Source organism: Colletes gigas, unplaced genomic scaffold (assembly GCF_013123115.1).
Source record: "Colletes gigas isolate AHSC1104 unplaced genomic scaffold, ASM1312311v1 Colletes_gigas_Sc00001, whole genome shotgun sequence".
Lineage (NCBI taxonomy): Eukaryota > Metazoa > Arthropoda > Insecta > Hymenoptera > Colletidae > Colletes > Colletes gigas.
The window spans coordinates 6,627,606-6,915,963 of NW_025106630.1; the positions used below are offsets into that span (position 1 = coordinate 6,627,606).

Below are 288,358 nucleotides of genomic sequence, written 5' to 3' on the forward strand. Positions count from 1 at the left end.
TTCGCAAGATGTAATAGAAAATTGTACATTGCAAATTTTTGCAAATTTTAAAAACACATGGAACTTTAGAAGGAGAGTTCACAAGTGTAGACACTGCTTTTAAGATGAGACTGACTAGAATTTGTAGCTCGTCAAAGTGGGCTTTTGTTCTTCAGAAATTTCGCTTAAAAATTGTATTATAAATGTAGGATCAATCGATCTTAATGAGTACAGAATAACAGTAAGATTTCATCTTTTAAAACTCTAAAAGAAATACACAAATTTGAGCGAATTTATTTGTTACATTTCGCACAAGATTTTTCGTGCCACGTAAAAGGACCGCGAACGAACGTTGTCCAGTCGCCAGCCAGCTATCAACGCGCGATAAAATGGAACATAATCCCTTTGTATCTACCACGAGTACCGCACAATGAAATATGCATCATATTATCGCAAGATTTATGTCGAGTTAACTACTTCTTTCCATTCATGTATTCATTCGCGAACCACGGTGCATCCTGCGCATGCACGCGCGCCGTCAGCGACCGCTCAGCACGTATGTAAATACATTTAACGTTAATATAAACGTTACGTTCAAGTAATCGGTGTGTATCGTGCCGTCGGAATATTTGTCTTTCGCGAAAATACTTTCGCCGAATAATTGCGCACCGCGCGGCGTTTCGCGTCGGTCGAGTCAATTTAAAATACGCCACTTGCGAAACGCAGCTTGAAAAATGCTTCGAGACGGAGATTAAGATAATAAGGACACTCGTAACCTGAAATTTTGCTCGGTTTCGTAGCTTTTGTCGGCCTCTTCCAGCTATTGGCATAATTTCCGATAAACAAATTAAGGGCGAATGCTTGGGCCTTAAGAAACGCAAGCATATTAATTTCGATACGCGTTTTCACCTTTTGGCTAAGTGTTACTCGGTAGAAGCGATTACTTAATCCTTTGTGAGCCTTCGATATAAAATAATAGAAATCAATTTTTATCCGAATGCGTAAATTTTAGGTAAGAGGTTTCTTCATTTTTGACACGTGAAATGTTGTTGACTCTGGTAGAGTAGAGGTTCAACTTGGTTTCTGTTTGCTTATGCTATTTGCAAATAACTTGCCAGATGCTCAGGCACGCGTGCAACTGGTATCGCGACTCGCGAGCACGCGTGCACACTGGCACGCGTTTACACGCACTGCATCACACGCGTTATATCATTGTCCCGGATTCAAGGCGGTTCTCAGGGACCAGGGTTCGGTATTGCCGCTCACATTTGTTCGGATCGGTAACACCGACCGAGTCCACCGGTCAAACCTGTTTAAAAAACATTTTTCGACGGGATTTCCGGCGCCGCCCCGACTGCCTCCCAAGGATACGCGAATTTTGCGAATCATGCGATCGAATCATCCAGATTCGAGACCACGTTGACGCGTCAACATCGTAAACGTCCCACATGGTCCAGGATGTAGCTTGACAGTTTACATACATTCCCGTTCTCGAGCACGAGCATGATCTCTTCGATTGTTCTTTACACGTGATTTTCCGTCAAGTTTATACGACTAATATTTTTCTATAAAATATATTGGGGAAGATCGTTGAATAATTTCAAAAGATACGTGTACGTATGTATATTATACATCGTAAAATTAATGACTTCGAGACATCGTGTATACATATGTTACTGTCATGTTCAAATGGGTACAACCGGGTCTCTTAAATCGTATCTGTCGGTTTTCAGAATCGTACTTCTTTTAAAAATAGTACATTTGTGAATTGAAGTATTGAAAGAGTAAAAGAGATAATTATTTCAGTTCTAAAGAAAGGTCCAGCCTTGTGTTTGTCTATATTACTTTTATTTCTCGCCATCTTTGGGTTTTAGGACGCCCTGTGCCTACTTTAAAAAAGATTTCTCCAACGAACACTTTATCTACACTCCGCAAATTAAAGGCAAAGTGTCGTAATACCGACAGTCTGCATAATGAAACTCCGAGCGATCGAATAATACTGTCGAGCTCTAGATGCTGGTTATTTATTTACTCATCGAGCGACTCTCTGGTTTCACTCTCGATCGATCGTTCGATCAAAGTTGAATCGACGAAACGCGGCCGGGGGCGACGTCTCGTTGCCCAATAGCGCTCTATTTATTGTTTTTCAAGTGCCGTTTGACGTAAAAGTCCATGGGCGTGGAGCAGCCACGTTAATTAAGAAAATCAACTTCAGCCATTGTCGTTCGAATTAAAATTTTAATCGATCATGGAAAGTTTCGAAACGAAATATGTTACAATTTTGTTAACTTCGGTAGCATTATCTATATTGCTAATTTAAAAAACGAACATCAGGAATGCAAAAGGTTCCACCGGTTCTTGGTGTAAATTTTCAATTATGTTAGTGGTATCTTACGTCGAAAAAGAGGACTATAATTTTGTCGAAGCGACTTTGGCACCAACAGCGAAATTAGCTGTACAGAAATTGAGAACACCTGAGATTCGTGCAGACTCTTTCGAGTTGCAACAATCTTGATCTAGGAACTTTGCTACGATATTATTAAGGTCTGCAATTATATGCTTTCGATATAAAATTACGAAAGATGGTGGTAAGAGTAATAAACACGATCATCTACAAGGAGCAGGCACTTGGTTGAAACAAGAAATGCAATGTACAAGGAGCCAATGTACAAAAGAGATAAGACAGCTGTGTAAATTTGGTAAGAATTTTTAACAGTTTCGTACAGCTTGTGTGTTACGTAAACCGAAACAGGTTATGCTTCTTTTTTGGTACCCCTTTCGTTGGAGATTAAGAAAGTTGGACAAAGAATGAGTTACATGGTACACAATAAAGACATTTACATAATTCTTAAGTGTAACGATGCACCTGCAAAGTGCAACCGCATTGTGGGTCTTTATAAAGGAATTCGATTTTTATGCAAATCACTTTTGTCAATATTCCGCGTATAGGAACATTACCATACAAGGAGTTTGCCTCTGAAGCTGTATTAAAAATTAATTGTCGATAGTATTATAGATTAGAACAAATATTTAAATCCATACTTAGTGTCAGGATATTTTTGTTACAGATAAAACAGATATTAATATTATGTCATCTCATTAATTTCAATACCAAAAACTTTTCTTTGTCTTGCAATTTTTAAATTTCTAATTCTGAGGAGGAATTAATAAAGAGGATCCAAAAAATGTACTTTGACTTTCGTTTATGGATTCTGAGGAACAGCGAATAATTTTCCCTTGGTTATCAATAGGACAACACTTAACGCGTGAATAGTAAATTGCATGGTTTCTTAATGCAAAATTGCAAATGCACTTTCCACGAGCAACGTTGTACCCGCGATAAAAGCCGACAAAGAAGTTGCACATCGTCGAGCGGTTCGACTTGCGCCTCCTTCGTCTTCTCCTATCTTGAATCAAACGAATGGTTATGATCCGACCACGTCGTATTATTCATCCCGCGCGGAGTCTTCTTTCTTATATTCCTTTTTTCGTTTCGCGTTACGAAAGGAGAATGACATCAGTGGTACTTAACGTTCTGGTTCGCGAACATTCGGCGCGTAAGCTCAGCGATGGGATCAAGATCCATAGTCGTTGATTCGAGACGAGTCCAATACCCATCATTTTAAATTTACTCGTTAGTATCTCGATGTTTTAAAAAAACCACTTGTTGCAAATAATACTCGAAACGTGGGCCATATAAGCGTCTTTTAAGTTTTGATCTACCAAGTATAGTTTTTGTTTTTTGGAGTACTCTATTCGTGAGGTTGATCACATTGCTATTTTCCTGACCTCCTGACCCCTCGAGTCAGCTTTCGAGGACCGCGATTGCACGGAGAAAGCACTGTTTTTCATTTCTTTTCCTCCTCGTCGATTTTCATCGGCCAAAATCACGGTCGCACGCATACGCGACGTCGCGAGCAGAAACGAAACTCGTTCTCCGTAACGAGGCTTCCTTCGGTCATCGGATCCCGTACAAATTGCACGCTATCAGCGTCCTGGAAGCACGTCCTCCTCGGAGTCGTCGCGCTCGATCATCCGGTCGAATCGTAACGACCGACGATTTATCGGTAATTCGCCCGTTACATCCGATTAAATCCTGATTACCGTTAAAAGGGATTTCACGGTTAAAGATGAACGACCCAACGAGGAACGAAGATCGAATGAAAATGTCGGGCAATTACGCCGACGCGTGGCTCTGTCGCGTCGAGTCTTTCTCCGATGTGCAATTTATACGCGGATGGTAGAAAGTCCAACCTTTGACGATCCACGAACGCCCCGAGACTTCGTTTTGAAGGTTGATTCATGTATTACAGTTTCATTGTGGAGGCAATATTGCACACGGGAAGAGACTAAGTTACAAATAAACAAGAGGTCTCATTTGGATTCGATAAGCTCTTCGAATTAATTTTTAACGTTTCCTTGATTAATCAGTCCGTCATTTCGAGTGAATTGTCCTGGCTCTTAAACGGATGATAACCCGTGAGTGGAAAGGTCCGTCGTAATGAGCCAAATTAATGTTTTAATTCCACGTTTCGACTCATACAAATTACGGACACCATCCTGACTACAGTACTAACCTGTATGGAATTCGCGTGTTCTGCTTAAACGATTCGTGGAATACGAAAGATGCATTGGTTGCAAAAAACAATTTCTTTCTGGATATATTGCAATTCTCCTAAGGTAAATATTTACTTGAGCGTGTTATTATTCCAGCGGTACCCTAAGCGCGGACCACTTCCTTTACCGCCTAGTTTCAGCGCGCATGTGTAGAGCTGACATTTTCAGCAAGTGCGTGTCGAGAAAATGGCTGTGTCCGTTACGTAACGAAACAGGTCTGCCAAATTATGAGTTCACAACGTCGAACTTCGCGTTTCGTTCTATATCCATGCATAATGCGCCGCAGGTATGGCGGGGAGGCGTGTAAAATTCGCCTCGAAGCGGTTCTGTTGGAGTCGGTGGTCGCCCATTGGCCGTGGGAACCCGCGGATTGCAGGAACAGTTTAATTGTTCCGAAATAACTATTAAACGCAGAAATCCGTCTACGTTACGCCAGAGCGAAATTATTCGACGAGGATACGTTGCTGCAATGTTAGACCAGAATTCGTTCTTAGCGCGACGAAAATAAACCCCGACCGATTTTAGTAACAATTACGAAATTACGACTTTTTGGATGTTTCGCGTCGAAGCTGGTCGATTATTTTCGTCGTGGCGATTTGTCACAGTCGACTTCACACGTGACTTGTGTCTCTGCTTGAACTTGTTTCTAGGAATGCACTTTTCGATGTTATAACGTGTATTATTAAGCTTCGATGACGAATTTGTGGAAAATGTTACGTCAGCGCGCGAGTAGAAGGGAACTGTGTTCGTGATATCTACCTGCAACTAGGATTATCAAATGAAATACGCGTTTGAAAGAGGGGGGTTTCTTACGAACTTCTTTCCTGTTGGCTGAAGGATTTTTCGCTGGAAGGTTGAGTTATTTTTAATCAAAAGGAACACGTTCTGCGCCGTGAAAGTGATCGAAGGATGAATGAAATTAGAACCGTTTCAGATTACTAGATCGTTAAACGCAGTTGTCGCAGTCTGCATTATTACTCCGCAAAGTTGAATTGTTTCGATAAAACAAACGCGGGTAAAATACTTTCGTTTCTTCATCCGACTACAAGGTTTCATAAAAATCGACCCGCGACACTGTGTGTGGTCTCGTTGCAACGAGAAACCCTTTCGACCACCGAAATTTATCACGAGTAACTGCAACACTTTTCGCGAAGCTTACGCAACCGGATGAATCATTGGTTTATAATTGAACGTTTGTACAGTCGCGACATTCAATTTCTCTGATCTACGGCGTTAATGTCACGAATTAAACGGTAGATGTTCCCTCGCGCCTGCACCCGCTACTTATCAAGTTTTCGCGTCGTTATGCAACCCAATTTATATTACAATGCAATTAGAGGAACGAATGGTTATTGGGCGCGATAAGCAGTTCGATTCCACCCACGCAAACGTATATTAAAACCCAACGTTTCGACCAATTTCTTATCCCTTTTAAAAGGTACGATCTAAACTTCGTACAATGAAAACGAATTTTGTAAAATCAATTTTTCTTTGAGACTTTATTTTTAAAACAGCTAACGTTACGTAGAAATTATGTATTTTACAAAGGAATTTTTAGCAGAGCAGTGTTGCATCGTCACGTGCAAAAAGTAGGAACGGAGAAAATAAACAAAACCCGGCATTTCGAAAGGTTTCGCGCAAATCAATGATTATCCACCCTCCATAGCAATTTCCTCGTCCGGTTCGAACGAAGGTGAAAACCAGCTATGAGAGTCTATCGAAGATCGGTTCCCCTCCCCTGTTCCGCGACGGGGACGGGGAGCGGAGAACGTAAAGTCTCAGGAAGATCTACGATATAATTACATCGTATATCGTATTTTTCTATCACGTGATCGTCTTGCGTTAAAACTGAAAGCTAGGCCGCGGTCATGTGACTATTACCTCGTGAGCATTGCTTCGGGGGATCCGTTGGTATCAATTTCTCGATCGTTGCACGATAAATCTCTAATAGATGCAACACAAGTTTCTACTGCATTTTTTCCTTTTGTTAACACAACGGATACTTATCTCTAAATACATCATAAAACCAGGAGATATTCTCCATCGTGTGCCACGAAGACAAAGAATGCAATTTTTCTACTCCCGTTTTGATAGCAAGAGTAATTCAGAAAACGTAGATTACGGTGAAAGTCTCTGAACAATAGATCAAAACACGATGTAAGAACTTAATTATATTTATTAAATCTCTCTTTTCGTTGATGAGCAGAAATTTAAGAAACCCGAACCGACTTTAGATTTATTTCGTCTCTCGTCACCGAAGAGATCCACACTGTGATCGATAGATGCAAAGATAACGACACGATCGTATACAAGACGTGTTTGTACAGTTGTCTTCCAACGGAGACTTTTAATTTCATTACCGTATTAGATACAGATTATTTCATTCGCACACTGTTTCGTACGCTCCGGGAACTTGATCCTCCGATAATTATCTCGAACAATGTACGAACGATACGTACCACATGTTCCACGATACCGCACCATGCATCTAGTATTTATTGCCTCGCTTCGACCAATATTTCCACGTTTATTGTCCAGTTGAATGAAATCGACCATCGCGACTATCAATATCTCGTTTAATATGCACAATGATCGCATCCATGCAGCGACTGATTTATCGTGTACAGCGAAACGGATCGTAGTTTCAGTCTTTCGAGTACTACTATTATTAAACAGGGCGCACACGGTGTAACAGCGTGATAAATTCATTTAATCTGGCGCTCGCTTTATCCGCGTATATAAACATCTTAATGCACGTGAACGTTCCGAGCGTCTTTTACAACGAACGACGCGTCATACGCAAGAGTACTGGAATAACAAGTAACGATTGTACGAGTTCGAGCAACGAGACCTCGTTTATCGTACGGTGAAACGGAAAATCCGGAAGTAGGAAGTATTTACATCACAGACACGGAAATCGAGATACCAATACGTTCCTGAGCAATTGTAGAGATGATTGCGTATTGCGTTTTACAAGTATACCAGAGATAAAATATTACCAATAATCAAACTATTTTTAATCTATATGAAACGAATTATAATTTTGCACTTGTAAAATTTTTGGATAATTCCATGGAGTGACGTTAATTTTTGTAACGAGTTCCTGCAGAATGATATCATAATGATTTTATAATATCCTGGAGGAATAATTTTGGGATTAAGAACGACAGTCGTGTTGCTTAAATCGAACCGGTTTCATTAAAACATTCTTGTCCTTTTCGACTCACTTTCAACATTTTTAAATCAATTTTCTTTACGGGTTAAAAGTGGAACAGAAAAGATTTATGAGCAAAAAATTAAAAAAACAGATAATTGTGGTTTGCGCAATGCATAAGGGCGTATAGAAGAAGGAACGAATTATGACGAGGAAAAAGTAAAAAATTAAAAAACATAAAGAGCAAAAGTGTTGCTCAATATGCAAGGATTTATAGAAGAAATGATTGGGCGTATTTCTCGTAAGCTATGGACTCAGGATGATCGTGCAGATGTAAATCGTTAATTGAAAGGACTTTACTGCGATATATGCATCGATGCCAAAAAGTAAAAAATACATACGTTTATTCAATTATGAAACTCGATATTTCCAATATGATACAAACAAGGATATCGATGGTTTCAATTATGTACAACAATTGAACAATTTGTATCACAGTGTCACTAAAATTTTTTAAATATTCTTTGTTTCCGAAAATATGCGTTATAATTGATTGCTTGATCAACCTGCTGCAAAATTTTTGCATAATTTCAAAACCAAAATAAGAACGATGCTTAAATCAAACCGGTTCGACTGAAATATATAACAAGTGAAGTACATCGATCTTGATCTATCTGCGATTTGTCTGTTAGAAATATTAGGGTTCAAGAAAAATGTTGATGGTGGTCAACCTTATCCTCGAATCTCTAAACGAATCTAGTTCGGTGAAAGATAATGTTCGACGCGCTTTCGTTGTTACAATTTGATCGATCACGGGCCGCTATTCAATGATCCACGACCCACGCTGTTCACGATTTGTACTTGTCATTTCGATTTCTACGATTCGCAATCAACGGCTAATGCACGCCTTGTTACGAAGTCCCTCTAAACCACCAGCCATCGGTCTGATTAATCTTTTCACACGCTGCGATTCAAATCGAAGCCGATCCAAAGATACCTCTTACGTCATCTGGATCGATACGTTTGTTATATGAGTCACGAGCGTTTCAAAATTTTTTCGTAACACAGAAAGTGGCGATCGAAACGGGACTCTCCCCGTTGTACGTCGGACAAAACTGATGCTCGGAATTCGTCAACGCTTTCTTTTTTTTTTTTTTTATTTCGCTCGAAAGTCTAAATACTCCGACCGAGCGATTGGAATTCGAAGGAAAGTTTGCGTTTCAAAAACGTTTCTAGCGATCGTCAGACACGTTTAGAATCCTCCTAAATTCGCGAACGCGCCAAAATTGCAACAGTGTACGCAGCACACGTGACTGGTTAATGATTCGGCAGCAACGAGCGTCGAGATCTCATTAGCGACAATTTCGCGAACCGCACGGTCAATAATTTGATTTAATTGCGCAATCGACAATATTCTATCCACTGTTTAAATTCACATGACTTTCATAAACTTACGCAATTATGTTTAAGAGCTGCGTGTCGCTTATGTAACAGGAATTGAATGTCCATTCAGTATCGTGCAGTATACTCATAAAGGGACTTTATTGCCCCGCGAGTTAATGATGCTTCTATTTTCGAAGGCGTTTTTGATTTCGTTAAACTTCCCATTACCGCGGGCAGTTTCACTTCCACGCTGATTGTATTACAATTAGAGTTCGGGAAAGTTTGATCCCTGGGTACAACTGGGACAGATCGAGCAAATTTAATACAGTTTAGTAATTCAATTCGAATCATCGCCTTAAGTCGAACCAAACTACGCCAACGTTTTCGAAGGGTCTAATTAAAAATTAATCAACTTCTACATACGCGTCTAATCTTAATTCCCTGGCAGGTATATCCAAACTATCGATAAATAATATTATACGATTGCATTGATTTATTTTATTTCGCGTAAATTCATTTTTATTAATGTTGTAGATCCTGCAGGTACCAAAACCCGAATTCTCAGTGATGAGGACACAACAGGGTTTAAAAATATCTGAACCTCAACCTTTGCTGTGTATAAAATATTTCGATCCTTGTAAAGTTTCTGTGTGAATGTTTTCAGTAATAAAGTGTGCATCGTTATGTACGTAGGGGGTCGTACGTTATGGAAACGTGGTGAAAAACAACTCCTTTCCTAACAACGACCGGTATTAATCGTCTGGTTATGCAGTGCAACTTATTGCACAACTTATATTTAAATGTCCTGTTCTCCTTACTGTAAACAATTGCAAAATAGACGAGAAAAGATAGGCTTCCTAGTTTAAATAGATGGAAGATCACAGGCGTTCGATCCACCCTCTGATCGAGGGGCACCTAAAACGGTCTTCGAACGATCGAGGAAGGGTACTTGATTCCAAGTACTTACGTGCACTCTCGGATCTGTTCTAATCGAGTATACGTTCCGGTAACAAGATCGAAAATTGGGACCGCGAGTGGTCCCCGAAAGCTTGTAACCGCCGTCAGGCATTCCAATTCCACGGGACGATTAATCGGGTGGCGACTTTCGGCGTCGCGTACGTGTTTCGGCGAACACGGAGACACAATCGACGTCTCGAATCGAGGGCAGCAGCCGGCGGCTCGTACAGAGAAAGGAAAGTAAAACGTGGACGGGAGTCTACGCCTCCTCCGCCTCCCTCTCCCACTCTCTCGTTCGGTTTTCCTCGTCGGGTTCTCTCTCACCTGGAGGTTGTTACCTCGAGGTAAGGTAACTCGCGTTCCCCCACCCCCGTTGGTCGAGCGTTTCGCGGGGCCGCGCTTTTGGGGAGCTTTCCGCCACCAAGTGGACGCGAACGTAGCTCCGCGATAAAGAACTATACCGGCACCCGCGAACGCAGGACACGAGAGAGCCAAGTTAACGGATTATACGAGACACTCGGTCAGTGAGTCTCTAACCGACAATCGCCTAACACCGTCGAGTGGTCACCTGGACTACGTTGGACAGGCCGGTCAGTAGAAAACCACCGGCAATATCGCACGAAACACGCCGGTGATCCATCGATCGTTCTTAAACTCGAAGACGATCCGTAGATCCGTTGCATTTATTTTTTCCCGTCGTTTCGCGCGAGCCACCCCCTCCCTCTCGGTTTTTTTTTCGCCCGTGGTTCGGAAGAAAGTGCGTCGGAAGTGCTACACAACCACACACACACACACGTTCCCTTGGTCGTTCGATAGCAGCGATCCTCGACGAGCGATCCTGATCTCCCTTCGACTGGAACGTTTCGAAGGCAACGTGGAGCACGTGATAACAGAATGCACGGGTGAGTTACAGTTCAGGGGGCCCGAGAAACTGGTAGACCAAGAAACGGTCGCCCGACAGAGTTTCCGGAGACTGGGCGCGTGGGCCGATTCGTTTTCCAGGAACTACGTTATCTTCTAACGTGGTTAATTCTTAAACACGATACTGAACCGAAAATTGTAACAAATGGGAATTCATTCGATTAGAACAGTGTAATTTCTATCCGTCTGACATGTTTCGTTCCTTAACGTTTGATCTATGAACGGTGATTGCGATGATTTTTATTGAACTCGATCGTTACATCGAGTTCAATCAAAATCGATATAATGTCTGTAACTTTATGAAATTTAAAACCCGTCAAAACATTGGAGAATTTTCAAAACTGTATTATGAACATTTTGTACCAAAGATTTGTGTCTATGTATGCATTAGTATTAAAATTGAAACTCTGAGGTGACCGTGCGCGACCCCTAGCGTAACAAGTAGTCACGTGACCTGTGACCGGGGTTAACAAGCAACGGTGAAACAGTTCCTTGTCCTTTATTTGTCGCTCTAAATAATAATTTTACCAATGTTTAGACTGTACCGTGGAACAGAGAAATTTTTATTCGAATAATGGATAACATATGAGAACACGGTATTCTGATTTATTAGCGATGTTTAATCAAGCAAGCTTCAGTGTTCTAACGTAACATAGCGAGTGATTAATGAGCGTGATGATGGAAATATGGTGTCACGGATTTTTATTCCAGCAAATCATTTATTTGGTTTTACATTTTATGAAAATCCTGTGCGTTATTATTAAAATAGATTCAGGTTTGATTTGAAAACTACGTTAATTTGAAAATAATGAAAGGCACTTGCGGCTATGAAATAGGCTCGATTATTGAACCCCTTGAGACGACATTGGAGTAATATGAAACGATGAAAGCGAAAGTGGACCCATAAATTGTCCATATATTAGTTAATGAACCGAAATCAATGTAAATATATAGCGAACCATCTATTATCCAAGCCTCGATCATTCGATTTCCTAGAGTTTCTAAAATATTAATGAGCTGTATCGTTATCTATTTCTATATTTCCAACCCCTCGATTATTCTATCAACCCTCTATAATTCAAACTATATTTAGAAACCACTTTGACTTTTAAACTAATCATTTTTCGACCCTGGTACCAACACTCTTTTTATAAAAGACAAAAAAGTGTACTGATTGGTGTATAAAAAACCCAAGTGACCTTGAACTTATCAAAATGCCTCCACTTTAATACCACATACTAAGGGTTACAGGAAACACCTTGTATCTATATATACATTTATAATAGTGTTCAGACTCCAAGCACGTAGATAATGAGTATGTAATTTCAAAGTCACGTGGGGTTATAGAAGGGTAATCAAATATTAATTGAATAGCCACCTGCAGTCCATAAATCAAAGATAATAAATAATACTTGCATGACAGGTAGAATAAGAAAAGGAGATATTTTCCTTTTTACGTGGGTTTTCTACGGAAGTATATCATATTATAACGATACAATAAAATGTAGGTCAATAAGAGACCCGAGTAAAAGATATCTCCAACAGTGGGAATTTTTGTACCTCACCTTGCGAACACTGAAGGTTGGGTTCACCGATCTGTGGTAATGGGAGATCATAAAGTCATCGTAAAGTAATTTATGTCTAATTGTTAGGTTTCTTAAGTACCCGATGAATTCTTCAATTTTCTGTATTTGTATTTGCTATGAATTTATCAATAGAACAATATCATTCGAACGTGCTTCAACGCAGTTTAATGTATCTATTACAGCATTTACGAAGTTAATTTTATACCAATGATGTAAGACGTTGTTACACCTACCCAATTAGTCTAAATGATCGTTATATTCACGGTTCAAGAATCGCTGCACGCATATTTAACTCGCAGGTGAAAGAAATACAACGAACGGTGCATCCTCCAGTGGTATAATATTGGGTTATTGAATGAATGCATTCAGGTTTAGGGTTTCAACTTTGACTAAACATAGCTGGAAGCCGGTACGAAGAGTATTAATAGAAATGTATGCCAATTCCTTCAACAGAGTTTCTATAACGCAATACACGCGAATTAATGTCGTGTAAGAATCAATCATTTTTCGCATCGGTGGAGTGTAAATAATGCTCGTTACGCGTAAACTGTATCATTTACTTTCTACCACATTACTTTATATTATTCTTCAGAATTTATATATTTAACTTATTTCTCAGATTTCTTTTTAAACGACCAGTCCTAAAGCAAGTATATAAATACCTTCTTGTTCGTGTAATTTCCAAACTCACCCCTGATACAGCGAGCAATGATTAAAACGAGGAAATTTGTAGGTCCCCTGACCCTCGTTGGAACCAAGTTCGACTAGTTAGGCAAGTTCCCGGAGGGCAAAAAAGTCCCCTCGAAAATGCAATAATTAGAAGTAATTCCATTGTATTAATGAGAGAAGGAGAAACGAATTTAAATCACATCCGAACACATCCACCGATGCGATAAAATGTCTACTTCTAATTACTACATTCGTTGAGTTTCTGGGGCGCTGGTCCATACAGTTTAGAAGGCGATTAGCGTGGAAGACGAATACTAGCGATCGAAGGAACCGATTTTGAACGCGTAAAATATCATTGGACGTCGATTTCCTCGGTTACCGCAAACCTGATCGAGTATTGCCTATCGAAAATACGCGAAATGAGTCTCTATCGGTCCGAGACGCGTTGCCAACGATCTGCGAGGAAAGTGAAAGGAGAATCCGCGGTAGACGCAATGAGAAAGTAATCCACTTGATCTTTATTCCGATCAACTTGCCGTCTTTTATCTGAATCGCGTTGTTACGCGTTAACTTCGGCCTGAGAACGTTATCACGTGCCGATTACTTCCCCGTGTAATTAATAATTAGCGACGATTCCGTTTCGTAACTCGCCGATTCGATACGCTCTTTCTCGCTTTCACCGACAGCGACAATTGGAAATTCCATTTTCCAATCGCCGCGATACAGTGTTCTCGGAAACGCGATATCACGGTCTGCGTCATTGGAGCACAAAACGTGGAATTCCAGATATTAGAACCACCAAATTCGTCAAAACGACCGATTCAGATTTCTAATTTCAAGAGATCAAGGCAGCTAAATTTTAGTAATCGTGTCCCTTATCAATCCGATACTATCGAGACAAGAAAGTAGCGATTCTGACGTAACAGTGAAAGGATCAATAGTGGGATTCTAATCGTAGATATCTGTAAATGACTCTGGCTAAATAGGAAAATGTTGCTTAATGAAAAATCTAAAAGGAAAGTATCCCACACAGAGCGATACGAAATTAATAGTGTACCGAAGTAAATGTACCTCATCAATCCGACATTATTGACGCAACGAAAGTAACAAATATATGATGCAATAGAGAAAGGACTACATCGCGAGATTCTAATTGTACATATCTGTAAAGAACTCCGTTTAAAAAGAAAATATTTAAAAAAAAGGAGCATTCTACACCCTGTAATTCGAGAGTAATATCGCTCAGAAATGACTGAATTTATCAACCCAACATTATCTACTTACTAAAAGCTGCAATTATGACGTAATTGTGAAAGGATCTGTCTCGTGATTCGAATTGTACCACGAGTAAGACAAAAGCAAAGAATCTATATCCGAGTGAAATTTGTGAATTTCGAAGGAGTTACAAAAATAATTAATACGACAAATTATGAATTATTCAAGCAGGTAAAAATTGGTATAAAATTATATTTTTACTTCTGGTCGACAAGACTGCGATCCAGTTATGCATTTCACGCAGTGGTTACGGTCTCGTATATTTTTCGAGCGACTTCTTTTCGAGTTTTCACCTTTCGCCGGCTTTCGGTACGCCCAAAGATTTCCTACGTTTCTCGATTCGATTTCTCGCTGTTACGAGGCCGGAATACCGGGTCAACTCGAGCAATTCGTACGAATAAGATGCCGACGTTTCCGTACGAAAAAAAGAATCGACGGATATCGTGGTTGGCTCCGAGCCAGACCACCGAGGTAACGGAATGGACGTGATCCTTCGCGCGGAAAATGTTTTATCGCGACGACGATGATAACCGCAGAAAAGATTGCTCTCGCCACCGGTTCAGCTTTGTGTTATCGATACCGTGGACCACACATTTTCCAACAAATTAAATAACACTCTATATTTCAAAATATACGTCACGCGATCCTGTATTACGAATATCATAACAGGCGTGACGTTACATATAATAAATACAATATAATGACCATCCAGATCATTTTCGACTCCTGACAGTCTCGATGTTTTTCGTTATTCATTTGGTATTAATTTAATCGAGCACTTTCGACCGTCGCGATCGACAGATTAAGCGTATAATTCTCGTAAGCACAGGTGCTGCTCGATAAATTACAGTATTTTTCCTTACGTAATTTGAGTAAAACAATTACACGCTATATTTGATACCCAGAAAGTTTAATTCCAATGACGGTGAGCGGTGAAAAATATTTTGTAATATATTATTAAGTAGGATAATTCCTTTCCAAGGTGTTTTTACAACCATGATCTTTTATAGTACTCCTTATAAAAAAAAATAATATTCATTATATTAATTGTATATAATGCTGCATCCAACGATGTTGATTTAAAAATGTTTGATCAAAATTATCCCTGTCAATATAGCCTGGTTATTTATTGACAATATATAACCTACTTGAATATACCACAGGAACTGGTCCGAATTATCCTGTTCCTTCGTTTACCACAATTCTCAACAGGGTAATTCAGACCACCCACTTATCTCCTTTCAAATTTTACCCAACATGTTTTACTCTTAATATGTTGTTCCCAAGAGTCTAATTCGCATTTGTGGTAATTAGGAAACCAAAATTTTATTCACAGAGTCAGCAACGAAAGATATAACTTTAATATTTAAATTTTGATTTCAATCTTAATGCAATAAATACTTAAAGTACAATAGCGAGTAATGAATGAATCTAGCTTTCAATACCCGAAAAAGTCGCGCAAGAACGAACTTCGTTTCGATGCTCGAGAGTTATTTAAAGTAATTCCATTCAATTATTCTTTCGATCTTTCATTTAACAGGATTCCAATTCTTTTTTTTTACCCCCGTTATGCAAGATTGTTCACCTTTTTGCCCGTGAATTTTTATTACGTCCACATCGGGAAATAAATCACGAGCGCCGCGTTAATATTTTTCTCCTCTCGCCCGGTGGATTTATGTCCTTTCGATGCATTTCGCGGAGGATTCCGTAAATTGTATCGATTAAATCCGAGAGAAGTCATTGACTGAAGGCAGTTGGTTAATAGGACTTATGAAATCGAATGCGGCGCGACCGGTTTATCGGTGCGTTTCGTCCGTGAGCGGCGAGCAGAATGCGCAAGGTGACCAGAGAAAAAGAGAGAAAAAAGAGAGAAAAAAAAAAAGAAACTGAAATCGTTTCAAATGTCGATTGCCTTTCTTATCTGATTAATATGTAGAACGTCGCGTACTTTCATTCCCATCCTCGTGTTAACCCGTGAATATTGTTCACCGAGATAAGCCAAAGCCCGCCACATTGAAAGGTTCGACTCGAGGTCGATTAAGAATTCCGAGAAACCAATCGTGCAAAAGCTGAAACAATTTTAATCCCGCGCGAGAATTTTAAATATCATAATAACGAAATTGTTCTTGTTTCGTGATATCGTGACATATACATAAAACTTTATAACGTGAAATGTACATTAGTTCGCATTTACATGGACTTTTACTTCAAAAAAAAGCTAATAAACGTCACTGTATAATGTCAAATAATTTTTTAAATTCCTGTATGCATTGCAATTACTTAAATCAGTCGCGTTTATCGAACTCCAAACAGCTTGTAGCGATGAATATTTTTTGTACCGAAGTACAGCCATCGAGAACCGAGGAGTTTTCACGTAATTCTTTGTTAGACCGGCAGGATAATTCGCGTTTTGCAATTTAGTTTCTCCGCCGTATTCACGCATCGACGAAAGGAGGCGTAGTTGCGAACGAACCTTTCATTACGATAGAATTCAAGGCAGACTTGATCTTGATAATTTCGTTCGCAAAACAGCCGTATCGTTTCCGAAACCTCTTCAAATCTCTCGAAAGCCAATATATTGCCACACCTCGGTTCGCGTTACTTTATATTTTCTTTTTCTCCAAAAGTTGCGCAATAAACAATCGGTGGAAAGTACACCGCTAATTATATAAACCGATCGTATTAGGCGTTACCGCGGTAACAGTTCTATATGTTAATGAATTTTTTTTCGCGCAGACAAAAATAAATAACATGGTAAGTTAATCGTTAGAAACTACAAATTCCTTTCGTTTAATTCTCCAACGTTTTTTTTCACGACGAACAGCGTATTCGGAATTGTAATTTATTACGGTTCGGGAAATGCTGAAGAAAAGACGGGAGTTTGAATTTTAAATGTAACTTTCCAACCTGGATATTTAAGTTAAAATGGAGCTTAGTGTTTCAATAATTTTTTTATATAATTGTGAAATTTCTGAGACAGTGATATATTGCTTGTGAAAATATTGATGCATTTTTCGTGTGGTGGTTAGGACAATGGTGATGTCGTGTTGTGAGAAAGTTGTCACATTTCTCTTAACAATCAACGTGTTAATGAAAATTTTATCCCACGTATCTTATCGTTTTCATGAATAAACAGCGGTGGGAATAATGTCTGTCGTCCGGGGAAAAATCGCTTCAGTTATCCGAGGATTACTGTAATGAGAGTCGAAATGACAACCTCGTGCGTCGTGTGTTCGCGGAACTATGCGACAACGGAAAATAAAAGTCTTCCTAACGCTTCTATGCTTTCCCAGCCATATACGACAATCTTGCTGCAATTACTTGGAAATGCAACCATGCATTTACTCGTGGCGAGCACACACGCTAACGAACGAAAGTTCGAAGTCGAAGACACCTTTGGCAACTGTTGCAAGAAGCATGAAAAATAACAAAAATATGTCCCTATTTTTATTCTAAAATTTAAAAATGTGGATCATAGTTTGCTTCTGCGGTATATCCCATTAATCCAGCGACAGACTGGTATAGATGAGCGACAATCTTTCTTCAATCAAACTAACTGTAATTTCATCTTGGCTTAGCATTCAACCTGTTCATGACATACTATATTTTAATCCTGCTGGTAATTGTCGCGGTTTAAAATACAGGTGAATGGCCAAACGACTATTCCAATAGACTGAACACACGCGCCTACCGTATCCCAGAAAATATTCCACGGCCTCGAGAACGTTGTTTTCTGTTATTTCAAACCGTCTAATGTATCGTTGAAATCTTTTTCTTGCACAGATTATAAAACTATACATTTTAAATGTTTGGTCCTTATAAAAATACCGAAAAGTTCGATCGATCGGAAGTCTCGTTATACGGGAAGAAGAACGTAAACACCAGAGATCGTTGCTCCTTTAATAAATCACGAACGACGTTCCTACACGCCCGATTAATTTATACTCAATTAATTAACGTTTCGATGCACGCAATATTTTCTGGGACACCCTAATATTACATCGAACGGCGCCGAGTCAGGGTAATAAATTGACATTTATACGCCTTCAACCTCGCATCAAGGTGGGCTTTCTCTTGGATATGCGGTTAGACAAACTCGACGATATTGGAGCGGTATGGAAAATAACCATTTGCACGCGTTTTGCAATGCAAATAGTGTAGCTACGTACAGCGATAATTACCTTCTCGCGGGAGCTAATGACACCGCGGTAATCAGTCTTATCTGGCTGTTCGCGAAATCCTCGTGATCGTACACTTGGACTTTACGGTTCATTGTTGTAAACGATGTAGCATCGCGAAGGAAAGCTGTGGGAATTGCCCTCAGGAAGCCGTTTCCTCCTTACACGGTCTGTACATAATACGTAATATGAGAAACGCCATTCATACCGTAACGAAGGCGACCTTTTCCGATCAAAAAATCACAGCCCTACGAGAACCTCGTTAAACTTCGACGGAAGATGAATTTGAATTCCTCGGAGTAGCGCGGATTATCGACGAAAGAAATGGGAACTGCATGATCGAGTTATCTACTAAATTTACTTACTGAAATAGGCATCCGAACTACTTAGAATCCGACGTTTGTAATTTGTTTAGACGTAACTGCACGATGTGATGCTGGGAAACGTTTAAACACGATGTGTACGGCAGAACTGTTTTAATATACAGAATTTGATGCAGGGGATGCGAGAAATATTAAAACGAATGACTTGCATATCTCGCATAGTCTCCAGTCTTGATCGTCAGAAATCCTAGCTAACATCATTTCGAAGGAACGGTCTCCTCACACTTTTCTATCCTTTCACCTAACGTATTGTTAGATCTGTTCTACGGCCACTCGTGTTCAACAATATTTCGTATCTATTCTCGCCTGTATTGGAACCATAATCAATCTTACTAGTAGATTTAATCTCTACGAGACTCGTCGAGTAAATATAAATATAAATATGAAAAAAAAGAGATCTAGATCTAAACCATTTAACTTACACTGTGGTCTATTTAGTTTCCAAAAGCTGACTTACAATTTACAGACTCAGAAAGTTAAGAAAATTAACAGATCCTAAGCTTGAGCCATGTTTTCAGTTGATTTTAATTACTCGGGTTAAGGAAAGGAACGTTTCTTGCGCTCAGTCTCGGGAGTCTGAATCGCGAAAGGTTTCAGGGGATCGTTGATCCGCGAAATTGATTTTACACACGGGATAAGATAACAATTCGTGACAGATACGTCGGATTAAGAGTAATTTCGCTAGATCCGATATTCTGGCAGAAACACTGTTCACGGTATCCCGATGGCGGTGAAGATAATCGTCGCTATTATAATGTTGCAGATCCATGATAGGGCGGACACGATCCGCTATAATCGGACTCCTGCTGCTACTAGTCACGTGGAGGAGTAGCTGCTACGGACTGCAATACCAGTCGGTCGAGGCTTATGCAAACGGCGATGACTGTGCTTTGGTTCTCAACGGTCCAGGAAGGACGAACGCCTTCGATTATACCTACAATCTACTTCGTGGTACCTTGTAAGCAATCTTCTATCAAATTAAACTTCGAACACGGTATCGACTACCTAGTTAATGCGTTCCGCGGCTGGAGCTCGAGCCAATTTTCGCCCCACGGTTCTCCCAGAGTAACAGTTCCACTTACGACACATGACTCACGATACCCCCAACACTGTGAAAATCATCATTAAGGCGTAACGTTTAAGAACAAAGGAAAAATTCTTGCTTCAACGAGTTATCGTCGCGGTTGCAGTTTACCCTCGCCTCGATCTTCCCGTCGCGCGTAAAAGGCGCGAACGACAATCGAATCCTTCGAACACTTCACGCCCCTTGAAAGTTGCAACCGAATCGTCGTTACGTAACGCGACAAGACCTTCACTGACATTTTCGAGGTCTGGAGAAAGCAGGAACTCCGATCAGGATCAGTAATCAGGACTTTCTCTATGTATTTAACCTCTGTCCCCGCGTGCTTCGCTTTAATCGCAGCGACTTTTACGAAAACCTTTCTTCTCGAACGACGTTACTCAATCACTGTCATCCTGTCAGTCGATTTTTTCAACATTCCTCTCTCTGACAGGGTTGGGACTACTCGAATACTTCAAGAAGTTTTCTTTGAAACGATTCTTGTATCGAGGAAGCTTTTAGGTACAGTTAAATCCGGATCTAAGTGCAAGTAATGAAAACAAGTCTGCGACAGAGAAATAAAGAATATTCAACGAGTAGTCCCGGTTTAGCTGGCAACACCCAACTTCATTGTTAAACGACGAAGATTTAAAAGTCGAAGCTGAAAATAAACCCGTCCGGGTAGCATATTTCCGCAATTCACCAGGGACGTTGTACGCCCGATGATAATTTATCACGGTGGATAAAAGTGTATCTCAATATCAGGTCGTGAGAACGCTCGTATAATGAGGACAGGCCGTTATACGCCGTGGAAAACCTGATCTCCTTTTGTTTATCAACGCGGATAAGACAATGGAGGACTGTCGTAATTCCTAGGTTCGAAACCTTGAAACAAGTCGTGGAGTTGTATTCCTTGGTGTCGCAAGGAACGATGCACTCCGGGATCGTTCGAAGCACTGTTTCTTCAGGAATTAATAAACTTCGTCTTGTGGAATAATCGTTTCAGAGAAAGATCAAGCCCTAAAATCGAGGCGTTAGAAGACTGAGACGCGTTTTATCGAGTTTCTAATTTCTATTAAAATCTATTAAAGCAAGCCGCTATAAATAACGTGGTGCACGAAACAAAAGGGTTGATCTATTTTTGGACGTACCGGAGAGCATGGTTTTGCCACTTACAAGGCATAATGCAATTGCACAGTTTTCGTGCAATTACGAGGCACGAACTGCCAATGTGCGACTGTGTGAGTAAATCTTATTGCACACGTGCAAATAAATATTCCCACGTGCGAACGTGTGCTCTTGTTCGACAGCCCGTGCAGTCACGATCGAACTTGTAATCGAGCAGAAAAGAAACCGTCGTGGTTAGTCGTGGAACCCTTCGCGGCTCGGCGCTAATAAAACACGCCAGTGGCCGGGGTAAAAGGAAGCAATCATCGTCCATTTCGGAAATCGAGCTTAACGAGATAATTAGAAAATTACACACGATAATACGTGCCTCTACTAATGAATGATCATTGCACAATGTGGATTTTTTGCTCCACTCTATCGCGAGGTATTTACTTAAGAGAAACATTCGTCGATCTGTATATCTGTTGACCAAGTCGAATTAATAATTTTACAATTATCAAAAATAAATTACCTTTCGGGGGAGATCAATTAAATTAAACAACGTTCGCGTCTGATTGAATTTTCAATTTGACAAGAAAATTTGAAAAATTACTATTTTTTGAAAACATGGGGGTCAAATATAAGCCTAAAAATGAAAGACAAAAGTGAGATATGGTAATGAAACCATCTAATTTTAAAATGTTTGTAAACTCGATTGATTTACAATGTTGCTGAATTATGATAGAAACGACTCTTCTAATTTTAATTTCATTTGCATATCGGCAATCCCCCGAGCCACGATGCGCGAGATAAAAGATGCACGTAAGTAATATGCAAATCAATTTTTTGATTGCATCTCGCGCGAATAGAATTATGCAAGACTTACGTATCACATCGATGCATTCGTTTCGCAAAAAAAAAAGAAGCGTTTATAGTCGCCCGAGGATAAGATGTAATGACATATCCGCGACACCGAACACATCGAAACGAAATAAGCGACCTACGCATGCGTTATGAACGTTGCGTTACCAATCATAGTGAAACTCAGATCAGCCTGCGTTTTCTGCAGCTAAAATGCAGTTAAAATATTTTCGCAACCGGTGTAACGAACCGATGGAGGAATTTTCCTTGGAATTTCTATATTTACGGTACGGTGCTCGCTATGAATAATATTACACCACGGACGGTTCACAAACATCGAAAGGACAACAGTAAAAACAGGCAAATTTTTTAGTCACCAGAAGTAATATCTCGTTCTAATTTTTTAAAATGAATTATTGGTAAAATAACTAACAGAAATTATGTTCAATCGGTGTTTGAAAAGAACAAAGAACAAAAAGGAAAATTTAATTTCTTTAAATGATAAAAAGTCCATAGAACTCTATGATGATTAAAATTAAAGTCGTCCAGACGCGGAATTTAAAAAGTTGCCAGTTATCGATACTATCGATACAATTCAGCCTTGAATAACGATACTTTGTCAGCTGATACTGAATGAAATAGGAAATCTATAGCTTGTGCAATTAAAAGGCAGATCGTGTTCTTGGTAATAATATCGAGAATGTGCATTCCGCAATACGGTATAACTTTTCATCCGCGTTTTATGAATGTCATTTGCTCGCGTGGGCTTAAAATTCCTGACACTTGCAAAAATACTGTTAACTAATATACAGCAAACACGAATAATATTTATCATAGAGCATTGCTCGAAGCAGGATTAGGGAGGAATATTTAAGTTCAACTTTTTACACAACTTGAACGAAGCTATTATTGAATGGAATTTTCCATTAATATGTTGATTAATCAATCTTTACGTCGAGGTTTCCATTACCTTTTACCATCGATGGCAAGAAAATTACATAATTCCACGTGTGGAGAAGATCAAGTCATTTAAACTTTCTTAAATCCATCGAATACGTTGCACTTGTGGCGTTTAAGTGCAACGATGACTTTCTAAGCCTTAAATTTTCAACAATTTATAATTGCCGCGATTCGTGAATATATATTTTCCATTGTATCGTGGAAAACTGTCGGACAACTTAATATCATCGTGGCAGAATTTTATCTCATTTATGTAACACGCAACCCGTTAAAGCGTCTTTGCTAAATCGCGACTAAATGTACTTTCTACCCACTTTGAAATTGCTCATGGCCAATTTTATTACGTTACACGAATTGCAGTCCATGTAAGCGTTTGCAGAGGGAAACGTGTTTCAAACGCAACTTTTCCTTCTTCGGGTTTCACGTAGTCAAACCAGATGAATATAAAGAAATTGTTAATGCGATTACTTATCCGGTTTTCTGTCGTACGCTATGAACTTTAAAATACTTTCGTACAATTCTTAGCCTCGAAAGAATCTCTATATTTTTTCTCACAAAAAATAGTCCCGCGTTATTAATATTGAACTTCGGAATTAATTGATGGAATTTATGCACGGTACTCGATCAACGAAATCTAGGCAGAAGGAACGCAATTGATCGTACAAATTGATTTGTTTACTTAACCACGCGCAAGGTAATAAAACAGCCATTCCAGCGCGAGAATGAATTCTGTTGTAATTAAATCCAGAACGCCCCTCGAATACATTCTCTCCAATACTTTCAGCGCGTACCCATTACTTCGTTTAATAACGATTGTGACAGGATAATCTGTGGGAAAATATTTCCGAGCAAAACTAGGTTTACGTACAATTCATGAACACCGTGTAAGCCTCAGGAACCATAGTAGAAGTGGGTTTCTGAACAATTTACGAACGCCATGTACGCCATAGGAATGTTAATAAAGCCTTACAATTATCCCTCGAAGTATTCTAGCGTCGATTAAAACGACTAAATAATTTTTAGAAATCGGTAACGAACGACAGAATTAGATCAAGCAAAGAACTGTACGTAGATCATGAAACGATCCTCTGCGAGCCTCCCCTTCAATTTCAAATCAATCACAAGCTACTAATTATTGTTACTTTCCTGTGCTTAATAAGTCATGATCGTCGGAGTTGCATTTTGCTCCAAACGAGCACCGTAAAAACAAAAGAAAAATTTCGTTTCGGTCTCTTGACTCTTTGGAAACCTCAACTTAATATTCTGTGAGCATATACAATTAACGCGGCGCATATTATTTTTCTATTCAATTATACCAGACAGAAGGGTATTAATTAATTACTTCTGACGAAGGGTGTGAAGCAATGGCGGAGCATTGCACGAGAAAGTGTTCGCTGTCCAATTAAGGAAAATCAGGCTGAACAGTATCGAGCAATTCCTTCGGCAGATACAAAGATCCTTGATCCTCGATTATAAAATAGAAGATTCATTCGAATCGTTCTAATCGTTCGATGAATGGAATAATTCTCCACCCACGTTTACATCCCCGGGCATCTCTCTAATCTTCATTTTAACAATTTGTAATAGATCCTATCTTGTATTTGTACTTTGTGTAATGCGATTCGTTACGACTGTAACAACTCGTTTTTCTCGATATGTTCGATGGGATTTAGGTCAGGCGATTGAGTTGGTCACGGTAAAACTTTCTTACGTTTCTTCTACGCACTAAAGTGTCAGTCGGACAAGTAATGTCGAAGCACGTGGAACAGGTGTCAACTAAATGGTACCAAGTTTCAAGAATGTGCCACGCGCGGAAGGAGTACTTAGCTCAACTTGAAGATAATGTCTTATAAATAATGTGTGATCGAACGTTGTCATACAGTAGTACGATCTAACAGTTTCCCTGACCGGTAAACGCTCTCTATCGGTGCAATTTATCGCCCAAATTGATCAATTGACGTTGATAGCGATCTCCTGTGATTGTTTCACCACGGAGCAGCTCGCGATACAACACACTTTTCATGTTTCAAATTTCTTTTGCGTGTTTTTCTTTAAATGATCGATTTCTCTTACTTCTTTTACTGCCTAGTCATCAAAGACAGATCATACACGGTCTTAATCGTCAGTTTTTGACTCTGACATCGCGACATGCTCGAAATCAACGTATTAATTTCTTGCAAATCTCTTGGAGGATTTGTCAGACCAATCGTATCCCACACGTATGCAATCGGTGACAAATCCGGTGATTGGCAAGTCAAGGCAAAGAATCGAACGAAACAAGAAAGGGAAAATTATGCACATGCAGTCTGCAAGAGGCTTAACTCGACGACTCTTGATTTTTATCCCAAATTTTGATCAATTGTGGGTAAAAATGTGTGTAATAATATAGAATATTTTTAAATTTCATCCTCATTTCTAGATCCCAAAATAAAGTTACCTGCATGTGTTTGTATTACAAATTCATTCGACTCCCCCATTTTCTTGAGATTTAATTTCGCGGAGGAAATAATTTTATCGATTATTAAAAAAAGCATTCCTTATTTAATAAAATTTAATAAAATTCTTCCCTACATCGAATTTGAAAAGTACGATTGAATCTGTCTGGGCGCGTCTGTCCATTACTCACTGTTTCTACTTGGACCAACGTCCAAGTCCCATCCTATCGCGTCTCTAAAATTTTGTTCAGCTCCTGGGGAAACATACCACGACTAAAATTGATATTTTTGATTTACGAGTAAAAAGAAATATCGATTTTTTGAACCTGTCACAGGGGAATTCCTCTTTAAGGGACTGCTCGCGAAATTTCGTGTTAAAAGTTTGCTCGCAGAAACGTGTAATGACCCGTTTAAAATAAAGTGGAGGCACCCGATGGTGGTTCGAAATCGAAACGGCGATCTATCATCGTCGATTGGCCGCGGTACGCATTAAACGAGGAAACGGGCGCGCCGCGGCTAATCCGAAAGCCATAAGACAAGACAACCTTCGAAGGTAAAAGCCACGAGCGGCACGTCAATGCCAGTATATTTCGTTGCAAGAAACAGGATATGTCAATTCATCTGCGCTCTACGAGTCCACGGTTCGTATGATAGTTTCGGGTTACCTTGGGTACAGAGTATCCGAGAACGCGTAGCGACGGGTAAATGCGTGGCTCGCGTAGGCTTCTCACGAAAGTAGGCTACCAAGGAGGTTAGGTAATTAACTCGAAAAAAAAAATACCTCCGGAGAAGAGTGAACCCGAGAACAAGAGGGGTGGGGGAGGGAAGCTGTAAATAATACGCTCGTATTCGAAGATCGAGAGCACGCGTTAACTTTCATTCTCGTTTCTTCATCTTTTCAGCCCACCGTCGGCGGGATCCCAGTCGTGCATCACCTACGACGCCGTCAATCGTGCCTACATCGAAGCGAGAAAACGCATCAGTAAGTGCATACGAATGAAAAGAAATGCTAACAATAAATAATTAGTGTACGTAAGTACACCGTCGATGATTTACGACGTCCTTTGCAACCCGTGACTTGCCACGATTCGTCACGTTGCACGAAACGATTACCTCGCCTCGTCGTTATCCTTCATCCTCGACAACGGTCCATTGTCCTTCCCTCGCGATTCTATGCCACGATGTTGTCATACGACTTGTTTGTCATTATTTATAATCAGAGTGCTCGATATTTTTACCACGTTCGATCGCTACGTCGAGTACGTTCCCCCGTTACTATGAACAGATTAGTCTCGCCTGATCACTGTTCGTCTGTCGTTAACCATTTCCCTATTGCGCTACTTCATATTCAGATCCAACAAGACAAACAACCCTTCATTCATCACTCATCGAATACGAATTCAAATTTTCATTACAGAATTAAATATTTCACAATAGACAAATATGATCTTGTTGGTAATTTTTGCAAATCTATGATTTATTTTCGAAAGCTGTCGATTCTATCGCTAATTGCAGGACGCTTTGTTGTACATTTCTTTTTCGTTGCCCGATATGGTCACGTCTGTACTCGCTAACTAGTTACTCGCTGCGAAAGGAAACGTGCAAAGTAGTCACCTGTCGCCCTACGCGTGGGTTACATTAAACTCGCGTGTCTCTAAGAAAATGTGGTACAAATTCCGCGCCAAGGTTCCTTCAATAATTTCACGTGTACGCAGAGAAAGAGTTTAGTATCCTTGAATTTTGTTTCGCGTTACCATTACTATCGTAGGACGAAGGAAAGATCAGTGTCTATGATATTAAAAAGTAGATCTCAAAAGTAGCAGAAGTAGAAAGTTTTGAGTTTTCACTGCACATTTTGAGTCACTCTGACCCCTCCCCAGAGGTTGACACGTGTACCTCGTAATTTAACCACCCGCTGTACGTACACGCGGTGCCACATTCCCCTTAATCCAGGACTGATCTTACTTTCTCCCTACAACAGTCAGGTTCGCGTAACTTCAAAGCGATGCGTTCTCGTTAGATAACAATGCTCATGCGTTTCGTCGGTTGATTCAGATGTGGCGCAACCCAAGAGCAAAATGTGGCGACCCGAAGACCTGGCCACGGTCGGCGAACTCCTCCTGGACATCAGCTCGAACCTCGCTAACACGTAAGAACCTCTCTGAATCGTTAAGCAACCAGAAAAAATTAAATTGCATAGTAACAGTCATTTTTTATTCTAAATTGCAACACTTTTTCATGTAATTTACGTGTCAACTAACCCACGATACCAGTTAAGGATCAATTAAAAGAATTACAGTTCTCTTACTAAATAATCCTCGAGACTTTATCGTCCCACTTTGTATACACAAAATCTTTGTAGTCATCGTTGATTTTGTGAAACTCGAAAACATCAGAGGTATAACGACAATATGTAGGTGATTCGTAAGGTATCGTTCGATCGATCTAGGTACGGGCTAACCTTCGAGGATATCGAGAAGAGTCTACCGTTGATCGATACATCGAAAACGCTGATCCGCGAGATATGCCCGGCCTACTTGAGCGACGTGGAATGTCGAGCAGGAAAATACCGACGTAACGACGGTCTCTGCACGAACCTGCGGAACCCGACATGGGGTGCCACATTGTCGCCTTTCCAGAGGTGAACTTTCACGATACGCGAAACCACCAACGCCCGTTCGCGATTAATTTTAATCGTCTCGCGACGAATCTGTGTATTTTCTGCAGACTACTGCCGCCGAGGTTCGCGGATGGTTTATCGGCGCCGAGGATATCGGTCACCGGTCACGATTTACCAATGTCACGCATCGTGTCGCGTACCATGCATCCTGACGAGGGTTATCACGATCACGCCGGCACAGTTATGGTGATCGCCTGGGGACAGTTTATGGACCACGACTACACGCTGACTGGAACGCCTTTAGGTACGATCCCAGTACCGATAATTCCCCGGTTATACGGTAAAATTAACGCGCCGTTGTGTACGATTTATCGAGGTCGATCTTAAGAATGCATAAATGATTCAAGGAATTAACCTTTGCACTCGAGGCTGTTCGCGTTCGACTAGAAACAATCTCGATCACGAGCGACAAAATAAAGCTTGCGTAATGGACGTTTAAATGTTTAAAAACGTTGCTATCAGAATATGCAAATCATGCACCATGTCAGAAACTCGAGTTCAAAGGGTTAATCATCTGGTAGAAGTAAGATATTTGTTACGTAACTCTCAGCGATGAATATGATAATATATAACTTCGTAGGGTTTAAAAGAAATGATTTCGTGAGCCTCTTTGATCCTTGAAACGGAACAAGGCGATAAAAGAAGCAATTTAGAGGTGTTCGCGTGACAATAACGGTTTAATAAAAAAGTAAAAAACAGTAGAATAGGTAGATTTCTCTCGGGGGATCCGCGATTAGTCGCGAAAGAACCTGATTAGCAAGAAGCAGGGCAAAAAGTCGAACGTAGCCTCGGGTGGCCCAGAGTGACCGAGAATTCTGCGATGACAGAGAAAGCAGCCCGAGATCTAATTTTCAGTCAATAGCAAATTATGCAATCGACTTCGGTTCAATTACATCAGCGTGTCGGGACGCTCATATATAGCAAGCGTCGTAGACGGCTCCCAAGCCCTTCTACGTCGAATATTTACCGTCTATCGAAACTAGGGTAACTGCCAGAGAAAGCGAACGATCGGCGTCCAGATAACTAGCAGGAGGCCGATCATGTGACTACCGTTTCCACGGGCCGTGCGATCCGCACCAAAATCGCACGCGTCCGCGCATTTATCCTGGAACTTGGTAATTAGCGGCAGGAACAGAGGCCAGTGGTTGCGCGTCACTAGGCAAGAATTAATTGGCTGGTTCTGGGAAAAGTGTCACTACGTCTTTGAAAAATTAAACGAGAGCCGAGAGCTCGCGTTCGGGAGCGAGATAGGAACCGGAAGCGTGGCTCTCCGACGACGCGAATGAGAATTTTAGGTAGCATTAATTAAAGTTACGTGCCTAACGATGCACTGTGGGTACACAATGACTCGAATTAATATTCGGACACTACGAAATGGGTTAACTAATTAGTCCAGTCTGTTCTTGGAGCAAAGCTTGCGTCAATTTTAATTTCGTTTCATTTTCTTTAATGAACTTTTGCTCTGTCTTGTAACGTTATTGGTAGCCCAGTTTCGTAGTGCACGTGGTACATGGTATGATCGACGAGCACGCTCTTACAGATCCTCTGAACCGAAACGACCCCGAGGAATGTTGCCATCGGCCGCCTCATCTGAAGAACCCTTACTGCAACGAGATCCTCATACCGGAAGACGATTACTTCTACAGGTTGTTCAACGTAAAATGCATGGACTTCGTTCGCGCCTTTCCCGCCGTTAGGCCCGGCTGTCGATTGGGATCTCGCGTGCCGTTCAATCTTTTGACAGGAGTGTTGGACGGGAACACGGTCTACGGCATCACAGAAACGTTCGCGAGGTAAACCTACTCTTCAAGATTCTCTTTATTAGAAACGCCTCGTTTCTTTTCTTCTCGGCGCAAAATCTTCGTCGATACAGTAAAATTCCGATTAACTGGCATAATTAGGACTGGGGCAATATAATTAGATTAGCAATATAATATAATTAGACTATACCTACATATGAAATGATGAAAACGAAGAATTTGTCTCGCATCATATTTTCGGTGATGAATTTTTTTCTCAAAAGTGAGTAATATTTCGGAGGTATATGTAATGACCAAAAATGACTGTAATTAACCCCCACAACTAAAAATAATTTTTCCAGAACGATATGAAATTTTTTAATTTCATTGAAAAGTTACTCCACTTACTGAATTTTTTTCTCGAAAATGGTTAGGAATTCGAGGGTATTGCTATTGACCAAAAATGATTGTAATTGACCCCTGCAGTCGAAAATAATTTTTTTAGAACGATTCGAAATTTTTTAATTTCGCCGGAAAATTTCTCCTCTTACTGAATTTTTTTCTCGAAAGTGGTTAGGATTTCGAGGGTATTTCTATTGACAAAAAATTATTGTAATTGACCCCTGCAGTCGAAAATAATTTTTTTAGAACGATTTGAAATTTTTTAATTTCGCCGAAAAATTACTCCTCTTACTGAATTTTTTTCTCGAAAATGGTTAGGAATTCGTGGGTATTGCTATTGACAAAAAATTATTGTAATTGACCCCTGCAGTCGAAAATAATTTTTCCAGAATGATTTGAAACTTTTTAATTTCGTCGAAAAATTTACCCACTTACTGAATTTTTTTCTCAAAAGTGGTTAGGATTTCCGGGGTATTGCTATTGACCAAAAATGATTGTAATTGACCCCTGAAACCAAGAATAATTTTTCCAGAACGATATGAAATTTTTTAATTTCGTCGAAAAATTTCTCCATTTACTGAATTTTTTTCTCAAAAGTGGTTAGGATTTCGAGGGTATTTCTATTGACCAAAAATTATTGTAATTGACCCCTGCAGTCGAAAATAATTTTTCCAGGACGCTTTAAGCCAGTTATTTGGACATTCCGGATGCAGAATAATCGGAACTTTACTGTATATTGGAACGACCCGATTCCAGACCAAAGATGCATATTACTCAACGTTTCGGGTCAAGGCCATCCGAAGGCCACGGTATAGGGGGGTCGTTGAACTCACATTTTCATCAACGACTCTACAAAGTCAGAAATATACAGTCAAAAAGTCAGAGTGACCTTGGTTTTTCTATCGAGAAAAATTGTTTTTGAAATTTCTTATATTGCAATTGATAGTCGACTGAAAACTGATCGACTTTTGTTTGCATATTTTCTATTAGTTCTCTAAGAAATGACATTTAAGGAAACAGGGTCGAGAAGAAATACAGTTCGACACTAAACGGTGTCCTTATCGATGACTTTTCTGCAGCCACCCACGCGCGATACCGCACAATATTAGTCGAGCGCCGGGAGATAATGAAAACACGGTGCATGGAGTATATAGGATCGTTGCCTCATAACTTATGCCACTTAAAAAAAATACAGAACAACGTAATAACAGTCACACGATAATAGTCACGCGTTCGGTTATCGAACCACTTGCAACACGCCTGCCGAAGTGGCGGCTGTTAGGCTCTTCGAAACACCTCAAAGCTGGTACGTCCGTTACGTCAGCCACGACAATAAATCAGCATTACGTTGTTCTATATTTTCTAACGTAGCGTACATGCATTCTGTTCCTCGCACTTTCTAGTCCGCTCGCATTATGAGATCCTACGATTACTCAATCGAGTACAGCACCCGCGGTTCTTTCTCCCTTACTTCGAGGCGTTCCACGAGACGAAATTTCACGCGTCCCCCGTCAACGTACACGACGAGACCCCGTCGAAACATCCCCTATTGTTCGATACTTTCAGGAAACTTCGCTCAGGCTACGGTGGACTGCTACGTATGAACTCTGTCTTCTCTGAATATGGCCTCAAGGATCTGCTGCCTCTCAAATTGGACATCCCGGACGAGGGTTGCACTCGACCCAATCGATCGATGTACTGCTTCGAAGCAGGTAAATCTTCCTAATTTTCTGATTAGCCATTCTTGAAACGCGAGCTGCGACGATCAAGTTTCAAGAGCATTGCAAGTGGAGCTTCTTCAGGGATTAAATAACACATCGATATCGATGACACTTGAAGAAGCTAGACGAGATACTTGCAAATCTGGTTTACTCGGTATCGACTGTCAGAACCCGGACCGTGAGACTCAAATATATTGTGCAATACAGCTAATGAGCATAAAGAGCTTCTCTTGATATACCTGTCGCTGGATCCAATTCTGACACCTAATCAAACTCGTTACGATTTGCAATCGTTGCAAAACGCGAGGATATACACACTTTTTTATTTTCCACCATAGTTAGTAAACTTCGTAACTGATTTTAAATACTATTTAAAAAAAAAAGGTTGGATCTTCCGATTTTTTAAAATGTTAATTTGCCAGGAACAAGTAATGAGACGTAACGAATGCGGGAACTTTCTTCGTTCATGAAGCTCCGTTTTCGTTTAATAACAATGAAGCAACGCGATAAAACGACGAACAAATCTGATCCTTCTAGATCTTCGTTTGGATCGGACCACCGCATCGTGAGCGACGAAAAAAAACTCATTAACGGTCTGCGATTTTATCTCGTCGCACCTTCTACGCGTCACATTCACCGGCCGAGGAATGATTTTTCCCACGATGTGCTCAACCGATCAGAAAATCGCGCATATCCTGCGCGATGATCGTTCCGTGCACAAGACGAAACAATTCCATCGCGATGCACGGGTGCAGTAACCCGTAGTTAGGTGCAGTTAATATGCAACGTGCAGCTCGATCGCGTTGGCATCGCGTCTAATCGCGGTGAATAGAGACTCATACAAAGAGAAACGAAGAACCGAAATCGATCAAATTTGTAATAAAACTTTTGATAGATATAAATGCTTACTTTTAAATTTTGCGTCTGAATTATCTTGACTTTGTCGACCCAATGTATAATCAATGCCATCCGACAGCGCCTTTTAATTACCAAATTGTGGAAAAGTCGTTTATGAAATTTGCCATTTCGCGTGCAACAGGCTAATAACAGTCGCAGACCACGGTCTTACGTAGCTGCAGGACGAATGATAATAGTTATCTACAGCCAGCAGTGTCGAAATTCACTTAGAACGCTCGCATTCTGCGCCGTCGAGCCGAAGAACGTTGATAGCCGTTCGATCGGTCGATTATCGACGTATAACGCGATGTATAAGCGTGAAAGGGAGCGGTCCGGAATCAAGGTCGACGGCTTAATTGGTAATATTGCCACAATGATCGACAAGAAGGCAATATTTGTGTACTCGCAATCACGGAGTCAACGTTTCCATGCGCTACGCTTCGTTAACGATCACTTTGTTGCGTTCGATGCGCTAATTCGATTGAGTCACAGTCTAACAAGAAAGAGAACCATAAATCCTCGGCTATATCGATCTTAATAAAATTGCTGTGAAATCAATTCTCGCGGAATCGAACGCTTTATAGAATCATATTTTGGACTTGAAACTTAAACACTTTGCAGTCTTCAACGATATTTAAACTCTAACTTTATTCTGAATAATTTATAACCGTTGAACTAGCCAAGTCGAGAGAATAATTTCCTACGATTCGTTTATGATATCTACGAACCGTGGAATGTAGCTGCCCTACTCTCCGGTCGAGGAAATAAAACGCATTTTTGAAAGATCGTAAACAACATTCTCGCTGAGCGTGCCGCGATTTTTGTCCCCAGGTGAAATACGAGTGAACGAGCAGCTGGTGTTGACCTGCATGCACACGCTTATGGCGCGCGAGCATAACAGAATAGCCAAAACGCTGAATCAAATCAATCCACACTGGGACGACGAGACGTTGTTCCAAGAGTCGAGGAGGATCGTTATCGCGGAGATCCAGCAGATCACTTACAACGAATTCCTGCCCATATTGCTTGGAAAAGACGTCATGGAGAAATTTGGACTTCTTCTGGAGAAGAACGTAATTATTTTAAACTTGAATATATTTTAAAGTCGAATGATTACACGCCTATTGTATATTATTTTTAATCTATGAAGACATACTGGGACGGTTACGACGACAGCGTAAATCCAGCAGTGATCGACGCGTTTGCCTCCGCAGCGTTCAGATTCGGCCATTCTTTGCTGCCAACCGCGGTCGAAAGATGGAGTAAAGCTCACAAATTTATTGGTGAGTATGAATATCGAGTGACAATTTAAAATAAATCTCAGTTAGCCGTAGCTAAAACGTTCGTTTCGTTGAAGCTTCAAAGAGACTGTCAGACTTGATCAGAAGACCCTACGATCTGTATCGAGCTGGTGTTTTCGACGAATACATCATGGGATTGATGAACCAGGTCGCTCAGGCTATGGACGACTCTATCACGCAAGAAGTACAAAACTATTTCCTATGATCTTCGAGTCTCAAACCGCAGAATGCTTCATACGACTTGATTTCAGGTTACGAATCACCTGTTCAAAAAGGCAGGAGCCAAGTTCGGGCTGGATTTGGTCTCCTTCAACATGCAGCGCGGTCGTGAGTTTGGAATTCCGAGTTACATGGAATTTAGGTTGGTGAACATTCGTTCTTTCTTGGCGTTTTTGCTGTAGTTTTGATTAAAATAAAATACTATGACAAGCATTCTGTGTACTTCGTTAAAATTAGAACACGTTTGCATCGTAGAAATATTCGACTGTAGATTAAGGAGATGTAGAACGCGCAGGTTGGACAGAGCGATCTGGAGCGTCTGACCATAAGTGGAATGAAACTACTGGCTCCGTGGTCAGCCATTGTGTCTACGATTGAATCTCGACCGCGACAAAACTAATGAAAACCGAACTGATTAACCCGGCTATCTTTTTGCAGAAAATTCTGTGGCCTTCCCTGGGCGGACACTTTCGAGGAGCTGTTCGGTTCCATGCCGAACGAAACTATCAGACGATACAGCTCCATCTTTGAGTGAGTAAACGGGCCCCATAGCCATTACATAAGCCTCCAGAATAATAAAAAAGGAATTCCTCGTTTTCTCTCTGATTGGTAAGGTTGTACAATTCCCCCGAAGAGGGTTTACACGTCAAGGCCAAAACATCGAAAGTATCGAAATAATTTATTCCCTGCTGCATTTATTATTGCCCGTAATACCACCTAATTTCCATACCTGGCTACGATTCCACGAATCGCTTAAAATCGTAACGAACGAATCGGGTATGAAACGATCAACAAAAATTCATTAATAATTCAAACCATGCTAATTTTAGTCCCAGCCATGAATCAAGACTATTAATCGACTTCGACGATTCGCGCGTTAAATTCTCGGAAGTAACGGTGCGATACCATTCGATTTCCAGGCATCCGGCTGACGTCGATCTTTGGTCCGGCGGCGTGTCGGAGAGACCACTTCCGGGTAGCATGCTCGGCCCAACCTTCGCCTGCGTGATCGCCACGCAATTCAGTTATTCTCGTCGCGGTGACCGATTTTGGTACGAGCTGCCCAATCAGCCGTCGTCCTTCACTCTCGGTAAGAATACCTTTCCAATCGAGGATCGAGAACCCCGCGAAAACGGATCCAACGTACGGGCAAAATCTTAATCGAACGACAAACGAATTTCATTTTAGAACAATTGAACGAGATTCGGAAAATAAAGCTCGCCCGAGTGATCTGCGACAACACCGATCTGATCGACACCATACAGATCTATCCCATGGTCCTCCCCGACCACGAGATGTAAGTAATCGACGTGGCCTGATTCGTGATCGTCACGATGCACGAAGCCAGAGATATTTGTGGGAAACTGTGTGCTTCTGCGCCAAGAAAGAATCGGCTACTTGCTTTGGGACTATTTAAACGCTCCTTTCGCGACGGCCCGGAGATTCGAGCGGCGCGATTGCATCGTGAGAATCGGCCAAAGTCGTGCGGAAGAAGCCAGTAAACTAAGGCAACTTTGCTCGATCGAAGTCCTCGATACTCGTTATTGGCAAAGAAGTCGAAGCGAAACTTTATAAACTTTGAAACGTTCGTTTTCAACGCGTTGATTTCGATTTTGTAATAATTTATAATTTAGTATTCGACCAAACAGTTTTGTAACAGCCTGCAATATTCGATGGTGCAAAGATCGTTGCGCAAAGCTCGAACGATAATTTGTAAGATAATTCCGTTGGAATGAAAATGAACGTTTGGTTCGCAGAAACCCTCGAGTGCCCTGTCGAAGCGGAATTCTCCCCAGCATGGACCTGAGCAAATGGGCCGAATACCCCACCGCGAGTCACGGGCAATACGTGAGTAATCTAGAGGGCCAGTATCGACCGTACGGAAAGTAAAAAGGCTGTTTTTTAGACATAAAAGTAGAGACCGCCTAGACGAACACCACCACGTAGTCAAGGACAGTCACGAGCCAAGAAGCACGACCCTTAGGCACCCCTTACTCGAGACACATTACGGTACTGTAGCATAGCGAACTAGAAAGCGTCTGCACGTTGCATTTTGAAACAGCTTAGGGACACAGAGCAGACGGACGGATACGGTAGAGCAACGAATAGACCATTTAGCGACCTTAAGTAATTTTAATCCCCGCCCCCCGAATAACATAGAGACACCGTAACCATTATTTATTGTCGAACAAACGTTGTAATTTATATTTGATCGAGCCGCATTACCTACGATTAAATATAAATTACAATCTGCTCGTAGTTTCTTCTACATTTTATACTTTTTTTTTTTAATGTGCATCCAGACAAGGTAAATGTAACGGTAGTTGATCGTATTTTTTAGCTCTTTAAAAGCAAACGTGCCAACTGTTCTTCAAATTTTAATTCAAAGTTTTTCAAATAATTGATAACGTAATCAGATAGAAAAATACTATTCCTCTCTGCATAAAGCCATAAACAACACTGATAGTTTTTAAATGAAAAAGTAACTTAGGTGTAATTAGATATTTTCGAGGAAACCCTTAGGTTATTTAATCTCGTAGAATGTTTAATTCAAGCACGGTCAATGTCAATATTTTTTAGTAGTAAGAATTACAGATTTCTATATTTAATAAGACCGTTTCCTCTTTCAAGATCCTCTTTTTTTGTGCATGATCAACTACTGGTGCTTTTACCTTGAACGATTATACTTAAGAAGTTCTACGACGTTTACAGGTGAATATTCGAAGTTACAATTGGGCAAACATTTTTTAGCGTACAGTTGCTCGCACTGGGAACCGTTCACCATTCTCACTTGTTAGAAAAATTCTATTTTTGTAATTTCAGATGAAAAGTATTCTTACTTCACTGTAGTTTGCTTCCCTTATTTTTATATCTCAATAAAAATGTTTAAAATATTCAAGGAGAAAGAATTAATCCGAAGTTTGCTAAATAAAAAATACTAAAATATAAATGGTACTTTGCATATCCTTCACTGATAGTTCAGAATATTTTACACGAATTTTCACGAATTAGAGTATAAATTAAAATCGATATTTTGTACAGTGGTTACGTGTACATCGTACGAGGGGAAAAATGGTGAACGATTTGGACAGAAGTAACTGTACGCGGAGCCTCGAATGGCAACAAATTATATTGCGAAGGCATACTAAATAATCATGGAACTTCGCGTATATTTGCCGAGATAGCAAGGACGTTGTACGAGTTGCAAACACGACCGCTGCGGAACCAGTATGCATTTACGTAGACCGACAACTTCTCACGTCGACCGCTTTTAATAATTTGCTTTGGAAGTGTTTTTTAGTCGATACAATAGAACAGTTAGTTGTGCCTGTGTTGCGTCGCAGTTTAAACGTTGCGTATGATTGCACGATTTATTCATGGATTAACAGGTTATGAAGCGATCGATAACCATGCAATTCCAGATCACTCGTTATCGCTAGTTCGTATTAGAGTTACCTAATAGAAAGTAGACGTGCGTGTACCCACTCGATGGTAGAACATCGTGCGTTAAACATGTTCGAATACCTGTCGAATACTCCAATATTTATACCGTGAGGCAAACACTCTTTTGTTCACAGACCAAACTCTGCTAGAAAGCTCGTACAATGTAAATTTCATTGCACAACTTACGGTGTTCCATCCGTGGAACACGTTTTCCCATTCATTTACCAAACTTTGATAGAAAACTTGCTACTGTTTTACATACAGTGATGAATTTAAGAATTCTTTATCTCCGAGATATTGACACAGTCGATTGCGTACGAAACATGTGAATTGCTTGCAGTGCTTAATTCGAAGGAGATTAAATCAGTACTGTTCGATCGAGTTTATTCATTGCCATGGACCTCCAAAAGTACCTAACAATCGAAATCACCGACTTCTCTATCTTGCACCACTTTTATCTTTACACCTTCTTCCACGTTCTTAGACAATTTTCAATATGCCAGAATCTCCTCCTTTTTCTCGTGCTCTTGTATATTTTTCTACCGTTGACTATCTAATCTATCTAATTTATTACCCATACGTGATAAGTCTTAATCGTAACAAATAATAATAACACGCACATTATGTACATACTAGCACGTAGCTAATGTTAATTGCCTCAAGGTGGATAGAGCGATTAGTTCGACGTCTAGTCTTCTCCTCCGTCACGGAAAATATCAGCGTGTCCCAGAAAATATTTTCGAAACATCGAAAACAAAATGAAACACACGTTTTTTCTGTTCTCGTTATAACCAAGTTCGATCGTGGTTTGTTGAAACAAATTTACCAAAATCGCGTGGTATTTTCTGGGACAGCCCGATGCAATTATCTTTCTCGACGAACTGTAACGATACACCCCCAAAAATGTTTCGAACGAACGACACGATATTCGATCGCGAGGAACGCACACTGACATTCCACGCTGCACGCGTAAACCGTGAAAAAAAAATACCGAAAGAAGATCCCGGACAGATTTCTCCCAATTTTCTACCAAGGATTACACGGCACTAGCACCTACAATGTAAACCTATATATTGTACTGTAGCGATTGGTGGAGGAGCACTTGCTTGATGTGCGAAGACAACCGAGACCGGAGAAGGTGCGGAACGACTACAACAGAGACGAGATATTGAGACTCTTCTTTGAGAGTATTAACGGGATTGCTTCCTATCTGGGATTCAGAAAGTAAACCGGACCATCGGTGCACGGGGTTGAATCGGCACTATTCCCGAAATGGTATTCAGGAATTTACACACGACGCCGGAAAGTATGTTGACAAACCTGAGAAACGGTATCTATCGTCGCCGAATATTGGATCCGAGCAAAAAAAGGGACTCGACCGCATTGATCAGTAGCGTATAACGTATCGTACGTTCTACAAATAAGACACAAGATAGCAAATAATTATTACCATTCGTGATCGGAAAGTAAGTTGACAAATAAATTGAGAAGTACACTATTTGCTTCTCTTCTTGCAATCAAGTTGGAATAACTTTCTGTAACTTTGAAGATGAAAACTTTTCTATCCTGTGAACATACTTTCCCCACCGAGTGCATGTAATACGAACGCCGTCAGCTGAATTCGTAGATTTTTATAACTACCAGAATAAACAGTGGAACGTATTGGTCTTCGTTTTGTTATTTCTGTATGTAATTTCGAAACGTACGTTGGTTAATTAGCCCTCGCACCGTCGCACACGTTGTAGAAGTCTCAGGCACTGACCGCGCACAGGAAATTAGAAACTACAGGTGTCTCGTAATTCGTCACGCGAATAGAGGGTGATTCTTCATCGAAGAATTAGGAGAAAATATAGAATAAAATTTATAAACACTGATCGAATATTTATTTCATATTTTCGACTCATTTTTGGACGAACACTCTCCTTTCCAATGTCACGAATTACGAAACAGCATGTACACCAGAAGATATATTCAATGTACGGTTAATTGAAACAACGTCGAAAATCACAGTAAAGCTGTCGGAAGTAATTATTCGTTTGGTAGAAATTGCAGTTGATAATTTACCGACGAAGACTTTTAACTCTTGTCACTTTTCTATCGAGACTTTAAGATTCTAAGATTTCACGAGATCTACTAAACGAACAGTTATGTATATTCGAGTATCGTAATAGTTAGCATGGTCGATGCCTAGTAAAATTGGATAGTTGATAAGCAACACGGTTAAAGATGCAATTATTGTTTTAACGTAAACCTAACCGGAAGTTCGGATTGAAGGTTGCGTTTTTAACCGGGTGTATTCTAAATAGAGTCCAGAGAGTCAAGTTGATCGAACGTCGAGCCATAAACTATTACCCCTTTATGAGCCTCAGAAATCGCCTTAAGGTACTAGTTAGAAATAGTACTAAAACATTATAGTTATTTATATTAATCTACGTATGTTATCGTGTAATTTCTATTCACGTATATCTACCGAACCCGATGCATCATTTTATCGTCGTTATAGACGTATCACTTTTCCTTACTTTAATTTAAAAAAACATTGAGCAAGAGGAAGGGCGTGAAGGTGTGGAGTGTGAGTCTGGCATACAGGAACAGCACTTTAGATTGCTTGTGGTATTATTTTATTGTATTTCGTATGCATATACGTGTGCACGGTGGCTCAGGGAAACAGCTCCAAGTCGCAACTCTGCCTTCTAAACTACCCTCGAAACAATTGAAGCATTACTTAATTAGGTTACTCCATAATTTAGAAAATTCATTTCAACATTTTATAAAAATACATAAAATTGTAATTCGTCCAAAAATATAAATACGCGATGGTCTGATTGTTTCGAGAAGCATAATTCTTTGCAAGGGAACAAGAAAAGGTTGAAGACACATTTCCTGAGCCACTGTACACCAAAACTCTGTTTATATATTGTATTTTGTACATAAATACCGTCAACGAATAAAGTCACATTAACAAGAGTGCCATTTATGGAACCTTTATCAGTCTTTGTGAATTCTCCTTTCTTTTCACTGTGTGTAACTTCTACACGCGTGTTTCGCATTTCTCGTTTCTAATCCTAAAAGAATAATTTGTTTTCTGCGTTTTCTTGCTTGAAAATCTCTTTCTCATTGCATCTATCGTAATTATTTTAATACAGATTCGAACTTTTCAGAACATTCTGCCTAATCGGAAGCCCGTAAAAGTAATCGAAAAAAAGACTAAACAGCCAAAGAATCATCAGAAATTATTCTTCGACAAATACACTGGATCGTCGATGAATAATACAAATAAATCTAACGATACATTTGTTGGAAACGTGAGCTCCAGTGACGATTCGAGCAACGTGGCTCAGAATTCGAATTTAGCGCCCAAATACATCGCGAATGTCGCGACGATCGTGAATTCGATTAGGCAAAGAGGGAAAGGATTTATTATTAATCGCTCGAAGCGTTCCTTGGACGCAAAGTCGGATTACGTAGGCCCCGAAAAACGCGTCCCATCGTCCGACAAATTTTATCGCCATCCGAATCTCAGTTACGAAGAGCAAAAACGACTCATCGACGAATACAGAACGGAAGCCATGAACTTAAACTTCGACGATCGAACCTCAAACTCGACGAACTCGTCGCGATCGAAATTAATGGTGGAACTCCCATCGAAGGAATCAACGAAACACAGATACGTTCCAGTTTTGCCTACGTGCAACGATACGGATCATTCGGAAGTGAACGATTTAAACAAACCTGTATTAGAATCTTCGAAGGAAAAATCGGAAAGCACCGCAGATCACTCGATCGTGCCTACGTCGATCGAAGAACAACGCAAAAATAAAACCTACATTAATATACAGGACCATCAACGAAGTAATGAAACCTCATCAGACATTCCTGTATACGATCCTAATAAAATTCCCTACGTCGACGTACCGGATTACTCTGACATAAGAGAAGAAAGTTTAGACGAGGAAGATCGTCGTGAAAATAGCAGAAAGGCTAAGCAAGACGTTGGTCTTGAGAAGTCTACAGAATCTTTGAAAGGTAGCAAATTCGAGAACGATATCGAAGGTAAAATATTAAAAGACTCGAAAAAGAGTCGAGAGAAGGATCCAAAAGAAAATTTCTTAGTTAATGAAATATTAAAAGACCTTAAGCAGAATGTGAATGGCGAGAAGAGTTCGAATTCTGAATTAAAGAACGATCCAGAAATAGACTCGGAAAGGAACGAGGATTCAGGGTCGAAGGAAGATTCGGGTGAATTATGGCAACGGGAGAACCGAACGAGGCAAACGGAGCCTGTAATTTTCGATATAAACGAGTACAGAAAGCCGTTTAATTTAGACGAATTTCTTAAGGACGATCCGATAATGAAAAAGTTGGAACTGCTCGGAAAGGAGACGCATACCATATACGGGAAGAGCAGGAAACGAGTTCCAGGTTTCTTTAATGAATCCGAAAGTGATAATGCGTCTAAAGACTGGGCAGAGGAACAAGAGGAGCCCGCGAAGGAGCGCGATGACTTTGATTATTTCTCGAAATCGCGTTCCCGTGACTTCGACGAAGCGTTTGCAAATATCGAGGACTATAACGAAAGTAACGAAAAATCCAAAGGGGCAGGGAATCGCGAACGTTTCGACGCGGACGATATTTTGAGCACCGTTCTCGCGAAAGATCGGAAAGAAAGTGATGTTTCGCGATTTGGAAACGACGCAGAATTTCTGTCGCGGTATTTCACGGACGACGGTATTAGGAATTCGCGAGAGGACGCGAGCGTCGAAGGAGATCGCGAGTGGAAGGATGCCAGATAGGCCAGTCCCCGGAGATTTAAAAAATGCAACAATTAGAAGTAGACATTTTATTGCGTCTGTGTATTTATTGACCTAAGACGCAAAGTTGACGCGTTATCTGGTTTATAGATTACGTATCTTCGTGCATATTGGTACTATCTGTAGTACACGATGTTACGAAGGTGATCAAAAAGATGGTAATTAATGTACTTCTTTGCTACTAGTGTGTATAAACGAAATAGAATCGAGGAACTTTGTTTCTTTGGTTATGGAAGCACAGCTCAGGAAATAATAATTATATTTATTTACACTAGGTTAACTAAAATGTTGATCTAAGTCTCTTCTCGAAAATATTGATCACTGTGAGATGGTCTGACCAAGTTTTAAAATGTTCGAATTCTAATTACGAATTTAATATCTTTGAAATAAACAATAATACACTGATTTGCTGTTTTTGAATATTTCACCTATATTGTTACTTGTTCGATTGTAACAGCGCAAGATTTTGTTTTGAAAGTACCTTTCACTAAAAGATGTTCACCCATAAAGGTTGGGAATTCCCTCGATTCAAATATATGTAATAAATCGTTCTTCAGCATTCCTTGTTTGTTAAACACCAGATTAACTCGTTTCCATTGTAATGTATATCTTGCATCTTTTTGATAAGACGCGAGATTAAGGAACGCAAGGTATAAAATACCTCAAAATCTTTATTCTACTTTACAAGTCAAACACGTATCTCAGAGACGTTGTATTTGTTACAAGTTCAAGCAAAATCATTGTTGGCAAATGGAATCTAATACGTCGTAGTATAATAGTTTACCATCTATTTAGTATAATCAGGATATCTAACCTTGCGTACGTTCACTGTCAGAAACCGGGTATTTCCTGGAATTCTTTAACGTTATTTCATTCAGATACACAAGTCATCTGTGATATTAATGTACTACTATACAACCTTTATGCTTGTTTTTCCTGTACACTGTGTTTATATTGCCAAAGTGTTCAAAAATCAATATTCATCGATCTACTGAGGTCTGAGCAACTTTCTAAAAAAAAGTAACTGATTCAAGAAAGCGCAGGAAATAAATTGAAACACGAAACGACACAGGGGGAAGGTTATTATTCCTTCCTTATTGGTATTTCGGAACGTCGAGAATTTACAGACAGTGTCGACGACTGATTTATTCGTAACAACGTTTCGCAATATGCTAACAGAAGTACATATGTAACTGCCCACACGTGACAAAAATAAACATTAATAAACAAGATATACATATAATTTACCTAAATTATCAACTTTTTATGTATCACGTTGCTAGTCAAAAATTCTAAATTGATCACAACAAATGCAGTGGAAGAACTATTTATTTCATAGAATCGAATAAACAACGCAGCATCCCAACGCCAGATATATTTATTTCGAAAGATAGCCAAAATAAATCGAAGTTCTAATAAATTTTCGATAAGGCGATGTTTGTATCGTCGACGACCGTTCCCCAAAACAACCCTGAACGGAGACAACCCTGTCCTCTTTAAGCAATTATAGTTCCTCGACGATCGATCGAAATTTCCGCGCGAATCCCGCCGGAGCGTTTCGCGATTCTGAGTGCAGGAAATCGAAGAAATCGAATTAAGGTGAGATAGGCAGCGGGGTTTCCCTCGTCCGAGGGATGAATCTGGCCTCTACGGATATATAAGGCCGTCATCGTACGGTGCTCAGTGTCACTCGTCTGGTTTTATCAATTCCAACAGCCTCGGCTCGATCAGCACCGCAAACGACCAGGTAAATATCGCCGAGTTCTTCCAAAATCCTGCACTCGAATTCAGCGCGGCGGTTCGCGAAAATCGCATGGACGATCGTCGCGTCGAACGACACGCGAGTACGTCCATCGTTCGCGGGTTTCCGTGGTCCCGTTGATCCGCAAACGCGACTATTTTACGCGCTCGATCGGTCCGTTAACATCGGGTCCGGCGCGCGGCAACGATCGATCGATCCTTGGTCTTGAATCTCCAAGTGCTTCCTGGAGAGACGAGAGAAAGAGACGCTCGACGGCGAGCGACGGAGAGGCACGGATAAAGAGACACCTTCCATCCATATTTATTATCTTTATGTGTTCACAATGCGGCCGTTAAGGAGAACGCGGAAGCGCCGATTATGCGAGATTCCGGTTATAAATGACGGCGTGCGAAATAAGATAGAAAGAAACAGAAAACCGAACGGGAAAAAAAGTTAGTTGGGAGTCACCGAGGCGCCCGAGCCAGATTACCAACGTGTAGACACGCACATAAATATCGACGGTACGCGGCATGGAAGTAGAATTTCGGGCTCGTTTAAGAAACCACGCACTTTTGCAACGAACGACGATCCGTGCAACCGCTCAGGTGCACCGAACGCGCATTGCGCTCGACCGACTCGACGACTACGACGTCCGAGTTATCCCTGAAAGTTCATGGATTTCTTTCGCCGTCTCTCTCCTGCCCCTACGGTCTCTCTTGTCATCCTTATCGCCGGTTAACCGGTAATTAATCGAGGAAAGTGAACACGATACCGATGCGAGCCGCGTGCATCCCGCCAGAGGCTACGCCGGGTACTCGTGTATCCTGTTAGCTCTACCTTCACCAGGACTCGCCTTGCACTCTGGAAACTTACAGGTGAATTTTTTCACGTCGAATCGACCGGCTGACGAACCGATATCTTCTCGCTTATGCGTATTCTCGTCTCTTCCAATGGTAATGGAACATTATGGGTACTTTATTTTATATTTAAATTCATAGACCGTTAATGCTCTATCGATATACGAATTTAAACAAAATTGTAATTTCTTGGAAACTTAATCCTGGGGCCTGATTAAACTCTTGTGAGAAAGTGGAGAATTTCAGAATTTATACACGTTTTTAAAAATATCTATGACGTCGAGGAGAGATTTAATAATGGATATACTCTTTTACAAAAAAAATAGTCATTGTAAATTATCTAGATAGAAGCAATGTTTTTTGTAAATGAAATATTTTATTGTACCATAAATATTTAACGATGTCTAATTTTCGCGTTACAATAATAGTCGGACGCTTAGTGTATTTCTTAGCCTAGCAATTCCAGGAGCTATTCTATTATTTTGTTTGAACAGCAGATGACGAATAAAATCAACTTATCAAATCCTCCATCAAACGGAGAAGAACCAAACGAGTAATTTAATCGAACGTAATTATCCTGCGACTGTTTCAGCCATGAAGTCATCTACTCGCGTACTATTGGCGCTTCTCGTAGTTTCGGCTATGATCTTCGTGCTCGCAGCAGGTACGCCGTTCGATCGAGCCATTGGTAAGTTTGTAATTTATCAAAAATTGTATCCATCGACAACCCTTCGAGCTAAATGCACGAATCTACGAGAAATAATACGCGCAGACTCGTTGCTCGAAGAGTAATTTTATAACCCTTTCCACGATAGATGAAAAATGTTTAATGAATTCCTTTTGATTTCCAGGCGTTTGCATAAGGAACTGTGCTCAGTGCAAGAAAATGTTCGGTTCGTACTTCCTGGGCCAGAAGTGCGCCGATTCTTGCGTCAAGTACAAAGGAAAGCTCATCCCTGACTGCGAGGATGAGGTTTCGATCCAACCGTTCCTCCAAGCACTCGATAACGATTACTAGGTGTCCGCGTTCAAGTTCCTGGCGACTGGTTCGCGTCAATAATACGTAATACCCGCCAAAAGTATGCGTCCCGCCTAAATTCGCAGAGAGAACTTTAGTTAGGGGTACAGAAACTGGCGCGTTTCGCCCGCGATTCCTCGTACTCTTAAGATCACATTTTCTATGATTCGACGATCCCCGGACCCCAAGCGCAAGAGAAACAGACGCAATCTCGATGGCACTGAGTACACCGTGATTATTATTTGCGACTGTGTTTTCGAATTGGTACTGCGAAGAGCTGAGAATCACCCCTGCACGACGATAAATCTGTATTCCAGTCGGGGAACATTATCTCAAGCTCTCCAGTATGTTTGTGTAACACGTATTGCTAAGATTCAGAACGGAAGTATCTTCGAAATCGAACCTAGTTTACGAAACGAAGAGAAAACGCGACGTCGCGTTGCTCGAGCTGCCGAAAAGGAAAGAATGCAAGAAACGGACCGATCACACCGTAATCGTAACGCTGTCTACCGTGGAAGGAAAGAAAGATCAGTCCTGAAAGGGATTGCAAGAAAATTACTAGCATTCGATAGACTGGACAACTTTTTCGATCCAACTGTTTTTAATGTGAGACTGATCTCTCGTACTCCCTACGATACGCTCGTCAATTAACCAATCATTAGGAACATTCCACTCACCAAACGATGATTATTCCGCAGTAGCAGGCGTTACGTAGCACTCAGGTATGATGGACAACGCTTGCCTCGACTCCAGCTGCTGTACCTGAAAAATCACACGAGCTTCGTACTGTGTTGTTCCTTTCGCTAACGATCGTGTTTTTGTTATACTCCGTGAAATGTATATTTACACGCTGCCGAAGACTTTTTTCGTTCACGGCCGCCCTCGATAATAAATGTTTTACTTTATCTAAGAGCTCCGACTTTTGGCTCAATTGTTCCTTCAAAACCATTATCTCCCCGCTATCGTCCTCCCTCTGTGCCTTCTCGAAAGCAGCTAATCTCTGCTCGGCCAGCTGTAAATCCGTTTCCAACGCTACCACGCGTTTCTGCGCTTCCTCGTACTGTTTTTGCAGAATGCTCTCGCTCTGTCTACCCGAGAACTTGCCCTGCACACGGAAATCCATGAAACGTTAACCCTCCGCTGCAGTATTTCCCAGAATAAATAGCACGATATCTTGGAAAGAGAATATCTTGGAATTTAAAGGGGGTGCAAAAGAAAATGTAATAATTTTTTCGTTCGAAAGATAAAATAAAATTTATGCAACGGAGGGTCAACTCCCGCGAATGCTATAATAGTCGACGCGTACGCGACTTTATTTTCGTGCCTGATGCATGAGGTAGCTAGCTTTCGAACCCGTCCTCAATCGCTTGTTCTCCACTTGCAATTTCTCGATGATTCGTTTCAACGTGAAAATCGTCTTCTCCATTTCCAAGGTGGACTTTTTCGTACCGTGGTCTTGAATATCTTTGTCCAACAACCTTGGCGACGAATCCGACGATTTCTCTACTTTCAACAGCTCTATATATCTGAATAGAAAAGATCGCAACTTTTATGGATCCACCTATCTAAATCGATTTTCGAGCTTCCTATGCGCCTGAAAAATAATTTTAGGGGCACCTACTTCTCCAAGTGCTCGATCTTTTCCCTCAACCTCGGCACGTTCGAGTTCGCCTTTTCTAACTCGAGTCTGAGCTCGAAATTTTCACTCTCGAAGGCTAAATTCATTTTCTCGAGAATGTCCTTGGCCATTTGTAACTTTTCTAATTGAATAGCCACTGTGCTGTTACCCTACGATAACGTTCGTAAATATTAAAACTAGATCCAATCGACTTGACACCAGTTTTATCAAACGAGTACTGAAACTTGCTAGGACTGGGAGTATATTTAATTCCTTGATTCGAACCCATAACTTCTGATAAAAATGCAAACGTAGAAATAGTCCCAGACCTAGAGTCTCGAACTAGCAACTGACCTGAGAAACAATTTCTAAGGCGGCGATGCGTCTCTTTTGTTCTTCGATTTTAAGCAAAAGTTTCTCGTTGTCCTCGTTCTCTAATCGATCTGTTAATTCTTTGATACGATCCCGTAGAGTCTGACACTCTTTCTGAAACTCGTCCGTTAAATTCTGTTGCGAGGTTGTTATAGGTCTGGCGGATAGACCCCCAGCTATGGTGCTGTTCTCCATTTTTCGTTTGCTCTTCAAGTTCCATTTCTCCCTTTCCATGCACATCACTACCGATCGAAGCTTGTCGTAACTCAAAAGCAATTTTCCGTACTCGTCTGTCTTTTCCTTGAGTTTCTCTTTCAACTTTTCGGCGGTTTGTTGCCACCTCTTTTGCTTTTCCCACAACGATAGTTCCTCCGCGGTCTACACGAAGTATTTCGTACTTACTATACAAGACTTAACTGACTCATAAATCTTAGAAAGACAAACAGAATGTCTTGTGGTTCGGTTCAGCAAATAAAAATGCAGAAACGAACAATACTATACAAAATTATTTATATTCATGCTTTGTAACAACGATATTTTTGTGCAGCTTTAAAATAAATTGAATCTAAAATTTCTATTAGTCAAATAAATCTTGAAATTCACACGTGCTAAACGATATTACGCGCGTACCTTAGCTTTCTTCGCTTCTTGGGCCAAATATTCGCGATCTAACCGAGTTCGCGCCCTCTCTAACTCCTCTTCCAAACTTTTTACTTTGCGCTCGAGCTGCGTTTCGCGCTGCGAAGTTTTCTTCTCTTGCGACTTAACAGCCATGTATCTACGATAGAAGCAATTAACCGTAAATGTGCTTCTTTGGACCGTGCAGAGAAATGTGTGCCACGTACTGTGCGCCCGCGAGAAAATGATCAACGTTTCCGGAATTATTAGACTCCAAACTGAATTCGTGTTCCTTTGCCTGACTTCTCGCGGACTCACGATACGTAAATTTTTCCCAACGAAAGGATACCTGCGACTGAGTTGTTGCTTCAAATCGGATATTTCGTTCTTATACGTTTTCTCCTTTTCCAATAACGATTGCAATTGCTTGCGCACGATCTCAGTCTGCGCTTGTTGCTGCGACTGATCGCGACTGAAGGCCAACGTGATTTCGTGCGTCTTCCTTTCCGACTCGCAATGCGTTATTGCTCGCTGAGATCTAGTCGCAGACTCCCTTAACTCGACCTCGTTCTTTGCACGAAAACGACAAAACGAGAACAAATTTTTAGGCGTGACATGGACTGTCCTCCGAATAGCTACCAGATTTTATAAACCACCTTGTATAGATACCTCTAGCTGTTGACACGCGAGACTGAGCTCGTGAATTTTGCTATCCCTCTCCTGCATCTCCTTCATCAACGAAATGTTTCCCTTCGTGAGCAACATACGATTCTCAGCCAGCTGTTTACGAAGTACGTCCGTCTCGGATTGCCACTTTTTCAGTTCTTCGCGATAACTTTCGAGTTCGTTTTTGTGCTGTTCTTCGAGCCTGGGGCAAGAAGAAGCATGTACAGTGACTCCCGCTTCTAAGAAATTTAATCAGTTGCGTCGTCTCTATGTTTCTGGGATAGATTGCGCGTTTACGTTCCCGAGAATCGACTTTGACGAAGAGAGTAAACAACCACGGGGCTTGAAATACTTCCAATTGCTTCAAACACGATTCGAAGCCAAGTTTAAAACTCTTGTCTCGTTATAAAAAAAAAATTAGTCTGGGGCAAAACTGTTTCATATAAGTGGGAGATACTGTACTTCGAAAACCACTTCGTTCCTACATTTACCTTTCCCTCATACGATCCATGTGTCCCAGCCTTTCCTCAGCCAGCAAGTGCCAGCGATCGCTGAGCTCTTTGGTGATGTTCAGATTCGCCTCGAGAGTCGAGACCTTTTCACGAAGCCTGGCAGCTTCCTCAGTTTGCATGGCGTTGCTTTTCGCATCGGTTTTCACCGCGATCTCGACCAACTCGTCCGTCAGCAATTTCTCTGACTCGACCGTTTCACTCTTCTGCTGAACAGACTTGAGAACCTCGGTCTGCATCGCCTGAATCCGAGCGTGCAGACTCTTGATCTCAGCCTGCAGACGTGCAGCGGCTCTGCTGTGCTCGTCCCTGTCCTCCTTCAGCAGATTCTGATACCTGGCTATGGTCTCCTCCTTCTGACCGACGAGTCTCTGCAAACTGTTTATCGTCGACTTCAGCGCAAGCTTGTCGGTGTGGTCGACGCTGGGAGGCTGCGACTGAGACGACAGCCTGTACTCCTCCAGCAGCGTTTCCTTCTGCGTTAATTGCGAATCCTTGCTTTCTATCGTTTTGTTCAATGTCTCCACCTTCCTTTGGTACTCCGCTATCTGCGATTCGTACTTGACTAATGTCGCGGACCGTTCGGAGGCGATTTTTAAAGTCTGACTTAATTGCTCGCGAACCAAGGACACCTCGTGTCCGCTGTTCCCTTCCACCTCCGCGTTCGTTTTCATTGTCTGTCCTCTCTGCTCGGTCTCCGTTCCCGAGCGCGTTAGTTTTTCTTCTTGCTTTGTTTCTACGTCCTTGTATCCCGTACGCTCGGTCTGTTCTATTTTCTTCTCCTCCGAAGGTGATTCTCCTTCTAGCCCCATTCTTCTCAGCGGGGAGGCAGTCTGGATCTCGGCTTCGCTCGTGTCCTTCTTCTCCAGGCAACAATTGTACGGATCCGTCTGTATCTCCCCCGATTTCGTCGTCGTAGTTGCCTGGACCGACTCGTGTTTATTTTCGCAACACACGGGACTCGTTCCCGTATTACGCGTGTCCACTTTCGCTTCTTGGTCTTGCCCTTTCGCCCAAACCTTCTGTGTCTGTATCATGTCCTGTTCCATGCTCGTCACTAGCTCGTCGTACTCCATGAATTTGTTATTCGCAATTTGTAACTCGTACTCCAGTTGCGTTATTTTTCTCTTGTACTTGAAATCCTGGTCAATTATTAACACTCGTGTTATTCGAAATGCCTACTTCGATTTTTACAAAAATAAATTTAAACTTCATCTTTAAAAAACTCTCCAACATTCTGCGTTTGCATTTTACAAAAATAAAAAGAATTTTTACGCTTTGGAAGATACTGTTGGTACGAGAAACCTACGTTTAAAGTGTACTGCGAGTATTCGGAAAAACGCTGCACAATGTCCTGCACGCTGTTACTTCCGATCTGTTGCTCTAAAATATCCTTCAAACTCTCGACAATTTGCAGTCGATTGGTCAACGTTTCTTGTTGCACCTTGGCGCTTTCGCGACACTCTCTAGCATTTTTTAATTCGGAATCAATGTTTCGTCGCTCGTCCCTCAATTTGAAGGATAACGATGCTATTCTATCTAAAGCACTGATCGAAGAAGAACCTGCATATTGGTTCTGCAAGAACCCTATAATATCTACGTACGTTCTGTAAATAGATCTTATTAAAATACGAGTACATAAAATATAAACAAAATTTGACTCTTCCCAAACGGCTGACACTGATTATATTGATACATGACATTCATTTTATAGTTTAAAGCGAAACTACATGTTTGGCAAGCCTAGGCCACAATGCAAATAAATTGCTTATAATTACTATTTATATTAATTCAAATTTATGCTTCGATGTAAGTTAAATTAACTATTCCATTCTTTGATGTACTACATTTTTAGGCATTCTTATGTTTTCAACTCAAAATTCAGTATAATAACCCTACATAATTTCGATTCCACGACCGCTGGGGAAGAATCGACTTCGCAGAAATAGTTTCACCTGCAACGCGATTCGCATTGTTTACGACAATCCTGAACGTAAGAGCGCAAACCTTCGCAAGTTGTTCTTGCCTTGTCGAGTTCCTCCTGCAAACAGGACGTTTCGTTCTCGAGCCGTGTTTTCTGCGAGTTCAGTTCCATTTCAGACGTTGTTTTGCTGGTCAGTTCGAAGTTCAGCCTCGAAATCGTGGCTTTGTCTTCGCTGACGGCCTGCAAGTCCAAAATCTGATGCCTCAGGTTGTCCAGCTCCAACGTGTTCAACGTGTTCAACGAGTACTGTCGTTCGGCGGCTTCCTCGGAAATTTGAATCAGCTTCGTCAATTTTTCGTTCTCCAACTGCAACGCGGCATTATTATCCTTTAATTCTTGAATCCTGTTGTCGTCCAGAGGTGCAGTCTTCTCGAAACACGCGTCCTTCGAGAGCCTTTTATGCAGAATGATCAGCTCCTCCTGTAGTTCAGACTTGGCAGCGATCGCTTCTTTGACGTTCTCTTCGCTTTTCGATAATTGTACCTGTAAAATTTCGTGCAAGCTCGTCACGTGGTCTGCACGTTGCTTCTCCAACAACTCGTTCGCCTTAGCTTCCTTCAACTGACGAGTCAAATCCTCCTCGTTAATGCGACCAAAGTCTTTCTGTAATAACTCGATCAGTTGATTCTTTTCTTGCTTCAGCAGTTCCAAATCGTTCGTCAAGATCTCTGTTTCGTTATCGTTTCGCGACAGCATATCGTTCTCCAGCAAATTACGATATCTTATGTTCAATTCGTCGTGCTTCTCCTTGAGTTCGTTGTACGTTATCTTGCTAATCGAGTTGGACAAGTTGCTTTGCAACATTGAAATCTCCCTCTCGAGAACCTTGTTGTGCTTGTTTGTATCAGCATAGGCTCTCCTCAAATACGTCTCGTTCTTTATAGCCTCTTTCTGATCCTCATAGGATTTCATGGTTTCTTTATTTAGCAGCTGTTGGAGAGCAGCGTTATTCCTGTTCACGATAAGAATCTCGCTGGCAGCTTCGGCGTACTCCTTGGTCTTAATCGCGAAAGCCTTTCGAACCTCACCGTCGCTCTCCTCAAAAGTTTTCAAACTCTGCTCGTAAATATCTAGTTGCAACTTCAACTTCTCGATCTCTGTGCTCAATTCGTCGTTCTGCTGCGCTAACGAATCCTTCTGTTTTTCCCATTCGTCCGCCTCGTTCGCGTACGCCTCTTGCAACCTTCTCATTTCGGAAATATACATCATCGTTTTCTCGCTGTCGGATTCTTCCGCGTACATTTTCTCGATCTCCGTGCCATTGTGCAAGGCTAAAGTCTGAAATACCTTGTCCTTTCTTTGCAATTCTTTTCTGCAATTATTTCCTAAACTTCAGCCTCTCGGTTCGAACCCTTTCACACTACCCATACGACACCACGTATTCCATAAACTACTATAGCAGCAATAATTCAACGATATTCTAGACACATTACTGTAATACTCCAGAATAATTGTTTTACGAAAATATATATAAAAAATATTGTAAACACAGGAAAACTGTTACAGTACTTTAGAAATATCTCTTTAAATATTTCAGTGCTGCAAAACAATGTTCTAAGCATGTTTTAGGAATATTGTGTGCAGTATGGGTAATCAATAGCAACGAACATTTTCCGAATGTACCTTAATTGTTTAAGTTGTCCTCGCAATTCTGCATTACTACCCTGTACAACATTTAAATGTTCCTGCAACCTCATTGCCGGATGATACCAGCCAGCCAAATGTCTCACATCTAACGCTTCTAACAATCTTTCTAACGTACTCGACTGTACTTCCACTACGCTTTTACCTGAGATATCAAACAATTAAGTACGGATTTTTTTTGGAGTAGAGATAGTATTCGTAAACGTGGTTAATATACGTGTGTTTTATAGTAGATGTGGGTTAGAGATAGACGGGAAATGAAGAGTATCGGAGTGTATCCTTGCGTGAATAGAATGGAAAAAGACAGTGCATCGTTAAAGTACCATTAAAATTAGCGAAAATTCACCGTCTTGATTACGTATACTGTCCAAAATCTCATGCATGCCCGTTCTGAGAGCTTCGTTCTCTTCTAAAACTAGCTGCATGTCCTGTTGCATGATCGCTTTAGGGTACAATGACTGTAGTTCGGACTCTGGCAATTTGGTGGAATGTAAAAATTCTGTGCTACCGTCTACTGTGTTATCCGAGAAGTCAAACACTTTTGAAGTTTTACTTAGCTTATATTTTAATATCCTTATCTAGAATATTAACATAGTCGATGAAATATTTTCATTTTGGTCAAATAAGAAAAGTTCAACGCGTATAGATCACTTATCCTTACGTCTGATTTCATTTCTAAATTTTCTTCGGCGAGTATTTTATTTTGTTGCATGAGTACTTCTAACTTCTTTGTTTCCTTCTTACGTTTCTCTAATACACTCTGTATACACACTGACTCGTCCTCTGGAAGGCCTAGCTTTTCTCTGAAGTTTACATTACCAATGTTTACTTTTTCGTCTACAAATTTCAGTGGACACAAGAAAGTACGAACACATAATTACCTAAGAGTTATGATCTCCATTTCTTGATACGAATTTAGCATTTCTAGTTTATTAACAACGTTAACCAAATCTTTTATATGCGCGTTTCTATCTTTCTGATCACTCTGCAATACTTTTATTTCATTTAGTGCATCGGTTAGCGATTGATTTTCGTCCTCGTATTTTCGCAAAGTCGCTAATACTTCGCACAACTAAATGAAAGAAAGGTCGTTAAGAATCTAAATGATATTGTTCGAACAGAAAATGTATGAAAAACTGACTTTACTGCTCCTCAACCGAGCATCCTCTTCTGCTTCTGATAATTTAATTTGCAAGTTAGATACTTGCTCGTTTGCGTCTTGCAATTTTTTTAACAAATCTTTGTGCTGTTTCTTTTTGTTATTCTTTCCCACTCTATACGAAATGTTAATAAAACATCTATAAATCAAAGTCTACCGCCATGTTTATTTCCTATTGATGATAATGTACATACTTTTGTGCGTCTGCTTTTAGCTTTTCTATAAGCGTCGCGCCTTCGTTAATTTCATCTACAGCCTCGGACAGCTTTGTTTTTAATTCGGTCATAATTTTATCGCGAAGTTCTAATTCCTCGTTCAAATGAACAATTTCAGATTTATTTTGTTCCTTAACAGACGTCACAGATTGCATAACCGACTGTGACAAATTTTCCTGTAGCCGTTGTATTTCAGCATCTTTCCCATCCAGTATTGCCTAACGAAGTTTCGACGAAACGTGTAAAATATTTAATAATTTCGTTTAAAATTGTAATTATATATACCTTCCATTCGTTAATTCTAGTGTCAATTGCTGCGCCAAACTCATCTATTACGCGATCCCTATCTATTTGCTGAGCAGTTATTTCCTCAATTTGAGCAACTAATGCAGTATTTTCCTGCTCTAAGTACGATATTTTTGCTAAAAATAGAGACCCCATTACATTTCACTGAGACATTGTATCTGATCGCATTATAAAAAAAAAATATTCTTTCCTATAGTAACCTTTGCTTTCTACAGATTTCATTTGAGCAGAAGACAATTCCTCTGTCATCTCATTCATTTTTTGTGTCGCATCCTCCATCTCTTGTGTCAGTGTTGTTAATTGCTCTTTCAAAATTACATTATCCTTTTCTAAGCTCTAAAGAAATTATGCAACCAAATTAACATCAACAGACCATCTCCATGATCCTTCGTTTGTTCCTAATCTTACCTCTAATTCTGTCATAAGAATTTTAATCTTATTATTTTTGCCTTGTAATTCATCATCATAATCAGCACTCTCTGATATATCCGAATGCTTAAAAGAACAATATACTTTATAAAGAATATTGTAAATACGTATTTACAAAAGTTAAACAATTTTAGAAGATAAAAGTTTATCTTACTTTAGATAAATTGCCAGTTCCATGTTTTATATCAGATGTATCCCAATCTGACATAGAATTAAAAAAAAATTGTTTATAATATTATACTTGTCAAGTGAAATAGTTTGATATACTCTAAAAAGAAATGGTTCTATGTTAAATCTTGTTCCAAGTACAACACATTTTTTACCTTTCTTTCTACGCTTAGCAGACTCAGGCTCCAATGAAGTAATAGTCTCTTTTAATTTACCACATTCTAAGAGTAACGACTCAACCTATTTAAAAAATATTTCTTAGGATATCATATATTAGATAGAGCGACCATGGAAGAATTAGAAAGCATGTATCCTTTTCTTAAATATCTAATGCATAGATAATAATAGAAAGAGCCTAATAATAGTAATTTGTAACAACAAAGATATGGAATAGTTTTTTTTACTTGATTGTCTTTGTATTGTAGTATTTCTTGAGAGAGTTTCACTAGAACTCGTAGGTTATGTAGATTACTAATTTCATCAACATCACAACTGATCATAGCAGGATAAAGATCCTCTATATCATCATCAGTTAATGACGATGGATCTATAGATAATATTCGATCCAAATCGGTACGACCCATTTTTCACGTTATTGTATTAATTCTCACTATTGTAACCTCCCTATCATAAGTTTAACGTTTACGAGCAACGCATAATCGCAATCACTATGGTAACAATGTTATGAATACCTAACCTGACATCTAACAGGTGATCGAACAAACATTAAACTTACAATAAAATAATTTACTTTGGGAATTTTAGACAAATCATTGAAATAAATTTATTGAATTATTAATCCAAATATTCGACCATCATCGATAAATTTTTTTGTTAAAGAAAATTTTTCAAAAGATGAAAATTCGTTCTATCACAGACGAGGTATATGAATAGACCTTTCACCTAATGTAATTTTTCGGCCCGAGTTTCTGGGGTCCCGGGACCCCATTACCATTTTCGTGTCACTCGCAACGTTATCAACAGATTCAGAAATTAACACAAGAGGAAGTGAGAGAAAAAAAAAAATTACATAAATTTTATGAAGAAATATGAGGAAATATTTTCTTCTTGGTGTCTTCATCACTCCCACGATGTTTTCCTGAAACAAAAACTCATATCCAATATAATATATAACTCATATAAAACAAATAAATATGAAAAAATATTTCTTCTTGGTGTCTTGATTAATCCCACGATGTTTCCCTGAAACATAAATCAGACAATAAATAAAATTGTACAAAGAAACTAACTACATCAAGCTACTTCAAACTACAATAGAGTGGCACATATGGGGATGAAGTTAGACGTTTAAAATATCGCAACACTACGGGGCAACAACGCGATAAATCAACAATCGCAACGCTAATTTATAATAGAAAAAATTCCAAACGCGACTTGTAAGAATAAAAGCAACCCGCGAATGGTAATTATTCGCAACACTACCCTGAAAAGCAAACGCGAAAAATAGTAATTCGCAACTCTAATTCGCAATCGCGTTTACTAAAAATTCGCAACGCTATTTTTAAAGCAAACGCCCGGTTCCTAGGTTTGCATAAAGACAATCACGAATCGTATTTATTCGCGGCACTGATATATCAACGCAATAAATATTTGTTCGCAACTCTACGAGCAAACGCGAACATTGTATATTATTCGCAACTCTAACTTTAATCAGGGGCTATTGGTACATGTACATAGACATGTACTGGCCACAAAATAAACTAACTACTGCTAGTACTACAATTGGGGTAGAATTTGGGCATTGAAAATAACGCAACGCTATATAAAAAATCGCACGATTAATCAAGATCGCAACGCTAATTTATAACATGAAAATTACAAACGCGGTTGACATCCATTATATATATAAAAGAGTAAAAAAGCAACGCGAATCGTGATTGTTCGCAACACTACCCTGAAAAGCAAACGCGAAAAATCGTATTTCGCAACTCTACGAGCAATCACGTTTATCAATAATTCGCAACGCTATTTTTAAGCAAACATTCAGTACCTAAGTTTGCAAAAAAATCAATCGCGTATCGTGTCAAGGCGCAACACTACCCTGAAAAGGAAACGCGAAAAACAGTGATTTGCAACTCTACAAGCAAACGCGATTATTGCATATTCGCTACTCTATGTATATCATAACCGCGAGTTTTGGGGAGGGATGGCTGGCATGTTTGGTGCAATCATGTACCATCAGGTACATGCATACGTGAGCGAGTCAGAAAAATAAACTAACTACAACTACAGACGAGTTAAGTGACAAAGTAGTAACAGGAATGACTTTCCATTCTCATCCGAGGATGAAGATGAAAAGCCATTTGTTGCAGCCCACTCTTGAGACAGTTTGTCAGGGCCTCTTCGGCTCATTGAGAGCCTTTTCTTTTTTCGGCGGTCCTGCCGATGCCTGAAACTTACGAAAGACCGGGCTCGAGATTTTGTGTAATACGTAGTCTTCCAACAATATACGAATTGTTGCAAGAGCATACGTGGTGAATCTCGAGCGGGACGAACGTTTCGAAAAGGACCTAATCCCGACCGCGAGCGCGAGAGAACGACTTTAAGAGTCGCGCGATTCGAAGAGTCGAAAATAAAGCCGAAACAAACAGCATAAGTGCGCCGTTTGAATCAGCAACATTTCTACTCTCGAAATCGTAACTACAGGAACAGAACTGCCACGCGAAAACGCGCCTACCCGAATTACTAATGTGGACAGTCCTGCCCTGACCCTACCTACTTAGGTTTAAACACACACACCAGAGAATAAGTTACCTACCTACCTAACCCTATATTTAAAAAAATGCAAAACTCAGTCTCTCAAACAAACACTCCACGGTTCTCATTCTGAATGTCCGGGCGCGACCTAAACTAGAGAGGACTCCCCGGGGTTCCTCCGACACCCGGACACAACCTCATTCATACTCTAAATGTACGTACCATTTCTGGAATCGACTGACAAAACTAGTGCCCATTGCGTACTTTTATTATTTATGTAAAACATTTTAATATATCTGATATAGTCTTTATTAAAATATGCTCTATATATGATCATATAAGATTGAAAAGCTAATTCATTATGCATTTTACAATATTATTGACGCGTATGCAATACGAACAATTGCCAAGTAAATAATAACTATAAGTTTAATATCATTATTGTGACTGTTATGAATCTAATGTCAATAAATTCTGTATCTGAATTGTAATAAACTTTTGAAACGATGCACTTCCACATCCTAACCACAAACACACATATGTGGACAGTACATCGTGCACGATACACTAGCATTGTCAGTCGCACGGATAAATTATTATTATAAATGTTACAAACTAAGTCATCGTGCCCCGTTGCCTTCGCTCGTGCAAATAACACTTGGGCATGTGCATGAACTTAGGCAACGAACACGGAAAAGTATCCTGAAAATCCTGACTAGAAAAACTGGTTATTAATAATTAACTAAACGGTATCTATTCTCAATTAAAATGACTCGACTTGTTATATGTAATATATCAACAACAGACTACGTTAATATTGAAAGATATTATTATTCAAGAAAAATTTGTGATTGAAATTTAATTGTTCAAAATGTAAGACTTTAATAAAGATTTCACGATAAAATAATTTACTTTGCAAATTTAAATAAATTTGTTAAATTATTATTCAAAATATTCAATTAACCTTGGTCGATTCTGTCGTCAAAGTAAATTTAAAAAAAAATAAAATTAACATGCATGTTCCTTTGAGTTGAAAATCGACCAGTCGCGAAACGCCTTCTTGCACATAAAATACATCATATGATGTATTAATTAATAAAACGAATATTTAATAATTATATTAATGATGTAAGATATTGTACTCAATCATACGTTTAATATAATGTTTACACATTATATTAATTCATATTCTACTCAATTATTTAATTCATATAAAGATAATAAACATATTTCATATATTTTATCAAAATTGTGTAATAATCATATTGTGTAATATTTATTGATAACATTAAAAAACGCGAGTGCAAGAAGACCCTAGCCTGCACTAAAAAAATATAACTCATGGGTATTTTTCATACCCGCGGTCACTTAACTCGTCAAAATACCAAATATACAACTGGTCACCCGTGTTGATTCGGATCTTTCATCCTACAACATGGTTGGGGACCAGAGGAAACAAAATAGCATGCGACTCACCAACTGTAGAATTCAAACACCCGGACGACGATGTTGCCTAGTAGGAGTCATCAGCGAAGTCATCAGCGACGTTAGAAACGAAGTCAGCATCAAGGTCAGCAGCGAGATCATCGTCGAGTTTCTCTGGATTCACAAGTACGATGATGAGATGTCAGGATCCTTTAGAAAGAAAGAGTAAATGTTTTTACGAAAAGGTTTCTACCGTATTTGAAAACTTGATGGCAAATTTAGATGAAACAATTTTTTTTAAGCGCACTCGGAACAAAATACGAAGGATACTTACATTTTTCGCACGTGAGCATCGCCAAATACTCTTTTTCGTACAGATACAGGTTTCCTGTCGAAACGTGTTCACAAACTCTCAAAGCATTATGGCGTCGCGTGACCGTAGTTTGGCCGCAGTTGAGAGTCTCATGTGGTTGAATTGTAATTACGAGCTGCCACAGAAATAAAACACAAATTTGTTAACAGACACTTATTAATATTGGATAAATGCATCGATGGATAATGACGAAAAGAAGAGAACCGGTTAAAAATGAAAAATACGTTTGACCGTAGTTGAGCGTCCCGTGTTTGAATTGTAATTACGGGCTCTTACAGAAATAAAACACTAATTTGTTAATATGCACTTATTAATATTGTATAACTGCATCGATGGAGAATGACGAGAAGAATAGAAATGGTTAAAAATAAAAAATACGTACCTAATTAGACGCGAAACTGTCAACGCACTTCTCACACCACTTTCCAGACGAAGAATGACGAACAGGATCGGACACGTCTCTCTCGCGAGGAGTGGGGAGTGGAGTGGGGAGTGGGGTGAGGGAGTCACGTAGTCCGTCTCGACTCTTGATGTGTATCTTCGAAATAAAGGTTAAACCTTATATCTCGAAGAACTGAAAATAAATAAAATTAAGACATGAAGAAAATAAAATTAATATAAAAAGATATCAAACAAACAATTAATTAATGATTTATAATCTTTATACTCCTGTGACGTCACAATGAGAAGCATCCGACTTTCGATTATTCGATAGATTCAATAGTGTCTCTTAAAAATGAAATATCGATATACATAGTGAACTCATTTTATCGAAATATGTACTAATTAATATGTAAATATATTCATTTTTAATTGAAATTTTAATAAATGCTTTTCATATAAATTGAGTGAACGCAACAACAATAAACAAATAATATGTATAAAATATACAAATATATTAATTTTTCACGATGTTTTTCTTTTGCATCATAGGACTCCCACTGAATACTGTTCCTGTCTGTTACTCGTCTGTACCTATTTCTCGTCTGTATTCTATAATATTCTTTAAAAATAATTTTATTCTTACCACTGTTAGCATTCCTAAGCCAAGGATAATGATGCGATACGTTTCTTATCTTTTAAAAGCTCGGTCAGGTTGTGTTTACATTCTCGGACGCCGGCCTCTCGACTTCACCTTGGAGATGGACTCATGAATTCCTGATCTGCGTGATACTAACACTGTTGTTTTATGCGTCTATACTATGCATTGTCTGTGCCCTTAATCCCTGTGTTACGAAAAAATATCGCGTTCGGCGTCTACTTCACACTTCGTTTATGCCTGTAGAAGACTTCTTACCACCCTGCGTCAAGTTCAATGTTATCGACACCGCGTCAAAGAAGGTTGGATATCTAGTGAGAATTAAAATAAATATCTTTTGAAAATTTAGCAGAAACAAAAGAAACTTTTATATGAAAAACTGATTGAAATTTAGATTGACAGTTAATACTTACGCATTATATGGTTATAATTAATATATTTTAATTGATCTAGTTATATTTGCAACCAATAACAGATCGATATTAGATGAGCCAATGACAGCTTCTCATTGTGACGTCACAGGAGTATAAAGATTATAAATCATTAATTAATTGTTTGTTTGATATCTTTTTATATTAATTTTATTTTCTTCATGTCTTAATTTTATTTATTTTCAGTTCTTCGAGATATAAGGTTTAACCTTTATTTCGAAGATACACATCAAGAGTCGAGACGGACTACGTGACTCCCTCACCCCACTCCCCACTCCACTCCCCACTCCTCGCGAGAGAGACGTGTCCGATCCTGTTCGTCATTCTTCGTCTGGAAAGTGGTGTGAGAAGTGCGTTGACAGTTTCGCGTCTAATTAGGTACGTATTTTTTATTTTTAACCATTTCTATTCTTCTCGTCATTCTCCATCGATGCAGTTATACAATATTAATAAGTGCATATTAACAAATTAGTGTTTTATTTCTGTAAGAGCCCGTAATTACAATTCAAACACGGGACGCTCAACTACGGTCAAACGTATTTTTCATTTTTAACCGGTTCTCTTCTTTTCGTCATTATCCATCGATGCATTTATCCAATATTAATAAGTGTCTGTTAACAAATTTGTGTTTTATTTCTGTGGCAGCTCGTAATTACAATTCAACCACATGAGACTCTCAACTGCGGCCAAACTACGGTCACGCGACGCCATAATGCTTTGAGAGTTTGTGAACACGTTTCGACAGGAAACCTGTATCTGTACGAAAAAGAGTATTTGGCGATGCTCACGTGCGAAAAATGTAAGTATCCTTCGTATTTTGTTCCGAGTGCGCTTAAAAAAAATTGTTTCATCTAAATTTGCCATCAAGTTTTCAAATACGGTAGAAACCTTTTCGTAAAAACATTTACTCTTTCTTTCTAAAGGATCCTGACATCTCATCATCGTACTTGTGAATCCAGAGAAACTCGACGATGATCTCGCTGCTGACCTTGATGCTGACTTCGTTTCTAACGTCGCTGATGACTTCGCTGATGACTCCTACTAGGCAACATCGTCGTCCGGGTGTTTGAATTCTACAGTTGGTGAGTCGCATGCTATTTTGTTTCCTCTGGTCCCCAACCATGTTGTAGGATGAAAGATCCGAATCAACACGGGTGACCAGTTGTATATTTGGTATTTTTGACGAGTTAAGTGACCGCGGGTATGAAAAATACCCATGAGTTATATTTTTTTAGTGCAGGCTAGGGTCTTCTTGCACTCGCGTTTTTTAATGTTATCAATAAATATTACACAATATGATTATTACACAATTTTGATAAAATATATGAAATATGTTTATTATCTTTATATGAATTAAATAATTGAGTAGAATATGAATTAATATAATGTGAAAACATTATATTAAACGTATGATTGAGTACAATATCTTACATCATTAATATAATTATTAAATATTCGTTTTATTAATTAATACATCATATGATGTATTTTATGTGCAAGAAGGCGTTTCGCGACTGGTCGATTTTCAACTCAAAGGAACATGCATGTTAATTTTATTTTTTTTTAAATTTACTTTGACGACAGAATCGACCAAGGTTAATTGAATATTTTGAATAATAATTTAACAAATTTATTTAAATTTGCAAAGTAAATTATTTTATCGTGAAATCTTTATTAAAGTCTTACATTTTGAACAATTAAATTTCAATCACAAATTTTTCTTGAATAATAATATCTTTCAATATTAACGTAGACTGTTGTTGATATATTACATATAACAAGTCGAGTCATTTTAACTGAGAATAGATACCGTTTAGTTAATTATTAATAACCAGTTGTTCTAGTCAGGATTTTCAGGATACTTTCCCGTGTTCGTTGCCTAAGTTCATGCACATGCCCAAGTGTTATTTGCACGAGCAAAGGCAACGGGGCACGATGACTTAGTTTGTAACATTTATAATAATAATTTATCTGTGCGACTGACAATGCTAGTGTATCGTGCACGATGTACTGTCCACATATGTGTGTTTGTGGTTAGGATGTGGAAGTGCATCGTTTCAAAAGTTTATTACAATTCAGATACAGAATTTTTTGACATTAGATTCATACCAGTCACAATAGTAATATTAAACTTATAGTTATTATTTACTTGGCAATTGCTCGTATTGCATATACGTCAATAATATTGTAACATGCATAATGAATTAGCTTTTCAATCTTATATGATCATATATAGAGCATATTTTAATAAAGACTATATCAGATATATTAAAATGTTTTACATAAATAATAAAAGTACGCAATGGGCACTAGCTTTGTCAGTCGATTCCAGAAATGGTACGTACATTTAGAGTATGAATGAGGTTGTGTCCGGGTGTCGGAGGAACCCCGGGGAGTCCTCTCTAGTTTAGGTCGCGCCCGGACATTCAGAATGAGAACCGTGGAGTGTTTGTTTGAGAGACTGAGTTTTGCATTTTTTTAAATATAGGGTTAGGTAGGTAGGTAACTTATTCTCTGGTGTGTTTGTTTAAACCTAAGTAGGTAGGGTCAGGGCAGAACTGTCCACATTAGTAATTCGGGTAGGCGCGTTTTCGCGTGGCAGTTCTGTTCCTGTAGTTACGATTTCGAGAGTAGAAATCTTGCTGATTCAAACAGCGCACTTGTGCTGTTTGTTTCGGCTTTATTTTCGACTCCTCGAATCGCGCGACTCTTTAAGTCGCTCTCTCGCGCTCGCGATCGGGATTAGGTCCTTTTCGAAACGTTCGTCCCGCTCGAGATTCACCACGTATGCTCTTGCAACAATTCGTATATTGTTGGAAGACTACGTATTACACAAAATCTCGAGCCCGGTCTTTCGTAAGTTTCAGGCATCGGCAGGACCGCCGAAGAAAGAAAAGGCTCTCAATAAGCCGAAGAGGCCCTGACAAACTGTCTCAAGAGTGGGCTGCAACAAATGGCTTTTCATCTTCATCCTCGGATGAGAATGGAAAGTCATTCCTGTTACTACTTTGTCACTTAACTCGTCTGTAGTTGTAGTTAGTTTATTTTTCTGACTCGCTCACGTATGCATGTACCTGATGGTACATGATTGCACCAAACATGCCAGCCATCCCTCCCCATAACTCGCGGTTATGATATACATAGAGTTGCGAATATGCAATAATCGCGTTTGCTTGTAGAGTTGCGAATCACTGTTTTTCGCGTTTCCTTTTCAGGGTAGTGTTGCGCCTTGACACAATACGCGATTGGTTTTTTGCAAACTTAGGTACCGAATGTTTGCTTAAATATAGCGTTGCGAATTATTGATAAACGCGATTGCTCGTAGAGTTGCGAAATACTATTTTTCGCGTTTCCTTTTCAGGGTAGTGTTGCGAATAATCACGATTCGCGTTGCTTTTTTACTCTTTTATACATATAATGGACATCAACCGCGTTTGCAATTTTTATACTATAAATTAGCGTTGCGATCTTGATTAGTCATGCGATTTTTTATTTAGCGTTGCGTTATTTTCAATGCCCAAATTCTACCCCAATTGTAGTACTAGCAGTAGTTAGTTTATTTTGTGGCCAGTACATGTCTATGTACATGTATCAATAGCCCCTGATTAAAGTTAGAGTTGTGAATAATATACAATGTTCGCGTTTGCTCGTAGAGTTGCGAACAAATATTTATCGCGTTGATATATCAGTGCCGCGAATAAATACGATTCGTGATTGTCTTTATGCAAACCTAGGAACCGGGCGTTTGCTTTAAAAATAGCGTTGCGAATTTTTAGTAAACGCGATTGCGAATTAGAGTTGCGAATTACTATTTTTCGCGTTTGCTTTTCAGGGTAGTGCTGCGAATAATTACCATTCGCGGGTTGCTTTTATTCTTACAAGTCGCGTTTGGAATTTTTTCTATTATAAATTAGCGTTGCGATTGTTGATTTATCGCGTTGTTGCCCCGTAGTGTTGCGATATTTAAAACGTCTAACTTCATCCCCATATGTGCCACTCTATTGTAGTTTGAAGTAGCTTGATGTAGTTAGTTTCTTTGTACAATTTTATTTATTGTCTGATTTATGTTTCAGGGAAACATCGTGGGATTAATCAAGACACCAAGAAGAAATATTTTTTCATATTTATTTGTTTTATATGAGTTAAATATTATATTGGATATGAGTTTTTGTTTCAGGAAAACATCGTGGGAGTGACGAAGACACCAAGAAGAAAATATCTTGTCGTATTTCTTTGTTTCATGTCGGTTATAATTTATTGTATATTAGTGTATGTTTTAGAAAAACATCGTGGGATTGATGAAGACACCAAGAAGAAAATATTTCCTCATATTTCTTCATGTTTCTACAGAAACAAACATTGGAAGGAACATCTATTTTATTCTTTGTCTGTGCCTTTATGCACTACAAATCATCAATCTAATATAATAGAATAGAATAGACGCGTGCAATGCTTTTTTCTGTTACGTGCATTAGGGGCTCGCGAGTCCCCTTACCATTTCTGTGTCACTTCCAACGTTATCGGTTCACACTGGAATTCGAAATTAGCACTCTCAGTGTCTGGAATTAAGACTAAATATTGAAAGAATTTAATTATTTCGGAAGCAATCGAAATTAGATCTCAGGAGCGGTACATTCAAATAAATTTCAAGCACGATAAGAGTCGAACGCATCTAAAATTATTTCTTTCGTACGAAAATATTTTATAAAGTTTTAAAATATGTTAATATATATTTTGCCCTCAATTTCTCATAATTTAAGTGATATATAAAATTTGTTCGCCTTTAGAAAAGTTACGTTACTTTTCACGTTAAATAATTTTGTCGAAGGAACACGAAAAACATTTATAATCTTAGAGATGCCATAAAACCTCGCGTAGCGCTTCTTCAATGATAATACAAACTTACACACTCGAAGGCGTTCGTGTGTCCGACGAAGGCTGTTTACGAAATTCAGTCTAGGTCGAGCACGGGGGCTCGTATATTTTTCAATACCGTATTGTATGTAAATATCGAGTGGGAGATAAAGTCACTCACTATCGTCTCACAGTTAGAAGCGACATTTATCCACGATGATATTCAGTAAATTGTGTGCTCGGCTCCTGAACGCTCGTGCGTCTCTAGGTTTCAATACTGTGGATAGATTTGTGCAACGTGAAAATGTCAGGTGTATACACTTTACGTATTACAAGGATAAAAACACGAATACATCCGGTGAGTGCAAGATTATTTCTTTTAATTTTAATCAGTGGCCAGAAATAAACCAAATTTTATTCGAATAATCAATACGATCAACTTACAGTTACATAGTAATCTGTTAATAATAGAAAAGAATGTATAAGTTTAGGGATTAATAAGTAAAATTAAGTAACTGTTAAGAAATGATTTCTTTTCGTTCCACATCTTTATTTCTTCTTACGTAGCACTATCTGTAATAAAAATTTGAAATCTCGTTCTCTCAAAGAGGAACGCTTCGTCATCAACGTTATCGTGACTGCAATTTAGTTACCACATATACTTATCATCTAAATGATTAGCATGATAAAGACATATTTCTCAGCAAGTATACGAAGTTGTTGAAATCTCAAAGTTAAATAAAACTTTTTCATCGCAGTAGATCAAAAGTAGTTGCTAAACTATTATAGATCCCTTTGTATTTATAGCTGATTACGATACATTGTAATTAATTGAAAAAAATGTTGAGATAAATACTGGATAATAAAAAAACTCGAATACAAAGCTGGTCTTTGTTAATGTGTTGCTTTACATCAAGCAATGTTTCCGGGTTTGATAGTGGAATGAGAGCATTCGCATGATACATGTCGCAATTATGTGTGAACACCAAGAAATTGATATCGACAAATAAGTACATGAGTCACTTTTATTTCAGGTGAGACTGAAAACATGAATATGTATCAAGCAATAAATCAAGGACTCCGAAGCGCGTTAACGAACGATCCCGATGCAGGTAATAATATATATTTAATAATTTATCACACTCTTTATCAATTAATGGCACGATATATCTTTATACTCCGTTTAAAAATAAAACTATACATCGCTAACATAAATCGTATTTATCAATTTATTAATGTGTTAGGGAACGATTAGATCACTGAATGAAAACGATACAAAATGTTTCGCGAATATTCCGACGAAAATATAAATTATCATTCGTACCTTATCTTCGAGAAACGATAATGGAATCGCTACAATTATTCAAATACATATATTTCATAATACACGATAAACATGAAGGAACGCTATTTTAATTAAAAACATTTTCATTGATAAGTATGTAAGGTACATGATTTTTAAAAATCGATAAATTATTCAATTATAATATTTACATTTATCTAAGAATTTCTCTACTACGATTAGTGATATTTGGCGAAGACGTGGCATTTGGCGGTGTCTTTCGTTGCACGGTTGATCTTCAAAAAGAATTTGGCAAGGATCGCGTGTTCAATACGCCGCTCTGCGAACAAGGAATCGCTGGATTTGGGATTGGTTTAGCTACTGCTGGTGTAACAGCGATCGCAGAAATCCAATTCGCGGATTACATATTCCCTGCTTTCGATCAGGTATTGTTTAAATAAATTCCCGTCGTTTACTTTCGAACAGTTTATAATTGCAATTACATAGAACGCATTATCGCGTGTATAAAATATGCCTCGTTTACGGTGCAGAAATATTCGCTAATTTCCGTTATTTTATCTTCAGCTGGTAAACGAAGCTGCCAAGGTAAGATATCGAAGCGGCGGTGAATTCGACTGTGGAAAGCTAACAATTCGAACACCGTGTGGAGCTGTTGGTCATGGAGGACTTTATCATTCTCAAAGTCCAGAAGCATATTTCGCGCATACGCCAGGTTTGAAGGTACACTCTATAACAATAACTATAATACAAATTTTACATTTCCCAATATTAAAACAAGCTTACTTCGAAAAGTCGAAGATTTAACGCGAAACTATGTTCCATGAAATTTTCTGCTCGTCGGTGATTTTTGAATCAGGCGACCGCGAAATGGGTTATCGATGAGTAAACGCGAAATGTAAAATACTTGTACAAGCAACTCGAACGAATTTCTATGCTCAAGGATATCCTCCGCGTTGGCGCGCGTTAGCTATAGTCGTTGGCTCTTAACTTTCTGGAAGAGATTCCATGAATATTGTAAGACACATGTACTCTACGTATGCATGAAGAAAGTTTCCATCGTACACTGACGCGCCGCTGTGCCGACACTATACATCTCGATTACATGAACAGCACCGTGCAACATCGCGTCGACATTTCCTGAAGCTGAAAGATCGCGAGCTACTCGATAGAATATACCGCGCTCGTGGAAACAAAGGTGAAACGTATCTACGCGTTCGCTCATCGATCCTATCAAAACAAAATTTGACATTCGTCGATTCGATCCAAGACTCTCGTGTTTCTTCCGAAGTCACTTTATTCGCCTCTGTCCAGCATACTTTCAGACGAGTTGTTTTTAATATTCGGCAAAATTTGAGAAACGACTTGGAATTCTAGAGCAGAACGCTCTTTCAACACCCACATCTCGGCGATTATGGCTCGCAGAAGCGATCGTCGGTTACTCGTAAGCTCGATACGGAGCTTCATGGATGGTAGTTTCTTCTCCAGGATATGGCCATCCATTCTCAGATCGATTTCGTCGGACTGGTTTATGGGATTACCTGAAAAGCAGAGATTCGTTTCCGAGAACGTATTGCTTTTCTATAAGCTTCCATCATCCCTTTCCCTCGAACTTTCACGGCCAATGCAAGGGAATTTAGGTTAATACAAATACTGCGGGGAATATAGGCACTATTGTTCGAAAGCATATAATTCAAGACACCGATCTTCTAAAAATTCTGTTGCACTATATTAGCGGGGAACTTTAATAGCTACTTCCATGTTTCGTGAGTTTTCAGCGAGTGTGTAGAGCTCAGCTTAATTTACTTTATTTTCTTAAAAATATGAGAATTGTCTGCATCGTTATAAACTTTATACGAGTTTGAGAAGAATAAAAGTTCCCTCGTCCGAATCAGCCATTCGCCTAGTATTATTATCATCGTATCGACCCGGCGAATTCTCGAACGTATCGCGCTAACAACTAACGCGAAAAAGAGCAATGGAACGTAACAGCGCGTCTTTTTTCAGATCGTCGTGCCCCGCGGAGCGAGACAGGCGAAAGGTCTTTTGTTGAGCTGCATAGAGGAGCCGGATCCTTGCATCATGTTCGAGCCGAAAATATTGTACCGCACGGCGATCGACGATGTGCCGACGGCTCGTTACACGATCGAGATCGGCAAGGCTGAGGTTGTGAGGGAAGGTAGGCGTTCAGGAAGATGAACGGGACTCAGGGATAAGTTTCACTTCGTGCACCGCGTAACAACGTTGTCTGGACTAGCGATGGGACCGATACCAAGGTGTCGATAGTACTCCAGCTTACAAAACTATCCTTCACTGACCCTGAAACGATCAATCTCTAAAAAGCCAGGAGCAGATCATATTCTTGAAAAAAGAAACATAGCTGACGATCTATTACTAACTAAATTCTTATTCCTATAATATATCATAATCGTAAATGTCAACAAACATAGATCAGTTGAAACGCTAGATTTACGCATCTCAATTTAACAAATTTCAGTGAATATTATTTTTTACCAATTTATGTTGAATTTGATTAACGTAACACAAATTTTGATTAACACAAGACACTAGATTAACGTTACAAATAGGTATGCTTGAGAATCTAGAGTCGAAGATAAACTCTATCAAGCAAGACAGTGAGAATCTCGACAATCGTATCCCAACGGGACCTTAGAGGCGTTACGACGAGCAAGGTCTGAAACTTTTGAGCCTCAGTGTACATGTTCGATACTAGATTACTGTCTGGCGACAATACTATCGGCTCGATATCATTCCCATCGCTAGTTTCGCAGCACCGAGCGTTCAGCGCGCGTAGATCAATCTTCCTCCACGTCCGCCACGGCGACTTTTACTCAACGTCGTCGGGCTTTCTCATGTTCGTCGTTGGCGGTTAACCCGCGAAATTTACAGCGTCGTTTACCAACCACTAATTAACCATGTAAATAATTCGTTACGCCAAAGGTGATTGCACGTCCCGACGGTCATAATATCATTTCTCGCGATTCCACCGGACCACCTGCGCTACACGAGTCGAATCTCCCGTTCCGTTATGTAAATTTCGATCGGGGGAATTGCCTAATGTTCGGTATCGTATCGTAGATCGGTTTGGACCGCGACTCGGATCCCTTATCAATCGTATCGAGTTTCTCGAACTCTGCACCGTGTGTCGGACCTCCCATCGGACGTCAACGAGCGATTAAGTGATTGCAGGGAGTTAGTCGGGCAATTACTTCGCGTCGCGTATTAATAATTGAACCGTCGAGTCTTTAAACACCGCCGCGAACCGTACCTGGCGCATTTAATGCGAGGTACGCTCCGGTACGTCGTTCGAGAATATAATATTTATCGGCCGTAATCGTCCTTTCATTATCCAATCGGTGGAACAGTGCACGCGATGACCGGTCCTGGAACAGGATACGCGACCACGTACGGGGGGGGGGTTAGAGAGGGAAGGCACAAGTACAGCGGTAATTGCGATATACAAGCGTAAGGTGAAACGAGCGTTACACACGTACACGATTGCATTTTCACGCAGGTGACGCGGTGACACTCGTGGGTTGGGGAACTCAGGTGCACGTACTGCTGGAGGTGGCCGATCTCGTCCAAGAGAAGCTCGGCGTATCCTGCGAGGTGATAGACCTCGTTTCTATCCTACCTTGGGACGCGGAACTCGTTTGCAAGGTAATTTCATCATTATAATTTGCCCCGTTTTCATGCGTTAATGCAACCGGATCGCGTGCATGCATTACGTTTAAGCACGGCTGTTACGTTTGCGCGTATTACGTGGGCACCGTGTCCTTCGACGGAGAGAAACAGAGACAGAGAGAAAGACAAACTGAAACGTTCGTCGGATTTACTTTTAGGGTGAATTTCAGTAACGAGTATCGTTGGGAAATTATTTTCTTTGGACAGACGATGCGTGAGAACAGATGTTTCCGTCAATATTGCACGGAAACAATGGCACCGTGTATCGGAATAATAAATTGCTATGACGAAACCGCGGTATCGGAAACGTATATCTGCAGAAAAGGGTTTGCGATTTACTTTTTTAACGAACCTCTAATTACGCCGCGCGGCTATCTTCCCATGGCTCGGTTTCAAAACATCGCGAATACTTTCGAAATTCGTAGAAAAAATTCAGCTCGCCCCGAGCGTTTACAAAATGTAATTATGAAACGGCAGATAAACGCACGGGTGGGCATTTTTATTTGCGAAATCGGCACGGACGCGGATAATCAGCATCGATCGTCGCAATTTTATTTACTCTCTCCTTCAATTAACGTATCATCATACCGTCTTTCTCCCACTCTCTTTCGTTTTTATTCTCGGAAAAATTATACGTGAAAAACTAAATTTGCAGTCTGTACAATGGGTCAGTAGAAAGTTCCCAAATAATTAAACGAAATATATGGCGTACTAACTAGAATGAAAAAATAAACAATGCACATAGTGCGTGGAAAATCCAAAACCATCCCTAGATCTTTCCAATTGCAATTCATATTTCAAATCCATCAATTAGAAATTGATCGATGCCTATCGGTTTATGTTTTAGTAACATTATCGTTGAATTCTTGCCCGTCTAAATGCTAGCTAGTAGCCGGTATCGTGCGAGCAACTATTCGGAAAGCGAACAAAAAGTCAACATTCACTCGTCCGAATTACGATAGCCGCGGATTACCGTGGACACTAATATCGCGCTGATTTATGCTAATCGATCTTTTAGCCGCCTAATGATATGCCGATTGCACGGTATGCACTCGCGGCATACACGCTGTTGAGCCGTACACGCGTGCACGCGAACGATGAACGCGCGCGCAAAGGTGGTGAGCGTAATTGGAAACCCGTTTCGCGTAATTTCGATACGCTCGCGGATTCGATGAGTCGATGATGTTCTTCGAACGTTCCTGCTCTCGCGGCTAAATCGCCGTAGGAGTCGAAAGTCCCTTGCGATTTCTCGTAAACGGAGATCCTGGAACGCGTCGGATTATGAAATATCTTGATCTTGAAAAATGGCCGTCGCCCAGAAGTCGTTGACCAGCCGAGACAGTTCGAGGTTTTCGAACTATGGTCGATTTCAGATCATTTCAGGGCTCAGTGTTATTATAACATCTGAAAATTTAGCCCGTTGTCACTTCTCACTAATCAGGAACCTTCGATGACTTCCGTTTCAAAGAAATCGCATCGCGAGAAGCTAACGAATGCACGCGTGGGCAGTTTTATTTACAAAATCAGCACGGATGCGTATAATCAGTGTGTCGTTAAATAATTCTTATCCTCCCAATTTTGTCCGTTCTGAAAGATTCCACGAAATTTTGTCGCACACGTATGTACTAATAAAATAACTTTTTACTTTGAGGCACAGCTTTAAACGTTTCGCAAGAATTATTACGGAACCGTACTTTCTCGACACAGAGTTTTTATTTACCGGAAAATTGCTAAGTAAACGTATTATTTATAGAGAATGTTCGTAACGCGTTCAGCATAATATTTTATTATATATGCTCGGAACCAGCGCAGAAAACCAACGGAGCAAAATGAAAGAACAGAATAAAAAGAGCTGGGTAGATTAAAACGCGGGGAATCAAAACAAATAAAATTCAGACAAGAAAGTTGAATGATTTTTTGCGGTCGACGGGCTACGACTCTGCTATTTGTGGTGATCCTGTAAAATACGCGGTGTATTTTATTTTTTACAGAGCTCGAGGGTATATTACGTTATCAGAATGACCTGTCAAACACACTGGGGAAAAGTTTGTCAGTTATCTAGCTTGACACCCTTTATATAAATGCAATGCATTTGCAGGGCACACAGCAGCGTCCGGTCATACATTTCAAATTTTATTTCTGATATCTATGGTAGAAATAATTCGTTCATCAGTTTCCTCCAAGCTTGGCATTTGTCGATCTACAACTACACGGACAGATCCGTGAATCACCGCAAATATTACTACGTATAATAATTTATACATAGTTGGCGTGGATGCAACACGATTTTTCTTCGAATTTATTTTTTTTCATCGAGGTTTGCTTTTCCTCAAAGATTCTTATGCATTCGATGTTAATGCAATTCGTAAACCTGTACACTGTAAAATTTTATAGACTGTACGTTCCATAAAGCGTATCTTTATCGCATTCTTGTCTTCATAAACTAAATATTATCGCCGTTTAACTACCAATCGTGTCCAAGGCGTTAAAGAAATGCAAAAGTTGAAATTTCGTGTGCAAGTCTTAGCTAGATAAACTAAATATGCTCTAAACAACGCTTGGGCAGACATATTTTCGATATAAATCCACCGTGTGAAGGTTAATTAAAATCCATACAGCGTCGTTTCTGTACTCCCTTGCAACCTAGTATAAACGTTCAAATAATTCCTGCAAATGTTATTATTTTTTATAAAAAAAAATTATGGACACTCTCAGAATAAGTATCAATCCGTAACAAAATCGTTGCATTAAAAAATCCTACGGTTTTCTCCAGAAAAAAATTACTGAAAGGCTCAAACATACGTCGACTTGTTTTCGATATAAATTCACTGCATGGAAGCTATAATAGTTAAAATCTATAGTGTCCGTGTGTCGTAAGGGCGATTAAGAAGGGCGGATTGCAACGGGTGACCGTAACTTCAGAAAGTTGCAGGGAAGGTCAGCTGAAATCTGAAATGTCACAGAAACCTGTACGCGGCGTATAGTCATGCGTACTGTCGAGTCGCTATACCTAATGATTTACAACAGGACATACACACACACGCTGGCGCGCCTACGTATCTTAATTACAGGCCACCGGTCGCTCGTTTCTAATGTTGATCGCGGCTGGGCGGATTCGATAGTCGCCGCGAAACGATCCGTTCGACCGCTATATTAATGCATCGCTTAGCGTCGGAGCCGAGTATAAATTATTATTATACACGTTCGCATGGGACGGCGCATAAATCATTGACGAATTGATCCGTGGCACGGTTCGTTTGTTCGACGAATTACCCTTCATGACGCGTGTTAGGACATACGGCTCTATGCGCGGCGTTACACGATCTTTCTTGCGCTCTAGATCGAGATCGACGCCTAGCACCCCGTGGGTCGAACGTAAACTTTTTTAAACGATTCTTCGCACTTTTCACGAACGAATAATCATTTTAAACCATAGTCTCGCTAGTCGTTCCAAACTCGGAAATAGAATTTTTTAAAAATTGTCAAATCACTACTCGATTAAAACATAGAATTATTTTTTTCGTATACGTAGATAGTAAATGTTTTCAACCTTCGTGAAATCTTCATTGGAATCACGCGAGGCGTGTAAAAACAAATTATGTAAACGTGTTATCCCAGAACATATGGGTCCAAATGTTTCTTTACAATTAAGAACGTATGTAGTTATTAATGAGTAATATGGATTCGTGTACGATAGATCTACTACTGGGATCTTATCGAGATATCTCTGCTTTGTATTTTACTCTATACAGATATGCTTCCACATCGACGCTATCTACGCTAACTTTCCCAAAGCTTTTGATTCTGTTCGTCGCTCTACTCTCTATTAAATTAAATGTTCTTGGTTTCCGCGGTTATCGTGGCTTTCCAAAATGTCAAGTTCAAAAACTGATACCGGCTCTCCCAATTCAATCTGGTGTATCTCAAGGATCTCGCTTACAAGGCGCCGTTTCTAGATCCTCGCCACCGATTGCTTTCGAACTTTGCTTGCACGTAGAACATCCAAAAATAATCGACGCGTATTTTTTTATTTTTCGAAATTTTCGTTAGAATTTTAACAATTCTTTAAAGTTTACAATATATCAACTCACTTTGGACTACACGATTTATTGCGACCATTTTGGAAACTAGATCTCGATCACGCGAATGCTCTAATAACACGTGAAATTGCAGTCTGCGAAGAAAACGGGCCGAATCGTAATAGCGCACGAAGCACCGCTGACGAGTGGATTTGGAGCAGAAATAGCCTCGACCATTCAGGTAAATATTTTTATAGACAATTATTACTTTCAAAGCGAATCGAATTAATTTTTCTCGTTAGCGTACTTGTAGCGCTATGGTAAAGAACAGCTCTGAAGCAGTTGCAAGGTCGACATCCCTACTTTCACCTCTGTCTCTTCGCAGATGTTTAAAAAAGTTCTCAATGTGTTTCTCGCGATCAGTATCTTTTACGATAATCGATATTACATTGCTAACAAGTTTCTCCGATTATTTTTTATCGAGGCTTACGAATAAAATTAATCATCAATAGTGAATCTTGCACAAGCAAGATTGATATATTTTCTACGTTTCTATTAGCCTTTAATTCATATTATGCTTTGAGAATAGTTTTTACTCGTAATTTTGTTGATCCTGAAGAAAGTCATTTCTAAAGTTTTGTGAATTATTTCAAGTTCGTAGTGCTTGCAATTAAGTCAACATCGTTTGCAATGACTTTTGCTTCTATTTCGAGCACTTTGATCATCAAACGTCACCTGTTTACGGACATTAAAGAAATATTACGTTTCACGTGAGAAAGTGGCCAGGGACGTACTGTTATATAATATTACAATTTACGTAGCGATGGAAAAGCTGTACAAATAACGCGACACGGTTGAAAACTGAAAATATGTACTTGGGCGCGAAGACCATGTCTTCGCCAAGTTGGAATACGTTTTGAATTCGATTCGTTCGAATGAAGAAATTTCGTTCGTCGGGCAACTTTTCTGTAAATATCGCGGCAATTATGCCGTGTAACGCGAAATAACTTGACGTAATTGAAGCATGCCTCGCGATAATTCAGTCTGGCCATCGACGCGTTGGTATGCCTAATGGTTAAACGAGACTTTAAGTATTTCCAGTTACGAAATTATTTACACGTACCGCGTATGCGATCGTTCCCTGCCGAAAATGCATTAGATGCATGTTCAATGCATCGTCGGAATGTGGCAGGATATCATTACGCGCGTTTCTGTTACGTCATTGCGCACACTTCGTGACGGTTCGATACGCTTCAGCTTGTTCAGATGTACAAACGCGCGCCTTGCAAAACCCTGATCCTACCTCTAAATCAGCAAACGAACGGCTCGAAATTTGTAATTGAAATATTCGTTTAACAATTCGAACTTGAACGCGTTCGTCACACGCTGAGATTCAATTTATTTCACCCCTTAATCATCGAGGCTCGTTGATTCATATTTCACAGAATATGGGATTAATGACTTTTCAGATATTTTCTCTTTTAATTATCGACACCACGTAGGAATTTACAATGACGTTTAATAAAATGGAGCAGGTGTTATGTTTCTTTACATTTTATTTTTTTTTTAAATCGAGGACATAATTTTTGTTTTTTTTTACACGTAGAGTTGCTCAAATAATTGTGAACGATAATGTATGTGACTTCGAGTTCATTAGTCGTCGCCTGATATCCGGGACGCCATTTGCCCTGTGTCAAGGTTCCTCCTCGATCCCCAGGAAAGCCATAAATTTTCCGACAGCCAGATAACGTATCTTCTTTAGAACTACGACGATTCCAACGCATGTTTTAATCTGTATGCACTTAAAAGTAGTCAAATACTCAACTGGTCTAGTTTGAAACAGAGGGGAACGTAACGCAACCAATTCTATATCGTTAGAGTTACAAAGAATACGAAGAATTTATTTATTGGCACGATGTTTCGCGTCTCTTCGTAGAATTCGTTGAATGCCGACACGTTGTGCTAATAAGTTAATTCAACGAGGAAAAGTTACTTTCCCTCTTGGATAGGGGTTCTCAACCCTTTTAAACACCTGTACGAAGAGCAATCAAACGTACAATTTATTTTTCGTGGTTGAATGTTAATCAGAAAAATTTGCAAAACAGGAGGAATGTTTCCTGCATCTGGAAGCACCGATACAGAGGGTGACGGGTTGGGACAGCCCTTTTCCGCACGTCTTCGAGCCGTTTTATTTGCCCGATAAATGGCGATGCTTCGCGGCTGTCAGAGACATCCTGAACTACTGAAATTCAGAGAGGAATATTCTACTTGCGAGATGGAATAGCCACGAATGATTTTGTAATTGAAATATTGAATATTGTATGAAGTGTTTAGTGGCATATAGCTTGACATGTTGTATACAATTTCTTACAACGAGTAACTAAAGTAGTCTAATATTGTAGTATGTAGAGACAGACATTTTGTTCATTCTTGCTCGTGAGCACCGGAACAGTGGGATACGACGGAAACCTGTTGCCTATGCGGACACCCACGCCAGAGGAGCACGTCGAACACCGCATCGATTTTTGGCATTTTCGATATAGCATCGCCGAGTCACGTGCTCGAGGACCGGTCCAGGGACTCCCATATCATGGACTCCGCCATTTTTCGAATAATTATTAATGTTAGAATCTTGGAATCTTTTTTATACTAATATCACAAGAGAATTGTAATCTTAAGGTCGTCTTTCATTGTCCACTGTACGTGTATTCTTCAAATAAAATGCATATATGTAATTATTACTATTAAGAAGAAGTAGATACCGATGAGTTTGAGGAATTAGGACTTGGGGTACCAAACTAATATATTTGTTTGTAACAAGTCAGACAATACCACAACTAACAGTTTTCTATCTTTTCCAGTTCACGACCCTACCTTCTTGTTCCCGTAATCGTAGGAGACGTTACTTTCTTATAAAACAGGACAGAGAACAACGGATGGGTGCCGCCGCGGTGAGTAGAAAGAAATTACTATGACGCTGAGGTCATAGGTGGCCCACTGTACGATAACTGCACCAGACATACGTCCTCTCAATGTTCCCTCAACCTTTGAAAGCTTCGGTGTACACCTATGTCTGGTACAATTCGTAACAGAGGAGCTTTTAGTTATCAGGGTGAAACAGTCTAATTTCAACCATTTTCAAATATATTTTATTTCTATAGATTGCATAACACTATTTTCCTGAGTTTATTTAATCTATAAATAAAAATGGAAACAGTATCAAAAATGTTCTCCCCATCTTGGAAATCATGCAATGTTTCCTCTAAGGGTCGCATCCCCCGCCACTTTTGAAAATATTGCTAGTCGTTGAGGTCGAACGAAGCACAGTGTTTGCGCGAAATCGTGATTCCTGTCCCTGCGTCGATCCGTCACGATGAATTCTCGTTTAGGCGTTCTACCGTTTCCCCGGCGCGGCGGGATGAAAGGAGCTGCAACTTTTATTGTTCGCTGGTGTACGACCCGCGTCCGTGACCCAGTTTCACCTGCGGACGGGCGCGCGAATACTTTCCTGTTCAAATTAATGGTACGAAAGATGATACACATGGCGGCGGACCAGGCAACAAGTAGCCCCGTCGTCGAATCGATATTCGCAATTAGAACGGACGTGTCTACTGGTTTTTTACGGTGTATCTGGGTCAAGTCTGTCTTTAACTGTAAAATCGAGCGCCCGATCGTGTGGACCATGCGTGGCAACGTAATATCTTAATCAAGGCTTCAGTCTCAGGTGTTGCACCGTATCCTTGGAGAAGGCGAAACCGGGCTCCCCGATAGAACGCGATTTCGCTGGCCACGATCGATCAGGGCAAAGATGGCGACCTACCTTTTGAACCGTTCGATGCTCTTCTCCCACATTTTCTCGAAACAATTACGCTTGTACGCTATGAGGTCTCTTGGTCGAAACGTTGTTATCATTTGGATTATTACAACTCCAAGGAAAGAAATCCTAGAAAAAAAACTCTTAGCTTCGTTATAATTTTGCAAAATTGACCTTGCAAGAAATTTGCAAAGCGATATCGTGACCTTACAGCGTCAAAGTTTCGCCACCCCCGGATGAAGACGTGTCGGGGCGATTAGCGACATCCGAGAAATTCCATCGACGAGACGCTAAGCGTAATTTATGCGGAAATAACCGACGATGCGGATGAATAATGAACAACGCGGTGCATTCTGACGCGACGGATGGTATATGGGAGACGAGAAGAGAACGTCCCCCGACGGCATTCAGATTTAGAGATCGAAATTTTTGAGAAAGGTTGTTTCGCTATTGCTGTGGATTTTGCGTCGCGTAAAGCAATGATTAATAGCGCCGGTGCTATGAAAACGCAGTTTATGAGCGAAAAGATGGATTTCTTGCCCATCGTGGACGTCACTCGAGGGCATTCTTTATAGCTCGTTGCAGTAACTGTGCTTCGGAAATTTCAGTGCTCGTAAACGTTTCGTCCCATATTGTTATGTATTTATTACGCGATATTTCGAGAAACTTTGTCCACGATTTGTTCACCAGAGACAAGATGAGTATTCCAAAAATTTTGAGTTATAGAAGTTTGAACGAAGCTTTTTGTAGTTTACGGAAAATTAAAGTAGAAGAGTCGATTTTTCCATTCGAATGACGTGAAAGCCCGGGGCGTACGGATGAGCAAAATTTTATGGGAATAACAGATAACCAACGAGACCAACGCATGGCAATTTATTCAGCGACGTTTGATCGATCGAAAGGTTAAATTTTTATTTGTTCGTTGCGAAACGTTTCGTTCGACGATTGAAATCCTCATTTTCGTTTCACCGAGTAACGGACAAGTGTACCTTTTTTATGTAAATTTTTATATAAAACGTAACGTTGTCTTTTGCAAAATCCAACGGACAGTTGCTCGAACTCGATCGCGGTTTTTGGGTAACGAACTGGTAACGACCCGGGGAAGCTGTCCCAAGGCCAATATGGCGTACGCTGACGTGCCCCTAATCGCGCGAAAAAAAAGCAAAGTAGGTGAGAAAACACCGAATAATCGAAGGAAGTGTGCTGCGCGCTCGCGCCTGTATTTTGTAATTTGAAAGGGAAACCACATTCTTTCACTGTGTATTATGATACGTGAAAGTTGGCAACGGTGCACACTGGCGAAGCACACAGTCCTGGAGAAGCAGAAAGGGAGAGAAAGAGAGGCACCGAGAGCCAATCGCCACGAAGGCATAGACTATATCGAAGGTCGACGAGTTGCCTTTTTATTAGTCGATTTTTGCGGGAATAGAGCAACGGCTCAGCTGCACACGCTAACATATGGCACCGATCCGTTCGCAGCCGTCGAACGTTGACGGATTTTCGATCGCGCGGACCGGAAGTCGACGATGAATCGATGCGCCTCCGGGAGTATCGTTCGCCCGAACGGTTTTCAATTCGTTCTGATTTTAAATATCGCCGCGCCGTTGAAACCGAAAAAAAAAACAAAGAATCGAGCCACGTCGTCGTTTCACGCACCGACGATGCCATTTTCGACGGAAAAAGGCAGTCGACGGATTTTGCGCCGATCGGAACTTTGCAGTTGAGCCCAGCCGTAGCGTTACATCATAGCTCTCGTACAGGGTGTCTCAGTAATCGTATCGCGATCGGAAAGTGGGCGATTTTAATCGTTAATAAGTCGATAATAGAAAACAATTTTAGAACCCACGGAATATGGCGGAAAAGGTCTGTATATTGAGCAAACGTCACAAATCTTCCCAAGATTCGTTCCCCATTACCCTAACTCGACAATCTCAAGACGTCGAGCTACGCCCGCGCTCCCTGATTATGTCTCTTATCAAGTTTACGATGCTCAGCTAGATCGGTAGAAACCCTAACACGAGCGAGTGATCTCTCTCTCTTCGTTTCGAAGGCCTTCGTTTTTATACGTCCGCGAGGAATATATAATTCTATCTATTTTGGAGCAGAAAGACGATTAATTAATTAATGTAAAAATCTTTTCATCTCGGACTCGGAGTATCCGAGCAGTCGAGCTGCTCAAAATTCAAACACCATCGGTGCCGCGGCAATTTTATTACGTTGATTTACAACGATCGCGTGAAACGGCGTTTCGCGAACGATGGCGCCAATATCGTTTCCGCGTGCACCGATCGCGAGGCGGCTCGTAAAAATTTCCATTTACCCTATCGACCAGTGACGTATTCGCGTTGCTTTTCAAGCTCGCCGGCTACGTTTTTATCTTATCGAAAAATAATATCGCCCGGCTACGCGGACGAATTAATATTTTAAAGAGGTTGCCGGCCGTGTGGAATGCCGCGGGCGTGAAAATATATCGCCGTGACATAACGTATTCAAGTGTGTACGCGGGATTGCGCAATCTCGCGCTTTTGACGATTGTAGGTGGGTAAAACGCGAAATTGCAAAACGCATGAAACTGGAGTGTACTTGCTTTTAAGTCGTTCGATCGAACGATAAGTACATACGTGCTTGGGCGTACAATGTTTGAACCGATCCAGGAAACTACGTGGGTCGGTAAAGTAATGCGCATTGTTGCGACGCGGTTGCGCAAAATCAAATACTCCGGATAGATCCTCGTGAAATGTCTACTTCGAGAGAAGTATTTTAAAATAAAATTAAGATTATCGTTAAAATTCATAGGGAATGGGCGAGGTTCGCGAATCTTCTGGTTTCGAGCGGAAACGTCTTACGGATCTGCTGTTTGAATATTCATGCTAAATTCGATGCAATTTCGGCGACAATAGCAAGCAAAAGCTCATTAACAACGTAACGAAGATGCAGTGGCATTTAACATGTTTGCTTCGTGCATATAATCGAGTATAGATGTTTGTCGTTCGGGTAAAACGTATTAGGCGAGCGAAATTAGTCGATCCTGAGCATACTTTATGAATATGATAATGCATGGCAAACTAATCGAATTAAAAGTATTAAGTGTGGCAACGACGGAGATCCTTGAGATTCCTGATCGGGATAAATCTGTTCTTGAATTTATTAAAACGAGCGCTGTTGACGAAGCGAGTTTAAATATTAATGCACGATTAAATGTCAAATTTACTTTCTTCTGGAATTCGAGTGTAAACGAAACACTCTTTGCTCGCTGTTGATAAGTTAAACTTTGATAAATATTTATCGATACTTGCAGCACGACAGATACACATACTATCTGCCCGAGGTTTTCAAGAAAACCGTACACGCGCTAAATCATTCTTTTTCCTTTTTCTTGGCTTGATACTTTTATTTGAAAGAAGATTTCCTTAATATATACATAAATTCAAGATAACTTTTTTATCCTGCTCGTGTACACTAAAAATGACTTTAAACGTTTTGTAATTCCATTTTATCTGCAAATCTACTGTGAAATTTAACGAAGAATTAACGAAGAATGATATTTTGATTAATTGTTTCATAATATCTCCTATCTCCTCCAGTATCTCTTCAGTGGCCTGATACACCAGAAGCTTGTTTTGCCACTGAAATATATCTTAGTAAATAGATAAGTGGTATTTAACCGCGTGGAAATTATTTTTCAATTTATTTTCTGAAATTTTGGAAAACAGAAATTCCATCTTCCTCTAAACAGACATCTTTCTATGTAGAATTAATAAAAAATATTTCATCTTCGTGGAAAATATTGGTTGCTTAAAATTTATCAATAACTTTGATATTTCAGAAACTGCTCGATATCGCGGTTAAAAGATTTTATTTTATTTTCTTTATAACTTATCGCCGATAATTTTTATGTAAATATCGTACCACTGCGGTTTTCTTGCATCGAAGAAACAGAGATTCAAGTAAATTGAATCTCATTTATAATTTTGTAAGTAAAAATGGCAAAATATTCTTTGAATATAATAAAAAAAGGAATTAGGAAAATATGACGTCATAATATATGTAGAGTTACATATACAATTGATTTGAATAATTTTTAAATTGCTATTAACTTTCTAACACACTAATGATATAGATTTCGTAAACAATTAATTGTAGTCCAAAGAAGAATTTGAAGAATGCGAGGCTGATTATGAAAATCACATTATTTCTGAACGTGCTAGGCTTCTGATTGGCTGGAATGACACTAGAGACGTCACGTTCTACCAATCGGGAGATACCTATCATATTCAGCCAATGAGAAGACTTTACGTCTTGCGACAAACTCTATGACCTATAAGAGAACAAAATATTATTGAAAATGGTACCATGGCCCGAGGTTTAAAACAAGGAATTCGCTTGGCTTCCTTTTTACGTGGATACAAGCCGTGGAAAGAAAGATGTAAAAAAGTATCTGTTTCGGAAGGAATAAAAAAGCAAACATAACCGCACGTGTCATATTTATGCCATTCTCTACGAACTACTTAGTGGACGTTTTTGTAACCGCGTTAAAGTACGTAAAAATTGCTTAAAAACCCGTGTGAAAGTAAATAAAATGTGTACAAGAATACTGTGTAAGAAGAGACTCGCGTTTAAATATTGTCATTTGCTTCGAAGTATGCTACGAGTACATTGCTGGGTAAATAATTATTTTTCATCTTAGAATTTATAGATTATTCCTTATTTCTGCCAGCAAAGCGTACAAAACTTGGACAAAGTTGTCGCGGAGTAGAGTAAAACGCAAAAAAACATTAAAAATACTAAAAGAACAGTGATAAAGTTTACTAGTGTATTAACAATATCATATTGTATATGCATATTCGTGACTCGACATTCTGGACGAGCCTGCGCCACGCATGTAATACCTAAAGGACTATTAAAACATGAATAAAATTTACGGAGGAGCATGTACGAGTTTGTGCTCGGAAAAATTTAACTTTAGCCATCTTTTTCGCGGCTTAACCTATCGTGTGTCGACGAAAAAAAAATTTCAATTACAAATACGGGGGTCAATTACAATCATATTTGGGGGAAAAATACCCCTGAAATCCTACCCACTTTCGAGAAAAAATTTCGAGTAGGTATTGAAATTTTTAGATGGAATTAAAAAATTTGTATTTAGTTACAGCAGAGCTTAAAGCACAGCTCATGGGTACCTACAAAGAAGTATTAGACAATTTTTCTGTAGATCGTCAAAAAAAATTCGGGCACGGTAACCCGTGCCTGGTAACGTTTAGATTTTCCGCGTTGCCGGTGGCGCTGCAACGTCGAAACGACGACGACGTCGGCTTTCGGGCGATTTCGGGCAAACGTGCGACTAGACTTGCGCTGGAGAGGGGGGAATTACGCGGCGTTCGACTTGACTCGGGTGGGGCGACATCACGCCGGAACGGAGCAGCACGAGATTCTCGCAGTGTCGAATCCCGCCGGTCGTTTCGTCGTTCTTTTCGGAATCGTCGCCGAGTTTCTTCACCGTCAGCATCGTGCGCACGCATTATCGCGTACACGTTCGCGCGTAACCGTACGCCGATCCAGCCCGTACTGTGCGCGTCGCAGAGCTTTCGGTCTTCCGGCTCGATTTCCGTAGGTGCCCGACCACGTGACACAAAGTCTCGTCGTGCGTCGCGAAGTGTTAAGTTTCCGTGGGGTATTTGGTCGCGACAGGAACACCGACGCGGAACGTTCGTTCTATCTGAAAGTGAATCGATCGGTCATCCCTTTCGACCGAGACGTCGTACGCGTGCTTACCATCCAACGATTACGGAAACAGCCCACGACCGGATCACCGTCTGTGCACCGAGATTCTCCATCATGGAAGAAGCGAATCCCAATAACGTCGAGGCACGATTACCGGAACCGGAAAGGAAAGTCGCGGTCCACCCTGGGAACACGACCAAGGACGAGCCGGCATGGAGGTACGAGGAGATCAGATCCGTCAATCCCGGCCAGGTTCTACCTCTGATGCAGGTAAAGTTACGTAACACGTAACGGTTGTGTGAGTCGATTTGGCCCGTGTGTCGCGTGTCCGCGACATTGCGCCTACGCGCGGATCCGTACGCGCGATTACGAGCGTGTCATTAACCGAAGGGAAAAGGGCTCGAGGAAGGGTTCGAAAGTCGACGACGGGGCTCGTTCGGTCGATATCGAAGATCGTAATTCGTCCGAACAAGGACACGTCCGTGCGAATTTCGTTCGGGATGACTCGCGTTCGGTATAGATTTCCATGCTTGCCGTTGGTAGATCGATGCCGGCGCCGGTTCTTTCGAGGTTTCGTTCTTGCCGGTTGCAAAGTACGGTCAGTCGGTAAGGGCATTTATACGGAACGGCTCTTATTAAATTAGCGTAACGGTTATCTAGACACGATCCAGAGCGCTAGCCAATTATTGCCATAGAATTCGTTAATTTTCTAGTCGTTAACTTCGCAACGAAGGAACAGTCGATCGGAGACGGGCAACATTTTATTCGCAGATAATTGAATTCTGTTCCCCCGACGAGCATGGTTGTTCGAAATTTTTTTTTCCCCATCCAGATAAGAGATTCGACCGCCGCTGCCGTTAATCGAATTAATTCGGTGTTCCTCGCGAGCAGTATCGCACGGATCGTTGCGCGTTCGCGTTAAGTCCGGATATACCGTCCTCCTCGCGATCGACGCAGAAAACTAATTAAAAGCCGTAGCCGTGGAAGTAAATGGCAGCATCGTTGAAAAGTTTCGTGCAGCTTCGCGCAGGGAAACGTGGCTCGCGTGGTCGATATCGCGTTCAACGGTCTAGCTGGCGCGACATGCGACTCTCGATTTCTACGCGATACGAGCCGATGAGACAACGAGCCGTATTACGAGACTACGGACCGTGGTTCCTTCTTTAAAGTTTTTAACGCTTCCGCGCGTCCTGTTATGCGCACCCACGCAACCGTCCGTTTCTCCCGGCGGTATTTCCCTCGAAATGACGTCACTCGAACCGCCCGTCTCGAAACTGAAGGATCACTTCCGGAGCAATGGCACGAGTATCGATTGCCCCGACACGCCTGAGACAAGATGCGGATCGCGTAGGACGCGACATTGTTCTCTATCGATACCGTATGCACACGGAGGTTACATCGTCCACGCGATAAAGCACCAAAGAACAATTACCTCTGCCGGTGTATTTTAATACCGTCGTGGTATCGCGACGGTGCCGAATAAATTACAGAGTCCACCGATAACGCGAAGAACCGCCACTCGAGCGGTTATGGTAAAATTTACAGCCTGCGACTGGCTATTATTTGGACGCTTTGGTATTCTTACTTTTTCGCCGTATAATTGCGTTTAGTTTATTACGTGAAATTTTTCCATTCTCGTGCAAAGTAAATACCCGTCACTTGAATCGAATAAAATTGCTTTTGCTCTTCACCCTCTGCAGAATGACGAATCGATGCTCGTTTAATAAAGCACTTTTGGTTGCACGCTCCATATTACTAATGCATATTGAAACAGAGCTGCTCTCGCGAGGCAACCGCGAGCGCGGTGATTGGCAAACGTACGTGATATTGAAATTAATTGATATTATTGACTCCGCAAAGTGCTCTTATACCTCTCTACGAATATCGGAGTAACATTAAATACAGGCATGGTTTCGTTTAAAATTTACACTTGCAAATAAAATAATATAAATTACGTGGTAAGAATTATAAAGTACAGGTAGCCCTCCTACAACACGGTTTCGCTTTAACACGATAAGAAAATTGCGAAAACCTTTGTACAACACTCTACTTTTACAGCACTGAATAACATGATTTTTGCTTAACATAATGAACTATAGTGTCTTCACATGAAAAAATATAAACAAACTATACTTTATTAAATTAAGGTTGCGTTAAATTAAAATAATATTTTTTGTTTTGTGTTATACATACATTTATATTTTCCATGAAAATTAAGTTGCTCATGTACAATTAAAATAAATTTTCAGAACTCCCATTTTTGTACTCTGGGTCTCATACAACACACTCTAGGAACCTATCTACCGTGTTATAGGAGGGTTACCTTTACCCTAATAATTTCGAGTAACAAATAAAAGATAAAATTCAAAATTAATGGCCACAAGTTGATGTATTATGAAATTTATATATATTTATTTTACACTATAAATTATTTTCGCGTTCGTACGAGTAGCGCTGTTATCGTGTATTCACGACAGCAGAAAAACAATGTTCCTGATAATTCAGACCGCACGCGTGACCAGCCAGATAAAGACAAACGACACACAAAAAGTAACATCGTTAATTGCATTTTATTTCGTTGTTTTTTCCTTATCGATCGCGCGTAGTTCATTCGTGGACTGTCTCGCGGATCATCGAAAATTTTTCTATATTATCTAATCGCGTACTCGGATTTTTTGCACGGCGCGCGTAGCGTAATCAGATTTTCTGGCGCGCAAACGTGATAACGCGGTTACGCGTAATTATTTACGGAGCCGATCGAATTTTTGTTCTCCCCGGTCGCGGTTAGCCGACCGTGCGCGAACAAGACAAACAAAACGTTATCGTCGTTGTACTGTTGAAGCCCGGAATCATAACAACGAGCGTCAGAAGGTCGTATGCCGCCGGTTGTCCGCGATAGGTACGACCAGCACAGCGAACGAGCACGCACGCGAATAATAATTCGAAACGATCGTGTGGAATAGTTATTATCAACGCAATATAGGCGATAACCTTCTCCCCGAAAAATCGCGGCTCCCGTCCCCGTTCTAAGCCACGTATCTATTCGGAAATTTATTAGCCGGCGAAGGATAACTTTTTTCCCAACTCGTTATCGTTAAATTATTAATCGTTACCGTCGTGTTCTTTCAATTATTCGAAAACGATATTCGTCCAAGTTGTAAATTCTTGGACTTCAAACTCTAACAGTCGTGTAACAGACACTAAGAATGTTTTTTACATGCAATTTTAAACCATTTCGTTGGTTTTTCTACTACGATGGAATCCATTATTCCGGGTGACCTTCGCAGGGTCGAGGTCGCAGGAGAGAGGAAACGATTTAAAGAGTCCTTGGTACATCCGCTTTTCCATAACCTTGAGGTGATCAAATTTTTATTCCCTTTTTATCCTACTTTCGCAATGAAACGTTTGCAGTATTTCTCAACTTCACCTCGGGTTTGTAAAATGAATTTATTCGTGCATTAGTATTAAAATATAGGACATAGATGAACAGTGTTTCTCGTTTATAAATCACCGTCATTGTACGTCTAATGAAAGGTGACCGTTGGATAATTAAGTTCAGACAACAGGAAGTCATCGCGAAGATCGTGGATCAATAACATCGCCGATTCTACACGCGGCAATGTTTCTTTTTCTCTTATTAGGGACCAGGCACTTTCGATCCTACAACTTTCAAATTCCATCGAATAAATTTAGAAAGTTCTCGTTTGTACTCGTACTTAGCCGATATGAAGAATAACTGTATAATTGACCGTGTTATTTCAATCACGCGGAAACCATGAAATCGGGAAATCTACTTACGGATCGAAGTTCGATCGTAACTACGATATAATGATTTTCGACGGTGCATTATTCATTGGACAATTATATACGCGACCGAATATATTTTCGTATATTATAATCGTCATTTATTTTTAGACTTATCTTTGGTCGTGGTCGCCTGAATAGCTTCCGGTAGATGTCGAACAATAAAAACTAATTTCACAGCGATCGGTTCACCAGTCCCCTCCGACCGAAAGTTTCAAGTTCCATTAGGGCAACGAAATTCTATTTATGGTTAGTATTTATTTCGAGCCTAGCATTTATTTTCGTGGCCGTATGGATAGCATTGGGAACAGAATTGGCAAATTAAAATTGATCGAATGCCAATTGATTTAATCGCACCGCTTCGATTACTTCGAACGGAGTACTGACCTTCTTCAATCTAAAACCCTTCGATTTCGTAGCAGCCCGAAATTCTGCAATTATAATTCGAGTCTGGACACGATACCTCAGTCTGAAATTCTTAAAATGTGGTAACGTCGACTTACATCACTCTTAACCGGTAATTTAACGAATTTCGTTGCATTCTATTTCGGGCGTTATGGTCAGTACGTGGGCCAGAATTCATGAATTAAAATTAATCGATTCAGTTTTATTCACCCGATTTCGGGACGGGAATTTGAGCGCGAGGCGCGGCATTGGAAATTTCATTCGTGCTCGAATTCGAAAACGCTAGCACTCGAATCTCTTGAATCGCGGCGATGAATATGCAATGAACGCGCCCCGGTATTCAGCCGGCTCGTTTCATTCGCGAAACGTTGTGCGTGAGATCCATAAATCTATTACGTTGTTGCGATCCTCATTAAGAAATTAAAATGTAATCGTGTGCACACAAGAGCGGATTAGCAACAGTGTATTCGTAGTTTCCTGTTTATGTAATTAGTAAACCCCCTAATGAATAAACCCGATTTTATTTTACGTCTCTAATACGCTGTTTACTCTATCGAACCGCGAGCATCAATCGTTAATTAACCGCGGCGAAATGTAATTACTTCCCACCATTGGATTCGATAACTTTTTTTCACAATTTTTGGTCGTTGCGCTTCTTTCACGAAATTGTTAAAGTAATCGTATTCGTATTCGGGCGAATATATTTATTCAGAGTGTTTAAACAGCAGCTGCGAGCAAGGAAGGTTACTTAACGAGTCATACCTCGTGTATACTTATCGGCTTTTAATAATTTTCGCGCATACTTCAGTCGCACGACATGTTATATCTCCTCTGAATCGGCGAATTAATTAACCCGGATGTTCCGTTGACGCAGACGAGACGGTTACGCAATCGACTCGATCTAGAATCATTTTTATTCGAACGACGTCGATCTGCTCTTTAAGTAATATGCAAAGTATCTGTAAACAATTCAGAAACAATATATTTTTTGGATAATTAAACCAAAATTAAGCGAAGTATCGTGTCTTTTTTTTTTCTTTAGTGGTTATGCAAGATGACCATTCAGCCATCCGAACTGAAGTTCTATTGTATACATTTCGACAGACATTTTGTGAAGTTATATAGCTGATATTCGGAGATACATTCTAAATTTCATCACGATCTCTTCGACCGTTTTATTTATAAATGTTTAGTGATTACCTCGAGCAAAGATAGGATGATAAATAGCCCATCTTCTGTGATGTACAGAACAGTGATTTAATCAGAATCGGTTCTGTAGATTTCAAGTTAACCCCGAACAAACAGACGGAAACGCTTAGAATTTTATTTATACGGGGTGTTTAGTCAACCCTGGGAAAAATTTTAATGGGGGATTCTAGAGTCCAAAATAAGACGAAAATCAAGAATACCATTTTGTTGATGGAGGCTTTGTTAAAAAGTTATTAACGTTTAAAGTTCCGCCCATACTGAATTTTTTTCTCGAAAATGGTTAGGATTTCGGGGGTATGTCTATTCACCAAAAATGATTGTAATTGGCCCCTGTAACTAAATATAATTTTTTTAGTACGATTTCAATTTTTTTAATTTTGTCTATTTCAGTACATTCTCGAATTTTTTTCTAGAAAGTGGGTAGGATTTCGGGGGTATGTCTATTCACCAAAAATGCTTGTAATTGACCCCTGTAACTAAATGTATTTTTTTTAGTATGATTTGAAATTTTTTAATTTTGTTTATTTCAGTACATTCTCGAATTTTTTTCTAGAAAGTGGGTAGGATTTCGGGGGTATGTCTATTCACCAAAAATGCTTGTAATTGACCCCTTTAACTAAATGTATTTTTTTTAGTATGATTTGAAATTTTTTAATTTTATCTATTTCAGTACATTCTCGAATTTTTTTCTAGAAAGTGGGTAGGATTTCGGGGGTATGTCTCTTCACCAAAAATGCTTGTAATTGACCCCTGTAACTAAATGTATTTTTTTTAGTATGATTTGAAATTTTTTAATTTTGTCTATTTCAGTACATTCTCGAATTTTTTTCTAGAAAGTGGGTAGGATTTCGGGGGTATGTCTATTCACCAAAAATGCTTGTAATTGACCCCTGTAACTAAATGTATTTTTTTTAATATGATTTGAAATTTTTTAATTTTGTCTATATCAGTACCTTCTCGAATTTTTTTCTAGAAAGTGGGTAGGATTTCAGGGGTATGTCTATTCACCAAAAATGATTGTAATTGACCCCTGTAACTAAATATAATTTTTTTAGTACGATTTGAAATTTTTTAATTTTGTCTATTTCAGTACATTCTCGAATTTTTTTCTAGAAAGTGGGTAGGATTTCGGGGGTATGTCTCTTCACCAAAAATGCTTGTAATTGACCCCTGTAACTAAATGTATTTTTTTTAGTATGATTTGAAATTTTTTAATTTTGTCTATTTCAGTACATTCTCGAATTTTTTTCTAGAAAGTGGGTAGGATTTCGGGGGTATGTCTATTCACCAAAAATGCTTGTAATTGACCCCTGTAACTAAATGTATTTTTTTTAATATGATTTGAAATTTTTTAATTTTGTCTATATCAGTACCTTCTCGAATTTTTTTCTAGAAAGTGGGTAGGATTTCAGGGGTATGTCTATTCACCAAAAATGATTGTAATTGACCCCTGTAACTAAATATAATTTTTTTAGTACGATTTGAAATTTTTTAATTTTGTCTATTTCAGTACCTTCTCGAATTTTTTTCCCGAAAATGGTTAGGATTTCGAGGATATACCTAATCACCAAAAATGATTGTAATTGACCCCCACAACCGAAAATAATTTTTCCAGAACGATTTCAAATTTTTGAATTTAATCGTTAATAACTTTTTATTTTGGCCTCTAGAATCCGCCATTAAAATTTTTCCCAGGGGTGGCCAAACATCCTGTATAAATTGAAAGAACTCGTGTTACGATATAGTGAATCATCGTGCTTTAAAGGTCTACCCAGAAACAATAGTCATCCATCAAGTCAAAGGTTACAGAATTTGTAACGCAATGTGTTTTATATTAATTAATTTACCGTTAATAGATAGTACGTTATCGAGCTTTAGTTTATATTATAAAGTATACGACGGCTGAAAGGAGGCGCGTTTTGTCTTGGATTCGTTTAAAATTCGACGTGGCTCTTGCATACCGGAAACCCCGTAGCGTTGTTCGATCGCGATAAATTCGATCTCTGGCACGATGAATTCGAATGGAACGTCCCACTAAAAAAGTGTCACTGTGCTACCGGAAGTCAACAAAATCTCGCGGTGAAAGCTTCTTCTGCATTCCTCGCCTGCGTACTATAATTGCCAGCGTGCATACGGTAACGAGCGACTTCGCGACGTGGTTAATACTCTGCGGCTTGATATTTTCTTTTTGCACGCGATAGACGTTATTCGTCATCAGGAAACGTGCAATCATGCGAGAAAATTGGTAAAAGTTCGCAGATTTCGAATAGATTTGCTATTACGGCCTCCCAGAGGAAAGTAGAATACGATTGGGTTAAATATATCCTTTCTTTCCTCGATAAGAGCCAATGGTTAATGAAATTATATTTGCGTAACGTTGGTTCTCTAGATCGATATTTCTTCTAAAAAAAAATCCTCGTGTCTCGTTATATAATCATGTGCGTGGAACAGAAAATCCATCTTACTTCAAAGCTTCAATATACGTTTACTTCGCGATGGAAATACGCGTTAAAACCTTGATCCACTTAAACTGTTCCTAGCGAAAAGTATCATTGTAAAACCTCTAAGTAAGTTGACAAGCAAGTTTGATAAGGTTCTTCGAGTTGGAGAAAAATCGATCTCTTTTTCGTAGAACTTAACACATTATTTATAATTCGTAGTCTATAATCTGCTATCGCTGAACAATGTTTGCACTTTGAAAGCTGTCGAGTACTTTTTTTCTGGGATTTCCAAGAGGTGTCGTGTTCGTTTCTAGATACTCGCGGATCATTATTTTTAAGGAGCGATCGCGGCATAGCAATGGCGTTCGATCAGCTGCGTCGACGTCACTTTGTTCTTGCGTTAATAATTTCCTTTTTTTTTCGAACCTCCCACGCGTAAGCATTCTTCGATACAGTTGCCCGTCGACATCGATAACCGGACTGATCTTTAAATAGAATAACGTTTTGTCACCGACATCGGGGGTCGGTGATCGTATGTGAAAGTAACGCGAATGAAGAAAAGGTTAAGCGAAAGGTAGAACCACTTTGGTCTACCTAAACGACTGACTCGCCATTGCGAATTCAACGGGCTTTAAATGGATTTCAGCTTGATCGAGTACGATAATACCTCCGGCATAATTCCACGTCGGATTTTGTCGTGATGTTTCCAATATCTTCCCCCTGTTCCTCCCCGAGCTCGAGCATGGGTTGAAAATATTCCTCCACGTCTGTTTCAGAATACTGTTCGACTTTATCACCCCGTAGTTTTCGCGTTGTGCGTTCGAACGATCGCAGAAAAATACAGCTCTATCCTCGTGACTGTGCATAATACCAAGTATTAAACCTTAACTAAATTAATATGAAATTACGTTTCATATACATTTTGTTTGTTTTGCTTAAAAGATTACAACGTAATAGGATAGATAAATTAAAAATCAGATGCAGCCAAGATATGGAGAAAAAATGGTATAAATACCTCTTCCGGTTCTTGAATATGGAAAAACAGGAAAATTATGTCGATAAAATTAACAGATAAGCTTTGATTTAAGCATGGTCGGTAAGGCAATAATGAACTGTTAATTCTTCGCATTGCTGGAGGAAGTGTATGCTGATTATCAATAAGGAAACACCCGTGTTCGAGAGATCTTAACGACTCGCGAGTAGTTTGAATCATTTCGCAAGTTTTGTAATCGGAATGAGTCAGTAAGGAAAAAGATGCAAATCATAAAAATAATTGTAGTACAAACATCGATAATAGATGTGATATTTTTAACGGAACGAGGAGTAATATTTTGCGCACATATGTGCAAGACTTTCACGTCCATTTTCAAAATTCTGGAGACGGTTCTCGGAATATCACTTAACAAGTTTTTGTTTGTCAACGACGTATTTAGTTTTGGATGTAACTACCACTGAATATTCACTTTTATCGCGTGGATGCAATTAAAGTGGCTTGGACCAGCTAACGAATCAGTCGATAAATTATTAGCGAGCCGCGGAAAAATGCAAGAAGCGGAAGAATACGATCCTTCGTTAGGCGAGAGTAAACTGGCGACCTTAGAATATCGCAGTATTCTCGTAGTTTGCATGAATCTCTCATCTATCGTGTGAAATGCTCGGGATTAACCTTGTGTAAACGGAAATATCTCGACAAGGTAAACTATGTTCGCGAATAAGAGTGTTGTTCGAGTAGTTGATGTAGGACATTAGTTTTGGAGTCACTATGAGGATTAAGAGAATCAGGACACTTTTAACAAGAAAATTCATTTTACAGTCTCTGTTCAAGCAGATAGATAGAATTAGATCTGCATCATCCTAAGTTCTTTGAACTCGAATCATCAAAAATTATAAACCTCTGAAGTTGAAACTTTATTCGTTTCTCTTTGTAAATTCTCAGTAACTAGCACAGCTGCACAGTACAGAATTTTTAGATTGTCTTTTCCATATTGTACAATTCCGAGATAGTTTTTAAACGAAAGCATAAACGAGTAAAACACTGACCATGAGATCGCGAAGACGCATAGTACATGCAGGGTGAGGCACCTAACATGATTACCTTGCATAGCTTGTAAATTACACGTTGTATGGAGAATTATTATACACAAAAGTTGCATCATTTCAAGTGGGTAATTAGGCGACTAATGCATTTTTGTTTTCTAGGTGCAGGTACTCCGGAGACTCGGCGAACGTTAGCTTCGACATTTTAAGTAGAGCGTCCTACTTTTCCTATACAAATTTGATAGACTAATAGATTATGAGTATACGTGCCCTGGAATCAATTTTTCTCTTTTTATAATTCGTTTCGTCAGTTAACTTTGAGCTTTGTTCCAATTAAAACGAGTGGTCACGTTCAAAAAGGGGTGGTTTGTTAAACAACTGGTCCCAATCTATTATTTAAAGAGCGACTCGTTAAAAAAGCGCGTTCCCACTTCTTGTCCCCTCCTTGTTAGTTTGATTCCGCGATACCGTGCTCGTTTGCAATTTAAACTTGTCAATTCGAAGTAATTTAACAACGAACGGGCATCGAAAAAGAGGGGAAATTAATAAATTTCATTAGTTCTTGTTGAAACGTATCGATTTGCGGATTGCAAAAAAAAAAGATTGAACAAACACGCGTTTCTGATTCTACGTTCCACTCTTCGATGGTTAGGATTTATCGCTGGGTCCAGGTGTAGCGATAAATCAAAGACGCGTTAATTTCCATTTCGCAATTTGCAATCCTTCGGTAGCCTCGCGTTCGTTTAAAGAAATTCGCGTGATTAGCTCGTCGACCTGACAAGAAGCCGCGTCTTTCGCGCATCTGTTCCAAACGACCGCAAGAAACGGCATAGAAACTGCTTTCCAAACATTTCCTCGTCGGTGAAACTTCGCGCTGGTCGTTTTCGATCGCGCGCGACTTTTCAATTACACGGCGCAAAAAAGTCCGCGGACAGTTTTTCCGCCGGATTAAGCCGGGACGGGTCGTCGGCGAATCGGGGAAAAAGACTCGAACAAGCAAACACGACCCTGTCGCCATTTTCAAGCGTTCATCAATCAACCGAGCGTTGGCTGCGACGTTGTACGCGTTAGCCATCTTCCGACGTTCGATGGACATTTAACATAAACGCGCCTGATCGTTAATTACGATTTAGCGCGTCGCGTTGACCACATTCCTCGCACTGGACATCGTAACAGTCGCGAAACAGAGTTCGTCGTCGAAACACAGCTGGAAAACGACTGTTGCATCGAGTACAGTAGTACTACACACAAGGTAATACGAGTAGACCTCACATTTTGTGGATTTTCATGGTCTAAGCTTACTGTCATAACGATCTGAAAAATCGAAGGTGATTTTAGCGTCTTTTTCTCATGAGTGGATTGGATAGGTGGTCAGTTGATTTTCGACAAAAAAAAAAAATTTCAAATCGTTCTAAAAAAATTATTTTTAGCTAGAAGGATCAATTACAATCATTTTTGATGAATAGATATATCCCCGAAATCCTAACCATTTTCGAGAAAAAAATTTATGAATTGCCTAAATTTTTCGGTGAAAAAAAAATTTCAAATCGTTCTGGAAAAATTATTTTCGTCTGCAGGGGTCAATTACAATAATTTTTGGTCAATACACATACCCGTGAATTCCTACGCAATTTCGAGAAAAAAATTCAGAAAGTGGACAAATTTTTCGACGAAATTAAAAAATTTCAAATCTTTCTGAAAAAATTGTTTTCGGTTGCAGGGGTCAATTACAATGATTTTTTGCGAATACACATGCCCTCGAAATCCTACGCACTTTCGAGGAAAAAATTCTTTTTCGATAATATTACGAGTGACCAGAGTTTCCTCGAAATTTCGTGTTTAAAAAATCATAAATTCTGACCGGATTGGAACTCGGTTACGCGTTCGATGGATTTCCAAAGTCGTTTCACCGATAACGAAGCTTCGTGCGAGATAATGGCATTATATAATTTCTACCCATTTTTGTGCAAGGAACCAGTTTGTTCTCACACGTGGCACGATTTCGCTATTCCATGCACGTACGCGCAGAATCCGTTCCCATTCGCTTTCGGAGCTAATTGAGCAGCGCGATTCCTCGTTTTCGAAACGAAAGGATGATCGTCTGGGTAAACGATTTGCTTATCGATGCACTGTGACATATCGCGAAACAGCGATCAACTTTCTAATTGTACCCTTTTAAGGGAAAGCCTGCATCATAGGGAACCGGTTGGGGAAAAGCTCGAAAAATCATACTACTTAAGATAATTTGTCTTATATTTTGTATACAAACTAGCATTGAATTCCATTGATATTCCTCCTTTTGCTACCTACTCAGTAATAATAATTTCCAATTCTTTTATCTCAAGAAGAATATACATTTTAAAAAGGACCAGGATCGATGTGAAGGATTGAAAGTCGTTGGAGGAAGATGGAATTTCTAGAAAGATCGAGCGTGAATCGGACGGTTCCTATTTACGAATCTCGTTGCGTAACATTTTCAGATCCCCGAGGCAATGTCGGTGGTAATTGTCTTTTTTTCTGTTATCTCGGACTAGTTAGCGTCGGGGCGGTTGAAATCGGCGACGTAACGAGCATCGCGAGTCGCGATCCTGACTTCTGTCGTTCCAGATGGAATTAGTGTCGCTTGGGTCGTGCGCGATGCCACTTGCGGTCATAGGCAGAAATAGAATCACTTGCGGTCAAACGCACGAAGACAGACCCCGCGGAGCAGAGCTAGTTAAGGTCAGGATATTTGTAGACGTCGATGGAAGTGGTGCCACTTGGTAATGAAGAAGCGTCGGTTCGATTGGGGTTCGCGCGACTTTTTGGACCTCGAACTCGCCCTAAACTTAGGGGAGGAGATCCTTCAGCCTCATCCCTGACACGTTAAACCTTAATACTTATCTCCTTCATTCTTCATTTCATATTATTTCCATTTCTCAACCGATGGAACTCGCTTTTTAAGGAAAAAATGAATTTTAGGGATTTTCTTAAAAAAAAAACTATGCAAGGTACATGGCAAACAAAGTTGTATTCTGCCACAAACGAAAAATATGAATCAATTTTTGTATACTTTTATTAGAATAAAGAAATTATTTAATTTAAAATAAACGTGAAATTAGGAGTCTTACGTATATGTATGCATGTGCTTAGAATGTTTAAATGGGGTCAAGTATGCCAGCTTCTCGTGTAACAAGTTGCTTTGATTCTCGTAATATTTTGTTTCATATCGCGTTAGTTGCAATACACATTATAGCAGATATAATCTATTTATTAGTACAATCGTTTTGCAAGCATATAATTTGGTCAGGGACTTTCTTTAAATAATCTTGTACATACAATGGGACAAAAATTAAATCGATATCAGCAAGAGGAATTTAATTTTCGATCGATTAAAATGTAGGTAACGAAAATTTTTGTCTGTTCAGCTTCTTTAAAATGGGGTTTTCTGTACAAAGTTCGGGAACTGCTGACTCGAAAGTAGATTTCGACGAGTTGCTCGAGAAGTGCCCTTCTGTGCGTAACTAGCCACTTATAGTCGAGATAAATTGGGTTAAAGGTCAGAATTTTAAGGTTCGTACGTCGATAAAGCACACACACGCACACACATGCCTCTAGTTCCGAATAAAAAGAGCAATAAATTCTTATATCTTTTTTTAATACGAATATTCTTAGCTAAAAATACAATTATTTTCTTGAGAACGCTATTATACACGTGCTTGTTTGTACTTTTATGATTTCTTCTTCCAATGATTTGCCCACTCTTCCCTCTGATTTATTATCTGTTGTTGAGCGACTAATCGATACGCGAGATATCGAAGTTTGGGAAAAACCCTGTTTTAGAGAAATTATGAAAGAATGCCTATTCTCTTAATTTCATTGGTTTCTCCGTACCCCAAAGTGGCGCAATCTCTCAACGATATTTTGTAAGTTTTAAAAGCAACATTAGCCTTTCGCCTGTTGCATTAAATATGTGTATACAAGGTGCATCGAGTGTTAGTCTTAAAATTTAACGATAATTGGATGCGAGGAAGTGCGCAAGAACATTGAATCTTAATCAGAATTAAAATATCTTGATGCTTGCTAAATCCTTCAAATAAAACGACAATTTCGGCACCACGTGCAATCGTTTATTCATTGACACGCAATCGTCAGGTTTATTTACGAAACACAATGCAATGATGTCTTTAATTTATCGTATTAGGGATAAGTAAATCTTTGTTTCGTGTCATCGCGTATTTTCCTTATCAAAAACTAACTATTTGGATTATCTATTGTAGTGTTCTATCATTCTATCGTATCTGTTTCTTTTTTTCTCTTCGCGAAATTATGATCGAACCGTTAATAAATGCTCGATTATCGTCCAAAGGATTCAATCGACAGAACGACTTCTTCCGATCGTTAACAATTTCGCGTTACATAATTGCTCGGGCGGTTTACGTGTCACGAATCACGTCTTGAGTTAATACAGGTAGCGCGATAACCTCATTAATCGGTCATTGCATTTTTTATTCCGTCGGAAACGACGTATCTAACATTCAAATTTACCGCTGTTATCTACGACATTTCGCACGGGTTTAGAAACGTCCAGATATACGCGGGAATCCGGTTCCCTGCTCGAAAGTGGAAGTTTAGAAATAGTTATGTGCTCGTTTGCAAATTAAATGAGGAAGGAAGACACTCGATAGTCCCATTGTCAACGTAATACAGGGTCTTCCAGATACGTGGAAAGAATTTTATCCTTACTATATTTGGGACAAATTCTACATGACCGATGTAAAACACATATATTCAAACAGTATAGTTTCATGAAGAAGAGTTATCCACTATTAATATCGATGCTTCTGGTTCCCTTTGTTGGTGGTTTCACCAGCTCGAAAAATAAATATTTCCCTTTTCTTGTTTATTTTTCTTAGCACCTTCCTTGGGGGAAAGAGCTCTAGCTTGTACCAGTTTGCAGAATCGTCCTGTATAAATAGCAATACCATTGTGAATGGTACAAATACGTCGAAAGAGACTCATAATTAGAATCGAGAGAATGCAAGCGAGCATCTCGAATAAAATATCGTTAGATTACCGTTGATATCGCTGGATAGGTGATTCTTTCTGGCGTTCGCATTCCTCGCGTTGCAGCGCACGGTGCGCCGAACGGAATCCTCTCGTAAATTGCCTTCTTCCGTATTGTCAGAGACGGTGCTTAAGCCGTGCAGGGAAAGTTTTTCCAATCTCCGGCGACGTCGAAGCCACCGGGATCTCGTGTACATAGCTCAGCTCCGATCGCCGGTGTATCTCGCCACGAAGGCCGCGATAAATTTCTCTCGTCTGGTCGAAGAGCGTGGCAAAGAAGAGTCGATGCAGAGCGTGCAGAATATGCAGAACGGCCCACTGGCTTCGTCCTTTTTGCTACGAAGCAACAGAAACGTTGCTTCGCGGAACCACCGAGCCTCAGGGACGAACGTTCCTCCATATTCGAACAATGTTTTTTCCTTGAAAAGAAAGATGCTCGATCCTTGGAGAATTATACATTATTTTTTACAGTACAGTACAATACAGTAGTTTTTGGAAGTTGAAAAAGAGATCCACATTTATCTTTCTATGTTCTCTTCGAGCAGTAAAGTTTCAAAGCAGTGAAATTATGTGCAGAAATACGTAATTGTATATGCTTTTTCTATGAGCGTGAAAATGTGAATGTCTTCATTAATATCAGTAATACGGAACGATCATTATATCAGATCCTCGTAATTCAGAAGAGTATGAATAATTCACGACGTAGTTTGAATTGCTCGTATCTTTTAGAACTTGCGTATAATAATAATCCTCGTAACTTCGTTTGGAACAACGAGGTGTAATTTTATCGTTTACCTAAACGATGGGAGTACAGATCGCGATCTGAATTTTTATTATATTTTTATGACGCGTAGCTATTTCGTTTAGCGAGTTACATTTGTGTTTTATAGGATACTTTATTGCTTTGATAGAAATTAACGTGCCAGGAACGCCAATATGGTCGAAAACGATTTTATTTTAGTAAAACGTAGATCTTGTATTGCGAATTCATTCCTGGTAGAATAAATATTTGAAACTAGCAAAACAGTTCCGCGTAAAATAGGTTGTGGCTCGGCAGTTTGAAGCGGAGCTCGTATTGTTCTGGTTGTGTGTTCCCCGTGCGGGTCGAGATTGCCACATCACCGTGACACGTAAATTAGAAAACGCGGTGTTAATCGAGGTGTGCAAGGCAAGAAAAATATTCTCATATTTCGCGATACATCGCGATGCTATCGGCCGACGCGAGGAAAGAACGATTTCTTACGTGAGAAAAGTTTTATTATTTATGGCGGAAGGGTCGAGAAACACTTTCCACGATTAATATCCCCGTCGTTTGTTTTGAATACGCAGAAAGGAGAGGAGAATATCATATTTTATACTTGGGAGTGTTTATCGAACGTCGAAACATCAATATTTTTTTTGTATAGCTAAATTTAACGCATGCGTTAAGTAATCGGAACTTTTCGTTTAAAATTCGCAACGTTCGAACTGTCGAGGGTTGGTAAACATGTGAATGAATGTATGGTACGTTCCAGTAAAGAAAGAAATAATTTATTCGAGAGGAATAAATGGTTTTTCGTGGGAGTAAAGTGTTATTATTTATAACGGGAAAGGGTCGAGTAACACTTGCAATGGCGGCTATCCCTGTTGGACGGTTCAGATGCTGTAGACGCAGGGCAATGACCCATTGATCCCGCGGGAGAGACTCCGCGCCGTTGTAACTAGAACACAGGTTAGACTGTATCGACTTGTACGAACGGCGAAGTAAATTTGCGTGGAATTATTCAGAAATAGCAGAAATAGCCAGAATAATAATAACGAGGTCGAACGACGAAGTTGATGATAATAAAATACGGTGAACGACGTTAAAGCAGAAAACGCATATCGAATTATGAATTTTTTCTGCGAAACACCGGGGTGGAAATTAATTTGTTCGCGTTTCTTTTCGGCGTTGCGGATAAATTAGACGAGGAGGAAATTATCTCGCTCGAAATTTGCATCCTCGCATTCTCGAGCGGGTCTTTAACGTATTATGTAACGTTAAAAGTAACGATAGCTCGGGCGAATGTTGAAATTTATAATCGCAAGAAGGTACGTAACTATAAAATAGAGTTGCGTTTCTGTCGAGCGTGTAAACGAACGTTCACGCGAATAATTTCGAAATTTATATTAACAATATTCAAACGCGATGGTTGAGAGGAAAGAGTGATATATGAAGATATCTCGTGCGAGGGAAATTAAGATATACGCTTCTTGTCGGAAGAGAGTGCTAACGTATAATTTGTGCGCACAATTAGCTTCCATGGATCGCTTATTAACGAAAGTAGCCAATAACCGTTTATTTTTTTCACCGAGTGCAAGTGCAAATTCAGACAAAAAACGTTTCGTAAGGATTAAGAGTTCACGCGGCTTTTTATGGCCATTAATTTCCACTTGAAAACAAATCGACGGAAACGCTCGTGGCTGGCTGAGGGATTACGGGGCAAGCGAATTCCACGCGAATTAGATAATAATTGGTTTACTTACCCAGTGAAACACATTTCAGCCGGTCATTCGATATCCTGGAAGCGCGTCTTGTACGGTAAATAGCAACCGAGTGAAAGCGCTGGATATTAATTACATCGCCGTGATTTTTTCACGTTCGAAGCGTCGACGTCGTTGTGCGGTTTTGCTTTTTCGTAACGCCGCGGGAAAGTATTATTTATCTCGTTGCACGGAAGCAATGTTGCAACAAGGAACTATCGCGTGTACGCACGGCGTTGTTTCGATCAATGGAGAACAAAAGTGTAACTTACATTGCACCGTTTGCAGACATTTTTAAAGGCCTCGAAGAATCACTTTGTTTTATTTCAGATAATTTTTTCTTTAACAGAATTAACGAATTTACTCCTTTGTTCGGCGCTCGCAAAAGACAAACAGGAAACTATGTGTGTTCGAGACAGTGGTACCTCGAACGATGTACACCTTGTTTTTTTTTTCTTGTCGCGCGTAATTTGTAATGTATAACGACAGTCATTAACGTCACTGTTCGCGATAATATATTCCACGTGCCATTTCGTTTGTGTATTGGCTGCACGGATCGAATGTTTTCGAATGTCACGCAGGAAATTCGCGTCGATAACCACTTTTGCGAATCGGTGTTCGGGAAATAAATTAGCGCGGGTCTATTCTGGTGAACGAGACCAGCCAAGGCCGGGATAAAAAAAATCGCCGTTCCGCCGTTCGAGTCGGAAATGTGCCCACGGTGGGCCAAAAACGTGAAAAATAATGCTCAAAATATTATTCATTGCAAGCTACGGCCTCGATTAATTAGGCAGATTCTCAGAATCAAAGGCTTCTTTCAGCGTTGATCTCGAATCGTATTAAATAAAGCTATTATTTTGATATCTTTCATACTCGACACAGTGGGGAATTTAAGTGGGAACACTTGAATATCTTTGTTATTTAGAGTTCTGTGAAAAGAGACTCTTCTCTTGGCACGTGTAATGCCAGCACTATTATCTTTTCAAGGTAATTTTTTACGAAAATTTAAGGTCTATATCTCTTCAACACTAGAACTACCAAACCAGTCAAAATTACCCATTCGTAATTTCTAATAAAATCTGTGAAAAATTTACTCGACTGAATTTTTGGAAATTTACCGTAATTTTCTATAAGAGAATGAATAAACACTTGTTTTCATTGTAAGACACACTATAATTGTCGGTAGTTCTAGTGTTAAATAATACAGAGAAAACAAATCCAACGACCTAGTAAACTACACTGACAATTTGGTCGATCATCTCCACTATATCGATTATATTTAATTTTACCAATTTAACATCGTTCGAAAATCTAAAAAATATAGTTTGTTACATTTTTTCGTGTCCTCCGCAGTGATATTAAGTGAAAGAGCCGACTGTGATCGGACCACGCGTTCGAACAATCAATACTGCGTAGGTACGATGTCACAGGTGTAAACAAAGCACCTTCGCTTTCAATTCACAACTGCGCACACGGCGATCTTTCTACACATTAATTACAATTTCAATGCACCTGTTGGAAACGTTTCTTCGCAGGCTTCGTTCTTTTTCCCCGGCGCGTTTATCTCTATTTCTGTACAGGATGTTTTCGTTAAACCTGATCATCACGGATGATTTTAGCGCCTAATACACCGCCGTGGCGGGAATAACGATACAATTAGTATTCAGTGGAATTCGATAAAAAATTAGTATTGAATATTCATCGACGCGCAAGCTTATCAAGATCGAATAATGCTAGTGGCGAGCCTAGGATAACTAATTCGAAATCAAGATATCCGTGGATCTCGTGTAAGATCCTGCTGACTGCTATTTTTATAGCGTTCCACCAATCAATTTATGGTAATTATTTACGATAGGAACGATCTGGTTGATTTCAGTGACCTTGACGAATGCTGGAAGGGGAAGGTCACCGAGTATTCTTAACCAACGATTAAGGGTAGCTTAGAGACGCGATTTACGAATCGTTCCGCGAATCATTTCACTTGTTTTAACATCCGATGCAAGAATCTAATATCCCTTTGTTATCTTTTGATACGTATTGGAAACATGGTGGTTTTATTCGATGCAGTTTTTTAGATTCCGGTATAAGGCTGGATCGTAAATCGCGTCGTACGGTTGTTTTCTGTTTTCCTTCGTGTCGAGTTCCTCTTTTTTACCGATCGATGGATATCATTATATAAGAATAACGGAGGTCTTTGGTTTTCGCGGAGTATTATTGCCGGTGTGTTTCTATTTGCGGATCAGAGTCTTGCCAACGATTCACACGTTCCATAATGCCAACTTGCCATACCAGGCCAGGTTGACTCGTCAAAAATTTAGGATCCCAATTAGTCTAGAGTCATGGACGTAATATTTCCTGGTAACGATCGTGACCCTCTTCTGTGGTCGATCAACCATAGAATTTGTCATTTAGCATTAACTCATGCTTTAGGTCTTTTCTGTTTTAATTTATTTATGGTTTGTCGAGGTGAGATACACAAGCCTACTGTCGACGACTCGAACACACTAGTCACATAATATTGTACATACAAATTGAGCAAGTGATTCTACGTACTTTCAATCACGATTTTCTTGATTATCTCTGCTGTCCACGATACTTATAGAATTGATTCATCATGTAAAATCATACGTTCGCTGATCGATGGACGAGGAAATTAGAGAAAAAATTCAGGAAGCGAGAAATCGCGACGAAATAGATATTTTAATTAACGGTAAACGATTTTTAACTCCCGATAGATGTTCGATCCGCGGTGTAACAGAGTAGTTTATCGCGTTTGTAAAAACCAGTGTTGTAAATGCTGCGGAACGTCAGTCATAATTTTCGATCCTTTGAGGATTAAATTCAGTCTTGAGCAAAAAGCGATTGGATCGCGAGTCTCGTAAGAGTTGAAAGGAGTCAGGAAGTTGAAGTTTTATATTTGAAGGAGAATCACAGGTATTATAGCGTCTGTCGTAAATCATGTATTATCATCGCCGTGGCTAGCACTGTTCTTTTCCTCCGAACATGAAAATTAATTATACATTTCACGCGGAGTCTTTCACATAAATTCTCGTCAGTTTTTCATTCATCATCGTGTTACTTGAGGGAGATAATAAATCTTTCCTTTTTACGACGATAAAATCTTCCTGACAGTAGTGGATAGGCTCTGATTGTTGTACAGCGCCTGATACGAAAAGTAATCTCGTTGGTCGGGCAGTATTACTTTCATCGCTCAACAGTTTTCTAAATAATCGAGGTTTAATTCGCGCGAAGACGTTAACACAGATAAATGATTATTCTGCGGCGGAATTTTGTCGAACGTTTCATCGACGTGTAAACTCGTGTACGATTTGCATAATGCGTTGCGATCGAACGCGTATTAATATTGTAATGAGCGAAGAAATTTAGCGTTTGTGCAAGAATGGGAGGATAAACTTGAAACGAAGTTATTTTTATGTAGCAAAGTGAGCTTTTAATAGAGCGTAACAAGGATTTAAGCTTTTGATCTTTCAATGTCAGTGATAGAAACGATGAAACACCAGCAGAAATTGATGAGAAACGAATTGAATGGATCGATCAAACGCGTATAGACCACCGCGAATTTAATAATAATCGCCTTATCGCGAGTTTATCGCTTTCAATTGAAACCCGTTTAATCTCGGCCAGCGTAACAAAGGTCAGTCGAATCTACAAGTTACGGAACGATTAAAAGTTCAAGATTATCAGAAACCGCGAGCGCTCGATATTGGATCGATTCGATCGAACGCGTTACATTGTAGATTTCTATTTTCGTTTAACTGCAATTAACAGTGTTGGAAATAGAATGCACCACTTTGTATCGTAGGAAGTAGGAAACGTTCACGTTTTTTGCGGAATGTCTTTACCGGCGAAGGGTTTAAAGACCTTTCAGAAAATTTGCGTATCACTTTATTATTGTACTATTTCATAATGTTCGTATTTTACGGTTACTTTGTTTTAGAATGGTATCACGAATCACGACAGTCATGATTGATTACAATGTTTCTTTGATACGGTATTCAGGGTGTCTCGCGAAGCGTGGTCGAGAGAGATAATTCTATATAAAAATGTGATATAATTTTTGAAAATATTTACGGAAGATTTAGATAATAACTTGAGCTTGTATTTGTAAATATGGTTTCTACTTTGTTATCGATATGCATGCTCAAGTTCACGTGAACTGGGTACATTTTTAAAATTGATTTTCTGGAAAATAGACTATTTTATTCCCCATTTTTTATCTACTTTCACGCTTAGAATTACCTCGATCGACAGTCTTAAAACTTTGCGCGACACACTGTATATCGTTCTTCGCTGCACCAGCTCTTTAGCGTAAAATATGACTCAAAATGCCCGGGGCCGTTTGCGCCTGGCGTAACGGGGCTTCCTCAATCTCAATTATGCTGTTTTCCAACGTTGGATTCTTTACATTCTCCGTCTAATTTTTTCGAAACACATTCGTCTTCGAAACTCTGTGGGAAAGTGCTCTCGAACGTTAATGCAAAACACGAGGAACGAAAGTTGGCGGATTTTTCGAAAGCTTGTCTACGATCGAACCTAGAATTTTGATCGACCGATCGGGGGAACGAAATTCGCTCGAACTCCGATTCTCGTCGACCGGGAATGGGAAAGCATCGAACGATCGTTACGCCTGGAGGCTCGACGGGCGAAATACCATGCAGAAATTCCGCGTCCCTTTCATCGAAGCTCCAATCATCCTCGGAGCCCCGGACGACGGTGTCGCGAGAATCGCGTAAAAGTGCCCGCAAGAAAGTAACGCGCCGCGATCACGAAACGTTTTCTTCGCCGGGTTTACGTAATCGTCGCACGCTAATCTCGTAAGATAATGGACGATGTATCGAATTCACGGTACCGCGAATCCAACGTTGCAAGGTGGACGCGGGAATGTGTAACGCGGTCGACGGCTGGAACCGATCGAGACTCTCCCGGCCAATTTCCAAGCTGCTGGATTCATCACTCTCGCCGTGGCGTGTACCGACTCGTGAAAGGCCGTGCGGATCGGGTTGGCTAATCGCAGACGATTTTTTTGCGCGACGGGTTTTGAAATAGGCAACGCCACGGGGCTGAGCGACGGACAAAACCGCCGGGGAAACGAAAAAAGAGGGTTTTGCCCTAACCTGACCGATTCTTTTTTAACTTTGGCTCGATCGACGCCCCAAACGAGCCTGAGACACTTGTCGAACGTGGCTCTTTGATATTGGCCTGAAACTCAACCTCAAATTAATTTACTCCATTTTTCTACGATAGGAGGCTCTATTTAACCCCTTGACATTTAATTTCAAATCATTTTTTAAACGTTCGTAGGAGGAATGGCCACGAAAAAGAATAGATTTGTTTTACGAATGGGTAGCATCTTTTTGATCTTGCCCTGAAACTCAACCTCAAATTAATGTACTCCATTCTTCTAAGATAGTAGGCTCTATTTAATTCCTTGACATTTAATTTCAAATAATTTTTTAAACGTTCGTAGAAGGAATGGCCACGAAAAAGAATAGATTTCTTTTACGAATACCTTGTGAATGCAAAAATGTGTAGATTTTAATATGTAAAACTTGATGTAGAGTAGCCTCATGATTGTGGAACTTGACATTAAGAATTTGTGACAAGTCAGGCTTGTTATTGTATAGCAAGGGGTTAACCTATTTGCAGAAATTATTAAGTGGAATAATCTACACACAAAAAAGATCGAACTTTCCGTGTTCATAAATAAACATTGAAAAGACTAGTATTAATGGCTCAATAACGAGATACGCGAGAAAAAGTGCATCTAAACAATGCACTGTGTGTTGTAAGCTATTATTGCTTATAAGAGAAACTCTTTTCAAATGTGAAATCATGAAATCGATCATTTTAATGATCGTCGTACTAATTAAAAAATTCTAGTGTCCATTTTAAATTTATTCACCATTTACATAAAAAAATAAACATTCGTGTTATAATGAAATAAAACGATCCTATCTCGAAATATGTAGAATTAAATATAAATAAGAATTTGATACGCTTAATGTCAATCAAAGGATTGAAAGACCTTCAGTCGATCATTTCTGATTCATAAAATGAACCTCACATACAGAGCAAAGATGCAAATTTGAGCCAATTATCAATATTTTATAGAACATGGCCAATTTTATTTACCACGCAAAGTTCCCTGAATTTGAGAATGGAATTCCTGTTTTCATGTTCAAAATCGCGTAAAAAACACGCGTAAAAGTAATCGTAATTTCATTCGTTTCCCGGTAATTGAATTCGAACGGGGGCGTTACGCAAACGCGTTTCGTCGCTGTAACGTCGATTTTCTCTCTCTCGGTAAACGTCGTCGTCGGAAAAGTAATTATTTTGCTAACGCAAAGACAATAATGTGCGACGCGGGGAAATTGACACAGAAAATAGAGGACAACGAGGGAACGGTAGCGCTCCTGTCAACGTTTCACTCCGAAATATCGACGGGCACGCGATAAACGGTGACCGATTGCGGTGAATCTATTAATTACGTCGAATCGATAAGCTTGACATTTCCAGCCTGTTGCTCGTCGTAATTATTCCATGGATTTTCCGATCCACCTGTTTATCTTGCACGGATGGTAATCAGCGCCGGTGTTGGCGCACCGGTATTCAATGAAAAATCCGCCTCTCTGCTTGCAATCGTTCGAGAATTATTTATCGAACGGCGTTCCTTGAGCATTTGCATTCCACCGAGGTGTAATCACGATTTATGTTTCGACGCGTTTAATGTTTAATTTCGTCTCCCCTCTCTCGACCCTCGGATCGATCGAAAGCTTTTCGCGCGTAGATACGCGCGTAATTTCTAGCTGCGCGAAAGCTCGGGACGCTCGCGATCGTTTCGTTTCGAACGGGTTTTTAACGCGCGTCGATCGTGGTGCTCGAAACAATTCGTGAAGGCTGAAAAGTTTCGTCGAACGGGGGAACGGGCGAGTGCTCTGCAAATCGTTTCGCCAATCTTGCGTTGTTTCATTTCCATACAGATAGAACGGTAGCACGCGGGTGAACGCGCGCGATATGAAAATGTTCTCGCTCGTATAATATCGTTATACTTACGCAGGGTGTTTCCTAATGCGTGGGAGCAACGTCATAGGTGAACTCGGTCATGCAAAATTAATAATGGAGATTTATGTAAACGTTTGTTTCATTTAATCTTGCGAGCAAGTTGCATCCGTTTTAGAGCGTGCACTGACGTTCAGAAGTCTTGGTACACGTGTTGTTTTTATCGAAACTCTGGCATTAAGCTGGACTGGGTTGTAAAACATTCGCTGAACCTCGCCCTTTCGACCTATATGGTGTATTTTTTTTTTTTTTTTAGATAATATTCGGTGGTTTTTAAAATAGTCCAAATAAAAGATATTGATTCTATTCTATACAATTTTGTATTCTCTCCTGTTGTAATATAGATAAAAAATGTTATCGCATTTACATTGCATAAAATTTAAAAACTGTTCTGAGACTTGAAAGATAGAGTATGGGTTGTTTATGGAGTGCTTGAAGCAATTAGTTAAGCGTTTAATACAAATTTCTAAACGTCTTATCCTGTGGTGACGTTCGAGCATACATTTTCAATTTTCTTTAGTAATGGAGGATGTCAACGTTATCTATCGATTTTACTGTGCAACGAGTAAAAATTTAGAGGATTTAGGTTCAGCGATAAAGGTAGCCAGGTGACAGGGCTTCGGGGATGACGTTGATTGTAAATAGCTGTGTATAATCAGTAGATTGTCGATGTTAATGCATGTATGGAATATAGGAATATGCAAAACCTGCGTAGAACGTATGCAAATGTATGCAAAATAAAGGAAAAGATACACAAAACGTATGTCCCACATTAAAACGAAAAGCATGTAAAATATATGCATAATATAGCATATATTTATATATAGATTGTATGCACTTGTATGTACACAACCTGTACAATTTTATGCCGAAATATTTATCTTTTTACTGCTGCTAAAACGTTTGAAAAATCCTTTGATCTTCAAAATAAACTGCTCGTTATTTACGTCTTGACGTTTCAATTTTAACTGTTTGTAAAATTGACGATCGACGTTATAGGTTTTTATTTAATGGCTATCTCCACTCGATAGTCCGTGTAACAGAGAAAGGCTCGATATTACAAGGGCTGAGTGCTTTCCATCGACTCGACGAAGAAAAGCTTCCTAAAGTAGGTACCCTCGGAAAACAAGATCGAAGATTCTTTTGCAAATTCCCTATCGACGTTCCCCCATTAATTTCCAGCGATTTTATTAATCCGTCCCTATCAAATTCGCCCACGTCGAGGAAGCAATTAATCCAAGCTATCTCGAGATTCTTCGTCCATTTTTTATTCGCCAGAGCTTCGTGTATTTTCTCTTTTTTTCACGTTTGGCCCTCAACGATCCACAGGAGAAAAGGTGCCGCCTAAGTATTGTGATACTTTTGTCCGACAGGCCTCTGGATCTGTCCACCGCGGCGAGAGAAACAGAGAGAGAGGGAGACAGTTGAAACCAGGCCTGCACCAATCCCAGGAGATAATTCTCAAAGCATATTATACGAAATATCAAGGCCTTGCCTTTCTACGGTTAGCGTATGTACGCGTTTGAGTACGCGCGGCACTGCACGTGAACACGCTGCACGCAATAGAACGCGACGCGCTCGCGTGTGGCGAACCGATTTACACGCCCACGGCGACCCGAACGACGAATTTTCCAGATTGGCCGTTCCTATACGGTCTACGAGTCGTGTGACGTAACGCCGTTTGGAAATTGCGTCCAACAATCGCGCAGAATTTTCATTCTCGACCTTTCCACGCTGAACCTCCCCAAACGTGCGCTAAGACTAAAGTGAGATCAATAAATAGGATTCTCCGTGGATCTTTCTCAAATATAGTTTGACAAATGTACTCAGAAGCATTTAAAACTACACTGTGCCCTGTATTAAACGTGTATTTATTTGAATTGTTTATTTTTGGATGTGGAAGCTCCCCAAATGTGCATAAAGATCGAAGTGGGATTTTTGGGGTTCTCCAAGAATTTTTCTGCCATTTAACTTCGCAGATGCACCCAAAAATATTTGAAACCACACTGAGATCTGCGTTAAACAGTCGTGTATTTAATTCTTGATCTTTAGGAATGGAAGCTCCCCAAATGTGCATAAAGATCGAAGTGGGATTTTTAGGGTCCTCCAAGGATTTTTCCTTTTCAAGAAAAAAATGTTGAGAAGTGCATTTAAGGAGTCAAAATTCTTACCATCGAGCTTTGCAGGGATCAATAATCCGAGGGTGCAATATTAGGCAAGCATGGCGGACGAAAGCATTCCAATTCCCTTAATTTTTGGCAAAGGTCTCGCGTCGTCTCGATGGATGATTACTCCTTTTCTGTTGGCTAGTACTGCCTGTTTTTCCTGGGCATTTGTCTTCAATTGCTCCAATTGGGAACAACACTTATCGGAATTAATGGTTTAATTAGATTGTAGAAGCTCATAATACATTATTCCCTTCCAATTACCCCACACGCGTAGCCGCGACCTTTTTCGTCCCCATTTATTGCGAACAATCCATTTCTCATCGTTCATAATCGGAATAATCCACCTAATTGCATACCCAAACCTCATAGGAATGCAAACATTGTACATTGTACTTAGAAACCATGATGTATATGGTCTCCAACGTGGACAATCCTTCATATCGAATAACATGAATTGCTCACACCTCATCCATTTTGAAAAAAATAACAACCAGTGACTCTACCAACCAAAAAACGAGTGAAAAATATAAATAAACCCTATATTTGATGCATCGAAGATCAAACATCGAAATATTTGTGTCAGAAAACATTCTTGTTGCTGACGAGATTCTCTGAGGGAGAATTTCAAGTATTCGTTCCTGGTAAACGTCGAGGGGAAGCTAGTTTGCAGGATTTAACGATTTCTTTTACTCCTGAACCCCCGGGTAGGTTGTCGAACCAAAAAGAAATGAAAAAAAAAGCGCATGTGGACAACGTTGCGTAAGCGAGCGGAGACAAGCAAAGTTATTCCGTTCAATGATCAATTTGTCGAACGGGCGTGCGCTGGCAATGCACTCTGTGCTCGGTTACGGCTGTATTTGGACCGAATCTCGAAATGGTTCGCGGTAACGACGCGATTTTCGACTTAACCGCTCAATCGCCTCCGTCGATACCAAATAGCTGGAGCGAGTAGTGCCTGTCGGCGCTCGATACGAATCGATCGGGTCAGGTTTCACCGGGAAAAAATTTCCGCGATCGTGTTTTCGCTCCTGCGAACGAATCGAGATCAAATGGGGATCGATGGCCATACAAATTTTACGGAGTTTATCCTCGCGGAAGCGACTCTATTCGCGAATAACGAGCACATATTTCGCGTACGAACGAATTGAATTTTTTTTATTCTTGCTGTTATTTTAATCGTCGCGACTTGGAAGGATCGAGCCTCGTAGAAATTACATAATTCGTTCCGGGGTTTGGAGCTTCGCGTCACAAAAATTAATTGGCGTTTCATTCAGGTTTCCCTCGGTGAACTGGTTAGGTTGACCCAGCAAACCTTGCTTCAGACTCGACCAAGATTTGATAGGCCTTAGAGTACACGAGTAAAAGCTGGAGCAGCTAGTCAACGTCCTTGCCGGTATCTCGTCAGTATATTTTCATTCGATCAAGTTTGTTTAGTTTATGACACACGGTAAATAATTATCTTATACTTTGTACAATTTTTCGTCGCTGATTTAGCGCTCGAAAACGGCGCGAAAATATTTATGTGTCGTTGAAACACGTTTCACAATATGTTCGAGGAAAGATGGCTTCATAAACACGCTGTAAACTTTATCTGTTTTTTAATTTAGTTAACTCATTCCGTGCCACCGGTGGTACACTCAGACATATTTATTTAACGCGCTGAAAATATATGTTTGTGACAAATTTAATTCTGTAAAAAAATATTTCTACTAAAAGATAAAACAGCAGGTTCTTCATTAGTCGAGATGTTTTACAATCGAACTGATCGCAGTCTACTCTAAACAAAGTAACTGCTTATCGATCGATGATATAATGAAATATCGTGTGATAATATATAAATCTTTAGTCGAAATATCAAGTGGCCTGAACGATAAGTCAGACGAAAAGAGCTTGGCACCTGTGCACTGTTATTCGCATTATCGAATTATTTCTTCGCGATTGTACTTCTTCTTCGAAAACAAATTTTAAAGATAGCGTCGTGTTCTCAAATTTTCAAACAGAACTCGATGACTAACCAACGTGGACGCACAAACAAGGAGCAGGAAGTGCACGGTATGCATCGTGCGCTCGGTACAATAACGAGATGCGTGAAGAATGGGGCGGGTGAAAAAAAGAGTAGGAAACAAGAAAACGCGATCGTAAAACCTGTTTTCGAGGAATCAATTTGTTTTACGAGCAAATATTTCGCAACGCTGGTACACACCGTGACCCGCGTCGCGTCCCGTAATTCGCGCGATCAGAGTTCGAGAAGCGAGCAATCGGGATCGGTTGGCGCGTTTATCGCGAAATTTCCGATGGCTCGCGCTGGCAAACAACAAAATGACAACGCTTAATCGAAACGGTGTTTGCCGTCGTTTCTGCCGGGACGCATGAAAAATATTTGTCAGCGTTCAGATAGAAACGGTGTTTTTGGACGAATTACGCTGTCGCTGACTCTTCGACACGAACGATGAAAGTCACCGTTTTATCCCTGTGTTTACCTGGACAAACATTTCTAAACTTAAGGTAGCATTAAAGTGTTGTTCCCTAATAAAATTACTCTAATTTAAAGCTCAATTACGAAATTTTGTTCGTGTTACGTTACACCGGATGTGTGAAACGCGCTTAGAAGTTGACCCAACCTCGTATGCTCGAATTTTAACGACTCGCCGCGCGTCTAAGTGATTATCTATGAAATAATGTTCGCGATAAGACCGTTTCGTCACGAATGGACGTCACATTTGACTGATAGTAAAATTAAATGAGATAAGTAACAGGCGACTTAATGACTCAGAGACTCGCGGATAGGAATTTATAAATATCAAACTGAAAATTACTTTGTCGATTTTGAAGAATATATAGATCATTGGCAGTTCATCGTTCAAGGAATAACAACACTATTGGAAATCATTGTTTAATAATAAATTAAATCTAGTATAATGAAAAGTACCTTTAAAAAGTTCTTCTTTCATCTTCGATGCTCGTTCAAGTTTTAAACGTATAACGCGACACGCGCGCCGTTCGCGGAGTGAAAATTTTAATTATTTCTTGGCAACCCGATTACTATAATCGTAGTTCCACGCACGATTTAAAAGCAAAATCGCGTTTTACAGTTAACAACATAATTGGCTTTTAATCGACAGTTACACGAGTTACGACGAAGATATATCGAATAATTAATTGCTAAAGTGCATCGTATTAATTAATGAACATTTTCCTCGGCGATAATGCCGCGACATTGAGGCCCGTGGACGTAAGTGCCACGGGGAAAAAATATGGTTAGCGCGAGTTTTGCGGCTATTAATTGTCGACGATAATAGTTCGACAATTTCGTTATTGTACTCGTTAAAAATAGGAATACGGAGTTTGTTCAACTCGTGAAAAAATGGCCCCAGATACGGCGATTCCTTCGCGCCGCCTAATCGCAAACTATCGTAACCCGGCCCGATAAGGGCGAAAAAAGTTCGCCGCTGTGTTCGTTAATTAAAACGACGCTTCACCAATTAGTTCGTCGATGAGAGCGCGAGGCGCGACGCGAAACGAAATTCATGTGCAAGAAAATTACTTGAAAACAACTGTTATATCGAGGAGATACCTTATTTCCGGCCAATTGGTTATCGGAGGGCAGCCTAAGGCAATAAATAGATGCTGGATTAATTCACGGTTGAACGTTAATATTGCTCGAATAAACATGATACGATAATCTGTCGCTCGTCTGCCTCGATTCGTACACCTTTTTACAATTCAACCCCTCGAGGTTCGTGATTACATTCAAAAGTGCATTTAAATAACACTCGATCCAGTTTGTATTCTATTTGAATTTATAAAAAAAAGAACATAGGTATTACTGGACTTTGTATCGATTAGCTTTGAACTACCTGTTTACGATTCACTGGAAAAGTAAACATTAAACCTCGAAGTTCTGGGATTCCAATTTAAAGTGGTGCATATTGGTTCGCCCTTTTATTTGGCAAACAACGAATGCCTTTTAATCCCTTTAACTGGACCCTTGCACGTGTTCCGCGCGGATTACAGAACACGCGGGGGAGGTAATCGAGTTTAATTACAAGGAAACGATGTGGATTCGTGGGCGTGGGTTTGGCACGGTGGTTTATGTCGTTAGAGACAGAAGAGTCGAGCGTTATCGGATCTTTCGAAGAATTGTTCAACGATCGATGAAAAGAAGACTGTCGAATCGTGCCTTGCTTTCTCAGTCTCGTTAATTTATTCTAATGTTATAACGCCGTGCTCGCGGGATCGTGTAATTTATTTAATTGTCGTGGAAGTTCGATTCGAATCCGAGTTCAGTGTACGATAGTTAATCATTTCTAGGTCCCGTAGCTCCGTGAACAGGAACTAATTTATTCGAAACATGTGGTAAAGTCAACCTGCTATCCTCTTGGGTTTCTCAGATACAGAAAATTATGCAAATTATCTCTAACAGAGAACCGATAATACGACTGACAGTTTTCGCAACACTGTTATGCACGGATCATGGACTCGAATTAAAGAGGTTTAATGGTAATTGAATAATTTCTGGATCTTGTATAATTTTCCAAGATTAGCATCGCGGAATAGAGTTTAATAAAGGGAAAGCGGAGTTTAATGCCCGGTAAACGTTCGTTATTTCTTGTGATATTGTATCGTCGAGGCGTGTTGAGATTTTATTGATAAATCATTATCGAAGCTCGCTGATATCGCAGCCTCGGAGATTTAATTAACACCGTGCCCATTTATCGACTTTCGCGTACTGTAATTAACAATCGCCTGGATTAACTTTCTTGATACGAGTCTTTTTTGTAGCAAAAATCTTTCCACGATCGAACAATGTACACTCTCGAAAAGAACAACACTCAGTCTTTGCAAGCTTGATTATTGAATATAATTTGAAGAATAGAAAAACGACACGAGTACCTTTCGTTTAAGAATAAAAATATACACGTAATTTGACAAACGTAAGAAAGAATCCTTTGAGCTCCGTTCATGATTAAAGTTCACGTTACGTTTCACCTGTAGTTTCGAATAATAGCAGGATATTTCGACGAGGATTACGCGTACTTGTATCAAAGATAAACAACGTTTCTCTGGTACTTCGTTCGTGTTAATTGCATTTACGAAGCGGTCGTTAAACGTGGCCTGAGTAAATAAGAAATAATCTCTCGGCTAAAATTTTGTTTACGCGTTTGCTTACCATTTCTTGCCGTTAATCGCGCGCACTTTAGATTCTTGCTCGTTGTTCACGATAATGGGGGAGAAAAATAAATGTGAATTAACGCCGGACGAATGCGTTACAATACTTTCCACCGTTTTAATATTATTTTAATCTAGGAAAATAATTCGCATTTTCTTGTCCCTGAGATCGAGGATATTGTGGATGAAGGAATCGAATTAAAAATTTCACGAGTTTAAAGAAAAATGATTTTTTGAAAGAAACGATAGTTTCCTGTACGTTTTGGTTAAATAATGGAATTGCTGTTCGACGAAGAGACGAATGGCGAGGATCTTCGTGCAGTCTCTTCTCCGGTAAACAGATTTCAAGGTTCGATGTGAAAACATTTCCTGAACAAGGTTAGAAGAAGCGTGTCTGTTTCCAGGAAAGACGATATAACATCGTGTCGCATCTGATTGATTAGATAAGAGGGAATGTAAGAGCTGTGTCAGTGATAAGAGGGACCTCTGGTTGCAGAAGAGAGAGTCTTTCCGCGTTTGCTGACACTTGTTGCTAGTGTGGTGCAATAACCTCTGAATTCCAAAGCTGACCCATATCAGAGGTGGGCAAAGTTATTATTTCGATGATCTGGAACAACGAATTAAAAATATTTATACCGTACTCGGTGGATAAAAATGAAATGTTCGAGCATAAAAATTCTGTGCATATTTATTATTCGAATAAAGTGATCGTATAGGGAAATTTATAATCATTGCAAAATATTACATTCTGCAATTCAAGCTTCAATTTTTATTCCAGAAAATTGCATATAAAAAGTTGTTCATTTTTTACTCGACGTTGAAAATTTTGCCAATTTCTGATGCGATTTCGTTCCGTGGATTTTAAACTGTGGCCCTAGGGCACCGTAGCGAGTCCAGAGCGCCGTGGAATTTTTCAAATTTAAACGCAATGGCGTCGAATTACAAATGTTGTGGAATCGTCACTTTGAAGTTTTTGCACACGCAAATTTATCTAATCCTTCTGAATTACAACGATTTCCGTTTCTGCGAACGCAAACGCCAAGCTAGTCGAAAATAGAAACGATGAAACGGGAAAAATGGTAAAACATTTGCTGGTATATTTTTCGTTCCTACGAAATTGAAATTAAAATTTCGAACGACGAATAGCCAATCGTGGCCTTGTGTGAGCGGTGAGTTTATCTCGCGATTCGACTTTATTGCAATGTTTTCGCTCGCGAGGAGCACAACGACGAGTCTTTCTATCGCGTTACATTTCGATTTCAGAATTTTATCGTACGGCCTTATCGGATGTTAATGCCTCGCTCGTAGACACGTGTAGCCGACATTGAAACGTGTCTTGCGAATAATCGGCCAGTGATATCTCGTCGCTATAAATAAAATCGCGAAGACCGTGCAGTTGCGCGATTTCGCGGTCAACGGAGTTCATTCCGAGTCTCAGCGTGTACTTGCAATAAAACAGGTGATCTCAATGGGGGGTCACGCTATTTTTAAACATATAAACAAATCGAAGTAACACAAGATAGTAGAAATTAAACTGAAACACAACATTCTTTAAATAACGCGTGAATATATGATAAAAGCTTCTTACATTTTGCATCGATGACCTTCGCAACTCATTCTACTTCCCATCAATTCACACATTGCCTGGAACTTTCGTTTGGGCAAAAAATAACAAAATTACGCGCAAATTACGAGGATACCGTTCATTCACCAGTCTGCAAGTTGAACTTTAAACGTTCCTGAATTTCCGTTGCACAAGTCGTAAATGCACGCGACATTTCGTCCCGGTGTTACCAGCCGTATTATTTATTTACTCTCGAATCTCATTATTGCACGTCTCCATTTATCGGAAACGTGAATTGTCCAGCAGCGCGGCATTTAACCGATCAAAGCGTGTTTGTATAGTTTATGGTCTCTATTCCGCCTGCCCGAGGAATCGAAGAACTTAACGTCGGCATAAATTCGAAGACACTTCCCTCCTAAATTATATAGCCGTCCTTTATTGCGCCAGAGTTTTGCATAAGCACACGTTACGATCGCGAGAGGCTCGACAATCAGTCAGCCATCGCGTCACCGCGAATATAAATTAGTATCTTCTGAAACGGTCGGTAATAGCTTTCCATGGAAGCAAAGCACAGTGTGATTTTCAGTCGGACGAAACGACCAACGTGTGCCCCGTAGTATCTCAATGGAGCGACTTCGTACACGTTGATTCGTATCGCTTCATTGACGACATCGATCAAACTTTTCCTTTCGCTTATCGCGCCTCGAGTCTCGGATCACAGCTCGTGACTGCGATCGAAATCGCTTTATCGTTATCAGTAACATCGTTCGAAACCTTTGAACGCTTTCTACGCGTCGCGAAGCGATCCCACGAGTGGTGTTTCTTGCCCAAAATTACGCTTCTCTACTTTAAAATAGCTTTATCTTATTTCGAGGGCGATAAGGATTCTCGTTTGAAGCTTCACTCTTCTGAAATATAAATTGTATAACTTTTATTACCTTCATTTTTCTTTTAACGATTCGTCGGATAAAAGGAGGAGCAAAATGTATCATGATGAAAAATTATAAATCAGTGATAACTATCCGCTGGCTGAGTCATTATTTTACCGGGATGCATTTATATAATCGTTCAAAGCGTTCAGATGCTAGAAGACGATTCGAATGTCCAGTCTGACCCGGAACCGTACTCAGACTGCTGAATCGGCTAGTAAAATTCAGCAAGCAACGATTAAAACTCGACGCTTGTTTTTTCCAGTGTTTTCCCGTTTCGACGACCGGATGTCGCTTATCTTCGTTGATCGTGTAACCATTTCAACGTGCACACGTGACAATCTTGTTTTCCTTGCGAAGTTGGCAGGCTGAAAACACATTGTCGACCGGAAGCTGATTACCACAACATGGCTAGAAATATTGACTTAGATTTTTTTTTAAATACGCGAACAGTTATCGTTTCTAATAGATATTAATGGCGAGTCGAATGATGTTAAATCATCGAAGAGGGTCCATTGGCATAGCTCGAGTGTTTCAGTGTTATCAATGTTCCCCCACAGACTCGAGGCGTTACGAGATAATAAATTTTCCTTCTAAATATTGTTAAAGGCTTTCGGAATATTACAACGTTATAAACCAGGTCTGTTTACAGGTGAATCGTTCAACTCTATTGCTCTCTGGTGAACCTGACAATTCTTATCGAAATAGTCTTCCACGATGGTAAAAAATCACTAGAAAAATTTAATACAAGCAACAATAATCAATTAACATTTTTATTTGAGGTCTTCCAAGTTCAGAACTTAAAAGATATGATAGTTTTAAGAAAATCGTTTTTGACGACACTTTTATACCGAGATTCTGGGAGTGTAACAGTTTCATTGTATTACATTTTACGACCCCTAATTCTCTGATCTTTTCTTTCACACGAAACTGATACCTTTGGCTTAAGTGCTTCGAGATACCGCGATTGACATTAAGCTACAATTGAACTACATTCCAGCGAATATAGTTCGAATTACTTGGGAATTAACAGTAGTAATCCAATGGCACGAGAGTCTCACGGTTGCGATAGACGTTCGAGGTTCGGTGTGACCAACTAACGATGACAGTTGTTTCAACAGTGCTAACGTCTTTTTAACGATGCACATGAATAATTTCCCTCAACACTTGGCACTATGATTTATTTTCAGAAAGTTATTATGGTTATTAAAGTACTTCCCGGGTATTATATAAAAGATTCCACTCCCTCTTGCGTTTCGTTCCCCGCAGATCTCATTCCGGTCGCTGTTCGTTCGACTGGGTTTCCTATTTCTGGAACCCCCCCTCATCAAATAAATCCTAAATCCTGTCTAAGGGAAAATACTTAAATATACAGAACCGTGAATAAATTTTTCGATCGTAACGAGACAGAAAAGAACGATAAAATCAACGTGGAATTCGATGCAATTTTTCCTCGTCTCTTTCGCGAATAACAGACTTTGTTCGATCGATCCCCCTTCCCTTCGCGGGGGGATAAAGACAAAATATCGTCCAAGCAAATATTTTCAGTCAGAGTCGAAATTTGTCCAACGTTGAACCGCATATTTGCACGACGCGTAAACAGCGACACATACGGTGTTTGCACGCGGCTGAAACGCTGAAAAAGTGAACCAAGGAAGCACTCTCGGTGCACGAGTGTATCGCTAGAACGCAAACAAGGACATTATAACAACAATATGTTCAATGTCGGCTCTCGACGCGTCCACGCGGCGATTAAAGTTAACTATTTCAGAGAAACTCGCGATTATCGTATCGTATGCAAGCCACGCGTTACATCACATTTGTCATCGCGATACGTACCTGGCGTCAATAACACTGTATTTTTATCACGGTCACGCCTTATCTCGTTATCGATGAATAGCTGATCGACGCTCTATCGGTCATTCTGGTGATTTTCTAGCCACTGACTGTTTCAATAACTCTTATTCCAACAACAGTAATGAAATTTTTTCGTAACGTTAATTTTATACGATTACTTTATAAATCACCGTAAAAATTGAAACGAATCGATGTCGACGTGAAGTTCGAAGCAGCGCAGGATATATCGTCCGTTGGAATTGTTTGAGTTCTCAAGCTGTTGGAGTAAAAGTGAGGGTAGTGTGACATGGTTTAGAACATAGCGTTTCATGAAACAGGATTCGGACAGCGTAGAACTCGAGTGACGCAGAGAAAGGTTGACCTAAAGTAGAAGTATGTACGTATCTAGAAAAGTTGATACTGCTAGAGAAAAAAAAGTAGATCAGTTCAGATCCGATCTCTTTGATCTACGGATTTTTTTCCGGTTTAGAAAAGTATACTTTGCTAGAGTTATCTGGAATGCGATCGAGTCAACAGTATCGATGTGAATTTTAATGACTGCAATATTTATTTGCTTGATCCTAATGAGTAAATTTATTTAATCGTGGACTGGCAAATTTCACACACGATCAAATGTGAAAACGCGTCAAATTATTTGTATTTTTTTGACAGAGATTAGCACAATTAGTGGCAACGTATGTCCGTTTCCGGTGGGTGGGAATAAAATCGTGCGTCACCGCGAACGTTTCGCCTTAAATTATGCTATCGAATCGACCGCCGTTCTCATCGAATCGCGTCGTCTCGTGGTCGTTGGCAAATTGATCCCGACCATCGACGCCAAATGAAATCAGAGAGACGCCACGCGTCGCGTCTCGTCTGGTCTTCATTGACAGGCTAATGACACTATAGTTACCATCAGTTCTGGAGTACGTTCGTAAACTAGTTCTGCAGATCAGGGGAGAATTGTCAAAATCTCTTTTATTTTTATATTTTCCGCTCGAAGTGGTCGACCAAGTAATTTATTAATTTCAGCGTTAAAAAGAATATTCTCTAAATATTAAAGTGTCTGGCTGTCACTGAAACAATAATTAAGTTGCCAACCCATCGATTCAAAATTAAGTAAGAATGCAAATTTTTTGCTGAACTGTGACATATCTGTGAACAAATGCTGCTCGATGCATATTAATAAATCTACACGGAATAGCGGTACGGATTTATAAGGTTTAATTTACCATCCAGTGACAGTCGTTGTTCTGTGTTCGTGAATAAATCTTGGGATTCGTTATTCTTTGTCGTAAATAAAAAATTGTTGCTCGACTCGGGCGAACGTAATAGTCTGTGGCGCCGGGTTTCTCTGACGTCGGATTATTTGCGTTGTTGCATTGATCCGTACTAGCGTCACCGTAGTTAGCCACACCACACTTGCCATCGCAGAGATAATTAGCGGGATTGGGTGACGAGTCGAATTATTTTTGTCGGTCACGTGGATACTCTAGAATGCATGTCGAATTAATCGCTCAATTCTTGGCCCGTTTTTCGCTGTTCCGACTTATCTCCATATCCAATGTTCACTTGTACAGTGCCAAAAAAAAGTGAACAAAATTCTCCAAACAAAAATTTCTGATAAGAATATCTATTACTAGTTGAGCAAAAATAAAAATTGAAATTATAATTATCCATGGTATCGCGTTTTGTCAGAAGCAATTAGTCTTGCGCGTAGATAGAGATCCATAGTCGGTTATGAGAATAATGCAGGCTTTGGAGAATAAAGAGTAAAGATTACGTGGGTGTCGAACAGGATAGATAGCTGTTTGATACCCACACGAAACTATCGATACGTATCGGTTACAAAGAAAATTATATGGTAATGTTACTGTCAATACTGCTTATTAGCTCGTTGCACTACTACTTCTATGTACAGTCGAACCTCCATTGTGCGAGTGTTCAACCATCCGATCGTTCTACTATTAGAACTTGTTATTATCCGAACGGAATAAGCTCCGACCACAAGTTCGATTATCACAAAAAGTCAGCGTAAGTAATAATAATAATATGTAATCCGAGATAAAATTATTTTTACCGTAGCTACTTTTGATTTTTTGCAACAACGAGTAAGCGGTTCAAAGCTTCTGGCAATAAATGTTTATTTGATTTATTTGTTATCGAGTATAGTAAATTATCGAATTATCGAGTAATCTCGTGGGTAATGCGTCACTTAAATTTCACCGTATTCCGTTATCATATTTATTATACGAGATTAAATGGTATATCATTGAATTTATCGAATAAAAGTTCTTCTAGTTGCTTGAGGTATCTATAAATAATTATTTGGTATCGCGTTACGATGAATCTAAAGTGAGAATGACCTGTTTGGAAATAAGACCGTTTAAAAATAATCGAACACGATAATTGAATTTTTGAATGTTTTCGCGAAACTCTGTTCGAATAATACTGCAGCTCGGTCAACAAAATTCCACAATATCGCAGATAATGAACGGTACAGTCGTCGATGTGCATGAACAAACGACCAAAGAACAAAGCAAACTAAACTTGGATTATTGTTCGATGTCTCCTCTCGACAAACTTCGTTGCTGCTTATTACACAACTTCCTAACAATTCCCTACTTTCATTGTTAGTCCCCAATGCCAACGTTTCTCAGTGTAAAGATACGTTTAACTATAATAAATCCCATCGACACGTTCATCATGAAATCGGTAAAAATATTCCTGGAGCACAGAGACTGCAATATTTAATTGCAATTTGTACGTAATCCCTCTAAATAACGTCTTAATTCGAGTTATTAAAATTGGAGAGAAACGTTCGTTATGTAGGTGAATTTCTTTATCTTCGAAGCGATATACTCGTCTTTCGAGTTACTTATTAGGTTGATTTTGCTGGACAAACGTAAATTTTCAAAGCATTCTCTTCGTTTTTATCAGTAATATTGGGGGTTGAATCTTACCCAATTGAAGCATCGTTTGATGAAACAGTTTGAAACAATTTGATTAAATTTAGTTAAAATCAAGTCCTATGATTTTGTTCATAGCTAGGGTGATTCTCATCGAGCCTTTGTATATAATTGACTGTTTGGGGTTGTTCGTAGGGCTGGAGGAGTCGCGTACGCCTAACTTCTATCGTTTCACCCTCGATTCGGTCATCGGTTGCGAAACGTTCGATACCAGCAACTCCCAGCGAATTAACCCGTCTGTTTGCAGAAGCTCGTAAAAACAAACTGAATTGCGGCGCGGAGGGTACCGGTGTTTGATTACTTATTCGTTCGCGTAATTGATTTAAAATCGACGCTCGAGTACGCCGTGGAGGTCCGGCGGTACGTTAGTTCCCTATTCAGTAAGGAACGACGATACGATGCGTGCAACGTAGTCGGTTTCAGACGATGCGTGGGAAGAACTGAGCAAGTTGTTGCCAGGCAACCGATTGACCCAGATATCGTCGCTACACAGCGGTGAACACGAGATGTTGCCCTCGTGGTGACGTTGCTCAGGGCGTCTGGATGTCGCGGCAGGGCGTAGGGTTGGCCCGAGAAAAAGCCTGAGCGCGAACAAGGGTCCGGAGAAACCGAAAGGTGGACCAAACGTTCAGTTTTTAATCGACACAGGCCATATTCTGACGTTAATCAGGGTTGTTTGAAGTCCTAACTAACTGGACTCGACAAAGTCCAAAATTAATAAAAAAACGGCACACCCTATAGAATCAAGGACTCTGTCAATCATAAGTATGAAAATCAGTATTTGAAGTATTGTAGTTTCGTGAAAGTAAGCTATATAGTAATTTTTTTGGAATGATTTTGGAGGCTGAATTCTCTACCCTTACACCCCTAAAAAATAGAAATGTCTACTTTAAAAGTGTCTGTAAATTTCATCGTGATTTCTCCGTTTTATTTATAAACAGCCTATCCTGTTCCTTGATATATATATGGAACAGAATAGAAGTGGTTTTATTCGATATAAATACCCCATAAAGTGTGTACGTCTTAGTATATCCATCAAAATGGTGGTTGTGGCAGAGAGTTTCGTCGATCCCTTCCCACTGTCGAGCTTCGTTCGAGGAGGTGCCTGTTGCTCGTTCGAGTGACAAACGAACGTTAGAATTACAAATTTACAATTTATCTAAAGGAACTTGACATCAGAAATACGATAAAATAATTTTATTTCAATTTCCTTTATCATACAAAATGTTTCCACTTAAAAATACACACACAATTAAATTGCATAACGGTATCAGAAAATTAAAGGTCACAATCAAGATGGTTCTCAAAACGAACAAAAAGCCCAAAATTCAGTATCACCGCCTAAAAGGACCTTTCTTGTCTACTAAAAAGAAAAATAATAGGAGCAAGTATACAGTGTAAGATTAATCGTTCAACAGCGAATTTTCCGGTCGATTAGCATCGGGAAAAGATGGCTGTGGGAAATTGCTGGAAGGATAGATCGTTAAATTTATTATCGTCGTGACTGAAAATACGTTTCCTCGTTTAATTCTGTCGGATTAAAGCTATATCGGGACGCAGTCGATTGCTACTTTTAGCTGCCAATTATCACGGTGGACTTTTCACATTTATGTCGTTCTTTTCATAAAATTCTGCTCGTTTTGCTCGTCGTTGTACGTTCCATTAAAAAAAAAAATGAATTTTTCTGCGCATTTTGCGCGACACGAGGACGGCGCTACAGCTGTTCAAACCGTGAAATTACAAACGCAAGTAAAAAGTCGATTTCGTTACATTATTTGCATGTAATTAGTACCTTGTTTTTAAATTTTATTCGCAGTGACGCAAGACGTTTAATTTTAAACGTCGAGTAAATCGGTCCGTTGATTCCGTTTGGTCCAGCAATTAATCGAATTACGATTGCAAGGTGAACATTTTCGAGCAAATAAATTCATAATAAATACGTGCGAAATTCTCGTTCCTTTCACGATTTTTCCAAATAATTCAATCTTTGATTTTATTAATCGTTATTTCGATACTATGTCTATTACTAACTATTAGATCGAGTCTGCAAACTTATATTTTTTTTATCTCCCATAATCCACAGATTTAAGAGTAGTTAATTAGCGATTAAATGCAGGGAAATTGTATATAAAATAAACACAATTTAACGTTTCGATTCGAGGTGAGGACTCTCATTAAAGTCAGACTTTATTTATGAGCCACAAAAAAGGTTTTAATATTCAATAAAATACAACTCGATAAATACGATATCAGCCGGCGATACTGTTCTCACTATACTCAATTATCCACATTTATGGTGTATCTTAACATTATGAAATATTGCATACATATAAGGAACAAAAAACTCCGTTGTATATCAGTTCAGAATTAAAACATTTCTAGTAAAAAATTCTAGTTTCAAGAATCTTTGGGAACTGGCCTAAATTACTTTCAAGCAACACTGTGCATCGTGGTAGCATGGATCTCGTGGTCTACCATCTTGAACGATATACAGAGCGAAAGGTTTCTCGAATTAGTTCGCATGATGTATGGAGTTGGCGGTGAATGTTTAATCTATCAACCTCCAGATCGTTTCTCAAGATCTTTTTTCGTGTCACGCTTTGGACACGCTTTTATTCGCACGATGTTGATCGATAAGCGCAGTTAAAAGCTTCGAACACGTAACGGATTACGGTTCGAGGTTACGGAGATAATTCATTTGCCACGTTTTGTCAATGGTAATTTCCGTCCATCGTTGGAAATTTCGACGATGCTCGTTTCGCGCGTGAACCAATTTACCGGCGATCGACGCTCGAAAGCGTACCTGAACCCGAAGCGTAATGAGTTTGAATTCGTTTCGGTGCACCGATTGTTTAGTCGCCGCAGATCAGTGTCATTTATTGTTGTCGTTGCCGTGACATTTGCATATCACTGGCGTGGTTGTCATTGCACTATTGTTCCTGCGTGAATGGACGTTTATTGTCGCTTTATGGCTCGTCAGTTGCCCCGCGAGGTTCGTCGGTCATTGTCACTGAATTTGCACAGATTCCGACCTGCGATCCAATGCTATCCTCTTCTTTTCACGCGTTTCTTTCAAATTGGTCTCTTTGATCACTTAAAACCAGATCCTTAGAGGATTTATTTGCAAGAAAAAATATATTCACGTGTAATTTTTACGCCTTTCGAACTGCATCGAATAGATGACCATTCAGTTTTTTTATTTAGAAATGATCTAAACCAAATTGAACACGCGCTCATCGAATGAAAACACTTTGTGACAATTATCTAACCCAAAATCTCGACGGGGAGGGTACGACAAAGAAGATCATGTTTTCGCCCAATATCTCTTGTTCCATTGAATACAAAAATGTAAAAATAATCAGAGACATTTCGGATACCGAGGCGCATATTACAGAATTTTATCAGATTTTTCAATCAAAGAACTGCAGTTTTTCGTAAGAGTAATAATACACCATAATACACTTCCAAATTTAAGTTATCCACGAAAGTATCTCGAAGCTGAATAATAAAAAGCACCCAAGGAAGGAACGAAATGTATCGCGGAATAAGTATTCGAGGCAGAGCATGATCTATTTATACAACTTCCCTGCCCTATCAGCGGTGCAAAAGAGATTCGTTGCTGTCAGGTGTTTCGAATTTTGGCGCGAGTCCCTGGTGTTAGATCGTCGGGTGGACGATGGGGATTTTAGCCCCCGAAGGGCTAAAATTCTCGCTAAGGCTGACTCTCGTATGCACGTGGCTAGAACGTGGCATACCGGTTGCTCTTGACATTATAGCAAACGCATCATCCGCGCCCGGCAATTCGCTACCATGCACCGTCGCCTCGCTTTTACTCGACCGTCTATCAGGCCCCGGAGGCATTTTCGTAATGCCATCGGGCATACCACGCGTCTAACGTAATATTTCGTCGAAACGGCGAACGATGCGCGTTAATTTCGCGAACGGAATGCGACGTCGATGTACGTACACATCCCCCAGAAGCGAACGCGTTGGCCAACAATAGAAAGCGACGGCGCGTACGACGTCGAAAATTTTTGGGTCGATCGCGTCCGCGATAATGGCGCCAACCTGTGTTCGCCGTTTCCACAGGCACACGAGGGCTCCGCGAATCGCTCGTTAATTAATGGCGGCTCGTAAATCGAGTGCTCGATCGATCCGCGAGATAAGAGCGGTAATCGCGCCTGTTAAAAGTGCGATTTAGAGTCGGTCGTCGGGAGACGGACGTTTACGAGCCGCGGAGCCGCGATACGCTCGATTGAAACGTGCGAGTGAATTACGCCTCGCGAGTCCTCTGGCGATTTATGGCTCCCGGTGAGGTTGACTCTCGCGAGGAACAACGGCTTGTCAACCTCGCGCCGTGCAGGTTCGACTTGTTCGAGAGGATACACAACGGGCCACGCGATGATTTATCGTCCACGTAACTGCATTCTGGAGCATAACCACGGACTTTTCATAAACCACACACATCCGTCTTCGGTGCTTTCGGTTCGAGATCCGAGGATATATTTTTGGACCTTGGAATGGGGATCGAATCTTAATTGTGGTCTTCTTGGTTAAAGAAAATTAATTTGATCGCGGTTAACTGATAATTTGATCGTTCATATATTCACAAATTGTACGTTTATAATATAAAACAGTTTATTTCTATCGACACAAGCATTTACGAATGGAGAAAATACCTATCCTTATAGAATTTAAAGGAAATTTAACGCGTCTAACTGGTAATTTGATCGTTCACACATTCATAAATTGTATGCTCATATTATAAAACAGCATATATTTCTATCGACACAAGCATTTACGAATGGAGAAAATACCTACCCTTATAGAATCCTTGCACCATAGGTGTGAAAGCGTAACCACCATCGTTGATTAAAACTTCTTAATATGGAATTCCTTCTGTTCGATGGAAAAGTGGAATCGTCGAAACGTATCGAACATTGGGATTCTCACGGGGATCGCGAGCAATCTCTCGAGAGACTCGTTAGCATTTCAAATAGAATAATATTTTCCATCTCGCGCGATTTCCGGTTTCCGGGCCGTTTGATCGCGCGACACGAATGAACGACACAGGTTGCTAGGAATCCTGAAAAATGAGAAATCGCCATTTCTCCTCACAAAAATATCAGCAATAGAATATCTATACCACGATTTTTAAATATAAGTAAAAAAAAAATAGAAACATAAATCTTCCATAGTTCGAGTTATTTACCACCCAGATAAACACATTGTACCAGTTTAGTCAAAACTTCGAGACAAAATTTCTCTAATTTTAATTTATCCTCAGACAGTTTTAACAATAGATTTACTAGATGTTTGATTTCATATTTAAAATTGCAGAACCCGTAAATATTATTTTTTAACAGCTCATGTTGAATTAGATCGATGCAATGAATACATATTCTAATTAAAAAAAAGATCGTATTATAAGGTAATCGTCAACATGAAAGCTATCAATAAACATACGTGCGATCAATGCCCATAAATCTAGTGTTAATACCGAATCAGATTACTAGAGACTACGAATCTTTGCTTATAAGAACTCTACTAACTTCGTAGTCTCCTTCTACATACTTAGGATGTAGAACAATGTATCCACCCCTTTTTATTTCTTCGTAAAGGGTGGTGTGTTTACCCGTCGAATAAATAAATAATTCCAAGATTCCGTTTCCCTTTTCCCTCGACCATAATTAAAGGACGAGGGGCGTACGGGGGCAGGAAGACGTTGTTTCAGTAAACGAAGTCGGCCATCGGACTTAGGCGGTTGAAAATCAATTGGCGGCCTTCCTCGTCGCGGTGGAAAGTGTTGAGGGCGTGCCGCGAAGAAGAATCGATCGACGATATCGTTTACATGGGCGAGTGCACAATCGCATACCAGGTGGCGGTCCGCGATAAATCCCCACGAGATGTTGCTGTTAATTATTTAACGGCCCTTATCGATCCTCATGGCCGATACGGCAAGGCCACCAGCTGCTTCGTCTCGGTTCGCGATATTGCGAAATCGCGGTCCGCATTCTTTTCTGGTTACCCGCGCAAACGTTCCTTTCTTACAGACCGAATGGCTTCTGTTCGTTTCCACGCCTTTCGCGCGACCGCTGCAAACCTTTTTGCCCGTCCCCACTATTTTTAGTTTCTTTTTTTCGCAATTATTCCGCGAAGGCGAAATTTCGGAACGAGCGTTCTTTTTTTTGGAACAATTCGCTCGCCGCGCTTTTAAAAGGATTTTGTTTCGTCGATCCATTTACGGGCGACAGGAGTTCCCAAGAAATTCCCAAGGCAAAACGTTGGAAACAAGTAAAACAAAGTTCGAAAGACCAATTCCATGCAATTTTAAAACGACTCGATTGTCAATAATTTTAATATTGAATGAAATCACGAGCCAGCTGAAGAAAGCTTAAAGTTATCACCTTGTATAAATTCGTGTATTCGAGCCTCGCTGGCCGGAAGTTTGGCCTTCACGCTTCCGTTGGATTTATCTACCCTGCGAAAAATAATTCTTAATTAACGACTCCATGTTTCACTGGCAAATTTGCGTTTCCTGGTGATACGATCTACCGTAGGTCGACCCAAGTTATATATTTGTGTATATTGAATTTCCAATTACCGAATAGCGAAACGACGAATTGACTTTTGATTATATAAAAGTTTCCTTTCGATTCAATAACGAAGTCGACGATCGAAGTCACCTTTCGATCGAAACGGGGACAATTTTCAGACTTGTTCCTTTAACAATTCGTTCGAGCGAGTAGATAATGGCGCCAGCGTGAATGTAGTCAACCTTGTGCGTTACCTACCACACCCTGGTTCTGGATGTAAAACTCGAGAGGTCGGTTTTCACCAGTTTCGAAGTCTGGAAGGTCGCAAGTGACAGGAAAATCGATTTTTTTCCCCTTCGTTGCGCTACCGGTTACGTTGCCGCCTTTTTCCCCCATTGCGGAACGAAACCTATTCGATTTGCAGCCTGTATGCCTCTTATGATAGAATTCACCGCGTTTCGTTTGTCCGTGTACGATGCCAGCAATAGATAGGCTAAGCTTTATCGCGTTCGTCGCTCGATAAAGTATCGCGATAGTATTTTTCGAAGAAACAACGCGCAAGGGTGTGTCTCGATAATATATTTTTTATATTTTATTAACAAAGTACAGAATTACACTCGATCATTTTATTGTTTATAACGCACAATATTTTCTCGGAGAATTTTAATAGTAACGATCGTGTAAATAACTCGGGAATACAGTATTTATATTTAATTAACTCTCCCGTAAACGTGTATCAATAAAGATGCAGATCGTTTCGTTTCTCTGTATCAATGCCAGATACGTTCGAACAAACATCGTAATCGATTCGTAATCTCTTTCCATTGTTTGCTCGATGAAATTGCTTTTAATCCGCGACTTTAAAAAATTGGTTGCTTCGGTTCTCGCAGGTTCATTCCTTGTATTGCATTTTCCAATTCGATCATGTAAAATTGCAACTTTGTCAGGTTCTTTATGCTGCAAACACCTAGAAAAAATTCGAAAATATTCGTGTAACAAAAAATTATTTTTCATTTCTGAAAAATCACATTTCTGGATTAACTTTGATAGGAACAGAGTTATTTTCTAGGCAAGTTCGTAGATTTATCAGAGTGGATTTATTTCACGAACCTTGACAGTGCAATGAAATTCGAATTTTAACTTTTATTCGATTTTTAGTATCGTCGTGTCCACCTCGATTGGGCCAATTTACAGGGAAACGTATCGATGTGTATCAGGTTTAATAATTTATTAGCGTGTCGTAAATGGTGCCATTGTCTGTACGCGCAGGCGGGAATTTTGGCAGCGCGTGGATCGCGGCTGTCATCATCAGGATCGTGCGTGCACGGAAGAAGAGCAGAATGCGCTCGTGACGATCGATCACGTGACGGACGGACGCAAGAACGAAACGAGCTGGGAAGGTTTCGAACTGTGTGGCGTCGGGACGCGCGTACGTACGCGCCGCGACGCGCATTTTTGGTCGTCGGCCGAGACACCGATTGGACGCGCTTCAAAACTCCCTATCTCGTCTGCTCTCGTGTAGCGGACGCGCCATTTTCTTCGATCGTAGACCGACACCCGCTTTCAAGTGACGAACAGGAGCTCTAGATTCGCTTGAAAGCGGGGCGAGCGAGGTGAATGTCTCTGACAAAGCGTTCTTCGACTGATACTTTACGACGCCCTTTATATCTCTATTTTTTAACATTTTTGTTTGTTGAAAACAATGGGGGAACAGTAGTGTTCATTATGAGGTAATAAAAATTAGTAAAGACTAGCTTATAGTGACAAATATCCAAATTTTTGAGGTTTATTATAAACACGACACTAAGGTGGGAATGATTTTGATTCTTGAATCAGGGGTAAGAACAGTAGTGTTTATTATGCACAAATAAAAATTAGTAAAGACTAGGTTACAGTGACAAATATCCAGAATTGTAATATTGATTATAAAAAAGACACGAACGATGATGGGAATGATTTTGATTCTCGAATCAGGGGTAAAAACAGTGTTTATTATGCAGAAATAAAAATTAGTAAAAACTAACTTACAGTGAGACATATCCAGAATTTTAATATTGATTATAAAAAAGACACGAACGATGCTGAGAATGATTATGATTCTTGAATCAGGGGTAACAATTGTCACTTGAAAGCAGATATTAGGTCAGTTTAAAAGTACTGCTCGTACTATGAAGCCTGTGATTATCGTAAATAGATAATATTAATAGTATATCGTGAATAATTATTAACGATTCCTGCCAACAATATTTAATGAATTTGAACGATTTTGAAATATTGTTGGAGAGTTGGATTCGAATGGTTCGTGGTGTCCGTGGTTGCGGATTGGTCAGTGGGCTGACGTAATTTTGAGTAGAGCGGCCACGTTTCGGATTTATGCCACTTCGTTCTGGGCGAAGACATTCTCCCGATTTCGACTTCCGATTACGACATTGATTGACGCACGCTTCGAACGGCATGCCAGAAATCCTGTCGTCTGCCAGCTTATCACGCTATAGCGTCGACTAGACATTCGTAGAGCTGGCGCCCCTATTCTTCCTGGTGTTTCACGACATAATAATTGGATTGCTGATTAACTCTCTGCTATTACCGCGGCGTCAAACGTCACGCGAAAAGACTGCCAATAAAAGGGCCAACGGAAAGGAAGGAATCATCCTGTTACAGATTTTTTTCTCCCAAAACAGCTTTTGATAATAATAAATGAAGCTCGTAAAAAGTAACAGAAAACAAAAGATCATCTTACGTAGACTTAATCTTTGCTAACAATTTAATTATCACTATTAGACATAAAGAAACTTGAAATAATCTATGGAGAGGGTTAACAGAAAAAAGAGTCATCGCCAATATAAAAATAATGATCAGGTTGGCATATGCTTTTTATCGAAACAGGAAGAATGTTGGGTAATGAATGCACTATATATAGCAACACAGCTTATCATTTAACGCGATTTCACCGCAATTTTGCCTCGTTTTTCGAACAAAGAAAGCCACATCGGAAGAAGGTATCTTTGAGTAAGGTTTTGCCATCTGGCCACAAACATAAGGACATGATTTAACAATTAAAATATCTAACATATAAAAGTGGAGAAAAGAGAAGGAGAGAAACAGAAGAAATTCGTCGTCCTTTGGGATTCGAAGCGTGTGTATCCCGCGGAAAGTAACCTTTCGACAACTTTCGATCAGTGTCGTCGCCTTTACCATTCGGGCGCTTATTATTCGACGATCCGTAAACTGCCGGTCGACACGCAAGATCTCGGCGTTCGTTTCGCGGCAAATTGATTCGTCGGTCGGGGCGCTTCGAGCCACGTATAAAATTAATAATCGAGCCGGCCGCAAAAAGCGGCGAGCTGCGGTCGCGGAGGATTGGCCGTAGATGCGTGCCGATCGTTCGTTTCTTGGAAACAGAAATACACGGAACGGTGGCGATAACCCCGGTCGCTTAATTTATCGCCCGATGATCCGTAGGTGTGCTGCTCGATCGCGTAAGCGCGTGCGCCTACCCGGCGAAAGTTGCAACTGCATTAGCAACAGGTGTTCGCGCACGTTGACGCTCCGCCGAAAGGTAAATCGATTTCTTCGGGTCAACGACGAATCGTGGATCATCCGGTGTCTTTCGAATTCAACCGTCGCTTGCACAACGTTTACGCAAATCGTCCTCGAACTATCCAGTCATCGACTGTAAACAATTTGCCATTCTGCACCCATCGAATATCTCCACCCCCGATTCTCTGGTTCGAAAGTATTCAGGCAACGAAACATTTATTCTACTACTCAGTTTGAAAGTCTATTTTCGAAATTGAAATCATCGTTTATAATTTTTTGTTTTTTTTTTTATAATATACAGAGTGTTCACCCCTGGGAAAAATTTTAATGGGAGATTCTGGAGGCCAAAATAAGACGAAAATCAAGAATATCAATTTCTTGACTGAGGCTTCGTTGAAAAGTTATTAACAATTAAATTGAAAAATTTCAAATCGTTCTGGAAAAATTATTTTTGGGTGCAGAGGTCAATTACAATCATTTTTGGCCAATAGACATACCCCCGAAATTCTAACCATTTTCGAGAAAAAAATTCGAGAAGGTGTAAAATTTTTCGACGGAAAAAAAAATTTCAAATCGTTCTAAAAAAATTATTTTTGGTTGCAGGGGTCAATTACAATCATTTTTAGTGAATACACATACCCCCGAAATCCTGCTCACTTTTGAGAAAATAATTTGAGAAGGTGTGAAATTTTTCGACGGAAAAAAAAATTTCAAATCGTTCTGGAAAAATTATTTTTGGTTGCAGGGGTCAATTACAATCATTTTTAGTGAATACACATACCCCCGAAATCCTGCTCACTTTTGAGAAAATAATTCGAGAAGGTGTAAAATTTTTCGACGGAAAAAAAAATTTCAAATCGTTCTAAAAAAATTATTTTTGGTTGCAGGGGTTAATTACAATCATTTTTAGTGAATACACATACCCCCGAAATCCTGCTCACTTTTGAGAAAATAATTTGAGAAGGTGTGAAATTTTTCGACGGAAAAAAAAATTTCAAATCGTTCTGGAAAAATTATTTTTGGTTGCAGGGGTCAATTACAATAATTTTTGGTCAACATAGATACCCCTGAAATCCTACGCATTTTCGAGAAAAAAATTCGTGTATTCGGACAAATTTTCATAAAACAAATCTATTCTTTTTCTCATGAATTTAATCAATATTAAACAGTACAAGTTTGAGAAATTATTTGAAATTAAATCGTACATCAAGGGTGATAGATTGTATCCAAATCACACTTTTGTAGTCTTTTGCATCATATCCAACAGAATACAATATTTTAATTACGAGTTGAATACTCTTGTTCAGAACATTTGAAGCATTTTTTAAACCAGAAAGTTTAAAAGAATCTTCGATAGCTCGAGAATGCGGAAATAGATGGTACAGCCTATGAATGAAGCAATGAGAAAGATTGTCCTACTAATTCTTTTCGCTTTTGACTAATCTTGACTAAGCGTTCCATAGTTTTAGTAAACGAAGTCTTAATAGTTTTGTCACGAAACGTATGTTCCAATGGCGTTTCGCTGTGTATTTACCTCGGCTACAGAGCGGTAAATAGCATAACCGATTTTTGTGACCGATCGTAGCTCGCCAAGGATCCCCATTGTTTCTAGTATGTCAGATTTCGAAATTCTTGTGCCTGGTGGTCGGTCGCTTCTCAGGAACGACAGGCAGTAACCCGGGCTAGTCAACAATGGGAGTCATTAAAGTCGATTACTATTACGACGCTCCTCGACGAGCGTCTGTTTACCGTCAAGATTTCGAACACGAACAATGGAGAACATAACAACGTCCACGTCGGTTTATTACCTGTTGGATTTTGAAAATATTTTCAATTAGAATTCTCCCGTCTGGCGAAACGCTTCCTGCGGCATTAGCGTCTCGTTACAGCCTCGACGATTATCGTATTGAAATAACTCGAAGTTTCAATTAGTTAGGACTGCTAATTATATTATACGTCGTCGATTTAATTGCCTAAATTGGCTGCGGCGGCGGGCATCGAGCGTTTCGATTCCACTGGCGGATGCAAAGGTCAACTCACGATGACTGGACATCTCGGTTGGCTCCCCACGAGATGGAAGATCGCGATCGAAAGTCGATTTTAAAGAAATCACCAGGTTTATCGAACTTACTTGGTAAAACTGTAGTACACGATGCTAGGAACATTACGATCGCAGAGGTACTCTAATGACTTGCGCTTCGCTGAGGCAACCGATACTTTAATAGTTTCAACTTCCTAAGCAGGAATTCAATGAAAGTACTATTCACATTTCGTAAACTATTTTATTTAAAATAGAATCAACCTCTCGATCTTCTATGGAACAAACAAAAGTCGAGGCAAAAAATGAGGCAATCGTACGATCGAAGATGGCTGTCCTCGCGACGTGTTAATTCGATCGACTATAATACGCAAGAATCTTCAATCTGCGATCCGTCATTTGCACATACGTGTTCGTACATACAATTTCGTTGGCGGGATTGCAAGCAATGATTCGACGATGATTCCGCCGTGTTCTACGGACACTGTGGGCCCGGTCGACCGCAAATGCCACTAATTTTACCGAGAGTCGCGAGTAATAGGACCGCAATCGCTACCGTTCGAGTTGCGTAACGTCGATAGAATTCCTCCGACCTGTTCATAGATCTTCGCCGGGGAATCAATCTTCTCGCCGATGCGCTATCCCTTTCATCTTCCTGCGTGGACGCGGCATTTTTCCCTCCCCGCGGTTATTATCATTCCACGGTGAACCTAAGAATGTCTCGTCGTCGACGTATTTATGGACAGCAGGTTGAGATTCCCAGGAAAGACGGCGATGTTTCGTTTCCTCGGAGGACGAACGGCACGCGAGTTATGAATACTTTTATTAACCTTTGCCGTATTCATCCAATCGGCCGCCCAACGCTTCGAACCCTTTGCGATTCGAATCGTTGGATTTTATTCTGTCGTTTTCGACAGAGACATTTTCTTTGGCCTTTTGGTTCCTTTGATCTGCCTCTAATGCTCGGATATTCTTTTTGTGTTGCAGGTACGTGTGAGAAAACAGACGTTGCTCGAGGGTGCAGACTCTCAACTCGAAAAGTAAGGTCTTTGCAATTTATCTTTCAGCCTGGTTATCAATTTATCGATTATACTTTGAAATCTTTAGAAACTTTGTAGATAGCTAATGTGTGAAAGGACTGGTAAGTTATTAGCTGATAAAGTACTTATTAAACACGGAATATCGTGTCTTTTGTATTATGATTATTATCATAGATACTATTTAGTTTTAATCTGTGTTTCTCCGTAATAATACGATTAGTTGCTTTTGTGATATTCCGAAGAATAGAGTCTTGCGAGTATTTTGTAGCAACACGATACCGGGAACTATTAGTAATATATTTCATTCTTGAAAATGTCTGCTCGCATTTGTATAGCCGATGGGTCAGTTGATGGGGCATCGCGGGTCACTGGCTGACCCGCGGGTCATAGGTTGCCGACCACTGTTCTAACTCGTTAGTCGCGAAACTTCATTCTTACTTTTTACGTTCAATACGACGTTTTGAATTCTCTTGGTTTTCGGATTTCATTCAAATTACTTACGAATAATTTATAAATCGAATCTTTCCTTAACACACAATATGCTCTTCTACATACATAAGACGAAAATCAAGAATCCCAATTTGTTGATGGAGGTTTCATTAAAAAGTTATTAACAATTAAATTCAAAAATTTCAAATCGTTCTGGAAAAATTATTTTCGATTGCGGGGGTCAATTACAATCATTTTTGGTGAATACACATATCCTCGAAATCCTATCCATTTTCGAGAAAAAAATTCGAGAAGGTGTGAAATTTTTCGACGGAAAAAAAAATTTCCAATCGTTCTGGAAAAATTATTTTCAGTTGCGGGGGTCAATTACAATCATTTTTGGTGAATACACATATCCTCGAAATCCTATCCATTTTCGAGAAAAAAATTCGAGAAGGTGTGAAATTTTTCGACGGAAAAAAAAATTTCCAATCGTTCTGAAAAAATTATTTTCGGTTGCGGGGGTCAATTACAATCAATTTTGGTCAACTCATATACCCCCGAAATCCTAACCATTTTCGAGAAAAAAATTCAGTAAGTGCTTAAATTTTTCGGCGAAATTAAAAAATTTCAAATCGTTCTGAAAAAATTGTTTTTAATTGCAGGGGTTAATTACAATCATTTTTGGTGAATAGACATACCCCCGAAATCTTGCGCATTTTCGAGAAAAAAATTAATTTTTCACTAAGAACAGATTTCATAAATTCTTTTAATAATTTTTAATATTGTGTCCTGCATTTTTGAAGACATTTTCTTTTAGATAACCGGAATTGTGGTAAAATGAAGCTCACAGAGAAAATTCATTATCGTTGATTCATGTACAATTCTGCACGCGATCCCCTAATTATACTGATCCATACGATCTTCTCGGGAAACAGATTAACAGCGATTAACGCGAAACGTCCGCACAATGGCGGACGTACAGCCACCGTCACCTAATATTTCGTGCTTCGGGGGTTCGTTAAATCGCGACGAGCAATATCTTGAATGAAATTCCAATTTATGGACGCCTTAATAAGATTAATTAAATCAATATCGATCCAGGTATCTGGGCTAAGTCGCTCAGCTTGTTCCCGTGGTAACCGCATAAACGCGCGATGAGCCCTGAGCTTCGTCGGACCGTGGTCCATTACGTATTCCGAGCTGTTCGAGGCGAAGAAAAGGGCGCCGTTTCGCGCTGATAAGGACAGACCCCGAAGGTTGCGATCAAGTGAAAATCAATCGGCGAATTTGCCCCGTAAGGTCAGGCGAGCGCTATCGACTTTCTGTCGCTCGACCATTTAGTCAACCCCGATGTTAAATCGTGTCGTGACGGTTTAATCCTCGGATGAATCGCTAAATGAAAATACAGTTACTCGTTTGCGATAGAAAATAAATTTTTCAACGAAAACGATGGAACTTTGAATCGAAATAAAATAAATATTACAAGAGATAAATTAGATCACACTATATTTGTGTGATGTACAAAAAGTTTTATAAAGAAATAACAGGAATTATGATGTAATTTGTATAAGATTGAGAGAAGTTTGAGCCATTATTTTTATTATTATTATCGCTATTTATACTGTCTGAGACGATTTAGTGAACGCGTTGAAGACACGAGCCTAATACGTGCATACTTGTTGAATGCTTCACAATTGGACCAGTATAAGCGCTCCCATATAAGCCAAGGCTCTCGCCACACATCGATTAAACTGTCGTGCGACGGAAAGTCGATACCGTACGCCTAGTCTAACAAGGACGGCTCTCCGACAGATTTCTTTCTTGCTTTTTTAACGAGAACAAATCGAAATTACAAATGTATTTAACACTTGGGAACCTTGTCGAGACGAACAAATTGTTATCGAATGAAATTCGATTTGTGTCGGGCGTTGAACGCATTGAAAAAGTGTGAGTTACGGCCGGGGGAGGTCTCCTTGTAAGATGCAAATCGCGGTGGATAATTTTTTAATAAGAACGCGATTGACCGGTTGGCCCGTAGAAAGTGAATTAACATACGAACGAGTTCGAATGGCCGAGATAGCATCGTTATTTTTATCACGCGCGCGATTTCGAGAGCGTTCAGTAGTCCTTTCAGACGGAAGTCTTTATCAGGAAACGTAATAATCGAAGAAGATTCAGTCTATACTCGCGTCTTTTCGATGTCGAGGACCGAATTATTGCGGCTTTTTGTACCGTTAGGTCGACCGTCGTGCCTTATCGCGACGACCGCGACCAGTTTCCTCGGAAACTGGAACCCCCGGCAATATTCCGAACTATTTCAACCGTGGCAATTTAGATTGCTTCGCGCCAAACGGAGAATTCATTGGATCGTAAAGAATAAAGAGCACGTTGGCGTTTTTCAGCCGCGCAAGGAACTCGTTCGTACACTCGCAACGATCGATATTGTTGAGATTTGTTAAGACTGAACCTACCTACACTTCATGTATACGATAACGATCAGTCTTTCTTTTTCTCTTTTACGAGGCAACGTGCTTCTAATTTTTGCATTATATGTATAGAAAATTGTGTTTTGATCTTTATTCGTAAGATATCTTTTTCTTTTACGTCAAAAAATTTCTTAATTTTCATCGGATAGAAGATAAAATGTCCTGGAAAACGAATTTTGTTCCAAGTCGATACCATAATTAGTTTTAGAGAAAAGAACTATTTAAGAAAAGGTGTTGGCTAGTAATTACGCAAACATCCTGTATTTAAATTCATTTTCAATTAAATAATTAATTTATAGTCCAGTTTTATCGCACATCAATCGTATAATTAATAGGAATTACTAAAACTACTTTGGGTATGTAGTGTCAAAGTAAATTGCAAAATAAACCTAGAAGACAGCATAAAATATAGTGGTTGTTATAGTCATCTGATAGAGGATTAAATGCCCTTTAAAATGAGCGTTTGTACGAGTCGATAGCGTAATTAGTTCCTGAGATATAGCGATTTTAATTTCAAGTCGATGCGGTGGCTAGTTTCGGAGATATAAGGGTCCGAACGTTTGTTTACGTTTCATTGAGATCAATGAACTCGCGCGCGCGCAGATAGAAAACAGTGCGTAGTAAATTCTTGGAAATACTACGCCCGAAACTAGGTCAATCGGTCACGAGTCACGTGCGAGAAAGAGAAGTCCAGCGCGACGCGTCAGACGGAGACAGAGACAGTCAAATTAAAAAAATTACCCCTTTACATAAATTACGATATCTCGAAAACGGAAAGTCCGATCGACGAAAACCAAAAACCATTTCAAAGGGGAAGCTTTGTCGCCGCTAACAATGCCTTAATAATTGGGAAAATACTAATAATTTCGAAACTGCAAGTAATTAAAGTTTTAGTAATTTCAGTCTACTTTAACACGGGAAGCGCCATAAGAGAATTTTTTAAAAATTACCTATTTATATAAATTGCGATATCTCGAAAACGGGAAGTCGGATCGTCAAAAACCAAAAACCACTTTAAAGAGGAGGCCTTGCCGCTTCCAACGGTTGCTCAATAATTAATCAAACCCTGGTAGTTTCGGAACTGCACGCGTCTAAAGTTTAACTATTTTTAACACGCGTTGTTAGACTGTTCTAAGAATGTGGAAACTGGAGATTCTCTCCTTTCATCTTTGTCCAGTCTTTTACAATAAAATATAAATCGTTCAATCAGTCGTGGTAGGTTTAGTGTTTACACTGCGGCGACAAAGAACAGTTGAGTAAAGTTTTCTTTTTTTGTAGACCAATGTGTCAATTTAAAAAATAAAACAGGGAATATTAGAATTACGTAATGTTATATATTGTTAGTTGCAATGAATTTGTTTGTTTTTGCTATTGCATAAGTATTTTTTACATATACAAGACTCCGTTTTATCGTTCGATGTTATTATTACTATCATGTTTCACCTTGTAAATAGTTTTTCATTTTCTCATTTACAAGCTAACGCGCATATTTGTCGGTTTTGGTAGTTCCCCGTTGACGATGAATATTTTACGTTATTATCTTTCCGAGCTCTAGATAATTCTTACAATTTTGTCGAAAATAATTTACGGTTGGAAATGTAAAAAAAAGTATTCTCTACAGGGAAGTTTAATTTTCGATGTACCTCTTTAAACAGATTCTCTTGCACGATTTATATTTTTCAAATTAACATAATGTATATCAAATAAGGTAGAAACTAAGGTCAAAACGTTTACGTGCATAAAAATTCAAATTATTCCTGTACTGACCATCGTCACCGTTTTATTGGTATCTCATACAATTTTCAAAGACACGTGTTTCTAGAAAATGTAGAAGAAATTACTGTTTCGAGCCCAGATTACTCCCTTGGAGTACGAAGAGGAAGGAAACGTCCACGAACGAAGCAAAAAAAAGTGTGCACGAGTGCTTCGAAGGCAACGGTTCCGCTTTGGGAAACGTCGCGGTAATGGAAGAAAGTGTTTCTCCGGTAAGATCTTAAAAACCTGAAATTGTTTTGCTGAAAACGTCCATTATCTGGATTGTACTCTTGAACCCTGGGCGTCGGAGATGCGGTGAATCTCCGACGGCCGGCGTTCTCGTTATTATTGAAGTGTAATTGTAATTGTGTTACGCAAACAGTCGCGGACATCTGTTCGGAGATACCGGGCGGCAAAACAGACTCGTATAATTTCCCAACCGATAACTGTGAAAATACCGTGTCTCCCGATCACGGCTGAGCGCAAACACTCGCTTATCACCGATTAAATTCTTGGGAATAGTGCGGCGGAGAGCAGTTGCGCAAGATTATCGCTTGTACCGTAACGCTCGCGGACCCGTTATCTTGCGCAAGTCATCGTAGATTGTATATTCAAATCGAAATTTTAGCCAATCGTGATTTTCGCTTTTCGCTAGCCCCGTCTATCCCAAACACTTTCGATCGGTGAAAGAAGATAGCTCGGCATCCGACGATGTAAAACGATAAACTTGTCGAGCTATCTAACGTCGATCTCGATCGCGATAAATCATTTTTTCAAATAGTTTCTGCAGCTCGAAGTTCAAAGTTGGACAGAATTTTCTCCGATAGAAAATAACTAATAAAAAGAAATAAAAATTTAATCAGATAACAGTTGTCCAAGTTAATGAACGGTTTGCCAGTAGCATGAAAGATGATCGTACGCGATCTGTTGCATCAGTGTTGCATAGCAATCGAGCGTTCTTCTATTTTTGTTTCATTCATCGGCATATGCATTTAATGATAATGATTAATAAGTGGAATCATACGAAGATGACCATTCAACCTGTAATAAAATGTTATTCCCCAGTTTTTAGTACATCTTTATTGGTGATTATATTATGGTATGAAAATTCTTTGAACTTATCTTCCACAAAATAGTCGTTCAGAGCTACTTGTTCTCTGCGATCTGTTCTCGCTTCTCTAGACCTCCTGGACCCTCGTAAATCACACTATCTCGATAGTTCTCTATCTTGCATACGTTCTCTACTTATTGCATGCTCTACAGTCCCTCGCAGTGAAGATCGTCCACTATTCTAAATTATTCCATTATTTGCTCTAGGAGGACTATTTCATTTTGTATCAAATTTTCTCTAGATCTTTTTAGCTGTTTTTAGTTGTTAACACTTAAAACTGTTGTCCATCACCACTGATACACCAAAGTGAGATACACGAAGATGCTAGGAATTATAAATGTAACCTCAACAAACGTAATAAGTTGAATTGATTGACAGCGGCCATTAAAGTGTTAAGTATTTAATTCTATGATTTAAATTTTCGTTCTCATTTCTTAAATTTGTATCCAGATAAGAGTAGGTCGGACTATCGGAGAATTTTAAACGAATGATCGCGTTATATTTCGTTTCTCCTATATATACGCGATAGGAACCGTTAGTTGGTAGATGTGTGACCGATTCTCCGGGTTCCCCGATCCTATGCATGCACAGATTATGTTATGGACAACGACGGCGCGCAGCGGGTGCATAGATAAGTGTCTTTGTTACGGTACAGCAAAGTAGGAGAAACGGTGTAGATCCCACGATGGTGAAATGCTCGATCAACTATATCGCGGGTCATTGATTTAGCCGGTCTCGCGCCTATATGTATACGCGAGGCAGTACGCCGTCGTTATGCATTATGCAAAGCTTTTTTCACGGGAAATATTAATAATCCACTGGTATCCGTAACTATCAGAAAATCTCTATTTTTGTAAGAAAAAAGTAGGACGTTCGAAGCTTTAAGAAGCGACGATAAAAGTATGGAAGGGGAACGGTTGCTTGCGGTTGCTTGTGATGTAGATCAGCAATATTTACGATATCACGACCACGATTAGCGGGTTTGTCGTTGGGTGTGCAATTAAACGCGAAACTGATCGATGCGTTCGCGACACGTGTTGCATTACAATTTCAAAGCGATTCGATGGACGAAAGGGATCGGTTTTTCGTATTATGAGAGGCTCGCTCGCGGCTTTGATCGATAACCCGATGGCCTTGAATAGACACCGGACTTTTCTAACCGAGTAAAAGTTGACTCTGAGGCCGGTCGTTGTAGGATTTTAAGAGATTGCACGTCGCCGAAGGCGCGTTCGATCTTGCGTATTTATGCCAGCTCGATAAATCGAAATACATACTTTCTAATACCGTGTCGATCCGCAATAACGCGGAGGATATCGGAGACGACGATCGTCGATCGATCGAGTAACATCGGACCGAATTCGACTCGGTCTACAGGACGATTCTAATAACTGGGTCAGTCGAACTCGACCATCACTCCCTGCTTCTCCTTAATCATTAAGTAATTAGCTATAGCAGAACATTCTGAAAATACTTTTTTTTTGGTATCGTTGATCAAACTCAGAAATATACGCGTGAAATTGAATTGCATTTCTATCTTGTTTTGGTCTACGCGCCATTTGGTATTTGTCCTCTGTAGAGCGCGTGATTCGTTTCGTTAGGTGATGGAGGCCTGGTGCAATAGGTACCGCGAAAACACCGTGTAAAACGTCGAGCAATCTCGCTCAGCTCCGCGCTCGGTTGCGATATGTATATTCAAGGCCGCTCGAGGCCGATCGAGTGGCTCGAATTCGTCGATTCGCGGGTGCGGCAGACAGAAAGCGCTGCTTCCCTCTCTATTCGCCCCGACCGTTCGCGTTTTCCCTCCTTTTCCGTCCCTCGGCCAGCTCTTTGCCTATGCAGTCTCTAACACCTATCGCTCTCTCTGTTTCTCCTTTAGTTTCTTGTACTCCATCTCGATCGTGCTCGAGCGTTCACTCTCGCTCTCGCTTATTCTCACACGCGTGCAACGCTCTAGTCGATCTATCTCTCTTCGTTGCGCTTCGATCGTGCTCGATCGCTCTTTCTCGTCGACGCGTCTAGGCAGGTTTCTTGCTCCGCATCTCTGCGTCTCGTTCGCTCGACTTGCTCTCTGGTTTGCGTGCCGTTTTTCTAGTCCTTCTCTTTCTCGATCGAATTTCGAAAAATGTTTCGAACTATCAACGATTCTAGAAAGTTTGAGAACAAACTCCATCGCCGATTGTTACGTCGAGTATCAAAGAATTAATTCTCCGTAGAAAGTTTCGCTAGTAGACAATGCCAGTATGACCGTTATGGTGCCACTGACCGATCCGTCGGACGAGATCTATGCATAAGGTAGCTCTAATGCCATCGGTCACGACGGTTATAACGCAGGCGAAGTGCCTCGAACTTTTTCCATCGTTCACTTTCTACCGCACGATCGAGCGCGATATTTTTCCCGAATGCTCCAAGTTTCGCTAAAAGCTTGACATTTGTAATACACTTGCGTCAAAACGGTCAGTTGCCAGACCTGCCACGAACATATGGTTCGCCCGGCCACTTTACGAATACTTCGAGCGAAATCGAAAACCAGTCGATAGTCATTCCGACCATTATTTCGACATTTCCTTTTTTAACGGGGGCTCGGTCGATTATCCCCGACGGTTTACATAATACGAAACGGAATAAATTGCCGCGCGGAACGTGCCGTTGCGGATTATCCGGATCTACCGTCCGAATTATTCGTGCTAGACGCGAACGCGGTCGGCAGAATTATTTTATATATACGCAAGTATCCGAAACTATTCGAGTAATTCCTAACCTCTCTTTCTCTCTCCGACGCGCGGACGCGACGCGCCGAGCGTGAACGTCCTTGACGGTCGCTCGTAGCAACGGCGCAACACGGCGCGCAGCGCAACGTTGCGCGCGCATATCCATTCCCCTCCTTCTCCTCCCTCGCCCCACCCCCGCCGTCCCATGTGACACGACGCCCCCCTCCGCCGCCGCGTGCCACCTTTACCGTCACGAGCAACCGTCCCCCCCTCCACTTCGTTGCCGCGTATCGTGGTTGCCGCATATTACGTCATCGACACCTTCACTTCGCTCGTGCTCCCGAGCACGATGCACCGCCATTCGTTGCTCTTTCGTTGCCTATCGCGCTGCGTTCGCCGCCTTCGCAGCATATTGCCGTTGTTTTCATCGAGGATTCTCCGTCGTCGTACGATTTTCCATTCTTTTCACTCTCTACCCGTTACCCCCTTCCCGTCGCGTCTCGTTCTATAAACGGATGTAAAGGAACCGTGGCTGGAAAGGGATTTTCTTTTTAACAGATGTTCGTGTGTTTTCGGTACTTGCAGTAAGTGTGCCATGAATAATTTATTTCCCTTTCCGTTCGGAGGTGTGGATACATAGTATTATGAATTCATTACATTCGTTGCCCGGGGTGGGACGTTTGACACTTGTTGGAACGGCGTAGATCTACTGGGTATATGTATACTGTATTTTAGTATGAATTATTCTCAATTTTATTCTTCGTGCAGCTTACTTTTACTTTAATTCCTGACACAATTATGACTCGTAACGGAGAAATCAATATTCTATTAATTCTATATAAACTAAGGTTCGATCCAGTATAAGTCTCCAGGTGCAAAATACGTTTCTGGTAATAGATTCTGTTAGAAGAGCATTACTTTCGAAGATACTGAACCAGATCTCCTTAAAAGCCGAATTATCGTTGCGTCGTTAATGGATCGAAGACGCGTTCGTTCGCTGGATGCATTTTGATTTTTTTCCCCCCCATTAATTGGAAGGACGGTGTCGATTATCACAGAATGGACGACTTCTTCGCTGAAACAACCAGTTTCGCGAGAAATTTACGCGTTCGGCGTCGAACCCCGAGCACACCTGTGCCCGTTGCCCGGGCAGCAACGGTCGCGGAGATAAATACGATATCTTAGGGCTAATCGAGCCGCCAATTGAAAATTCAAATGAGGCCGGGGAAGTGACCTTCCCGCGGGAAACTGGCCGCCGTTCGGAATGTTGTAAGCTCGCGGTTGTTCCAATTAAGGAGTCAGTTTTTGTAGCCCCGCAACGGGAACCTGAATACGCTTAACGACCGAATGACAGTTGGAAGTTTATGGAGGAAAAAGTGGACGATGGATCGCGGCATTTTAATGGCCGCCAAGAGTAACCCATATCGGATGAAATGTAACCGATCCAATATTAGGGTGTCTCGGAAAATATCGCGCGTCTCGAACGATAAAGAGACGCTTACTTCATATGAACTATAAAAAGAAGAAAATCAAGTTTTTTGCGTCTCCAAATTGCACAGAATCCTTACAGTGCTAGGAATTTTAGTATTTTACTCGAAGTGGCGGTAGAAGAAGTAGAAATAACTAGCAATGGACAGACAGGCAAGACAAAGTCACACTGGCATAAAATGTTCGCGATTCTGAATATTCAGAGAATTTTTTATCACTCTGGGCAAATAGAATAGCTCAATCATAATGTAAAACTATTTTTATAGTATAGTATAGCATAAGACGGTGGGGTTAAAATCACCCCTTCAAAATAGTAGTTTCCTAAATATAAAAAGAAGAAATCTTTCGATATCTCTCCCTTCAAATCTCTCAAATATACGTTTAAGATTTTACAGAATTTAAACTCGATTTTCTCGAATACGATGCTTCGTACGACAAAATTTTGTTCTTCCCGTTCGACGTGTCCCTTCACGAGGAATCGATGGATTTTATTACAAATTACGAAACATCCTGTATAGTCGTGTGGGAAACTCGCGAAATCTTATGTCTCTGCTAGTATTGACGACGAGAACCAAGAATAGATAAACCACGGCTTCTACGTATGCAAAAGCTCGACCAACACTATGACGCGAAAGTAACGACCAGAGTCAGTAACCTGCAATAACTGCTTGACCTAAAAATGGCTTTGAAACTCAGTCGAAGTATTTTTCTGCCATCCACCGGACGATTGTCCGTCGAGTGCTCCGTTCCAACAATAAATTTATGAAAGCCAACGTCCGCTCGAAGTTAACCCTTCACCCACTACGCGATACTAGCAACCACTATTTCACCCCCTAAGTACCCTTATCAAAATAAAAAACGCATCGTTGGAAATCATTTGCATCATATCGTACAAATATCGTAAACAAAATGATCGATATTCGGGTACACACATGTGTTCCCCATTTTCTTAAAAGCAAAGTTTCACTCAACCGTATCAGCAGTCGTAACACGCGTACCGTTTAATTTAACCACCGGTCGATTTTTCTCGTTTCCCGATCCGGCCAATTAAAATCTACGGCTATTTACATTCGCCGTAGTTTTTTACGCGACAGAAAATTTGCGTGGAATGCGTAGGCTCGGGCTTAATAAACGCGTGCAACGGGCACCGTTAACGTTTATCGCGCGCGAATATTATGAAAAGATTATGCACACGCCACGGAAAACGCACAAGCTAGGTACGCTCGTCTCTCGCGTGTAGAATTTAATTCGCCGTTGTAAACGTTGTTGGGTCCGCGTGTGCGTCTCGCTGTACACGCGGGGCGCCTGTCTGCCACGTTGCGTCTTAATTGCGTTAATTACCGTCTTCCTTTTTCCGCGTGCACCCCGGAATGGATTTCTGCGCGAAGAACCGTTCAACGCCGGAAGAGTCAGCTCGCAAACAGCGTCGAGCAACGGCTCTTAACCCTTTCAATCCCAAATTAGCAAAACGTTGCGAGGAAAAGAAAAAACATAGAAATTTTTACATTCGTTTGAAAATTAACGTTTTGTGCGCGATATTTTGCATCACGATGGTGTGTAATAGCGGTTAAGAGTCGTTTGCATAGAGCACTCGGACTAGAAAATTCTCCGCGCGAAAAAGTAGGGCGACAACTCTTTAAAAGTTTCGTCGATGTGGAAATATTTAGCTGATCGTGAGAGAACGATCGCCTATGGACTGCTGCAGGTGTTATAGGCTTCCATAGTCGGTTCTAGAAGCCACGAGCGATAAAGGGGACCGACGTGAACCGGAAAATATTGGGCGTCGCGGCGATTTTACGGCCGTGGAACAAACGCATCGGGGCTCCCGGTCGGCGTTCGGTCGTTTTATCGTCTTAAATCGTCGCGGTTATTACGCGAGCGTTGCGTCAGTCGCCGGCCAGATGAGAATTATGCAGTTCATAAAACGTTGATTCGAGTTTGGAACGCGAATACGTTGCACGCGTGCTGCTGCCCGCGCGCACGCTGAAAGTAGGGCTGCGATGGAATTTTTCTTTCGGCGAATTACTGAATTACGTTCGAATACTCGCGCGGAACAAGGAAAAAGGAACAACCGTATTTTCTAGAAAGGCTAACCAGTCTGAGTCACGTTCGATCGCCGGTCAAATCACGCAAAAAAAAAAAAGAAATGTTATCTTTTATCGTACAATATTAGCAATATACGCGCGTGGTCGGCTTATCGTCCAATAACAGCACACGTACGCGAGAACCCACTGTATGAGGTTGAATATTTATTTGCTAAATAAATACAACAGAGTTTCGACCTGAGTATTTAATTAATACTGTTCTTAGCTTGACGGGTTTCTGCTGAGCTTGAGTGCAATATATACAAACTTTCATTAAAAATACATGTTTGCAATGCTTATTCTCGACAGTATATTTTATTAACCCTTTGAACTCCACTGGCGTCACTAAAGCGACAAACATGAGAGGTACACATAGCTCTAGTTTCATTTATGACAAAACAGATTGAGTTTAGGAAATATAGGAACAAAATTTAAATTATAGGTATTTATATATTTCTGTAAAAAGAAGAATATTTTTTATTGTTACAAAATGGCAATCGATAGTGCTAGTCGTCCATATTAACCAGTTAAGTGTGTTTGACGACTATATCCGTCATGCGTAAAATTTTGTTACAATTTGATATTTAAATAGCAATTTTGGCGAAAACTAAATTATATTCGTAAATTTTAATATGTTTAAAATATTTAGAGGTTAATATGAAATGAAACAAACAAATAAAAATTGTAAATAATTAATATAAAAAAACCGCATATATTACGAATTAGTTTTCGTAAATGTATCGTTGTCTTTTATTAGTCATCACAGAAGCAATTACGGATTCATATATTCATTATGCATTGTACCATGCTTTGCTCAACACCATTCTCTAACAGCAAGTTATAGTAAGAAATTGATTTTTAATTTAATTTAATTTAAAGTGAGTAATGACATAAAAAGAAATAAAGGTCATCTTATTACAGCCTCATTTCATATTACACATACTCTGTGTTTGACGACTATAGCTTGATTATCGCGACACACACTGGTGCGCGCTATGCAAAGAGATCGCCACAGCTAACTGGTTAATAAAGACTCTCGAAGCGCCAAGGGTTATAAATAAAGAAATTTCAACAATTCCAACAAGAACAGAAACAATTTGGAGAGACCCTGGTACCGAAAGAATCGACGAAATCGAGCGAGAATAACCTTTAGCTGCGTCTACGATGCATGACATTTGAGGCAACGGAAGAATTTTGCTAGCGCGCGTATCGTTTCCATTATCGTCGCGCGAATTCGAGGCGAGGATCCGCGGGGCTTAAAAATACGCGGTGACGATCGCGCAAGCTGTCATTCCGCCGGCCGGCGTTACGACGACGCGCCAACGAAAAAGCTTCGCGTAACGTGCGCGCGGCGCAACGTCAAAATCGAGCTCTCGGCGTGAGTCAGGATCGCGTGGAAGCGCTACGGGCCGCGTCGAGCGTCCGAGGGATGAGCAGCGTCGATGACGTTTACGGCAGGGTCGTTCGAGGGGTCGGGAGGGGGTCGGTGGGGTGCGCGCGGCGGGAAGAGGGAGAAGGTGGCCGACAGTAAGAGGGAAGGTGACGGGAGTGGGGGCAGGTAGAGTGCGTGCGCGCTCGAGTTGAACGCCGCTGTCAGTGTCAATTGGTTCGCCGCGGCGACTTGTTGTGTCGTCGACGTGTAAACCGCCGTTGTAATCTGTAAGTTTTTTTTTTCCGTTCCTTCACCCGCGGTTTCGTCGTTGATCGGCAAAACGGTCGTCGTTTGCGTACTCCCCGCACGTGAGCTTGTGTGTTTACGAGAACGACGGTGAATTAACACGTAGGATCGGGGGATCGATCGGAACCAGGAACTTCGATTCAAACTCGTACGCGGCTATCGCGTTCGCGTCTGCCCGTCCAACGACGACGGGCGGCGAGCATACTCGTCGATCGAGCTGAGAAGTTTTTCATCTGGTGGTCCGTTTCGGAGGGTAGGGTATTCGCCGATAAACGCGGCCCCGTTGGTGAGGATTCGCGGAGTGCAACCCGGTCCCAGCGCGAGACCAACCGCCGGTAAACGCACACGGCCGCTCTGTATTTCGCGATATTCTCTCTGTTCCCTATCGCTCTCGGGCACGTTCGCCGGTCGAAAACGTCACGTGTGGTGCCGGACGACCAGCATATGCGAGAGTAAAAAACCGTACGCGCTACGTACTCCCGCACAACAGTGGACCAGGAGAACGCTCGGATCGGATACATGTAACCGTGCTTGGACATCGGTGATCATCGCTCGTGAGACGTGCTGTGTCACCGCGTCCCGACGACAGTAAGGAGAGGCTCTTACACGATGTGAGTACCCGACCGTTACACACGATGTTTACACTCGCAGCTCCATATGGTAGCCTTCGAAAACTATCTTTAGAGACGGGGCTCGTACGCGTTTGAATATTATCGATGAATCGACGTTGGTGATTGGTTCTCCCGTATCGCTGTATCGAAAGTACGATCACGAACGGTTTGAAACTCGACGAGACACGCAACCGTCGTACCGATACGAGTACAAGTTCGATACTTGTTTACAATCGTCGTTCGAAATAAAACAATCGCTTCTCAGCTGTCTCATCGTTAGTCGGCAGTCCCGATCTGCTGGGACGAATTATTTACGTAGCTTTCACATAACCGTATTCTTTGCATAATCTATTCCTACATCTACATTGAATACGTCGCGGGCAAACGTTGATCGTCCCTGTGAATCGTTTCACGTAAAACAGTTTTGTTCGAGCAGCTATTTGTGGTTACGTTCGATCGAGGTTAGTCTAATAACGTCCGGCTCTGATAGTGTATCAGTCGCGTTGTTGTCTGTTGGGGGTTACAACAACGATACTCGATGTTTGAATTATGTCGATATCGCAAGAAATGTCAACAAGTACGTCTTCCCGATACGAACGACTACTTGTAACGGTACCTGTTTGATACCACGGTGCTCGAGAATCGATACGTATCAATATTAATGAGCGTGTCATCGAATCGTTCCCATCGCTGTCTCCCTCGTTCGAACGTATCGATCTCGAAGCTTCAGCGATCCGTTTCGAACGCGGCATTCGGGTTATGGCGACGACCAAACCTAACGTCGAAGCTCGACGAACATTCGCGAGGAGGCAGCGAAGATTCTAGAAAATTGTGTCGTTCCAACGACATCCCGACGTCGGATCGACTCGAACGTTTCAATCGTCGCGTTTTCTTTCCTCGTCGGCGTCGCGACGTCCACGCTTGCCTGCTTTACCAACCGTGTTTAGGAAACAGCCCGTATATGTCCGTGAACGCGGATATATACGAACAGCCGCGCTCTTTCTAGAACCCGTATCGCTCGCGCAGGCGCGCGACCTTTCCTGAGTCCTTTTCTTCCTTTCGCCGCGACTGTAAATACCTTTTTCCGTGCTTTTTTTTCCTCCATCCACGTTCAAACGGAAACAACGTCGAGCACAGCTGGATGGAAATTCGAACTATGGTCGATAATTTGAGCCATTGTTTGGTGCAAAAGAACCGTCTCCAACGACATCGATCCTCCTCAGCGATCGAAATATAGAACTACCAAACCAGTCAAAATGACCCATTCGTATAATTTCTAATTAAACTTGCAAGAAATTTACTCGACTGAATTTTTGAAAATTTATTGTAATTTCCTTATTTCCATTGCATTATATATTTCTGCGAGTATCTATCGTTTCAATTTCTTTGGTACAAATAAACACACTATAATTGTCGGTAGTTCTAGTGTTAATATATTTTATGTAGAATAAAGTAAACAATTTAAGTTATATTAGTGATTGTAATGAAGAAATTTTATCGGTCCTTCGATGTTTGAAATATTTCGAGTACTTAATAAGGGAGATTGAACGCGAAATAAATCGAATCGTAACGATCTGATTCCATCGCGAGTTGAACGCGCCGTATTCAGCTGAATCAGATTATCAATTGGAAAATTGCCCTCCCTTTGGGAGGAAATTGTCGCGCGCAATAGTCGTTCGCGATCATAACTTCGCGAGATACGTTCCAGGAATCTTCGGATCGATCAAGGTCAAGCACACGCTCGAGTTCTTGGAACCATTGCTAGACGCGTTTGTATGTATTTCGTTATCGTCGTTAGTTCCACCGTTGTACGTAATTATAACGGAAGAATATCTAATTGCAAGTACGATCGTTCGTGACAGAAATGACCGTTTCATTGATTTATTAGACTGAAAAACTGGTGTCGCGATCAGCACGTTGATACGCAGTGATGGCCATTTATACGTCAAATTCGTAAAAAAATTACGTTTAATTGCTTCAGATAACCGAAATTAGGGTTTGTAACAGTACTTTTAACTGCGCCTCGACGTCCATATGCACTTACGTAAATTAGACCTCTTAGGAATTCGCGATAACACGGAGAATATCTAAATTATACCGGGACGGTTGAAAACTTCGAAAGTACATATTATCCGGTGGCGAGGATCGTGCATTCCAGTCGATGATCCAGTAATCGTTTCGAGCAGATCGAGTCGATCGTACGAGTCTGAATTAATCGACAGAAATACGAACGAACCAGGAAGCACCGGTAATTCCAGATATTTATGTCCCGTACGGGGAAAATTTTCTTACGTTTACGAACCGCGAGCACGATCGTCATCTTTTCCTCTCCCGAGTTCCGCGAGCAACGAGTTCTACATTCGGAGTGCGTGAAAGTGTCTGCGTGTCCTTGGAGCGATACTACTTTCAGGTGGGACAAAGAATAGCACGTAATAAATCGGGCGCAACCAGTCTTTTTATAATCGTGGAGATAAGATTATTTAATTTGTGTCGGTTGTTCGATCGAGATGCGGGCGAGGAATATCAAGCGGATTCTCTAAGGTTAACGATTGCACGTTCGCTTTTGGCGCGTCGCGCGTTTAATTACGCAGTCAACAGGTTGTTTGCGATAGCGAGCGAGGCAAAATCGCGGTTAAATAATCGAAGCCGCGTGTCGACGGGAATTCATTCGCAACGCTCGTCTATGGTGTTGTAAGCGCGGTTCTCCGCGCGTACGTGGACGAGGAGGCTACTTCGAGGCTACTTCGGTGGTCAAACATTTTTCAAGGCGAAATCCTAAAAAACGTCTGGCTACGTGCAAAACGTAAGCTGCACAGTATCTAGATAGCGCAAACCTGCAGGCAAACGCCAATTACGACTAGGAGCTAACCTGTAGTCGATTCGTCACGGGACGAGTAAACAACGGATGATGGGCATTCGAAGGATAAAAATTATTATGCATTAAAGCGATTATAAGCATCGAGTTATCTCCTTGCTGGCGTCCGGGAAAAATATTAATGGGAGATTCAGAAAATCAAGGATACAAATTTCTTGATTTTAGAATATATTAATGGGCGATTCTAGGGGCCATTGCGTGACTTTGAACGTTAATAACTTCTTAACGAAGTATTTTTGATTTTCGTCTTGTTTTGACCCCAAGAGCTCCTGTTGAAATTTTTCCCAGTGTTGGCGAGCATTCTGTGTACATTTTTACGGCGGAGACCCAAGATGGCATTCGTTGGTTGCCGCGAAACGGATCTCTTGTTTGCTAGGCGCGCTCGGGCGCTCGATCGATGTATTGTTAGAACGATTACGAAATCCCGTTCGAGAATACACGCGTTCGAGAGACACGACCTAGGGCAACCATTGCGTGTTCCGTGGCCGTAGATAGTGCAACAGGCTGTTCCTCTCTGCGACGGTGTAATTCCCCGCAGTGTGCACTTTTACGCCTTCGCCCGCTGCCGTGCCCGTCGTCGTTAAATCGTGTTATTCCCCTTCCTACGGTATTTAATTTTCCCTGTTCGCGCTCGCGTACGACCGTCGACGCGTTCGAAGGTTAGGCGTCGTGACGCTTCGATTTATTATTATTATTCATTTATTAATCAAACCCTATAGTACAAAGATGTAATATGCAAGGAACTACAGATGTGGATTTACATAGTCAAACATTATCGTTTAGTGAATGTAACAAAATAAATTAATTTACAATATGTTGCAAGGATAATTTAACCCTTAACGTTCCAAGTGTATTTTTTGGTCGTTATCAATAATTGTTTACAAATAAAAAATAAATGTCTTGTCTGTTCACCAAAAGGAGGCAATCTGGTAAAAAAAACAAACAGTTTTCTACCGTGAGATCTGTGAACACAAACCCAGAATGCATCCCAATGAATGTTTTAAAAAATTCCACACAGTACTCAATTATAATTAATATAAATCAAATAATCAAAATTGTATTACTTCTGAGAGGAATGAAGACTGTTTTGAACGACTTTAAAAACATTATTTACATTGTAGCATTTAAAATTTGACAAAAAACTTGCAAGTCGAAATATGATGAAAATAAATTGGAGTCGCTGGTCAATATTCACAATTAAAATTCAGGGCGTTAATCTTTTTTCCTCGAGAAAAATGGACTTCTGTTGTTTAAATTCTTGAAATAATCGAGGTGAATTTATCCTTGATTTTCGATTTCAGTATTTTCAGTGCCATGACACCTCATGTAAAAGATTGATAAACCAGTATGTGAGGAATTATTGAATAATTAAGTTTTAATTCCAGGTCGATTATATCTCGAAGCTTATATAAAGATCATAAGTGCTCGGTTTGAATTGCATGATATTCTTTGGGATCGCGAGACGGACACAAAGACCTCCGGGTACGATCGTATTTTCTTAATCATAGAGATACTGCAATTTGAACTTTCAACGCGAGTTCTCCATTTAACGAGACTCCGAGATGGAAGTAAAAGGATTCGAAGAATCGAGTTATCTCCGTGTTTCAGTTCCTTCTACTCTACTTTAGTAATTTCTCTTTTGTCGGAGGTTACCGCTTAGGTCGCTCTTATGTGTGCAACTGATTAATTTTTCATTACTCCGAGCAATATTCTTCATCCTCCATTCTGGAGAATGTATCGTGTTTAGCCATAATTTAGAACGTTTATTAGGAAATTTATTTTAGAGAACGGAACAATGTTAATTATTCTTCTTCGATATCTTGTAACATGGTTTCGACTTTAAAATCGATTTTAACGCGAACGTTCGAAAACCAGCGACTCTAACGAATGTATCGAAGCTGTAATTGCTCCGATATTGCGAAACTGACTTCTATCATCCGAACGTGTTTATCCCAGAGAAGCTCGATAATGATAATAACGACTTTATTACATTATGGCAAGCAGAACAAAGAATACAAGACAAGGTAATGCAACGCAAGTTACAAAACCTAACCCGGTTACGTAAATGCGATCGTATCCAATTATGAGAAGAACTTACTTAACATAGAGTAGCGTTCAGAAGTGTTTGGTCGTCCGTCCAACGCGACCAAAATTTAGTTTCGACGCGAGAAGCGTCCATTTGTTCGATAATACGCGTGCAACGAATGGTAGAATCTAGGCAGTTTAAGTTCCAAAGAGAAGAAGACCAGGAATCGTTCCCGTTTCTAATAACTTTTCACTCCTGGAAATTCCATTCTCCGCGGCCATAAAATTCAGCAACCGTTCTACCGCGAATCTCGATAACATGCAACACGTACGTTGCGTGTCGCGAATAAATCGAGCCTCGATACAGCAGAATAGCAACGTACCATCGCATTTCTCGCCAGTTGGGCAACCATTCGCCCCTATCATTCGTGCCTTGGCCGTTAACACCGTCGAGTGCCATTTTTCCGCGACTTTCGATTCAGGATGCGTGTACCACAGATACCACGCGTCGATGCATTCGTCGAACCTGTATTTTACAAATAAATTTCAAACATAAAACCTATCGTGACGATATATTGATTTGTACTCGAAATTGTGAGTTTAAATCAATTTCAACGACTCAGAGTATACCATTAACATATACAGGGTGCACACAGGTATAAAATAAGGCGAAAATCAAGAATATCAATTTGTTGATTGAGGCTTCGTTAAAAAATTATTAACGTTTAAAGTTCCATACTGACCGGAAAATTTATCGGCGAAAAAAAATTTAGAAATCGTTCTAGAAAAAATATTTTTGGCTGCAGGAGTTAATTACAATCACTTTTGGTCGATAGACATACCCCCGAAATCCTGCGCATTTTCGAGAAAAAAATTCGAGTAGGTGCTTAAATTTTTCGGTGAAATTGAAAATTTTCAAATCGTTCTTAAAAAATTATTTTTAATTGCAGGGGTCAATTACAATTATTTTTGGTGGATAGACATAACCCCGAAAGTCTAACCATTTTCGAGAAAAAAATTCGAGTAGTTGCCTCATTTTTCGGTGAAATCAAAAAATTTCAAATCATTCTAAAAAAATTATTTTAGGTTGCAGGGGTCAATTACAATCATTTTTGGTCAATAGACATATCCCCGAAATTCTAACCATTTTTGAGAAAAAAATTCGAGTAGATGCCTAAATTTTTCGTCCAAATTAAAAAATTTCAAATCGTTCTAGAAAAAATATTTTTAGTTGTAGGGGTCAATTACAATCATTTTTGGTCAATAGAAATACCCCCAAAATCCTACGCAGTTTCGAGAAAAAAATTCGTGTATGCGGACAAATTATATTAATAATTTTTAGCAATAATTTTGTTAATAACTTTTTAACTAAGCTTCAATCAACAAATTAATATTCTTGATTCTCGTCTTATTTTGGCCTCTAGAGTCTCTTATTACAATTTTTCCCAATAAAATGGCCAAACACCCTATATAACATCTTTCGATGAGATTAAAAAGAATAAATTTTAGATACGTGGTTTCCAATCAGAAAATGAAATTTGTCGCGGCAGCGAACTGCGTCGAGATAGGCGTCGTTACGTGACGCGTCGCGACGCGATACGGACGAGCACGTGCGTCGAGTTCCAGCCATAATCTCGCCGGCTGAATTTTCCAATCACGCCTTTCACTCGTTCCTCCGGGGACTTCCTGCTTTCGTAGCGTCGCCTTTTTTTCGAGATAATTCGCTCCAGCTGCGATACATTGTCGTCTCGATTCACTTCTGTCGTATCGTCGTCGATCTTTCGAGCAAAGGGGTTACACGTTGCTAACTGGAGTTGCAATTCTCAATCGATGGGGCTCCAATTTTGCCTTTCACTTCCTCCTTTCTTGCCCGGCGAACGTCCGCGTTATGATACACTCTTATCAATCTCCGTGTTCCCTTACAGTTTTTCCCCCTTTCTTTTTTTTTTTCAAATATTGGCTGCAACTACGCAGTCACGATACGGTTGGAACACAGGGGGTGATGTGTTTCACGAGCCTTTCACTCGACTCCCGTAACGCTTCCTCCTTTCTTTAACTTTGTTGCGTTCGCTGGCAGGTCGCAGGGCGCTTGCACTTTCCTGCACGCACCATGCAATTGTAATTCGTCTAGCTTCTCAACGCCACGATTTCCTAGAGTCGATAGAAGGGAACTTTTAGCTGAGAAATTGCTCGATGACGTACCAGAGGTTAAACGAAATGCACGCGATGATGAGAGAAATCAACATCGCGATGTCAAGAGTAAGATAAATGTGGTCAGTATTAAGTAACTTTTAACTTGCTCGGAATAAATTTGAAATTGAGATTATAATTATTAGCAACTGAAGGTATGAGAAGATCCTGGGGATCGAAGATCACTTTATTTATAGAATTATGATACCTTTTTAATTACACGATGAAATATTTTAAGGAACAGAAATTTTCCACCGAGCAGCGTTTCCAATTATTTTTCTCACATGTTCGAGACAACAACCGTGCTATACGAAACGCGAACCGTAATAATTCGATAAAAGATGTGTCCAATTCCGAGGTCATCTATTAGTCGACGCGACAGATTCTCAACGCGCCATTCCTACGGTCTACGAGGTGTAACGCGTTGGAAGTTTACCTAGGCTCGTCGGAGATCACGTTTCGCGATGTCCAAGTGCAACGAGATCGCGAATCGGGGAAACGAGATTCAAACCAATTTGTATCAATATTTCGCGAAACGCGCGTTGGCGGTCGTCCAGAGATTTTCGTTTTGCGCCAGGTGTCGCAATTTTTGGCGTACTGTCAATGCTTTGTAGTTTCTACGTTATTCTCTCTTTACTTTCGTAGTAAACACTCGACATCGTTGTCTCCACAGATCATTTAAATCGTAACGTCTGTTGGAAATCCTTCATCTTGATTATTTGGGAATTTCCATTCAGTTGTATTAAAAATATTGATTATTTCTGCAACGATAAAATTATAATTAGAGTCGAGTAATTTTCTTTTTCGTGAACCAGCCTTGGAGATCGAGCCCTTGCTTGAAATAATGTTTATTTATATGTGGAAGAATCTTGCGTTAAATACGTAAGATGCAAAACGGAACGCGAGGTTTTAATTGATTCTCCATTAAAGCTGCAATTAGTGACTCAACGTCTGCTTTTTAAACGCGATATCGCACCGATATCTGGTACGAATCATTCATGCGTAGATCACGTGACGCGTTGTTTGCGTTGGTCGGTCAGAATGAAGTTAATCGTGACACGGGAAACACAGTCCGGTGGAAATTCAACGAGCAAACGTTGAAACAGCAGAGGACGTACGTTTCCACTCGGTTTTTTTCAATAATTTACAAACGCTCGATCGCGATATCGTTTACTTAATACGCACGCGAATAATTGCTGGAAACTCCGTGGAAAGAACTTTCAAACGCACTTACCGTATTTAACTTTCACGTTGATCTCTGCGGTTCTACAATGGGGATCATTTATGTTAATGAAACAGTGGAGAAACTTAGAACTTGCGTTATTACGCAACGGACTTTCTCGGGATGGTATTCCTCAAATATTTTTGTTTCGAGAATCGTTTGTCCGGAATTAATAATTTATTTTATCGAATGCTCGTTATAACGATTTCTCGAATCGAGAAGCACGTTTTCCATACAAAGGATAGTTCACATCCAAGTCACCGGTTGTCCCGTTTAAAATCGAAATGGAAATCTCGCTTTAAAGCGACGACTCGCGGCTCGCGACTCGACGTCGCGTTCGCGGACGTAATATTTCGCGTGCACTCTCGCCTTTAATGTTATTTAATTAAATTTCACGACCGTCGCGGGGCTTTAACGCCCGTCGAAATCGACGGGCTCGGTCGTCGACACCGTCAATGACGAAATTTACGATCGACCGAGTGGGCTCGGTATCTCGTAATGGACGTACAGAGTCCCCACTCTTGTCGAATTTCAGCGGTTATCGCGACGTTATTTTTAGCTTCGATTAGATAGGAATTTTCGAACAATCTTTGTTGGTTCTCTCCGGTCTGTCCATCGTCGTTCCCTGCGATCATCGCGGAGCTTTTGCTGGATTTTCGCGTATGACGCAGAGGATCATTTTTGCAATCGAATTTAAGAGGGTATTTCCACCTACAAAGCAATCTTTTAATATTTTTATATTCTTAGCTCTATATTTTAACAGCCAGGATTTTCCAACGCTGATTCATTTTACGTATGTACTTTGTAATAAATAATAATCACCTTCGTGTTTCTAAACACATATATTCTACATTATGGTTAAGAAATTATTCTCGAAATATATTTAACGCTAAACCTATCGACACTTCATGCATACCCATTCCTACCATGAACAGTCTTTTTTTTCTCTTTTACGAAGCAACGTAATTTTTGCATTATATGTATAGAAAGTTATGTTTTGATCTTTATTCGTAAGATATCTTTCTCTTTTACGTCAAAAAATTTCTTAATTTTCATCGGATAGAAGATAAAATGTCCTGGAAAACGAATTTTGTTCCAAGTCGATACCATAATTAGTTCTAGAGAAAAGAACTATTTAAGAAAAGATGTTGGCTAGTAATTACGCAAACATCCTGTATTTAAATTCATTTTCAATTAAATAATTAATTTATAGTCCAGTTTTATCGCACATCAATCGTATAATTAATAGGAATTACTAAAACTACTTTGGGTATGTAGTGTCAAAGTAAATTGCAAAATAAACCTAGAAGACAGCATAAAATATAGTGGTTGTTATAGTCATCTGATAGAGGATTAAATGCCCTTTAATATGAGCGCTTGTACGAGTCGATAGCGTAATTAGTTCCGAAGATATAGCGATTTTAGTTTCAAGTCGATGCAGTGGCTAGTTTCGGAGATATGAGGGTCCGAACGTTTGTTTACGTTTCATTGAGATCAATGAACTCGCGCGCGCGCAGATAGAAAACAGTGCGTAGTAAATTCTTGGAAATACTACGCCCGAAACTAGGTCAATCGGTCACGAGTCACGTGCGAGAAAGAGAGGTCCAGCGCGACGCGTCAGACGGAGACAGAGACAGTCAAATTAAAAAAATTACCCCTTTACATAAATTACGATATCTCGAAAACGGAAAGTCCGATCGACAAAAACCAAAAACCATTTCAAAGGGGAAGCTTTGTCGCCGCTAACAATGCCTTAATAATTGGGAAAATACTAATAATTTCGAAATTGCAAGTAATTAAAGTTTTAGTAATTTCAGTCCACTTTAACACGGGAAGCGCCATAAGAGAATTTTTTATAAATTACCTATTTATATAAATTGCGATATCTCGAAAACGGAAAGTCGGATCGTCAAAAACCAAAAACCACTTTAAAGAGGAGGCCTTGCCGCTTCCAACGGTGGCTCAATAATTAATCAAACCCTGGTAGTTTGGGAACTGCACGCGTCTAAATTTTAACTATTTTTAATGCGCATTGTTAGACTGTTCTAAGACAGTGAAAACTGAAGATTCTCTCCTTTCATCTTTGCTATATATATATTTCCTACTTACATCGCAAGTTAACCAGAATTTGGTACCAAATTTTGTCTAGTTTATTACTGAAAAATATAAATAATATAAATCGTGGTAGACAAGACAGACTAAATATTTTTCTCAGAAAACAGACAATAAAAATAGAAGTGAATATTGTAAAATTCATTGCACGTATGCTACAAGAAAAGTCGTGAAGTTAAATGGCGCTAAAATAATATTGCGTGCTAGAAATCCTAGAGGGAATTTTAAAAACGGTCATTTGACCGGTCGCGGTAGGTTTAGTGTTAAGAAATATGTTTATTGAAGATGCTCAAACGCTTCTCCGTTACGTTGTAAACATTCCTGATAACGTTCTTTTTCTTGTTTCTATAACTGCGTTTAAAGTATCTGTAAAAAATATGCATGTCCATGTAAAGAAAGGATGCAATTCTTAATTGCACATCCAATGTTGAATTTGGAAAAGAGTTCCTACAGATGTAGTGCTCTTCCAGCCATTTACCTTTCTCCTTTGTGCATTTCTTCGTAAATGCATTAATAAATTATGACCTGAAGCAGTTGCATAGAGCGTTTTGTATAATTAATTTTTGAGCTTCTTTAAAATACGAAGTACGAAACAGTATTTGCAAAAGAATACTGTTCAGGCGGTTCTATAGTCGTCTCCGTTCAGCGTTGGAAAATCTAGGAGGTTAAGAGGCACCACAAGTGCGAATACCGGCGAAACAATTATCGAGCGTGTTCGATGGATGCAACGCAGTAATGAAATGTCAAATCGAATAACGAACGAAACACGATATCCAGTGTAACCGCGTAAAGGTTAAACGAACAGTAGTTCTATATTCGTGGAAAATGGAGTTTGTGCAACGAGTAGTGTAAATCGCAGCGATTCCGCGCTTCCTTTACCACCTACGTAGATTAATAAGTTGCAGAGAGGGGGGTGAGGAATGGTACGGTGGGAGAAAGATAGCTCTGACGGGGGAGCACGGTCGACTGTGGCAAACAATGGAGTGCGAGATGCACGAACGAAACGGGCCACTTGTCGCTGGAGAACGACGTGGGCGCAGTGGGTTATGGTTCTCGAAAATATCGCGAGTCGTATCTCCGGTTGTGTAACGCTCTTATTACGATCGCGATACGGCCGTTAAGCAGCTCGGTTCACGTGGGACTCGCGGAGCTTCGCGATTTCGAGGATCGTTCGCAATCGCGCGCGGATAATTAGGTCGCGAGAATAGTTTCTCTGTGGCTGCGTCTCTCTTGCTCCGCTTTGTTCGACGGAGTCACGGGAATTAATTTCCATCGATTTACATGTCATAACGGCGCAACGGCTATGTACAGGGTGGCCAGCCGGAAACGGAACGGGCTAATTGCTTCCTTCGACGTTCGTTCTTTCTTTTTTCCTTGGCGAAACCACCAATCTCTCCGAACCCCTTAACGCTCATATTTTTCGGGGAATGATCAGTTTTCTTTATTGGATTTGTTGCTAATCTATATAAAAATGCTGTTTCTCTTATTACAATGTTGTATCTAACATACACATGATTTGAAGGAAAACAAATATTGCCATCCCTTAAACTGTTAGATTAAAGAAATATTGTTTTTCAAAGCAGTCCTCAAATATATCAATTTTTCTTTTTCTTCATTTTTTGAAAGTATATATATTTAAGAATGTACTGTTAAATTTTGAGAGATAAATGTCAAGTATCGTGGTTGTGAACCTTGAGAGCTGCAATCACCTACGCCAGTGTTCGAACACATGTTTACTGCGGACGTGATAACAACATTAAAAGTTAATAAAAATTAATGAAAAAATTACCTTGTACTCCCAAAGGATAGCTAAGCAAACTGCAAAAGAGAATCATAACGTCGGATGTAACATTTCCTTAAAAAAAATTAAGAAAAATGACACATGAGACTCTCCCCTTAAACTTTTGAGACTCGAAGTTACGAACGTTGCTTTGGGTAATCTAGAGAATAGCATTGCACCCGTCGATCGAAAGCTTTCACGTTGATCTAGCTAGCTGACTTTGAGTAAGAAACGATCGAAACTCGAGGAAGTTCCACTGACCGCGTACTCGAGTTTCTATTGTCGGATCCGACGATAAACGTTTGTCCCAGTGAACCGGACGTCCTGGGTCGACGTGGGAGGCTCGAAACTGCAGATTACGTTCCGGCGGCAGAAATAGGCGAAATCGCTAATTATACAGCCGTAATTTGTGGCGAAACGCTAATCGGCGCTGATACGGGCGAAGATATATTTAGCCACGACAAAGTCGCGTTAATTTAATCAGCGATAGAGAGGGAGTTAACGGCTAAAACAATACAGTTTCAATTATTTTCGAAAAAGGGAATACAAAATTAGAGAAAATATTATAAATGTAAAATAATTCGAGCAAGGGTAGATTTAGACTTTTTAATCATTGTTTACTTATATCTAGTAACAGTATTAAGAAGAATACAATTTCGATTCTTTTTGAAAATAAAAATAAAAATTATATTAGAGAAAATATTATAAAGGTTAATGAAATGATTCGAGAATGGATAGTTTTAGACTTCTTAATCATTGTTCATTTATATCTAGTATCAGTAATAAGAAGAATACAATTTCGATTCTTTTTGAAAAGGAAAATACAAGAAAATACAAAATTACATGACAAAATATTATAGGAGTTAGTAAAATAATTCAACCAAGGATACTTTTAGACTTCTTAATCATTGTTTACTTATGTCTAGTATCAGCAATAAAAAGAATACAATTTCAATTCTTCTTGAAAAGAAAAAAATATTTATATTAGAGAAAATATTATAAATAATAAAGGTTAATGAAATGATTCAAGAATGGATAGTTTTAGACTTCCCAATCATTGTTCAATTATATCTACTATCCAGAGACTCGTAGTCAACTAAAGAAAATTATAATTTAAGCAAGTTTTAGACTTCTCAGCGTTTGTTAAACGATATCCAGTATCTATATCATAGATAAACATACCAGAATATTAATTTCTGTTAACTATGGATATTTTAGGTTAGGGGTAGGGCCCAACCCCCGATTTTTTGGGTACATATGGAGTGTTTCTTGTGGATGAGGGTTAATATTTTCGAGGTCAGGCCATCAGCCGCGTAAAGGACACCTCGGTACTGTTACGCCGTTAGCCCACGTTCGCATTGTTGCAAAACGTGTTGTGCGCGTTCCTTGACATTAAAACGCTCGCTTGCGACGCGCGTTCCATCGCAAAAGCGTAATGCCCGCGCCTATCGTCGCGCTGTCCGCTCCCCACCATTTTTCCCCTTGCACCTTTCCCCACTCTTTGCACGTTTCCCTTTCTCTCCTCCGTTGCTCTCCTGCTTTATGGGCGCAACGTCACGCGCATCGCGGGTCAAGTGCGGCTCGCAAGCGCGCCTCGCTTTTCCACCTCGGTTTTCCTCCGCGCCTTGTCCCCCTTTTTCGCGCGAGTTTTCCTTCGGATTCGCGCTACTTCGTCGAACGACCATTGCATTCCTGTCAACGTTGCGAACCGGTGCCTCGAATTCCTTACTTCTTTTTTGCTTTTATACATCTTCTTTAACACTTTGAGCCAGCCAAAACTATTTTGTATTTAATTTCAGGTCTCGAACTCGTTTATAATAATTTCTTCATGGAGGACAAATTATAGTTCTGATAGTTGGATTCCATCTTAGATCGAACAAGAGATTCTTCTATTCTTTGAGCAACCAAAACAACTGGTATATATTTAATTTCAAGTCTCGAAATTTTTCTGATATTTCGATTCCAACTTAGAGATTCTTCTAGTCTTTGAGCAACTAAAATTGGTATATGATATATTTAATTTCAAGTCTCGAACTAGTGTAAATTTTTCCAAGTAGGAATATATGTAGTTCTGATAGTTGGATTCCACCTTAGAACGAACAAGAGATTCTTCTATTCTTTGACCAACCAAAATTGGTATATGATATATTTAATTTCAAGTCTCGAACTAGTGTAAATTTTTCCAAATAGGAATATAGTTCTGATATTTCGATTCCACCTTAGAACAAACAAGAGATTGTTATGATTTTTTGAGCAACCAAAACAACTGGTATATATTTAATTTCAAGTCTCGAAATTTTTCTGATATTTCGATTCCACCTTAGAACGAACAAGAAATTCTTCTATTCTTCGAGCAACCAAAATTGGTATATGATATATTTCATTTCAAGTCTCGAACCAGCATGAAATAATTTGTCCAAGCAGGAAAAATTACATTTCCGATATTTCTATTCGATTAAGTCGTCTTGATAGCGACGGGTGACTCCGTGGATTTCGTTCGAGGATAAAAGAAATCACGAAGCACGCAAGCACACTTATCAATGTGTTACGCGTTTGTCCCCCGTGGTCTGCGAGTTTTCATTGTTTTTTCCCCCCGGTTATCTTTATTACCACGTTATCAACGGTAACGTAACATGTTCGAACGGTTCCAGTTCCTGTATCGCTCGCCAAGCTCCCATTTACTTTTCCAAGCTCTTATCAGAGCGTTGCTTTCACTTTTCCCCGAGGTTGCCTTTTCTTCGACTTCCTTATCGCTCGTATCAGTTCATGTGGAAGGTCAAGTACGCGATACGCGTTCCCATCCTTCTCCGTACGAGAACATTGTCTCCAAGATCAATCGTAAAATATTGCAGTATTCTAATCAAAGTTTTTACATTTACTCGAAAATTTTCCACATTTTTTATATTGAAACACTCCACGCTAGAACGCTTTTCGATCACTCTATTTTTACCAAGAATTTAAACCAACGAAGATATCGAGTTCGTATTTTAGATTAGTTTCGACAGATAGTATCATTATAGCTCTTATCGAACTGAATAATATTTAACCGCGTTTTATCATTGTGCATAGTTACAGAGTCGAGGCAAACAATTGCAATCGACTCTGCAAATACGTTTAGAGCCAAGTGTTTTCAACTATTTCTCTTTACAAAGCATCCACATATACAAAAAAGAATACTAGTTTAAATAAATATTACTCAACGAACACATATTCCCATCTTCCATTAAACAAAGAAGTCCACATTTAGCCCACACAATTCGACGGATGTCAGATTCCATATTTAAAATTGCAGAACCTGTAAATATTATTTTTTAACATCTCATGTCAAATTTGTTCGATGCAATTGCATGAATACCTTAGATCACCTTAGATTTTAAGGTAATCGTCAACACGAAAGGTATCGATAAATATACGCGCGATCAGTGCCCGTAAATCTAGCGTTAAAACCGTGATGGAACGATTGAAAAAACGAAAAGGCTCTACTTTTAATATTACGATTTATTAAACCGTTCCCGTTCCTATAAACGAGTTTTATCGACCGCGTAAAGTTTGCATTCGCAGTTGATTTGCATTCCGCCGTTAGTACGCAACGTCTGTTCGGTAGAATATGACATTCGCGGACAGACACGGTGAATTTACGATCGCAATAAATTCCGAAATCCCGCGTGTCGCGAATTTTTAATTTCGCCGTAGGTAAATAGTTGCTTTTTATTGCGCGAACTTTGCCTCCTCGGTTCTGCCTCGTCACCCGTTTATATATATTTAAACAATAATCCGCGATCGGTATACAGAAGATACGTTGCACCTGCATTCCCCGGGTCAAAGTAAAACGCGTTCGATCGTGATTATTATGTAACGTAAAATTGTCTTGCGCCATAAACAACGCCACGGTGACGCCGTAATGGTATAAAGCGACGCTGTTCCTCCTGGATCGTGATGACATCGTATTACCATTAGATCCCCGTGATTTTCGCCGGTGAAATTAATCTTCGAAACACTGCTCGCTGGAACCTGTTTCGCAAGTCATCGCCGGGTTACGAGTAGTCATTACTAGGCCATTGTGTTTGGAATCAGCCTTGTGTACTTAAATATGATCTACCGGTTGGGGATTTCTCGAAAAATCCGTTTCGTAACGCGTTCTACTCGACATTTCTATTTTTTTCGAGTCTCCACTCGAAACAGAGTCGTACATTAGTCTTCTAGCTGTTTATTAGTACAATTTTTATTCAACGAATAGCGCTGAAAAATGGCGATGTGTCGTATCGTAATATGCAAAATATCAATCTCGAAAGAAAACTCGTACGAAACTACCGAATTTTTGTTTCCATTTTTCGATTTATTGCAATCGTGATTATAGTCTATCGCCAAACGATGCGTTTTATTAGCTATCGTAACAATTCCTTTCGCCTTCGATTGCAATTGCATTTCATCGTACAAAGTAACTCAACTTTCTTCGTCTAAATATTCTCGACGCTGCTGGGGGAGTCGGAGGAAAATTTTCTCGATAAAAATTGCACGATGTAGAAAAGAGATACGGTCTCCAGATAAGATATGGAGATAACCTGCATCCTTTGTAACGGAACAATAAGTATTTCCCTTTTGTGCGCTGTTCCAGCGTGCATCGATACGCGAAATGGATTCAGTAGAACGTGTCGTCGATAGACAGACGTATCGAATCGCGCAGTGAAATCGCGGAATTCTAGGCTGACAGAAACACCGTAACAGTAACAGTAACAGTAACAGTGACAGTGACAGTGACAGTGACTGAGTTATTTTGCGATTATTTTTACGATCGATTAATAGATAATGAGTGATATTAATCATAAGGAACTTTGACTAGCTTTGTTTGTGTTGTTCGTTGATTACTCGATAAAATTAAGGCATTATTTGCCATTCCCGGTATTATCTCTCAAGATATACCAAATTTGTGCACTTTCAGATAAGAAATGTTGCATAACGATGAAAGAACTGGATAGTGAACAAATTCAGGGATACTCGAAAACGTAATCGTTACATGGAGTTTGGCGAAATGTAATCTGATTTGCCTCGATTACGTGTAATTGCGATGCAACAACGCGGTAATTAGCGTCTAATCGCGACGTAATCATAATCGTAAATCTTTAAAACGGGTAATGAGTACGTAATTATCGCGTAGTTAGCGTGATTACGGTGCAATTGCAGTACGATTGCACGTAATCAGATTATAGTTGTTGTTCGACTCCATCGTTGCACGCGTGTTTCTGTACAGTTAAGAAAAAATTAGTAAATGTTAAATCTTAGACGAAGTTTCATGTTTTCTGCTATTTCGTAGATTCAGTCTTCCATACGGTGTTTCATCTTGATTGTATTAATAGGGTATATTCCCAATTATGGCAAGTAGATACAAATACAACACTTTCTTTAGACGTTGACAATAGTGAGAATTAAAACAAATTTGTAAAAAATCAGAAGAGATATAAATCCTAGAATATTCGTAACACCGAAAGTTTCTCGTTCGAAGGAAGACAATTTTCATCTATTATTCCACCCACGACGGTACAAGAGCCCCAGAAACGATACGTTTCGTGCTACGATCAAGATATTGAGTGTCAGGGACTCCAGAAAATTGCTTCTGGGATGATCCAATACCTTGGACGAGCAATTGTGAGAATCAGGTAGATGATGTGGGCGTTTTCAAAATAAAACTCGATCCTCATTTGGCCCATTCAAGGCGATGGTCGCTACAAAACTGTCTTCTTGCTTCTGGGAGCCACGTAGGTTTTTAGGATGTTTTTAGGATCTTGTGAGATCCCCCTGAGATACCCCTTGTCTTACTGTTAACACGTTGACTGCCAGTCTAAGATCCTAAAATTGTTTACGAGACCAAACCTCTGATTTTAGGCAATTGTACACTGCACAACTTAAAAGTTGTCGTAATAGTTACTTTTCTAACCTCATTAAAATTTACGAATTAAAATTGATTTTCTTTAACATTTCAACTTGAGAATTCATTGTTTTAATTCCACTGTTAAAAATTCTGTCACCCAAATATGGGTGACGTGGCAGTCAAAGTGTTAATAGAGTTCAGGGTTGTATTAAGTGAGGAATACTGCTTGAATATATTCTAGTCGATGCTCAAGTACAGTGATCAATTAACTACTATTGCTAGGTTGCCTTGACGGCGAAAGTTCTACTTCTCGATTAGTCTAATGAACAATCGCTAATAAAACCGCGAAGGTAGGCACGTTGATGGGGATTATAGCCCGATCTTGCCTCGAGTGTCAAAGTAACGTCGTGTGTCGAGAGTTTTAGAAAAACTGAGCTCCTCGAGTAAGAAAACGCGACCCTTAGACACTAGAAATTGAGCCCTTACAGAGCATTACCATATAAGGCATTGAAAATAGGGCCTGATGCTCACATATGGTATGATTCAACCTCGTTCAAGGGGTTGTACGCTAGATGATCGAGTCACCAAACGTTTCAGTCCCACATATGAGTGATACGTAACACTTGTAAGGGTTCACGCGTTGACAAAACGTATGTGGATCGTCTCAGCCACTCGCTTATTTCGATTTTCTAACACAATTGCGCGCGTTGCGTTGGAGGGTGACGTTTAACCTTCAGAATGGTAGAAAGTTGAGCGCGAATTTTTCGAATGGTGTCTCCTGGCACGGTGTCAAGTATACGCGTCGTACGGTCGACCATCGATTTAGAGCACTCGAGCCGAAGTAAGACGTAAAGGCGCGTGTACGAGCGCTCGAAACAGGTGACTACCGTGTATGGTAAGAGCGCATAATTAATCGGCCGTCTAAATACGGTGCACGAGGCGAAAGACTTACCTTCTCGACGGCATCGGCTACGCCTGGCCAATTAAAGGCTGGCGAATATCGGCCAGCCGATGAAAAGACCTAGCGGGGAGGGTTTCTTGCACGATTTCGAGCCACTTTCTTCGCCTCGTGGTCTCTGCAACCTCTCCCTTTGTCTTTTGCCAGCAACATTGTATTCATTCTACGCGCGTCACGCGACGAATTAATATTCCCGACCAACGGGGAATATCAATCTTAAGTTTATTTTCTACCAAGACGACCCCCTCGTCCCTTGGAATTTAATATTTTACCTGATCTGACGATATTGCACTCGGCTACTGTTTTTAATCGAGACAAGTCAGGTGTTTTAAAGCGTTCGATTGATTATATAAGTAGAGTTCAGAGCTGCCTACAAAAAAGTGTTAGACAACTTTTCTGTAGGGCGTCGAACAAAATTATTAAAAATCAACAAAAGGTAGCTTAAATTTTTCGGCGACAAAGAAAATTTCAAATCGTTCTAAAAAAATTGTTTCCAGTCGTGGGGGTTAATTACAATCATTTTTGGTCATTAGACAAACCCTCGAAATCCTACCCACTTCCGAGAAAAAAATTCGAATAAGTGTGAAATTTTTCGACGGAAAAGAAAAATTTCAAATCGTTTTGGAAAAATTATCTTCGGTTGCGGGGGTCAATTAAAATCATTTTTGGTCATTAGACAAACCCTCGAAATCCTACCCACTTTCGAAAAAAAAATTCGAGTAGGTACTGGAGTTTTTAGACGAAATTAAAAAACTTCAAATCATTCTAAAAAAATTATATTTAGTTACAGGGGTCAATTACAATAATTTTTGGTGAATAGACATACCCCCGAATTCCTATCCACTTTCGAGAAAAAAATTCAGTACGGGCGAAACTTTAAATGTTAATAACTTTTTAACGAAGCCTCCATCAACAAATTAGTATTCTTGATTTTCGTCTTATTTTGTCCTCTAGAATCCCCCATTAATATTTTTCTCGGGAATACAGTGTAAATAAACTATAGATGCAACTGTTCGAAAGCATCGTTCGTGGGCACTGTTTTAAAAATTCGTAAATCTCCGCGTACCGCGTGCATGATCCGTGGATCGCGCAAAACGTGCACCAAATTCGCGAAATAATTCGGACTGCGTTTGAGCGGTGGCGCTACGCTAAGACGTAGACTGAATAATTCATTCGGAGGTTAGCTATTAGCTGTTGAAACGCTGAACTCTCGAGATGTCAGACACGCGTGCACAGAACCAATCGACTCTCGAATTGGCGAACGGAACGTCTCTCGAACTATATTTCGCTTTAGTCGAATTCTAAAGTAAAAATGAAAATTTTGTAAAATGTAGAGGGATGCCTTTATCGCTCCGGTCTCCTTTGGTTTCAATCGCCGTAGTTCGTAAAACCGTCGCTCCAATTCCCATAGATCCACGTTCCCAGCGAGCATTCCGAGTTTATCTTCGTTCCGAACTGTTCTCGATGATCAATTCCGATCTTTCGAGTGCAACTGGGTCGCGGAGTAATTGCACCTCTCTTCTTGCTTCTTCGTACGCGAGAGACGTCCTTTCGGGGCGTCGGTACGTTCCTTTTCACCGGTACGATCGTGAACCGTGACTTTAGAACCGATACTCGTCCGCCGGTTACTCCTCATCCAGTCCCAGGCTGAGTGCAATTTGCGGAATTGGAGTTCTTGTTCGTTCGGGAAAGTATGCTCTTCGTCGGTGTAAGGATATTAATCGGATTTACGGAGGGGGGCAACCGTGGAATTTAACTTCGTTTCGCCCGGTGCTAGGCGGCATTTATTCTACGTTGAAATCGAGAGTAGGTTACCGTCTCGGTTAACGAGTCCAATTAAAGGCCAACGCGAGATACTTCTTCGTTTTTTCACTTTATATCCTCGAACTACCCTAACTAACTTCCCTAAACTAATTTTAATATTCGATGCAAAGCTATCACTTAAATATAAAATAAAATAAAATACTTGGTCGACTTCAGAAAGGAATAAAATCATAAAACTTGACTATCGAAGGGGTGAGCACGAGGGACCTCTTTGTTTAATTCATTTTTTTATTTTTTATCCCCGAACTACTCCTTTCAACCTCGATTTACTAATTTAAAAATTCGATGCAAGGCTATCACGTGTATAATACATATAAAATAGAATAAAATACTTGTTTTACCCTAGAACGAATAAAATCACAAAACTTGACTCTCAAAAGGGTGAACTTCTTTGTGGATTCATTTTTTAATTTTTCATCCACGAACTATGGTCCCCAAACTAATTGAAATATTCGATGCAAGGTTATCACTTGACTAATACATACATAAAAAATAAAATAAAATACTTGTTCAACCCTAGAACGAATAAAATCACAAAACTTGACTCTCAAAACGATGAGCACGAGGAACCTCTTTATTTGATTCATTTTTTATATTTCATCCTCGAACTACGGTCTCTAAACTAATTTAAAAACTCGATCTATGATCTCCACTTAAACAATACCCAAATAAAATACTTGTTCCACCCCCGAACGAACAAAATCGCAAAGCTTGACTCGCCAAATCTTGAACCAAGATCGATACCGTGTGACATAATAAAAAATTAGGTCGTGCAGGATGTTTGGCGGGCAGCTCGCGACCTGTTAATATTTTTTTCGAGGCGTCCCGTAAAATGGCGGTGCTCCAGTACGTGTCCCATAACGAGAACGTAGTACGCCGCGCGCATTTCACCAGTGGTGTGTGCGCAACGTTCGTTTCCGAGCGTCGCCGCCTGGCCGTTTTATGCGAGAACGCTCCAGTTCAGCCCTGTAAAAGGAATGTCGCTGGTCTTTCAAGGTTCGCGAGCACGTACCAGGGCGTGGTATGCACCTGGAAATCCGACTGGCAAGCAATAACCGATCTCGTTATGATTGGCAAATCCACGGCGGCCTGGCTGCCACTTCGCTTTGCATGCCGATATTTCTCTTTCTCTTTTCCCGTCGACGTTTACGGCGCGATTTTTCTGCGTTTTTTTTTTCGCGCGCCGTTGTCGATCGGGACCGCAGGTTTGCAAATTCGCGGCTACGAACAACGCTCGAACGCGTTACGGTCCAATCGCTGTACCCGGGCTCCGATCTCGCTTCCGATTTACGCGAAACACGATCGACAGGTGGCTACCTGTACTCTAGATTGCTTCAGGTAGTTTGATTTTTCATTAAATTTGATAATACTTTGGATTTTGGCTCGATTTGGATCAAATTTTTACCATCAGCTTGTTCCTCCAGTTTGAACGTGGACTATTACCATATATGTATTTCATCTGGAGAGAAATTCTGACCAAACTATGAAAGGTACCCTGAAACAATGAATAGGAATTACAGGTACATAAACCTTGTCCACAAAAAAATTAGTTTACCTAGAATAACATTTTTAGTCTTTTTAGTATTTATTTTAATTTTGAGTACCATATTTCTGAAACGTTATTGAGAAAGAAAGCTCTGATACTTTGAATCAAAGTATTTGTACAATTCCAGTTTGGTACCTGAAAAAGTATCCAAACAAGTACCAGTAAAATGTATTACCTGGAAGAGAGATTGAGATTCCATAGAAATGGAATATCGTGAAGAATTGTCCTCGATTATTTCTCCGGTTTCGTCACGAGCGTGCAACAGTCGTGTGTCGAAACGCTCGTGTGTGACGATCGCGATAAACAGCTGGGAAATTCGTTTGAATCGGGTTAGCCCCGACGACGCGGTGACAGGAGAAACTGCTCGAGCGCGTCGCGTATGCGATTCACGACGTGTCCCTTGTCTTGGTCACTCGTGGGAGGAGTCGCCTCTGTCAAGGTCTTCGCATATTCTTATCGACAAGGCGATGGCGAGTGCCTCGGTGTCCCACATCGCCGGATGCTCGAGGTCACTGGAGCGCGCCAGCGAAGATGAAAGAACGTTTATCGAGAATTTCAAATCACCGCGCGGAGCAAAACAGCGCGAAAGGATTTTTAAATTTTCGAAAACGAAACTAAATTGTTCATTCCCCTGAGACTGATACACAGTGTTTTGTAGCATTTAAAGTGAAACTGTCTTCGTTGCATTTTATGGACTTTACGGATCAAATTTATAATCGAGTATCAAGTCTTATTTTAAACTATTAAAAGTTCACCGAAACACCTGTTGACATTAGCGTCTCGCGATGTTTGTTTCATCGTGAACTCGACGTTGAGTCCATAAGTGCATCGTTGCTCCAATTGGCCAAGAAAATAAAGAGCCCCTCGACTCCAATCTACCGATACCAAAGAGCAAACGTATCTACGATTACTTACTATCAGTGAATTTTTAATTCTGCCTGCGGTAGCCCATCTATAAAATGAACGTTTCGTATTTGCAATGAAAGATAATCAAAGAGTATCAATTAAACACACCAACAAGCCGTTATCTGTTGTAGAATCGTCCAGAAGCACCATCGTCGACAATATTACTTTCGCGCCATAGAAAAATTGGCGAAGCAATCTTTCGCGCGTGACACGGCTCCTATCTGTTATTCGTGTATTTTTAAAATGAAAATATCGACGCTATTTCGCGCATCGTAGCGTCTCGCAGGCGCCGACACAACAATTGGATCACAGCGTTAGACCTAGATCCTCATTGCGCTCAATACGTTGGTATACTTAATGCGAGAGGACGTAAAACGTAAACGTCGCGATTCGTCGAGACGGTGACCCTCTTTATCGAGGTGTCACACAATTTTTCACGCACCGTTGCTCACAGTGGAAACTCCGACACTTTTTCCAAACCTGCGTCCTCAAAACACCGTATTTTCTAAATTATAACAGTAACTCTAGCGAACTGTATTCTTGGTGGGGAGAAATTGTTACTCATTATTTTGGGTCACTTTGATAAAAATGGGAGAGAAAAACTCATACTTAAACGAGAAAAAAAAATTAGATAAATACTATATATTAACAATAGAGATGCTCAGGGTTATAGAGTAACTCTAGCTAACTCTATTTTTGGTGGGGAAAAATTGTTACCTATTATTTTGAGTCACTTTTATAAAAATGGGAGAAAAACACACAGACTCATACTTATATGAGAAAAAAAAATTAGACAAACACTGTATATTAATAATAGAGTTGCTCAGGGTTGTTAGAGTAACTCTAGCTAACTCTATTTTTGGTGGGGAAAAATTGTTACTTATTATTTTAAGTCACTTTGATAAAAATGGGAGAAAAACAAGCAGACTCATAGTTATATGAGAAAAAAAATTAGACAAATACTGTATATTAATAATAGAGATGCTCAGGGTTGTTAGAGTAACTCTAGCTAACTCTATTTTTGGTGGAAAGAAATAGTTACTTATTATTTTGAGTCACTTTGATAAAAATGGGAGAAAAACACACAGACTCATACTTATATGAGAAAAAAAATTACACAAATATTGTATATTAACAATAGAGCAAGTAGAACAATTCCAAGTGGATAAGAGAAGATTCAGATACATGTTAATATTGATAATTATTGTCACTCTTGATCAAGACCAGTAATTTTGCACCGAAAATCTAGGCAAAAGAATTGTTCAGGGTTGTTAGTAACTCTAGCTAACTCTATTCTTGATGAAGAGAAATAATTATTATTTTGAGTCACTGTGATAAAAATGGGTGAAAAACAAGCATCATAGACTTATACACGACAAAAAAAAATTAGAAAAATACTGTATATTAACAATAGAGCATGTAGAATAATTCCAAGCGGATAAAAAAAGATTCAAATACATGTTAATGCTGATAATTATTGTCACTCTTGAGCAAGTGGAAAGAAATAGTTACTTATTATTTTGAGTCACTGTGATAAAACTGGGTGAAATACAAGCATCATAGACTTATACACGACAAAAAAAAATTAGAAAAATACTGTATATTAACAATAGAGCATGTAGAATAATTCCAAGCGGATAAAAGAAGATTCAAATACATGTTAATACTGATAATTATTGTCACTCTTGAGCAAGTGGAAAGAAATAGTTTTACTTATTATTTTGAGTCACTTTGATAAAAATGGGTGAAATACAAGCATCATAGACTTATACACGCCGAAAAAGATTAGACAAATATTATATGTATATTAACAATAGAGCAAGTAGAATAATTCCAAGTGGATAAGAGTGGTCCTTTGTTAGTTTTGGTTTATAATTTACGGGGTTTCTTTCGTTCCTCTGGGTGGTTTTTCTAGTCAGCTGTCGATGTCTTCTGAATTATCTGCGCGGCTGTGGCATTGTTCGCGATGGCGCTGTCGCGATAGCGAACGAGTGCTACGGTTTGATAGGGAAGAAGAAGTGGGCCAGTCCGCGATAAAACGGCGATTTCGCGTCAGTGTTTCCAGGGAATTCGTAGGCGGGGACCCGACGATGGTCGCGTGATCGCGAATAAGTCAGTGTTCCGTGTCCTATTACCGCGGGCCGTCGCGATTGCGTCGCGCGACGCTTTGTTAATCGCGAAACGACTCTTTTCGTTTGGTTGCGCAACCGGTTCCGTAAAACACGGACGTAAAACGCGCGCATAAATTGAGATCAGCGCAACGGGCCTGGATCGTTGCACGAGCGACTGCAAACCACCGTAAACAGATCGTTGCTTTTTACCCTACTTTATCCGATCTTTCCATACTGTTTCTTTCAACCCCCAAATACCATTCGAGGACTTATTTTCCTTTTACGAATTTATTCACCGACTCAGGATTTTAAGTATTCATTAGAATGAACATACTTCACTCACTTCAACAGAAAAATTTAAAGGCAATCAGTAGAATATTTATGCATTTATGACAAAAATTACAGAATGCAATTAATATGCAAAAATGTAAGAAACACGTAAAGTACGAATTATTATATTTGGAGGTTGAGAAAATCCTCTGCAAAGCTCCCATTTCGTTAATTCCATTAATAAAAAAAACGAATTTGCATAAAAATCCGCAGTCTAATAATCAGAATAAAATTAAGTTTAGTAAACTGGAGAAAGGATTTCAAATATATAATTCTGCAATTTCAATTTCAATTTATATTCAACGAGCTACCGAACGAAGCTGTTTGTCTTTTATTTCTTATCCGGAATTTGTATCCAGATAAGACTTTTGCCCATTTCTGCTTCCGGGATAGCTCCTCGACCGGCGACGATGGGTTTTCGCGATACTGTCGACGCGTCGGGTCGATACACTTTGCGATCGACAGCGTCTTATTGACTCTACTATCTACTATCAGTCCGAGAAGCCATTATTACAGACCGAGGAAACGTACACCGAGACACGACGATCTATCGAACGTTTGGAGATCTTTTTTTTCTAACGCCATTCATTAATTTCGCGCCGAAGAACTGCGAAGCAAGCATTGCATCACGCTTTAAATTTATCTAATTGAAAAAATGAATTTTTCAAATCGATCAAATATTAATTTTAATCGTTAGAGATGACATTTTTCGAAACGAGATTTTTCGAAAAAATATGGTCCTGTTGCATTTATTTTTATCTATCTTTAATTTAGAATTCAATGAATCGAGCTTGAATTTCGAAAAGATCGCAAAAGAAGGAGAATCGACGTTTTTTAAATCTAAAATAACAAACTGCCCCCCGTAAATCAGTCGATGACTTCAGCACTTCAATTAATGGAGCGGTCTTAGGAACGGATGGCTTCGGTTCAGTGGTTCACTGGGTCGATTGTCTTCGTCCTAAAAAGGTCTTATAAATCTTCGATTTCTCAGAAGACTATTAACTTTGTTGCGACGTTGCTTATCGGAGTCTATTGTGATCTTAACGAGGTTCGAAGATTATCGACTCCGTTCGGTTTTAGGACCCGCGAGAACCAATATTGACAGTTTTATTGAGATTCCGTACGCTCGAGCTCCCGATTATTTCGCTGAAACGGGTCTAAAATAAGAGCGTTCTCAATTTAGGAATATGCAAATTGACGAGAAATATTAACAGACGATGAGTAATAAAAGTGTCGTCGATTATTGCAACGATACTATGATTCATGGACAAACTCAGAACTTTAATATTAAATCAAATTCCACCCACTTCCCTCGGTAATTGTTCCAACATTTTTCCCTCGATCACGATTCTCAGTAAAATCACAGTGCATAATAGAAATATGTAATAGAGAAAACAGTCGTTTCTGGAGGTGAGACGTGAAAAAATTACACGGTCAAAGGGCTAAGGGGCGAAGTAATTGCTTCGAGAAGCAATTCATTGCCAAAGCGAGTGATCGCGTAACTTCTGCCAAGACACAGCCTCTCTCTCTCTCTTGGTCGTTAGTGTCCGCGAGAATAAGGAGACCTCAAGAAAGGCGGTGAATGTAACCTCGAAGGGTCTCAAGGTGGAAACGCGAAACTGCTCCGGGACGAAATTAGGTCGCGTACGAGCGAATCTGTGCGTCGTCGTGGCAACGTTGAAAAAGAATATCGTTTAACGATTCTCAGGCAGCCCTTGGCAAGATCGTTCGTTTACACTCGAAAAATTCATCTCGAGTCGAAAAATTAGTTGGTAGATTCGGTAGAACCGAAACGAGACCATCCGAGATCTCGAAAGAACCGAAGAAGTTCGAACGCACGTCGAACGAGGTGAAATTTAATTTTTATTCCTTAATGTCTGGTCTCTATTTATTTGGATTTATTTACAAAGTGTCTATAATTTAAATATAATTTTGCACGAGAATGGATGACTAAAATATATATGGGAACAGAATGATTCTAAAAGGAAAATCTCGTAGAATTTCGTAGAAAGGACATTAATGGACGTCTCTTTAGCGCTTGGATCTCTGGGCGAGGGAGCTCGAACGAAGTTTTGTTTAAACACTAATCCCCCGAGACTGGGACGTGGTATTTTAAAGCTCGCGAGTCCATTAGACAGTTTTATTTTGTGATTTCCCCGAGGGCGCGGTTCACAATCTCATATAAGAGGACGAAGAGATGTTTGTGAGCGAACAGAGAGTGACACGGTACATTTTTACGCGCGTCCGAGCAACGGTACTATCCAAAAATAACGTATTACACGGAGAACCAGAAACGCTTTCCAACGGTAATGGAAACTGAAAGCTTATATGAAAACGACGATGAATATTAGAACATTCAATGTCAACCTTTTACAGAATTTTGTTATATTTATTATAACATAAAAATTGATGAAACAAGCTTTTCGAAGCGAAGAAAAAGAACATATTAGGCTCTGCAATGAATCAGTTCTATATAGATCTTATTTGATATAGACGATATGTTTGACATATTTTGGGCAATTTAAACTTTTATTTAATTAAAAAATTAAGAACGTTGAATTTGCATCGTGTTACGTTCCTATTACCAAAAAAAGAAGCGCGCGGGTTTTGCAAGTGTATCGGCGTCGCTCGCGAATTTTATCTCCTTTTATGTTCCACGGAAACCGTAAGATCCAACTTACATCGAGCACGCGCGAAGTAACATGCACCTTCTCCGCTTTGCACAATATTATCGCGCCAAAACGAGGAACGAGGGACAAAAAGAGGCGTGCTCGTGTCGTTTATAATCCCAGCGAGCGTTATTCCATAAGCGACGTAAGAGACGTCACGTTGCATAAACTAGGCCACTTCCCGGTTGCGTTGCAACGTTCACTTTCTTTGTGTTCTCTCGCGCGAAAGAGAAACAACTCTTAAGGAGTCTGTCTCTAGGCTCTTCGTGGAAAAGAATCGATACTACTTCTTCCATTGTCCCCAAAATCAATCCCGACGACTTTATAAATCTTCTTTAAAAAATAATTTCAGCAGATTCCTTTTAAGGGGGGGTTATTTCCACGAAAAAAGAATAAATACCTGCAGAATGAGAAACCTTCATTTAACATTAGAAGACGTACTGAAGTGGTCAAATTGATTCGTAATTTCTAATAGAGATTCTAAAGAATTTACTGGACTTTTTTTAAACATTGCACAGTTATTGAAAAACTAATTAACTCTCAAAAATATTGTCGTTATGTCATTGAAAATGGAATGGACGATTTCAATTGCATATACGAATTTAATCTTCAATTTGTATATAGTGTGTTCGACCACCACTGGGAAAAAATTTTAATGAGATATTCTAGAGTCCAAAATAAGACGAAAATCAAGAATACCAATTTGTTGATGGAGGCCTCGTTAAAAAGTTATTAACGTTTAAAGTTGCGAAAGTACTGAATTTTTTTCTGGAAAGTGGGTAGGATTTCGAGGGTTTGTCTAATCACCAAAAATGATTGTAATTGACCCCTGTAACTAAATATAATTTTTTTAGTATGATTTGAAATTTTTAATTTCGTCTAAAAATTTCAATACCAACTCGAATTTTTTTCTCAAAAGTGGATGGGAATTCGGGGGTAAGTCTATTCACCAAAAATGGTTGCATTTGACCCAAGAATCTAGAAATAATTTTTTTAGAACGTTTTTAAATTTTTTTTTTTCGTCGAATTTGTCCACCTTCCTGAATTTTTTTCTCGAAAGTGCGTAGAATTTCGGGTGTATGTCTATTCACCAAAAGTGATTGTAATTGATCCCCACAACCGAAGATAATTTTTCCAAAACGATTTGAAATTTTTTTTTCGTCGAAAAATTTCATCACCTACTCGAATTTTTTTAGCAAAAGTGGGTAGGATTTCAAGGATTTGTCTAATGACCAAAAATGATTGTAATTAACCCCTATAACCAAAAATAATTTTTTTAGTATGATTTGAAATTTTTTAATTTCGTCTAAAAATTTCAGTACCAACTCGAATTTTTTTCTCAAAAGTGGGTAGGATTTCAGGGGTATGTGTATTGACCAAAAATGATTGTAATTGACCTCCGGAACTAGAAATAATTTTTAAAGTAAAATATTCCAGTGAATATTGCATTTCCCTTGCAGTAATCCAATTTTTCGAATATCTATTTGTTTTTAACATTGCACAGCTATTAAAAAACCACCAACTCTCAAAAGTATCGTCACTATACCATTAAAAATGGACGATTTCAATCGTATATACAAATTTAATCTTCAATTTGTACATATTAACAATGAAAATCATTTATAAAGTATAATGTTGCAATGAATATTGCATTTCCCCTTGCAGTGATACAATTTTCGTCGAGTATCTATCGTTTCAATCCCCTCATTGCAAATAAATACACCGTAACTGTTCCAGCGTGAAAAGAAGAGAAGAACGTGAAAGTAATCCGACGAGGATGCATCCGTCGAGCAATGTCGTCGTTCCTATTCCACAGCCTGACTTTAAACTCCTTGCTCGCCGCGAACGTGACCTTTTTCTGGTATTTAGGATGGAACAGGCGAGGTATTTCGCCGGGGATGTTGCGCAGCCCGATGGAATTGGTCTTCGATGGCGGCATCGTTTCTCGGAACAGCGTTAACGATGACGACAGTGACGAGTCTCGTGCATTGTCGAACGTAGCTGTCTGCCATCGCGAAACGCCTATGGACGATTAGAAACTATCGCGCGTCGAATCGCGGCTGAGTTTCCCTCCGCCTCCGTGAAGGGATTCTTTCCTCCCGAGTCGACGATCCCCGGGGATACATTATGCAGTTAATTGGATCCAGCGTCTGTAACGAATGATTATTTCGGTTAAGCAAATACATCGCGATCGGTTTCAAAGAGACGGACCGAGCGATTATACAATCGTCGATATTGAAACGGATTTAACAAAGATTGAACGGTCCGCGTACAATGGAAAATAAATTGGTATCGATTTAGAGTTTGAATGTACGATGTAATTACGGCGTAGAAGCTGAACGGTGACTCAGACGTAGAATACGTCTTCTTTAGGAAACGTTTGCGTTTCACAAGATGCTGGAATAAAAGTGAGGGTAGCATGACACGGTTTGCAACATAGTGTAGAAACAGGATTCAGATAACGTAGAAACGACGCCGATGCGAAAGAAAATTCTCTTGAACGTGATTTGTTCCAGCATTTTCCTTTCTCCTTGCTGCACGTTTCTAAATATTTAACGACGAATTTAAGTCGTAGCTTGTTACGATCGTTTTAAATCGATTTTCATTCTACCGTGGTGGGTCTTCCTTTCTTCGTGCAATACTTTGCGCGTCGTGACTGTGACTAACTTTGTAGGAAAATACCGGGATTCCTGGAGCTTTCCTTTGTAGCTGGAAAAATTCTGGGAGCTTTCTTTCGACGGAGTGTAGGAACTCTGATGCGCGGGAGGCATTCTGAATCGCTCGAGCACGGTGAAGACTTTTCACGACACCTTTATCGCTTGAAGCACTAGCTTTCCTTAAAGAAGAAATCGTGGAAACGATTTCAAGTATTCCCATTGCTGGTACTAAATGATTCCGGATTCTGGATCTTATCTGAAATTTCTGTAAGAATAGAAAATGCATATAACGTATTGTCAAGGATAAAATTTGCTCGATGCTTCAATTTGAAAATTTTTCTGCATTCACCTGTTATGTAAATTGCATACCAGTATCAACGAAGCATCGATAACAATTTTTATTTCTCCTGATTTTGAAATTTAGTTCTAATATTTATTGATATTCTTATCGTGTCTTTGAGTGAAACCAAGCAACGATATTGCGTGTGATAATCACGAGTACCTTTATTTGATTTTTCATATTTCAACATTTCTAATCGACGTTATGTAAATTATCGATCAAGCATTTTATATCGTGTCGAATCGACAAGAGAATTGTAGGCTCACACAAATAATTGTCCTCGATTATAATATTTCTTGCATAAATCTTCGTTATACATCTTCCGAGCAAAAGTTTTGGTATTCAAATTTTAATATTTACGAAACGTGCGTATCGACGCGATTTAAATTTCGATACGTTCAAACACTCACACCTGTCCAAAGAGATCCGTTAATTTTAAATTTCGATGCACCTGTCTAAACACATCTATCAACTTATTCGCACCTGTCCAAAGAACTCTGCCAATTTAAGTTTTTACGAATTCGACGATTTCGCCCGCGAGAGAGCGTGATCAGAAAACTCACAAAGTCGTCGATGGTGGAATATATTTGTTGTTAGACAAAAGAAACGACGGTGCTCGCCCACTGAAAAAGTCGTAAGAGATCGTTGATAGAATGCGCGGCACACCGTACGTGCACGTACGCGGTCGGACAGGAATGCAAAAAATGTCGCGGAGCATTTTCCATACAAACGGCGTCGTTGCACGTACGATGGATAAACGGAGTGCGGAAAAGCAGGCTAATAAATAAAACGGTCGTCATGCGTGAGATTCCAACGGCACATTGTACCACTGTTGGCCGAATGGATCTTTTCTTGGCTCGCGCGAGCCTTACTCGGGCCTCTTTTGTGCAACGACGACGGCCACGTAACTCGCCGCTTAATTACCGCTGAATTTCTCGAGTGTTTTGACTTCATTTAATCCGTTATGTCAACAGAGGTACACGTTTCACCTCCGCGCGCGTTTACGGTTCGTTAATTAAGCTGTAGAATCGGTGTACGGGGTCCGAAGATTAAACGAATCGTTGCGTAATCGGTTGTCGTCGCGCGTTGCTGAAAATACTGATCCCAGAACAGGAATTATTTTTACCAAAAATTCGTTTTGGGAAAATTCTATGCAACGTACCCGAGAATAGTTCATTTTTAACAGTAGAACTACCCACAATTATAGTGTGTTTATTTTTAACAAGGGAATTGAAACGACAGAAGCGTGGAGAAATGTATAATGCAATGGAAATGAGTGTTTATTCGTTCTCTTATAGAAAATTACGGTGAATTTCCGAAAATTCAGTCGAGTAAATTTTTTACAGGTTTTGGGTCATTTTGACTGGTTTGGTAGTTCTGGTGTTAAAGATACTTAATCTCGATTTAATTACGTTTGGAAACGTCAATTGTGGTCAAATTATTTTGGGAGGTTGGATAAATCTAAATCTGATGTGTATTTTTTGGGGGTTTGAATGACAAACGGAGTGTAATTTATATTTATTTTATTGGATATTATGGGATAATAGTAATAGTAGTAATCACGCCTCCCTGTTGTTTTTAAACATATACGTATCTAGATTCTCGATATTCCTGAATCTATCCAGTGAATTCTTTTATACATCCAGTTTCAGTTTTGTATTGTATTTATAGGATTTCCAACATATTTAAATTAATAATAATTGATAAGACCGTCACTAAGCTAAAACACTGTTAGAAATATTTCACTCCAATCACTAGTGTTTTAATTTCGTTATGAATCGATCAATATGTGAATATTTTCACCGAAACAAAATTTAATTATTAACCTTGAGTGTCTCCTTTGAGAAGAAAAGTTTCAGTTTTGACGCAGTTAAAGAGACTCGTGGGTACGATGTTATGTCTGACCACAGAGTCAGTAGTTTCATTCCTCTTATGGCCAGACACGCTAATTCTCACCGTACGAACTGCACGTTCCACATCTCCTCACCATTTAGTCGACAGTTACTATGCAAAGCAAAATGTCAAACTCCAAACAGCGTTCCATTTTTACACATTTTACAAAATATTTACTTCTCCACTTGTGTATGTTACTATCGATATTCGAAAATTTACTTTTATTTTCTACAAAAAATATACTCGCCTATTGGAACTTGATTATATTTTTAAACTTCGTAGAAATAGTACGCGTAACAAGTAACCGTATATTTTCCCCAGTAGCTCCGTATACAAGACTATTAAAAAATAACAAATATAGTGTACTTTTACGTTTCATAACAGAGTAACGGAGATCAGCTTTATGAAGGAAGTAGTTTGGGTATTATTGTGGTCAGACAGTCGTCTCTAGTCCCAGGCATTTCTACTTAATTTCCCCTAAACTTACAATTTCATGGCGGAGACGGTGATTCTCGGTTTAAAATTAAAATTTCGCGCGTATCGTCGATTTCGAAAACTTTCCGAGGCGTTTTCGAATCGATTTCAGAGCCCCGTCGAATTTCGTAACGAATTTAACGCGTTGTACCGTCCGAACGACAGCTGATCCATCGGCCTGCGATGACGAGGAAAACGAAGCCCAAGGTGTCGCGTTTCACAATGCTCCTCCGACACAATCCAACACCTTGCTTTGATACGTTGTTTACGAACAGATCCCCTTCTCTCCTGCATTATGTAGCGACTCTCGACGGGAAAATGTATTACACGGTGCTTCGATTTGAATGAAACCTCGCGTCGGGAGTAACTCTATACAGCCAGCGACTCGTCCTAACGCCAAGTCTGATTTTCAATTCCACGTTGTCGCCTCCGTGACAACGACAACGTCGAAAACGCTTTGAAACTCGACGACGATTTGAACAAAATAATTTTTAAATTAACCCTCTGCACTCCTACGTCGAATGTGATTCGACATCGGTTTTTATCTAAGGAACTCCTTTGTCCAGTCCCACTCGACATTTTTTCAAGTCCAAACCAAAGAGATATACACTTGAAAATTACAAAATACAATAATTTTTAATCAACGTAAATTTCAAATAAAATACTTAAAAGCATTGGGAGCAGCTGGTAACAAGATTGAAATATAATTCGGAGTGCAAAGGGTTAACAAAGTGCTTTATTAAAAAAAATAAAATACACTGTAAAATTGTATTGTCACCACAGAGTCGATCCACTCGAATGAAAAATTGAACCGTTCGAGTATTTCGAAATAAAAATTCTTTCCAAAGCGTCTATGTGACCAATTTAAGTGATCGAAGAGAAACTTTGAAACAGTTCGTAAGATGAAAGTTAAATTGTCCGAGGGTTAAACGCGAGCACGCGTTGGGACTTTCCCTTTCGTCCAATGACAAGGTCGCCGAAACGTAGTCGAAACTATTCGGGTTCGACGTAAGATCGTACGACGCCAGACGTACGAAGGACGTTCGCAGCGATGCGTCGTCCTTTTTACCCGGTTTAAAATGCAATGGGGAGATTCTGTTGCGACGTGATCGTGTTTGTCGCGCAATGTTGCAGCTGGTATATTAGCCTACGTGCCTCGACGCACGAAGTGAGAGGAACAGAGGAAAACGAAAGGCCGACGGCCTTTTATTTTTCTGTCTGAAACGCAGCTATATGCGATGCTTTCACGAACCGGGATCGCGTTTCGTTCCAATATCTTCCTTGTTCCACTATACCAGCCATACTGTTTCACCCACTGGGTCCACCAATATAAAGCAATATCAAGTTGGCACTTTTGTTTCGCCCTCGTCTGATTTTTAAGGAAAATTTCGCTCTAAAATCAGTTTTAGAGCCCATAAAAACTGCTCTAAAATCAGTGTTTCCAGTATTGTTCTATTTCAGATTCGAATTTGGCGCATTAAAATCTCTAAAACGAGTCTCCTAATGGATGTATCGAAATCGACGACGATGGTTTCTAGAATCAGTTTTTCCAGTATCGCTCTACTTCAGATTCGAATTTGGCGCATCAAAACGAAAGGCTGACATTTTTTTTTATATTTTTAAAATAATATATTATTAAATTAATTTTTTTTAATTGGAAATAAATTTCAATTAAATTATTAACAATAATTTACCAATCAAACAAAAATATAATATTAAAGAAGAAAGCATAGAAATAATAAAATATACATAAGTAAATTTATTTATTTATTTATTTCGATGGCCTTTTATTTTTCTGTCTGAAACACAGCTATTTCCAGTATAGCTCTATTTCAGATTCGAATTTGGCGCGTTAAATTCTTTAAAATCTCTTAAAATCATCTACGAAATAACGATGGAAGATTTTCTGGGCACCGATCTGTCGCACCTGGTCAGAGGGAAGTCCGATAATCGCGCTACGTCAATGGCGCTTGGCGAACAACGTACAATGTACGCGCTGTCGTTCGTTACGTAAGACACGTGCTTTACAAATGCTGGTTCCTGATAGCTACGAGGCTTCGGTTAAATCGATAATCGAACGAATACGTGGTCACGGTTATTTGCATATCCGCGCGATCGTTTTCCGTGACGCGAGCGCGGTTCGAGGAATTTTTCGGCCAGGGAAATACAAGCTGCTTATTAAAGGAGGAAAAGTATAGCTTCCACCGTGCACGGTTGCGCGCGACGGCCATTTTGTCTTCGGATGACATCGCGTAGTTACGAGGAATTCCAGCTGTCCCGCGAAGCAATCATTCTCCTCTTAAATTATATAGATAAATCTTGTTCTTTTCAGAGACTCGAACGGTCGTTATTATTGCGCAAAGACTGTTTAGTTTTTTTCGTTGCCTCATTGTTCGCGATACATTGTTTACACGGGCGCGCTGATAAACAAAACGTCCACCGGGAAGCATAGTTTTGCTATCGGTTCGCGGCGGGACGATAAGGGTATCTTAATTAATGGAATCGAATTCTAGTTTGTCGGTTCAGCTGTTGTCGACGTTTATCTTTAATTAGTTCTCGATAGAATTAAATGGTATTCACTTTTTCTATACAATAGGAGAACAAACTATCTTTTGTACGCGCTTCGAAACGATTACAATGTCTTCGAACGATGTATTCGATGAAAGGTAAACATTTATTCACGACTGCTCGTGTTAAAATTCTTTTTTTATTTTTGTCGTTTAGTTTATTCGAAGCTCGTTTCGATACGCGAATATATATACACGTACGAAGCATGCGGGCATAAGTGGGAACCTAACTATACATTTATAAATCCGCTTAACTCGAAGACTTAAGTAACCGATGAGAAAGCGACGCTCTCTAAGGTCATGTCGCCGGGGAAAAAATCGTGTCTCCATTACCCTTTTCAGGTTTCATCGTGAACCTACGTAAAAAACGTTTAAAGGAAGAATTATTTAAATATTAGCCATTTTCGTGGCACTCGCAACATTACCAACAGATTACAGAAATGAACGCAAGAGGAAAATGAAATTACAGAAACATTTCTGGCCACACATTATATTTTCAGTAATGAATTTTTTTTTCGAAAATGCGTAGGATTTCGGGGATATGTATATTCACCAAAAATTATTGTAATTGACTCCTGCAATCGAAAATAATTTTTCCAAAACGATTCGAAATTTTTGTTTTTCGTCGTAAAATTTCACACCTTCTCGAATTTTTTTCTAGAAAATGGTTAGGATTTCGGGCATATGTCTATTCACCAAAAATGATTATAATTGACTCCAGGACCCAAATATAATTTTTTCAGAACGATTTAATATTTTTGTTTTTCGTCGTAAAATTTCACACCTTTTCGAATTTTTTTCTAGAAAATGGTTAGGATTTCTGGCATATGTCTATTCACCAAAAATGGTTGCATTTGACCCCAGGACACAAATATAATTTTATCAGAACGATTTGATATTTTTGTTTTTCGTCGTAAAGTTTCACACCTTCTCAAATTTTTTTCTAGAAAATGGTTAGGATTTCGGGCGTATGTCTATTCACCAAACATGGTTGTATTTGACCCCAGGACCCAAATATAATTTTCTTAGAACGATTTGAAATTTTTGTTTTTCGCCGAAAAATTCAGGCACCCCTGTTGATTTTTCTTAACAATTGGTTTCTCATTTTTAATAAATTTGTTTGACGCGCTCCAGAAAAGTTGTTTAGTGCTTCTTAGTAGGTAGCTCTACTTCCCTACTAAATTTCAATGAAATACTCTCACTATTATAGGAGTTATGGACGTTTGAAGTTTGGACCATTTTTATGGGGTTTTTCTCACTTTACGGTATCAAGGAACGATTTTTCGAATATTTTTGCAATTTCTACATATTCTTCACCAAAATACGCGTTGTTTGCCGTTTGAAACATTAAAATCCGCCAATCCGTTCAGAAGTTATGATGCTTTAAACATTTGCATGAAATTTCAGTGAAACATATCAATGGTGTGGTCAGACATTATATTTTCGGTAAGGAATTTTTTTCTCGAAAATGCGTAGGATTTCGAGGGTATGTGTATTCACCAAAAATGGTTGTACTTGACCCCCGGAGCTAAAAATATTTTTTTCAGAACGATTTGAAAATTTTTTTTTGCCGAGAAATTTAGGCACCTACTCGAATTTTTTTCTCGAAAATGGTTAAGATTTTGGGGGTATGTCTATTTACCAAAAATGATTGTATTTGACCCCAGAACCTAGAAATAATTTTTTCTTAGAAATTCGTTTTTCATTTTTAATAAACACAACTGTGGGTAATGTAGTAATACAATTTATTGATAAAAAATAAAATATATAAAATTCCTACGCTTTATTCCTCAACTGTTTGGTATCTACGTCACTGCTGGATGCATGAGGCTGTAACTTCTCTATTTTTGTAAAATATAATCCATAACATTTACCGTAAATATGCGTATAATTTTAATGTATACTACTTTCAAAATATTTAAATACATAATTTCATTCTAACGATAGTTTTCAATTTTGTTGCAGGTATGTATACGCCAATTCGTTCAGTGTCCATAAATCTTGCTGAACTGCAAGGGTAAGTGCACCATCAGTACAAGCAGAGAAGATAATTATTTTCTTCCAACTTTCATCAAATAATTCTCACAATTTCTACTTATTATTATTTCTATCTCGTCAGAAATTAATTCCGATTGCTCCACCCTGAAACGATTAAACTTTCTCGAGCGAAGATCATTCAGGGTGGCCATGAAAACAGCCGTCGACGCGTAAACTTCGTTTCACGAGCATCAAGGATACGTTAGAACCTTCATTGTCAGTCAAACGTTCGACACGCTTTGCCAATGATAACGGGTGTCGACGACGAACGCGACCAAGGATGCGTTTGCACGTTTGACCCCGGGCAGTGTCGGGTACTCGAATTCCTTGGATGCTTATCGTTGTTTTTTCATCGGGTCGAGTGAAATGAAAAATCCGTCTTATCGTCGCGCGAAACGTTCATTTTCGCGCCGCGGTGGCCGTAAACATCGCGTTACGCAATCCAGTCGAGCTTCCAGGTTGTTCGCGAGCAATCTCGCGCACGATCGCTCGCAACTTTGCGTCACCAGGCGCAAGAAAACGAAGAAGTTGCGCTCGCGAGGTGTTCAGGGTCACGGAGCTTCACGGAGACCAGTTATTGAATAATTTACAACCGCCGGTAGGGTTATTATACCGCTCGAAATAATTAATGGAGCGTTTATTGACGTGACTTCATCGCTCTGTTCCACGGATACTTTAAAACCTATTGGAAGTACATTCCTTGGCTATCGAATACAAAGATTTCTGTCGATCAATTTACTATTTACTATTCTTTTCCACAGTAGCATAAATCAAACGGGTTGTCAGCGACTCGGTATGAAATATCGACTGTGTGTTATAGGATTTAAAGAAGTTGGCTTTTCTCCGATAGAAGAACAAAAACAATAGCTTGTTTTCTGCAGAATACGGTATATAAACGCTGGGAATAGAGTTTAGTGTAGTTTAGACTCTTGCTGGCTGAAAGTTTGGAATTTTGTTAGCGCGAAGTTCACGTTTTCTTCGATTTATAGTTCTCCTAGTTTAAGTAAAGTGTTCGCGATCTTAGCTAATATTTATGCGAAATAAACTTACGGTGTGTTCGTACTAGAGAGGTTCTAGGCTTTCGTAACACAGTGAAGTTTTCTTTATCGCGATTTAAGGCAAACCATTGGCGCTCTTGCTTCGTCCAAAGAGCAGAATAGTCGGAATTTTTACAAGTTTAATTTTGTAATTTAAAGCTTCTCTAATTTTAAAAGGTTTGGTTCAGTTTGCAAACTTCCTTGGTCGCGATTTAAGGAACAGAGCTTGGAAACAGTAACTCGTGTTTGCTACTTCTTCGTCTAAAATCAGTGCTTTAATCGGAGGAGGATCTAAGTTAATTTGTAAAGTTTCTTTATCGCGAGTGAAGCAATATCGGAGAGATCGAGTGATCTGATCCCGAAGATAATAATCTTTGCAACGTGGAGAGATTTTATTTTTGTAATCTGTGTACTTCGAGATTTCATAATATTGAAAGAATCGAATCGAAACCAAGTCAGTAATTAAAAATGAATTCTTTATTGGCTAGAAATTACAGTATTCAAAATTTCTAAGGAATTGCGTTTTCGAATATCTGGGCCAAGCTCGTATTTTTTGAACGAAGCCTATTTCTGGCTTTATTGCGTGTAGTAGCTGACGTCAAGATGGGTTCAATGATCTCACGATCTATAACCTTGAAACGACTTCGAATTGAGAAACGTGGAAAATTACTTAAAAAATCGCGTTCAATTTTGTAATATATTTTATTCATCGTGCGTTTAGAATTTGCCCGAGAGTGATTAAATATTATCAGCGGAGGAAGCTCGACCGAAAAACCGTGTACAATTTTCGTAGAACTTGCAGTAATTACAAAGTCTGATTGGTAGGAGCTGAACAACGCTAACATACAAATATAACTTGGAGCAATTACAAAGTCTAATTGGTATGAAGCGAAACAACGCAAACACGCGGATACAACTTCGAACAATTACAATAATCTGATCGATAAAAGTAGTTGCGGGAATACGATTAAACATAGATGCCCAAGAAGCTCGATGTTTAATTGATAGGAATTAGATATCGAAATCTTATCTTGGTATCGAGTTTCAATATTTATTATAATGTAATTACAAAGCTACGTTGTATTCGAAATCTGTGTGTTTGTGATTTTCCTACGATTCCGTGAACGCAGTGGCGATGGTGAGGAGCTCGCGTCGAAGTTCGAATCGAAGCGTATTAGTAATAAAGTGTCGCGTTTCCGGCCGCGAGACGACATCGCGCGTGCATCGTATTGTTCCAGCTCGTTATTTCCAGCACGTATTCCCGATCGATCGTTTATCTCGCGAATGCTGACGGACTTAGCAAACGCAGAAGCGTGTGGCTCCAAACTGCGGCTCGCTTGTACAAGCATGAGACGACAGATCGCATTATGTACGGACCGAGTGTCGCTAACGTGACGATCATTCAGAGAATCCGCTGATCGATTCCCATTCAGCGCGCCTTTTTACTCCCCCGCGTTCATACTCGTCTTTATCTTCAAACTTTAATCGCGCAGAACGAATAAAAATGTTAGTTTCCTGGATGATAATTCAAAATTTTACTAATATATTATTGTTACATAGTATGGGTTAACTTTTTTTAATATCATAATAAGTTTCACGCGTGGATAAAGTGTACAAGAATTTAGCAATCGAGAAAAAATTTGAATGGGAGATTATAGAGGCCAAAATAAGACGAAAATCAAGAATACTATTTTGTTGATTCAGGCTTCGTTAAAAAGTTATTAACGTTTAAAGTTCTGCTCGTAATGAATTTTTTTCTCGAAAGTGGATAGGAATTCGGAGGTAGGTCTATTCAACAAAAATACTTGTAATTGATCCCTGTAACTAAATATAATTTTTTTAGTATGATTTGAAATTTTTCAATTTCATCTAAAAACTCCAGTACCTTCTCGAATTTTTTTCTCGAAAGTGGGTAAGATTTCAAAAATATGTCCATTCACCAAAAATGCTTGTAATTGACCCCTGTATCTAAATATAATTTTTTTGGAATGATTTGACATATTTTAATTTCTTCTAAAAATTTCACACATTCTCGAATTTTTTTAGCGAAAATGGGTAGGATTTCGAGGATTTGACTAATGACAAAACATGATTGTAACTGTCCCCTGTAACTAAATATAATTTTTTTAGAATGATTTGAAATTTTTTAATTTTGTCTAAAAACTCCAGTACCTACTCGAATTTTTTTCTCGAAAGTGGATAGGATTTCGAGAGTATGTCTAATGACCAAAAATGACTGTAATTGACTCCTATAGTCAAAAATATTTTTTTTAGTATGATTTGAAATTTTTTAATTTCGTCTGAAAACTCCAGTACTTACTCGAATTTTTTTCTCGAAAGTGAGTAGGATTTTAGGGATATGTCTAATGTCCAAAAATGATTATAATTGACCCCCGGAACTAGGAATAATTTTTTCAGAATGATTTGAAATTTTTTAATAACTTTTGAATTAAGCCTCGCTCAAGAAATTGATATTTTTGATTTTCGTCTTATTTTGGCCTCTAAAATCACCCATTAAAATGTTTCTCAGGGATGGTCGAACACCCCATATAGTATAGAAATATTAAAAAAGTGCTACAGCTTGAGATCGGTTAGAAATCCATCGTGGTTTTTATAAATAACTTTTAATCAACGCCCACGTCTCGCGTCCGTGGCCATGTATGCCGTTGCATTTATTGCAGAGCTTAATTACTATGGTAATGCACGCGTGAGGCGATATTTTTAGAGCAGATACTCGAGTCGATGATCCGTCGATATTTTAGTTCTCGTTATTCTTCTCAACCATTGAAAGGTGCGAGAAAAGTATATTTCCGATCGAATTTGCATAACTTTTGACCAACGTCGACTTCCCCGATTAAAATAAAAGAGATACAGAATAAAAAGAACAAAAGAAAATTGTATAGAAGAGAAAATTTTTCTTCGAATATCATCGGCTGTCGAGAACCAAAAATACGCATAAAATAATTGACGTTTCTCACTCTGGAATCCTGGAAAGCGTAAGAATGATCGAGTCAGGCACCGTAGGAGGCCAGAAATTAGAATTCGAGTAGAGAGCAGCGTGCTGGGTCGGACGCGGTCCTAAAACGCGATAAATATCGCTGCAGTAGAAAGTGTCATTCCGTGCCAGACAGGCTACGCGAGCAATGCGACGGAGCAAGGCGAAGCGAATACGTCTGTATTAACACGGTATCATCGTGACACGGTAAAAACCGCTCTACCAACAGCCGTTTGATTAAATTCGCTGTCGAGAACCGATTAGACACGCAATAAATCATATAGAATAGATTAGCGTACAAAGGAACTGCGTAAATCATCGATCACGATTCCAAACGCGACAGAAAATCTTCTCTAAGTCGCCACCGAAATTTTCGTGCTCGACTCGTGGACTTTCTTTCGAACAATCGAACATAATAATTAAAAATCGAGGAAAATATTTAACATTATTATCGTATCAACATTGAAATGCACATTTTCATGCTTGCAAAATTATTTCACGAAATTTCTGTAACCTTAATTACGAAATCTGACACTCGTCAATACCGTCTCGTTAATGCAGCCAGAAATTCGACATATTTTCACACGTGTTGAATTATAACGTTAATGATCAGACCTTTTCCACTCGATCTTTTTTTACTCGTTCGTCATCATCCTTCTTCTCGTATCATCATTCTCCGTCTGACGTTATCTAGATCAGTCGTCGACTGAGAAACGCATGATGTTACCGCCAACACCTGAACGCGCCGAGAAAACAAAGTGCATACGTGTTTCGAAAGCTATCTTCGTTTTCGTTGACGCGACGCAACGTTTTATCGATTAACGAAAATGGATGCGAACGACCTGCGAATCGTAGCAGCGACGATGACGCAAGTGTCGTACAATCATCCGAACGAGCGTTACTTTCTTTTCGTGCGTCAGTGTGTCACGTGATTCGTTCGTTCACGTGATCACGGGAGAATCGAAAGCGGCTACCGTCTTGGCAGAACTCACCGCCATTACATAACGCGATACTCGGGATCGAGGCTCGAAGATAGGATCCAAACAACTCCATGCAAAAGCATCGATCTCCATTCGAAATGTTTCAATAATCGCGCGTCCATGAGCCGAACTTGCAGAGTTACAAAATGTCAGCGACTATAAAGATCCCCTCAGCTTTGCAAGGATTCTTTTTCTTGGGTTCACGATCGGCCACATTACACAATCGACGGTTAATTGGATTGTTCGTCGACCAGAAACATCCATGCACAACGGATGTCTCACGAAAGTTAACACACTGTCGGTTCGAAAGATGATGAGGATCAAACAATAGTCGACATCGAAACGGATTAGCGAAGATTTAACGGTCGATGTTTAATAGGAACGAATTGATATCGACTTAGAGTTTGAACGATGCAGAAGAGAGTCTTCTTTGGAGACTGTTTAATAAATAAATAGTAATCTCGTAGTCCACGTACTGTGAGAGGATGAGAAGTTTGGCGAGAGTCTGACTAGTTACGGTATAATCTCCTTCCTATGAACCCAGGAAGGAGGAACAGCCGGAAGGAGATTATACTTTAAAGAGTCAGACTCGCCAGCCAACTTCCCGTCTCTGGACATTACAATGTACAAGTCTAAGAAGCGTCGAGGGGGAAGCGATACCATAAGCGGGACGGAGGAAGACGGAGTAATTTTGCTTAAGTGTACGCTATGGGAATGGCTGGAACGTTTAACCCGATACGAATCTCGATTCTCTCTGATCTTTCCTCTGAAACTTTTTCTTGTTACCGTTTCACTTCCTTTGAGTTCTCAAGGAAAAGCATTCCTTGTTGATCCACACAATTTATAGAACTGTCGGTATATGATAAAAATCGCGAAGTTCGATTTTGTCCGAGTTCCAAAGAAGAGATCGTAAGCTGGGGAGGCAAAACCACTTGTAGATTTTGACCCAAATACGTCGAGGAGCGTTACAGACGGGGAACGAGCCCAACGTGGCTCGAGACACGGCTTATTTGCATGTCCAGCAGCGAAGTTCAGCGACGAAGCCAGCAAGGGTTCGCCGCAACCTCGGCAAGGTCGTGGCGTTTTCTCCGCGGAGCAGTTCCTTTGGGGTTTCCCCCTCTGTAGACGATTCTTTGTGTCGTCATTTCGCTCCCTCCATCTCTCTGTGACCTCTCCCTCCCCCGTTTCTGTTCTCGATTCTCCCTTTCCTTTGATCCCTTCCCGTTTATCCCCGCCGATTTCCCTGGAATATCCCCCCTGAAGGCGTCGCGGCGCCGCCGGCGACAGCCACCAGCCTCGTATTTCGCGCGAAACAAGCGACCCGTCGACGGTGACAATCCGCGTAGACGCGACGCCACATAATTGCTGATTTAACGATCAACTCTTCGTCCAGCGTCTGCGCGACGCTATCCTCCGACCAGGATTTTATCGACACCGGGTATATGGCTTCGCAGAAGAGTCTCAAATGCTTCTTATTAGCTGCCATGAAGCTTACAATCCCAAATATCTTCCAATTAATTAGGTATCCTTATTTGTAATTAAGTAGACTGGTTGAGCTGAGCAATCCATCCCTCGATTTTAGTAATTTCGAAATTAGCGCCTTGTTTATCTGAAAATTGGCCTGTGCTGTTAAGAAATTAATTACCAAATCGTTAATCACCAGGTTTTGATTCTTTAAAAGTTAAAGGGTGGTGTAAAAATTTACTATTTCTTTACATTTTTATTTGTTGGAGATCCGTGTGTATATTCCAATGTTAGATAAAGTGTACCAAAAATTAGAACAAGTAGGTTTTTAATCATAATAAATTGAGAGAACTGAATATAAGAATTTTTATCGCTGCAAGATTTCGAAAATATTCTCAAGCAATTCAAATTCTTCGTTAAGAACAGATGTTATAGAAGTTAACCTCGGTTTTATACGAGTCAAATACGAATAGATGGGAGATTTGAATTTCCAAAGGCACTTTTTCCCCGACGAAACATCCTCTGAATAAATGAGCGCGACGATTATTCTCGATACGCGAGAATAACGTTCGGGGAATATTAATGCATCGTGCGCGAAAATTCAAAATGTTCACCGACACGAGAATGAATCGACGATCTCATAATCATGCAAATTCCCCAAGGATGATTTCCCGCGTAATAAACGGGGACAAAGCGACCCGCATAGATCCAGAATAAAGTCTAGCGTAATCGGATTTGGATCTCCGGGGTCTCAAACGATTCTACGAATTTCTTGATTCACTTTTGGTCAATTTATTTATAGGTATCCTACCAGAATATGAGTTGCTTTCAGCGATTCGTAAAATGAATTTTCAATAGTGATCAAACTTTTAATACGTATGTGTAAGTATTGCAAAATGGATTACAGTTCGAGTAAGATTTACCTTGCACGATACTGAAACAGGAAATTTTGTAAGCCAAATTAGGTCAGTTACATAAAGCAGATCTTATTTATAGATTCGATTCATTTTACATGTAAATGTATTACAATATATTACTATACAGGGTGTTGGGAAAAATTTTAATGGGAGATTCTGGAGACCAAAATAAGACGAAAATCAAGAATAGCAATTTCTTGTTGGAGGCTTCGTTAAAAAGTTATTAGCAATTAAATTAAAAAATTTCAAATCGGTCTGGAAAAATTATTTTCTGTTGCGGGGGTCAATTACAATCATTTTTGGTCATTAGACATACCCTCGAATTCCTACCCACTTTATAGAAAAAAATTCGAGAAAGTAAAATTTTACGACGAAAAAAAAAATTTCAAATCGTTCTGGAAAAATTATTTTCGGTTGCGGGGGTCAATTACAATCATTTTTAGTCATTACACATACACCCGAAATCCTACGCACTTTCGAGAAAAAAATTCAGGAAGGTGGATAAATTCGACGAAAAAAAAAATTTTCAAATCGTTCTAAAAAAATTATTTCTAGATTCTGGGGTCAAATGCAACCATTTTTGGTGAATAGACATATCCCCGAATTCCTGCGCATTTTCGAGAAAAAAATTCATTACAAGCGGAACTTTAAACGTTAATAACTTTTGAAAGAAGCCTCCATCAACAAATTGGTATTCTTGATTTTCGTCTTATTTTGGACTCTAGATTCCCTCATAAAAATTTTTCCTAGGGAAACAGAAATTTCAAATTTATTTTATTCCATTTTGTCAGATCTTTGAGCTTCTATTATTTTAACGGATAGGATTTAGAAACTATTTTTTAAATCGATCGTCGGTTGAGTAATGGATCGTATCGACCTGATTTAATTGACGCGTCGCGTATCGTGCACTGACAAAAAGTTGGTGCAAGAAACGATGACGGGTAAAAATAGAGGAAAACCTGTTCAAGAGTCGGACGACACGTGATACCTGCATTTGATGCGATCAAGATCAGTGGCCAATGACGTCAGGGTCGGTGACCACGTGCGCTGCATCACGCATGCAAACGCTACGCGCCACGATTATTCGCGTGCGATTTGCATGCACGCATCGAACGCGAGAGCGAAAGCGATGGGCGGTTTCACTCCCGTGATTCGAGAACTAAAAATTGCACAATGATCTCGTTTAACGCCGTGTGAACTTTCCATCTTTCCTGCACATTCTTAGAACCGAGCCAAAATGTTATGTAAAGTCACGATTCCGCTGAACATTCCAGTTTTCGTACCCCCCTATCGCTAAAAATTCTCTCTTCCATTGCAAATTATTTTCCAAATTTATGTTATTTCATTTTATGGTCCCAATGATTAGTAATTTCTAATAGCAATTTACTCGACTGGGTTTTCGAATATTTGCACTTGCACAATTATTATTCAATTCGTATTTAGTAATAATGAGAGCCATTTGTGGAGTACAATGTTCCAATTAGAAAATAGATATTGCATTTATTCGAGTATCTAATTTCTCTGATATCAAATAAATACACCATAATTATTGGTAGTTCTAGTGTTCAAATTTACTCACATATGCTCGCAAAAGAATTTCATTATTAAAATTTAATACAAAGAATTCCTTATTGCGCGAGGAGGGGTAAAAAACGAAACCTTTATACTCGATTTTGATATCTGTATCGAAGGCAACTGTAACTGTAAATCCCCTTGACAATGTAAACCAACCTAGCGTCCAATTACGCAATTTGATATGTCAGTGCAGCGAGCCACTGTCCAGTCGAGAAACCGTGCTCCACGCGTTAAGTTGCAGTTTCAATTTTCCATATTAACAAAGACAAACATAAAAGTTCGACTCTGATGATCCCCAACACGCCCAAATGAACTTTGGTCGATTATCACTTAACCCCTTACGATTTAATTTCCAACTGTGCTTGCCAAAAGCGACACTAAGGTTTGGCCCGGTAGATTTATCACCTCTCTATACAACGTCATTGTAAGCTCAAGGATTAACGTCGACACGTGTTCTCCAAGAGAGATCCTTCCCAAATGCTTTCCCCGAATTACGCAAACGGAACGGTTCGCCGCTAATTAACGGTTACGGGTCCGTCGGGATTAGAAGCAGGGAGCGTACGGGAGGATCGCGTGCATTGATCGCGGTTCCGTTGTCGTACCGAATTTCTTTGGAGGCCGATGGCTTGGCCCGCGACTCCATTCCTTGGCCGGCAGGCAACCGAAGGCAGGGGAATTACGTATCCCGGATGCGCGCGATCGCGAAATCGAAACTCTCTCGGCGGCGTGCGCCGCCTGCGCCCGGCTGACTCGCGCCAGGGTGCAACGACCCAGGTGCCCGCGAAACTGGGACATCCTCGGCCGTTCTGCGATGTCGTCTTCGCCCGCGTACACACGGTGACCCCGTTTTCCAGTTACGTCGCGACCTCTCGCGTCCTCGTCGTCGTCGACCACGCGGCGAACGCTTCGATTTTCGCGCTGTTCGGTCGGACCTTCCGCCTGTTGCTCTCGCGACGCTGGCACGCCCCCGCTCCAACGCTCGAACGATGGTGTATTTTATTTTTACCAAACTAGCTAACCCTTTGCACTTTTCTTCCATCACTAGGTCGAACAAACTTTCTTTCGAATATAGTATGACACGATAGCAGATACTCTGATAGAGGTGAGAAAGGCTCAGACGATGGGATATTGAGTGTATACACAGAGTGTTCGACCACCCCTGGGAAAAATTTTAATAGAAGATTCTGGAGGCTAAAATAAGACGAAAATCAAGGATACCAATTTGTTGATTGTGGCTTCGTTAAAAAGTTATTAACGTTTAAAGTGCGATAGATACTTACAGATTTGTGAGTGAGAACCACTATTGCTGTTCTACAGGCGGAACTTTAAACGTTAATAACTTTTCAACAAAGCCTCCATCAACAAATTGGTATTCTTGATTTTCGACTTATTTTGGTCTCTAGAATCTACCATTAAAATTTTTCCCAGGGATGACCGAACACTATGTATAGGAAGAGTCAGTCGTGAGCGCTTGCGAGAGAGACAAGAGCGTGACCCTCTGTTGGGCCCACGAAAATGCATTAACGTGTTAACGCCAGCACAATTTTGCAGATTGCCGTTTTACAGGCGGAACTTTAAACGTTAATAACTTTTCAACAAAGCCTCCATCAACAAATTGGTATTCTTGATTTTCGTCTTATTTTGGTCTCCAGAATCTACTATTAAAATTTTTCCCAGGGATTGCCTAGGAAGATGTATAGGAAAACTCAGTCGAGTGCTTGCGAGAGAGACAAGAGCGTGGCCCTCTGGCGGCCCCCCGAAAAATGCCCCATCGTTAACGTGTCGACACCAGCACAAATTGCGTCAATGATTAATTTTATCAAGGTTTTTAGATTCACCATCCGAATAATACACGTTTTTATCAATTTTGGGCGGTTCTCGATTCGCGATTGACTTTGCTCTCGGTTTATTCAGCTTGTCGTGTGACGCAACGCGAGACTGGGTGCGTGTGTAACGATAGTTGGCGCGGTAATTAGTGTGAATCTGCTTCCTTCTTACGTTACCGTGCCGTGATAACTTCGAACTTAATTAATGTAATTAAGATCGGCCGGTTTCACGTTCGGGGGACCCCGTGACTCCGCTCCTCTTTTCTTTTTCGTTATCAGCTCTTATTAATCGCGACGGTTCGCGGAATCGCTTTTGAAACCAGTTTCCTCGCCGCGTTGCGACGCGAATACGATCGAACGAGTCGATCTTTCCAGGGATTGGTTGCTTGCATTCTCATTCATCCGGCGAACGTGTGCTGGATTCGAATATCGAAACTGTTCCTCGATATTTGGCGCGAAAAAAATTGCAAAAATTTCATCTGCAAAACATGGAGATTGAAAAAATTTGACATTTGCAGTTTTATCGATGGATGAGAGCTTTGTGCTCGTTCCTCCTTGAATTATGATGGTCAATGGCTATGTCGCGTTGCGTGTTGCGCAGCACGTGCGCCGGAATCTCGGAGATTCACGTCGGTTTTATGACTCGACGCGCGCGAAAGCGGTGGCGAAGCCCACGGATCCTTTGACACGGTCGTTAACCCCCCGACTGGCAGGAACACTTGTTACTTAACCAGCTGGCCGGGGTTAACTCGATTGCGATCGAAATATTACGCGAAACGTGCTCCAGTAACGATATTATGAAACTTATTATGAAACTGCGGACTGCAAAACGGATGCCTTAATTCCCTAGTAGCCGGCGAAGAATAAATGCCATTTGGTATTTAAATCCGTGCTTGTCGCGGAAATCTTAATGCACGAGTTATGCAAATTGCACGTGATATTGTCAAAACCTAACACATCGGTCAAAAGAATTCTTTTATCAAAATTTAGCTCTTTGGAGCATGGGGATAGATAAATTGTACTATCGAAAAAAGTGTCGCTTTTTAAGTGGATATTTTTCTTAAATATTCCTTTCATTATTGAAATAATTTTCCACCTATCAAGTATATTTATTTTGTCCTCTATAAATATGTAATAAAAACAGGGCAATTCTTCATCCAAAAAATACAGAATAAAATTGTACTGTTTGAGTGGACATTTTTTTTAAATATTCCTTTCATTATTAAAACAATTTCCCACCAATCAAGTATATTTATTTTGTCTTCTATATATATGTAATAAAACCAGAATCATTCTTCATCCAAAAAATATAGAATAAATGTGCCCTTTTGTAAGTGGACATTTTTCTTAAATATTCCCTTCATTATTGGAATAATTTTCCACCTATCAAGTATATTTATTTTGTCTTCTATAAATACGTACTAAAAACAGGATCATTCTTCATCCAAAATGTGACCACAAAATATAGAATAAAATATCTACCTATTCCAAATATATTCTAATCACAAAACACAAGACCCACAGGCTAAATTATAATAAAAACAGTATCTATGCAGGATCGATCGGTTGCTGACTCACTTGTAAGTAATTTCATCCGGTAATTGGTCGATCCGGATGCGCTCGGTTTCTTCTCGCGTTCTTTTTATACCTTTTTTTAATTTATTCAGCGCTCGAGTCGCCGATGGAACGAATCGGAACGCAGCTCGCGCGTATCAGATGGGAACTTATTTCCCAGCTTGTTTTTTTTTGCCTCTCCCCATTATAATTCACGACGTGCACGGCGATCGCTTTCATTTTCTGTGCACCGTTACGAGCCACGGGGACACGTCGCGACGCCGTATTTTCGCCTTCTCCCTTTTCGATGGCGGGCCTCTCGTTTTCTCTTTACACTTTCTTTCGTTCGAGCCGCGCGAAGAAAGTGGAATCAGACAGCCTGCGTTAGGACCGCGTTCGACATTTTCTCCGCCGGTGATTTATTTCTCTGCCATTGAGTTTGCACAAATTGTCGAACATACGATGCAAAATATAGAGAAAATGTAGCTATAATATGGAACAGAATTCTATCGACAATCTTACGAATCACTTCAAAATCAGACTATCTGATAAATGTAGTAAATGTTGCAATTTTTTAATTTTTTAATCAATCATACGATGCAAAATATAGAGCAAAAGTAGCTAATATGAAACAGAACTCAATCGACAGTCTTATGGATTTCTTCAAAATCAGACTATCTAGTAAATACAGTAAAAATTACAATTTTTCAATTTTTCAGTGATACGATGCAAAGTATAGGGTAAAGATAGCTAATATGGAACAGAATTCTATCGACAGTTTTACAAATTACTTCAAAATCAGACTATCCAATAAATACAGTAAAAATTACAATTTTTTAATTTTCCAATCAGTTCCAACGCAATACCACTTAATTCGAAGTGATTCGTTTTCCATTATTTCGCAAGAAAGTTAGACTCGCTGATGGGTGATCCATTCGAATAAACTGGGAATTATTTCCAATGACATATTATTTTAACGATCACGTTTCGAACACTTAATTTCAATAATGCCCGAGTTGTGTCGCGAACCGCCCACGCCAACCGATGCAACGGACGATGGAGAGGAAGTTTCTGGTAGGCCTCGTGCGTCTCGAACGTTTCGTCGTCGCGCTGGTTGCACGCTAAGAAGCACCCACGCCAGCCATTATTGAGATTGAACAAGGTGTACAACGATTCACCGCGATCGAATACATCGTCCCATTATCCCTGGCGATAGTTAGCTCGTGCGTCAGAAGGTTTCGAGATCGTTCGAGGGCCTCGACGCGGGGTTTGCTTTGGAACGGTTCCGCGAGAGCGTCGTCCGAGAAAATGCACCTACGCTGGTCGTTACTGAAATTGAACGGGTGTTTCTAAATCGCGTGCTATCCGTCCAGGCCTCGTACGCGACTCGATGTCGCCTACGTGCAATTATCGTCGCGATTGTTGCCGCGTTGCGTGCATTTTCGGGCCGCATAATTCTCGTGTCCCACCGGGGCGCTTTCCCCATTCTTTCTCCGTTCCATTTTCTATCGCGTCGAATCCGCAAATTTCTGCGTATTTTTCCGAGCGTAAATCATTCTCGTGGAATCTCCAGGAAATAGTTTTCACGTGTTTGAGATAGACGACGAATGGTCGTCCACGTCAATAAATTCTCTGTTCAAAAACCATTATTAAGATAAATAATATACTTATGATTAAAAAATCACAGGAGCTTATACAGGGTGTTCGGTCACCCTTGGAAAAATTTTAATGGGAGATTCTAGAGGTCAAAAAAGGACGAAAATCAAGAATACCAATTTGTTGATGGAGGCTTTGTTAAAAAGTTATTAACGTTTAAAGTTTCACCCATACTGAATTTTTTTCTCGAAAATGCGCAGGATTTCGGGGGTGTGTCTATTCACCAAAAATTATTGTAATTGACCCCTGGAACTAAAAATAATTTTTCCAGAACGATTTGAAATTTTTTAATTTTGTCGAAGAATTTCACTCATTCTCGAATTTTTTTCTCAAAAGTGGGTTGGATTTCCGGAGTATGTCTAATGACCAAAAATGCTTGTAATTGACCCCTGTAACTAAATATAATTTTTTTAGAACGATTTGAAATTTTGGATTTCGTCTAAAAATGTCACACCTTCTCGAATTTTTTTCTCAAAAGTGCGTAGGATTTCGGTGTTATGCGTAATGACTAAAATTGATTGTAATTGACCCCCGCAACCGAAGATAATTTTTTTAGAACGATATTAAATTTTGTAATTTTGTCGAAAAATTTCACACCTTTTCGAATTTTTTTCTCGAAAGTGGGTAGGAATTCGAGGGTATGTCTAATAACCAAAAATAATTGTAATTGACTCCCGCAACCGAAGATAATTTTTTCAGATCGATTGGAAATTTTGTAATTTTGTCGAAAAATTTCACTTTTTCGAATTTTTTTCTCGAAAGTGGGTAGGATTTCGAGGGTATGTCTAATAACCAAAAATTATTGTAATTGACTCCCGCAACCGAAAATAATTTTTCCAGAATGATTCGAAATTTTTTAATTTAATTGTTAATAACTTTTTAACGAAGCCTCCATCAACAAATTGTTATTCTTGATTTTCATTTTATTGTGGCTTCTAGAATCCTCCATTATAATTTTTCCCAGGAATGGACTAACACCCTGTATAGAAAATATTTTTATTGAAACTGGCTTTGTTTACAATTGACTAAAATCAAAGTTTTGGTCTTGTAATCAATTTCAGGGATTCAGACTGGCAGTAAACGTGTTAAAACGCATGAAAATGTTCCTGGAACGTTTCAGAAGCGCAGTCTCTAGGGGATGCAGTCGTAATCCTCGCGTGTGGGCCCCAGTTTGGGAAATTTGCAGTTCCTGAAAGTTCCTGGTAGCGAATTCGTCCCTAGAGCCGCGATTCGAGCAAATTCTGTTCATCGAGGGCTCCTGGAATTTAATTCAATTTACAAATAGCACTTTGTTAACCGCGTAACGATTGATAACTGAAAACTATTCCAGGGAAAGATCGATCGCAGGTTGCCCTGAAGGGTAAGACACCATTTTATACGAGTTTTAATAGCAGCTCGTTTTCTACGGACACAGTTTACTAGTTAGACGCCTCTCGGATACAAATAAGAATAATATAAGGTTCCCGTTAAAGTTTCATCCGTCCGTAAACATAATAACCGTAGAACTAAAGTTTCGAAAGAAAGTTCTACTAGGAGTCGAACTATAGTTGCGTTTGCCAGGAGAACTATGTAGAGTTCGTTCGTTATAAAAGTTCTCGCATTAAATTGAAACTGGCTTGGCAGTGGGTTGTGTTCGATGTCTTGGATACTCGAACAATTTCGTTCGATTGTTGCAGCATCGACGAAGATATGAACATACTAGACGAGTTATCGAAACGATGAATCGAAATAAAGTAGTCGACCCATCTTATGAGTTATTTAGAGAAGCTCGTGGAAAATATTTTACAAGCAAATCGAAATAGAAAGAAAACTAAAAACCTGTTATGTTCGATGACTTGGATACTCGAACAATTTTTTGCATCGACGAAGATATGAATATACTAGATGAGTTATCGAAACGACAAATCGAAATAAAATAGTCGACCCATTTTATGAGTAATTTAGGGAGCCTCGTGGAAAATATTTTACAAGCAAATCGAAATAGAAAGAGAACTAAAAACCAGTTCGAACAGATTGTAAAACGGGTCGACGTTCGAGGGAACACTCTGTAATAGTTCGATCGGTATCTCGCGGGTATCGTAGTTACCCTAAACGTTCGTCGTTCGCGTTCTCAGCCGTTAAGTGCGAAGTTTCGCGGGCTAAGCGCGTCATTTATTATATAAAATCGCACCTACGACGCGGTTATGGATTTTCCGTACGTACGCGGGTATAACGTTGGGCACATAAAATTTACAATATTCCAAGCGTGTCGTTCGTCGTATTTCACCAACTAAAGCTCGCTACCATCCTTGGCGCTCGTACAGACCGCGAATAAATTATTTAAAGCGAACGTGACGGCGAATACGGGGCTGTATGATTTCCACGATTGATGCTGTAGAGGAGAACAAAGAGGGGTTGTATCGACGTTTAACGGTATCGTCGCGGGACGAACCTCGAACGTGGAAATGAAATTTCCTGAGAACGGCCTGCAGGATCGAGCAAACGAATCCAGTCGCTCGACGTCGCTGTTTTCGAACGTTTTGAACCACCAGAGAGTTTGGAGCTACTTTATCACGCGTTTCGAGGTTCCTTTAGGAGAATTTCAATTTTTTATGTGGTTCACTGGTGGATATGTACGTGTTTCGAATAAGAGTGAAATTCGAGAAGAAACGTAGACACGACAATTTAAATAGCATTATATTTCATAATTTTTGGGGTGAAAAATTCTAATTTTTATTGCAAGTCACTTGTTAAAATGAAGCAAAGACGTCAACAAAATTATCGTAAAATATTGTAATATTCTACCATCGGTATAACAGAGCTTGTGAATATGATAAAAAGACTTTTAGAATTTTCCACCACCACTAATTCTTTATTATTGAGTATATATCGGAAACTTGATGTTTGCAGACGCCATTTGCAAGGTGTCTTTTCCCCGAGCAAAAATCGTTTCGTCAGAAACAGAAGCCGATCGCGAATACGAAGTCACGCGATACGAAAGAGGAGGTGCCTGTTAGCCTAAACTCGCCTGTGCACATTCACACAACTGCATATACGTGTGCGTGCTATGAATCTCTTGCATACCCACACCAGCTAGCGATAATCTACTTGCAGAGCCTCTAGTTTCCGGGTTATACAGTCCTGAGAATTCTTGGTCCGTAAGATTCCAAGGTATTGCGTGTTAAGTTACGTTAGCCGTCTTCGAGCGAGCATACGTTTCGACGTTTAAAAAGCCAAGTGCGACGCTTATGTAGCTTCTGTGGACCGCCGATGATCGTTGGAATAATCGTAAATGCATTTTAATTGACTCCACGTTCGAGGGAATCCAATTAAAAATCCTGGTGCAATTTTACGAGAGAATTTTATGGGTTTTTTGCATGCACGATGTTCGATTTAACTGCTATGGAAAGCCCACGATAGAAACGTTGTTAACATTTGATGTAAATTGTATTTGAAATTTTAAAATGATACTCAATTATTACGATGTTTGAAATATTAAAATGTTACAATAATGTTCGATTGTTGAAATAAATATTCTGTCGAGCAACTCGCGCTCTCGATCCATCGATCACCAGTTTTTCTAATCCTCAATTGTAATACGAATGCAAGTGGTTTAGCAGTGTCATAGGGGGGAAACCCCAGTCCATAGCCCGCGAAAGTTCTTTGACGAACGGTCGCGAAGGATCGAGAATCGAGAATCGATCCTTCTAGATACCGCGTGAGTATATTTACAGCGAGCGTCGCGGCGTGACGCGGCAGTGCTAAGCGAGATTCGATAGCGAGCGGTGGTCGACGCGCGAAAATTCAAGTGCGCGTACAGAAGTGCAGGACAAACAGTTTTCATAACGATATGGTTGCTTTGGGTCGATCGTTTCGTTCCTCTGCAGTAGAATACCTCATTGAAGGATCAGACTATCTTTTTGCTAAATATCAGACTATCTTAGCCTTCTTTCACTGCAGACATAGCTTCTGAAGGTACGGGTCAAAGTTTTGAATTCGTTTAGAAAAATTTTTGTGAAATTTTAGTATTCTTTAACTAAGTGAATGGTAGACAGAATCTATGTAATTTAGTATACTATCAGTCGCTATTTTATTGAGGAAAATCGAAGAGATAATTTGTGTGTAGTATTTATACAAGTCTCTGTATCGATAAAATTTTGTGAAGAAAGTGTCCCCGAAACAGTGGGAGAAAAACAGCGAAAGACTTTTCATTATAAATTTTAGTATTCCTCAACCAAGCAAACAGAGTAAATAGTCCAGAATCTACGTAATATAGTACACTATCGATCGCTATTTTATTGAGGAAAATCGAAGATATAATTCGTGTGTACCATTTATACGTGTCTCTGTTTCTATCGATACAATTTTCTGGAGAAAGTGTTCCCCGTTCTTCGGGAATAAATTGCCAAAAGTGTGATAAAATTAGACTCCATGAAATAGATCCAGACGATAACACTGAGTCCAGAGGAAAACACTGGGCGAAAAACAGCAAAAAAGACCTTTCATTAAAATTTTAGTATCCCTCGACCAAAGACACAGAGTAAACAGAATCTACCTAATATAGTACACTCTCAGTCGCTATTTTATTGAGAAAAATCGAAGATATAATTCATGTGTACCATTTATACGTGTCTCTGTTTCTATCGATACAATTTTGTAGAAAAAGTGTTCCTCGTTGCTTGAAAATAAATTACCAAGAACGTGATAAAATTAGACCCTATAAAAGTGATCCAGACGATAACTGTGAGCCTAGAGGAAAACAGTGAGTAAAAAACAGAAAAGACCTTTCATTAAAATTGTACTATTCCCCAACCAAGCAAACAGAGTAAACAGAATCTACGTACGTAATATAGTACACTATCAGTTTAAAAATTTTGTGGAGAAAGTGTTCCCCGTTCTTCGGGAATAAATAGCCAAGATTGTGATAAAATTTGACTGGATGAAAGTGATCCATGGTCGCGAGCCTGTATGAAGGGATATTCCGATGGAAGAAACGTTGAAATCCTGAATCGACGACACCGTGGGCGAAAGACAGCAAAAGACCAGGCACGTATCGTGGCCGCTCGGGCCTATAGATAAGCTCGGAGGCAGAAAATTGATAAATAATTGATCGCGCATCGACGCGCTAAAGAATTTAAACCGTACGTTCGGCACGGATATAGGCGGGCAAACGGAGCCGTTGCATAAAGCGCCATTTGTTGGCCTACATTCTACCAGCGGCGGGGAATATTATTCCGTCGTCGCTCCGTGGAAAATTGCCGGCTCGCGCGGATTTCTGCGATGCTCGGGCGCCCGCGCTCATCTTGTTCGATCATTGCGCAACCCCGGAGGGGGCGAGAAAACGGTTTAATGTCGACGGTGAATCGTGACTCGTCCATCGACGGCATCGATCCCCCGCGCCTATGCACCCGGAAACAAAACTCGCGGTTCGACTCGACCCGGAGGAAATCCAACGACACGATCCAAACAACGTTAACCCTCGATTGTATCTTTTGTCGCTGAAATCGACTTCTTCAAAGTTGAGCAACTCGAAATTAAACGGAAATTAAGAACTCCATTGGGGGGGGGGGGACCTCGTTTTTGGAGAAAAATGGACTCGAAAATCGGTACAGCAATTTTTTTTATCTCCTTTGTAGCTCCTTTGTCGAGCTCGACATTTTTTCAAATCCAAACCAAAGAGATATACACTTGAAAATTACAAAATACAACGATGGTGTAAATAAAACAGACATTTAATTCAATTTGTTTAAATTCCCCTACTTTTTAGTTAACGTAAATTTCAAATAAAACACTTAACCTTTTCACATCCTTGACCACATATGTGGACGTTTAATTTTTTATAATTATAGTTACTGTTAGTAATAAATAGACCAAACTCTTCACTACAGATTATAAAAACAAAAAATCGTCCCTGAAGAGGTTAAAATTGAAGTACAAAGGTATATACAATCACTATAGAATCACGAAAATATCACGAAATATTAACAACAAACACATAATTAAAATCACACGTCCCGTTCACACTATGAGTAACGGTTTTGAAGAAATTTTCTAGTTTATCCATGCACAATAAATTGTAAATCAAAGTTGCTCAATATGATGTTCCATCGATTTGTTTATCTTGTATTCATGAATCAACGACGGACGATCGAGTCTAAACATTTAATTTTCGCATCCAAGAGGATTCTCGATGGTCTGTTTATCTGAAATGCTCGCCAGAGACGGACAGTTGCATATAATTGCCGCAACCGACGGCAGTTTCTAAAGGACTATGACCAAATAAATAAATTCCTGTCGCTGTCGTTTCACCGCGCGAATAATTTGCGTAGACGCGACAAATTGCACGACGCTCGAAAGTAGCAACACGCGACACGCTTGTACAGCGAAAGGTTGATTTGCTGCTCGACAGCAGGCCAACGACCATCGAAATATTACGCAATGCGTTTTCAATGGGCAACGAGATGGTCCTCGACAACTCGCTACCAAACGAACGAGTCCAACCGAGAAAGCATCATTTTTCGTTAAATATTCCCCTTTCAGGCCCACCCCCATTTTACACAAATTTCTACGCTCGTTATTGTCTCAACTGTGCGTTCTTTTTAAAGTTACAAAATTAGAAGCTATCGTGTGCAATGTGCATTTATAGTTGTCTTGATGAGATCCATATACCTTCTCTTTGACCGTCTTAACACTAGAATTATCGTCAATTATAGTGTGTTTATTTGTACCAAAGAAATTGAATAGATACGCGAAGAAATAAATAATGCAATGGAAATAAGTGTTATAGAAAATTGCGATTAATTTTCAAAAATTCAGTCGAGTAAATTTTTTACAAGTTTTATAAGAAATTATGAATGGGTCATTTTGACTGGTTTGGTAGTTCTAGTGTTATGCATATATTTCATTTAAAAATGTTAATTTTACCCTTTCGATGTTTTACCTTTACTTTTTATGTTCACCTGACGGACGCAGGAAAAGTTTAACTACTTTGTTTACTCAAACTGGCGGAAACCATTCTCCGAAATATTGTATACGAACGCTTGAAATATTCTGGCGATTGCAGCCCGTCACTCGGCTGATTTTGGCACGGAGAACTGGTGCTCTCGCGTTTTTCGATCTGTGTTTTACTCTCGGCAAGTTTCTTGCACAAAAGCGAGCGAAAAGAAACCAGAATATACGTGCACAGTGTGATTGAGTCCGGAGGAACAAATAGTTCTTCGAATAAAGAGCGTATTATTACCTAATGAGAGTGTGCAGAAGTGAACGTGGCATACTTCAATTAACGAAAAATGTTTCGACCGCCTAATACGGGGCTTCGGTTCTTCATAAAAGAAATCCAAAAGAATTGCAACCCGGTGCTTGGCATCGCTGGAATCCCCTGATGGCGTGAAAGTAACTGTTCAGAGATTCCACGTCGTGGCGAATTCTTACTCGGATTGGACGAAAATTCTTTCGGAAAATCTCGAACCGGGGGAATTAATCTGAACTTTTCTCGTTGCAAAAGCTACGTAGAAGCCTTTCACTTATCAACGTTTCCTCGTGCTGTATTCTAGAATTAACAAAAATATTAAGAAATTTTTATAAAATTAATTAAAATTAATTTTTGAGAACTTTCACGAAGCTCTTTAAATAAATAAAAATTAAATAACGACGACCATTGGGAATTGGCAAGCTCAAATTTTTTTTTTTAAAGAGAACATGTGTTTCAGGCCAAGTTTTGTAAATTTCAAAGAGAAGTTGAAAGGGGAAAGAGAGATTTATTTGTGAATGGATGCAATATGAGTGTCACAAGTGGTTCGCTGAGAGTTTTCTAGATTCGGGTAGTTTGTGTGAGCGTCAAAGCTAGCGAATGACTGATAGATTTGTGTATGGATGCTTTGTGATCGACTGGAGAACTGGGTGTTCTCTCTCGAGAACAACGCGAAACGGGGTCCGACGGAAACGGACAGCGTGCCGTTAAAGCGGAATTATGACGGTAATAAACCGTTTACCGGTGCTTGGCTTCTCAGTCGGTGTTCCTGATTATCTTCGCCACGCTGTGCGGCCGACCAGTCCGCGTCGAGATTTCATTCCGTAGCATTTTAATTGAATATCGAGAACCGTGGAGCGCGCTTTGCATGATATATTCGCCGATCTTGTAACTCGTGCAGCGCGAGAACCGTCTCGGATAAAATGTTCTTTGTGAATAATGCGCTGGGTAAATCGAGAAACCGAGATCCTTGTAATCGGTTCGGAATTAATTAACCTCTCCCGGCGGATGCAAGACGCGTTTCGCTGATCTGTTTACATTTATATTAACGTCGATTATTTTCTATTCGATGCTCGGTGCATATACGTAACAAATTAATACAGTCTAGCGAGATTAATTAATTTTATTTATTGGGAGCACTAAATAGTTACTATTTAGATTAGGGGAGAATGTATATCTTATAAAGAGAACCATTTTGAACAAGGTTTAGTTGTAAAATAATTAGCAGTTGCCTTTAGTATAATTTAAAGTGGGCTTTATGTACTTCATGTACTTCCAATTTTTTGCATTATATGTATAGAAAGTTGTGTTTTGACAGATATTTTTTAAGAATCTGTTCAGAAAAATTTACAAACTACGTCGAAATTCGAAAACGAATTTTGTTTCAAGTCGATACCGCAGTTAATTCCGGAGAAAACAATTATTTACGAAAAAAATGGCATAGTAATTATGCAAACATCCTGTATACAAATATAGATTCATTTTCAATTAAATAAACAATTTATAGTTCAGTTTTATCGCACACTAGTCGTATAATCAATAGGAATTGCAGAAACTTCTTTTAGTATGTAGCGTCAAAGTAAATTGCAAAATAAACATAGAAGGCAGCAAAAATTATAGCAGCTGGTATAGTCATCTGATAGAGGATTAAATGCCCTTTAAAATGAGCGTTCGTACGAGTCGATAGCGTGATTAGTTCCGGAGATATAGCGATTTTAGTTTCAAGTCGATGCGGTGGCTAGTTACGGAGATATAAGGGTCCGAACGTTTGTTTACGTTTCATTCAGTCAATGAACTCGCGCGCGCGTAGATAGTAAACAGTGCGTAGTAAATTCTTGGAAATACTACGGAACTGGGTCACGCCAGTCACGTTCGTGGGGTAGGTCAGCACGACGCAGGAGCGAGAGAGAGGTCCGACGCGCTAGACGAAGACAGAGATAGTCGAATTAAAAAAATTACCCCTTTACATAAATTACGATATCTCGAAAACGAAAAGTCGGATCGACAAAAACCAAAAACCATTTCAAAGAGGAAGCTTTGCCGCCGCTAACAATGGCTTAATAATGAAGAAAATCCTAACAATTTCGAAACTACAAGTAATTAAAGTTTTAGTAATTTCAATACGCGTTGGTAGTCTACTTTAACACGGGAAGTCCCATAAGAGAATTTTTTTTAAATTACCTATTCACATAAATTGCGATATCTCGAAAACGGTAAGTCCGATCGGCAAAAACCAAAAACCACTTTAAAGGGGAGGCCTTGCCGCTTCCAACAGTGGATCAATTATTTATAAAACTTCAGTAGTTTCGGAACTATACGTATGTAAAGTTTAACTATTTTCTAAGACAGTGGAAACTAAAGATTCTCTCATTTCATCTTTGCTATACATATATTTCCTATTTACATCGCAAGTTAACCAGAATTTGACACTAAATTTTGTCGAATCTTTTACAAAAAAATAAATCGTAAATAATAAATAAATGTAAGTTCAGTATTAATCATCTACTTTTGATCGTTCCTCGATATCTCGGCAACTATCGATTTTATCGAAAATTTTCATAGGTGGAAAAAGTTTCCATGTTTCGTTTGCAACAATTTTTGTCCTATGCATTTTCGCTGTAAGAGTGGCCGCAAGCGGAGGATCGCGTATTTTGTGGGCAACCGTTGCGGGATCCATCAAAAAAGTTTCAATCGCTGTCACAGTTATTAAGTGCCGGCGTTTGGAAGTTCGAAACGACGCAACTTGGCTTTGGAAACTTTGTAGCATCTCCCCAGCGATCACGTCGATACTTTATTTTAATTACGATCGAGTCTCGATAATTCGTAATTAACGATCGCTCGTCACGCCCGGCTAGATTCCACCGCGCATGGAACAAGTGCTCCTTTAATTGGCGAAGAAACAAAAATTACCATATTCATTACCCGCCTGCGATGCTCTGTTTTACAAATTATGCTCGTTAATGTTTATCCCGGCAACCGTTCGTCCTGGCCGCCCACATGACCGGAAGAATGTATCAGCATATCGCGACACACTAATAATCCGCGTTTCTACGAAACCAGCAATGAATTTTTAATGAAAACCAAGGCCTCGATAATGCTAATACGTCGTTCGAAACTGTTTTCGAAACGTTCAAACTCTTGAATAGTCTTTGGTCATTCACAAAAATTAAAAATCCCCGAATATCTTGAAAACGACTCGAAAGTCTCGAAACGTCGAAAATGTAGAGCGATCTTGAGCATCGAAAAAAGAAGTCGTGCTCTAAAAATATCAAAATGTCCGGCTCGGGCGAGCCTCGAGGCTGAAATTCCTCATTGTACAGCAAAATCGGTTTCCCGTCTAATATTACTCGAAGCGGTTCGAAGCTTGCGTCACGTATTGGAAATGATTCAAAGTGTCTCGACCCCATCGTTACGGGATAAGTAGACGAAGTTCGCGTGCAGAGTCAAACACGCCTACTCGAAATTTGCAACTGCCAACGGGTTCTTCGCTATAATTCACCGCGGAAGCTCGTCGGAATGCTCGCTATAATTTTCGCGAGCGCCTGCCAAAATCTGAGTCACACGCTGACTATTAGCGGTCTGACGTCGCGAACGGTACCCGAGAAGGTGAATAGAGCCGAACACCCGGTTATCTAGACAGGGGAAGGGACGAGTTGTTGGCCAGACGCATCGGTACACTACCGTATCCAGTTCACAATGTTCTACAATGCTTCCTGATTGCATAAGAAAATTTAGACGATTGAATAATAAAATACCATATTTATTAGTAGACTGAAAATTTTAATTAATTTTCAATTGGATAATGAAAACGAGGATTTTAAATTAACTACAATGAAATAGTTTTAACGTATAAAAAAAATTATTTAATATAAATGATAATTTTTAAATCAAAATTTCAATTAATTTTTAATTATCCAATAAAAATTAATTATAACGATGATTTTAAATTAACTGCAATGAAATTATTATGAAGTAGTTTTAACGTATAAAAAAAAATTATTTAATAATATAAAAGATAATTTTGAGATCAGAATTTTAATTAATTTTTAATTATCCAATAAAAATTAATTATAACGATGATTTTAAATTAACTGCAATGAAATTATTATGGAATAATCTTAACGTATAAAAAAAAATTATTTAATAATATAAAAAAGATTAATCAGATGGGAGCTTTGTATAATAAAATTGCATATTTATTAGTAGACTGCAGATTAATCAAATGGAAGCTTTGTATAATAAAATTGCATATTTATTAGTAGACTGCAGATTAATCAAATGGGAACTTTGTATAATAAAATTGCATATTAATTAGTAGATTCTAGATTAATGAAATGGTAAAACATAATTTTACTTGAAATATTTCTTATATTTTTGCATATTAAGTGCATCCTGTAGCTTTGTTTAGAATTAAAATATCCCATGAATGCACAATCATCTGCAGTCTGTATAAAGCACAAAGGTGGATGATGAATTTTTACTTTTGTGGTCATGCAATGATACTTTTGGAGCATCGTTTCTTCGAATTTCCCCGACAAAGATGGCGAGACTATTAGGACGATCGCGTGTCTGAATAATCGACACTCCACCTTCCTCTGTAGTCCTCTTGGAGCCACCCTCGTCGTTCCTCTGTCGAACGAAACAGAGTCGTTACACGAATTGCGTCCACGTTGCGACAAACTCAGTCGACCGGAGTGCAGCTCGTCGAGTGCACTCGGCGATACATGGGACCACAAGGATGTATGCACTGTCGTTCATAAGTACTCGCGAAAGCGTGCTCTCAGCCATAGGAAGAACGCTGTACGCGCTACGGTGGTATCTCAATCCCAAATATTTGCCTATAATTCCTGTACTTTGAATTTAGGGGATACAGTAGATGCAACAATAATTTTTCAAACACAATTTTATCCAAATTTTCTTTTCTCTCGAATACTCTAAGTGTATTGAGATATTGTAAAAACAAATCTAGACAGATTTAATAGAAATTAAATGAACGAGAATTGAAAATGGAACAGTCTAAGGCGAAACTAGAATCGTTAGGTAATAGGAAGCTCCATTATTAGTCTAAAAAAGTTTCGTTGGACTTCTTGTATATGATTAAAAGTACCGAGGCAGGGGATACATTATTAAAAAATCATTCAAGGGAGTGAGCGACTTATCAACGTCAGAACTTGGACTTAAAGCGTTTGGTGGTTCGATCCTTCTGTTCCACTTCGCGATGTCGTGCCCTCGAGCCTATCTACACAAAACTTATTTGAAAAATAATAAGGTATATTTAAATACCATGTATAAAATATAATCCAAAATATTCCAAAATATTCCAAAGTATTTTACTTGTGGCGGCCAAGGCACCACATACGCCTTAGCCGTTCGAAGCCGCTACAATGTATGGTTGCACACGAGACGATGGTTGCACACGAGACGATGGTTGCACACGAGACGACCAGAGCCGCGTGAGCCGAAAAGCCGTTGTCGTCGTCTCTGACCGTCTTTTGTTTTTGAAGGCCTCTTGGTACGGTGGCGATGATCGTACCAGAGAGTCGAGCGTAACCCGCACCACGAGTCACGTCGTTGTACGACAGCAACTATACAATTGTGCGGAACGGAACAGAGCGGAGTCATTATCTTCCCGATCCCACATTGGTGACCCCGACGTGATCTCGCCGCGCAAGTAAAGTTTTTTTTAAGAAAATTTGGACATTTTTTGTATACGGACAATATTAGTTAGTGTAGAGAAATAAGTGTATAGTGTTAAGGACATAAGAAAAGGACACGGTCTGACAAATAGTAAGCGCGGTGTGTGTGTGCGGTGAAACTATTTTTTTTTGTGACTAAGACTGGTAAAATGACTGACCCTAACGTTAACGCAGGGACATCCGCGGGTGTGCCGTTGGCAGTTGATCGCGTCGCTGTACGGATACCCGAGTTTTGTCCGGGAGACCCGGAGATGTGGTTTTCAATGGTAGAGAGAAGTTTTGAGGTATCCAATGTAACGTCGGAGACCACGAAATTCGGGTACATTCTCGGCGCGTTAAGTGCGCGACACGCCGCGGAAGTAAGAGACATTATCATGAATCCTCCGGCCACGGATCCGTACACGACGCTCAAAAATGAGTTTATTCGCCGGCTTAGTGCTTCGCAGGAACAGAAAACGCGACGGTTATTGGAACACGAGGAAATCGGGGACAGAAAACCGTCCCAATTTCTTCGTCACCTGCGCGGATTGGCCGGTACGGCTTTTTCGGACGGTGTATTGCGGACGCTTTGGATGGGCCGGCTACCTGCTAATATGCAGGTGATTTTATCCACGCAGCGGGACACCCCGCTGGATAAGGTAGCAGAGTTGGCAGACGCTGTCGCGGATACGATGACACCGCGGGTACACGTCACGGAGGCCGCGATTACGAGCGTATCTGCATCCTGCCAAATACCCCCGCCGGGCCCGAGCATCGAGGCCATGTTAAACATTAAGATGTCACAATTGGCTCTTTCCTTGAGGCAGGAAATTTCTGCCATCCGTGAATCCTTGGTGGACCAGGGGCAATCTTCCCGTCGCAGGTGGACCCACCGAAATCATCCAAACTCGCGCTACCGCAGACGATCTCTATCGCGATCGCGAGAGCGGCCCGCGGGAGGACAAATGGACCATCAAGGGAAATGCTGGTACCATTGGCGGTTCGGTCCGGCCGCGCAGAGGTGCGTTGCACCGTGCAATTGGAACGCCACGGATCAGGGAAACGACCTGGGGAGTCGTTGATGGCGGCCAGCGACACAAATCCAGCATCACGCCGCCTCTTCATCTTAGACAACAGCTCGAAGACGGAATTTTTAGTGGATACCGGGGCCGATTTGTGCGTTTTTCCGCGCCGCCTGCTAGGCGGATTGCGAGAAAGATCGGAGTACCAGCTGGCGGCGGCGAATGGGAGTGTAATTAACACCTACGGGACAGTGTCGTTAAACCTGCACCTCGGCCTACGACGGGATTTCGTGTGGCGATTCGTGGTTGCGGATGTTACAAAACCCATAATCGGGGTAGACTTTCTCGATCACTTCGATCTTATGGTGGACATCCGCAATCGTCGCCTCGTCGATCGGACCACGTCGTTAACGGTCCGCGGAACACGAGCCGAGGATGAAACGCCGTCGGTGAAGACAGTAGCAGGGACTACCGTTTACCACCAGCTCCTGATGCAGATGCCGGAACTTACACGGCCTAGCGGCACCCCGATGAGGACTACGCACCAAACGGTGCATTACATCGAGACAACCCCTGGACCACCCGTTTCCAGCAAGCCGCGGCGGCTTGCACCGGACCGGCTCAGGGCTGCCCAGAAGGAGTTCGACGCGATGGTGAAGATGGGCATCGCTTGTCCTTCGAAGAGCGCGTGGTCAGCACCCCTTCATATGGTTCCGAAGAAGGGCGAAGAAGCTTGGAGGCCTTGCGGTGACTATAGAGCGTTAAACGCACGGACAATTCCCGACCGATACCCCGTGCGTCACATTGAGGATTTTGCGCAACAACTGAGTGGCAAAAAGGTATTTTCCACAATAGATCTCGTCCGAGCTTATAATCAGATTCCGGTTGCGTCGGAAGACGTCGGAAAAACGGCCATTACAACGCCGTTTGGGCTTTTTGAATTCCCGTACATGTCGTTCGGGTTACGAAATGCCGCGCAAACATTTCAGCGCTTTATCGACGAAATTTTACGCGGTTTCGATTTTTGTTACGCGTATATAGACGACATTTTGGTCGCCTCAGAATCCCAAGCCGATCACCTGCGCCATTTAGAATTATTATTTAAACGATTAAAAGATTATGGCATTGTTGTTAATCCGAATAAATGCACGTTCGGGCAGGAAGAAGTTAAATTTCTAGGCTATCGGGTAAATGAAAGCGGCACTCAACCTTTGCCCGGCAAGGTACAAGCCATAAAGTCATGTCCCCTTCCGAAAAACGCGAAGGATTTGAGGCAGTACTTGGGAATGCTTAATTTTTACCGCCGTTTTATCCCAGATGCCGCTCGCTTTCAAGCACCCTTGAACGACCTTCTAGCCGGCAATTTAAAGGGCAAGACCTCGATAGCCTGGACTTCGGAAGCGCGTCAGGCTTTCGAAAATACCAAAAATAGTTTAGCAAACGCAACCCTGCTTTCTCATCCTGCGGTCAACGCTCCATTGTCGGTTACCTGCGATGCTTCTGATTACACCGTAGGAGCTGTTTTACATCAGTACGTCGGCAACGAACGACAACCATTAGCATTCTTTTCTAAGAAATTAGGATCTGCCGAAAAGAAGTATTCAGCTTACGACCGGGAACTACTTTCTATCTATTTAGCAATAAAACATTTCAAACATATGCTCGAAGGCAGACATTTCACGATTTTTACAGACCATAAACCCATAACTTTCGCTTTCAAACAGAAATTAGATAAATGCTCTCCTCGACAATTCCGATACCTAGATTACATTGCGCAATTCTCTACAGATATTCAACATATTTCCGGTAAAGACAACGTCGTTGCCGATGCACTGTCCAGAGTGGAAACGGTTAACCACTCGATTAATTTCGAAGAATTGGCAAAATCGCAAGCCCAGGATGAGGAGTTGCAGCGGTTGTTGAATAGCGAATCTAGCCTGCAATTACGCAAAGTCTCGTTGCCTGGCACGTCTTCCGAAATTTTTTGCGATATTTCGACTAAGAATGTAAGACCTTATGTCACCCCTCCTTTCCGACGTGCAGTTTTTAATATGTTACATGTATTATCACATCCAGGTATTAACGCGACGATCAAGCTCATAACGCAACGTTATGTTTGGCCGTCGATTAAAAGAGATGTTCGCACGTGGACACGTTGCTGTATACCGTGCCAAAGATCAAAAATTTCCCGTCATGTGACTGCACCATTGGCTACATTTGTTAAACCTTCTGCGCGATTCGAACACATTCATTTAGACATAGTAATTTTACCGGTGTCCGAAGGTTTCAGGTATTGTCTGACCTGTGTAGACAGATATACGCGGTGGCCGGAAGCCTTCCCCATGGTCGATCAGGAGGCCCAAACCGTAGCTCGAACCTTTTATGACGGTTGGGTAGCGCGGTTTGGTGCTCCCGTACGGATTACCACCGATCAGGGTAGGCAGTTCGAATCCAAATTATTTTTTGCGCTGAACAATGTAATTGGATCCACACGCCTTCGCACAACGGCGTATCACCCAGCGGCCAATGGGATGGTAGAGCGTTTTCACCGACAGCTCAAGTCGGCTATAAGGTGCCACGGATCCGACAGGTGGACAGAAATACTTCCGACGGTTCTACTCGGTATTCGTTCCGCCTGGAAAGAAGACCTCGGCGCTACCTCAGCGGAATTAGTTTATGGCGAGCCATTAAGATTACCGGGAGAGTTCTTGTCTTCGCATTCAGCGGAAGGCACAGAAAATGCTTCCGATTTTACTAATAGACTACGCAACCATTTTTCTAAATTGAGTCCCTCTAATGCATCACGCCATTCCGTTAATCGTACATTCGTTTTCAAAGATCTTAGCAGTTCAACACATGTTTTCATCCGAACAGATTCAGCCAAAACTATTTTACAACCCGCTTATGAAGGTCCATACGCCGTAGTGCGCCGAGGCGAAAAAACATTTACAATAAACATTAGAGGTAAGGAAATAAATATATCAATTGAAAGGCTAAAGCCTGCTTATATGCTAGCAGAAAACAGACCGGATCCCGTGAGCATAGAAAATCAGCCGGTCACACAAACAAACGTACCTGACAATGCGCCGGTTATACAGCAACGTGTTACGCGTTCAGGTAGACGCGTACGTTTTCCCGAGCGATTTCAAATTACGCGGTAGTACTTAAGGCTTGCGCATTATTATAATAAGTATCATATACCATTTATTTTTTTCCATCACTTTTATGTACTTTCATGTATTTTTAGGTATTACGTATTATATATTAAACTCCATGTAAATTCCTTTTTTTTTCAACTCTGTTCAAATACTGTAATGTAAATCTTAGTTAGGATAACGTATTTTATATAATAGAGTAAATGGTAGTGGTAATGTAGTCGGTCAATTTTTCGTAATTGTGCCAATTACTGGCAGGGGGGTAGTGTGGCGGCCAAGGCACCACATACGCCTTAGCCGTTCGAAGCCGCTACAATGTATGGTTGCACACGAGACGATGGTTGCACACGAGACGATGGTTGCACACGAGACGACCAGAGCCGCGTGAGCCGAAAAGCCGTTGTCGTCGTCTCTGACCGTCTTTTGTTTTTGAAGGCCTCTTGGTACGGTGGCGATGATCGTACCAGAGAGTCGAGCGTAACCCGCACCACGAGTCACGTCGTTGTACGACAGCAACTATACAATTGTGCGGAACGGAACAGAGCGGAGTCATTATCTTCCCGATTCCACATACTAATAACTCAATTGCTACAAACGATATTAAAACTGGGATTTCAAGTAACGAGAAGCAAAACCCGTTTCCCTCGTTAAAATATTCACGAGCTGCGAACAAACGAGGCTTGATTGAATATTATCAAGCGCAAGTAGCATCCGACAAGCGGTAATTAATGGACAGCGTTGCTTCAAGTTCGAGTTTTACGCGAGTTTACTTTTACCCGCGCCTCTCTTTCCGCGTAGACATTTGGATAAATATTCGTCATCGACATATTGATTAATAAAATATTCTCGATTTCTGGATAAAACTTTTCCTCGACTCTCGCGTGCGTTGTATCAATCTTGCACGAGCTTGGATTGTTAGTTATCTAGACGCCTCAGCTTGTCTCCCGTGAAACGGGTATTACGCGGAATTAATCTTTCGCGTTTCTTTGTGTCGTCTGCCATTATTCCGGGAAACGCTATTTCAGTGCCCGCGCACTTGACTCCGCTCGTACAAATGACGTAAGGCGATTCAGAAAGAAGACCAAAGTGGTAACGAGTTTATTCTGGCGTTTCGAGGACGATCACGCGGATTAAATTGTCCAATATTCGCGAAACGCCTCGTGCTCGAATAAACTAGGTAAAATGTTAATTCCAAAGCCTCCCGGAAGTCGCTAGACTCTTAGAGACTCAATCGAGTGGTGGAATCGCTCGCAGAGTACTTAGAAGCGGTATTTAACGAACGATCGCGAACAGAAACGCGTCGACCAGGCTCGTGTACGCGTTTACGACTTCCGGGGCCCAAAGACGCCTCGAACGATCTAGAAACGTTTCTGTGAGCTTGCAATGCATGCATTGGAGTAAATGAAATAAACGATCTCTGGACAGGTAGTCGTAAGATTTTAATTGCAACAAATGCACGGTAGAAGACCTTCGTTCGATCGTTCGAAACGACTTTACGATCGTTAATGATACGCCTGTGCGTTCGTCCTCCGCAAGAAAGTTGCAACGATCTTGAATCGGCGCGTAATAAATAATGACACGTCGCGCGACACTGTAATCGTTCTATTATTCGGTGGATCGGGTGCGGCGAGCACGAAGTTTCTATATTTCCTGAGCGACGAACGCGTAACTTTCATTTCAGCGAAGAAGATTGAATCAAACGAGGATCGAGAGGTAGGTGAAACGCTAACGCGTGGCCGTAGAAAAGCGAAACATTACGATTTCACGTACACTGGTGAACCTGCATCTCACCGGGTCCGTTACCCCTCCCCTTGCGTCGCGGTTGCAATCATTCGTTGACCCGTGCAACCGGCTGCACTCGTCGACCAGCCGCGAACGTTTCCGGATGCGCGACGAGACTTCTCGGGTTTTCCGCATGCTTACCGTCGATCCGTACCGCGATTTCACTCGAGAATTAACCCCATTTATGCCTCGCGTTCCACGCAGGGTGCTCTGAAAGTTGTTACGTAAAAAAATGCTGCGGGGAGTGCTTTAACTTTGTCGAGTTCCGCGACTGTGTGTGACTGTCGAGCTGATTTTCATAATTTATCATTTTTTTCAAGGTACCTTTATTTTGTACAATTTAATTACAAGCGTTCAAACATTCGTCAGACTTCTACGTAGCGTTATTCGCATTTAAATATTCTTATATTAACGCTAAAACTACCGAGAATTATGGTGTATTTATTTATTCCAAAGAAATTAAAACGATAGATAGTTGAAGAAATCTTATAGGATCATATCCATCCCTGGGAAAAATTTGAATGGGAGATTTTAGAGGCCAAAATAAGACGAAAATCAAGAATAATAATTTGTCGATGGAGGCTCTGTTAAAAAGTTATTAACGTTTCAAGTTTCGCCCGTACTGAATTTTTTTCTAGAAACTGGGTAGGATTTCGGGGGTAGGTCTCATGACCAAAAATGATTGTAATTGACCCCTGCAACCGAAAATAATTTTTCCAAAACGATTAGAAATTTTTTTTCCGTCGAAAAATTTCACACTTTCTCGAATTTTTTTCTCGAAAGTGGGTTAGATTTCAGGGGTATGTCTAATGACCAAAAATGATTGTAATTGACCCCCATAACCGAAAATAATTTTTCCAGAACGATTTGAAATTTTTTAATTTCGCAACAAATTTCACACCTTTTCAAATTTTTTTCTCGAAAATGGCTAGGAATTCCGCAGTGTGTCTAATGACCAAAAATGAGTATAATTGGCCCCTGCAACTGAAAATAATTTTTCCAAAACGATTTGAAACTTTTTTTCCGTCGAAAATATTTCACACCTTCTCGAATTTTTTTCTCTAAAATGGCTAGGAATTCCGGAATATGTCTAATGACCAAAAATGATTTTAATTAACCCCCGCAAACGAAAATAATTTTTCTAGAACGATTTGAAATTTTTAAATTTTGTGGTAAAATTTCACACCTTCTCGAATTTTTTTCTCGAAAGTGGGTTGGATTTTTGCGGTATGTCTAATGACCAAAAATGCTTGTAATTGACCCCTGTAAGTAAATATAATTTTTTTAATATGATTTGAAATTGTTTAATTTCGTCCAAAGATTTCAGCCAGTCGCCATGCAACCCCCTAACCTTCGACGCTTACACAATTCCTGGAACAGTATTTTCTATCATAATCGATTGACAGGCGATTATCTGCTCCCCGATAGTATTTCTCCCACGTTGACTAATAGAGAAGAAGATAGCCTGGATACCTCCTTGGTGGAATAGCTAAAAATACCCATACAGCGTGCGAGTTACAGTATTGTCTCTCTATAGCCGCGCGTTTTCGGATTCTCTATAGACGCGAAGCTATCCCCACTACTTCGTTTGTAATCACCGCGCCGCGACATCGGGTATCGAATATCAAAGAGAAAGCCGAAGAAAAGTCGACGAGCCCCATCCCCCTTGAACGCTCGAGCGTGAAATCAAAGAAAGCCGAATAGACTACTCGTCTCTCAAGTTGCGTGCGCCCGGTCCCGACATGCGCGGCTATAGAGAGACAATACTGTACTTACAAAGTATATTGCATAGGGTGTCTCGCGATGTTCCAGCCAAACTGTGCCAGTAGAGACCAGGCAAAAATGTGCAAAGTGTCCAAAATATCCAAATATTAATATTTCCATCGATCAGAACAGTCGCCAAAATACGTGCAAATTAGGGATTGTCGACATCTCTAGAGTCAAGATTCTCGAATTCGTATTTTGTCGCAACCTGTTCGTCTTCCCTTCGATCTCTCCTAAGTTCACCACGTAACCTACTTTTAGTAAAAATTCGTGCAACGTTGTCGACGCGAGAAATTTGAAAAATGGCGGTACCGTCGACACGCTATCGAGAGGTTAAAGAATGCAGCAATTACGCGACGTCGCATTTCGCGTTCGCCGTGTTACGTAACCGGGAAGAGTTAACAGGCTTGGAACGAACGTGTTGCCAGAGTTCGAGTTAATTGTTAATGCAGCGTGACGCACGTCGACGTAAACAAGAAGCGATTACCTGATCGTCGCGCACCTGTCGAAAAGCTACGGTTCCGTTTCCTGGACGTTCGATCGTACCCAGTTTCCGTTACGTTCACGGAAGGCGAGCTTTTCCATGAATATCGACGACGCGAGATTTCCTCTAGAATCTCGACGACTACGTTTCGAGACACGTTGCAGCGAACATCTGCATTCGACGCGCGTTTCGAACGAACGCTTTTTCCATCGTCCAGGCCGATCGACTGCGTTCGTTTCGATATTTCTCGTTCACCGAGCGAAATCGTCGGCTTACGAGACTCCGTCGGTGCTTACGATACGTCGATGAGTCTCGTTAATGCGATAAATCTCGTACTACCGTTCCTGGGTATCGATCGAACCGTGAAGATAGAATCCGAATCAGTTTTAAAGGGGCCTCTCGATAGACAATTATTACATCGACTATGTAATAGGAATGATAGGTAACGACAAGGAAGAACAGTCAAGATGTTAAGTGGAATATAAATTATAATTTTAACAAACTCAAACTGCATCGATCTTGGTGCAACGAGAAGTGAAATGTAAACAAAGTATTCGTAGGCCATACCATTGCATTTAAATCACAATTTATTTTTTTATGTTGGAAAATGTAGGTGATGGATGGCTTCAGAGAGTCTCGCAAGATTGCAGAGGATTAATAGCAGCAAAAAAAAATTGTTTATTTTAACTCGTGAGAAACAGCCGTCGCAAACGTTGCATGCTTTATTAATACGTTGACTGACAAGTTGATTTTCATAATTTATCATTTTTTCTTGGTACCTTAATTACAAGTGTTTGTCGAGGCTATGCTTTCAAACACTCGTCAGACTTCTGCGTAGCGTTATTCACATTTAAATAGCGTGTCTTAAATTGTTTTTATATCAACACTGGAACTACCGACACTTAGAGTATATTCACTTATATCAAAAAAATAAAACCGATAGGTACTTGAAAAAACGCATAATGCAATGGAAATGAATGTATATTCATTTTCTTATTAAAAAAACTACAGTAAATTGTTTACAATCTTTGTTAGGAATTGCGAATGGATCATTTTGGCCACTTTGGTAGTTTTAGTATGGATCATTTTGATCACTTTGGTAGATCTAGTATGGATCATTTTGATTAATTTGGTAGTTCTAGTATAGATCATTTTGATTAATTTGGTAGTTCTAGTATGGATCATTTGGATGACTTTGGTAGTTTTAATATGGATCATTTTGATGACTTTGGTAGTTCTAATATGGATCATTTTGGCCACTTTGGTAGATCTAATATGGATCATTTTGGCCACTTTGGTAGTTCTAGTATGGATCATTTTGGCCACTTTGGTAGATCTAGTATAGATCATTTTGATGACTTTGGTAGTTTTAATATGGATCATTTTGATGACTTTGGTAGTTTTAATATGGATCATTTTGATGACTTTGATAGTTTTAATATGGATCATTTTGATGACTTTGGTAGTTCTGGTATGGATCATTTTGGCCACTTTGATAGATCTAGTATGGATCATTTTGGCCATTTTGGTAGTTCCAGTATGGATCATTTTGATCACTTTGGTAATTCTAGTATGAATCATTTTGGCCACTTTGGTAGATCTAGTATGGATCATTTTGGCCACTTTGGTAGTTCTAATATGGATCATTTTGATGACTTTGGTAGTTCTGGTATGGATCATTTTGGCCACTTTGATAGATCTAATATGGATCATTTTGGCCATTTTGGTAGTTCCAGTATGGATCATTTTGGTCATTTTGGTAGTTCCAGTATGGATCATTTTGACCACTTTGGTATCTCCAGTATTAATAACAAAGGAATTTAACTTAATTTTTGATCTTGAGATCCATTCAGGTAGACAGAGATCGAGAGTTTTATCCTGTCGTATAAAATTTCTTTTCCCATATTTGGGAAACACGAGCTCGATCGTCTCTGACTCCACGGAGCAATCTATCAAAAATTGTTCCCAAAAAAAATATGCCCAAAATAGTTCGAAACACGCGTTTCACCGTACACAGGAATGCCATCGCGCGAGTAAACGTCGTCCATCGTTTGTCCGCGTTTTCGCGACAAAACTCTCCCTTGCGTCGCGACGAGGAGCGTCCCCCCGCCCTACCTCCGCCCTCACCCCGTATCGGGACATATTTTCGTCACTGGGCGAAATTACACGTCCGCGAGGAGCGTAAAAATAAAATCGTAGCCCCGCGTTGACGTGGGTTGACGACTGAGTATCGGGGGGGTAGGCGAGATCGATAATACTTGTCGACCCTTCTCGTTGGTCCAGCCTCTGTTCCACCGACGCCCACGCGCCGCGTCGGTGGAAACACGACGCCCCGGCGCACCGAGACGAGAATCATCTACGTGGATGTACAGTGGATGGAACGGATGTGGCTGAACTCCTAGGGAGACACTTAATTCTATTTGCCAGCGACGAAAGCGACTCTGCTCCGAGGCGACGGGGATCAGCTGGTGTTTCTGAAATTTTCTGCCGACCTTTTCACTTCCTTCTGTATTTTCTTTCCATCTGTACGAAGTTTCACTTGTTGGGTAACATTTACGAAGAGTAAACTCGAAGCTTACTCGGATACTTGCAATCGTATTACGAGAAATTAATTCGATCGGTTTTAATTCACGAGGAAAAGTGGTATTGAGTCTGGATAGATCTTGAAAGCTCTGTATGTATATTGATGATTTGATGTTGTCGAGGAGTTCAGAGATGACTGGACACTTAACAATCGATCTTATGACAAAAATGTGATGTATGAGGGTGTAATATTGCATTAGACCTTCGTGTTGCAAGTAAATAGATTTATAAAAAAGAGAGATGGAAGATCGAGTGGTGCAAAAGTTGCCAAAATACTTGGATCTTTGCAATCAGCTGAAAAGTAATTTACGAGAAATTAATCTGATCAAATAGAAATTTAACTGACATAACAAACATAATTTAATTTGATAAACAGCTTTAAACCAAAAAATTAGAAGACTGAGCCGTGCAAAAGTTGCCAAAATACTTGGATCTTTGCAATCAGCTGAAGAGTAACTTACGAGAAATTTATTTAATCGGTTTTAACTTACGAAGAGAAGTAGAATAGAGTCTACTTTGTTATCTTGATAACTCTGATCTAAGATAAAGGTATATTGACAAATTGATGTGGTCGAGGAGCTCAGAAATGACAAGACAGTTAAAAATTGATCTTATAACAAAAATGCAAAGTATGGGAATGTAATGTTGCATTATGCGTCGATGTTGCAAGTAAATAGTTTAATAAGAAAAAAGGACGGAAGATGGGGTCGTGTAAAAGTTGCCAAATACTGCGTTGCAACAAAATGACGCCTATGTTTGATCAACGGAGAGCTCGAGAGAGGCGCTGCTCCAGATCCGTCCTCTCTCCCCGCATCTCGAACCACGTCGACTGCTCCAGTAGTTGCTATGACGTCAGACCGAGGAACGCGTGGGCGTCTCTGAATGAACACGCCAGCCGGGATAAGGTTATACGCGAGCGTATGGTCGATGGAACGAATACAGTGAACTCGCAAATTGAAAGAGGCGTGTGAAGGGTGCGCGTTTGGGCGTAGGAAGATAAAGAAGCCAAGGTCCCCGCTGGGCTACCATCTCAAACTGTTCCGCCAGCCGACCCACGCCGACCAATTCTATTCCTTTCGACCATATTGTGGTAGCGAATTTCTGAAAATAACAAAAATCGAGAGTCAATTCCCACGTCACCCTTAGGGGTTGGACGCAGTTGTGACATTTGTGGGGACGAGAATATTAGTTTGCATATTCCGTCTGTTCGTTGCGTTTGTTGGTTCTTGAATCAGTGACGAACACTTCGAGTTTCATGTAAATCGAAATCATATTTCTTGGAAGTAGATATTATCGTCTATGATCGAATCAAATCGGATCGTACTGGTTCCGTGTTCTTCGTGTTTGCTCCAAATTCACTACATGTATCGCTATATATTATATAGTATTATTCTTTCTATTTTAGCCTGCTGAAGTTAAAAACTAGAAAAAAATCGATATTTCAACTTCCAAATGCTACCATTCTTTTTCTGTCTGTGATTCTGCAATTTCAACAATTTCTGTCCCGCTGAATAATATTTTTAGATCAATTTTCCAGACTAAATTATTAACCCTTTCGTTTGCATTATGTGTACAGCCAATACATCTTTCGAGTCTTCATTAATGGGTAAACTTACTTTAAAAACATCCGCCTCTTGACTAACTCCCGCGCTCATTTTCATCCCCCCAAAATCCTTGTTTCTCGCCACAACGTCACGAAACTTTGTCATTTAATTATAATTTAAAAAAAAATTTAAAAAAAATCGATTTTCAGACTGGTCCCCATTTCGTTGCTGATCGTACGCGTCGGTTTGATACGGGTGACGTCGCGTAATCGGATTTACAACCCGCTAAATTCGTCCCGGTATCGCGTCGTCGATAGTATTGGTGGGCTTTGTGCTGCCCTCCTGGAGCACTCGCGACGCTGATGGTGCTGTCGCCACCGCCGCCGCCGCCGCCGCCAGGCTGCTTTATACGCCTTTCACTCCGCTGGTCTCAGTTCGCTGCTGCCTCCCGCGAGCCGCGGATCTATCGGTCGGAGCTCGAGCACGCTCACGCACATACTCGACGCAAATACCTCGCGAACGGTTTCGCGATCGTTTCGATATCGTTCCGTGTGTCTTTGCTTTAGTGAATACCAGCGATTCTGGATCCCGCGTCTACGTTGGAGCACCGTGAATCGAGTCTGGGCCACTCGACGACTCCCGTCGAGTGCTTCTTCATGGTAAGCCTGCACAGAGAACGAAAGAGGGACTCGTCGATGCCACGGGATTGATTTCCACGCGCGCTGGACGCGTGCTCCACAGGTGGTGCGACTTACGTTCTCGTTCCCCTCGATCTGTCGCGATCACAGTGCTCCGTGGATCAGTGAAAGTTACGTGATTCCGTCCAGGTGGATCTCGTCGGTTCCGCGTCGTGAAATTGGAACAGTGGTTGCGTTTCGCGACGCATCTCGAACGATCAGTGTTCAATTTCATCTGTTTAAGAATTGCAACTTGGCCACTTATAGCTCTGTCCTTGATATTACATGGTAGCTGTAAATATCATCCCTGAACGAAATCTTTTTTGCTCGTAAATTTAGCTCCCTTGACCCCGTGTCACTGTCATTCGATTTGAATTTACGATTATTTTCTGCCCATTAGCGTTCGACTATTCTTTGGTAATAGGAGCACGGAGAGCAAATACAGAGCTCGAGGAAATAATTTCGAGAAGCGTCAGCTTTTATCGGTATCTCAAACAAAAGATTTCGTTTTTGTCTTCGACCTTTGTTCCCGGCCTTCGTCGGAACGTGGCTAAAACCTAATCAAAGGAACGGCACGCAATTTCTGCTGGCGATGCAAACAAGAGTGGATGAAAACTGATCCCTGTTGCTACACGGGGGCTAATAAAGATTACAGTTAATCGTCAGGTTACGCGAATGATGTAACTTTTTCCCCCAAAATTTCTCGATCGTCGAGTTTCGTGGATCGGCGACTTTTACTCCGATTTTCATCGCGCCAGCTGAGAGAACAGAAACTTAGCGACGCGTGGACGCAATGTGTGACGCAATGCGCCGTAATCGACGCGGCTGTTAGCTAATGAAGTTACCACGATCAGGTGTTGTCGTTCCCAAGTGCACGGTGAGAACTCGCGGGGAAAGAGTGATCGAGGTTTCGTTGTTGTTTCGAGAATTTCACTCCCACGTCGCGGTCAAATTCCTATCCAGCCAGAAATTCACCACAAATAATCGCGCGTTCGATCAAATAAAAATAAAAATTCGAGTTACCAAACGAGAGGTTCTCTGAAATAAAAATTTAACGATCGAACAGACTGTGCTAGGTCAGTCCTACTCTTGAAACATTTATACCCGTTCTTTGCAAGTAACGAATAATTACGCGTTAGTCTTATTTGCATGGACGATTATACATATTGCGCTGGCTCGGATGGCGATCGAAAAAGTTCGCGTTATCGGATCACGAAGCGACGATAATTCGAGCATTATCGCGCTCGCGGTGAACTCTAACCTGCGTCCCGTGCACGTTTCTATGACTCATGTTGTTTTTCCACGCCGTTTTTCCGCGTCAATTCAGGTCTCTGTTAAAAAATTGAATCGTCGTGGAGTCGGTACTCCCCCGCGTACGCGACGATAATGATCCAATTTCGAACGCAATCGGTCGCTGGAATAACGACCACTAACGAGGGGCGTTATCGAACTGTCCGCCATCGATATTCTTCTACTTGAGACACGTGTTTTGTTAACACTTTTCACTGCCATATGTGGGATTTACCATTATGATAGTAGAAAAATTAATTCTCAAATTAACACATTGAGGAAAACAAATGTGAATTTTAACAGTGTCAATAAGTCCTGAAACAAATTTTAGATTAAATAGCTTACAATGGTTTGAAATAAGAATTTAATTTTGCAGAATATTATACGGCTTTGATCTGGCAGTGAACATGTTAATTAAATCTAAGAGATACTTGCTGCTGTTTCTTATTCCAACAACGAAACGAAAATTTATTTTAGAAGAAACGTAGATCACAAAAGAATCGATCGAATACTGAATTTTAAGAATCTTTCCCACCAATTGCACGTGACTTTTAAAGTCGTTCTTCCGTCAACGTGATTTAAGCCAAGAGTATTTAAAGAAATCATAGCGAATATGAAAATTGGATGCAAGCCAATTTCGACAACGAAAGTTAATACACTGTGTTAAAAGAACGTAATATAAACAGAAATATAATAATCATGAGTCACGATGATTATGTCAGGCAATTTATTTAGAACGTGTTCCCGAATCTTTGATTTTAGCTCGCAGTCGGTAACATTTAATAGGAAATGGTATGTTTAGAGACATATTTACGAATAGATAATACAACAATTATACGTAATACAATAAATTAAAATAATATAGATCGTCGATGCCCGTCGTAGACTCAGTAATCAGTTCTATCGAATCAAAGAAGTTTCTCTGCAGCGCACAGTTGTTTCCTGTTATCGAAGTCTTTTTTTCCCCCCGACGTGGCCAGTAATCGTTGACAATTCAACGAGCGCGTTCTTAACGAGGCATTCAGCAACGTCTAGCTTCAACGTTTGCCAACGTTGGCGCGATTCTCGCTTCCTCGAAGACACACGAAACTTCGAGCGATTCGTTCGCGTCGAGAGATTCCAGAAATTAGCAAAATTTTATTCAAACAAGAGCGCAATAATCCATCCACCAGACGTTTTATTCGATCCATTTATTTCCTTTTATCCGTTCCGTGATTCGAATGGAAATTTTTTATTTGCTCCGTAGTTGATAAAAATGTTGCCCCTTCGTAGGAGAGTCCATTTAACAAGAGAACTCGAAAGAGGTCCGTGTGGACTGGCGAACGTGCATACTACCCGGACGTAACCTCGTGGCATTTCGAAATGTGCGCTCGTACAACTCGACACACATACACGCGTCGTTTAAGGGCGCGTTTCGCCGCGACGGATAGCGATTGTGCTCGAGAATCCCGTCCCAAGAATTCTCGAGGCTTTTTTTAACAAATTTCCATTCATAAGCAAGCGAGATCCCCCGTCTAGATAAAGGAACGAGAAAAGAGCGAAAGATCTGAACAACAGAGTCTGAAGACGAGTATTTCCAATTTATTAATCTATGCACAGTATATTGATCGTAAACAAGTTTCGACTACAAACTCCTCTATTTATTAAAGAACAAATTTTTAAATCTATAATAATAAATTATAAAATAACGAACACGTACAATAAATTTGAGAAGCGTTATAGAACTGTTGGTGAGATACAACAACTTACGTAACTTAATTTCTTGCACTGAAACGCCTCCTTTGTTCCGTACTTCGTCACATCTCGTTTCGTTCGTTATAACGCTTTTTCTTGTTCGTGGAATGAAGAAGATTAAACGAAACACGGCTTGGTAAATCAATCTCGCTTTTCGATGCAAGTTGCGATCGAAAAAGGTCAATTGTTTCGTTCGATAAAAATTGCAATCTGAAATATAAAATTGAATCGTATTTCGCGTTGAATATATTACATAAAACTATCGGAATAACTGCTCGAATATATGCAACTCTGTTTCCAATTTAAAAAAAAAACATCAAGACGAGAATTTACAAGAGTTCAACTCCATTTTATATACAGCAAAGAGGAATAGCTTCTGAATGCTGAAATTTCGTTTGCAACCTAAATGTTTGACCTGAGAAACGAAGCAGTTACTGACGCGTTTTGTTCGATTTGTGTTGCAGTGTGGCTCCCTGGAGATCGGCGAGGAACGCCAGCGTCGGGTCGCAATGATGGAGTCCCTGTGCCAGGTGAACGGCACCAAGACCAATGGCGGGAACGAGAACAGCAACAGCAACGCGAACAACAACCCGGACTGTCCAGATCCCCAGCAGAGGTTGGCGGTGCTCAGCTTCGAGCAGGTTCGTCGGTTGAACGACGTGATGAACGAGATGGTGTGCATCCACGGTAGAGGCAACTTTCCCACTCTGGAGGTCCGACTTAGGGACCTGGTGACCGTGGTGCGCAGCAAACTGGAGTCGGACCCGAGCAACGGCGGGGCTGGGATGAGGGTACGTGACATACGGTTGAACGGGGGCGCCGCGTCTCACGTTCTGGCGACGGAATCGCAGCCGTACAACGACCTGGACCTGATATTCGCGGTGGAGCTGTCCAGCGGGCGTAACTACGACAAGGTGAAGGCCGCGGTGCTTGGCTCGCTGTTCGACCTGCTGCCCGAAGGCGTGAGTCGCAAGCGTATCACCACGTGCAGCTTGAAGGAGGCGTACGTCAGCAAGATGGTGAAAGTGAACAACGACGGCGACAGGTGGTCCCTGATCTCCCTGGGCAATTCACGGGGTCACAGGAACGTCGAGCTGAAGTTCGTCGACTCGATGAGGCGGCAGTTCGAGTTCTCGGTAGACTCGTTTCAAATAGTACTCGACTCCCTATTGCTGTTCTACGAGTGCAGCAAGCTGCCGATCGGCGAGAACTTTTACCCGACGGTGGTGGGCGAGTCCGTCTACGGTGACTTCCAGGAGGCACTCTACCACTTACACAAGAAACTGATCTCGACGAGGCATCCGGAGGAGATACGCGGCGGCGGTCTCCTAAAGTACTGCAACCTGCTCGTGAAGATGTACAAACCCTCCCAGCCCGACTACATAAAGACCCTCGAGCGATATATGTGCTCGAGATTCTTCATCGACTTCCCGGACATCAGCCAGCAACGCGCCAAGCTGGAGAACTACCTGTGGAATCATTTCGTGGGACCGGAAGAGGAGGCCCTCAAGTACCCATACCTGATACTGCTCCACAACGTGGTGGAGGAGTCGACCGTGTGCCTGATGGGACACGAGAGACGACAGACCCTGGTGCTGATCGACAGCCTCGCGTACCAGGTACTCTGCCAGGAGCAGCAGCAACGGCTGACCAGCCATCAACAGGCGCCACCCGGTCCGCCGGCCACCTACGTTTACGCGAACGGCTATTACTACGCTCCCGTGATACCCACCGCGTGCTACACGTGCACCTGCAACTCGTGGATGGCGTGCTCGTCGTGATGCGACCCCGACGCCAACGCCATCACCACCGCTACGACCACGGTCACCGACGTCCGCGGCACGATCGACGCCAGGCGTCCACGACACGCTCGACACCGTCGTCCCTGCGTCCTCGAGGTACTCGGGGACGAAACGTCGACCTTGAGCGACTCGATCCTCAGTTGACGCTGGAGCGTGACGCGGACGGACGAAGAGGAGCTAGCTTGAGCACGGTATTCTCCGTATTCGTCGTCGTTGGGGGTCGTCGGTGACAGTGACCAGGGTCGAAGGAAGACTGATGACATACCGGGGGGAAAAGACGACGGGTGCGTCTCTTCTTTTTCCCCCGGACACGCGGTGGACGCGCTCAGTTGTCGCGGGAGGACCAAACGCGACGGTAGCTTTGTACTACGGTCGTAGGGGATCAACTGAGAGACTACAAGACTCCAAGCGAAACGAATACAAAGTAACAATTGTGTTGTGTGCCTAACATTCGAGCGAGAGACAGAAAGGGAATGCATATATATTATATATACACACATATATATATATATACACACACTTACACGCGCGAATAAATGAGGGGATCGTCCGATGAGACTCCGATGGTCGATGGACGCTCTTCAGGACGCGCGTAGTTTCACGGTGAGAGACTGTGCGCGCGCGTGTTGGTCATTCCCAACGAGAGGGACGGATTTCGAGATCCCGCGGTCGAAGAGGAACGCGGAGGAAACACGGGGGATGGAGATCACGGGCGACTTGGACGGAGCGCGCACTCGCGAGAGAATCACGACTGAAAATTCACGGAAGCGTCTCGCCGGGCGCTCCGGTCGTCCCCCTTTGAACCTTCATTTCTTATTTTTTTTTTCCAGAAACAGAAAACCAGAGAAAACGTAAAAAAAAAATAAAGATATAATAATAAATAAAAAACACATGTTTCGAGTAACGCGTGCCGAGAACAGACGAAGGTAGTGGTAATAACGGATCACAGACGGACAAAAAAATGAAAAAGTAACCGGGCGTGGCGTTTGCAAACAAAAAATATTATAAATATATAAATATATATTTAAATATATAAATACATGTATAAAAATCTATGTATAAATATTAATGTGTGGCTGTGAACACATTTCATTTAGATACTATGTAACGTGATAAGATTGAAATCGAGGACGAGCGGCGCGCGATCGGTGCGACACGGAGTACGAGCTTACTGTAGAGGAAGGTGGAGGAGGGGGGGCGTGGGAGGGGAGACCGTTTTCCCATTCGTTTCTTTCTTTCGATTACCGCGCGGGAACCGCGCGCACACACACGCAACGGGCGAACAAACGTAAACGCGCCACGTACACGCGCGCACATTCGGAGCGGAAGAGGCGACCGATCGCGTCTCGGATAAGCGTGCATCGATCGCGCCGAGTATCTCCGGAACGGAGACGATTCTTTCGCGGGTTTCGAGGTTCCAAACGGAGATAAAAGGAGACGAACCCGTCGAAGGACGCGACCCAGAGGGGAACCTGGAGGCGCAGACCCCGTCGTCGCGCCTGCGCATGCGCCGTCGTTCGGCACCGCGACGAGTCTAGTCTCTCGCGGCGGCAACAGCTTGCATAACTTTCTTTATTAGATACCGTAATTATTTAATACCGCGAGCGAGAGCGTCGCCGCGTCCAAGATGTGTGCGGCGCGCGTGTAGGCGTGTGCGTGCGTTTATATCTCCGCGTGCATCTGCGCGCGTATAGGATCGTGTATACGCGCGCAGAACCCACCAGCCACGGATCTCCGGGAGCGTTTCTAGCGCGCGTCGATGTGTGCCTACGTGCGCACGCGTTGGTACAGAGAGGCAGAGTATGTGTGTGTGTGTGTGTGTATGAGTACGTACGCGTGTGTGTCGGTACCGTCTTTATATATGCGTGTCCGTATCGACTGGTGACCCCGTTAGTTAGCTCAGTCAGTCACTTTGCTCGCTCGCTCGCTCATCGGTTACTCTAGCCAGGCCTCGCTCGCTCACTCTTCCTTTCAGTTTGCAGGCGAAAGTAAAGGCCTAATAAAAAGCCCCGCAAACTGGTTTTTCTGGTATATCGCGTGTTAATGCTAAGGAGAGCCAGGCCGACTGGCGTGCACCCGGTGCACCTCTAGCCGCCGCTCTACTACCACCACCTTCACCCACCAACGCCGTAATCCTCGCCCGTTTCGCGATCGTCTCGCGTCTCGACTGTCACCCGGTGCGTTACCCTCCTCGACACCGACGTCGTCGACGTTCGCTCGAGTCCTCTCTCGTCTCTGCGCGTGACACGCGACGCGATACCTGGACGAGGGAACTCGCGGCGATCGGACGCGCGGACATACGCGAAGATGTCCCCCCAACAGACCAACGTCGCGATAGATTGTAATCGAATGAGTATTTTCGAACGCGTGTCGGAAACTTTGCTGGATCCCACGCGCTCCTTGGAGTCGCGAGCCCTCTCGACTCTCGAAAGTTTGACGAGCTTCACCGGGTACTCGTAAACTTCAACTGGAGCTCGGTCTGGCATTCGCGGTTTAGCATTGCGCGCGCGATCGTCGGAAGCGAATCCTCGACGAGACGACCGAGGCGAGGTACCTCGTCTCCGAAAGTATGTATTGCGTTCGAGCCATTCCTTCGATCGGATCGACTTCGAACGACCCTCGAACTACTTGGAAACTTCGACTGGAGTTTTGTTAGCGTTTGTGGTTTGGTATTGCGCGCGAGTGTTCAGCGTCGAGACGACCGGGGTCGATCTTGACTCGAAAAACGTGAATGGTATTGCCAACCGGGCTCTCCGACTGCTGCAATTTCTTTTTGCATTTGATGTTTAGAATTAGAAATGTGAATGTTCAACGAGACGACCAGAGTCTAGAATAGTATTAGATCGTCAGAATTCTAATGGAAGATAGCTTGCACTGTAATTATCGGTTCTGAAAATTTAAATAGCACGGTAGAACCTCTATTATTCTATAGAACTGTTTCCCTGCAATAATCAAAACCTTTTTCGAACGTTTAATTGCCCAAAATAAATGTTTCAAAGATTCTCAACAAGAACCTGGTTAATGTCAGTGACCGTAGGCTTTTCAGCCTGTTAATTATCTCGTCTCTTCGATGTTTTGATTAAGCTTGCATTGCCATTTTAATGGTAAATTGTAATAAAGGAGCAGGATATTCTACGGACTAAGGAAGGTTCTACCATTAAACAGAAGTTTGCTGCATATATTTAACAGTTCTTCGATTGAATAGCCTCTGACAACTCGTAAACTGCGCGAAGACTTCAGTCGAAGCATCGTACTTAAACTTCGGAACCCTACGTATTCCTTAAAAGCATGGAGCAGGATCTTCGTCGATTTTCTCAATCGTTAAACCCGTTGCTTAGAAACAGCCGTGATTGCTTCGTCAGATCTGTGTCTTCAACGTTCAAATCGTGGATTCGATTGTAAAATTTCGACCAAGGTTTCGCGTTAAAGTCAGCCTGTGATAGAAGAAAACCCGTAGATTTTCCTCGGTGCTTTCAGATAGTTGCCAAGAGATTTCAGTTGAAGTTTCGTTAGACCTCGAACGAGGAAGCGTAATATTAGAATTGTAAAACTGTACAACAGGGATCTAGGAAGACGAAACCGATGAGTCGAGACGTTTTTGGGGGGTGGCAAAGTTTCCAAACGTTTTCTCGACGCGCGCCAAAACTCGAATCGATCGAGAAAGGCTCCTTCGATGGTGGCAGAACGGTCGAAGGTAGGAAAGTGTCCTGTAAAAAGTATTCGTTTCGCGATCAAATCGGAGCAGACTGGAAATGTTTAATCACCGAGTCGGTTTCTCGTCGTTTGTTCGTCCGTCTCGTCGATGCTTTAATTCCTGAAAGCTTTAAATAGCATCCTCAACATCGATCACCGTCACAATCTGTCAGTTTCGATCTAGATTACCGATCGTTTTAACGTAGGTGACAGGTTTACGTATACATAAATATATTCGTTGTATAAATTAAACGTGTGCGTGTAACCCTTTAACCGGGTACATTCGTGAAGCTCGCGTATTTTATCGCAAACTTTTGTATTTTTACCGAAATCCTATCGCGTTAATAAACGTTACCGAATCAATCGTGCGTAAAGGTTTTTTAAACAGTTTTTATATGTACCCACTTTGGAGACAGTACCGACGAATCGTTATTAAAATATATCTGATTTCCACTCTTGCCTACGAAAATTTAAACGAAAAACTGATCACGGTTAAGGGGTTGATAACTCGACAGCTATCGATTTACTCGCATGTTTTCGCACTTCCTTCGACACGATCCAATCGAACGAGATATTTTTTATTCGCGTCGCGCCTGCTTCTGACGCGCACCGTTTTCAGCCCTTCGCGCGAGGGACTCGATTTTTTAGACGGAGTTTAGACCGTTCGACACCGAGGATTAAAGGAAGCACCGTAATATTTTTGTTTTTTAGAATGTATAGAAATCCAAAAAGACGTTTTATGGAATCATTTACTCACCGGCGGGGTTTGAGAATAATTGTTTTTTTTTTTAAGTACGCGGTTGGTTGCGAGATCGACGGTATCGGAACAGTCGTTCGTCGCTCGTTTTTCATTTTATCGATCGATTCCTTACGACGTGGTCGCGGCGATGTATCTCGAAGATCGATGCCTCGAATCGCCTTGAAAATTCACTCAACACCGATCTCCGCTTTTCCAAGAATTGATAACGACAAATTGCCAGTCTCGTTAACGGTTCGAGAAATTGTCAAAATTAATGGTGATTTTAAACGCTCGAGAGAAACAGCGGGAACGATATAATTTACGCAAGGTTTTAAGTAAGAATAATCAATACGCAATTTCCATCAAATTGTCCAATCGCACATTATCGCACCACACGCTATACTTACGTGTACCTCAATTTTCTGTTCGTACGGGCTAATTTTTTTTAATCGTAGTATCAATTTTATATTTATTACAAGGGTTGAGTCCGACACACGAAAGCAAGTATGGGGGCTCGTGATCCAGTTAGTCGTATTATTTCCTGTATGAATAATTTATTTTTTTAATTTATTTATCAGCGGGAACTAGATCCTTTTTGTACATAAAAGAAAAAAAGTAAAAAAAAAAAAAAGAGTAACATAATATGAAAAATATATACAAAAAAAATTAGGGACGATATATACTCGAATAATCTAGATTTCTTTTCTGTGCAATCGAGAGTACGGTGTAAAAAATATTTTCGGATATTAAGATTGTTTGGTTGTATACAACGTTATGTATATTTCTTTTGCTGTATGCACATGAATTTTTTTTGAATTGGGGTTTAGATTCTCTAATTAACGAAGTAAGTTTATGTAATCACGTTTATTCTGTAAGCGACTCAAAACGCACGAGTAGCAGAAACGATAATAAAAATACCTTATTTGCGATTGACAATTTGTCGTTATTATATCGACAAGCATACTCTTTAATATTTTCCAATAAGACGTTATCTTATTTCGTAAATCTCGCGGTTGCGTTGGCTAATCGTCGTTTTAATCTTCAGATCTCACAGACACGTACAAGCAACGTGACTTTTTTTAACACCGGAGGGAGAAACAAACGTTGAAAATTTAAAAGCACATTTCTTGATTAGTCTTCGCGTTTTATTAGTCTTTTATCCGATATTGTTTAAAATAGAGGTCGATTTCCCTGTTCGAAGCAGAGATAGGAAAGTTTGAGGTTCAAACGATCTTTAACTGCAGAAGGGTTAAAAAAAAAACTAGTCTAAGACCCCAAGAAGCATCAGAACATCCTCTGTAAAGAAAACTATACGGAAGAAGTTTCTCAAAATCCAGAATTTTTCCTTCCCTCCTCGAAGATTAAGAAACGATCGGTGTATACAAATTTTCGATCGAGTCGAGGCACCATCGTCGAAAACATCGCGTTCGATCGAGATTCGTACCTCGATCGATCGAAGGCATCGATTGCCCGCGATCCCTCGCGACTCTGATAAAGAGTTCGCACCGTCGGAATTACTGGAACGAAAGGTTCCTAAAAAAGTGCAATTTGCTCGAGGATTGACTCCCTTTCTTTCTTCTTCGAGCGTTCGGTATCGTCTTCTCTGCGCGACCTGTTCAATTCCCTCAACTCTGTCGCCATAAGTGGCGAGCAGTATTTTAGAAAGAAAAAAAGATCGCGAAAGGGAACGTGGTACCTCGAGTAAAGTAACTTTTCCATCCAATATGATTCGTAATTATTTTCGAGTTGGATCCTCCTTTCTTTCTACAATACTCGAAGAACACAGAACAGAAAAGCTTCCCGAGAATTTCTGTGAAGATTTTCTTTTGTACACCTTGGGTCTCGCATTTGTTTTAAAGAAACATAGTTTTACTTTTCTCTTTTGAACCGTCTGAAAATAAAAGTCTGCGAAACTCTCGGGAAGCGGATGGTTCGATGTATCGAACAGGTTGTCGCGCGGTCTCGAATCTCGAACGTCGACGATTCGAAAATGGAGAGTGGACTTCGATCGCGCGAGAGAGATCGACGACCGGACACTATCGCGACGAAACAAAAGCGATCGAGAGAGATCGAACGGAGCCGGGGCACGATGGATGTTTCGCGAGATCTGCGTTTGCGTCGCGTGTTGATAAGATGTTCCGTTGTAATCGCGGATGATGTCACTTCGAACGAGCGTGCAGCGTGATCGACGCCACGAGCGAATTTGTCGATCGCGCTTGGAGTTTTCGCTGCGAGAAGGGAGAAGAAACAGGGACGAGCAAAATGTGCAGATCGTGGGAGGGAACGACGATAACGACGATCGGGTATAGGAAAAATCGAATTTTAAAAAGGAAAAAATATTGTTGATACTCGACGGGATCGTCGACCGCGTACGAATGCAGTTTCTTTTCTTTTTTTATTATTATTATTATTATTATCGTTAATTATCGTGTATTCGATCCGCGATGCTCGAGTTGGAACGTGAATAATAACCATATGCTCGCCACACGGATTTTTGTACGATGATGCCGCGCGACACTGTACTCGCCCCGATGATTATAATGATTTTTATATTTGAAAGAGAAGAAGAAATAAAATGCATTTACCTGACACAACACTATGGTTATTATTCAACAGTCGGAGGAAGAGATCCGATGTCCTGTTCGAATATACAGGGTGTTCGGCCAACCCTGGGAAAAATTTTAATGGGAGATTCTGGAGGCCAAAATATGACGAAACTAAAGAATAATAATTTCTTGATGGAGGCTTTGTTAAAAAATTATTAACGTTTAAAGTTCCGCACGTTCTGAATTTTTTTCTCGAAAATGTGCAGGAATTCGTGGGTATATCTAATGACCGAAAATTATTGTAATTCCCCCCAGAACCTAAAAATAATTTTTTCAGAATGATTTGAAATTTTTTAATTTCGTCGAAAAATTTCTCCACATACTGAATTTTTTTCTCGAAAGTGATTAAGAATTCGGGGGTATGTCTCTTCGCCAAAAATGTTAGTAATTGGCCCCAGAATGTAGAAATAATTTTTTTAAAACGATTCGACATTTTTTATTTTCGTCGAAAAATTTAGGCACTTGCAGAATTTTTTTCTCGAAACTACGTAAGATTTCGGGGGTATGTCTATTCACCAAAAATATTTGTAATTGACACCAGAATGTAGAAATAATTTTTTTAGAACGATTCGAAATTTTTTATTTTCGTCGAAAAGTTTGTCCACTTCTTGATTTTTTTTCTCAAAACTGCGTAGGATTTCGGGAATATGTGTGTTCACCAAAAATGATTGTAATTAACTCCTGGAACTAAAAATATTTTTTTTAGAATGATTTGAAAATTTTTAATTTCGTAGAAAATTTGTCCACTTCGTGATTTTTTTTCTCGAAACTGCGTAGGATTTCGAGAGTATGTCTATTCACCAAAAATGTTTGTAATTGACCCCCGGAACCAAAAATAATTTTTCCAGAATGATTTGAAATTTTTTAATTCAATTTTTTAATAACATTTTAAGGAAGCCTCAATCAAGTAATTGATATTCTTGATTTTCGTCTTATTTTGGCCTCTAGAATCTCCCACTAAAATTTTTCCCAAGGATAGTCGAACACCCTGTATAGTTTGAAAATTACGAGGTTAGTAACGACCAACGCGACGAAAGTAACAAAAATAAAGTATTCGACGAAACAAGAGTTGAAACAGAGGCAAATTAAGAGAGAACGAGCGTAATCGCGCGCATATTACGCACAGTTGTAGAACGAAACATGGGTATTTTAGAAGTAAATTCGTCGCACGAAATTAATAAAATTTTCTATGAGCACACTTGTCCCATCCAATGTCCGAGTCACGTGCATTTTTAATGTTTTCAACGAGTCTTCAATCGTAAATTGAATTTTAGCGTAACAGATCTTACCTAGACAATTATATTACCATATTAAATATTTCGTTGCGTGATTCGTTAGCGGTTGTTTGTAATAATTTTTATAGAATGTTTCGTGAATCGTTTCGGGTTCGTTCTTCTGCAAACAGCAGCAATTGAGGTTGATACAATAAATATTTGGACGAAACCTTTTTTTTATTTACTCTCGCGTTCCACGCTCGCTACGTTTAAAATCGTGATTATATTTTACGAAACACCTTGCGTATAAACGGTGGAATACACTGTCCGCGAGTTTCCACCCGGAGAAAAGTTCGTTTATTGGAGTTTTCATCGACAAAGTGCTCTATTGTTTCGAATCGGTGATTCTAACTTCGGTCCCGGGGCATACACGCATGACAAATCGCGGTAAACTCGACCACAAACGATTCTATATCGTTTAATCGAAACTCTTTTTTTAAACTCGATGCATTTCATCGCGTCCATTACACTCGATCGACGTATTTCCTTTTATACTCGCTTTAAACAAGGTGCAACTATTCGATTTGGCAAAATACTCGATAGGTTACGACTATCTGGAAATAGAATTCGTTTCTCGTAAATCGTAAAAGACGCGAGAAACGAGAAACGAGGAATACGTAATGCAATGACGAATGTACGAAATTTAACAAATTTAAAAGCAAACATACCAGGAGATCTTAATTTACCAAATGACACATTATTTTAGCCGTGTGGATTTAACTACAAATTGTAGGGGTAAATTATAATCTGAATTAAGCTTCCACAAAGCGATTGCACGATAACTGCACGGTAATTATACGATTTGATGATTTACGATTACGATTACACGGCAATTACGCTGCAATTGCTCCGTAATTACGTACAACGCGAACTTTGTGGAAGTAATCCCGGCAAACGTAATTAAATTACATTTGCCCGATGTTACTACGATTATCAAGCCAACGTTTAATTATCAGGACAAAAGACAGAGAGTCAAAGTTCCACTAAAATCATGAACAGAATGAAAAGCGTAATGTAATATCTCGACTAGATTAATTCTCACGCCTTTGTTTATCGATCGACCTTTTACAACAAAATATCACCGTAAATGATCCGAGACTGGTTTGCACGGAGGGCGAAATATAATTGTCACGAGTAGATCGAAATCGTCTCCTCCGACGAAATAAAGCTTCGCCTTTCGAATTCGATGGCGAGCAACGATTACGCGACACGATAAGAGGAAATCGTGTCCGTTCTAATCACCCGTGTATCGCCGTTCTATTTTAATACCAAAAGAGCGAGGCTAATCGCGCGGCTATCTCTCCTGTTAATACGTAGCGCGAAATGGAACCGTAACGCGTGCTAATTGCGCCAATTAAAAGCGACGAGATCCGTGGCGGAGCGAGAAACCGTTGCGCAGAGATTCGCCTGGGACTTCCTTGGCGTTCCCGCGGATCACAGGAATTCCTCGGGTCCTTTGATCGTCCGGCGCGCGGATCGAGAGATCGAGGGAACCCGAGACCGACGAGGAAGAATCGAGTTTTCTGCGAGCGCGTCGAACCAGAGTTGGGTGAGAGTATCGCGAATCCGTAGACGCGTTGCTGTCCCAATCAAGTCACTCACAGAAATCTACACACCCGTACTCTTGCAATATTATTAAAAAAAGATACGAGTAATACCGTAGGAAGTACGATTGTTCGTCACTTAACGTTAGAGATATTTCACGCTTAACCGTCTGTCGCCAAGGCGCCATTTTGCTCCGATACCTCGGAGATTGTTAGCCTTTAGGAATAAGCTGCAACGTCCTCTCAAGTCGACGTGACTTTTTTAAAAACATGGCGGATATAATTGTAGCGAATTTGCCGCGATTACGTTCGAGGATCGATCGCAAAAATTGTGTATTTTCGAAGAGATCGATGGCTCGGGCTTTGGGATTCGTGAACTCACGCCAACGTGAGAGCGGACGGTTAAGCATTAAGGTGATATCTGTTTAAACTCCTTTAGAAACGTCGAATACGATCGTAAAATGTCACAAGTGTCACGAGTGTATCAAAGTTACACAGTACTGTTCTCGATTTACTTTAGTTTCTCATGCCATAAATGAATATATATGTATGTACATAGATATATATAGATTTATGTGAATGACTGTTCCAAAATCGTTCGACGCGACGACAATTCGCGGGTACACTTTTTAATGTCACTGTGGTACAGACACCAGCGACACTACGCGAGACATTCGGACAGCAACGCGCGACACGTCGAGAGGCTTTGTCCTCCGACTTTGTATCCGTGCGAGAACGTGGCATAGCGTTTGATAATCGTTCTATCTTCTTCATTTCTTTCTTTCTTTTTTTTAATAGACACGAGATAAGGATATGAATATCGATTTGCTTGTACGAGTATTCAAGTCAAAGATTTAATAATAAAGACTATGATTTACACGTGTGTGATTGTATTATTGCAAACTGCGCCCGGAGCTGGATAATATTTTAAATACTATTTTAAACGAAATGCTTTTCAAACAGCACTGGTAACAAAATATTTTTATTTTTCTAATCCATAATACGATTGTTTTATAAAATGTTCCGACGAAATATTTATTTACTGTTTATCGATTAAAATAGTAGTTCGCCCAGCTTCGATCGTAGAGTGTAGCTGAAGATTCGTGGATCCCGAAGGAACTTCGTCCCTCTTTCGCGTTTCGACTCGTCCTGATTCCTTTGCTCGTGTTTCATGGTGCCTTCGTCAATCGTGAAAAGTACAATTTTGGACGAAAGAGATGCAACTAAGGTCCAGTTATTTTTGTAACGTAATCTATCTATCGATGAAAATTTCGTCGCGATCCGTGACTGCTACCATGTGTGTCACAGCAGCCCCAAGAACTTATTATTAATATTATTATTACCGTTATTATCAAACGTCTTTTTTACGCATTTATTGTAATACGGAAAATAGAAACAGGAAGTACGTGAATACCCCAACTTCGGATCGACAAAGATTGGCAAAATTCGAATGAAACTTTTATTTATTCTTGATGAAACATTTTCGTGCTATAATGAGAATTTTAATTTTTATTCAAAAAATCGTTTATCTTTTGTTCTCTGTTTAAAATTTGTGAGTGGATGAGAATGTTGCCCGTCTCTGTCGAACGCAGTCCCAACTTTTCGTCCAAACGAACGTCCAAAGATTCTAAACAAAAAAAAAAGAAGCGTCGTTTTGTCCATTATTTCACCCAACTCTGGACTGTAAATAAACGCGGCGTTTCGCGAGAACGCGCGCACCTTTAATGATGTAGGTATTTTAATTGCATCGTGGTAATTAGTTACATCACGATTATACCAGCGTGAGAGTGAGAGATTGCGTGGACGAGAAAGCACGCGTTTAGGGTAATTTTCACCGAGTGTCGAGCGACAAAATACATCGTAGTCTGATTCTTTCTGTCTGTATGTGTGCGTATGTGTACTCAGAATAGAATGCGTAGGTATACGTATATTAGAGACCGTAAATTTGAGACTATTTTCTTCGTTCCTCATTTTGCAAATTATCTAGCTATACTCGCGAGTAATCAGCAGGGGCGTTCCTAAGGTGTCGCGGTCGCCTAAGTGTGAAATTTCAAAATGACCCCGTTTTTTCGAGGATTTCTATAAATATATGTATCAATCAAACTCAACATAGATTGCTAAAAAATAATATTCACGATTTCTGTAAAACCAGTCAAAATGACCCATTCGTAATTTCTGATAAAACTGGTAAAAAATTTACTCGACTTTTTGAAAATTTATCGTAATTTTCTACAAGAGAATATACAAACACTTATCTATCGTTTCAATTTCTTTGGTACAAATAAACACACTATAATTGGTAGTTCTAGTGTTAACAAGCAAACAGAAAAAATATAGATATCGACTACCAGGTATATAATTTTGCAATTATTTTCAAAGAAACAACAAAGTGACACTTTGCTTTGCAATTTCAATTTTATACTTAAATTGACCTGCTTTACATGTCCAGCACACCACTCAGGAACGACCCTGGTAATCAGTAGGCACCATTTGTTCTCGTATCATGTTCACACTTGTCTTCTTCTGTAAGTTGTTTATCCGAGTTAACCCTGTCATCCTCAAGTTATTTTCGGGCGTACTTACATGAAGGCTGTTCATAAGACAATCGTAGGCTTTATTTAAAAAATTCTGCAGAAAGTAACATTTTTAAGATGCATTTACACCGTCTGGAAATCGTAGCGCGGATATTTAGCCATAATTTAAGCGGTTACTTCCATGTTGCAATATTTAAAGTAACTTAAAGAACTAAATATACGTCGGTATCCATGAAGTGATCAACGCGTTGACTGCTAAGAAAAACGACCAAATCTTTTTAAATTAGCGTCGATGGAAATTCTACAAAATGACAAATACGTTAATAAACGCTGAAACTCGAGGAAATGTCGAATTCCCAAGCAGTCGACGCGTTAAGATATGTAGATTTCATCGAACCCTGTTAAATAAATAGTCTCGTGAATATTGATAAAGCTAATTAGTAGATGGTGTGTAGAAACTATGTTTAGTTGATTTGCGAAGCGTGGTCTCAAACTTGCGGTTCGACGATGCGTACGATCGCACGTGTATCCGAGCCTTTCGATTTCGACCGCGAGTCGTTCGACCTTTGATCGAGAAAGAAGAATCAAAAAACGCCAGAGAAACGACGAGATCGTTGTCGCAGTCGTTGGGATGATTTTCGTTTAAGAATCGTGCATTTCGAATGAACGTAATGGACTTTAATCTGGATCTTGAAACGAACAGAAGCGGCCGAAACTCGAGCAGACTGATCCCGACCGTAAATAGTATTGTGCATATTTGATAAGCTGTACAAACGAGTTGTTTTCTGATTAGGATAAGTTGTTACGATAATGAACGTGTCACGGTCGAGCTAATTGGGAAGCTGATTCTGAATTCTGCCTTCGAGGCTCTCAGGTGTAAATCGTTTCGCCAAAATGGCAGCTGGCTTCGTCGGAGGATCGAGTGCTCGACGTGGTTAATACTTATTGCATGACTTTTGATAGAAAGAACAGAGTATTTATATTTTTAATTTTTAACCAACCATTTTGATGCTTCCACGGGCTTTTAATATTTTGCAAACGCGACTGAACGTCGTCAAATAATGTTCTAGAATTTCTTCGGCTCCATCGTCTATTATTTAGCAAAAACGATTGCTTGCACAGCGAGCGTTCCGATCAATTACCCTTCTCAGCGCTCTGCTATCAGCGCGTTATTCGATATCTTGATGAAGCTAGTTGCAGCGTCGGGTCGATTTTCGATAACTATACAGTTTACACCAGGAAGCTCGAAGCACTATCAATCGCAGAAACCCAGGTCGCGGGAGCCTCGAGTATCTCATAATTAATATTAGCTTTTTAGGTGAATCGTCTAGGTCAATGGTGGCAAACTTACTTAAACACAATTTTGGGGAATCCGTGGACCCTGGGCAAAAAAAGATATCTTAATTACTTTTTTTTTTTTTAACAAACGATGCACGAAAATGCATTGACTGCAGGCATCAGTCTCAGTGATTTAACTAAGTTTCAAAGGATCCAGATAGATTTGTGATTAGGTTCAAAGGCTAGCAAGCCTTCCGGGGCAGCTTTTGGATACTCTGCTCAAAGCTCTATCGCTCACGATCAATAAGCTGTCCGATATTATAACGTTTTTTACGTAATTTATAATTTAAGCACGAATCACTGTATTACTGTTTATTCGTTTGCCGGAAGGCTTCTATCGTCGAAGTTCGAGATCCCCGTAATGAAAAATTCACGCGGCTGAACGTTTCCAGCATCGAAATGGCTCGGCTTAGGGGGTTAAGCGCTGATCCATGCGCGGAGAGAGAAAACATTCGTGTTGATCCATTAATGGCGAACGCATATATGAGCTTGAAATGGAACGCGCGAGCAGAGGAACTGGAATTCTCGCGACGAAAGCAACGTAATCGCGAGCATTCCCGCTTAATGGAATTATCATAATTCCTTTGAAGATACGAAAAAACTGGAACGAATGTTTTGCTTTCGCGATCATTTTTAAACGGGGGGGAAAAAACGAGATGCAAGGAAAACTCTGTCGACTTAATTCCGTTCCGAGGAAAATTCTTCCAGCAAACAGGAAAAGGATCGATCGAGATTGCATTGTTCGTTTCGAGGAATGCAACGTCTTGTTAATAAATAATCTCGCGTCTTAAAACGTCGATCCTGTTTTCACTTAATTAATTAAAATATGATAAATAAATTTGAATAACTTTTCGATACCGATCGCGAAACTCGAAGCATTCGACGCAGGTTTTATTTAAATTTCATGGGTAGCGTCTTTTTATATTCGATCTGTAAATATGGATTGAAAACAATTCGACGGATTTTGCGATTGTCGTTTCGTTTTATGCAAAATTGAGTCGAGAGTGATGTTTATCCAAGAAATCGCGAGCTTGGAGGAAAGAACGAGACTTATAGCGTTCCTGTCGAGGACGACCGGAAGTCCTCGCGATCTTCGTCGGCGAAACGAGATACTTCGACGGACTTCCGGTCGCGTCCGTGACTTGTAATATATCGTATTCGATCTGTTTCTATTCCTACGTCGAGAAAATTCTTTCTCCGATTAAAAAAATGACTGTCGAAGCCTTTTGATTCGTTCGAAATTACATTCACTCGGTTGATATTGAGCGAATGAATTTTTTACTAATTGAGAGTGACAAATTATTTTTAAAAAGGCCTACAATATATACATATAATTAACACGGTACGAGATAAAAGACGATGAAGATCTAAGTAAGGTATTTCTATAGTTTTTTTTGAAGAAAAATGTAAGAATGGAGGCATTTAAAAGGATACGAGACAAATATACTCTTACAGTTAGTGAACTACGATGATAAGTGTATTAACAGAGAAAGTTGTTTAAATTGTCAAAGTTTTCTTGGGATCGTGATTGCTCTACTTTGGAAAATACTGGATCAATGAGAGACAAATAGACTAACGGTGCACGCACGCGTATAAAATTTAGGATGATCGACGTGGATTGATTTTAATCGATAATCGACAACTTTACGGTTAACGATAATTACGGGGCGATAACATTATACTTTAGCATTACCCGTTTGTACATTAAAAGGAAAAATTTAAAAAAAAAAAAACAAAGATGAAATGGAAAAGACTATGTAATACGTGGGCGAGTGAAAGAGAGAGCTATCTATTTTAAACGAATTTTCGATGAGTGCGCGAATGGGTAGCGATCAATTTCATTTTTTATTTCTCCGATACGCCCGTGAGTATATATTCCCATATGTAAGAAGTGTTATAAAGATTACTTATAAAACGTGAAAATAAATATCATTTAAACCCCAAAGTGTCTAAAAGTTTTTAACTTTAGATTTACGGAAGCCGTCAATTCGACGGATGTCTGGTTAAATATTATTTTTTAACAACTTAAGTTGAATTTGATTGAATACATATTTTAATTAAAAGAAAAATCGTATTTTAAGGTAATCGTCAACGTGAAAGGTATCGATAAATATACGTGCTATCAATGCCCGTAAATCTGGTGTTAATAGTCTCCCGTATCACCGTAAGTAACGAATTTATTATACTTTATATTTATCACAAAGATAAGAATCTTGGAAATAAAATATCCGAACAGTAATTATCCACGACAGGCAATTTGTGAACACTTGCTGCATTGTCGTCGCATGCAATATGGTATTCCCCGCTATCTGTCGGCAATTCTTTTGTTTAGAAACGATAACGAGTATAGTAATTTTGCAGTTTAGATAATTGAATGAATCGGGCACGATGACGCGCGTAGTCAGCAACGTTGTTCTGTTGTTTATCGATAACAAATACACACGACCGCGTACTACAATTGTAAACTTAACGTTTGACACTAGGTAGGAGGTTGTTATCGTAATTAGTTTCAAGACCAGTTTGAAAAATACCTATTCTTCCGTGTACGAACAGACATCGAATAATACGATATTGTTCGAACATGAGGACGTAATAATGAAACAATTTCCCAGATAACACAGTATTCTCGTTTTACGACAAACGTGTGTTTTTTTAGTCATTTCTCCGACACAAAAAAAAAATTCTATTATCCACATACAGGGTGTTCGGCCACCCCTGGGAAAAATTTTATTGGAACATTCTGGAGACCAAAATGAAACGAAAATCAAGAATACCAATTTGTTGATGGAGGCTTAGTTAAAATGTTATTAACAATTAAATTCAAGAATTTCAAATCGTTGTGGAAAAATTATTTTCGGTTGCAGGGGTCAATTACAATCATTTTTGGTCATTACACATACCCCCGAAATCCTACGCACTTTCTAGAAAAAAATTCGAGAAGGTGTGAAACTTTTCGACGGAAAAGAAAAATTTCAAATCGTTCTGGAAAAATTATTTTTAGTTGTGGGGGTCAATTATAATTACTTTTGGTCATTAGACATACCCCCGAAATCCTACCCGCTTCCTAGAAAAAAATTCGAGAAGGCGTGAAATTTTTCGACGGACAAAAAAAATTTCATATCGTTTTGGAAAAATTATTTTCGGTTGTAGGGTTCAATTACAATAATTTTTTGTGAATAGGCATACCCCAGAAATCTTGCCCATTTTCTAGAAAAAAATTCGAGAAGGTGTGAAATTTTTCGACGGAAAAAAAATTTCAAATTGTTTTGGAAAAATTATTTTCGATTCTGGGGTTCAATTACAATCATTTTTGGTGAATAGACATACCCCCGATATCTTGCGCATTTTCGAGTAAAAAATTCAGTAAGAGCGGAACTTTAAACGTTAATAACTTTTTAACGAAGCCTCCATCAACAAATTGGTATTCTTGATTTTCGTCTTATTTTGACCTCTAGAATCTCCCATTAAAAATTTTCCCAGCTCCTGAAGATTTTAATAAACTATATTAATTGCAAAAATACTTATCACATTTTTAGTACACACATGTTGAAAGAATTCTACATCATTAAAATCATCGTATAGGAAAGTTTGAATAAAAATTCCCCGTCGTTAATGTGCTAACAAATACTATAAGCAAAAATATAAAAATCTCAATTATTTTTTATTTATTTCGTAATTTAAGGGCACCAAAGCACCCAGACACGATCCTGTCTAAGATAACTCGCGTGAATCCGAAGTTTCTCAACTTTTCTATGCAACAAACAAAAACGTAAACACGCCAATCTCGGTAACGTAGCGATAATACTGCACGTTTTACAACCTCGATAAACGATCGAAAGTTTCTTAGCTTCTGTGAAACTTGAAATAGATATTTAAAAAGTCTGACCAGAAATCCTTTTTAGCGATAGGGGGCATCGAAATGAAATCGTAGTCGCAGGCCTTGCGTTTCGTTTCTTCGACAGCGTTGCTTAACGTTTGATGATATCTCGCGTGAATAAAAAAATTTGTTACTTTATTCGCGAGCGTATGATATTCGTGCATCGATAGACGAGTGGCAATTTCACGGCACGAGGCGTACGCAAACAATCGCTCAAAGAGAACGCGCGCCTGTCTCTCGCTCGCTTGACGAATTATGTAACGATAAACTTTATCAGAGCGAGTGAAATAACCTTTCGTGGCCGTAAGAAACCGGGCAGCGCGTTTAAACGCTCGCCGCCGCTCGTGAACGAATGTCACTTTATCATAAGTCGCCACCGTATCGTGCAATTAAACTTGCTTCGCGAACTGGTAATTAGGAATTTAGATTGGCCGACACGGTGCGATCGCCGCCGCAACGTTCTCTTGTCGTCGTTGGGCAATCGATTTTCAACAACTTACTTTACATTGTTCCAACAACCATTTCCGTTTTTCGTTCTATTCGTCTCGATCGTCAAAATTTCACTTCATTTCCCAATTGTTGGTTTGTAGGTTCAAACGTTCTTCACCCCGACTAAGTAAAACACAAAATGCAAGATTTATTTATAAAATAAAATACAGCAGTACAACACGTGATCCAAGAAGAGTCTAGAAGCAGTGAAAAGGGGGGCAGCAGCCCAACCATACTCAGAAAGAAAGATAGGGCACGTTAGCATGTTCAACACCAATCTTCGACGAAGGAAAATTGTACTCGAGAAAAATCTTGAACACGTTTCTGGCTACTTAAGAAAAATTTCTAACGCTTCGAAGACACAGCTTGGCAGAAAGAGTCGTAAAAGAAAAATGATAACAAAGAATTTTCAATTTTCCTAAGTACCAGACCCCCCTTGAACCGAGTAAAGAGAAAAGGGAGAATTTTATCAGAAACTTCCGCTGGAAAGTATCATAGTTCAAACAATGCGACGGGGACGTAAAGAGTGCAGCAAATTTCAAGAACGTCGTAAAAAGAAAAAAAAAGAAAACGCGTATCTGCGCGGAAAATCTCGAAAATCCAATTTGTTTCGAGACGCGGGGCGTTTTTCTTTACAAAAGAGGTTGTAGTTTCTCGTCTTATCCCCGTTGAAATCTTTTCGCTGTTCCCAGCTCGATTCAACGGTCGCGATTCCCTTCGACGCGAACATTTCACGGCGCCGAATTATGTTTTCCACGCGTCTTTCATCGCGGTATTCTTTATTCGCGTGTTATGCATGAGTTTGTAAACCTGTGCTGGCAAGATTTAACCCTGTATTGCGCAATACCGACCGGAAACCTATGAAATAGAATCCTTGTAAAGTTCACGCGGGAGATTTTACAGGATTTGAGCGCGATTGTTTTCTTACGGAGAAATTTAATAGCTCCGGATCGAATTACTTATCGATTAGCTTGAGCATCCATTAATTCACGTATGGATAAATTATCGAAAAATTGCTTCTGTTTCGATGAAATAAAGTTCGTACTGCAGAGTCAAAAAAAAACATTCATTTCTATAATAAACGTAATATATAGGGTGTTTGGCTAGCCCTGGGAAAAGTTTAATGGAAGATTCTAGAGGCCAAAATAAGACGAAAATCAAGAATATCAATTTATTGACTGAGGCTTCATTAAAAAGTTAGTAAGTTATTAAAAAATTAAATTAAAAAATTTCAAATCATTCTGAAAAAATTATTTTTGGCTGCGGGAGTCAATTAAAATCATTTTTGGTGAATACACATACCCTCGAAATCCTACGCAGTTTCGAGAAAAAAATACAAGAAGTGGACAAATTTTTCGACAAAATTGATAAATTTCAAATTGTTCTAAAAAAATTATTTTTAGTATCTGGGATCAATTACAATCATTTTTGGTGAACACACATAACCCCGAAATCCTGCGCAGTTTCGAGAAAAAAATTCGATTAGGTGCTTACATTTTTCGATGAAAAAAAAATTTCAAATCGTTTTGGAAAAATTATTTTCGGCTACAGAGGTCAAGTACAATCATTTTTCGTGAATACACATACCCCTGAAATCTTAACCATTTTCGAGAAAAAAATTCGAGTAGATAGTGAAATTTTTAAACGAAATTAAAAAATTTCAAATCGTTCTGAAAAAATTATTTTCGGTTGCAGGGGTCAATTACAATAATTTTTTATGAATAAACATACCCCCGAAATCTTGCGCATTTTCGAGAAAAAAATTCAGTACGTGCGAAGCTTTAACAACTTTTTAACGAAGCCTCCATCAACAAATTGATATTCTTGATTTACCACTTATTTTGGCCTCTAGAATCTCCAATTAAAATTTTTCAAGGGGTGGTCGAACACCCTGTATACCTGAAGTAAAGGAAATTTCCGGTTCGAACAGTGGCAGAGCTAATCCAAGTATTTAAATGCATGACGGTTAATTGCAGGTCGCAGCATATGGTGCGTTTGTAAACTCGTACGCCATTTTGGAACGCACCATATGGTAACTTACTTTTTAATTATTTACAGAAGCGCAAAATGTAGATAATTTAGTGTTTATTATTGCCACCAGAACCCCGAATATTTAATTAGCTCTTGATACGGAAAAATACAGATCAATTCCACACACTAGCTTGTCTCCAAATAGCAAATAATTTTTATCCGTTCACACTCGCGCGTCGAACGATCGAAAGGTGGTTAAAATTTCAGGGTTCCCCATTCTAGAGTTTCCCCATTTCGCGACGAGGCGAGTTAACAAGGATCTAGTCGGGCTAAAAAGTCGCTGCACGGCGAGGAAACTGGTTCCACGGTTCGGTTTTGTTCGCATACGAAATTCAGCCGCGCGTCCCCGATATGCCCTGCGCTCCTACCACTACACGATATTCGTTATTTATGCAAATGTATGCACGCGCGTGAAAAGTGAATTTTACGAGTACCAATCGCGGCCACCAACGCGTTGAACACGCATTCCGCGGATCAACTGACCGAGACGACCGGGGTATTTAGCTCCCGGCACTGTCGCAACGTGGCTACCTTCGAAAATCGCGCCCCAAACCTACCCGGCTACCGGAAGTCGCGATCTAGACGCTCGCTGTCCAACCCACATCAGATTCGAATCGACGAAATACAATTTCTACGTCTCCGACGAATGCTCGGTAACGAAAGTAAGAGATACACGTGGTGAGTCACGCAATTAGGGCTGCTGCTACAATAAAAGTAGAAAGAACAATTACAACAATTATTTAAAGATCAGATTATTTTGGTATCTTCCAAATTTTAGCAATAATGGGGGACGATACGATCGTATACCCCAAATAAGATGAATTCTTGATCGAATGTGCTCGTCTTTAGGGGTTAATATTCTCAACGATGGACAGCGATGGACAGAAAATTCGTGTTTATTAATTCTGTTATGCCTGATCCAGGCTGGGAAATAAATCGTACCGGGAATGTTTGGTAAACGATTCGGGAAAGCTGTCGGGCGCACGCGATTCGAAAACGTCCGTTTCGTATCGCGGGAAATCGGAAAACGCGCGTCGTCGAAACCGCGATTTAAACCGCGCGGCCGGCAAATTGAAAGATTTAAAGCGAAAACTAATGGAACGGTCTAGCTTTGAAACGGCGCAATTCCAGGAACACGAGCGCGTGTGCGTACCCAGAACAACTGGAGCAGTTCGACTCGCGATGCAATTGCAACAGCGTTGCATTCGAAATTTAGCGGCGACCTTGCGTAACCGCGATCGGCGGGACTAGCATTTCGGTAATCGCGGGGTGCAACGGAGAAATTTATTCGTTGCGCCACACGGTCTGCCATCGATGCACCGATCGCATTTTCCATTTTACGCGAAAAACTCGTGGAAGCCGCGTTTAGCAGGAACTTCCAGCCACGAGTCGGAACAGTTATGGAACTTTCCCAATAGCTTTCATCGAAACGGTTCCAAGGGAACTTTCGTAATACAAGTTCTCGAATTATGAGCTCCGGATAAGCTTCTGGCTGGAATAAAATTTATTTCGAAACTTTCGTTAAATCTCTATTTTGAAGAATATAAAAGTAATTTAATTCATACGTACATGGAATAATCAAATAACGCGAATCACTTGTTGGTTTCAACAATATCTGTGTAGCTGTAGAAATAGAATAAATGCAGAATATTTTATATTTGTTTATTATTATACATACAGGATGTTTGGCCACCCTTGGGAAACATTTTAATGGGAGATTCTTGAGGCCAAAATAAGTGGAAAATCAAGAATACTAATTTGTTGATGGAGGCTTCGTTAAAAAGTTATTAACGTTTATAGTTCCGCCCGTACTGAATTTTTTTCTAGAAAGTAGGTAGGATTTCGAGGGTAGGTCTATTCACCAAAAATTATTGTAATTAACCCCCGCAACCGAAAATAATTTTTCCAGAATGATTTGAAATCTTTTAATTTTGTCGAAAAATTTCACTTTCTCGAATTTTTTTCTCAAAAATGGGTAGAATTTCGAGGTTATGTCTAATAACCAAAAATAATTGTAATTGACCCTTGCAACAGAAAATAATTTTTCCAGGACAATCTGAAATTTTTTAATTTTGTCGAAAAATTTCACTTTCTCGAATTTTTTTCTCGAAAGTGGATAGGACTTCGAGGGTATGTCTAATAACCAAAAATGATTCTAATTGACCCTCGCAATAGAAAATAATTTTTCCAAAACGATTTGAAATTTTTTAATTTTGTCGAAAAATTTCACTTTCTCGAATTTTTTTCTCGAAAGCGGATAAGATTTCGAGGGTTTGTCTAATTACCAAAAATGATTGTAATTGACCCCCGCAACAGAAAATAATTTTTCCCAGAACGATTTGAAATTTTTTTTTTCACCGAAAAATTTAGGAAAAAATGATCGAACACTTCGAATGAATCGATACGATGACGATTTTAACTTCGTCAAAGGATAACAAGATTCTCTCTGTGGCCCTCGAAACGGATTGCAGAAAAATCGCTGAATTTCTCTGATTTTCGAAATTAATTTTGCCGATCCGTAACTTTATCATCGTTTGCGGAATAGCTATCCGGCTTTCCGTGTAATTATCAATCTTCTCGGAGGAAAGACACGGGCGCAGCTCTTGTTTTTCGGATGCCTCGGGCCGCGATGTAAAGTCAGAATCCACGGAACGGGGGAAAAGGGAGATACCCCTCCGGTTTGTCCGCGATAAATCGTAATAAATGGCGCGGCGGCCAGGAGTAATGTTGAGTCCCGGTGGCTTCTTCGAGGCCCGGTCGCGATACGCATTAGATAACATCGCCGAGCGTATATGCACCGGTGGATGTTGCAGTCCAGCCGGTTTCCACTTTTCTCGGGACGCGATAGCTCTTTCCTTTCCTTGCCTCTGCTCGATTCCACTCGAGACGCATCCCAAAGCTTTTACTTTTGCTCCCTTCGCCTTCGATGCAACGCGAACAGATTCGACGTTCCTTCAAATCGAGTCAAAATCGAGCTCGTTTTACCTAATCCTCCGTTAAAATCTTTTCGATTCTTTTCCCCAAACTTGTTGACCCACCTTCGAACACAGAAAATTTATTCACCACCTGTTCCAGCGTCGTTGCAATCGAATTTGGAAGTTCCACGACCCCAAGTGTGTCGATGAAATCAACAGCGCCATCGCTGTTATAAACTCCACGATTCAAGGTTCACCACAACGACGCCTACTTGTCCTACGACTCTATAGATTTCTTAGTGCCGTCACGACCGAATTCTACTGCTCTACTGCCGTCACGACCTAGTTCTACGCCTTGCTATGATTCAACGCTCATCTTTACTGAATGGACTAAATAAACGACGTATCGTTATAATTGCGCTCCACGACGCCACACAGATTTCAATGTCTTCGTAGCCAACTTCTGAAACGCTACATTCGTCAACGAAAATCTGTGAAAGGCTATCGATGTACTTGATCATTTTCACGGAAATTTCTTTGGAATTTTCAACACCGGAGCGGGCGAAGTTCTGCGACAAGTAAGATCTTACAAACGGAGTTCCACGTTCGCAATCAAGTTCCACGATTCAAGGATCTTCGTGACCGAGTTTCGCGACTCCATAGCCATCGAGTCCAACTCAAGTGTCCTCTTAACGAGAACTCGAGGGCACATCGACGCGTCAAGTTGAGAGTCGTTCACTTAAAACCTCCTACAATCTCCACTGAACATTAACTGCAGTTTATTATACTCATTCCAATTTCGATAGTCAATGTACTATTTCGAGCTATTATAATCCTCGATGAACTAGTCAAGGGAATATCGTGTTTTATTGCAAAGTACGACTGCTTCCAAACTTCTGAATAGTATCGTTGTACATTCACGGAATATTTCGATTATCAAAACGTCACTCGATCGATGCATAAAATCCCAGCGTCCAGGTTTGGTTTCTCGGATAGTTGGGAACCGCGTTCCATCGAGTTGCAGGCGATTCGCAACTCCGAAACCCTCGAAGCAGTGCAACTGTGAATTGAGAAGTCAATGAACGGGGTAGTGCAGTGAATTAAATTGATCGGCTGCGTAATGGAGATAAATTGAAGAAGCACGGGCGAATTAGACGATGCGCGTCTCGTTTGCAGGAATTACGTATCACAGAGCCCGCGAGGAACGCGTCACTCTCCCATTCGACAGACTTTGATTCGTGGTAAACAATTTTCTGAAGATCGAGAGGAATTGTATCAAAAATTAAATGATCAAGAAGATTAAATAATCCAATGTTTTGTTGGATTCCAGTAGAATTGACAACACTTTATTTAAGAAGAGAAATTCGTACATTAGGTCGACTAAATACTAGACTCTGGTTCTTCAATATTGCAAGCTTTTATATACTATTGTTGGAGATAGGTACAAGTAGGGACGATGTTCAAGGGACAGTGTGACTCAGGAAGAATACGAGGTTCAGGATGAGCAAGGATTAGAAATCGTGACTAGGATGTTTAGATGAGTGGTGTTTGTATAGTCGTGTTGGTCATCCAACAGTTTTGCCATTCACAAAAAATAGCGTAGACATCAAAGACCATTCTTTAATGAGTAAAAAGATAAACAAAACATTTTAGTATCGTATATGGTGAATCTTCTTTGGAGTCAAGAGCAAGCCCGATAAGTCACTTTTAAATGGGGTAACTGTCCAAAAATAATTCTGTTCCTCAGAGAAATGAATTAAAACGCATCTGGGTGATAGTGATACTTTATTCGATGATTATAAGTACCTACGTAGTATCGATACAGGGGAGACGAACGAGTGGAAACCTTAAAAGTTCACTGCAGCGATTCCACCCTTGGACGATCCAAACTATCTACGCTACGAGCCTCTTCTCGTTACTCGAACATTCCTGTCCAAAGCAGCCGGACGATACCGCGAAATATTCGCCGACGTGTTGCGCGTACGTTGTCAGCGCGAGTCAGACCCACGCTTCGTAGAACCCGGCCTCCTTGGGGATCCATACTTTTCGTTTATCTCGGTGTTTACGCCGTCATGGGAGTCGGTCGGCGATTCGAAACGGTTCCGTTATCGGCCGCGCACGAAGCTTAATCGCGCTACACGGAATTTATTTTCGAAGCCGGATCACCGAGCCGAGGTTACCAGGATCATAAGTTCGATCAGGAATTCTCCGCAGCACCATCCTGCGAACCGCGTTGTATTTCATGGCGGACAGGAGCGAACGGTGCGAAAAAAATGAGAAAATCCTCACTTCCTAGCCATTGAAAATATTACCAAAAGTTGGCTAGTGGAACGACTCCACCCTCACTTCGGTCAATTACGTGATGGGATTCGTCAAACTCAAGCTAGAGGAGGGAGGATCTAGGCACCAATGAGACCAGCATTCGTTTCACTTGCCAACTTCTCGCGGACTCACAGTACTAGCAATGTTTACTATTGATAGACGAGATCTTGGTAAACTACCCAATCATCTGTATGGTCCACCTAATTCCCTCCACTGTTCAGGCTCATGACCAATGAAACCAGCATTCCTTCCACTTGCCAACTCCTCGCGGACTCACAGTACTAGCAATGTTTACTATTGATAGACGAGATCTTGGTAAACTACCCAATCATCTGTATGGTCCACCTAATTCCCTCCACTGTTCAGGCTCTTGACCAATGAAACCAGCATTAGTTTGACTTGCCAACCCCTCGTAGACTCACAGTACCAACAATGTTTATTATTGGTACACTACCCAATCATCTGTCCACCTAGTTCAGAGGCTTAGTTCCCGATTACTCAATAATAACTCAAGAACCCAAACCAAGAACCTCATCCTCCAACAGTGGCTACATTTCACGTTCCTCCATGGAACTGTTCTTCCATCGTTTCGAATCCTCGTTGAACCGGAGTTCGCTCAGCCAGATTAATAACGAGCACACACGTTCCTCCATGGAACTAGTTCTTACATAGGCGTTGCGTAAACGCAGCCTATCGACAATGAGCGTTAAAGTCGAACGGCAGGCAGTCCCCGCTGGTCGATCTCGGGTAATAACAGAGGACAGACGGCAACCAGTCGGCGGTGCGCAGCAGGTAGTTGCCCGACCGGGTACCGGATCCAGGCGATATTTTTCCCGAGCGTCCCGCGGCGCGCTCCTCGACCGGGCTTCGAAGGTGAAGGCGATGGAAGCGGTCCCGCGCGTGTTTACAAGTTGGAAACGACGCGGCCACGCCATCCGCGAAGAAAGGGCGGACGAGGCCGCGGAGAGATCCGGGATTCCTGGAAATTACCACCTCCGGGGACTGTTCCCGCGATTGGTCATTCGGTACGCCGTGCACAAAAGCGTATCTTTCAATATTCGTATCGAACGGCTAAATTCTAACGCGACTTGAACTTTTGAGCGGCTCTAAAACAGAACTTTGTTGACTTTTTGCAAATCCAAACGTGAAACTTGAATATCAATGGGGTATATGTTCCTCGATGAGAAAAGGAACCATGCACACCTGGACATCGAATCGAGAGTGAGATGACTAGGACCCGACTGTTTTCTTTTTTAATTTTGTCAACTACGTCGGTGCCGTGGACCGGTTTAGCAGGCTTCGATTCGTGTAGACGAGGACGGGCAGCGAAGCAGCTGCCTTTGATCTCTTTTGGGCCTCGATTTCGGAGACCTCGGCTCCGCGCGCCCACTCGCGGAACTCGATCGACCTCGCGCCCGACGTCTGGAACTCGTCGAATGCGGATACGTTTCAGCAACACCGACTCCTTACGAGTCTTTTTATTTATTTATTTGCCAGCAGTGTTCTCGCGACGTTTGCAATTTGCGTCGAGGAACCTTTTCGGATGAATTAAGAATCGTTCCCCTTAATTATACGCGTTCGCTTCGTCGTAGCCGAAACGTATTAAAACAACATCAAATTAATAAGTCGTTGCGTTTGCATTCCTGCTTTTCCCGAATACCTCGGCAGAAAACACGCGGATTACGTGCACGCGATAGCACAGGGGATGCTTGCTTGTCGATTCCAGAATTTAGACAGGAATTAATTACGGAACTTGATTGGACAGCGAGACGTCAATGACGGCATTCCTTTGCCACTCAGGCTGCCTCGCGAATTGCGAAGCGAGGATGCAAGTGTACGGCAAATCAAACGACAACGCGAGGAATGCTACAAAGTAAATATGAAGAAACTGGGAATTCGCGTGAAACGACATCATAAAGGTTGAAACCATCGCCTGCCGTGGAATAAGAATCTTTGAAGAACAGTATGCAAAGGAACGTCCTTTAGAAAAAGTAGAACACGCTACGGAACCGGAACTGCCTATTTTCATATCATCCTGTACGCGTTCGTTGCATCCATCCATCAGCCATTTTTAATATCGCGGAGAATTTCTAACGTCGATATTGACTTTGTTTAAACTGTCGTTTACAGCGTTTCTGTCCGTGTCAGTGAAAGGATTAACGCGTCCACTGGCGTGACTGCCTCGATCGAGGCAAGTAAATAGCACTGGTTTTCTTTTAAATCCTCCCGGGATTGTCAGGCCCAAGGTTATCCTACGCTCGGACAATCATCTGGCAAATTAATATTGAGCGACTGTTTAAACGGTCGAGCGAATGGTGTTCGAGGACGCTTCCGTTATCGAGTGTTCTACGCCGCGATTATTTAATCGACGACCGCAGGGGGAACTGATCTCCACTCGTAAAAGATCGTGACAGCGGTATCTACTCGGTGACCGTCGTAGAATTAACGGATACCAGTTCTACTGCTCGATGACTGTCGTACAATTAACGGATACCAGTTTTATACTTGGCAATCGTATCGCGAGCGGGCAAAAACGGGACCGACGATTCGTTCGAGAGCGCGCTAGGCGGCCATCTTGGTCCCCAACAAGGGGAGGATATTTATTTATTCGGTAAACGAAAAACTCCATTAATATGCAATAATAGTAGAACGTGATAGTCAAAACAAGGTTGTAAAGGTAATTTTAACAAAATTTAAATAGTTTTTATATTATGAATAGTCCCGTTAATCAAATCGAAATCTCGAATGTTTTCTTGTAAAAATGCCTGAGAAATGCAAGATTTTTTCGTCGAACGGAACGCGACTGTAAATTTGCATTAAATTTGATTAATTTAGCCTGTCCGTGAAGCATCCTTGGAGAAGGATTTCGTCCGGAGCTCGACGATAACAGTTTCGCCTTGAGAGGAGGCAGGCGAGGCAAATAAAGTAATCCAAGGGAAATAAGAATTATTCCCTTAGCGCAGCGACGGACAAAGAAATCCTGCGAACAGTGTTTACGCGCACTTCCAATTAAGCGCCCAGCTTCGCGGACGCTTAATCGAAAAGATCTGTTTTGCCGCTTAATTTGTCCGGTAAGGGAGAAAGGACTGCTCGAGACAGTCGACTTTATCGTTTTAGCAACTGTTTAACAGAAACGTGGACCGGCTGGACGATCGACGTCTCGTTATTGGCTCGGTTTTCAATAAACTATTCCTGTATTTTCGTTCGAGCGGGAAGAGGGGGAAAAAGCAACAAAGGCAGACGGAAGAAATCAGGTTTCCATTTCCATTGTATGCGTAATGAGACATTTTATTTCGCGACGCGGTAGCAACGGTTTTGCAATGATTTCAGTCATATTTAAACTAACGTTCACCTTCGTGGAATTATTATTTTACCCTTTTGACGTTGCCGTTTGTATATCAACGTTGTTTTATTTTGTTTATCTAAATTATCGCGAGTATAGTCTTATGAATTATCGCATGGATTTCCGTTACATGAAGATAAAAGGAGTTCTCTGTAACTGAGAACGATACAAGACGTGTTCTTAGTCTCTCAAGGTATGCTCCTGCAGCCTTCAATTAATATTTCAGTGATCATTCTAGTTGCTCCTCTGGAGAATAACGTTCTAAATAAGTGAAACTTTTATATAACTGTTTGAAACAATTACTTTCAAATGTACCATGTTAAAGAGATACAGGGTGTTCGGCCAACCCTGGGGAAAATTTTATAGAGGCCAAAATAAGACGAAAATCAAGAATACCAATTTGCTGATGGAGACTTCGTTGGGAGGTTATTAACGTTTAAAGTTCCGCTAGTAATGAATTTTTTTCTCGAAAATGCGCAGGATTTCGGGGGTATGTCTATTAACCAAAAATGATTACATTTGCCCCGAGAATATAGAAATAATTTTTTTAGAACGATTCAACATTTTTTTTTTTCGTCGAATTTGTCCACCTTCCTGAATTTTTTTCTCGAAAGTGCGTAGGAATTCGGGGGTATGTCTATTCACCAAAAATGGTTGCATTTGACCCCAAAACCTAGGAATAATTTTTTTAGAACGATTCAACATTTTTTTTTTTCGTCGAATTTGTCCACGTTCCTGAATTTTTTTCTCGAAAGTGCGTAGGATTTCGGTGGTATGTCTATTCACCAAAAATGGTTGCATTTGACCCCAGAACCTAGAAATAATTTTTTCAGAATGATTTGAAATTTTTTAATAACTTCTTAACGAAGCCTCAGTCAACAAATTAATATTCTTTTGTTTTTCGTCCTATTTTGGCCCCTAGAATCTTCCATTACAATTTTTCCCATGGGTGGCCAAACATCCCTAGGTACTCTCAGCTACGAGCAAAGTCGAACAATGCTCGAAAGAAGTATGTCCATAAAAATCCTCTTTCCTCGGACGCTGAAGTGGCGATTCGTTCGACTTTACGAGGACCCCTGAGCTTTTTAAACATTCCAACGTGAATCTGGACGTCGATATTAGATCGATAGGTCTAAAAACTGGCCATGAAAGGGTTAAACGATCACCGTCCGGTGTCGTGGACGGATCCGATGGGAGATCGATGGCTCGTAAACAGACCTGTTGCACGTCCGAGTCGGAGGAATTCGTTACGACTCGTTTCTTCTGCCCCCAAGGTCCGCGCGAAAGAAACTCTCCCAGGCGTCGCTTAAATATTTCCGCGGTCCGAGTTCCCAATAAATCACGGCGCGGCGGTTATCGCGGCTAACCCGCGGCTCGCGCCCGGATGATTAATCGATCTTAAGCGAGGCGGCTCGTCGATCGCAGATAAAACCGATAGAACGACTACCGACACCTGAATAATTTCTACGGGCCCGAGCCAGGATCGCGATAATCCGTGCGTTGAACCGAGGCGTCTTCCTTTTAGGAAACCTGTAAATCCTGTATCGATCGCGCTCGATCGTTGCCGTGGAACGATCAAAGGGCGGATTCACGACTCAATCGATCCCTTTATTTGCCAGCTTTCGCTGCACCGCCGCCACAGTGGGCCAGATCGAAAATTTTAGTGACATTTTCGTACAACTTTCGAACCATTAAGCTCTTCAGGAACGATTTTGTTTTTTTTTTATAATCTGTAGTGAAAATTTTATTTTGAACGTTGAAGAAATTTCGAGAAAATGTAAGGGAGAAATTTCATGGAGAGAACCGAAGAGACGATGGTTTCTTCAGAGATCCAGCGTTTTAAGGCAGACTCAAAACGCTCGCGTTGCAACTCGACAACATTCCAGCGCGAACGCAGCAATTACCCATTATATTCTTGCGATATCGTTCGGTGCTTTTTGCCAGCTCGTTAACGGCCGAACGGATTGAGCAACGGGGAAAAGGCTCGAACTATCTCGAAGATGACGAAGAGCCAGACGCTGACCGAAAAAGTGAAAACGCGACGTGGCGAGAGTGTCGGGAGAACGAGTAGTGAACTTTGCTCTTTCAACTACGATACCAAGACGAGTCACGAAATTCAAGTAAAATCAGAAAAGAACACCGGGGATTCGTTAATTGTACTCGTTTATTTTACAACCTTCGTCGCGAAAATAACAGTTTGGAAGCAACAAAACACCTAGCAGAAATAGAAATTAAATTACTTGTTCTCCAAAATTGCATATAGAAATAAACAGTGCCACGTAATCTTAACACATTAATTTTAATGTTATATGTGGGAATTTTGGGGATGCAAATGAGCAAAACTCGGCTTCCTCTGCGTAAAGCACATTTAATTAGCACGAGGCTTTGTTACAGACAAAAAACACACGATTACGAAAAAAAAAGTAAGTCAGAATAACTCTAAGTGGCGCAGAAACAAATGGCGCCTTATTTCTAACAGTACAGAATTCCTTCAACACGTGTATACTAAAAATGTGATAAGTATTTTTGCAATTAATATGATTTATTAAAATTTTGCAGGAGCTATATGGTGGATAATAAAATTTTTTTTCTTGTATTGGAGAAATTACTAAAAAAACACACAGTAATGTGTTAACAAAGTCTCAAAGGTACTTATGCATGTAAAATTAAAGGTGTCCATTTTTAAATATTCATTTTCATTGCCAATAAAGTCGAAGAATGTCTTTTACGTTTCCAGAAGGAGATATAATTGAAACCTTTCCCAGTACCAGGAATGGTGATTTTTGAATATGATTCTATTGTTTCGGAAGCAGCCTGTACACGCGACACGAGCGTTCGTGCGTAATTGATTGTTGAACACGAATAAACGACCGATCGGAGATACTGTCGTCGATCGCCTTTTATCAATGCAAATGCACACATGTATTTCACGATGCGGAGCCGCGATACTAGGATTTTTCGCTGTCGTTATCGTTGGCCTTTGGGACCCAACACACCCACGCGTACCACCTTTCTGCGTGCTCGGGACAAACGCGTAGGTGAGGACCATTGATCGCGCGACACCAATAAGCGTGACGCGCGCGGCAGCCAGGTGACAAAATTGTTTCGCGTTGATCATTCGAAACGGAACGGCGCGGGCTAAATCTTCGTCCAGCGAAACGAAACACGTAACGATCGAAAACAACACCGTTCGTTTGTTTCTCCAAGATTGATACAGTTTTCAAAATCATAATAAAAATTAAGCATTTCAGATTACGAAAGTAACTACGATTAGACAAGTTTGACGCGATATGTCTTGATAATGTTCACAATTTTATCACTGTATTAGAATTTGGCAAACATGGATAGTTTGAAGATCGTGTGAAACGTTGAACGAGTATAGTTTTACCGAATAATTTCGTCGTATAATACGAAGCTTCCATCGGAATGCAATTATATCAAGTATTCGTTAACAATGCTGAACGAAACATTCGATCGAGCTGCGCGCACCGCGATTAATTCAGGGTAATCAGGTTTTCGGTGCGTGGGGGACAGTTCGAAGTCAATTTAATGCGTTACATTCTGTGGATGTGTCGTGATAATGTCGCTTTCAAAGTTAATTCGATGGGACGATATCGGGATCGATGCGTCCAGTTTCGCTGCGACGAAAACACCGAACCCAAAGCGCCATTTCCTGATACCGACTCAAAGAATAATATCGAAAAGGAAACGTACAAAATTGTTTTTTGGAGAAATTTTTCGACGAAAATAAAAAATTTCAAATCATTCTAAAAAAATTATTTTTAGTTCTAGGGGTCAATTTCAAACATATTTGGTGAATAGACATATTCCCGAAATCCTATGCAGTTTCGAGAAAAAAATTCGAGAAGGTGTGAAATTTTTCGAGGGAAAAAAAAATTTTCAAATCATTCTAAAAAAATTATTTTTAGGTTCTCGGGTCAAATACAACCATTTTTGGTGAATAGACATATCCCCGAATTCCCACGCAGTTTCGAGAAATAAATTCTGTAAGTGCCTAAATTTTTCGACGAAAATAAAAATTTTCAAATCATTCTAAAAAAATTATTTGTAGTTCCAGAGGTCAATTACAAACATTTTTGGTGAATACACATATCCCCGAAATCCTAACCACTTTCGAGAAAAAAATTAAATAGTTGCGTAAATTTTTAGCCAAATTAAAAATTTTCAAATCATTCTAAAAAAATTATTTGTAGTTCCAGAGGTCAATTACAAACATTTTTGGTGAATAGACATATCCCCGAAATCCTAACCACTTACGAGAAAAAAATTCAGTAGATGCCTAAATTTTTCTCCAAATTAACAATTTTCAAATCGTTCTAAAAAAATTATTTATAATTCCAGGGGTCAATTACAAACATTTTTGATGAATACACATACCCCCGAAATCGTGATCACTTTGGAGAAAAAAATTCTTTTATTTTCAATTTTATATAAATTTACTCTAAAAAATCGGAATAAAAATAAACTAAACATCTTCCATCGCCGCTATGATTTCAGGAATTAACGAAAGCTGTGTAGTTTATATTCCATAGCCATCGCTAAAGTGCCTCCGACCGTTTCGTCGAAAGTTGGACGTGGTAACCGGTGGCCAGTTTTCGAGATTCAATTTCATGCAAATCGATCTTCTCGTCGGCGAAGTTTCGCGGGAAATCTGCTCATCCACGGAGCCACGCCCTGTTTATATTATCGAGCCGGTACGCGTGTACGCGAGCCACGCGTGAAAGATGCGTTTTGCATACGACTGTACGTACGGATAAAGGACTACTCCGCGGGCAGGTAGCTCGAGATGTGTCGAGGAATCGAGTTCAAGGACCTCGCTTTTCCGGAATAGAATGCTAGCCGCGCGCACTGTTTATGCGAATGCACCGGAGTGGCTGGATGCGCCTCTTAACGGACGACTCGACGATCTGTATTCAGGAAATACGTTCGCGAAGAATGTACTGCCAGTCGTGATCAAAGAAAAATAGTATACGTCGAGGAAGGTTGTCGTAATTGGCTACCTATCGATATTTCCTTATATTAAAACGTTCTTCGTCGTCTTTGGAAAAACAAACGTAACACGGAGCTTCCATTTTATTTTTCGAATTTAACTCCGCAAAATACGATCTGAAAAGTCTTTTGCCCAGAAAAGTCATAGTGCTGGCCGACCAAGTGTTTCGATTCGCACATTGCGAGCTTTACGATCGTTTAAATCGTTCGTCGAGCGGACAAACGATCGTTCGAGATCCCAACTGGTCTGCAAAGTTAAAGCAGAAGCCATCGTAAAGTTCAGATATCAACCTTAACAGAGTCGCGCTGGCTTCTACTGTACCTCGATCGTCCACCCACGCCTCCCTACAAGAGTAAACACGTCTTTCGAACGTTGAAATCCCAAATTATCGAAAAAACTATCCTCCTTATTAGTAGATCACGATTCTCGACGAGAATTATAATCTTCCTAGATTAGATTTCCAGAAGTTAAACTCGTACGGTTCAGTACAGCGCGAGAGATCAACTTTTACGATCCCAAACCGATCCTCGAAGATTGTAAAACCTTTTACTCCGTAAGAATCGTTCTGTTCTTATCGTTAGTGGCTAGTTTCGTATCCACCCTGTAGAACACGTTGTTATCGTTTTCTATCCTCGTTGGAACAGGCACGAGAGCCTCAGCCGGACGCTGGTGATAACGATAGGGCGGAGAACAAGAAGATGGCATAAATTCGCGTCATAGAGGCGACTCTCGTCGATCCGCGGTGGACGTTCGAGCGCTGAAACAGTCGTGGTAAATTTCACGGGATACGCCAGGACACGTCGATCCTGCCTGGAAAATATTCCCCTTTCGTCGTCGTGGTCGTTCGCGAAACGCAAGACGACGACGTAACCTGTTGCTGGACACCGGAGGGGGAGGGTATTTTACGTCCATCCGCCTCGTAAAACGTAATGGTTAAGTGGCATGCGGGATACGATCAACGCGAGCTGCAGAATGGACAGAGACGCGGTGCACCGTATAAAGGACCCCGAAACGACTGACTCTCGTCCTGCCATGGCACAGCGTATGAAAATTGCTTAGGTTGAATCCGTTTTCCCGGGGCTCCGTCGGCGCGCGTAATGGCACGGACGAAGGAGGAAAGTGGGCCCGAAACGAGCCGCTCGTGGTACGTAATTTCAGTAAACCGCCAAGTGTCCGTACCACGAAACGAAATTCCAACCGTATTCGTATTGTTTATTACTGATATTTCTGAGATTCTATTAGTCGTGTATGGAAATGCTCGCAAGAATAGCAAAAGGGGGTTTTCGAACCGACAAACGACGCTGGGGGGTTAATGGAAGTCGCAGAAGGAGGGGAACAGGGTCTTACAAAGGGTGGATACGAAGAATTCTTAATAGGGCCCTTAGACGAAGGAATATTGGGTAATTAATCGAGGAGTGTATAATATAGAAACGGAGGATCGGTCGCTTGCGAGAAAGGCGAGAGCACAGCCCTCTGGTGGCGAATACGGGAGGTGACGCCACAGAGTGAAGGAGCACAATGGATTGACAGAGATTCTAGAATATTAGACGTTTCGATGAAGAATCCAAATTATGAATTAAAGTGACAACGCTGGGGGTTAATGGAAGTCACAGAAGTAGAGGAATAGGGTCTTACAAAGGATGGATATGAAGTACTCCTAATAAAACCCTTGGATAGCGGAATATTGGGTTATTAGTCGAGAAGTGTGTATATAGAAACGGAGGATCGGTCGAGTGCTTGCGAGAAAGACGAGAGCGTGGCCCTCTGGTGGCGAATATTAGACGTTTCGATGAAGAATCCAAATTATGAATCAAAATGAATTTCATTCGTTATGAATATAATGAAAAATGAAGCATTGTTTCTGCAACGCGAGCGACACTAGCTTACGAGTAGTAGAAACGTGTCGATTTGCCTCTCCCATCGGAAAGAATTTTTCTATCGCCTGTTCGCTGGTAACAATAACACATTGTAGGATCGCGTGGTGATTCGTGAAAGGCACTGGCATCTTCCTCTCAAATGCCACGTAGACGCTGATCGGAAAGAAGACCCTGAGAACCGCCCTTTTGTCTTTCGTACCAGGTCTTCTTCTTTCGCCTGATCATTAACGTTCTTCTTCTTTCGAACAATTTGCTTTTAAGTTTCATCGATCTTCTCGCATCGAAGATCATTGAGGAATAAAAAAAATTGAATGCTTTTGATATATATCCTCAGAATGATAATTCATCGACAAGAGCGTCTCCGGTGTGTCCTTCTCGTTTGAGAAGAGGAGATCGATCGCGACGAAGATCCAGAAACGTCGTTTCGAAAGCCCCAACAGGTCGTCCATAGGAGGAGCAACAAAAAGGTGGCTAGAGTCCTTGGGGAAAGGTAAGATAGAAGGAAGAAACGAAAGAAAGAACAGCCGTGGACGCTGATCGCGCGGATTTGCGGGCGCAACATTCACCGGGTCGAGCAGGGAGGAAGGCACAGTTGGTGGGGAGGACCTTCTGGTTACGAAGGGGACTCTCGTCCTGACTCCTGGTTACAAGGAGGAGGAGGAGGGATACGAACGATTGCGCAACAATGCACCGCCACCTGCACTCGTTTCGTCACACAGCTTCAACTGGCTCGACTGTGGTTGGCCGGTTCGCATTACTTTCGCCAATTAAGCCTGCGGACGGTCGTTGTTGTTCAACTTGAATATGAAATTCCACCATTATTCCGAATTCCAGTCCAATGAATGCATCGGCGACGGTGACCACCCTAAAGAAACCTTATCGCGCCCATGGTGCACAACCCAGTGCATCGAGTGCATCGGATGCATCTGCTATGCGGGAGACGAACCTATACTGAGTCGAGGGAATTTTATTCCCAACAAAGAATAACGTACGGTGCTGATAAAAATAATATTCTTCGCATATTTAGAAGAACCGTAACTTTTTTAAATGGAAAAATGGAGGAGCTACAAAAGGTAATGGAAAGTTCTCAACGCACGCGTGCATCGGGTTGCCTATCGTTAGGAGCGCATCGATCTATCGATGTATCGAAGTACTTTTATATTATGGGTATACAAGAACATAGATGATCGCAATGACATTCGAAATTTATCCATTGCATTCAAATACCTATGAAATTATTTGGATAGTGGAATAATCGAAATTTAAAAGCAACGATATATCGAACGATTTTCGGTTATTTTAACCTTTCGATATACAATAGATTCCTTGACAAAAATCTATAGATCAAAGTAAGGTTAATTCGTCCTATTCTCGTATTTCTCCATTATTGATGGAATAATGACATCAATTATTCGAATTAAATATGCTGGTAAGAATGTTTTCGATATACGATGTTCTCAGCGAAGATCGTACCCCGAATATGTACATATTTGATCTACAATTTCAGTTAATAACGACGAGGGAAATGTACCGTCCGAAGAGGCAGAAAAGGAGTTGTTAATAAATATCGATTGCCCGCTCAAACTGATACTGAATTACATTCGGAATGTTGTGAACTTGGAAGACACGAGTGAGCGAAACTTAATTTAAAAATTTCTAATTCGAAAAATTCGTAAACTGTAAACACGCAGATATTTTCAGCTGAATTCGATTTGTGCGATGAAGTTAATTGTCTATTAAGAAAAGTTTCCTTTTTTGAGCCTCGTACTTCTGGTCTCGACGTCTTTGTTGCAAATTTAACGTATTTAATAGTCGTGTATCAACGTAAGTATACACATTATACAGGATGATTGGCCACCTCTAAAATAAGACGAAAATCAAGAATATCAATTTCTTGAGGCTTCATTAAAAAGTTATTAAAAAATTAAATTAAAAAATTTCAAATCGTTCTGGAAAAATTATTTTCGGTTGCAGGGGTTAAGTAAAATCATTTTTGGTGAATAGACGTACCCTCGAAATCCTACCCACTTTCGAGAAAAAAATTCGAGGTGTGAAATTTTTCGTCGAAATTAAAAAATTTCAAATCGTTCTGAAACAATAATTTTTGTCAATTACAATAAACTTTTCCCAGAGATGGCCGAACACCCTGTACAGAATACCATTTATTTTAAATATTATTTACGCAGGTGACGCGAATGGTCAAATGATCAATTTCACGCCGCTCATCGGTGGAAAAACAGGGAAAAGGTGCAATGACATACTATTGAAAACACACGTGTCGCATAGAAAAGATTCATTTATTAAATCTACATTAAAAATAAAATAATATAAATAAATTTGTACAGTTGCGATTATTTTCTCTTTTAACAAAATCAGTCATGTTGAGTACAGTAACGTATTACTAAATTTTTACAAAAGATCTTTATCCAATTCTTTAAAACTTACATCTATTGACGTTATATTATAAAATTTACCATGTCTACCTAGCTTTTCATTGACAAATCGGTTTGCTCCTCTAACACCCTCTTCGAATAATAAATGAGATGCATTATCTTTCTCAAACTGTAAAGCTTCCTCTAGTTGTTTAGCAGAAAACGTAGCAAAATGAGTAGAAACACGATCGGCAAGCATAGGTTTTTGTGGGAACTTAAGAAATGAGTTCGCAAAGTTTACTGCACTACCTAGCACTGCAAATAAAAAACAGTTCATCATCAATTCATCAGTGGTATATTTACAATTATAATTGAAACCCTACCTGAACCAGTATGTGTACACCGACTAACTAGACCCCAGTTAAATGCCTCATGTCCAGAAATAGCACGGCCTGTTAAGATAAGTTCCATTGCTCTTCCATATCCAATTAGAGCAGGCAAGCGTACAGTACCACCACACAGTATGGGAATACCAAAACGTCTATTAAAAAATCCTAATACTGCACTGTCTTCCATTATTCTTATATCGCACATTAAGGCAAGTTCAAATCCTATGCCTATAGCATATCCGCTTATAGCAGCAACCAATGGTTTTTTAACTAATTCAATTTTATCAGCCTAGAAATAATCGAATAATTAACTAATACAATATGAACAACTTTTTATAGACATTCAAGAATTCAAAGATTTTACCAACGGCCCAAATTGTGGTAATGTTTCCTCGTTCGTTCCATCGTATTTGGCTATTTCTTTAAGATCATAGCCGCCGCAAAAGTTACCACCAATACCATGAAGTACACCAACTACAGACTCCTTGTCATTTTCAAATTTCTCCAATTCATCCGACAGTTCTTGTGCTGTTGCAGTGTCTAAACAATTCTTTGTCTGCGGGCGATTTATACCAATTATTGTGACTCCTTTGATACGATCTATCACAATATTCTTCTCTGCAATCATTTAGAGTTATTACTAGATACAATGGTCTACAAAAATCTTGGTAGAAGAATAAAATTTGCTTAACTTAATTTTATTGATATTTTAATAGAGTTTTTTAAATTATTTACCTTTCTCTGCTTCAATTTTTCTATTTTCTGCTGGTTTTGAGGCTAAACATCTTTTTAAGTTATATTTACAGTACTGATTAATTGTTCCTGACAATCTCTTTAAAGAATGCATTTGTAATACTAAATTTTATTCAAAAAACACCGAAAACTTTTTATAGTTATATTATTTATGTTAAATGATCAAGAGAGAAGTCAATTTACAAAATCTTTACAGTGCATTTTCATAGGACAATTGCATAGGAACATTATGTTCCGAACGTATTGCATTTTAAGCAGTTATGGTGTGTTCATTGATACTACAATCTCTTTAGTGCAAACGCATCTTAAAGTACCTAACCAAGGTTTTATAAATGTCAAAATATCTTTCCACGCTTTTCATTTGCATGTATCTAATTAATTGGGATTCGTTATTCCCCACGTTTTATAAGTAATACTTTTATAAGGTAAGGTAAATTAACGAAAAACAGCTTCAGACATGGAAGATCTACAAAAATTGGAAGAAGAAGCCAAGGCAAGGGCAACAAAATATGTGTCAAATTTGTTGCAACGTCCGGGTCAATTGGAAAAAATTGATATGTACAAACGTAGAATAAGTCGAAAGAAAGCTTCCGTTGAAACTATGCTCAAAACTGCAATGCAAAGTCAATTAGATGGAGTTCGTGTAGGTTTTGAACAACTCCAAAGTTCCTTAGAGAGTATTGCTTCTATAAAGCAGGACTTAAATGACATTGGTGAGTTGTTTGAACAAGTTCCGGAATTAAATGCGAAATTGCAAGCTGTTCAGGATGAAAACATGCGTCATTCGCAATACGTTACTGCCAAAGAAAATTTGAAGCATACATTTACGGTACCCGACAGTGTCGAAAAGACTAAACAGTGGATAAACGAGGGCAAACTTTTGCATGCTCATCAGAGCATCATGGATCTTGAAAATTCAAGAGACGATTTATTGTACGAACTTCATAAACTACCAAATCAATCACCAGCTGACACGGTTATGTTAAAGGCTTATTTGGAAGACATTGAAATGCTTTCGCAGCTAATGGAAAAACAGATCAGGTTGGTTCTAAGCCGTACATTGAACACTGTCAGAAAAGAACCTACAGTAATTGTAACAGCTTTAAGAATTATAGAAAGAGAAGAGAAGGCAGATCATTTTGCTATTCAGAGACATAAACAAAGTGGATTTATGCCACCAGGAAGACCTAAGAAGTGGAAAGATATGTCAATGAAGGTCCTTGAAAAATCTGTGGCTAATAGAATTGAAGGGACTCATGTTGAAGAAAGAGTAGATAATAAAATGTGGTTAGTTAGATACTTGGAACTTACAAGGCTTCTAATTCTGGAAGACTTGAGAGTTGTTAAAACTTTATGCGAACCCTGTTTTCCACCTTGGTATAACATTGTAAGAACTTTTGTTAAAATGTATCACACAAGCTTGTCTCAGCATTTAAAAGACATAATTGCCAATGGTTTAGAAGGAAATGAATATGTTTCGCTATTGTCATGGATCATGAATACCTATACCGGGCCAGAGCTGATGCAACATACTGAATTAAATATCGATACGAGCGATATTGGTCCTTTGTTAAGTCCTGAAATTATAAATGACCTACAAGAAAAATATTTGAAAAATATGTGCCAAAACTACGAGGATTGGATGAGAAAGACTTTAGAAACTGAAAAGGTCGACTGGAGGTGCGGAGTATTGCCGGAAGGAAGTACTCAAGAGGCATACTATCACACAGCAGCCCCTGTAATTATATTTCAAATGATCGATCAGAATCTGCAAGTTACAAAAACTATCAGCTCCAATTTAACAGCACAAGCATTAGTTCTATGCATCGAACAAGTTATCAAATATGGATTTATGTATAGGCAAGCAATGTTAGAATTTAAAAGTAAACATTTCGAAGACAGAAGTCAAGTACCATATTTTACACATCACATGATCACGGTTGTTAATAATTGTTTACAATTTACGGAATTAGCGCAACAAATGAAACAAATATATTGGGTCTCCAATACCAGTGGAGATGCTACTGTTAAATTCGAAAATTTGCTATCAAATTATCAACAGTTGCGAAATGAAGCAGCAACCATATTACTAGAAGAATCTTTCTTGGATTTAGAGTTACACTTTCAAGATTTAATTACTCCCAAATGGTTGTCGTCTCCAATTCCAGTAGAGACTATATGCGTGACACTGGAAGATTATTTTCAAGATTACAACCATCTCTGTCCAAAGAACTTCGAATACGTCATTATGGAAGCGCAAAATCTAATTGCAAAACGTTACATTTCTGCTATGATGCAACGAAAAATATCTTTGAAAACGTATGACGAATGTTTAACGTGCACTTCGAAAATAATGACAGAAGCAGATAAACTAAAGAACTTTTTTGATCGAATTGCTCCGAAAGTCGGAAATTTCAATTCTCCGTTCGAAATAATCAAACGTCTTGCCGAAGTGTTGCGTTGCGAAGACTCTGAAATTCTTTCTCTCGATTTACATTCGTTGGTTGAGAAATATCCAGATATGACTGAGGATCATTTAGTCAGATTACTGGGTCTCAGAGGCGATATTTCCCGTAGCGAAGCTAGGGAAAAGGTCTCGTATATTTTAGAAGCTCAGCGTAATCGTAAAGCTCCGCAATCAATCACGCATAGTATATTCAAGCAAATAGTTATACAGGATAGTTTTCTTAGTTGGAAGCCTTGAAATTCAAAGACAAGTTTCAAAATGATCAAGTTGCAAATTAGTTTTTTACATATCATCGACGAAGGTGATGTAGGAGTAGTACAATGTACTTAAGTGACAAAATAATTAGTATAAGTAATATCTGAATTAGTAATTAGAAGTAGGTTTGGTAGATAACAAATGTTGTAATTATACTGTAAATAAGCGTTTCAAATCATTTCTTATTTAAACTGAATCAAGGTAAATTTTATTTTTTAACCGGGAAAAAAACGTCGACAAAATAGAACAAAAAGTACTGTCTGCTGGAATAAATTTCAAGTTAAAATACCAATAACACAATTTGCTCTATATCATCAATGGTCATCAAGAAAACAGGAGGAAACAAAGATGTTCTTCAGGAAAGGGAAGTTCTCAAAAGTTTTAAAAACAATGTCGTTTACACGCGTGCACACATACACACACACTTGTGGTATAAATTTGATATCATAAACAATACAATAATCAATTTACTGCCTTAGCAATTGAACTGATCTAAATATTTCTTGTAGATAGATGGATTTATGTATAGTCATAGATGTATATAATTATCAGTAGAGATCAACTAAAACAAAAATATAAAAAAAGTAAAATACAATAAAAACAATATGCTTAACCGTTTATTTACTTCAGAAGCAAATAATTATTATAGGAAGCATACAAAAACTGCAGAGGCTTATGGAAAATTTTGTATGTGATAATTTGAAAACAATTTACTTGTAAAACAGGTAAAAATAGTCAAATGTGAATAATCAGAATAATATTGTTCCTTTAGGGCGAAATAATGATATTGATTCTGTAAACTGTTAATTATTTTTAAATTTGTTATTTAGCTATTTTACGATATGTAAATTATTTAAGCTTTTACATTGTATATGCTGTAAATAAATATTAACGTTAGTTTTATATTACAAGTAAAACTTTGTATATCAACATAAAGAATATTTTGTTCCTGAATATGTGGTACCTAAAAAAAGTTAATACCACGTCTTGGCATCAAATTGATTGAATATGATCGATAGTATCGATATCGATCCAATCACTACTCGTACAATTCGATTTATGCGGGAAACTCTGGAACGAATTAACCAATAAGTCAAGAATTTACTGTGCTTATTTTTTTATGAACATATTTATTTATATGTACTAAAATATAATAAAAATAGTACAGCTGTATTTTAAATGATTATATTGATAGTACTTGTTTTATTAATCACTTGTGTCTCTGCTATCGCATCGACCGCTTGCGCTCGCGCTCAGTTGAGCGTTGCCATCGGTGGCTTGCAGTACAAATGAGGTTCTCATTAATTGTCAAATAAATAGGGACAATCAGCAAAAGTTTTGTGTTTTTTCGTTTTCCCTTAAATGACAATATAAAATACATACAAAATGCCGCGTATTATGATAAAGGGAGGTGTTTGGCGGAACACGGAGGTAAGATTTAATTTCTAACCTGAAACTTACATTTTGATTATCAAATATCATTTCCCAAACCAATATTTGTTTTTATAGGATGAAATTTTAAAAGCCGCTGTTATGAAATATGGCAAAAATCAATGGAGTCGAATAGCATCTCTCTTACACAGAAAATCTGCTAAACAGTGTAAAGCACGTTGGTTTGAATGGTTGGACCCAAGTATTAAAAAAACAGAATGGAGCAGAGAGGAAGACGAGAAACTTCTTCATCTTGCAAAATTGATGCCCACACAGTGGAGAACAATTGCTCCAATCATTGGACGCACAGCTGCACAATGTTTGGAACGTTACGAATATTTACTGTATGTAGAAAAAGCTTTGCCTGTTCAATGCAATTTATGTATATGATTAAGATTCACATAATTTTCATGGCACTGTATATTAGCGATCAAGCTCAGAAGAAAGAAGAAGGAGATGATGCTGCAGATGACCCTCGCAAGTTAAAACCAGGAGAAATTGATCCAAATCCAGAAACAAAACCTGCCAGACCTGATCCCAAGGATATGGATGAAGATGGTTGAGTCTCTATTTTAGAAATTATTATTTCTTCTTACGAGTAACAAAAATAAATTTAGCAATTTTCAGAACTGGAGATGTTATCCGAGGCACGTGCTAGGCTTGCAAATACTCAAGGCAAAAAGGCAAAACGCAAAGCCAGGGAAAAGCAATTGGAGGAAGCTCGCAGGCTTGCAGCTCTGCAAAAACGTAGAGAATTAAGAGCTGCTGGTATTACTGTATCACAAAAGAACAAACGCAAACGCGGGGTTAATTACAATTCTGAAATTCCGTTTGAGAAACGGCCAGCATCCGGATTTTATGATACGTCTAACGAGCACGTTGATCCCCTTGCTATCGATTTTTCAAGAATGAGACAGCAACATTTAGATGGCGAGCTGAGGCAAGAGAAGGAAGAAATGGAACGTAGAAAAGACAAACAAAAGTTAAAACAACGCAAGGAAAACGATATTCCAATGGGGATGCTCAATAATGAAGAACCAATAAAAAAAAGGAGTAAACTAGTTCTGCCAGAGCCACAGATATCTGATCAAGAACTGCAGCAAGTTGTTAAACTTGGCAGAGCATCAGAGGTACATTGTGCCGTTTGTTTCTTGAATAGAGTAGTGCCCGCTTAAGTGTCCACGGTTATCCCCACCAATTCTTGTAAGTCAAGCGGCTTCGAAGATCGAGTGTAACTTGACACCGGCCGTTATCGATACATTGTATCGATATATGGTTTCGCGGACATTTAAGTGTGCATTACTGTAATTTCATGACTTGTATGACTACATAAAATTTATACTGTTTGCAATAGGTTGCTCGTGAAGTTGCAACTGAAAGTGGTATCACATTATCGGATAGTTTACTGGCTGATTATTCTTTACCAACAAATGCAGCTGCAACTCCTCGTACTCCCGCGGCTGCAGACAGAATTCTTCAAGAAGCTCAAAATGTTATGGCTCTTACTCATGTTGATACTCCATTGAAAGGTTGGTATAATTTTATTTAGAAATATATTCTAAAATTTAACTATGTAAGTGTGTAGTTTTTTTAACGATAAATAAAATGGTCTACGGTCTTTTTTTACAGGTGGATTAAATACCCCGCTAAATAATTCCGATTTTACTAGCGTTGTGCCTTCCGCTAATGCTGTGGCAACACCAAATACTATTTTGGCTACACCGTTTCGTTCGCAACGTAGCGACGGCACTCCGGCTAATTCGTTTAACACACCGGCATCCACGCGAACGCAAAACGGAGTTCTAGCGGCAACGCCAGTTCGTGACAAGCTTAGCATTAATCCGGACGAAGGCATCGAGGGATCAGAGACTCCCCTAATTCAGAAACAAGTGAAAGAACAATTACGCGCTGGCCTAAGTGCTCTCCCAACGCCGCGTAATGACTACGAGATAGTAGTTCCTGAAGGTGAAACGAAAGATGAGAGTGCTGCTACACCTACAACTGAGATAGTCGAAGACCAGGCTGATATAGATGCCAGGCAACAACAGGAATTAATGGAACAAAGTATGTAACCGTTTAAACGTAAATATTTGCAACTTTAACAATAATTATTTGTGTAGCAATATTTTACGATGTTTTATAGGAAAAAGAGAATTATCTCGTAGATCACAAGTTATACAGCGAGATTTACCGCGACCAGTTGATGTAAATATGAATATTTTGAGGCCGTTCATGGACACTCCATTAACGGATTTGCAAAGAGTACGATCATATAATTAATTATAATCTACCATGTGTGTACGTGTAATTAGTCGTTTTCTAACGAGCTCTTGATTGTAGGCAGAGGAACTGATTAAAAGGGAAATGATTACGATGTTGCAATACGATGCTCTACAGAATCCGGTACAACAGAATCGCAAAGGTGCCTCGAGTTCGATAGCTCAAGCGCAGTCTTATTTAGACCAGCATCCGTACGTTAATTTTGAAGAGGATGAACTTAGTGCCGTAAGTTATATTGCATCACACGATTTTACTATTTTTATATCATCGATATCATGTTAATATTTAATTCAGGCTAAACAGCTCTTGACTGATGAAATGGGAGTCGTGAAAGAAGGTATGGCGCACGGAGAACTTAGTTTAGATTCCTACACAACTGTATGGGAAGAATGCTTATCACAGGTATTGTAACACATTTTATATTTAAAATTTATGTTTCAAATATGTATTACCAAATATATTTTATCAGATCTTGTATCTGGAAACGCAAAAACGGTATACGCGAGCGACATTAGCTTCAAAAAAGGATAGAGTAGAAGCATGCGAAAGGAAATTAGAAGAAAATCGCATGCACATGACCGGGGAAGCTAAACGGGCGGCCAGAATGGAAAAAAAGTTGAAAGTTCTTACTGGCGGTTATCAGGTATTTCTTTTTATTTTGAAATGCATAAATCGTTATGTTTCGATTTATCCAATATCGATTGATCTATATAAATCTTTTTTTTACATACTAGACTAGAGCACAAGTATTAACGAAACAGCTACATGATTTGTGGGAACAAATAGAACAAACTCATTTAGAGCTATCGACGTTCAAATTTTTGCAAACGCAAGAAGAGGCAGCGGTACCAAGACGAGTAAATGCGCTTATGGAAGATGTTAATAGACAAACGGAACGAGAACGTGTATTACAAGGACGCTTCGCGCAATTACAAGATCAATTGCAGCAATGTTAAATATTTGTCCAAATAATTCATTGTAATATATATTTCAATTATTGTAAACGTTTTGTGAAATATAAAACACTTACTTTGTACACTCGAGAAAAATGCAAACCCCGCTAGAACAGGCACCGACTACGTACAGTCATCTTCCACATATCGTTACGATTTTTCTTGCACTTCCGGTAGTCTGATAAAAAAAAAAAGTTGGAAACAAAAAGTTAGTCAGTTACTGATTGATTATAAATTGCAATAAAAAAAATTCCAGACTTTAGTTTAGTAATCTAGATCGTAAGAATATGAAAGGGAGATCGATGGAACTTGGATTCCATGTATCTTCCTTCGGGTCCACCGAGCTAATGGCTGCGAACTTAGAATAGCGGGTATTGTTTCGTCGATCCGTGTTCGTGAATCTCTTATCGTATACAAATTTTTATTTGAAATAAAAAATACATTTATATACAAAATATATCAACGCTCTATTAATATAATTAAAAATAATTATCGATACGGTACGTACGAACATGTTAAAGCCACGGTTTCCATCCCACGAACGATCGACCTACAATATTTAAGTCGGTCGCTTGGTCCAGTAGGCACTCAACCTAAAAAAATCATCAATTATTTTTATAGACAGTCGCGGATATAATGCATCGTAAAACCACAGACGAGGTATACGAGTAGACCTCGCATCCAATGTATTTTTTCGGCCCATTTTTTTGGGGCTCTAGAGTCACTCGCAACATTACCAACAGGTTATACAAATGAACACAAGAGGAAGTGAGACAGAAAATTAAATTACTAAAATACGCAGGATTTCGAGGTTATGGCTATTCACCAAAAATGATTACAATTGACCCTCGCGATCGAAAATAATTTTTCCAGAGTGATTTGAAACTTTTCAATTTCACCGAAAAATTTAGGCCCCTACCCCCCTGTCGATTTTCCTTAAAAATTCGTTTTTGATTTTTAGTAACTTTGTTTGACGCCCTACAGAAAAGTTGTCTAATACTTTTTTGTAGGTACCCATGAGCTCTACTTCGGAAAAAAGTTTCATTGAAATATATTCACTATTGTAGGTGTTACGAGTGAAAGGTCTACTCGTATACCTCGTCTGTGGCCGAACGTTACCTGTTGCTCTGGCGTTAAATTATTATTTTCCATTCTTGCCCGATTTCGCTTAATATCGTCGTCCCCGGTAACTATAACGTAATATCTATCGTAATATTTATCGTTATGTTGCTCTTTTAATTGTTCCAAGGTAATTAAAGACGGTTTAACTCCATCCAATTTTCTCATGACCGCCTTTATTTTTTTCATGGGCACCCATTTCACGTCCGCGATATCGACATCGGTGTCTCTTAACGCCTTATTAACGTGCTCCGTCCAATTTAGTGGTTCATGTACGAAAACATCCATGCAAGATAAAATGGGGCCCGGTTCGTTTCTTAATGCTCGTAACGTGTGAATCATTATCGCCCCCAGAAGATCCTTCTCGTCGAAAGGCTTTAGCAAGCCAAGAATTTGAGAGGTTAGACGAAACGGCATTAATTCGGGAACCTTTTGATCGATGCCAGCACCGAAAGCTACCCCAAAATCGATACCCAAGCAACGTCCTGAACTGACACTAATAAGAGCATTTCCAAGATGGCGATCACCGATGCCCAATATCCAATGCGCGACGCACATAGTAGCGTACGTAGTGATGAAATTTCGTCGCATAGTAACGAAGCTTTCTATGGACGGGCACAGTACCATGATCGTCTTGCGTAAACTGTCCCATTCGGTTTTACCGATAAACTCTGTCATCTTGGCGATCACTGTCGAAGCGTTATGCTTGATCGTGGCTTCTTTATACCTTTCGTGTTGATTTGTAGAAGGTGCTGCGCTTCGTACCCATCCTTCGTATTCTTTGGCTATGGAATCGTAACGATTTATCGTTTGCGTCGATAACGTGAAATGTATTAATTCATCTAGTGATCTTGTATTTTCTATCCATTGTATGAGACCTACTGTTCTCGACAAAGGGATTACCTATACCGAACAAAAATGCTTACTATAATTTCTGGAAGATTAAAAATCGTATTCCAAAAGTAAAGTATAAGATAAAATGCTTTTCAAATATTTACATACTTGATAAGTATCAATTGATAGATGTCTCTGTTTGCAAGCAGCGTCAATATTTAATGTTTTGTTCATAATGGTGAACAACTGTTGCAATCTTTGATCTTGCCTCAAATCTTCACCAAATTTCACCAGAAAATGGTATTCCTTTGCATCGTTGCCCAGCATAGTGATTCGAACGGGTTTCCGTATCGAATGCATCACCTTCACGTTAGGCTCAAACCTCACAATTTTCGCGTGATACTGAGGCATAGGTTTTCTGTCCCCCGTGTACTGTCCAGGTATTTCTATGTCGCCTCCAGAGAATTGGTGCAACCATGGACTATAGTTCCGTAGCTTCTGTCTGTCTCGAAACTTACCACTAGAGTTCTTGATAGTCTGGATCATTTTCAGCACGTGTCGCCTAATTTCGTCAGACCTTTTGCGTTCCAGTTCCTTTATTTTACTTTTGTACATTGCAATTTTATTGAAGATGAATCCCGGCTTTGGATCATGCCTGTCCTCTCGCGAGCTTGGATACACTTTTTTTAGAAGTATATCTACAGCCGTGGACGTTCCAAGCGACAAGTTCTTTACGAATTCGAGTAGATAATGTTGCAAGTACAATTCTGGTTGAACAACGTACTGCATCGCCTTTAAAAATTGATTGATTTCGGGTCGGTGGTCGAGAATCCGTCGAATCTCGTAAGTTTTCGTTTCGTTCAGAAGAGTCGGATTCGTTTCCACGGTTAAACGCAACGTGTAAATGACCGCGTTCGGATAAGTCTCAACGATTCGTTTAAGGATAGGTATGATCAACGGCGCGATGGACGTTCCCAAATGCGAGAACAACTGCGCCTGCCATGATAGAAACAGCCAAGTTTCAACCCCTTCGCTCTCCTTTAAAAATATATCTTTCGTCTCTTCGTCCTCAAAATACTCGGGTTTTAACAAGCATGAGAAATAGTGCGTTGCTTCGAGAGACCCATAATTCATTGCCTTCAATGTAGCATTCACAAATTTCTTGCTGAACTGAGCGCTACTGTTGCCTCGTGACAATCTATCGTAACAGTACTTCGAAAGCATAAAATAGCAATCCTTGATGTTCGTGGTTGTGTCGCAGCACACTTTCAAATGATCGAAACCGTAACTTTTCAACGTGTCTATGATAGCAGGCGGGTCATTGTTCTCAGCGTTTATAGTATCCAAAATCACGGTGTTTCTCGTCAACAGCTCGGCCAGAGTTTCGTTTTCTTCGCTTAATTCCGCAATTTTCGAAGCTAGTATGCTGATTTGCCGTCGTACGTCGACGTTAATCGTGGGATCAAGGTCACTCTTCTGCAGAAGATTATGACAATGCTTCCACGAGGATGCAAAACTCGACAGCCGCTTCTTCGCGTTCGTTTCAATTTCTCCATTGAGGTACTTTAGCTTTGCACCGGTTAAAATGAATCGATGCTCCATGTCGACCGTGTAATTCCGCGAATTCCGTTCCAATTCTTGCACGTACTTTTTAGCTATGTATTTGTTTTTCTGGTTCAATGCTGCCTCGATCATTTTTAATCGCATATCGAAGGTGACCATACGCAGTCGGTCAACGCTTCCGGAATCATCCTGCGTCTCGTTTAGAATACATTTTTCCAATTTGTCGGTCAACGGGTGATCGATGAAGTATATCCTGTAGGATGTTAATTTGTCCCAGAGAAGTATAGCGTCTTGCGCCGAGAGCAAGCAGTTCGAGAAGTTTAAGACTTCCATTAAGTCTGACGGTTCCTTGGCCGTTTTCAAAATCTTTATGAACTTATTTACGTCGTTGATTAGACGTAACCGTTGCAGCTTACGTGTCCTCAACTGAGTGGACAGGGGATGAAGTCTGATCCACTGTTCCCTCATTTCGTTCAGCGTGTTTAGCACAAATTCGCGCGCAACTTCCAGCTCTTTGCCTAGGAAGAACATGGACGATTCCTCGCCGAAGAATCGTTTGATGTGCTCCACTTTCGTATCGTTATTCAACCAAGTCTCGATTGTCCGAACGTTGTCTTCGAACGTGTCGCTGATCTCCCCGTCTATAAGTTTGCGAACGTGTACCTCGAACAACCATGGGAACATCCAATCTTTCCATGGATCGGTCCAAATGTTGTTCAAATCCCCATCTAGTTTCCTTTCTATGTGTTTGTCGATTTCGTTCCAGTGGCATAAATTACTTAAACATTCGAATGATCCCTGAAGACAGTGTTCTTTTACCAGTTCCGCTTCCGTTTCGTAAGCTTTTTCGTACGCTGCCTTTGCTTTGGTCCAATTGTTAGCCGCCTGCGCGAACGACGCCTCCTAAAATTAAAAGATTGCCTTTTAGAGATTTTTATATACTAGTTCAGGAACCATAAGTAAAATACGTACTCTCATATCTTCGTCTTCGATATGATTTCGGAAAATTCCGAGGACCACGTCGACGTCGTTCATAGATTTGTAAAGATTTGTCAATTGCAGCCACTCGTTATGCGAATCGAGCACACCGTCGTTCCGTGCTCTCTTTCTGAGCGGCTCGGAATCGTTTCTACCGTAAATTAAATTCTCCTCCACGACAAGCGACCCAAGGAAGTTCAAATTGTTCGATCTCGATACCTTTGCAATCACTTCCGGCGGGCAATCCGCTATACGAGTGGCTAACAATATTTCTAAAATTACAGCCATGGCCGAATTGTTCCCATGTTTGTTCTTGATGATGTCTTTCAAGCTATCAGCAACTTTTTGTACGAAATCATTTTGCTTGAACTCTTCGAGCAACGAGCAAACAATGGAAACAATTAAATCTTTGCAAATCAGTTGATCCTTCTTCGCCAATCTTTGCAACGGTTCGATCAACATGGAGTGAGATATCTCGATGTCCGGAAAATCGCCTATTCTGTATTTTCTGTACAATTTTACGCTGCCTCTTTGTCGAGCAACTTCTTCTTTTATCATTTCAGCGCGATGTATGTTCTTCTTGATTTCCTTCTGTCGTATAGCTGCAGACACATTCGCTGAACTTTTCAGAAACCGTCTCGATTGTTTATTGTAATCAAGCTGCGGCACTTCTGGTATTTTAAAAGTATCGTCGTGTTCTAGCTCGTTTGATGTCGATACTGGCTCTTGGTTAACGTAAGTCGACTCGAATTCGGGATCTCGCGTCGCTTGAACCTGCAACTCGCTGTTAAAACCGAAAGACTTACCAGCATGTGTAAAATCTAAGAATGCACTAGGTAATGCACCACTCGTTTGAGTGAACGTTTGATTCATTTGGCTAGCTAAAGACGGAGCAAACAGGGGAGCCTTAGACCCTAAATTTTTCGTCCTCCACGAGAGAAATATGTTATAGTCCCTGTAGGTGCAATTGTGCAGAGGTTCGAACATAGTCTGCATATAATTTTTAGATTTTTTCGTGAGGTCGAAGATCATCGAGAGCGCAAACGGCAAGAAATTATTGCCAACAGTAGGCGTATAGGTGCTCAGAATCTCCAGAAATCTTTCTTCGCAAGTGCACCTCAACTGTGCATCTTGAGTCCAGAAATTCAGTATTTTATCCTGCAATTGTTCAGCAGGATCCGATGTACCATTGAGTAGCATTTGTTTGCTGCTGTGCATTAGCTCCTTTGTATTTTTGTCTTCTGTCGTGTCGACTGCATATTTCTTATAAATATTCATGAATATATTGTAAGTGCATTCTCTGTGCTCAGACGATTGGTGTTTCGCATAAGGAACGGCTGTATTCACCAGAGGTAAGAGATTCGATGGAGGAAGAACAGGAACCAGAGAATCGATGATCTGCAACGCGATTATCTCGCTGGGCAGAATTTTATTCGTTAATAGATCACGAAACTTCATGAACGCCAGCTCCTTTAATATTTGATCGACAGTGAGCTTAGGTATGCACAGCAGAAATATTTCCAGACAGTGTAACTTGCCTAGAGCGTTCACTCTGAATATATTTGCAGTTACAAATTCAAAATAAATCATACCAGCGTTAGGGTAACTTTTGCAAAGTGTACGAATATACTTCATTTGCCTGTTCTCGAATTTCGTTTGCATTTGCCTCAATATACTATGAATCTTATCGATTATGGCGCCCTTTCTGCTCGTTGAATTGGGCTCGTCGTCCAAGAATTTCAGGATGAAACCGAAACACTCGCAGCACTGCAAAACAGTCTCCTCGTCGTTCTGCCATTGTTCCAAAGAGTTCTCCAAAAATTCTAAGACATCGTCCCTTTGAACGACTTCTTTTATCATTCCATTTACGATGCAAATTAGTATTAAATATACCGCGGCTTCGGGCGCGGTTCTAATCTTTTCATCCAAACTCTCGGGTAGTTTTAAATAAGTATGCCATACTTCGAGCATGGTCTTTATCACGGTCATGTTATATTTGTAAACGGGCTTGGACGTCTGATTGGTCTTTTTTACCAACGCTTTGTAAATGATCAGTTCCCATAACTTCTGCAGCATCACTTTGCTGTTAGTATCGTCCAGTAGAGGTACAGACTGCCAAACGATCAACATCTCTATA

At 40.2% G+C, this 288,358-nt stretch overlaps 9 protein-coding genes across 14 annotated transcripts in view; 6 read left to right on the forward strand and 3 right to left on the reverse strand.

Moving 5' to 3' along the window:
• Positions 1 to 10,628: 10,628 nt before the first annotated feature.
• LOC122395295 (peroxidase) lies at positions 10,629 to 39,740 on the forward strand. The gene is made up of 18 exons (XM_043392741.1): positions 10,629 to 10,992; positions 19,866 to 20,060; positions 24,475 to 24,477; positions 26,428 to 26,507; positions 27,581 to 27,674; positions 27,975 to 28,166; positions 28,253 to 28,449; positions 29,746 to 29,998; positions 31,913 to 32,058; positions 33,796 to 34,037; positions 34,115 to 34,247; positions 34,322 to 34,449; positions 34,517 to 34,626; positions 34,923 to 35,015; positions 35,405 to 35,574; positions 35,673 to 35,781; positions 36,242 to 36,332; positions 39,013 to 39,740. Exons 1-18 carry the CDS (start codon positions 10,985 to 10,987, stop codon positions 39,154 to 39,156), a joined length of 2,388 nt encoding a protein of 795 aa, XP_043248676.1. The 5' UTR covers positions 10,629 to 10,984; the 3' UTR covers positions 39,157 to 39,740.
• Positions 39,741 to 45,931: 6,191 nt separating this feature from the next.
• On the forward strand, positions 45,932 to 46,355 carry LOC122395465 (eclosion hormone). Its single transcript, XM_043393083.1, has 2 exons — positions 45,932 to 46,025; positions 46,189 to 46,355. The coding sequence occupies exons 1-2, from the start codon at positions 45,932 to 45,934 to the stop codon at positions 46,353 to 46,355; spliced, it is 261 nt and encodes an 86-aa protein (XP_043249018.1).
• A 406-nt stretch (positions 46,356 to 46,761) lies between these two features.
• Positions 46,762 to 56,627, reverse strand: LOC122395253 (centrosomal protein of 290 kDa). The gene is made up of 24 exons (XM_043392695.1): positions 56,448 to 56,627; positions 56,199 to 56,283; positions 56,030 to 56,076; positions 55,855 to 55,941; positions 55,647 to 55,782; positions 55,426 to 55,562; positions 55,120 to 55,358; positions 54,908 to 55,040; positions 54,648 to 54,838; positions 54,428 to 54,569; positions 54,113 to 54,344; positions 53,746 to 53,911; positions 52,094 to 53,434; positions 51,448 to 51,745; positions 50,121 to 51,280; positions 49,633 to 49,831; positions 49,313 to 49,533; positions 48,976 to 49,123; positions 48,328 to 48,723; positions 47,977 to 48,143; positions 47,680 to 47,881; positions 47,203 to 47,460; positions 47,033 to 47,117; positions 46,762 to 46,803 (listed from the first exon to the last, which is right to left on the reverse strand). The coding sequence occupies exons 1-23, from the start codon at positions 56,625 to 56,627 to the stop codon at positions 47,043 to 47,045; spliced, it is 6,240 nt and encodes a 2,079-aa protein (XP_043248630.1). The 3' UTR covers positions 46,762 to 46,803; positions 47,033 to 47,042.
• Positions 56,628 to 67,082: 10,455 nt separating this feature from the next.
• On the forward strand, positions 67,083 to 78,792 carry LOC122395392 (2-oxoisovalerate dehydrogenase subunit beta, mitochondrial). 2 transcript variants are annotated; one of them, XR_006258973.1, is made up of 9 exons: positions 67,083 to 67,241; positions 67,918 to 67,995; positions 68,409 to 68,611; positions 68,751 to 68,906; positions 70,191 to 70,362; positions 71,719 to 71,864; positions 76,062 to 76,148; positions 78,013 to 78,205; positions 78,310 to 78,792. XR_006258973.1 is itself a non-coding variant. In XM_043392918.1 (8 exons), exons 1-8 carry the CDS (start codon positions 67,100 to 67,102, stop codon positions 78,151 to 78,153), a joined length of 1,125 nt encoding a protein of 374 aa, XP_043248853.1. In that variant the 5' UTR covers positions 67,083 to 67,099; the 3' UTR covers positions 78,154 to 78,288. The 2 variants fall into 2 exon arrangements, 1 of the variants encoding a protein (XP_043248853.1); XM_043392918.1 differs by lacking the exon at positions 78,310 to 78,792 and having other exon boundaries at positions 78,013 to 78,288.
• Positions 78,793 to 85,180: 6,388 nt separating this feature from the next.
• LOC122395367 (terminal nucleotidyltransferase 5C) lies at positions 85,181 to 236,396 on the forward strand. Of its 5 annotated transcripts, none has more exons than XM_043392877.1 (3): positions 85,181 to 85,712; positions 137,703 to 137,755; positions 233,897 to 236,396. In XM_043392877.1, the coding sequence occupies exons 1-3, from the start codon at positions 85,655 to 85,657 to the stop codon at positions 235,211 to 235,213; spliced, it is 1,428 nt and encodes a 475-aa protein (XP_043248812.1). In that variant the 5' UTR covers positions 85,181 to 85,654; the 3' UTR covers positions 235,214 to 236,396. The 5 variants fall into 5 exon arrangements, with proteins under 5 accessions (XP_043248812.1, XP_043248803.1, XP_043248839.1 ...); XM_043392904.1 differs by lacking the exons at positions 85,181 to 85,712; positions 137,703 to 137,755 and adding exons at positions 151,439 to 152,108; positions 190,419 to 190,470; XM_043392868.1 differs by lacking the exon at positions 137,703 to 137,755.
• A 36,791-nt stretch (positions 236,397 to 273,187) lies between these two features.
• Positions 273,188 to 274,520, reverse strand: LOC122395423 (short-chain-enoyl-CoA hydratase-like). The gene is made up of 4 exons (XM_043392989.1): positions 274,324 to 274,520; positions 273,953 to 274,206; positions 273,583 to 273,877; positions 273,188 to 273,514 (listed from the first exon to the last, which is right to left on the reverse strand). Exons 1-4 carry the CDS (start codon positions 274,433 to 274,435, stop codon positions 273,237 to 273,239), a joined length of 939 nt encoding a protein of 312 aa, XP_043248924.1. The 5' UTR covers positions 274,436 to 274,520; the 3' UTR covers positions 273,188 to 273,236.
• Positions 274,521 to 274,685: 165 nt separating this feature from the next.
• On the forward strand, positions 274,686 to 277,830 carry LOC122395306 (exocyst complex component 3). The gene has a single exon (XM_043392751.1). It carries the CDS (start codon positions 274,799 to 274,801, stop codon positions 277,043 to 277,045), a length of 2,247 nt encoding a protein of 748 aa, XP_043248686.1. The 5' UTR covers positions 274,686 to 274,798; the 3' UTR covers positions 277,046 to 277,830.
• Positions 277,831 to 278,333: 503 nt separating this feature from the next.
• Positions 278,334 to 281,790, forward strand: LOC122395284 (cell division cycle 5-like protein). Its single transcript, XM_043392730.1, has 11 exons — positions 278,334 to 278,494; positions 278,573 to 278,838; positions 278,922 to 279,052; positions 279,122 to 279,624; positions 279,849 to 280,023; positions 280,124 to 280,558; positions 280,638 to 280,756; positions 280,835 to 280,999; positions 281,069 to 281,176; positions 281,244 to 281,417; positions 281,509 to 281,790. Exons 1-11 carry the CDS (start codon positions 278,450 to 278,452, stop codon positions 281,728 to 281,730), a joined length of 2,343 nt encoding a protein of 780 aa, XP_043248665.1. The 5' UTR covers positions 278,334 to 278,449; the 3' UTR covers positions 281,731 to 281,790.
• A 350-nt stretch (positions 281,791 to 282,140) lies between these two features.
• Positions 282,141 to 288,358, reverse strand: part of LOC122395233 (DNA-dependent protein kinase catalytic subunit-like) — a 14,421-nt gene continuing 8,203 nt past the window's right edge. Inside the window, exons 12-15 of the mRNA XM_043392662.1 lie at positions 286,216 to 288,358; positions 283,849 to 286,146; positions 282,847 to 283,749; positions 282,141 to 282,320 (exon numbers count right to left, since the gene is read on the reverse strand). The exon at positions 286,216 to 288,358 is cut by the window's right edge and continues 1,883 nt beyond it. Coding sequence (XP_043248597.1) covers positions 282,243 to 282,320; positions 282,847 to 283,749; positions 283,849 to 286,146; positions 286,216 to 288,358 — 5,422 coding nt within the window. The 3' untranslated portion in view covers positions 282,141 to 282,242. The remainder of the gene's footprint in view (positions 282,321 to 282,846; positions 283,750 to 283,848; positions 286,147 to 286,215) is intronic.

Excerpts from the sequence above, each read along its gene's own strand:
- LOC122395306 (XM_043392751.1), top strand. The coding sequence starts at position 274,799 with ATGGAAGATCTACAAAAATTGGAAGAAGAAGCCAAGGCAAGGGCAACA.
- LOC122395423 (XM_043392989.1), bottom strand. The coding sequence starts at position 274,435 with ATGCATTCTTTAAAGAGATTGTCAGGAACAATTAATCAGTACTGTAAA. Across the intron at positions 273,878-273,952 it reads TACCACAATTTGGGCCGTTG|GCTGATAAAATTGAATTAGT; the intron begins GTAAAATCTTTG and ends GATTATTTCTAG. Across the intron at positions 273,515-273,582 it reads GTGTACACATACTGGTTCAG|TGCTAGGTAGTGCAGTAAAC; the intron begins GTAGGGTTTCAA and ends TTTTATTTGCAG.
- LOC122395392 (XM_043392918.1), top strand. The coding sequence starts at position 67,100 with ATGATATTCAGTAAATTGTGTGCTCGGCTCCTGAACGCTCGTGCGTCT. Across the intron at positions 68,612-68,750 it reads TATTCCCTGCTTTCGATCAG|CTGGTAAACGAAGCTGCCAA; the intron begins GTATTGTTTAAA and ends TTTTATCTTCAG. Across the intron at positions 68,907-70,190 it reads CGCATACGCCAGGTTTGAAG|ATCGTCGTGCCCCGCGGAGC; the intron begins GTACACTCTATA and ends GTCTTTTTTCAG.
- LOC122395367 (XM_043392868.1), top strand. The coding sequence starts at position 85,557 with ATGGAAGAAGCGAATCCCAATAACGTCGAGGCACGATTACCGGAACCG. Across the intron at positions 85,713-233,896 it reads AGGTTCTACCTCTGATGCAG|TGTGGCTCCCTGGAGATCGG; the intron begins GTAAAGTTACGT and ends TTTGTGTTGCAG.
- LOC122395253 (XM_043392695.1), bottom strand. The coding sequence starts at position 56,627 with ATGGGTCGTACCGATTTGGATCGAATATTATCTATAGATCCATCGTCA. Across the intron at positions 56,077-56,198 it reads TGCTAAGCGTAGAAAGAAAG|ATTGGGATACATCTGATATA; the intron begins GTAAAAAATGTG and ends ATTCTATGTCAG. Across the intron at positions 49,124-49,312 it reads AAGCAACAACTCAGTCGCAG|ATACATGGCTGTTAAGTCGC; the intron begins GTATCCTTTCGT and ends CTTCTATCGTAG.
- LOC122395295 (XM_043392741.1), top strand. Across the intron at positions 27,675-27,974 it reads AGCTCGAACCTCGCTAACAC|GTACGGGCTAACCTTCGAGG; the intron begins GTAAGAACCTCT and ends CGATCGATCTAG. Across the intron at positions 34,038-34,114 it reads GACTTCTTCTGGAGAAGAAC|ACATACTGGGACGGTTACGA; the intron begins GTAATTATTTTA and ends TAATCTATGAAG.
- LOC122395284 (XM_043392730.1), top strand. The coding sequence starts at position 278,450 with ATGCCGCGTATTATGATAAAGGGAGGTGTTTGGCGGAACACGGAG. Across the intron at positions 280,559-280,637 it reads ACAGGAATTAATGGAACAAA|GAAAAAGAGAATTATCTCGT; the intron begins GTATGTAACCGT and ends GATGTTTTATAG. Across the intron at positions 280,757-280,834 it reads CATTAACGGATTTGCAAAGA|GCAGAGGAACTGATTAAAAG; the intron begins GTACGATCATAT and ends TCTTGATTGTAG.
- LOC122395465 (XM_043393083.1), top strand. The coding sequence starts at position 45,932 with ATGAAGTCATCTACTCGCGTACTATTGGCGCTTCTCGTAGTTTCGGCT. Across the intron at positions 46,026-46,188 it reads GCCGTTCGATCGAGCCATTG|GCGTTTGCATAAGGAACTGT; the intron begins GTAAGTTTGTAA and ends TTTGATTTCCAG.